General features: G+C 39.3%; 15 protein-coding genes and 1 long non-coding RNA gene across 24 annotated transcripts in view; 8 read left to right on the top strand and 8 right to left on the bottom strand.

Annotated features, from left to right (window-relative positions):
- Positions 1–5,027, top strand: part of LOC117994268 (uncharacterized) — a 14,528-nt gene extending 9,501 nt beyond the window's left edge. The window contains exons 3-6 of the mRNA XM_069507811.1: positions 59–183; positions 1,827–1,971; positions 2,956–3,072; positions 3,668–5,027. Of these exons, the coding sequence (XP_069363912.1) occupies positions 59–183; positions 1,827–1,971; positions 2,956–3,072; positions 3,668–3,796 (516 nt within the window). The 3' untranslated portion in view covers positions 3,797–5,027. The remainder of the gene's footprint in view (positions 1–58; positions 184–1,826; positions 1,972–2,955; positions 3,073–3,667) is intronic.
- The window catches only part of Blos3 (Biogenesis of lysosome-related organelles complex 1, subunit 3), a 114,019-nt gene extending 2,005 nt beyond the window's left edge, over positions 1–112,014 (bottom strand). Inside the window, exons 1-5 of the mRNA XM_034982426.2 lie at positions 111,827–112,014; positions 111,396–111,456; positions 110,358–110,489; positions 109,095–109,204; positions 106,596–106,715 (exon numbers count right to left, since the gene is read on the bottom strand). Coding sequence (XP_034838317.1) covers positions 106,596–106,715; positions 109,095–109,204; positions 110,358–110,489; positions 111,396–111,456; positions 111,827–111,901 — 498 coding nt within the window. The 5' untranslated portion in view covers positions 111,902–112,014. The remainder of the gene's footprint in view (positions 1–106,595; positions 106,716–109,094; positions 109,205–110,357; positions 110,490–111,395; positions 111,457–111,826) is intronic.
- Positions 17,190–57,438, bottom strand: LOC117994482 (unextended protein-like). Of its 2 annotated transcripts, none has more exons than XM_069507659.1 (16): positions 56,904–57,438; positions 51,169–52,260; positions 50,437–50,539; positions 48,831–49,230; positions 47,818–47,990; positions 47,403–47,519; positions 45,061–45,232; positions 27,430–27,621; positions 27,039–27,185; positions 26,186–26,326; positions 25,167–25,306; positions 23,367–23,493; positions 23,134–23,263; positions 22,404–22,500; positions 18,907–18,969; positions 17,190–18,099 (listed from the first exon to the last, which is right to left on the bottom strand). In XM_069507659.1, exons 1-16 carry the CDS (start codon positions 57,356–57,358, stop codon positions 17,962–17,964), a joined length of 3,687 nt encoding a protein of 1,228 aa, XP_069363760.1. In that variant the 5' UTR covers positions 57,359–57,438; the 3' UTR covers positions 17,190–17,961. The 2 variants fall into 2 exon arrangements, with proteins under 2 accessions (XP_069363760.1, XP_069363759.1); XM_069507658.1 differs by having other exon boundaries at positions 45,061–45,247.
- Positions 57,959–74,931, top strand: LOC117994485 (dipeptidyl peptidase 9-like). 3 transcript variants are annotated; one of them, XM_034982411.2, is made up of 19 exons: positions 57,959–58,509; positions 59,948–60,149; positions 61,343–61,521; positions 61,965–62,062; positions 62,751–62,853; positions 64,917–65,038; positions 65,635–65,758; positions 66,572–66,725; positions 67,302–67,476; positions 68,013–68,122; positions 68,574–68,726; positions 69,082–69,211; positions 69,738–69,827; positions 70,445–70,617; positions 70,998–71,141; positions 71,620–71,698; positions 72,574–72,766; positions 72,956–73,067; positions 73,630–74,931. In XM_034982411.2, exons 1-19 carry the CDS (start codon positions 58,226–58,228, stop codon positions 73,720–73,722), a joined length of 2,718 nt encoding a protein of 905 aa, XP_034838302.1. In that variant the 5' UTR covers positions 57,959–58,225; the 3' UTR covers positions 73,723–74,931. The 3 variants fall into 3 exon arrangements, with proteins under 3 accessions (XP_034838302.1, XP_034838301.1, XP_069363768.1); XM_034982410.2 differs by having other exon boundaries at positions 65,629–65,758; positions 73,630–74,930; XM_069507667.1 differs by lacking the exons at positions 72,956–73,067; positions 73,630–74,931 and having other exon boundaries at positions 65,629–65,758; positions 71,624–71,698; positions 72,574–72,704.
- On the top strand, positions 85,010–105,453 carry LOC117994486 (phenoloxidase-activating factor 2-like). Its single transcript, XM_034982413.2, has 9 exons — positions 85,010–85,192; positions 90,547–90,687; positions 91,911–92,059; positions 92,743–92,896; positions 93,631–93,758; positions 96,506–96,615; positions 97,296–97,457; positions 98,543–98,706; positions 105,159–105,453. Exons 2-9 carry the CDS (start codon positions 90,547–90,549, stop codon positions 105,348–105,350), a joined length of 1,200 nt encoding a protein of 399 aa, XP_034838304.1. The 5' UTR covers positions 85,010–85,192; the 3' UTR covers positions 105,351–105,453.
- On the top strand, positions 99,354–101,893 carry LOC117994501 (uncharacterized). The gene is made up of 2 exons (XR_004675374.2): positions 99,354–99,850; positions 100,985–101,893. It is a non-coding gene; the product is annotated as an uncharacterized lncRNA (long non-coding RNA).
- A 7,229-nt stretch (positions 112,015–119,243) lies between the features above and the next one.
- LOC117994495 (A-type potassium channel modulatory protein KCNIP1) lies at positions 119,244–191,919 on the bottom strand. Of its 3 annotated transcripts, none has more exons than XM_034982424.2 (7): positions 191,177–191,919; positions 132,241–132,922; positions 125,517–125,586; positions 123,735–123,805; positions 121,480–121,689; positions 119,933–120,084; positions 119,244–119,418 (listed from the first exon to the last, which is right to left on the bottom strand). In XM_034982424.2, the coding sequence occupies exons 2-6, from the start codon at positions 132,394–132,396 to the stop codon at positions 119,956–119,958; spliced, it is 636 nt and encodes a 211-aa protein (XP_034838315.1). In that variant the 5' UTR covers positions 132,397–132,922; positions 191,177–191,919; the 3' UTR covers positions 119,244–119,418; positions 119,933–119,955. The 3 variants fall into 3 exon arrangements, with proteins under 3 accessions (XP_034838315.1, XP_069363906.1, XP_069363907.1); XM_069507805.1 differs by lacking the exon at positions 191,177–191,919 and adding an exon at positions 178,359–178,430; XM_069507806.1 differs by lacking the exon at positions 191,177–191,919 and adding an exon at positions 136,075–136,092.
- Positions 147,601–166,249, top strand: LOC117994269 (myrosinase 1-like). Its single transcript, XM_034982162.2, has 10 exons — positions 147,601–147,620; positions 148,341–148,468; positions 148,728–148,875; positions 150,125–150,461; positions 151,879–152,067; positions 153,687–153,886; positions 154,882–154,987; positions 157,769–158,007; positions 159,693–159,821; positions 166,060–166,249. Exons 1-10 carry the CDS (start codon positions 147,601–147,603, stop codon positions 166,220–166,222), a joined length of 1,659 nt encoding a protein of 552 aa, XP_034838053.2. The 3' UTR covers positions 166,223–166,249.
- Positions 191,920–193,314: 1,395 nt separating the features above from the next.
- Positions 193,315–197,338, top strand: LOC138404145 (uncharacterized). The gene is made up of 3 exons (XM_069507390.1): positions 193,315–193,606; positions 194,690–197,119; positions 197,247–197,338. Exons 1-3 carry the CDS (start codon positions 193,486–193,488, stop codon positions 197,336–197,338), a joined length of 2,643 nt encoding a protein of 880 aa, XP_069363491.1. The 5' UTR covers positions 193,315–193,485.
- Positions 197,339–203,062: 5,724 nt separating this feature from the next.
- On the bottom strand, positions 203,063–207,916 carry LOC117994498 (vesicle transport protein GOT1B). Its single transcript, XM_034982427.2, has 6 exons — positions 207,745–207,916; positions 206,981–207,072; positions 206,123–206,301; positions 205,344–205,425; positions 204,591–204,629; positions 203,063–203,312 (listed from the first exon to the last, which is right to left on the bottom strand). The coding sequence occupies exons 1-6, from the start codon at positions 207,767–207,769 to the stop codon at positions 203,301–203,303; spliced, it is 429 nt and encodes a 142-aa protein (XP_034838318.1). The 5' UTR covers positions 207,770–207,916; the 3' UTR covers positions 203,063–203,300.
- A 953-nt stretch (positions 207,917–208,869) lies between these two features.
- Positions 208,870–213,038, bottom strand: LOC138404244 (gastrula zinc finger protein XlCGF57.1-like). 2 transcript variants are annotated; one of them, XM_069507773.1, is made up of 2 exons: positions 212,143–213,038; positions 208,870–210,460 (listed from the first exon to the last, which is right to left on the bottom strand). In XM_069507773.1, the coding sequence occupies exons 1-2, from the start codon at positions 212,234–212,236 to the stop codon at positions 209,148–209,150; spliced, it is 1,407 nt and encodes a 468-aa protein (XP_069363874.1). In that variant the 5' UTR covers positions 212,237–213,038; the 3' UTR covers positions 208,870–209,147. The 2 variants fall into 2 exon arrangements, with proteins under 2 accessions (XP_069363874.1, XP_069363875.1); XM_069507774.1 differs by having other exon boundaries at positions 212,099–212,240.
- A 134-nt stretch (positions 213,039–213,172) lies between these two features.
- On the bottom strand, positions 213,173–231,670 carry LOC117994492 (oocyte zinc finger protein XlCOF6-like). 2 transcript variants are annotated; one of them, XM_069507672.1, is made up of 9 exons: positions 231,271–231,665; positions 230,277–230,451; positions 229,362–229,454; positions 228,651–228,785; positions 227,197–227,346; positions 226,339–226,536; positions 219,920–220,026; positions 218,689–218,732; positions 213,173–216,577 (listed from the first exon to the last, which is right to left on the bottom strand). In XM_069507672.1, exons 1-9 carry the CDS (start codon positions 231,351–231,353, stop codon positions 215,019–215,021), a joined length of 2,544 nt encoding a protein of 847 aa, XP_069363773.1. In that variant the 5' UTR covers positions 231,354–231,665; the 3' UTR covers positions 213,173–215,018. The 2 variants fall into 2 exon arrangements, with proteins under 2 accessions (XP_069363773.1, XP_034838310.2); XM_034982419.2 differs by lacking the exon at positions 227,197–227,346 and having other exon boundaries at positions 231,271–231,670.
- A 392-nt stretch (positions 231,671–232,062) lies between these two features.
- Positions 232,063–239,621, top strand: LOC117994487 (interleukin enhancer-binding factor 2 homolog). Its single transcript, XM_034982414.2, has 9 exons — positions 232,063–232,515; positions 233,454–233,582; positions 234,070–234,201; positions 234,290–234,445; positions 234,991–235,083; positions 236,105–236,247; positions 237,009–237,149; positions 238,109–238,278; positions 239,504–239,621. Exons 1-9 carry the CDS (start codon positions 232,342–232,344, stop codon positions 239,536–239,538), a joined length of 1,173 nt encoding a protein of 390 aa, XP_034838305.1. The 5' UTR covers positions 232,063–232,341; the 3' UTR covers positions 239,539–239,621.
- Positions 239,622–241,245: 1,624 nt separating this feature from the next.
- Positions 241,246–243,062, bottom strand: LOC117994500 (uncharacterized). The gene is made up of 3 exons (XM_034982429.2): positions 242,904–243,062; positions 241,851–241,964; positions 241,246–241,400 (listed from the first exon to the last, which is right to left on the bottom strand). The coding sequence occupies exons 1-3, from the start codon at positions 243,025–243,027 to the stop codon at positions 241,246–241,248; spliced, it is 393 nt and encodes a 130-aa protein (XP_034838320.1). The 5' UTR covers positions 243,028–243,062.
- A 1,049-nt stretch (positions 243,063–244,111) lies between these two features.
- Tnks (tankyrase) overlaps positions 244,112–276,418 on the bottom strand; it is a 92,515-nt gene continuing 60,208 nt past the window's right edge. For both annotated transcript variants that reach the window (XM_069507660.1, XM_034982407.2), the window contains 14 exons: positions 265,850–266,003; positions 260,915–260,983; positions 259,208–259,373; positions 258,594–258,739; positions 258,293–258,366; positions 257,149–257,381; positions 255,278–255,496; positions 254,019–254,131; positions 253,300–253,463; positions 252,910–253,073; positions 251,930–252,092; positions 249,231–249,357; positions 246,371–246,527; positions 244,112–246,064 (listed from right to left, as the gene is read on the bottom strand). In XM_069507660.1, the coding sequence (XP_069363761.1) occupies positions 245,999–246,064; positions 246,371–246,527; positions 249,231–249,357; positions 251,930–252,092; positions 252,910–253,073; positions 253,300–253,463; positions 254,019–254,131; positions 255,278–255,496; positions 257,149–257,381; positions 258,293–258,366; positions 258,594–258,739; positions 259,208–259,373; positions 260,915–260,983; positions 265,850–266,003 (2,015 nt within the window). In that variant the 3' untranslated portion in view covers positions 244,112–245,998. The remainder of the gene's footprint in view (positions 246,065–246,370; positions 246,528–249,230; positions 249,358–251,929; positions 252,093–252,909; positions 253,074–253,299; positions 253,464–254,018; positions 254,132–255,277; positions 255,497–257,148; positions 257,382–258,292; positions 258,367–258,593; positions 258,740–259,207; positions 259,374–260,914; positions 260,984–265,849; positions 266,004–276,418) is intronic.
- LOC117994491 (acyl-CoA Delta(11) desaturase-like) overlaps positions 270,662–276,418 on the top strand; it is an 18,224-nt gene continuing 12,467 nt past the window's right edge. Inside the window, exon 1 of the mRNA XM_034982417.2 lies at positions 270,662–270,794. The gene's annotated coding sequence lies outside the window, so the exon portion shown is untranslated. The remainder of the gene's footprint in view (positions 270,795–276,418) is intronic.

The following is a 276,418-nucleotide window of genomic DNA, read 5'->3' on the forward strand; positions in this document are numbered from 1 at the left end:
AATGATGATGATGATGACAATGACTGTAAGTAAATGTGTATATTTACCATTTGGACAGGCGTGCTTAAACGTGCTGACAAAGCAAGAGGCGTCGCCGTGCGTGGAGAAGGAGGAGGTGAAGGTGGAGGTGGAGAGGTTCATTGACCTCGCCAGGCAGATGGAGGCGTTCTTCTTGCAGAAAAGGTAAGTGCTCAGAACAAGGACTATTAGAAGTAGCCCTATTGTGACACTTATCGTGAGCGAGATAGCTAAATGCATTTAAGCTCTTATTAGAACGTGACAAAATGATTATGTTTTGTCCTTGTCACCGTGGCCACTTTTTTTTGTTTGCCAAAATGTATTTGTACGTGAGGTTTTGGCAAACAACAAAACGGTTTTGACGACCTCTCTGGCGCAGTGGTGAGCGCTGTGGTCTTAATAGTGGGAGGTCCCGGGTTCGATACCTGGCAGGGGTTTGGAATTTTATAATTTCTAAATTTCTGGTCTGGTCTGGTGGGAGGCTTCGGCCGTGGCTAGTTACCACCCTACCGGCAAAGCCGTGCCGCCTAGCGATTTAGCGTTCCGGTACGATGCCGTGTAGAAACCAAAGGGGTATGGGTTTCATAAAAAAAAAAAAAAAACCGCCATACCCCTTCCAGGTTAGCCCGCTATCATCTTAAGACTGCATCATCACTTACCACCAGGTGAGATTGCAGTCAAGGGCTAACTTGTATCTGAATAAAAAAAAAAAAAAAAAAACAACGTGAAGTGAGGTTATGTTGACTCAAGTATTGTACCTAAATAAATAATTGATTCGTTTTGTTGTTTTGTTGTTTTTGAAGTTATTCTGCAATGGTGGGTTGCAGTATACTAGGCTACAATAGCCGAAGCGAACGTAAAATAGACGGAATAACATTTGACAAGTAAGTAGGTACCTCTGCTTGAGCGAGAGGGACTGAGGGGGCCACGCTAGTTGCAAATCTGGACATATCTGTGGGTAAGTGCTTAGTAAATTATGGAATCGTCCAATTGCCTTATATATTACTTCGTATGGACAGGGTTATTGAACAAACAAAATGGCACCGATTCAGTGGTGCTATAGCACCAATGCAACCTCAGTGACGTCTGGATTTCAAACGGGTCGTTCATTAGTTAGTATCTAAGAGGTGGCGCTGATTTACTTGGTTCCTAAAGCGTGAAAATTTTTGTTCGTTTGACCATATCTTGTCATTTATATCGATGAACGTCCTCATCTCAAGCCCAACCCATCGCCGGCCTATTACGAAGCACGGGTGTACCATAGGGTCTAGGACTGTAGTAATAAAATGATGTGATTTTTTGTGGCATTGTGGTAACTTATGAGGCTAGAATTCATTTATAAAGACGTTAAAAAATTAGATGTGCTTTAATTTTTGCCTAAAAGTTAAAACCTTAATTTTTTGCCTAAAAGACGAACTGATATTCGATCGATAACTCTTCTTTTTTCGTTTCCTGGGCTTTTTCCATACCTGGTTAGATGTTATAAAATGCAAATTCTCGTTCGGAACACTCCAGTTCAGCCAGAATCCTTGCAGGGTGATTACATATCTCGCGACAGGCTTGCAACAGGCGTAAATCTTGCAAACATTGCTGTCAACTCAAAACATCGGCTAGAGAGAGACAGCAATAGCCACAAAGCAAAATAAGAAGAAAATAAGAAGAGAGACAGCAAATGAACTGTCGCATTGCTACTGCTGTCGCGTTGCTGTCGCTATTGCAACGTTTTACGTAATCACCCCGCCGGTCGGCGAGGGTCCATAGATGACAACAACTGTGATGATTATTTTTCTTGACCCATTGTTTGTTAGGTTCCTGTTATCGGCAATGAAGCCGGAGTTGCTGGTGAAGGAAGACAACAACGAGCTCAAGTGCGAGCTGCAGCGGAAGGAGGAGCTGCTGAGGCGGCACTACGACAAGATCAGCCAGTGGCAGAACCTCCTCGCTGACTTGCAGGTGAGAGTTGAGACTTGGTGTCGGCATTGACAAATTATCCCTTATTTGCTTGACTTGACATTCAATCTACTCGCACGAAACGTGAGGAATGCCCTTCCGGCGTCCGTGTTTCCTGCCACATAACCTTCAAGGCAAGAGTGAATAAGCATCTTCTAGAGGCAAGCGCGCTCCAACCGAGAAAAGAAGAGACTTAGTGTCTCTTTTAGGGTTCCGTACCTCAAAAGGAAAAATGGAACCCTTATAGGATCACTTTGTTGTCTGTCTGTCTGTCCGTCTGTCTGTCAAGAAATCTACAGGGTACTTCCCGTTGACCTAGAATCATGAAATTTGGCAGGTAGGTGGGTCTTATAGCTGGCTTTAGGGGAAAAATCTGAAAACCGTGAATTTAGGGTTAGATCACACAAAAAAAATTAAATTGTGGTCATGAACTAATAATTAGTATTTTCAATATTTGAAGTAAGATAACTATATCAAGTGGGGTATCATATGAAAGGGCTTTACCTGTGCATTCTAAAACAGATTTTTATTTATTTATATGCATAATAGTTTTTGAATTATCGTGAAAAATGTCGAAAAAATACGACTGTAGTACGGAACCCTCAGTGTGCGAGCCTGACTCGCACTTGGCCGGTTTTTTTAAAATTTTTAACGAAGGGATTATTTTTCGAGTGGTTATTGGCACTGATGCCGTTGTCTTTCTCTAAATTAAATTTAGAGTATATGCATCCTTTTCTTTTTAACAATGCTAAAAAGGGACAGAACCTGAACTTTACATTTAAACACTCTAAATTTTAGTGCACGCTACAAATTTAAACAGTAGGCTCACGACTGCGCTATAATCACGGGTTTTACCATCTAAAAATTAAATTTAAAACTGTCAAACTGCGTCTGTCCTTTTCATATAACATTAGTAAGAAGAGTATGCGAATACTCTAAAATTAGGCTGTGCTCAGAATCAGTACCAATGTAATAGTATGTCCACAGACACCGCAGCCCGCGCTGCAGCAAGCCGCGTCGCCGATGCCGACGCCGTGCGGCGTGCCGCAAGCCGTGCAGCAACACCCGCAGGCGCCGAAAGCCGAGTTCAGCTCGCCGCTTACTGTTAGTATCTTGATGAAATATTTATGTGGTATGGTAGGCTGTCCAACATGTCTGAGGCGGATGCTTATTTTATTTTCTATAATATATATTTTCTATAATAATACCATAAATTCGACGACCTCCCTGGCGTAGTGGTGAGCGCTGTGGTCTTATTAGTGGGAGGTCCCGGGTTCGATTCCTGGCAGGGGTTTGGAATTTTATAATTTCCAAATTTCTGGTCTGGTCTGGTGGGAGGCTTCGGCCGTGGCTAGTTACCACCCTACCGGCAAAGCCGTGCCGCCAAGCAATTTAGCGTTCCGGTACGATGCCGTGTAGAAACCAAAGGTGTATGGGTTTAATAAAAACTGCCATACCCCTTCCAAGTTAGCCCGCTATCATCTTAGACTGCATCATCACTTACCATCAGGTGAGATTGCAGTCATGGGCTAACTTGTATCTGAATAAAAATAAAAAAAAAATCAGCCAATCACAACAATTAGAATTGTAATAATGATTGATGCAGGTTTTACTAAATCGCCTTACAGGTTTCTCGAAGTCAACACAGCAAACGACATTTTACTCCATCCATAAATCGAACTGTATATTCTTAAATTAGGTGCAGCAAATGGCAGCCGCGGCGGCAGCGCAGCAAGCGGCGGCTCTGCAGCAGCAAGCGATGCAGCAACAGCAGGTACCGCGGCCCCCGCTCCCGCCCGCCTACCCCGCTAACGTGCAGCGACGGTAACAGGGCGACACCCCTGTGGGGGTTAAAGTGAAATTATTTTAGAATTAGGATAATGCCTAGATGTCAAATATAAATTCATCATCATCATCATCATCAACCGATAGACGCCCACTGCTGGACATAGTTCTCTTGTAGGGACTTCCACACGCCACGGTCTTGCGCCGCCGCCATCCAGCGGCCCCCTGCGACTCGTCCGATGGCCATCTTAAATGTCGCGTACTATAGTCTATAACCTTTATGAAAGAAATATTGTTTTTTTTTTGTATCATGAAAATTATGCAAATATATAATGTCAAAAATTAAATATAAGAAGAGGTGGTTCGATATTGGCCCCGATTCTCTAGTCTCTCTCTAAACTAAATTTAGAGTATAGATGCATCCTGTTCTTTTTACTAATGCTAAAAAAGGAACGGAACATGACTTTCACATTTAAAGACTCTAAATTTTAGTGCACAATACAAATTTAAACAGTAGGTTCGCGAGTGCGTGCTAAAATAACGGGTTTTACCATCTAAAAATTAAATTTAGAACTGTCAAACTGCTTCTGTCCTTTTCATATTACAATAGTAAGAAGAGGGTGCGAATACTCTAAAATTAGGTTGTGCTTAGAATCGGTGCCAGTGTTAGTTACTTTAAGACCTATGTGTAAAATAAATAATATTAAATATAAATTGTGGCTAATTCCGTTGTATCTTGTATACAATCTCTAAACTAAACTAAAATGACACGTCTAAATCTATAGCTATCCCTTTCATTATGTTGCTTGCGGAAAAGGATAGCACTAGATTTAGACCTGTTGATTTGGTTTAGCTTATGGGCAGATTACACCTACCGAGTACAGTGGCGAGTCAGTGTCCTCGGCCGAGTACTCGGTTGGTATAAACACTTTAACGAGTGCAATTTCGCCGCAATTTCTCAGCCACAGCACTGTCTCGGCCGAGTGACATTTTACTGTCTCGCTTCACTACTCGGTAGGTGTAATCCCGGCTTTAGAGATTGTGTACAAGAGTATCGGTCCCAGTATGTAGCTAAAAATAAATACTTAGCTAATTTGATATTCATAGGTATATAAGTAGGTAAGTATATGTTAGTTTCTATTTAACAGTACCTATTTTACAAATAAAACACAACTTATTTTTTTAAATAAATTCAAGCACTTTAATGTAGATCTGCTTTTTATTATTGTTTTGAACTTTCATTTGCAAATATAATTTTTGGATTTGGTGATGTATTCTTTGTTTTATTTGTTTTTCCTGCACTTTTCGTTATGGAAAATATTAATTTTACTGCACAATTTTTAGAGGTGAGTTTTTTAAATTATATTATATTTTGAAAATACCAGTATGGAAAATCCGAAATTAATATAACATAAATTAATATAGCGTGGAATAACCTAATTTGATAGAACATAAATAAAAATAAGTAATAGGCTAGTTGACCCTTTTTTAAAGTAGGTCTTAAATGGTTAATATTCGTCCTATTAGATCAAAAAAATTAACACTTTATTTTTTTGCGCCCTAAAAACCGTTTTACTTTAATTTAAAAATATATTTTTCTTAGACAGGTGAAAACACTGTCGGCCATGTTTGGCCGATAGATTATCTGTGCTCTGACGTCATGCATTTGTAAACAACAGCACAACCTCCCAAAGTTTAATAAACATGACTTCTATACTAGTTTACATGAAAAATATAGTAATTATCGTTATTGTATCATCCGAGAATGTAAAAAAAGTAGATAATTTAAAGTCCTGACAAACTTTTACGGACTTTAAATTTTATGTATATGGATACTACGTTAGTCCACGCGTGACATAGGGATGACATTTCTTTGTTTACATATTTAATGACGTCACATCATGGCTGACAGCGTTTTCTGCGTTTCAAATAAAAATAAAAATTGTATTTTTTTAAATTGGATTTATATATCCATCCTGCGTTTTTAATAATTGTTATTGATATATTTCGTTGTCTTAAGCAAAATACTATAATAAATAATCATTTATTGGACGAAATTAGATATGAGTCAAGTAGCCCATTCTAAAGTATCAAATTAGGTTATTCCAGGTTAGGTTATCTAATTTTCCAGTCTCATCTTTCGTTGGCCAGACTAGTAAAATATGAAAAAAAAATATATATAACATTAATAAAATCTTAAAGTGCAGTGCGACAAGGCTATCCTTTCACTTGAATGACATTGACAGAGGGGCGCTGTTGGGGAACAAAGGCTTAGAATATTCAAACAAGAACAAAGGGAACACTTGATGGCAACGTTAGTTCCGATTTTCGCCACGTGCCAAGATAGCCTTGTGGCACTGTAACCAATTTTATGGTCCACTATACATAAATCTTTTGAATGTTTTGTTGAGATTATTATTTTTAAATATTTATTTTTTTGCAATTTTACCACGAAATTTTGAAAATATCACAGATGCAGAACAGCCTGGCGCAAGGCATGTTTTTGGCGGGAGGTCGCGGCGGGTACGGGGGTGCGGCGCTGCAGGGCCCCCTGGCTTATCTGGAGAAAACTGCCACCAATATAGGTAGGATTTACTAACGGCCGATTTTTCAGTTGCCAAGGTTTTGAAAGTGTGTAGTCGACAGTTAATCAGTTTTCTCCTTTGTATGACGTGTTTGTTTGTGTGTTCGCAGACATGGTGGGTCTGGGCGACGGACGCAGGTGACGCGGCCGCGGGAGGGGCAGGGGCCGGGGCCGCGGCAGAGGCCGAGGTGAGTGACGTCATAGCCACGCTTGTGTGTTCGCAGACATGGTGGGTCTGGGCGACGGACGCAGGTGACGCGGCCGCGGGAGGCCTATGTCCAGCTGTGGGCGCAAATTGGCTTATTGATTGATTGAACTTATAAAGGTGGTAGTACTGTAGGTAGTCTCCTAAACTTGCTAATGCTCTGTGTGTCTGTCTGTCAGGTCGTGGCGCATCCCCTGAGTATGGCGGCAGCATGACGCCGCCGTAGCCACCCTCCCGGCGCGCCGCGCTCTGTCTCTCTCACACACCACCACACTTTACCCACAATCTTAACACACACTCTCTGATTTTGTTCCTAAAGCTCTGTTCAAACTGAGGCGAATAACGCGCGGGACGCGATTAGAGCAATTCGCTCGCTCGCTTAGCCTCTCAAACTGATGCGACTTCCCGCGTGCCATTTTTGGTTCTTCAATGGACAAACATCACGTCTCTTGATTTCGAAGATGAAGTTTTACTGTTGTTAGCAGTAGCAGAAGAAGAATCATAAGATTCGAGGTAAGTAATATACATTTTCTTTTACTTTTTAGGGTCCCGTACCTCAAAAGGAAAAACGGAACCCTTATAGGAATTAGGATCACTTTGTTGTCTGTCTGTCGGTCTGTCAAGAAATCTACAGGGGTACTTCCTGTTGACCTAGAATCATGAAATTAGGCAGGTAGGTAGATCTAATAGCTGACATTTGGGGAAAAATCTGTAAACCGTGAATTTAGGGTTAGATCACACACAAAAAATTAAATTGTGGTCATGAACTAATAATTAGTATTTTCAACTTTCGAAGTGAGCGACTATATCAAGTGGGGTATCATATGAAAGGTCTTCACCTGTTCATTCTAAAACAGATTTTTATTTATTTTTATGCATCATCGTTTTTGAATTATCGTGCAAAATGTCGAAAAAATACGACTGTAGTACGGAACCCTCATTGCGCGAGCCTGACTCGCACTTGGCCGGTTTTTTGTAAAAATAGTTACATATTGAACGGCATTGCGAGATCTAAAAATCCCGCCGGGCGTCCCGCTTTAGTTTCGCTTCAACTTGAGCGACTAGTCGCGTCAATTTGAACACGTCCATACAAGTTAGCTGACACAATCGGCGCGAGCGACTTCCGTCCCGCGTCCCGCGCGTTCTTCGCCTCAGTTTGAACAGAGCTTTATTAAAGCGGTCGCATCCTTACTAATATTATAAATGCGAAAGTGTGTCTGTCTGTCTCTCTGCTAGCTTTTCACGGCCCAACCGTTTGACCGATTTTGATGAAATTTGGTACAGAGTTAGCTTATACCTCGGGGAAGGATATTTTATTACCTTTTTATTACTTTTTTTTTTAGGTTTTTTTTTTTTTTTAACTTTAGTAAATATATAGTTGTAAATTTAAATATGGACTAGAACTGGTCTGAAATAAAAGATTATTTATTTATTTATTTATTTTATTTATTTATCCCAAAAAATCAAAGAGTTCCCACGGGATTTTTAAAAATCTAAATCCACGCGGACGAAGTCGCGGGCATCATCTGGTTATAAATAATTGTTCTTTTACAGTTCTTACAGTTCACGAAGGCGAGTGAACTTTACTTGTGGTAACGTCGTTTACTTGTTCATTGCGTAAGTGTGCGTGCATGTCGGACCAATCAGTCGCGAGCAAGAGCTGTCAAACGCACACATTCAGTGTACCTTACGTATACCGATACGACTTAAACACAAGCATGAGCCACTCGCCTTCGTGAAATGCAAAACTATACCACTCTCACACTTTGTCTCATGTTTTCAAACTTTGATTTAATTATTATATCACCGATATAAATACAATAACTAATGTATCTACAGATTCTGTGAATACGAAAAAATAAGATATTTTTAGTACCTAAATAAATAATTAATTAAAAATGTAAGTTCTCGTAAAAGAATATAAATTGAAAATCAAGCCGATTCTCTTATACACAGTTTCTAAACTAAACTAAATTAACAATGTCTAAATCTAGTGCTATCCTTTTCCGCAAGCAACATTATGAAAGGGATAGCAATAGATTTAGACGTGCCATTTTAGTTTAGTTTAGAGATTGTGTACAACAGAATTAGCCACTATAATATGTATATTTAAAACATAACTATAGTACGCGACAGGTCGAGATGGCAATCGGGGTGGGGACGCCGCATATCAACTGCGCTAACCGGTGCGGGAAAGCGCGGGAACCGTGCGGGTTGCCGCCTCACACCCGATTGCCATCTCGACCTGTCGCGTACTATAGTTACCTATCCTAGTCACTAGTAGAAAGAGTTGCATTTCCTGTAAACCATTCGAGTAAGTATAATATACTAGTTAAAGTAAGGCTGAGATCTATAGAGCCTCCCTGACGCAGTGGTAAGCGCTGTGGTCTTATTAGTGGGAGGTCCCGGGTTCGATTCCTGGCAGGGATTTGGAATTTTATAATTTCTAAATTTCTGGTCTGGTGGGAGGCCTCGGCCGTGGCTAGTTACCACCCTACCGGCAAAGCCGTGCCGCCAAGCGATTTAGCGTTCCGTTACGATGCCGTGTAGAAACCAAAGGTTTAATAAAAACTGCCATACTCCTCCCAGATTAGCCCGCTCCCATCTTAGACTGCATCGTCACTTACCATCAGGTGAGATTGCAGTCAAGGGCTAACTTGTATCTGAATAAAAAAAAAAGAGCGCACTCTGTCTTTGCTCTTAAAACGGGAAAGAGCTAATATATCTCACATAAATCTGTCTCCTTTTAACTCAATCTTAAGTCTGAGCAAAGCCAAAGTGCGCTCTATAGATCTCAGCCTTAGTGTTCAGTTACATGATTGGTCACCGTAAATATTGTCGTTATTGTGAGAATATCGTAGAAAGGAGTTGGTTCCACAATTAGCATTAATCACATTGCCCCGTTTAACCATTTTGCTCGCACTATACCAACATTACATATTATTGTAAAATAGTAAATAAATACGAAATATATTCATTAATCACTAATCATAATAATATAATTAATCATCTTAGAATGTAAACCATAAGTAGTTATTAAATATTTAGTAAATAGGTAGGTATATAGTAGAAAAATTAGCGTTGAATATATTCCAAAATAAAGTTAATGCAATATTAGATACAAATTGAGTTTTATTTCGTACTTATCTAACAATTTTACCCATGACGAACCGGAAAAACCGGCCAATTGCGTGGCGGGCCACGCGTGTAGGGTTCCGTAGTCACAATCTTGACTCTAATAAAAATTAGCACTTTAAAACATCATATTTTACAAACGGATATCTAGAAATCGCAAAATGATGTTCCCACACCCACAGTATTTTTTTGTGATGTAACCACAAATTCACGGTCTTCGGATGTTTCCCCAAATGTCAGCTATAAGATCTATACCTACCTGCCAAATTTCATGATTCTAGGTCAACGGGAAGTACCTACCCTATAGGTTTTTTGACAGACACGACGGTCAGAATTCGATAACATAAGTTTCGTTTGTGATTGGTTGAAGACTCTAGGGTTCCGTAGCCAAATGGCAAAAAACGGAACCCTTATAGATTCGTCATGTCTGTCTGTCTGTCCGTATGTCACAGCCACTTTTCTCCGAAACTGTAAGAGCTATACTGTTGAAACTTGGTAAGTAGATGTATTCTTACACAAAAATAGAAAAAAAAAACAATAAATTTTGGGGTTCCCCAAACTCAAATATTTTTTTTCATCTAACCCATATGTGTAGGGTAGCTTGGCCGGTTTTTTTTTCTTTGTCATTTGTATATGATTACGTAACATACTAATTTCTCTAAGTGGATAGAAAATCATCATGATCAACCCATCGCCGGCTCACTACAGAGGACGGGTCTCCACTCAGAGTGAAAAGGGTTTTCGGCCATAGCTTGGCCATGTGCAGATTGGTAGACTTCACACACCTTTGAGAACATTATGGAGAACTCTCAGGCATGCAGGTTTCCTCACGATATTTTCCTTCACCATTAAAACGTCATATTTAATTTCTTAAAACGCACATACCTCCGAAAAGTTAGAGGTGCGTGCCCGGGATCGAACCCCCGACCTTCCAAATAGGACGTCGTCGTAGGCCACTAGGTTATACAACTATTCTATTATCCCGTTTGAACGTAACGTGCAGACGAACTTAGTTAATTTAATTTTAGGATTAAGCTAGTTAATTTGGAAAAAATCCATTAAAGCAAGTGATATTAAAAACTCCGAAAAGTTAGAGGTGGGTGCCCGGGATCGAACCCCTGACCTCCGATTAGAAGGCGGACGTCCTAACCACTAGTATATAACAGCTTTCAGGATAGAGTATAGTCTAAATATATAAAAGGAAAAGGTGACTGACTGACTGATCTATCAACGCACAAGTCAAACTACTGGACGGATCGGGCTGAAATTTGGCATGCAGATAGCTATTATCACGTAGGCAGCCGCTAAGAAAGGATTTTTGAACATTCAACCCCTAAGGGCGTGAAATAGTAGAGCCTCAATAGCTCAACCGGTATAGGAGTGGACTGAAAACCGAAAGGTCGACGGTTCAAACCCCGCCCGTTGCACTATTGTCGTACCTACTCCTAGCACAAGCCTGACGCTTAGTTGGAGAGGAAAGGGGAATATTAGTCATTTAACATGGCTAATATTCTTTAAAAAAAAAAAGAAAAAAAAAGGGTTTGAAATTTGTGTAGTCCACGCGGACGAAGTCGCGAGCATAAGCTAGTAAAAAAATAAAACCACATAGTATATGCTAACGGGTTTTAATTATTATCATAAAGTAAAACAGCATACACGATTATTCTTACAATTAAAATACACGATTCAGTATCAAACCACATTTAACAACAACATAAATGCTCCGCTAAGTACGTTAGGCTGTGTACACACAGAGCGGGCTGGGATTACACTGTTACAGTACTAAAGTTCTTGCAGTTCACGAAGGCGAGTGGACTTTACTTGTGGTAACGTCGTTTACATACAAAATCACACAAGTACTTAAAAAATCACAATATCTAAAACTAAGTAGGTAATTTCATTTATATTTTTTAATCAATAAATTTTGTAACAATGTTTAAAATAATAGTTAATTAATATATTCATTCGGAGGAAAAATACGGAGAGAGCTGATGGATGAGGATTTCGGAGACGGGTGCTCCAGCAAATGTCATTCGAAACGTCATCCAATTGACAGTGAGCTGAAAAAAAATTCAAAATGGCGAAAAAAAGATGGCCGCCATACAAATTTCGTCGGTGTCCATCTTGGAGAGTATAAAAGATGGAAGAGTGGTCTCTTAGCAAAATATGATCATTATGATGGATAGAAAAAAAAAATCAAAATGGCGGAATTTATTTTTTCATAGAAAATGTATGACTTTTTTTAAATTGTTCAAAATGGCGATTATAAATCTCGAGAGCTGCTTTAGCAGCTCGAGCAGCGAGCAAAATACTAGTTTTATTTATATTTTTTAATCATTGAATTTTGTAACAATGTTTAAAATAATAGTTAATCTTAATATTCTAATTGCCATAAATCATAATAGTAAATAAATAAATAAATAAATAAAACGTTTATTTTTCAATCATCTAGATTACACACATACATTGATTTGATCTTGAACAAATTTGCGTGCTTGTTGACATATACAGTATATAGTAACCCAACTGTAATTCTTGTGACAAATTGTATAAAACCATATGATCGAATTGGAATAAAGGCTTTATTTATTTATTTTTTAACGTCGTCTACACGGGCATTGCGTAAGTGTGCGTGCATGTCGCACCAATCAGTCGCGAGCAAGCGCTGTCACACGCACACATTTAGTGTACCTTACGTATACGACTTAAACACAAGCATGAGCCACTCGCCCTCGTGAAATGCAAAAACTATACCACTTTTATGAGTAACGCTGATGTATAAGTACGCGCCAATTAAATAGTCGTTCTAGAAATTAACCGCAAGACGCGTCGTAATAGCATTTTTTAAGCATCAGTGGGGGCGCGCGACGTGAGGGAGCGGAGCACACCATGTGTTTGCCATCTGCATTAGTGTGAGTGCTACACCCGTACACAGTATGCGAGCGCGTGGAACAATACCTGCGAGAGCTTGCACTCGCATGATTATGAGCGTGATAGCACGGGTATCTGTTGTTTTTGTGTTTAAAATCCAATCTTAAATCTTAAGTATGTTCATAATAATTTAATCACCATGCAAAATCCGTACAGCCCGTTCTAAATGTTCACTAAAATAATTACAAGCGGTGAAACGCGGCGTTTAAAAAAACGCTACATGCACATTGGCGATTTAGTTTTTCTTCCCCTTTGTAATTTTACATGGTTTTACACAAACATTTTATCAGTATGTTAAAAACTAAACCCAAATGTATTCATTTTACTTTATTTTTACAACCCCTATTAAATTATTTAAAAAAAACTTCTAGTCCAAACACTTTGTCAAGTAATAAAAGATATTGACAGTTTTCTATGTTTGTTTGTAAGTTTTTTATGAGATCAGGATTGGTATCATTAGAAAGGTTTTAAAAATGACCGAATTCCAAATGGACTAGATATTTAACTCATAGTCAAATTAAAACTTTTTAAAATTTCTGAATTTATTCTTACAAATAATTTTACTAAATAATTTTAAATACATATCAAAAATTGCGTGACCGGCAGGAATCGAACCTGCATCTTCTGGGTTCGCGCCCGATGCCTTGACCAATTTCGTCACTGGCAGTAAGCGAGACCGTGGCCGAATGGTCAAGGCATCGGGCGCGAACCCAGAAGATGCCTGCATCTTCGATTCCTGCCGGTCACGCAATTTTTGATATGTATTTAAAATTATTTAGTAATTTCCTTAAAGTGTAGGTAAACTCTAAAAAATTATAAAAAAATATTCTTAAAAATTTTTTTGGTTCGATTTAGTTACCAAAATTAAAAAAAAATCTAAATCGTCAAAGTGCCAACTACTCTATAAAGAAACAGATCTATGTATATCACATTCTATTTAAGTTAACATATTAAAATTATTACTATCGTAAAATAATAATAAAAAAATCGTATGGATTTCCATTCACATTTGACTCGCATAATTTCGTTGGATAAAAAAATAAGCGATAAAATAAAATAAATAAGTGAAAAAAATTATTAAAAAAACATTTTTTACGTTTTTTTTACATTAGTATTATTGTCGATGTACTTTTTTAGCGACTATTTTTAAATATTTAAATAGGTACGTAGGCCATTTTGTTTTATTCGAAAATAAATAATTAATAAATAAAAAATATGCCACAAAAAGTAAAAAAAAAAAAAATCGTGGGTGTGAGCACAAAAATAAAAAAATATCTTCCCAAAGGCTGATATTTCCATGCTTTTTCGATCGCCAAATTTCAACCTACCAATTAGACACATTAACATAGAAATTTGACATTTTGACAGTTGTCCATTACGAAAACTGTCAAAATGTCAAGATTATTTCCGATTTAACATTATTCGGCGAAATGAAAATCGGCCCAAATCATAATAAGTATAATACGTTAAAATTTAACTCCTCACGCGGCATTTTAACTTTTTGTGTCAAATTACATGTCAAAAGTACGATTTTAGTCCTTATTTTAAAGATAAACCGTACTTGTGACATGATAGTTGACCCATAGAGTTCAAATGGCGCGTGAGGAGTTATTTTGTACGGACTATACTTATTAAATTGTCATTGTTATTGTGATAGACTTAAAACATTAAGATTTATAAATTAAAATAAAATTAGGTACTTTATAAATTAAAATAAAATTAGGTACACTTTTCATACAGGAATATTCAAACATATTAAACTATTTGATCTCAAACATACATCGAAAATATTTAAGTGGAAATAACTTAAGGTGAACGCACATCACAGCACGCGCCGCAAGTAACGCATATTTAACCGACTGTTTTTATTTATTTTTATTCAAATACAAATTAGCCCTTGACCCTGACATCTCACCTGGACCCTGGTGGTAAGTGATGATGCAATCTAAGATGGATGGGCTAACCTGGAAGGGGTATGGCAGTTTTTATTAAATCCATACCCCTTTGCTTTCTGCATGGCATCGTATCGGAACGCTAAATACGAAATTTTATTGAAATCGGTTATATATCAATCTAATAAAACTTGGTTTTCTCCTAATGGTAGTGTAAAAAATGCGTATTTGTGGAAAACTTCGCGATTTTTTTGTATCGAGCCAATATGTGCCAATCGTTTTTTGGCTCTCGTAATTCACTAAAGAATAAGTATTTTTATAATATATAATAATTTTTATAATATAAAAAAAAAAAAAAAACAAATTTGTAGTTTTTAAGGCCAAAACTTGATTCTTTGAACATCCGAAATGTGTCTCAACACAGTTTTTCGGACGCATTTCGTTTTTAATAAATAACGATGTCCACCTGGCCGAATTTCGGCCAAAACAGCCAATCTCAAAGGTGACTGGACAATTAAGCAGGCGGTCCACTGCTCTTGCGGCGCATGTAATGTGCGTTCAACTTATAGATTAATTTACTATAGTGTTAAGTATAATTTAAGTTAATCATAGTAGAGGTATAAATACGTAGATAATTTTTGGCTTGGGGTTTTTTTTAATACTTATTAAATTGTTTTGGCGTGATAATAGACATCCGAAATGTATTTTAATTAATTCTTTATTTTTATTCAAAAACAACATCAAAAAAGTTTTAGGGTCGGATTATAATATCTTGATTTAAAAAAGTGTTAGGGTTGGACCACATGAGCGACTTTTTTATCGCGCTACATAATATGTATATTCGTTAGAGATAACATAGATGTTAACCTATGACCTTAGTAAAATTCTAATCTTAAATATAAAAAAAGGAAAAGGTGACTGACTGACTGATCTATCAACACAGCTCAAACTACTGGACGGATCGGGCTGAAAATTGGCATGATGATAGAGAGCTATTATGACGTAGGCACCCGCTAAGAAAGGATTTTTGAAAATTCAACCCCTAAGAGGGTGAAATAGGGGTTTGAAATTGTGTAGTCCACGCGGACGAAGTCGCGAGCATAAGCTAGTGTTCTATAAATCATTTTTGGTTGTGAAATGCAACTAAAAAAATATTTATCGATACGTATGATTTTTTTAACTTTTGTTTTTTTAAAGAATTTTTAAGCATTCTGAGCTAAATGTTACTATCACGCCAAAACAAATGTATTTATGTTCTAATATTATGTGCAATCTATATAATGTCTATAAAAACAGTGCGTCTCTGTCTAATTCCTTGTATGTTTCTTAAACTAGATAGAGATATCTATATTATTATGAACTTTTGATTGCATATTTGTTTACTTTTTTTTTATTGCGTTTTGTTTTATTTTTATAGGATTGTAATAAACAGCAATAGTGTGGTCTTGACTGGAGCGCGCTTGCCTAGAAGTTAACTATTCACTCTTGCCTTGAAGGTATTGTATATGAACCACCAACAAAGTGGTACCACCAACAAACCAAAAACCAAGTGGTAGATGCATCCGACTATTCGTAAGTACTTGTAAAAGTTTATTCGAATAAAAAAGATTTATTTTTATTTTAACAGAATCATACAAAAAAACCGACCAAGTGCGAGTCAGGCTCACGCAACGAGGATTCGTACTACAGTCGTATTTTTTCGACATTTTGCACGATAATTCAAAAACTATGATGCATAAAAATAAATAAAAATCTGTTTTAGAATGTACAGGTGAAGACCTTTCATATGATACCCCACTTGATATAGTCACTCACTTCGAAAGTTGAAAATACTAATTATTAGTTCATGACCACAATTTAATTTTTTTTGTGTGATCTAACCCTAAATTCACGGTTTTTGCAGATTTTTCCCCAAATGCCAACGGGAAGTACCTTGTAGGTTTCTTGACAGACAGACAGACAGACAGACAACAAAGTGATCCTATAAGGGTTCCGTTTTTCTTTTGAGGTACGGAACCCTAAAAATTATACGAGTAGTTAGATTGGACGTCGAAATGTCGATTGGATGTTGAACCAAGCAAATATACAATCAAAAATTAAACTTTTTTATTGGCACCGATTCCGTTGTCTTTCTCTAAACTAAATTTAGAGTATCTGCATCCTTTTTATTTTAACAATGCTAAAAAGGGACAGAAAATTTACTTTTAAAGACTCTAAATATTAGTGCACGCTACAAATCTAAACCGTAGGCTCGCGACTGTGCGCTAAAATCACGGGTTTTACCATCTAAAAATTAAATTTAAAACTGTCAAACTGCGTTTGTTCTTTTCATATTACATTAGTAAGAAGAGGATGCGAATACTCTAAAATTTGGTTCTGCTCAGAATCAGTACCATTATAATTCTAAGGTTATGACGGATTACTTTACCCATAGTACATTTTTTTATCAATAACGACTTTACCTTATTATTTAAATGGTTTTAAGGCCAAATTTGTATCAAGTACATGAGGTCAAAATAAGAATAGGACTGACTTTCCGCCATATTGTGACGTCTTAGCTGATAATAATATTTTTTAATCACTGCAATTTTTTTAAAATGCGAAGTGTTTGTTTGTTGGTTTGTCCTTCAATTACGCGAAAAAACATTTTTTTTGCAAACCATAACTTTTCATGTGACGGGCTTTCCTATTCTCATTTTGATCGCATTGTATGTTATAATAAGTACTTTTAAATATAATTTATGGATTAACATGAGATATCTTATGCACGGTACATCCTAATTTTGTCTAGGTGTTCGACTATTTGTACTAGACTTTATTAAAAAAAAAACTACATCGGTACCCTTATTATAATTAATGTGACAGTGTGTTTGTTTGTTGGTTTATTGGTTTGCCCTTCAATCACGTCGCAAACGGATTGACACGCAAACTTCGCTTCTGTCGTTTTTTTTTAAAAAAAAGTTAAAAAAAATATTGACTATTATCTAAAAAAAAATGATTTTCTATTGAAAATGATAATAAATAATAATGATCAATGATTTTCTTTATATAAAACTGGGGCATATTTGGTTACTTGTTTAAGTAATTAGAATTTCATGTATTTGTTTAGCTAAATATTGAAACTGGTCTGTTAATATTTAGCTAAATATTAAAACTCGGCTGTTAATGTTGACTAAATATTGACACTAGGCTGTTAATGTTTAGCTAAATATTGAAACTGGGCTGTTAATATTTAAGTAAATATTAAAACTGGGCTGTTAATGTGGCTGATCCTGTATGTGAATAAAGTCTAAACTAAACTAAAATGACACATCTAAATCTATTGCTATCCCTTTCATTATGTAGCTTGCGGAAAAGGATAGCACTAGATTTAGATCCGTTAATTTAGTTTAGTTTAGAGATTGTGTACAAGAGAATCGGTCCCAATGTTTAGCTAAATATTGAAACTGGGCTGTTGTGGGTTAATGTTTGAGTAGTTTCTCCTGTTCGTCGTGAGTCGCTCGCGCGGCAAAAACGTCGCCGTTGCGTTCGGGCGACATTCGCGACGCAAACGACGCGCGCGTCAGAGGAGACGCAGACGCGGGTGGGTTGGGCGACACCTGCGTACAGACAATATCGATCATGTATAAAAGAAAATAGGAATTTAAAATTTTCTTGTAGGTTTTCTCTATTAAGAAAGGTTTTTGAAAAATCAGTCAAGTGCTAGTCGGACTAGCATACGAAGAGTTCCGTACCATCGTAACTTTTGAATTATGAATGAATTGTTTGTTGTAATTAATAGCGGCAATAGAAATACACACTGTGAAAATTTCAACTCTACAGTGGGGCAGCGGGGATCTCAGCTTTGCTAGTAACGTCCTGCCCCCCCAAGGGGGGATAGTGAGCATAAGGGACAAGGATTAGACCTAAAACAATTTGTAGAGAGTCAAGAAGGCGCCCCGGGAAAACGCCAAGAGTGAGTACCGCACGGGCGCCCTCACGCGATTCGGCCCATATAACCGAGAGTTTGGGGGGGGCCATGGGAGGTGAAGGGTTGTCCCTGGTTCATAAGATACAGCCCGCTGACAGACAGACGGACGGACGGACAGCGGAGGCGTAGTAGTAGGGTCCCGTTGGCACTTGGTACCCTTCAAGTACGGAACCGTAAAAATCTCAACGCTACGAGCGGGCGCGTTTGTGTAAAACCTGTGTGTAAATAAATAAATAAATAAAAATCTTTTTTATTCGAATAAACTTTACGTTACGTTACTTTACTTTACTTTACGGCAGAAAGTAATGTACATCGGGCATTACAATGACATTTCGGCTTTGTAGAGCGTTGTCTCTGTCACTCATACATATATGACGTTTTGTCGATCTCAACGACAGAGACAATGCTCTACAAACTTGCTGTAACGTATACACACCTGTCGGGATGGAGTTTTGTGGTCGCCACTGATGCTTATGTCTTCATCCACTGATTCCAGCAGCTGTTGAAAAAAAAAACATTAGTTAAAATTCCTTGTTTTTTTTTGTATAATCATTAACCATATATAAAAGAGAAATACCACTCACTCACTGACTGACTGACTGATTGACTAATCACGAAATCTCAGAAACTATAAAGCCTACAAACTTGAAATTTGGAAGGTAGGTTCTTTCTAGAACGTAGGTGTCAGCTAAGAAACGGTCTTGAAAAATTCCCCCCCTAAGGGTGCGAAAGGGGGGGGTCGAAGGTTGTATGAAAGTCCTATGTCCTTGTCGTCCCATATTCACACAAATAAATTATTTCATTTCATTTATGTTTTTGGAGTTAGAGACGTGAAAATCTACATTTAGGTTCTTTAAATAATAAAAATCTGTATAAGTCAATTTGGAAAATGTCCCCCTTAAGGGTGTAAAATAGGGGGGAAAAGTTTTTATAGAAAAGTTTTAACTATTGTTATTTTTACTTGAAATTTGAAACGTAGGTTCTTTCTAGGGGGTAGGTAATAAGGATCTAACTAAATTCTCCCCCTAAGGGAGTGAAATTGGGGTTGAAACGTTATACGAAAATCCTATGTTTTTGAAGTAGGGATATGAAAATTGGCATTTAGGTATTCTGGGTTCCGTGCCTTAAAGTAGGTAAGTGAGGCCCTTTGCAGCGGGAAAATTTCAGATCTCATGAGAAACTAGAAATTTTACGCGGACGAAGTCGCGGGCAACTGCTAGTTAACCATAAATTCTAAAGGTCTAAACAAAAGTCGCGGACGGCGGACGCGGCCGTCCGAATCATAATATCTCGCAAGTCGACTGTGCACACCACACTAAGTGGAAACACGCCAGCTTATATTGAATGCACTAAAACAGTGGAGTAAAGTGATAAGGAATAGATATAGGAAGGAGAACAAGGTACTAACATATTCCAATACCAGATAAGATTCATGTTGCATCTTTTTGTTCTAACAATCTTATAATCTTCGATAGCTGTGAGATTACCAATTGTTCTGAATAACTCAACCTTCTTACATCGTTATCATATCTGTCTAGTCGATTAAACTCATCGAAATCACGTTTACTACGATTACCGTCATCGATATTGAGTCTGCTGCTATCGATTTCGTTTATATTTTGTAACCTTCTTACATCGTTATCATATCTGTCTAGTCGATTAAACTCATCGAAATTACGTCCACTACGATTATCTTCATCGATATTGAGTCTGCTGCTATCGATTTCGTTTATATTTTGTAACCTTCTTACGTCGTTATCATATCTGTCTAGTCGATTAAACTCATCGAAATTACGTCCACTACGATTATCTTCATCGATATTGAGTCTGCTGCTATCGATTTCGTTTATATTTTGTAACCTTCTTACGTCGTTATCATATCTGTCTAGTCGATTAAACTCATCGAAATTACGTCCCCTACGATTATCTTCATCGATATTGAGTCTGCTGCTATCGATTTCGTTTATATTTTGTAACCTTCTTACGTCGTTATCATATCTGTCTAGTCGATTAAACTCATCGAAATTACGTCCACTACGATTATCTTCATCGATATTGAGTCTGCTGCTATCGATTTTGTTAATATTTTGTAACCCTCTTACATCGTTATCATATCTGTCTAGTCGATTAAACTCATCGAAATTACGTCCACTACGATTATCTTCATCGATATTGAGTCTGTTGGTATCGATATCGTTTATATGTTGTCGATTATGTTCAGTTTCTTTAGAACTTTGATTATTTATCTGTCTATTATGACCACCTTGGATGTAATTTGGTCGTTTTTGGTCTATTTCAGTGAATTTTTGGCGTTTTGGTTCAATTTTATCAAAATTTTGTTGTTTATCACCCGTTAGATCATAGCTTGATAGAATACGATCAACTTCTTCTTGGTTTATAGGTCGCCAATTCTTTGACGTGCTTGGCAAATGCTTCAAGTCCCACACACAAACATTGGACCAATCTTTGGGCAAATCATCTGCCATCGATTCAGTTTGATTCTCGCTCATAAGTTTTTTATACGTCTTCGCGTAGTAATTTTTTTTATTTTTTGAGGCAAATTTATCGTCAATTGTACTTTCGAGGGATATATTTGACGGGATTTTCGTCGATTTTCTATCATTATTTGTTTTATCGATATCTAATGGATTTTCCTGAGATTCGTCTATATTTGACGGGATTTTCGTCGATTTTCTATCATTGTTTGTTTTATCGATATCTAATGGATTTTCCTGAGATTCGTCTAATTGGGTATCGCTTGTCACTTTGAGTGTTTCATGAGACCAATGTTTGGAAGGTGTTGGACTCCAATAGGGTCCGAGATATTTCGAGGTGCTGGTTAATTCGTTGGCGATGTTGGGCAAACTCATGGAATCAAATTTTAAAGTTGCAATATCTGGTTTTTGACTTATTGAAGTTTTTATTTCAACTGATTTACTTCTTAATAGTTTACAGTTTCGTGAAAGATCCAATTCTGTAGTGTTTCTTGTTTCCTGGTAATTTATGACATCTATTAAAATCTAGAAAACTTATGAGACTACATTAATTATGAAGTTCTTTCGAAATTAATTTTGAAATCGTGAAACCGCGGGGTGATAACGTAAAACGTCGCAGTAGCGACAGCAACGCGACAGTTCATAGATTGTCCGATAGAGGGTGAACTAGAGCACGATTGCTGTCTCTCTTCTTCTTCTTCTTCTTATTTTGCTTTGTGGCTATTGCTGTCTCTCTGTAGCCGCTGTTACAGTGCGACAAGGCTCTTGGCACTTGAATGACATTAACAGGGGGCGCTGTTGGAGGACAAAGGCTTAGAATATTCAAACAAGAACAAAGGGGACACTTGACGGCAACGTAAGTTCCGATTATCGCCTAACGCCAACATAGCAACTACACAACAAGCTCTGCTGCGTTTATGCACTCTCTAATTACAGCTATTTCCGCCACCGCTTCAAATTTTTCGTAAGTCCGTTTAGTCGCACGGTAGCGCGCTCCGGTCAGTGGTCACCCATACCGCGCACTTTGGCTGCGCTCAACGCACTGCTGAAGGAGTCCCCTCGCTGTGACATATTTGCTGACAAATGGGCTGACCTCATGGGTCAGATGTTGCACTTTTGTGAAAATTTATAATTTTGCTTTTTAAAATTTATAATTTTAACAATTTTTGTAAGTATGTTTATGTTAGTTTTTACTCGTAGTTTAATTAGTGTAATTGGCTTTATGGCCGTTCTAATTAAATAATAAAAAAATAAATAAATAATAATAATAATAATAATAGCCTTGTCGCACTGTACGTGTGACGTTTGACAGAAATGATCGCGAGATTCGTAATCAGCCCGCCCGTGCGGGCGAGCGCGGGTGTGCGGGGCGTCCCCCCGCATCATGCCCTGATTGCCACCTCGACCTGTGGCGGACTATACATATTTAGTTAGTTACCTTATCAACTTCAGTGTCGAACTGTTCGTTGGTGGCTCCCTTCGACAAGGCGCCCTTTTCCATGAGAGTCGCTCGCTTGGCCGCTAAGTACAATGACCTGAGGGTAGAAACGAAACAGTGGCGCTGATTCTGTTGTCTTTCTCTAAACTAAATTTAGAGTATTTGCATCCTCTTCTCAAAGAGGACGGAACATGAATTTTACATTTAAATACTCTAAATTTTAGTGCACGCTACAAATTTTAACGACACGCTCGCGACTGGCAGCTAAAATCACGAGGTTTGACAGCTCTAAATTTAAACTTAAAACTGTCAAACTATGTCTGTCCTTTTCATATGATATTAGTAAGAAGAGGATGCAAATGCTCTAAAATTTAATTGTGCTCAGAATCAGTACCATTATTGCCTTTACGCGCGTTTAAATTGAAACTTTTACGTTTTTTTAAATCTATATATACAGGGTGTAATCAGAACGCTAGCAAAAACTTAGCGTTATTGTTATACTATCTAAACACAATCCAATACCAATAACCATTTGCCTCGTTTTGTAGTTTTAGTATTTTTCAAACCGTTCAAGTATAGCGTGCAAAAATGGGGTCAATGCCCCACCTACGACGCAGCATTGACTCCGAATGGCCTACCTAGTCAACGTCAACGACCTCTAGCGTCAGTCAGATATATTATTCTTTTTTTTTGCGTTTTTTTGTGGTATCATGTTTTTTCATAGGCTTACCGTTTAACAGTGAGGTAGTAGACATCGGTGACGGCTCTGACGGAGTAGTCCGGCACGAACGTGTGACGCAGCATCGCTTCCATGTTGATGTTCTGGAGGGAGCCCATCGCTGACGGAGTGGGGGACTCCGCTGGAAAACGAGAAATATGTTGTATAGTACGTGTGGCCCAATAGATGGCGTTGGTAGTATAGTAAAACGCGCTATCGTGTACTTCTTATCATAAATCTCTCACCAACTCCAACGTTTTGTGTGAGCGCCTGTACGCCGAAGTACGTGAAGGGTCCGGCTTCGAACACGAGGTTCTCGCGACCCACCGTCACCTCCACGCGACCCTCCAGGATTAGGACGAAGTAATCCACCTAGATAAAGAAAAAAAGCCTTGAGGTGGCGTGTACAGAGCACCTCCTCTCAGAATGAGCAGGGTTCTGGCCAGTCTACCACGCTGGCCAAGTGCGGATTGGCAGACTTCACACACCTTTGAGAACATTATGGAGAACTCTCAGGCATGCAGGTAGGAAACCTGCATGCACGATGTTTTCCTTCACCGTTAAAGCAAGTGATATTTAATTGCTGAAAACGCACATAACTCCGAAAAGTTAGAGGTGCGTGCCCGGGATCGAACCATTAACCCTAGACCAGACTAGGAGGTTGACGTCTCAATCACTAGACTATCACCACTTTCTTTTCACTCGGGGAAGAATACGCACTGCCCAGCCAATGAGGTTTGTGTGACTCTCGAGCTTGAAAACTACATCAGCGTGATACAATTCCGCACAGCGCCATCTAGTTTTTTTTAAAATTAATTATAACCACAATCACACCTGATGGAAAGTGATGATGGGGCCTAAGATGGGACGCGTTAACCTCGAAGATGCCTATTCACTGTTATTTTAAAGATAAATAAGTAATGAATAAATTTGCAATAAATATTCGCTCAGGTGGAATTTAGTAAATCGAGGGGGAGGTTGAATTTCCAAACATCCTGAAACACGTATTTCTTCATTTGTGACCAAAACACAAATACACATTTTTATGCAAATAAAAATGACGGACTTTCGTACAAACTTTCATCCCCCATTAAACCCACTTAGGGGTTGTAATCGAAAAATCCATTCTTAGTGGATACCTACTCTTTACAAAGAACACACCCTCAAAATTTCTCTCTCTAGGACCACGGTTTAGGCTGTGCGTTGATATATTTAAGTCAGTCAGGATTTTTGAATTTTATATATACAGATAGATAGATAGACGATGTATATATCATAGGTATATGATATATACATTCTTCGCTCCAAATGGAAATGGGCAGGCCACATACAAAGAGTTGCGGACGAAAGGTGGTCACATACAGTCACAAACTGGTACCCACGAGGCTCAAAACGTAGAAGAGGCCGACCTTTCAAAAGATGGAGGGACGACATAGGCAGAGCGGCAGGAAAAACATGGACGAGAGTAGCTAAATATAGAAAGAAATGGCTTCTAATGGAGGAGGCTTTTACCGCCCTGGGCGGTCCTTACAATGAAACCCATTATACTAACATAGTTATTTAAGAATAAGAAACATAGTTTAGTAACCTACTAATAATTCTTTTATTTTTTATTTTTTGTTAATTAGGCAATGGCACCGATTCTAAGCACAACCTAATTTTAGAGTATTCGCACCCTCTTCTTACTATTGTAATATGAAAAGGACAGAAGCAGTTTGACATTTCTAAATTTAATTTTTAGATGGTAAAACCCGTGATTTTAGCACGCACTTGCGAACCTACTGTTTAAATTTGTATTGTGCACTAAAATTTAGAGTCTTTAAATGTGAAAGTCATGTTCCGTTCCTTTTTTAGCATTAGTAAAAAGAAAAGGATGCAGATACTCTAAATTTAGTTTAGAGAGAGACTAGAGAATCGGGGCCATTGTATTAGTAATAAGAAAAATATTGTAAGGAGAAAATAAAGCTATTTTTATTTTATTTTTTATTTTAGATACACGTTTCGTGTGTGTTGAATGGTTAGTTTATTTTGTGGAAGATTCTTACCGGTTTCCCCTGCTGGAAGACGTACGTGCTGGGCTCGCGTTTGGTTTTCCCCTTCATCTTGATGTATTGTATGACGTCCTGTCTCAATAACCGACGCAGTACCGTCTCTGAGACCGTGTCTGGCTTGAACGCGTCTACGCCTGCAACAAAATGGCGGTAAAAACGTTGTTTCTACGTGTGGATGATGTTTCGTTTTGTTATAAGGACTTCTTGTGTGGTTACGAAGACGTTTCGTATTCACCATACGAATTCGTATGGATTTGTTACCATACGAAGTCGTATAGCTAAGAGGACATTGTGGATCGTTTGAATTCGTATTAACCATACGAAACTCAATGTCCTCTTAACCATACGAATTCGTATAATTAAGAGGACATTGTGTGTGGTGCGTCGTTTTGTGTAGTTACAAGGATGTTTTGTGATTACGAGGACGTTTTGTGATTAGGAGGATGTTTTGTGATTATGGGGACGTTTTGTGATTACGAGGACGTTTTGTGATTACGAGGATATTTTGTGATTACGAGGACGTTTTGTGATTACGAGGATATTTTGTGATTACGAGGATGTTTTGTGATTTTGGGACGTTTTGTGATTACGAGGACGTTTTGTGATTACGAGGATATTTTGTGATTACGACGATGTTGTGTGTATACGAGGACGTTTTGTGATATCGAGGACGTTTTGTGATTACGAGGACGTTTTGTGATTACGAGGATATTTTGTGATTACGAGGATGTTGTGTGTATACGAGGACGTTTTGTGATTACGAGGATGTTTTGTGATTACGAGGATGTTTCGTGATTACGAGGACGTTTTGTGATTACGAGGATGTTGTGTGTATACGAGGACGTTTTGTGTATAAGAGGATGTTTTGTGATTATGAGGACGTTGCTTGATCTCATTCCACCCTCCTTTTTCTACAACCGCACCGCACGCCACCGCAAACAATTTCACCCTCACCACCTAGGTGCTTGGTGCACTTCGGCCGCCTGTACAAGGCGGTAAGGCTATAAACTCACTGGTGCTAAGAAACTGGAAAGTGGCAAGCGTGAGTTGCGGCGAGATGTGGATGCGTTGGTTTTCGTGACGCTCGGCGAAAGCGGCGAAATCTTGCAGTTTGTTCAGAGGGCGGTTGCGACGACGTTTCGATCTGTTGTCCGCTGTGGAGAGAAAATCAAATATATAAAATAATACATAGTAAGTTGTCTCCCTATTTTTATTATTATTTAAGGTTATTGTTTATAATATGGGAACGGTATGCCGAGTGACTGATGAGGGACTTGTTAGTAACTCATTGAATACGTCTGTTTCGTCGACGATCTCAGCCTGAATCATCTCTTCGATGACGTCTTCGAGAGTGACTGTGATGATGATGGTTTCGTCGTAGGGGTCGCCCTTCACCTTCGTTGTTGATGCTAGTAGTTAACTAAAGATTGACTGGTTGGTGACTGTTTAGTAACCGAAAAGTGACTTATTAGTAACTTACTGAATACTTCAGTTTCGTCGACGATCTCAGTCTGAATCATCTCTTCGATGACGTCTTCGAGAGTGACTAGACCGATGGTCTCGTAGAAGGGGTCGCCTTCGCCTTCGTTGTTGATGCCAGTAGTTAACTAGATAGTGACTGGTTGGTGACTGATGAGTGACTGTTTAGTAACCGAAAAGTGACTTGTTAGTAACTTACTGAATACGTCAGTTTCGTCGACGATCTCAGCCTGAATCATCTCTTCGATGACGTCTTCGAGAGTGACTAGACCGATGGTTTCGTCGTAGGGGTCGCCCTTCACCTTCGTTGTTGATGCTAGTAGTTAACTAGAGAGTGACTGGTTGGTGACTGTTTAGTAACCGAAAAGTGACTTGTTAGTAACTTACTGAATACGTCAGTTTCGTCGACGATCTCAGCCTGGATCATCTCTTCGATGACGTCTTCAAGAGTGACTAGACCGATGGTCTCGTAGAAGGGGTCGCCTTCGCCTTCGTTGTTGATGCGGTGGACGAATGCCATGTGACCTTTGTTACCTGAAATATTAAAAAAAATGTTAAGAAAGAATTTAGGGTTACAGGTTAGGTCAAATCATTTTTACTTTTTGTGTACAATTTTAAAAATTGTCTGGTAGAAGACGTTTTGTGTGGTAAGGAGGTAGTAATAGTGTGCGAATGCAATAAAAAAGAAAAAGTGGACTTTGGATATTTCTATAATATTCTTATTGAATACTTTACGCGAGCGAAGCGAGCCCAAAAATGCTCTTCGGGAGAAAGTTACCTTCTTTGAACTGCTTGAACATGACATCCAAGGTGACGTCTTCGAAGACGAAGTTGCAGGGGTTCTGGTAGTATTGGCACAGGGTGCGCAGAGGGGTGTTGTCGTCAGGGTCCACGAAGGCCAGGTCCTTGATGAAGAGGACTGTCACGATGTTGGTTCGAGCGCTCTCGTATACTGGGATGCGGGAAAAACCTGCAAAAATGACTTTGTTATAGTCATGCCTGTCAAGAAAGGGTATATAGGATCACTTCGTTGTCTATCCAGACCATCTTTTAGGGTTCCGTACCAGAAAGACTGACTGACTGATCTATCAACGCACAGCTCAAACTTGCAACGATGACGTAACGAGGCGGCCAACGGGACGGGCCGCGCGTCATCGCTGCGAGAAACTTCGAGAAGCTTCACTGCCCCGCTACCCGCGCCGCGCGTACGCCCCGCGCGCGCCTAGCACACCACCGTCACCGCGCCGGCTTGCCTGCCTGCAGCCGGCTATAAATAGCTGAGCCCGTCCACGGACAGGCAGTCCACTCGTGACTGTCTGGGGCGCTCGGCCTGATCTTAATCGTGGGTCGATACCAGACAGTTCTCGTGGGCACTGGGGGTGCTAGTCATACCTCGGCTTCAGAAGCCAGGCTTGCGTAGCATCACCGTCCGCCACTCCCCCCTCGTCCCCTCGTAGGTGCCTTCCGCGCACTCCCCGCGTACCGCGTAAGCAGCCGACGGCGGCTGACAGCTCGCGCATCAAACCTAGCAGTGTTGCCCGCTGCCAGGGGAAAATCTCCCCGGCTCCCTCAGAGCCGGTGCGGTAGCAGATAAGGATAGAATATGTACGTTAATTGTTAAGGGAATAAAACATAGTTATTGTCCGTGTTACCAATGTTTAATTTCTAATCTCCCCACAAAGTAGGGAAAATCTCGAATATAGGTTCGAACCCTATTTTAATGTAGGTAGTGAAGACGCGCTGAGGCCCAGGCGCCTTCCACTACGTTACATTTGGCGCCCAACCAAAAAACCCATCCGTTTGGGGTTTCGCGACGCGGAAAGCTAGATCGCGCCACGTCCGTAACCCGCATAAAATAAATAGGCACGCACTGAACGTACGCAGTGGTGTCACCGGTATAGGGCGAACCATCTAGAAAGCATAGCACGCTTAAATACCGTAGATTTTTCGTGGCACTACTTAGAAACGGATATAAACCCTCCAAGTGGTCCACTCGCGACTATCTGGGGAGCTCGGCCTGATCGTAATCGAGGGTCGACACCAGGTGGTACCTGTGGACGCTGGAAAAAACCCTGTCAACAAAGTCAGCTAGTGACCACTCAGGAAGCTCGGCCTGATCGTAATCGGGGTGCCGATACTGAGTGGGAACTCGCAGACACTGGAGACACTAGCCGCCCCGAAGGGGACGACTAGCTTCACCGGTTGTTCAGGGTTGGTCATAAGGGTAAATATCTGGCCGGGAGTATTAAAAATAAAGTAACCACGCGAATAGAAAATTGAAACCCGCACACAGGATACCTATTCTTAAAGAAAAAGGATAGACATCCCGTCGAGATAAACAAAAGCGCTCAAAAATTCAGAGGGGAAGAATTAGGGACCGGGAGCGCCCCAAAGGCAAACCGTTAGTAGCGCGTAGGCGCTAATAAATAAAAATAAATAATACAGTCCGCGAATTGGAAACATAGAAGAAACGTAGACAGTAGAATAAACTCTAAAATAGTAGAAATAAGTTAAACAGATAGCTAGGAAGAAGATTTTTTTCTAACAAGATATAGTACTTAGTAAGCCGAGTAAGAAAATACAATAAAACCCAAGATAGTATAAATAAAGTAGATAGTAATTACTAACAAACGAACAAGAACAAAAACATGCCCACAGCTTGGATATACAAACTTAACAAACAAGAACTGACCGAAGAATTAGAAACCAGGAATATCGAAGTCCCAACCACAAGTACAGTAGAGGAACTACGCAAACAGTTGTCACAGATAATCAAGACCGAGGACGAAACATCTCAAGAGAGTAACATGTCGAGCGAAAGCGAAATAAAAGAATTCGACAAAGCAATATCTCGATGGAAAATACAATTTGACACGACAGGGGACGCCGTAGAATTCCTAGAAAGAGTGGAAGAACTGGCCGAGACCCTAGGGGTCAATAAAAACAAAATAGTACAAGTAATACCGAGATGTCTTCACGGAAAAGCATCACAGTGGTACCGAAATAATAAACAACATTGGGAAAACTGGGACGACTTCACAAACGCCTTCAAACTTTACTATTACCCAAGTAATTATGAAAGGAATCTATTAGAAACAATCATCAACAGAAGACAACGAATGCAAGAAAAATTCGTAAACTACCTAACCGAGATACAAACACTGATACGGAGGTACGGGAAATTAACTCCAACCGAACAGTTAGAAAGGATTTATGACAACATGAAACCAAACTACCAATACTACATAAAGAGGAAGGACTTCAATACAATGGCGGAACTAATACAACTGACAGGGGATTACGAGAGAATAAATGTAGACCGATACAGGGACACATATAGAAGATCCGGATACACAAGAAGAGAAAATCGAGCAGGAAATACCAACAATTATACGAAATACCAAGGACCGGAGGAACACAAGACAGAAGAAAAAAAAATCCATGCTAACTACGATCCAGAGACATGCTGCTACAAGTGCGGAAGAAGAAACCACACAAGGCGAGAATGCCAAGCGAAGCAAGTGATCTTCTGCACCCGATGTGGACTGCTAGGAAAACTGACCCGAGATTGTTGCAATGCAAAAGAAAAAGGAAAAACAGAAAATTACACAACAAAAACCAAAGACAAGAAGGACAATAGAATATTCATAGACGTGAAAATATACGGAAAACCTTTCAGAGCATTGATAGACACGGGCTCAACCAACTCATACATCAACAAAGAAATAATGGACACCATCAAAGACAGGGTAAAAGGAACAATAAATAAAACAAACACAATCAAATTGGCAGACGGATCAAAAATAGAAACAAAAGCAGCTCTAAACGTGGAAATAGACATAAAAGGACGACCCATAACACACCAAGTAATCTACCTACCATCGACGACGGTAATGATCATAGGCATGGACCTCCTATCCAGACTAGGACTCGCAATAAACTGGACCGAGACAACATGCGAACAAACAAACATAGAAAAAACAGAAACCAAGGTCGACACAGAGACGAACCTAACAACAAAACAATACAAAGAACTACAAAACGTATTACAAGAAGAATTTGAAAAGGCCGATAAAAGCCCAAAAGGAAACAACTGGATAAAACATAAAATAAAATTAAAACACAAAGAACCCATTAAACAAAAATACTATCCGAGAAATCCGAAAATGCAAGAGAAAATAAACGAACACGTGAACAAAATGTTAGCAGAAGGAATCATAGAAAGATCAGACAGTCCATACAGTTCACCGATAGTCATGGCAAAGAAAGACAACGGCGAATATCGATTTTGTATAGACTTCAGAAAACTGAACGAAATCACGGAAAAAGACGCGTACCCACTACCCCAGATAGATAATACACTTGAGAAATTGAACAAGGGAAAATACTTCTCCAAATTCGACCTAAAGAACGGGTATTGGAACGTCAAACTAGACGACGCGAGCAAACCACTCACAGCATTCACAGTCCCGGGAAAAGGACTATTCCAATTCAAAGTAATGCCTTTTGGACTACACTCGAGCGGCGCAACATTTCAAAGACTACTAGACAGGGTAATAGGCCCAGAACTAGAACCAAACGCATATGTGTACTTAGACGACATAATAGTATGTAGTAAGACGTTCGAAGAGCACATATTACATGTAAAGGAAATATTCCGAAGAATTCGAGAAGCAGGCCTAAGAATTAATAAAGAAAAATGCGAGTTCTGCAAACACCAAGTAGAATATCTGGGTCACATAGTTACAAAAGAAGGACTAAAAATGAACGAGGGAAAAATCCAGGCAATTAAGGAACTAAAAGCCCCTAGTAACACCAAAGACGTCAGACGATTCATCGGAATGACTTCATGGTATAGGAAGTTCATACCGAAATATGCAGAGGTGACAGCACCGTTGGTAAAATTATTAAAGAAAGACACAAAGTTCGACTGGGGAGAAGAACAGCAAAAACAATTCGAGAGAATAAAAACCTTATTAATGGAAGACCCAATACTGACACGAGCAGACTTCTCCAAACCATTCATACTACAGACAGACGCGAGCGACACAGGCCTGGGAGCAGTACTTATGCAAGAAAACGAAGGAGAACATAAGATAGTAATGTACGCGAGCCGAACATTACAACCACCGGAAACCAGATATACAACTACAGAAAAGGAATGCCTCGCAGTTATATGGGGAATAAGGAAAATGAGACCGTTCCTAGAAGGATACCACTTCACGGTGATAACAGATCACCAAGCTCTTAGGTGGTTAAACACCCTGAAAAATCCATCAGGCAGGTTAGCAAGATGGGCATTGGAGCTACAACAGTATAACTTTGATATAGTGTACAGACCGGGGAAACAAAACGTAATAGCCGACGAACTGTCAAGGAACCCAGTTTGTGCAACAACGATCGAAGACAGAGACTGGTACACACAAAAATTCAGCAAAATAAAGAACAATCCCGAAACAGACCAAGACTACCGGATCGAAGAAGGAAAACTCTACAGGAGAATAAGCAACCCAAAATATGGGGGAAAATTAGACCCAGCGACAGAATGGAAGCTATGCGTAAAAAACACAGATAAACACAGAGTCCTAGCACAAAATCACGATGAGCCAAATGCAGGACACCTAGGAATATACAAGACATTTAATAAGGTAGCACAACGATACTACTGGCCAGGATCGTTCAGAGACGTAGCCACATACATAAACAAATGCCAGATCTGTCAAAAACATAAAACCTCACAGGAAAAAAAACCAGGACTAATGCACATCAAGAACGCAGGAGAACCCTGGGAAGTAGTAACGACTGACCTCATAGGACCACTGCCCAGATCCACCAAAGGATTCCAGTGGATAATAGTCTTCCATGACAAATTCACAAAATGGTCGGAAATAAAACCATTACGGACCGCAACATCGAAAACAGTTGCAAATGCACTAAAAGAATGCATCCTCATGAGACACGGCGGAATCAAAACACTGTTGAGTGACAACGCGAAAATATTTACAAGCAAACACTTTAAAGAGACACTAGCGAAATACGGCATAGAACAGAGACTAACGGCACCATACACACCTCAATGCAACCCAACAGAACGAGTAAACAAAACACTAGAGACAATGATAGCTGCGTATATAGAGAAAAACCATAAAAAATGGGACGAACACTTGACTGAATTTAATTTCGCATTGAATACATCAGTACAAGAGGCAACAAAATACACACCAGCGTTCTTACTGTTCGGAAGGGAACTGAGAAATATCCATGACGAGAACGAATTACCAACACCAGCACTAAAAGAAAGGGAAAATTTAGCAGAAATCTATAAAATAGTCAAAAATAATCAAAACCGAGCTTCCTTTCAGCAAAAATATTATTACGACAGAAACAGGCAAAACTGGAAACCGAGTGTAGGAGAACTCGTGCTTAAGAGGGAATTTCCGTTATCAAACGCCAGCAAACAATTCTGCGCGAAACTAGCCCCGAAATTCGCAGGCCCATATAAAGTAGTACAGCAAAAATCACCAGTAATATTTCTAATTAAAGCACTAGAAGGAAACAAAATATGTACGGCACACGTCAAAGACTTAAAGAGGTACTACATGTAACAACGAAAAAAAAATTACCAGGGTACAATAAATAACGCAACTTCTGTCGGTAATATATCCATGGCACAACATTAGACGCGAAAACGCAATCTACACTAGCGGCACGCTATGATGGCCGGTTTGACACATTACAATAGTGATGTGGAATGTCAATTTATTCTCGAACAAAAAACAATTAAGTTTTGTTTTTGTACCTGATTAAATAGGTTTAATAAAACAAAAATGTATATGTTTATTTAATTTATTTGAACGAACTGAATATTTGAACGAAAATGAATATACATACTTTATATGCACACAAGAAACATATGAATACAAAAGATACCGAAAAAGGTGCCACAAAAGGCCATAATTAATCAGATTCGTCCATACTACTATTTTCACTGTCGTCACTGCTATCATCACATACATTAATAATTATATGTTCGTTTTCTATAATATTATCTATTTTCACATCTCTTTCATAATCTTCCCTTATTAATTTAACAGTTCTATTCACAACCTTTTCCCAGTCTCCTTTAGTCACATGTTCACAAGCTTCTTCTAATAATTTTAGCATTTTTTTTGTGGTAAATGGGGGTTCTGTATTGTGTCTTGCAGCATATCCCTTAATTTGAGCCCACACCAACTCAATCGCATTATACTCACAATGGTAAGGCGGTAACCGTATAACTCTGTGCCCATGTTCTAATGCTATTTCGTCAATGACGTATCGGATCTTGGTTGGTTTGTTTTCTTTTAAAAGACGTACTAATTCCGCTTTTAACATATTCATGTTTGCATCTACGCCATTTTTACGAAGCCATGCGACGATATCAGCTTTCTTTTGGGATTGGGCAGGTGGCTTGTCAATTTGCATCGAGTGGTATGGGGCGTTGTCCATAATTATAATAGATGGTTCAGGGAGGCTAGTTACGTAAGGGCGGCTACCTGGAGCGGGGGTTGAAGGCAGAAGTCCTTTTTGGTTACGAAAATGATTTAATTAGGACATTCGTGTCGACGTTGGGACACGAAGGCCTTTACTTAACTATATCTTATCTAAATTACAAGTACTACTTATGCTAGATTAATGCTACCTTAAAACTAACTCTGTCGATTTTATATCGATTTCCCCTCTACCGTTCTGTGGTCGGTTAGCACCAGAGATCACGTACAGAGGTGGCTGCAGACCTTGATGACTCTATGTGCCGGAACGTGATGAGTTGGCATATTTCCACACGTAGCTGGGCTGCTAGACGACATGTTAGCTCCCCCGGCGATGCCTGGGTTTTATATAGATAGGTAAGGATAGCTGTATCCGTAACACCTCCACCCTCAGTGCGGCGACCATTGTAGTAATTTTAACGGAAATGTCGCCGGAACGTCCTCGGAGGTTTCCACCCTCAGTCTGGAGGGCTGCTGCTGGACTTCGTTCGTGAAGATGAAGCATCTGTAATGGGCTGGTCGAATCGTACCGTTGAAAGTGAAGCCGAATATTGCGGCATACTGGTAGTATTGAAGTAGTTCTTAATTCATGGATAATGGTTGAGCTGCTTTCTCTGAGCCTCCTTAGACAGACTATTGCAAGAAGTTCTTTTTTATTCGTTGGATATTTAGTTTCACTATCATTCAAAGTTCTGGAAGAGTAGGCAATAGGCATATCGGCGCCAAGAGGGCCTTGCGTAAGCGTTGCACTTAAAGTGGTTTCTGATGCGTATGTGGTTAAATTTAATTCTTTTCCAGAATCTGTATATGCTAGGATAGGCATATTTTTAACAAGAATTTGACACTGTCTGAAACAATTGACGAATTCTGAATCAAAATTTAATTTCGCTCCTTTCTTCAAGCACAATGTTAAAGGCTTGGTTACACTTGCGAAGTCGGGTATGAATCTTTTGTAAAAGCCAAGGATGCCTAAAAATTCCTTAATCTGCTGGCGATTTTTAGGTAATGGGTAATTTAAAATATGTAAAACATAATGTGGGTTTGGTTTTATACCGTCTGGAGAATACATGTGACAGAATGGCGTTTCGCGTTTGAAAAATTCAGATTTATCTAACTGGATTACTAAATTGAAGTTTCTAAGTCGTTCGAACGAATCTCGCAAATTGAGTATGTGTTCCTGCAAGGATGTTGAAAAAATTACAATTTTGTCAAAAAGGGTTGTACAATTTGGTAGGCCTTGAAGGACACTGTCCATAAGATCTTCGGAAATTGTATATGAATTTTGTATGTCTAAAGTCGTAAAGTACAAAGACCTCCCGATTTTATCCAGAAAGTTGGTAAAATCACTCGGATTCTTTTTATCTAATTTATTAAGTTGTCGGAAATCGACAGTTAAATTACCTATATTAGAAAGAAATACATCTGGAAATTCTTTACAAAGGTTAATTAAATTCATTGTCTCCTCTGCATTTAACTGTTCTATGGGCAAACGTGATATTATGAAATCGTAATTCTGCCTATCGTCAGCAACGGTGTCAATTTCATTTTCACACCGGGTCGGCACGTATTGTTGGGAATTATAATATTGGTCCGATATATTATTATACACAGGAATTTTACGTTTCGGAGTTTCCAGTGTACTGTGTAGATTTAAGTCCACCTGTGGGCAAATTTTTGAATCAGGGTGAGGTTGGCATGGGATATAAGTGCTTAAAGGGTATTGAGGTTCTGAAGGAATGTGTTTTTGGGACATTGAGTATTTTCGTGATCTAGAAGGGAAATTCGTACCACTATAATAATTTCGCTGTGAATAAAAATAATAAGGTCTACGAGTATGCTTATGATAATTTTGAAAAAATTTAGTTCTGTTCTGTAGATGTATTATATTTAATTCTTCTTTGGCAAATTCAAGAGCAGTTTGCAGCGTGGGGGGTCTCATACACCTTACTCTTGACCCTAAAGGTTCTCTTAAACCTTTTAAGAACGTTTTAAGGGCTAACTTTTGATAGAGTGTTATTTTTACTTCGACAGTAGTTTTGACAGTTTTGTGTAGCTCTACATACGTAATAAGTGTGCAGAGTAAATTTTGAACTTTTTCGTAAAATATTTGTACTGTATCTGGACCCTGAATTAAATATGATAAGTCTGTTAGTAAGGTTATTTCATCCCGGTAATCGGAAAAACTGTTAACTAATGTATCTTTAATTTTATTCCAATCATCGGAAATTCCGTAGGCTGATATAGTTCTTGCTGCAGATCCGGTAATTTTATTAAGAATTCCGCTAATCAAGGAAAGGTTTGAAAGCTCATACTCTTGACCTGGATTTAAAAATGAGCGCACTAATTGGTCGGCTAAATTAATAAATCTCGTTAAAGTATAAGAATTTCCATCAAAATTCGGTAAAAACTTAAGTGACTTATTTATTCTATCTAACAAATCTACTTGGCTAAGTTCCGTCATTTTTTAAATATTCTAAACTGTCCTACCTAAAGGTATCAAATAATTAAATTACCAAAACTCAATAAAATGAAAGTATCTACTACGCGGGTGAAAATCGTAATAAAAAATCGTATTAGTTATAAAATTATAGTACCCTGCGCAAAAGTTAATATAACAACCAATAAAAAGGATTTCATGTACTTACAAAACCAAAGTCGCTGGCGAGCTTCGATCCATCGATTTCCAGTATGACTCGAAGTCTTCAGCGACAGCTCCTATGACAGCTGCTCCTCGTAGGTTCTGTAGTCCTGACAAGGAAGTTGACGGCGTTGACCCGACTTTTTAGGGGATGCACCACGACGACCTTGAATATCCAGGACTATCCTACCGACTGCGCCAGTTACGTAAGGGCGGCTACCTGGAGCGGGGGTTGAAGGCAGAAGTCCTTTTTGGTTACGAAAATGATTTAATTAGGACATTCGTGTCGACGTTGGGACACGAAGGCCTTTACTTAACTATATCTTATCTAAATTACAAGTACTACTTATGCTAGATTAATGCTACCTTAAAACTAACTCTGTCGATTTTATATCGATTTCCCCTCTACCGTTCTGTGGTCGGTTAGCACCAGAGATCACGTACAGAGGTGGCTGCAGACCTTGATGACTCTATGTGCCGGAACGTGATGAGTTGGCATATTTCCACACGTAGCTGGGCTGCTAGACGACATGTTAGCTCCCCCGGCGATGCCTGGGTTTTATATAGATAGGTAAGGATAGCTGTATCCGTAACAGGCTACACAACATTGAGGTAAACCATTCAGTAAACTTTTCTCCATTCATGTCTTCATGATAGTCTCCAGTGGTTTTTGACGCAAAAGCCATGAGAGAACCTTCGACAAACCCGTTGATGGTTCCGGCGTGACAAATTATAAGTCGCGATCCTTTTCCTACAGGAACTTTGGAAGTAGATGCTGCTGTGTCATCGTTCCAAGAACGGCCTACAGTATGGTTAGCATTAAGCCATGTTTCATCCAAGAACACAACATTTTGCCAATTTTTGATTTCTTTCACTTGCCGTAAAAAAGTATACCTTGCCATCGCTATATCAAATCTTTCCATCAATATTTTGCGTTTGTTACATTTTTTGTATCGAAATCCAATGGTCTTCAAAATCTTCGTTAAAGAACTTTCCCCACCGAAGAATAATCCAGCTTCCTTCAGTGAATGCACCAACTTTTTTCTTGTTGGATACTCCTTCTGTAAATAGTAGCCGTAAACATGTCTTCGGATAGCATCGGCATCAAAGCTATCGATGCCTACGACTGGTTTTGCTCGTTTTCTCTTTTTTGGTGTGTGAAGTTTATTTTCTTCTGTGCCAGTCTCGCCATATTTTTTTTTAGTTATCCGTCTAACAGTTCGTTGTCCAATATTAAGCGCATCAGCTACGCGTTCAACCACTGACGTTATAGGTAAAATTGGCCCTCCATTTTGAGCTTCACGATCGAAATAGTTACGAAGGCGTATTAGGAACTCACGTGTCTGACTATTTAGAACAGTTCTCTGCGTACGTTCGGTCATATCGACGAAATCCACAACAAAGGGCTTGAACAGAGTCCAAATTAACGAGCAAGGGTCAACAGTAATGCAGTATCAATATTTGAAATCCAAAGCCAGGTCAAAACTATATCACAATCGCATTGCACTGACAGTTTATACTTTTCGAAGCAACGTCAATTCGAAACTGCTTTGTTTTGCATTGAGCATTGACGCGAGTTTGCCGGAGGTAGTAGTTGTGCTAGCCAGCGATCCTATGTGACGATCGTATTAGATTCCATTTTTAAAAATTTATTGATATTTTTTTGCGATTTCAGAGGTTTGTCCACATAGTGAAAATTGTTCATATTCACAAGTACATTCACCCCTTAAATGGTGCAAACTGATTTTTCTACACTTGTATACATTTAAGAAATCAATTTAATAAATAAATTTTGAGTCCTAAACCTAAAACTACATTCGATAAAATTTATGAATCTCTGCACATCACTATCGTCAATAAAGTAATACAATTATTTCCTTCAAAGTCGTTATCAATTAATACGGAACTTCATGAGCGGACAAACGTCAAACCGGCCATCATAGCGTGCCGCTAGTTTAGTCGTAACATATCCATGGCACCATAAATAATACCGCTTCTATCGGTAGTATATCCACGGCATCATACAAGCAAAAACACAATCTAGAAGTATTAGATCTATGGCATTATGAAGAATACAACTTCTAGGGGTAATGAGTCGATGGCAAATACACAAAAAAAAAAAAAAGTTAATATCTAGTAGTAGAAAATCTAGGACGGCATACAGAGTAAATAGAAACGTCACATAAAATAAATATTTTTTTCTTAACCTACCCACAAGAGAAAAAAAAAAAAAAAAAAATAAGGAACCACAATCTGGTAAGGAAAATTCTAGAACCACATAGAAGTGTCAAACAGAATTTTATTCTTTTTGGGACCTACCCACGAGGAAAGGAGGTAACAAGAAAAGTGAAACGAATTATCAGTCACGCATACGTGGTCATCCGTGTTCGTGTCGGAGCCGTGAATCATGGCGCAAATACTGAAGAACGAAGTAGTAATCGGGACCTGGAAAGGGAAAAGAGTGGGATATAACCCAGGGGTGAAGGTGGAGGGACCCGGCTCCCAAATCATCCGGTTATACCCACGGGGTACAGAAAGGCGAGGTGGAGACAGCCCCGCGCCGGGACCATCCGACCGCGGCGACTGCCTGGAGATAGACTATCACACAGAAAATGGAGAGTACCAGGCGTTCGTCGCCGAGGTGGAGGACGCCGAGGCAAGCAAAAAAAAAAAAAAAAAAACGTAAAAAGAGGCGCCGAGGACGGAAACGCATGGGGAACACTGGAGGGGCCTGGTCCGCCTCCCGCAGTACAAAGGAAAACTAAATTGGTAAGGTAACAAAAATAACGAAAGAAAGGGGGAACAACGAGAACAGACCAAAAAGAAAACAATAGGATACGGGGATAGGGTAAAAACGGATTACAAACAGAGAGATAACCAAGTGATTTTTACAGGTAAAAATCTCCAGAGGTGGACGGGGGATGCAACGATGACGTAACGAGGCGGCCAACGGGACGGGCCGCGCGTCATCGCTGCGAGAAACTTCGAGAAGCTTCACTGCCCCGCTACCCGCGCCGCGCGTACGCCCCGCGCGCGCCTAGCACACCACCGTCACCGCGCCGGCTTGCCTGCCTGCAGCCGGCTATAAATAGCTGAGCCCGTCCACGGACAGGCAGTCCACTCGTGACTGTCTGGGGCGCTCGGCCTGATCTTAATCGTGGGTCGATACCAGACAGTTCTCGTGGGCACTGGGGGTGCTAGTCATACCTCGGCTTCAGAAGCCAGGCTTGCGTAGCATCACCGTCCGCCACTCCCCCCTCGTCCCCTCGTAGGTGCCTTCCGCGCACTCCCCGCGTACCGCGTAAGCAGCCGACGGCGGCTGACAGCTCGCGCATCAAACCTAGCAGTGTTGCCCGCTGCCAGGGGAAAATCTCCCCGGCTCCCTCAGAGCCGGTGCGGTAGCAGATAAGGATAGAATATGTACGTTAATTGTTAAGGGAATAAAACATAGTTATTGTCCGTGTTACCAATGTTTAATTTCTAATCTCCCCACAAAGTAGGGAAAATCTCGAATATAGGTTCGAACCCTATTTTAATGTAGGTAGTGAAGACGCGCTGAGGCCCAGGCGCCTTCCACTACGTTACAAACTACTGGACGTATCGGGCTCAAATTTGGCATGCAGATAGCTGTTATGACGTAGACATCTCCGACAACTCCTAAGGGGGTGAAATAGGGGTTTGAAATTTGTGTAGTCCACGCGGACGAAGTCGCGAGCATAAGCTAGAAATGTGTGGAACCCTAAAAGAGCGAGACTCAACTCGCACTTGGCCGGTTTGAACGAAGTGTGTTCCGTTTGTTTTTGTTCCGATTACCAACGCATCCGATTGAAGTGTCATTCATGCCCAAAGAAAATAACTAAATGAAACTAAATGATAAAAAGAAGGCTGATAATGTGATCACGAGGTTAAGTTACTTTTTATTACATTAAAAAATATAAGAAATTAATGAGTTTTGTTTTATTTACCAACAACATTTAAAAAAAATTGGACGTCGATGGACGGACGATATAAAGAAGCTGGCGGGAAGTGGCTGGATGAGGAAGGCTGAAGACCAGGGGTGGTGGCGAAGGAAAGGCCTATGTCCAACAGTGGACGTCCACAGGTTGATGATGATAATGATGATTTAAAAAAATTATATTTGCAAAACAGTTATAAATTTCGCGAATGCGAATGCGAATATGCAAAAACATGCGAATATCCGCGAATGCAAATGCGAATATTCGTTTCAATCACTAGTTGGAAAGCTACCAAGGCCGCAGGCGCGTCGTGGAAACTATTTTTAACCGACTTCAAAAAAAGGAGGAGGTTCTCAATTCGTCGGAATCTTTTTTTTTTTTTTTTTTTTTTTTATTTTTTTTTTTATTTTTTATGTATGTTCCCCGATTACTCGAAAACGCCTGGACCGATTTTGAAAATTCTTTTTTTGTTTGAAAGGGTATACTTCAAAGTTGGTCCCATTTCAATTTGGTGAAGATCTGATGAACATCTTCGAAGATAGATACTGGAACTCCTCAACGAATAAGAGTAAATTGCTCGCGATCAGTGTAATAGCTTAGTAAACAGTAGATTTTTAACCAGTCATAGCATAATTCCATGGAGCCACTAAAAATTGTGAAATAAAAAATTTTTACAAAAAAAATAAAAACCGACTTCGTTACACAAACACTAAAAATTGAAAAATAATTTAATTTATTACCGAATATATGTATACAAGAGTTAATATAGTTCCATAATAATATTTTTTGGGGTCGGTGCCAATGAGGTGCCATTGTGGAGTCCCATAAAAATATGAAGTCTAGACGATTCGCGCAGCTAAAGCTAATTGGCACCGGCACCAAAAAGTATTATAATGGAACTATATTAACTCTTGTATACATATATTCGGTAATAAATTAAATTATTTTTCAATTTTTAGTGTTTGTGTAACGAAGTCGGTTTTTATTTTTTTTGTAAAAATTTTTTTGTGATTTATTATTTTTTAGTGTATGCCATTGATATACAAAGACTTAAGAGTAAAGATATACCAAACCAAAAGTTTAACTGCATATTTTGCACGCCATACATAAATCATTTATTTTTTACTAGATGATGCCCGCGACTTCATTCACGTGGATTTACTTGGGTTTTTTAAGTCCTGTGGGAACTCTTTGGTTTTTCGGGATCAAAAGTAGCCTATGTCCTTCATGCAAGCTATCTCTGTATTAAAAGAGATTGCCCATTTTCTTAGGAGCTTTGGGCCCCCCCTAATATCATTGTTGTGTCACCATGGTTTTAATTTTATTTTGTAGACAAATAATTAACTCTTTATATTCTGCAAACGATTTCTATTTATTCACCCTGGTTATAAAGAAATCTTATTTTTTATATTGCTGATATTGAGGTTATATTTAATTAATACTTCTTCAAAATAAATGCATGTTTACGATTCTAACTGTAATTGTGGATATTTTCAATAATAGAGTGAAAAAAAGTCGTTATAAAACATAATCGTAAAAAAATAACACATTTAAAAAAAAAAAATTTAAGTTTTGACACGACGCCACAAAAGAGGGCCCGTTTACGGGCGATCTCCTTTCGTCTCGGTTGAACGGATGGGCCGTGAAACGCTACCAGACAGACAGACAGACAGACAGACAGACAGACAGACAGACAGACAGACAGACAGACATACAGATAGAACCACAAATTCACGCTTTTCTGATTTATTCCTTTATTTGTGCTATCAGACCTATCTACCTGCCAAATTTCATGATTCTAGGTCAACGGGAAGTACCCTATAAGTGTTTTTTTTAAATAGAGATAGCGAGCAAACGAGCAGGCGGGTCACCTGATGTTAAGTGATTACCGCCGCCCATGAACATTTGCAGCACCAGAGGAACCGCCGATGCGTTGCCGGCCTTTCAGGAATTTGTTGGTCCGCCTCTTGAATAACACCATGTTGTAATCTAGTGGTAGGTTTTATTGACAGACACGACGGACAACAAAGTGATCCTATACGGGTTCCTTTTTTCCTTTTGAGGTACGGAACCCTCAAAACTCGACACATTACACCAAAATGTTACTAGTCAAGCTTAATATTTCATCAACGGGTTATATATCGAAATAGTTTACGTTGCAGCGACGTTGGAAGAGCTCCAGATCCCGAAATTAGTTTTCTATAACGGGCTTTGTTTGACTAATGTCATTTTTAGGGTTCCGTAGTAACCAAGAAACCCTTATAGTTTCGCCATGTCCGTCAAGTCCGTCCGTCAACAGCTCAAGGCGCCGTCCTATTGTCGTGATGCGTGCGTCCGACGAAAATGATCGCGCGTCCCGTGCGTTCAAACAAAATGTGTTCTACTGAATGTCCTATTGAAGATCGGGCGATCATGCGATGCGTTCAGGCGGCGTCCTAATTGGGAGCGATCGTACGATGGCGCGATGCGTTTTTCATCTCACGATCAAAGTGGTCGTGCGATGACCTAACAGGTGTCCTAATAGATCGCGCGATGTCCATCGTGTGATGCCGTCGTTTTAATAGTCCTCACTCTGTTTATTCCAAACAACAGGATGTAAACGTACTTGGTTAATTAAATCTTCTTCGAATGTCATCTTGTATGTAACAGAATATCCAAACGCTTTACACAAACAATGAAAACACAAAATGGCCTCCGGCCGCAAGCGAGCGAGGCCCGATTGCTGTGTGTCACTCCAAGTGTTGGCCCTTGTCCCTCTCGTCCCGCGCCCCTCGCGCGTCGACGCATCGCGTAGTAACCGATTAGGCCCAACACAACAGGGTGGTTCTAAGATGGGTGCCAGGGCACGCTGGAACAGTAGGCAACGAAAATGCGGACATTCTGGCAAAATCAGGCGCAAAGGCACGTCAGATAGGCCCAGAGCCTGTCTGCGGTATACCTAAAAGCCTGGTTCAACTCACCCTTCTAACCTATTGCTATTATGACACACTCAACCGCTGGAGAAACTTGCCAGGGTTAAACCACTCGAAAGCGCTGGTTAAATCCTTCAGCAAGAAGGTAGCATCTGAGGTGCTGTCGCTTAACAGAAGTAACATGTGCATCCTGGTGCGAGCTTTAACGGGTCACTGTGGCCTGAAAAGGCACATGTATAACCTTAAGCTCCAGGGCTCGGACACCTGCAGGCTGTGCCACGAGTCTCCCGAGACTCCGATGCACATTATCTGCTTCTGCCCTGCTCTGATGCACAAACGTAGCGTCCACCTAGGGAGACACATCATTTATCCGGAGGATGTTACTTCAATTCCAGTCAAGAAGGTGCTGCTGTATCTGGCGGCCACAGGATTTGATAAGGAAGTGTGAAGTGGAGGCAAACACAATAGATCGGAGACGGTCGCAGTGATTCAGGGATAGCAAGGACCTGTATAGCCCCAAAGAAGAAAGAAGAAGAAGAACCGATTAGGACACTCAAAAGAGATCTGTTGCTTTGATTACATGATCGCACGATCAAACGCATCGTACGATCGTTATTAAAGCATTCATGTGCTCGTACGATTACTTGCGAGGTTCAAATAGGACACTCTGATGAAATCTGTATGTTTGAACTCATCGCACGACGAGACCGCATCGTGTCATCGTGCGATCTTCGCCAACGCCACTGTATTTCATCGCGCGATGATGCGATACGATTTCATCGTGCGAGCGCAAATATTCAATAATCTACCAACGGCCATGAAAGAAATGACACTTCCTAAATTTAAACGGAAGCTACACGAATGGTTATTATTTCATTGTTTTTACTCGGTTAATGACTTCTTAAATTTCAAAGAATGATTATTTGGCGGATAAAGTGTTTGTTGTTAACAATTACTAATCTAAGTACTATAACTAATAATAATTTTAATGATAGCATGTTGACATACTTTTTTCCACTTTTGATGTCTGTTTACACAATATTTTATTAATTTTAATGATTGACATTTTGTAATCGCAATATTTTATTTTGTTTCGTACTCAATATTCTCCTTTATAAAAAAAAAAAAAAAAAAAGATTCCGACGAATTGAGAACCTCCTCCTTTTTTTGAAGTCGGTTAAAAATACTAATTATTGATGACTTATTTAAATTAGGTATATATTATTGACATTTATTGTACCTACTTAATAACATTGCACGCCATACTTGGTAATACACTGTTTCCAAAAAAATATTGTAACACCACTTCACGTGTATTTTTTGCAATAAAAAATTATGAATTATGATGACAATAGGACGGCGCCAAAGCCTCACCGGATTTGACGATCTCCGACATTGTCTCGAAGTCGAGCACGGACGAGATGGGCAGCATGAACACGTCCTCCAGCTTGGTCATGACGTCGGAGACGGTCTTCTTGCGCATCTCCAGGGCTCCGGAGATGATGTTCACCTCGTCTTTGTCCAGGTCGTTCACGCCTGTCGTGACCTGCAACAAACAATACTACAAATAATAGTACATTACTGTCCACGCCCGAAATAAATCAACAGGGTGTTTGACAGCATGTAAAATAAATCAACAGGGTGTTTGACAGCATGTAAAATAAATCAACAGGGTGTTTGACAGCATGTAAAATAAATCAACAGTGTGTTTGACAGCATGTAAAATAAATCAACAGGGTGTTTGACAGCATGTAAAATAAATCAACAGGGTGTTTGACAGCATGTAAAATAAATCAGCAGGGTGTTTGACAGCATGTAAAATAAATCAGCAGGGTGTTTGACAGCATGTAAAATAAATCAACAGGGTGTTTGACAGCATGTAAAATAAATCAACAGGGTGTTTGACAGCATGTAAAATAAATCAATAGGGTGTTTGACAGCATGTAAAATACCTATCTGGATCCTGTGGCCCTACCGCGGTTGTTTGACAGCTACAATGTCACGATCGCAATCATCTCTGATTGGTTAATGCTCGCTCACTATTGGCTACAATGCATTGTTGCAACAAGAATCGCACAAATTCAGCTGATCACAACAATTGAGATTGTAATAATGATTGATGCAGGTTTTAGACAATCGCCCAGCTGGTGGATGATATTGAATATGAATTTTGGAAACGGATATGTGCTCTGTAGTGAGCCGGTCGGCCGGCCGGTGATCATGATGAATATTAATGTACAGTACGCGGCAGTAAGTAATGTACATTGGTCTTTAGAATGACATTTTGGCTTTATAGAGCGTTGTCTTTGTCACTCATACCTATATGACGTTTTGTCGGTCTCAACAACAGAGACAACGCTCTACAAATCTGCTATCTCCTTCTAAAGGTCGATGTACATTACTTTCGGCCGCGTACTGTAGAAGTATGGTTAGTGATGATGATGATGATTAGTGATGATGATGATGATGATAATGATGATGATGATGATGATGATGATGATGATGATGATGATGATGATGATGATGATGATGATGATGATGGTTAGTAGTCAAGTACAAAGTAACGTTTTGGCATGGAACTATTAGCGAAGTTAGACTGTTGGCGTAAATATATTTAGCTAACGACACGACACAGGTGCTGCAACTTGTCTTGTTTGGACTACAAATTATCATGGTGACGATAAAGACATACATCTCTATATATATAAAAATGAATCGCTGAATGTGTTGCTGATCGCAAATCTCGAGAACAGCTGAACCGATTTCACTAATTCCTTTTTCATAATATTCCTCGAAGTACGAGGATGGTTCTTACGGAGAGAATTTTTTTTAAAAATCCTGAAAAAGAATCGACTGTTCGGCGGTACGAAGTTCGCCGGGGCAGCTAGTCTAGTCTAAATATATAAAAGGAAAAGGTGACTGACTGACTGACTGATCTATCAACGCACAGCTCAAACTACTGGACGGATCGGGCTGAAATTTGGCATGCAGATAGCTATTATGTCGTAGACATCCGCTAAGAAGGGATTTTTGAAAATTCAACCCCTACGGGAGTAAAATAGGGGTTTGAAATTTGTGTAGTCCACGCGGACGAAGTCGCAGCATAAGCTAGTCATCTTACAAATCCACAACCGACCACAAAAGTGTTATTAATTATCAACTAGCTGATGCCCGCGACTTCGTCCGCGTGGATTTAAGTTTTTCAAAATCCCGTGGGAACTCTTTGATTTTCCGGGATAAAAAGAAGCCTATGTCCTTCCCCGGGATGCAAGCTATAATTGTACCGAATTTCGTCAAAATCGGTTGAACGGATGGGCCGTGAAAGGCTAGCAGACACACAGACAGACAGGCAGACACGACACGCTTTCGCATTTATAATATTAGCATGGATTTTGAATAAATTATTTGACTTTGACGGACAAAGCTTCTCCCTTCTCACTCCGAGAGGAGACCGGCGGGGTGATTACGTAAAACGTTGCACTAGCGACAGCAACGCGACAGCAGTAGCAATGCGACAGTTCATTTGCTGTCTCTCTTCTTCCTCTTCTTATTTTGGTTTGTGGCTATTGCTGTCTCTCTCTAGCCGCTGTTACGTGTGACGTTTGACAGCAATGATCGCGAGATTTACGTCTGTCGCGAGATACGTAATCACCCCGCCGTGCTTTGTAGTGAGCTGGTGATAGGTTGATGATGATGATGATGATGATGATACATACCTTGACCAGCTCCTTGAGCCGCTCCCTGTTGTAGACGTTACCGATCTCCTCTCCGAGGAAGTAATCCAGCAATTTACTGACTGGGAAAGCCAGCGGGGCTGTCAGAGCCATGACTGCCTGAAAAACACTAGTATTATGTATTTTTTCCAAAAATAACAATCCTAATCCTAATACTAGAAGCTGTGATAGCCTAGTGGTTAGGACGTCCGCCTTCTAATCGAAGGTCGGGGGTTCGATCCCGGGAACGCACCTCTAACTTTTCGGAGTTATGTGCGTTTTAATTAATTAAATATCACTTGCTTTAACGGTGAAGGAAAACATCGTGAGGAAACCTGCATGCCTGAGAGTTCTCCATAATGTTCTCAAAGGTGTGTGAAGTCTACCAATCGTGAATGTGAACGTGGGATTGTCTCACCTTGGTGATCATGATACTCTTGGCGCCCACCATCAGTCCGTGTCGCGAGCAAATCGCCTGAGGCGTTATCTCGCCCAGCAGCACGATCGCTAGAGTCGAGAATATCACCGCGAACAAGCCAGAAGTTAGCTCGTCCAGTAATATTGTGAACGTGGAATTCACCGCCACATTGCCTACAACAAAAATTAGCAATTATAATCCCACAGTTGGGCTTAGACCTTCTCACATACTGAAAAGGGTGAATCACTTTATTTGAGCCCAACAATAAAACCCTTCATAAAAATTTAATCCTAAATTCTCAGTCTTCAATCAAATACTCATATGCATATACTTTGGCATAGCGACGCGCAATTTATAGAATAGATAATTATTACCTAACAAAATACTGCACAGCAAATAGTTCCCATGGTCCCCAAGATCTTCCAGTGTTCAATTCCTTGACGAAGTCGTGAAAATAAGCTAGTTTAGTATATGGAATAGATAATTACCTAACAAAATACTGCACAGCAAATAGTTCCCATGGTCCCCAACATCTTCCAGTGTTGAGTTACTTGACGAAGTTGCGAAAATAAGCTATAGTATACTATGTAAAATAGTTAGTTACCTAACAAAATACTGCACAGCAAATAGTTCCCATGGTCACTTACGGGCATGATAGCTTTCGCATAGTTCCTTTCCTGCTCCGTGCCAGTATTACCTATGATCTTCAACTCTGTTCTATCCAGCGACATTAACCCAAAGTTTAACCCAGAAAACAGTGCCGAAAACATTAAACAAGTAAGGATCAATGATATAGAGAGACCCGTAGAGGTAGTAACTTGTTATGTGTAGCCAACATTTTCCAGTGTTCAGTTCAAGCTGCGAGAATAAGCTAGCATAGTATATAGAAAAGATAATTACTACCAAACAAATTACTGCACAGCGAATAGTTCCCATGGCCCCCAACATCTTCCAGTGTTCAGTACCTTGAAGTCGCGGAATAAGCTAGTATAGTATATAGAATAGATAATTACCTAGCAAAATACTGCACAGCAGGTAGTTCCCATGGTCCCTGACAGGCATGATCGCCTTCGCATAGTTCCTCTCCTGCTCCGTGCCAGTATTAGCTATGATCTTCAACTCTGTTCTATCCAGCGACATTAACCCAAGGTTCAACCCAGAAAACAGTGCCGAAAACATTAAACAAGTAAGGATCAAGGATATAGAGACCCATAAGGGTAGTAACTTGTTATGGGTAGCCAACATTTTCCAGGGTTCGATCCCTTGGTGGAGGTACTTCTCTTCGTCGTGCTCTGGGTTCTGTATGCCCGGCCTCAGGTTTTTGGCGCATATGTATAGCTTGGAATCTATTAAGGGCGACGGTGCTCTTATTTCGAACAGCGCTGATGTTGGCGACACGGAACCTTCTGCAGCCTGGAAGAGACGACGGTATGACAGCAAATGTTTCTATACCCTATCCGCAGAAAGAGCTTAGTATAGCGCTCTCTCTTAGGTAATCTGTATATATAAAATTCAAAGTCCTGACTGACTGACTAACTGGCTGACTTATATAACAACGCACAGCCTAAACCGCTAGTCCTAGAGACATGAAATTTGGAGGGTGTGTTCTTTGTAAGGTGTCCACTAAGAAAGGATTTTTCGAAATTCCACCCCTAAGTGGGTTAAATAGGGGTTGGAAGTTTATATGAAAGTCCTTTGTATTTGAAGTTACAGACGTGAAAATCGGGATAAAGATTACTAGTCCCAAACAAATGATAGAGGCAAACATCTCAGTACGACCATTTTGAGTGACCAACCAATCACAAACGAAACTATGTTTTCTAATTGAATTTCGAATGTTTTTTTAAAACAATTTCGAATAGTTATTGAAAACATGTTTGTGATTGGTTGGTGCCTCAAAATGGTAACGGCCACTGAGATTTTTACCTCTATCATTTGTATAGGAGTACGTAACAGAGCCTTTTATAAAATAGCCTTATTTTTCTTTTTTTACGTAACAGAGAGAGCGCTATACTAAGTTCTTTCCGCGGATAGGGTATAGAAACGTAAACGGAGCTATAGTTCGTGACATGTCGAGATAGCAATCGGGGTATGAGGCGGGGGGGAAGCCCCGCACATCCGCACGTCTCTCGCGCTTGCCCGCACCGGTTTTACGGTGGAGATGTGCGGGGTGTCTCCACCCCGATTCCCATCTCGACTATATCAAACTTAAATTATACATTTAAGTTTGATACATGTGACTTGGTAGCCCACCACATTATTTGATTATTTTTATTTTATTCGTTTTTTGCAATCAACAGCGATATATACAATATAATTTTACATAATAACAGACTGAAAATAAGGCCAAATAGGATTACAATTTTTTACAGATTACTTAAATAGATATTAATTATAAATTTATAACAGTACGTTTGATAATTTAAACAAGCTTTACAATAATATAATGTGAAATAATATGAAAATATAAAAGTCAATTAACTAGTAAAAATACCTAGTAGGTGATTCACAACATATGAATGTGTGTGTGTATGTGTGAGTGGATTAATGAAAAGGTGTTACGACCCTAAGCAATGAAGGGAGAGAGAGAGCAAATAGTAGAGAAAGAGAAATACATACCAAGTACTCTCCTTTGAGTAGGAACTTGCAGGGCTGTCCAAAAGGCATCATGTCGTGGGTGAAAGCGATGACCGTATGCGGTGTCAGCCCTTGACCGAACAACCTGTAGAGAGTCCGTTTTTTGGGTTCCGTACCAAAAAAGGAACCCTTACGGCGGTTACGCACTCATCCGATCCGAGTCCGTGACAATACGTTCCTTTTTATTTTTTATGTTAGCTTATGACATATGTCGTAGATATTTTTTATATCCGTATTTTCACGGAATCGGATCGGATGACATATGTCGTAGATATTTTTTATATCCGTATTTTCACGGAATCGGATCGAATGAGTGCGTGATCGCTGTTATAGGATCACTTTGTCGTCTGTCTGTCGTGTCTGTCAAAAAAACCTAAAACCCGTTGACCTAAAATCATGACCTAGAATCATAGACCGCTAAATTATCCCCTAGTGTTATAAATTCCACTAAGTTGCGGGAAAAAGCTAATCTTCTTAAATATATGAAAAGAAAAGCTGACTGACTGACTGATGACTGATCTATCAACGCACAGCTTAAACTACTGGACGGATCGGGCTGAAATTTGGTATGCAGATAGCTATTATGACATAGGCATCCGCTAAGAAAGGATTTTTGAAAATTCAACCTCTAAGGGCTTGAAATAGGAGTTTGAAATTTGTGTAGTCCACGCGGACGAAGTCGCGAGCATAAGCTAGTTATCAACAAAAACATACCTGAGTACGAATTTAGTATCAGACAAAACGCTGGGTATTCCATTTTCAATAATCGGTTCCTTATTAGAATCCTCTACCCTCAAACCGTCTATCATGACTGGGTAACCATCCCCCCTTACTATTGGGTACTCCCCTAGATCACCTATGTCACCCATTTGTGCATTGGCTACCGCTAGTTTCTTATTATCACTTGATTTCTCACTATCTTTTGTTTGTTTGCCATTTATATCTTTTATTATTTCACGTTTAAATCTATATTGAGTGTTATCTTTAGAGATACCATCATAGTTTTGTGTCACATCACTTGATTTCTTACTATCTTTTATTTCTTGGCCATTTATATCTTTTATTATTTCACGTTTAAATCTATATCGAGTGTTATTTTTAGCGATATCATGATAGTTTTGTATCACATCACTGAAATTCTTGTTATCTATCGTGTTTACATGTTTAATTATTTCACGTTTCTTTCTATCAAACGTTTCAATTTCGATTTGTTGTAAATTATTTTTATTAGTATCGTAATTTATAACTTTTGCATTATTTATATCACTAATAGATCTTTGTATGTTATTTTCATTATCTTTCCCTGGTTCAGCATTAAAATCATTGAATATTTCACTGTGTAATTGGTTAAAATTATCATTTTCAATTATTTCCTTTGTATTTCTATTCGGTATCTGATTTGCAAAATCATTATAATTTAAAACTTCTGCATTGTTTATATCAACTTGATTTTCTCCCTTATGTTTATCATAGTTTCTTGCTCTAGCATTAAAATTCATTATTTCACTTATTTCTTCTTTAAAATTATCAGTGTTTGTTATTTCTTGTGTATTTCTATCCAAAAATTCTATTTCATTAGCAAAATTATTGTAATTTTTTACTTCTGCATTATTTACATCACTAATATGATTAAGTGGTACATATTTCTTATTAATATACACTTCTATATCATTTTCTTCATCTCTAGTTGGTCTAGGTAGATTGGGTAGATAATTGACATCGATGTCGTGGGAAAGATCGGCCCATTGTGTACTGGCCTCTTGGAGATCATTCTGTGTTTGCTGCTGTTGGATTTCATTCTCTAATCTGAGAACAAAGAATTGTAAACATTGGAAATTTGAGTTGTAAACAAAAGACGCAAAAACGCACTGCGCGACACGGCACGTCAAATATAAATATAGTTTACTAGATGATGCCCGCGACTTCGTCCGCGTGGATTTAGGTTTTTGGAAATCCCACGGGAACTCTTTGATTTTCCGGGATCAAAAGTAGCCTATGTCCTTCCCCGGGATGCAAGCTATCTCTTCACCAAAATTCATCAAAATCGGTTAAACGGATGAGCCGTGAAAAGCTAGCAGACAGACAGACAGACAGACACACTTTCGCATTTATAATATATTAGTATGGAGCAAAGCGCACTTGAGCGACGATGCGGGGACGCGGCGCGGCAAAAATAGTTTTTATGAATTTGTAAGGAGCAAGGCGCAGCGTGTGCGTTTGGACCTTATGTTCTCTTGCGCACATTGCTACTGATTTTGAAACTTATATACTAAGTATATTTATTTACTACTTACTATAATATACAGGGTGTAATCAGAACTCATTTTGTAGTTTTAGTGATTTAGTATTTTTTAAACCCGCAATGTATAGCGTGCAAAACTCGGGTCAATGCCCCGCTTACGACGCGGCGAGTGTCCTACCAACGTAACTTTCGTAGACCTCTGGCGTCAGTCAGATGTTTTATTTGCAATATATCGTAAACTTTAACTAAATAATAGGATTTCTTTTTTTGCGTTTTTTATGCTATCATATCAGTAATCACCTTCGTTTCAGTCTTCGTTTTTGCCAGTGTTCTGTTTACACCCGGTATATATTTGAAACATATTCGACGGTTAACGTAACGTTACCTAACGTAGATCAGGAAATAGCAACTCAGTATTTTTCAGAATGATAAAAATACAGCATCTTACGAGTAGCTAGTAAAAAAGTCTATAGTGATTACGGAACAAAAAGCTTTTAAGCCAGCGGTTTTATTGTCTACGCCTATAAAATACATTGCCAGACATCTGGTGAGACGTTAGGAATATTACGCAAGCGCGTGTATAAGCATGATTGAATTATTCCATTCACGAATCGAAAGTGTGTAGGTAGGCAAAGTACACAAATCTTACAAGAGGTACCTACCTACTGTCTCGTATTTTAATTTTTTTTCCTTACTTTTAGGGTTCCGTATCTCAAAAGGAAAAACGGAACGCTTGTAGGATCACTTTGTTGTCTGTCTGTCTGTCAAGAAACCTATAGGGCACTTCCCGTTGACCTAGAATCATGAAATTTGGTAGGAAGGTAGGTCTTATGGCAGACATGAGGGGGAAAAATCTGAAAACCGTGAATTTGTGGTTCCATCACACAAAAAAAAAATTGTGGTCATGAGCTAATAATTAGTATTTTCAATTTTCGAAGTTAGATAACTATATCAAGAGGGGGTATCATATGAAAGGGTTTCACCTGTGCATTCTAAACAGATATTTATTTATTTTTATGCATAATAGTTTTTGATTTACAGTGCAAAATGTCGAAAAAATACGACTGTAGGTCAGAGTTTTTTGCTCTCTGCAACTATGTGCCCTGCCCACTGCCACTTCAGCTACGCAACCTTCTGAGCTATGTCGGTTACTTTGGTTCTCCTACGGATCTCCCCATTTCTGATTTGATCACGAAGAGAAACTACAAGCATCCCATCGCCCGCTGAGTGACTCAGAGCTTTCATATGAGGCCCATAGTTAGCGACCATGTCTTCCTTAGGCATCGTTTTTTATAAATTCAGATATAAGTTAGCCTTTGACTGCAATCTCACCTGATGGTAAGTGATGATGCAGTTTAAGATGATAGCGGGCTAACCTGGAAGGGGTATGGCAGTTTTTATTAAACCCATACCGCTTTGGTTTCTACACGGCATCGTACCGGAACGCTAAATCGCTTGGCGGCACGGCTTTGCCAGTAGGGTGGTAACTAGCCACGGCTGAACCCTCCCACCAGACCAGACCAGAAATTTAGAAATTATAAAATTCCAAACCATTGCCAGGAATCGAACCCGGGACCTCCCACTAATAAGACCACAGTGTTCACCACTGCGCCAAGGTGGTCGTCAATAAAATACTATGATAGTTATTTATCCGTGTTGAAATATTCCCTCCAGTCTACGGTATTCTGGCTAAGGGCCAGTAATATTTTAAGCTGGCATAACAAACCCATACTAATATTATAAATGTGAAAGTGCGTCTGTCTGTCTGCTAGCTTGTCACGGCCTATCCGTTCAACCAATTTTGACGAAATTTGGTACATCAATACCTTGCATCCCGGGGAAGGACATAGGCTACTTTTTATCCCGAAAAATCAAAATCCCACGGGATTTTTAAAAACCTTAAACCACGCGGACGAAGTCGCGGGCATCACCTAGTATTATATATGCGAAAGTGTGTCTGTCTGTCTGCTAGCTTTGATGAAATTTGCCAATTTTGATGAAATCTGATACAGAGTTAGCTTACGTCCCGGGGAAGGACAGGAAGAAGGCTACTTTTAATCGCGGAAAATCAAAGAGTTCCCACGGGATTTTTTAAAACCTAAATCCACGCGGACGTAGTCGCGGGCATCAGCTAATTAGGTACATATAATATTACGATATTATGAGCTTAGATAGAGGCCGTTAATTTATCAGGATAGACTTGGACGAGACAGTTTTGTAGGGGTCCGTACCCGAAGGGTGCAAACGGGTGGGACGCTATTCGTCCGTCCGTGTGTCTGTCAGACCTATAGGTTCTATAGCATATATGCTATAAAACTATTACTACTAATAACATTACTACCCGCCAAATTTCATGATTCTAGGTTGACGCAAAATACTCTATAGGTTTTCGTGACAGACACGACAGACAGACAGACAGATAGACATATAACAAAGTGATACTATAAGGGTTCCTTTTTTCTTTTTGAGGTACGGAATCCTAAAAGTGTTATTTCTTGTACGCTGGTACGAAACAGGAGTCAGGCTTGCTCTTGGCCGATTTTTTGTATGTACATCGAGTTATTGTGTACTGTTGACTTATGGTAAAGAACAGGTATCCTTTTGAGTAAGGAACCATCCTAATCCTAATCTTAATCCATACTAATATTATAAATGCGAAAGTGTGTCTGTCTGTCTGCTAGCCTTTCACGGCCCAACCGTTCAACCGATTTTGACGAAATTTGGTACAGAGATAGCTTGCATCCCGGGGAAGGACATTGGCTACTTTTTATCCTAGAAAATCAAAGAGTTCCCACAGGATTTAAAAAAACCGAAATCCACGCGGACGAAGTCGCGGGCATCCTCTAGTAATATTAAAAATGTGAAAGTGTGGATGTTTGTTACTCAATCACGCAAAAACGGCTGAACGGATTTGGTCGAAATTTAGAATGGAGATAGATTATACAATGGATTAACACATAGGCTACTTTTTATGCCGGAAGATCAAAGAGTTCCCACGGGATATTGATAAAATGTCAATCCACGAGGTTCCATCAGCTAGTAATTAAATAAAAATGTTATTTAAACACCAGAAGGTTTGTTTATTTACTTGGTCAAGGCTATAAACAGCGAGAATGTGATAAGTGATAAGTTGATTGTGCTTCAGTGTTATCTACAGGTCATAGTTAATGCATGAGCTTAGATAACAAACAACAAACAATACTATCTAACTATTATATATATATATATATATATATATCTAAATATATAACAGGAAAATTTGACTGACTGACTGATCTATCAACGCACAGCTCAAACTACTGGACGGATTGGGCTGAAATTTGGCATGCAGATAGCTATTATGACGTAGGCATCCGCTAAGAAAGGATTTTTGAAAACTGAACCCCTAAGGGGTGAATAGGGGGTTGAAATTTGTGTAGCCCACGCGGACGAAGTCGTGAGCATAAGCTAGTAAATATATAAAAGAAAAAGGCGACTGACTGACTGATCTATCAACGCACAGCTCAAACTACTGGACGGATCGGGCTGAAATTTGCAGATAGCTATTATGACGTAGGCATTCGCTAAGAAAGGATTTTTGAAGATTCAACTCCTAAGGGGTGAATAGGGGTTTGAAATTTGTGTAGTCCGTGGGAACGAATTTGTGAGCATAAGATACTAAGTAATCACTAGACATATTATAAATGCGAAAGTGTGTTTGTTTGTTGCTTTGTCCTTCAATCACGTCACAATGGAACAACGGATTGACGTGATTTTTAGCATAGGTATAGTTGAAGACTTGGAAAGTGATATAGGCTAGTTTTTACCCTGGAAAGTCAAAGAGTTCCCACGGGATTTTTAAATCCACGCGGACGAAGTCGTGGGCATCAGCTAGTAGGAAATATTCAAAAGATATCCTGTGTCTTATGTTTTCACTTTTATCTGATATGTTTTTGATATTTTATACCAACACAAAATGACAGGAAACAGCCATTTCTTATTTTATGTTTAGCACAAAGAGATGACTCCATATTTGACCATAGTTAAGTTAGATATTAGAATACTTTATTGATACAGGGCAGATATTAAAAAAATCCTAACAAGGTAAAGACAACTATACAATTACGATTACCTATTCATCGATTCATCATTTAACAATAATTCGATAATTATCGAACCATTTATGTAAGTGAATACAGCGTAAATAAATATGCATAGAATAACTTACTTGTTATTCACATTTTCAGCTGCCTGAGCATCGGCTTTTGGCTCCAAAAATATATCACCGCCTTGGTGAACCCATGCACCACCAAACGGACTGTGTTCTTTCTGATTATGGCGTAAACAGAAGTAGATTCTTCCAACAGCATTCGGAACCATCACACCAACTCGCGTATACAACTGCGTAGTTTCCACCTCATTTATTTCGTAATCAGAATAAATGTTATCACAACTGCTACCCCTAGCACCTTCTATAGACGTTAATTTCCAAGAATAGTGCCCTAAAAACTCACTACCCTTCACTAATAACGAATATTTACACCTAACATTTACACACGATTTCGCTTCCACTTCCAAAGACACTATCCATGGTTCCACAGTAAAATTCTTCGTTGCACGCACTTGAAATATTAAATACAATAATATCCCACAAGTCCGCAACGCACAAGCCACTGAAGCCATTTTTAAAACACAATGCGGTGGAAAGAAAACAAGAAATCCTGTGAATTATAAAGATAGCGACATGTTTTTCTCGCTTGACAGTCCGGCGGCAATAAATAAAATAAAATTATTGTTGCCGGAACTGCAGTAGTTTGGAATTCAAAATGCTGTCACATCCGGTTTGGACTGCATAGACTTACGACTTGTAGTATCGCGCGAATAAAAATATCTTATAGCTAGTATTCTACTTGATTCTACTAATAATTAATAATATAAGATTTTAAAGCTTCGACAGACGTGACTTTACACGTGATTATAATTGATCTAAAACATAACCAACTTGCGTCCTGTTAAAATAGATCGATTATCGAATAGTCCTTACAATAATATTATCTTTAATTAAGTAGTTATAATAAGCCATATCAATAACTCAGTTCCAAAGTGTTCCTCACGCACCAACAGCAAACTGTTGTAAGTCTGCTTTGACCACGTTTTGCCCTGTCTACAGATAATAAATAATTATAATTTTGACAATAACAGCTGGTTTTGACATTTTATTTTTCTTCTATCTGTGATTTGTGACATTGACAGTAATGATGGACCAATGATGGGCTAATTTTGAAATTTTGAAAAACATCTGTGGCCATTTGGCAAAAGTCAAAAATCAGTGTGTTGGCTCGATTTTAGGATTTTTAGGCAAATATATTCATTTTTATCACGTAATTACTCTATTATAATGCGACCTAAATTATCTAAGTAGCCATGAAATTAGTTAAAATATATTAATCAAGTGTACATACGTATATTGGAATCGTTTTTCTTTTCGAGTGTACTATAGTATTGGAGGCACGGGCCGTCATGATATTGCATTGTTAGGCCAAATTTTGTATGGAAATTGTGAAAATGGAGCTCAGGGAAGCTGGTGATGGGGCAGCGGCTGGCGAATATGATCGCGGACCCAAGAAATACAGCTGGGCGGAGGTCCGGCAGGCTGTACATGATTTACGTAAAGAGTTATCGTCTTTGTCGACGATGGTGCCTATGGCTATATCGTTCAGGAGACTCGGCAATGGAAAAACGAGGGTCTACTTCTTGAGGACTCCTCAGAACGGATGGGAAATCACACTTCTTTATACTGACGTTACGCCCTCGCAACAACCTAGCAATGCAAGGTAAAGAGTACAATAATACTTTTTTGGATTTTTTGATTCAAATACTTAAATACTTGTACTTATGCTTTTTGATACTTAGCCAATTGAGCTACGGGCTAAGAAGGGCCATCTTAACAATAAGAAGCATTAAAAAACTCAGTAGTTACTCTCATAAGAAAAAATCTTAAAAATCATTGCAAAAAAATAGTTTGTTAAAAATAGTTTTCTTATTTAAAGTTTATTGAATTCACCAAAAAATAAAAAATAAAACAATTAAGTGTGTATTTATACTAGAAATCTGATAATTTAAATGAATAACATTATTTATTGCTACCTAACCGAAAATTACAAACTAGATGATGTCAGTGACTTCATCCATGTAAATTTAGGTTTTAAAATCCTGTGGGAAGTTGTGTGGTTATTGATCTATACTAATATTATGAAGAGGTAAAGTTTGTAAGTTTGTCAGATAGACAACAAAGTGATCCTATAAGGGTTTTGTTTTTCCTTTTGAGGTACGGAACCCTAAAAAATTTTAATAAGCTACCTGGGGCGAAGCTGGGGCGGATCGCTAGTAAAGGGTAAAAACTACATATCTATGCTAAAGATCATTATAGATCCGTTGCTTTATTGTGGCATCATTTAAGAGCAAATTAATACACTTTCACATTCCATATATTATTGAGTAGTAGAATGTAAAACTGCATCTTTTTTTAAATTTATTCATTCAAATACAAGTCGCCCATTTGGACTTATGGCATACAGCTGTGGGGCTGTACCAAAAAACGTAACATCCAAATCATCCAACGGTTCCAAAACAAAGTACTCAGGAATATTGTAAACGCACCCTGGTACATCAGAAATGATGATATTCATAGGGACCTTCAAATTGAATACGTCCATAAAGTTATCACCAAATCTGCCAAAGCCCACGACTATAGGCTTCACCACCACGTTAACGTTGAAGCAATCCAGCTGCTTGACGTAACGGAGACAGTGAGAAGACTAAAAAGGACCAAACCTTTTGAGTTAGTGTATAGTGATTAGTGATAGTGTACATAGTGTAAGTGCTGAAAGAACACGTGAACAAAGTGTCATATCTCAAATCAAGAAAGACTAAGATGCGTCAGTCGACAATTTCTTAGTATATAAGATAATTTATAAGTTTAGGTTAAAGTAAAAATACTTATTAGTCATACATTAGGCTAGATCGTAATATAATTGAGTAGCTAATTGGCACTCAACAATAAGGAAAAAAAAAAAAAATACAAGTTAGCCCTTGACTGCAATCTCACCTGGTGGTAAGTGATGATGCAGTCTAAGATGGAAGCTGGCTAACCTGGGAGGGGTATGGCAGTTTTTTATTAGGACTGACATAGGGTATTCAGATTTTATTTCGCAAGATCAAAGATTTCTAGGATATCAGTTAGTATATGATATTTTACATATTTTTTTACAGATTAGATTGGAAACCTCTTATCGAATCGAACGTAGCCCTGGGTGTGTCATCAGGCAAGTGGTCCAGAGAGGAGCAGCTGCTATGGGAGCGCCAACGGGTGGCCGCGTGGGGCATAGCCTCCTATGAGCTGCACCCCAAAACGGGGCGCGTGCTGTTCCCATGCGCCTCTTCACTGTTCATTGCTGAGGAGGGGCCTAATCAAGTAAGTATCTCTCTCCCTCTCTCTCTATCTCTCTCTCTCTCTCTCTCTCTCTCTCTCTCTCTCTCTCTCTCTCTCTCTCTCTCTCTCTCTCTCTCTCTCTCTCTCTCTCTCCTCTCTCTCTCTCTCTCTCTCTCTCTCTCTCTCTCTCTTACACATACAACACTCCACATCGTGGTAATCTCATGAGCCAGAGTGTAATGGTAATTTCGATACTTATTCCTACACAGAATTATCTAAAAATATGATTTTTACCTATATAAAATTATGAAATTTTATGGACGTGGTCTTTGAGACAAGGTTTTTTATTGAGTTACGGTATGTAATGTAATTTGTTTGGCTAACCTAACCAAGTATGTCTGCTGTAACCCTGTCGAGGGTAATGATCTTCTAGTGGCTTCTAGTGGTTTATAGCTGAGAAGAGACCATAAAAAATCATGAGAATGATGGCTACTTGAGACAATATCTTTTTCTTATACCTTAAAAGGAAAAACGGAACCCTTATAGGATCACTTTGTTGTCTGTCTGTCTGTGAAGAAACCTACAGGGTACTTCCTGTTGACCTAGAATCATGAAATTTGGCAGGTAGGTAGGTCTTATAGCAGACATTCGGGGAAAAATTTGAAAACAGTGAATTTGTGGTTACTTCACACAAAAAAATTAAATTGTGGTCATGAACTAATAATTAGTGTATTCAATTTTCAAAGTAAGATAACTATATCAAGTGGGGTATCATATGAAAGGACCTCACCTGTGCATTCTAGAACAGATTTTCGTTTATTTTTATGCATCATAGTTTTTGAATTATCGTGCAAAATGTCGAAAAAATACGACTGTAGTACGGAACCCTCATTGCGCGAGCCTGACTCGCACTTGGCCGGTTTTTTATTTATTGAGTTACTAGATGATGCCCGCGACTTCGTCCGCGTGGATTTAGGTTTTTGAAAATCCCGTGGGAACTCTTTAATTTTCCGGGATAAAAAGTAGCCTATGTCCTTCCCCGGGATGCAAGCTATCTCTGTACCAAATTCGACAAAATCGGTTGAACGGTTGAGCCGTGAAAAGCTAGCAGACAGACAGACAGACAGACACACTTTCGCATTTATAATATAATTTATAATATTAGTATGGATTGTACTTAACATACTTTTGTTTGAGTTATTGTAATTATTAAAGTCAATGTATTTTTGTACCAGTCGCCTCCTCTAGTACCCCGCTCGCTCAGCACCGGCTGGGGTGCTCCGCTGACGCCCGCGATGTGTCCCTCCCTGCCATCTTTAGTGGCGCACGCAGCACGAGGAGACATCTGGCTCGCGGGGGATACCTTGCGCAGGCCGGCGAGACTCACCTATGCTTGCAAAGGGCGCGATGAGAAGTGAGTACGGTTCAGCATAGCCTGGAGGCCTCCCTTTTTAGGGTCCCGTAGTAAACAAGGAACCCTTATAGTTTCGCCATGTCCGTCCGTCTGTCCGTCCGTCCTCGGTTAATTACTCGACTATTAGTGCTAGAAATCTGTAATTTGGCATGGGTATAAATATTAATCACGCCAACAAAATGGTGAAATAATATAAATAATAATATCTATCCCGGCTGTACTCACTTGTTTAGTCGACGTTAGCCCGACTAGTTTCGAACCCATCCGGGGTCCTTTTTCAAGGGAGTCAGTTCGCGCACGCGCCGCGGTTTTGACTCAAAAAAGGACCCCGGATGGGTTCGAAACTAGTCGGGCTAACGTCGACTAAATACGTGAGTAAAGCCGGGACAGATATTATTTATAATGGAAATCACTCACGGTAGTTTAAACTGTAATTTTTCCAGGTTAGCAGACGACCCTCGTCAAGCGGGAGTGCCGTGCTACGTCACGCAGGAGGAGTTCTCGCGGTACACCGGCATCTGGTGGCAGCCCAAATGCGATGGTGAAATTATAACTTATTTATGATGCAAGTGCGCAAAGTTAGCAATTATAGTTGAAGGGTATAAATGAAATGCAGGCGGGGTTTTTAAATTCCACAGAGAGCTTAATTTTTCTTGAAAAATTATTTACTCAAAGTATATACTACTAGAGGATGCCCGCGACTTCGTCCGCGTGGATTTAGGTTTTTAAAATCCCGTGGGAACTCTTTGATTTTCCGGGATAAAAAGTAGCCTATGTCCTTCCCCGGGATGCAAGCTATCGCCGTACCAAGTTTCTGCTGTGCTGGGCTGTGAAAGGGTAGCAGACAGACAGATAGACAGACAGACAGACACACTTTCGCATTCATAATATTAGTATGGATTGTACGCTATTTGTTGGATTTGTAAAATGGTGATAATTAATTACGTAAATTTAAAACTAAAGCTACGTGGGTAATGTTACCTTATTATCACACTAAAGTTGAGATCTATAGACCGCACTTTGACTGTGCTCAGACTTAAGATTGAGTTAAAACGAGACAGATTTATGTGAGGGATATACATCTGTCTCGTTTCAACTCTGTCTCAAGTCTAAGCAAATTCAGAGTGCGCTCTATAGATTTCACCCTTAGTGTAATAAGGTAACATTACAGCACTTGTGTGATAATATAATATTACCGCCCTGTAGGTAACTGACTGTAATGATTGCAGATGACGTATTCCGGATAGTGTACGAGGAAGTGGACGAGAGCGACGTGAAGATATTCAGCTTCCCCTCCTCGCAGAGCTCCAGCGGGGAAGTGGAGGAGTTCAGGTAACTCATACATTTTATTGCAGACTAGCTTATGCCTGCGACTTCGTCTGCGTGGAGTAAACAAATTTTAAACCCCTATTTCACACCCTTAAACTTGATCTTTAACAATGAGATTTTAACATATGAGATTAATAAAATATGTCATACTGCTAATTGCAAAAATATTAACTACAAAACTTCAAACTTCTAACTTCAAAACTGACATACTTTCATACAAACTTCAAATCGCTATTTTACCCCTTTAGGGGTTGAATTTTGAAAAATCCTTTCTTAGCGGATGCCTACGTCACAATAGCTATCTGCATGCCGAATTTCAGCGCGATCCGTCCAGTCCACCTTTTCCTTTTATATATATAGAGAATAGCTTATGATCGCGACTTACACTGTACAAATTTTAAAGTCCTATTTCACCCCCTCAGGGGTTGAATTTTCAAAAATCCTTTCTTAGCGGATGCCTATGTCATAATAGCTATCTGCATGCCAAATTTCAGCCCGATCCGTCCAGTAGTTTGAGCTGTGCGTTGATAGATCAGTCAGTCACCTTTTCCTTTTATATATTTAGCTTTGCGCCTGGCTTTGATCTAATTGATAAAAAAGTCCTATCAGAATTACCCAAAAAAGGTATTGTGTTCCTCACCATTTTGTTTAATGGCATCATTCGTGTTGGCTACTTCCCAGCACTATGGAAGGTCTCACAAATTATAATGATAGCAAAGCCTGGTAAACCTGTCCATGAAGTAACCTCATACAGGCCAATCAGTTTATTACCTGTGACATCAAAAATTTGTGAAAAAGTTGTGTTGCAGAGACTTATGAAGGAACTGTGCTCAAGATGTATCATTCCAGACCATCAATTTGGCTTCCGGCAGCATCATGGAACTGTCGAACAGGTACACAGGGTATGCAGAACAATTAGAGATGCACTTGAACATAAAGAATACTGCTCTTCTGCATTCCTTGACGTGCAGCAAGCATTTGATAAAGTGTGGCATACAGGACTATTGTTCAAAATTAAATCGCTACTACCTCATACATTCTTCGGATTATTGAAATCTTACCTGACTGATAGGATATTTCAAGTCAAGGAAGCCGAATACACCTCTTCGTTTCACCCAATTACAGCTGGTGTGCCACAGGGCTCAGTGCTAGGTATAGATACTTTACACCATCTATACGAGTGACCTACCTCGAATTGACGATGTTAATGTGGCTACATTCGCAGATGATACCGCTGTACTTGCTCGCAGTGAAAATCCTGACGAAGCTTCGGCTATTCTACAACGTGGTCTAAACGAGATTGACAAATGGCTGTCGAAATGGAGAATAAAAGCTAGCGGTACAAAGTCAGTCCATATAACATTTACTCTTCGTCGAGGAAACTGTCCTCCAGTCTCACTGCGGAACAATCAGCTTCCGCAATGTGACAGTGTTAGATACTTGGGCATGCACCTAGACAGAAGGCTCACCTGGAAAAAACATGTTCAAGCCAAGAGGGATGAGATCTATCACCGATATAGAGGACTGTACTGGATGCTCTCAAGGAACTCCAGACTTTCCCTAGACAACAAGCTCCTGATATACAAGACAATAATAAAGCCGATATGGTCATACGGCATTGAGCTCTGGGGATCAGCATGTGACTCCAATATTCAAATTGTACAAAGAGCTCAAAATTACATTTTGAAACAACTATCCAACGCGCCATGGTTCTTGCAGATATCGGAACTCCATGAGCACTTAAATATCAACACAGTAAAGGAAGAGATTAGAAGCTATAGTTGCAACTACAAAACAAGACTTACTAACCATCCAAATCGTCTGGCAGTGCAGTTGACAATGCCGCAGGCGATTCGTCGACTAAAGAGAAAGCATATACTGGATAATTAGCTGAGACCCATGGAGTTTTCCCGCTGGGGAAGTTGTCTCCAATCACGCCAACCTGTCCTCCAACCAATCTGCTCATAGTCCATCGACTGATCGCATGATAAGGCACAACAACAAAAAAAAAAATATATATATATATATTTAGCTTAATTTAAAAACTGTTCATTTTTGTTTATCAGGTTTCCTCGAGCAGGGACCCCCAACGCGAAATCAATACTCAAAATGGTGACCTTTCGACTACAGAAGGCGACCCCCACCACCGTCTTAGACTATTACCAGGAAGGGAACTCAGAACGAATAGGTACGTGACACTCGTATTTTAATGTAGTCTAGCTTATGCCCGCGACTTCGTCTGCGTGGACTACCCAAATTTTAAACCCCTATTTTACACCCTTAGGTTTGATCTTTAACTATGAGATTTTAACATGAGCTTAATAAAATATGTCATACTGCTAAATTGCAAAAATACAAAACTTCTTTATAGACACTTCAAAACTGACAGACTTTCATACAAACTTCAAACCCCTATTTTACCCCTTTAGGGGTTGCATTTTGAAGAATCCTTTTTAGCGGACGCCTACGTTATAATAGCTATCTGCATGCCGAATTTCAGCGTGATCCGTCCAGTAGTTTGAGCTGTGCATTGATAGATCAATCAGTCAGTCAGTCAGTCTCTTTTCTTTCCTTTTATATATTATATAGATAACGGGTACATACCACGATTAATTTGGCGTTTTTATTTGTTGATATTTCAACCCAATTTGATTCCTCTTGTCTTGACAGATAGACATACATACAGATAACAAAGTAATCATATAAGGGGCCCTTTTTTCCTTTTGTGGTACGCAACCCTAAAAAAAACTAATCATAGCAACTCAAAATGAATCTCAGTTTCAGACTCGAGTTATGATTCAATGGAGGTAACGGATATCCGGTGGTATGACCTTCGGCAGTCGCTGAAGGAGACCTTCCCCTGGCTGGAGTACTTGGCCAGGGTAGGGTGGACGCCGTGCAATCAATAGTGAGTTTGTTTTGTCCCTCGTAGCTTCTAAATTTTAAAAATACACAAGAAAAAATGTGTTCTAGAAAAATAATAGATACAGTTACAAAAGGTAAAAAGAGGGAAGTGTAGATTGAAGGTAAAAAGGTAGATAACAGTTGAGTGTGAAAGAGTAGAAAGGAAGATAGTAAATAAAATCAGTATCAGCAGTGATTCAGTGGAAGTGACGTATATCCGGTGGTATGACCTTCGGCAGTCGCTGAAGGAGACTGGAAGTACTCCAGCCAAGGCCAGGGTGGGGTGGACGCCGTGCAATCAATAGTGAGTTTGTTTTGTCCCTCGTAGCTTCTAAACTTTTCTTTGAATGGTAACATCGATATGCTAAAAAATACACAAGAAAAAATATACTATAAAAAAGATAGGTACAGCTGTTAGAGAAGTAAGAAAGAGGGTTAAAAGTAGATTGAAGGTAAAAAGGTAGATAAAAGTTTATTGTGAAAGGGTTCTGCAAATCCACACTCAACTTTTGTCTATGCAAGCTAAGATACACTTAGAGAAGGCAGAAGGGTAGAAAGGTAGATAAAAGTGAGAATGCGTGTGAAAGGGTAGAAAAATATCATAATTGTAGATTAAAAATGTGAAGAAACATTAGCAAAACTAAAAATAAATTATTTTAATTTTAAGTTCATTGTATGCTGTAACTGCCTCTAAATGCATTTTTGATAAAATATTAAATCTTGTGACGTGTAATTTATTGCTAATAAAAAAAAAACAAAATTATGTATTAAGAACATCGTTATTTTTAGTATTTGTTTGAAAGTGTTTTTTTTTCAGCGTATGGGTACAGTTACTTGACAGAAAACAGCAACGATTAGAACTTGCGCTAGTGCCAGTGAGCGAGTTCAGTGCTCGCGCGAGCTACGAGAACGCGCCCGCGGATATGAGCCCGGGGGAAATCAATGAGCCTATTCTACATAATAATACTCAGGTATGTTTTTTTGTAGCATACAGTTACTGGACAGAAAATAACAGCGGTTAAAACTCGGCTAGTGCCAGTGAGCGTGTTCATTCTACCTTTTTACTTACTATCTTTTTGCCTTCATTCCTATACTATATACCTTTTCACCTTCATTTTACCTTTTGCTCGCGCGAACGACAAGAACGCACCTACGGATATGAGGCTTGGAGAAATTAATGACCCTATCTTGCCCAATGATACTCAGAGTTGTCATAAAATAGTTTGTCTGTTTTTGCTGTTATACAGCATAAAGATGGATGGTTGTATGAAAGTTTCGGAGTTTTATGCCTGACTTACATACTACTTACATCTTCGGCAAGAATAGCTGACCCGCTCCAACACTCCGGCGGAATATCTGTTTTCTTCGTAAAATCTTTTTTATAACAACTAAAATTTAGCTTTATATACGGTCACATAAGTTTGAAATTGTATGATGTATGCTGTACGTTGGCATGTCGTTCAATTTCTCCTTTTATTTATATAGAAGACATGTACAGATTTAAACTTCACCCGAGCATAGTTAAGCTAACTTTTGTTATTTTACAGCAAATTCAAGTCTTAGTACAAGAATCAGCGCCCGAAGCTTGGGTGAACGTACACGATATCCTGCATTTTCTACCTTCCTCCCCTGGCACCGTCAAATTCATATGGGCATCGGAGGAGACGGGCCACCTTCATCTGTACCTTATTACATGCGCCGTGCCCGGAAAGAGAGCCGAATGTGAGTTCTATCCTTTTACCTTCATTTTATCATATTTTAACCTTTATTATATAGTTTCATCATCATCATCAACCTATCGCCGGCTCACTACTGTGCAGGGGTTCTCCTCACAAAATAAGAACGGTCTAAGTTTTTCATTGCCCCTAATTCTTGCATTTTACCTTATTTCTACTCTCGTCTTTTTTAGACTTGCCTTTACATAAGATTAAAAGTATATTAAAAGCATGCTCCTGAAAAAAGCATATTACACAATTGAAGAATATGTAAATGATAAAAGAGCGTGGGTTTGACCTGCAGCTCGCTCCAGCAATGCGCGGGACTGCAATCACTTTTATATATGGCATAATATCGTATATCAAATCTTTGATAAGAGCAACCGCCGAGTTTCTTGCTGGTTCTTCTCGGTAGGAAAGGCATTCCGAACCAGTGGTAGATGCATTTGACGATTCAAAAGTACTCTTAAAAGTTTTTTTTTTTGCTTGAATATTTCTATTCTAAAAAAAAGTATTTCTATTCTATTCTATTGTTGTCCACAGCGGTAATAGAGATGATAACAGAAGACGAGTCACACGCGATAGGCCCCAATATAATAAGTAAAGAAGCGATCACTACTGGAGAATGGGAGGTCATGGGAAGGAAGATTTGGGTAAGTGAATAAAAATGTCTGAAGTAGTAATACACAAATTCAGGTTGAAATGCATGAGATCTAATATTTATCAATATACCGTATTTTGCGGACAGCAGAACGTCGTGTAATATTATTACTCGGTTACTGTGATAGAGACTAACTAAAACTAAAGACCTAGTGGCAAAGACGTCCGCCTCGTATTCCGGGGTCGGGGGTTCGATCTCGGGCACGCACCTCTAACTTTTCGGAGTGTTTTTATGCAATTAAATATAACTTGGTTTAAAGGTTAGGGAAAACATCGTGAGGAAACCTGCATGCCGTAGAGTTCTCCATAATGTTCTCAAAGGTGTGTTAAATCTGCCAATCCGTACTTGGTCAGCGTGGCAGACTATGGCCACATTCTGAGAGAAGACATGAACTCAGTAGTGGGCCCGTTGATAGATTGATCATGATGATTGTTTCTCCGTAGGTGGATGAATCCCGAGGCTTAGTGTACTTCGTAGGGCTCCGTGAGACGCCACTGGAGCGCCATCTATACGTAGCGCCCTTCAACCCGCCGCGGCCGCACCAAGTGACTCTACTCACTACTGTTGGGCACTCACACACGGTTGATATGGACGAGGTAAGGTGTAAAATAAACTTGTTTTTACGGTTGATTTTCTCTGTCTCTTTAGAGTTTCTTTAAAGAAGATGCTGGAGCAACTACTTATTATTATTGTTTTGAAAAACCACTTCATATTTTTTTGTCGGTTTGTCCTTCAATCACGTTACAACAGAGCCACGTATCGATGTAATTTTTTCCATGGCTAAAGTGAAAGGTCTTGAGAATGACTTTGCGGCTACTTTTTATCCCGAAAAAACAAAAAGTTCCCACGCGATTAAAAAGAACTAAATCCACGTGACCAAAGTCGCTAGTGTCATAACATGATAAGTTTTTTCTGCAACATTTGCTATTTTCAAATGTTTTTTGTTGACAGGATTGCTCGATGGCGGTTATTACGTCATCGAACATCAGCAGCGTGCCAAACACACGGGTGTACCGAGTCACGCACGGCGCGAGTACTATGCTGTTGCCGCACGGGACTCTGGTCGAGAGGGCGTGCTCAGGTATAATCTCTACCTCTACTCACTTCATAACTTTACCTTTTTACCTTCAATCTATATTTTTACCTTCACCCATTTTTACCCTCAATCTACCTTTTAACCACCGATCTACCTTTTCACCTTCAATTTACCCTTTTATATTTATGCTCTTTATCTAAAAATGTACCTTTATTCTATCTTCTAAAATTAATTCTATTCAGCTATCTGTCTTTCTACTATTTTACCCTGACATTTATTTAAAGGTACGAGTATCTAACGAAAGCCGAGAGTGAATTTTTAGTGTTTAGAAACCCTCAACACTACGGAAAATATCAATTATTGTATTTATAAAACCTCACCTGGTTTTGATACTTGATAAATTTACTATATTTTTTTTTAGGATTTACATGTATCCTCATGGTCTATCAATATAAACAGTTTTAAATGTGGAATATTTGTAAATCAGCGAATAGACACGCAAAATCATAGTAATTGAGGGACCAGGGTATTTTTATGAAAATTAATTATAAATAGGTACTATGTTTGACAGAGTCGTCGGACACGCGGTCGTTCAATGGCTCGTGGGACAGCAGGTCGTGTGACGGCGAGGACGACAGCGAAGTATCATTACTTGTGAGGGGTAAATACTAACGAATTTCACACACAAAAGTAGCACATTCATGAAAAATACTTTCAAATTCAACAGTACATAGTGTAATTTGAACTCAAAAACACTAAAAGGAGTCCAAAATCCAAATGTACCTCAAATTAGGAATCGCTTTTGTGATAAGCTCTCCCTTTTACCCTCTAACTCTTATTTTTATTTTTGCTCTCTACCTTTTTACCTTAATTTTTTATGACTACGTTATTTATACCTTCTTTTTACGTTTCGCCTTACTATTCGTATTTCGAATTTATTAATATACAGTGCGACAAGGCTATCTTGGCGCGTGGTGAAAATCGGAACGAACGTTGCCGTCAAGTGTCCCCTTTGCTCTTATTAGAATATTCTAAGACTTTGTTCTCCAACAGCGCCCCCCTGTTAATGTCATTCAATGCCAATTCAATGCCAAGAGAGCCTTGTCGCACTGTATGACACAATGTTATCTTAGGTCAAATCTCTCATGAATAAGTCATTTGACATTTCTTAGATCGCTGACAATTCTGTCTTTGCGACTGTAAAAATGTATTTTTTTCTACATAAACTCTCTTAAATATAAAAATGTATGGCCTGTATTGTAGCTTACTTTGTTCCAGAACGTTCCCTCAGCAGTATAGACGTACCCCCACCACAGATACTGTCGACGCGACTGTCGTGCGGTCTAATGGCGTATTGTACTCTGTGGCGATGCGCAGGCGCTGGTCGGCGTCCCACAGTTCTACACGTGTACGGCGGGCCAGAGGTGCAGACAGTTACCAACAGCTACAAGGTACGATGTGACTGTCGTGCGACAAAATTGTCTTAAGACTAATTTGTCTTTCAATAATTTTCATGTTTTTATAGTTGTTTGGAGACGTAATTGACTTGCGACAGATTTGTCGTGCGACAAATTTGTCTTGTGACAAAATTGTCTTACGACACAATTATCTTTTAAATCCCACGCATTACATTCCCGGGTCAAAATTGTTACGTAATGTTTAAGAGGCTGCTAAACGTACTATAATTATCCTGCGACAAAATTGTCTTGAGACAAATTTGTCTTGACTTTTTCATGTGACCTATTGTTGTGAGATGTAATTTAATTGACTTACGATAAAATTGTCGTGCGACAAAACTGTCTTACATGATTAATCCGCATTTAATGCCCAGGGTATTCGCCAACTGCGGATGCATATGCTGGCCGCACGGGGTTTCAACGTGGTCGCAGTTGACAGTAGGGGGTCGAAGCACCGAGGCAGGGCGTGGGAGGCCGCCATAAAGGGGAAGATGGGACAGGTGGAACTGGATGACCAGGTATTTACGAGGTTTTACCCACATCCTATGCGTCAAGTCATTGCTCGTTTGTTACTACCTTATATTCGCGGATTTTCAAAAGTTCTTTCTTAGTGGATATCTACGTCATAATAGCTATCTGCGTGTCAAATTTCAGCCCGATCCATCCAGTAGCTAGAACTGTGCGTTGATAGATCATTCAGTCACCTTTTCCTTTTATATATGTAGAAGACCAGCGTATGCGCGCGGCTTCGTACGCGTGGACTATCTATATTTCAAACCCCTATTTTACCCCCTTAGGGGTAAGATTTACAAAAATCCTTTCTTAGTGGATATCTACGTCATAATAGCTATCTGCATGCCAAACTTCATCCCGATCCGTCCAGTAGTTTGATCTGTGCGTTGATGAATCAGTCAGTGAGTCAGTAGATAGCCTTTTCGACGTTCATAAAATGACAGCAGGGTTCGCGTTATACTTTGTATAATGTCTTTTTCTCAGGTAGAAGTATTACAGTGGCTGGCCAAAGAGACCGGCTGCATAGACATGGAGCGAGTGGCTATACATGGCTGGAGTTATGGTAAGTCAAAGTCAAAGGCAGAGTCAAAGTCAAAAATTATTTCACATGGGCCTGCCATAATGGGTCAAAGAGACCGGCTGCATAGACATGGAGCGAGTGGCTATACACGGCTGGAGTTATGGTAAGTCAAAGTCAAAGGCAGAGTCAAAGTCAAAAATTATTTCACATGGGCCTGACATAATGGGTCAAAGAGACCGGCTGCATATAGACATGGAGCGAGTGGCTATACACGGCTGGAGTTATGGTAAGTCAAAGTCAAAGGCAGAGTCAAAGTCTAAAGTTATTTCACATGGGCCTGACATAATGAGCCGAAGAGACCATTTAATATTATAAAAATTAAAGATATTTTTTAGTGAATTACGAGAGCCAAAACACGATTGGCACAAGTTTCCCCAAAAAACGCATTTTTTTTATACGACCATTAGGAGAAAAACCAGTTTTATTCTATTGATATAAAACCAATTTTGATAAAATTTCGTAGTTACGTTCAACGTTTAATACACTAAGGGATTACGGTATTATTTTATGGTAACATAGCACATATAATTTTAAATATAAATATAATATATAAAGAGCGTGCAACAACGTGCGTTTCATATCTGTGCAAATCTGGGAAAATTCAAAAAATTGTCTGTCAGGAACAAATATGAAGTAAATGAGTATTTTTGACCAAAGTTTTTATGAAAAAACATGTAGATACATAAATGTTATGCCCGCAAAACTCATTACCATATAAGCCTTCGATGTATGATTAGTCTACTATTTTCGAAAAACTAACTAAAATTTCGATTTTCGCGGCTGGTTGTATCAAATCACTTTAAAGGCGTCGTCTCACTAGTATTTACGCTATGCTATAGTGACGTATTTTTTTACAGGCGGTTACCTCTCACTACTAGGCCTAGCGACTCGACCCAATATCTTCAAGGTATGCGTGGCGGGAGCGCCAGTAACGTGCTGGCGACTCTACGATACCGCGTACACGGAGCGCTACATGGGCCTACCCGCATGGGCGCCGCATGCGTACAGCAGAGCGAGCGTGCTTGCACATGCACCTTTCTTCCCCGACAAGTAAGTTCAGCAAATGCGACAAAAATGTCTTGCGACGAAATTGTCGTGCGACAAAATTGTCTTACTATGGAATTCACTCGTGGCATGATTTATGTAATGGTATTATGTTGCGACAAAATTGTCTTAAGACAGAATTGTCTAGCGATTAAATTTGCGTGGTTATCAATGATTGTGTACGAATTGTTACAGGGAAGGCAGACTACTCATAATCCACGGGCTGGCGGATGAGAACGTACACTTCTGTCATACTGCAGCGTTGCTCGCCGAGCTTGTCCGGTTAGGGAAACCGCATCGTGTTCAGGTTAGCTGCTATATACATAAAAAGAAAAACTGACTGCCTAACTGACTGATCTATCAACGCACAGCTCAAACTACTGGACGCCGCGAACTGAAATTTGGCATCAGACAGCTATTATGACGCAGACATCCGCTAAGAAAGGATTTTTGAAAATTCAACCCCTGAGGGGTTAAAAAAGGGGATTGAAATTTGTGTAGTCCACGCGGAGGAAGTCGCTGGAATAAGCTAGGTTAAAATATAAGGTCATTCGGATAGGAGGTCCTAACCCAGAAGGGTGGGAGGTCATAGTTTTCTACGGGAATCCATACCGAGATGCACGTCTACCACGCTGGCCAAGTGCAGGTTGGTATACTTCACACACCTTTGAAAACATTATGGAGAACTCTCAAGCATGCAGGTTTTCTCACAATGTTTTCCTTTATCGTTCAACCAAGTGATATTTTATTACGTAAAACGCATATAACTAGATGTGCGTGCCCGGGATCGGACCCCCCAGCCTCCCGAATAAGAGGCGGACGTTTTAACCACTAGGCTATCACGTTTTTACAATAGACTTTTTTCTCAGGTATACCCAGGCGAAAGGCATTCTCTGCGGGCGATGCACGCGGCCAAACACTACGAGGCAACGCTACTTCATTTCTTACACGAAAACCTGTGAACTACCCTCCATACAGCATCAAACAACACTCGCCTACCAGTCGCGCAACTAGTCGACCAACTTATCCAATAATGACGTCATGAGAATCTGTGAACTACCCTCCATACAACATCAAACAAAACTCACCTACCAGTCGCGCAACTAGTCGACCAACTTATCCAAGAATGACGTCACTACAATCTGTGAACTACCCTCCATACAGCATCAAACAACACTCGCCAACCAGTCGCGCAACTAGTCGACCAACTTGTCTAAAAATGACGTTATGACAATTTGTGAACTACTCTCCATATACCATCAAACAACACTCGCCTACCAGTCGCGCAACTAGTCGACCAACTTATCCAATAATGACGTCATGAGAATCTGTGAACTACCCTCCATACAACATCAAACAAAACTCACCTACCAGTCGCGCAACTAGTCGACCAACTTATCCAATAATGACGTCATGATAATCTGTGAACATACAGCATCAAACAACGCTCACCTACTAGTCGCAAAACTAGTCGACCAACTTGTCTTAGTGACGTCACGAAAGCCAGTAAACTATCCTCCAAACAGCATCAAACAACACTTACCTACCAGTCGCGCAACTAGTTGACCAACTTGTTTACTACCCTCTATAAACTATCAAACAACACTCGCCTACCAGTCGCGCAACTTGTCCAATAGGGATGTTCGTACAGCGCTACCATTTTAATAAGTTACGCTGATGTACCTGCGCAGAAACCTTATTTTTGATATGAGTGACGGAGACAACGCTCTACAAAGCCGAAATGTCATTCTAAAGGCCGATGTACATTACTTTCTGCCGCGTACTGTATAAGTCCCGCAAATTGCTATTGCGCTGAAACCATGTCTCATTAACATCGAAATGACGTCATTTTGATGTCAGCCGAAACGACGAAACTTTACGACCCAGCATAATAATATAACTGGTGCAATTTTAATCATTATATTTTACTTAAAACTGGTAGGCAAGTGTTTCTGTAAGAGATCGCTCGGTGTAAGGGACCTGTTCATTGAAGCGGAGCGGAGTGGAGGTGTGCTTAGTCGACCAATTAAATATTTGAACGATGATATCATAATTTTATCACTTGATCTAAAATTGGATGCTTCAAATGCAATTAAAAAGTGTCTAAAGGTATGTTTCCGAACCACGCTGCACGCAGCAGTGCTGCCGCAACAGTGCTGTCGCGGCACTACTGGTCCCGATACAATCTCTATAAGCTTATATGAGATTACATTCCGAGTTAGGCAGCAATTTCGCGGCAGCAATGTAGCGGAACATTGCTGCCTAGCTCGGAATGTAATCTCATATAAGCTTATAGAGATTGTATCGGGACCAGTAGTGCCGCGACAGCACTGTTGCGGCAGCACTGCTGCGTGCAGCGTGGTTCGGAATCATACCTTAAGTCCATTATTGGTACTGATTCTGAGTACAATTAAATTTTAGAGTAGGTATTCGCATCCGCTTCTTACTAATGTAATATGAAAAGGACAGACACAGTTTGACAGTTTTAAATTTAATTTAGAGCTGTCAAACGTCGTGGCTTTAGCTGCCAGTTGCGAGTCTATTGTCTTGTCGCGGGCACTTAAATTTAAAGTCTTTGAATGTAAAATTCATGTTGCGTCCTTTTTAGCCATATTAAAAAGAAAAAGATGCAGATACTCTTAATTTAGTTTAGAGAAAGACAACAGAATCGGCGCAGTGTCATTTTAAAAAGCAATACTAGAAAAGATATCTTCTATAAAAGCGTTATTTTTTTGCGATTTCACGTTTCCAATGCAAAAAGTCTTATTTTGATCAATAATGGGGCCGATTCTCTTGTACACAATCTCTAAACTAAACTAAATTAACAAGTCTAAATCAAGCGCTATCCTTTTCTGCAAGCAACATTATGAAATGGATAGCAATAGATTTAGACGTGCCATTTTAGTTTAGTTTAGAGATAGTGTACAACAGAATTAGCCACATTGTAACAATATCCTAGCATTATTAAATTAAGGATTTGTGACTAATCGTCTTTTTACACTGGAGCCTCTAATTGGGCTGCTACATGTCCACTTCGCTCGGCTTAATGGACGGGCACCTTAAGAGTCGCAGGAGGCAAAAGAGCCGCAAAATTTTTCAGTTCTGAAAATGCGAGTGACCGCAGAATCACGTAAAACGCACGTCTTATGACGTCATCAGACTTTCTGTTGCGCCCTATGCGGCTGAATCTTCCTGTGACACGCATTTTCAGTATTGAAAAATGCACGACTTTCTGTTTGTCTTGTGTTATGCGATCGCTTTTATTATATTTTTTAGCGTTATGCAATAATGTGACAAGTATTTATTTTTACTTAAGTACCCTGTACGCTTACAGCCGTGCTCAGAGTCGCTTAATCGTTACTTAAGTTTAGTTAAAACGAGACAGAGCTATATCTCTCACATAAATCTGTCTCGTTTTAACTCAATCTTAAGTAACGATTAGTGACTCTGAGTACGGCGGTTAGTATAAGATTTTACGTCTCACCAAACGTTGCTAGAATTCGAGAGTCTAAACACAATTACGTCAAAGTAAAATGGACCTAAAGGGCCTTGAATTGAAGTCAAAATTTCAATACAACTGATTTTAATTTCGCAACGTTTCCGCTTGGAGCGCCGGTTGTAGATGTGTAGACAAACTTGAGCTTTAAAACAAGGCACATATGATTCAGTTTACTATAACGCGGAAGTGTTTCGACACTCGAATACTATCAACGTTGGTGAGACAGAAAATCTCGTAGGTACTAAGCGTACTGATATAAAGTGTCATCCAAACGCAAACCTGTGGCCCTACCGCGGTTGTTTGACAGCTACAATGTCACGATCGCAATCATCTCTGATTGGTTAATGCTCGCTCACTATTGGCTACAATGCATTGTTGCAACAAGAATTGCACAAATTCAGCCAATCAGAACAATTGAGATTGTAATAATGATTGATGCAGGTTTTAGACAATCGCCCTACTGCTCGTCCTAAGCGACTACGGAGCGGGAACGTCAGACGCGCAGCGTGGCTGTATAAGTCCCCCAAATTGCTAATGCGCGTGGCTGCCATTTTAGTGACGTCAGCACTAGAGTTTCGAGCTGATGGTATATTTTTATTTAGGCTGACGTCAAAATGACGTCATTTCGATGTTAATGTAAAATTTAGAGCCTCAATAGCTCAACCGGTAAAGGAGTGGACTGAAAACCGAAAGGTCGACGGTTCAAACCCCGCCCGTTGCACTATTGTCGTATCTACTCCTAGCACAAGCTTGACGCTTAGTTGGAGAGGAAAGGAGAATATTAGTCATTTACATGGCTAATATTCTTTAAAAAAAATGAGACATGGTTCCATCGCAATAGCAATTTGCGGGACTTATAATAACTTCTTTCCGTGGATAGAGTGTAATAAATGGATGGATTTAGGTTTGTAAAAATCCCGTGGAAACTCTTTGATTTTCCAGGAGAAAAGTAGCCTATGTCACTCCCCAGGTCTTTCAAGTATACCCATGCAAAAAATCATCACTCACTCAATCACGTTGATCCGTTGCCCTGTTGCAGCGTGATTGAAGGACAAACCAATAAACATACGCACTTTCAATATATCAAATGGTTTATTCAAAATAGGTAATAAATTACACTTTTTGATAGTCTGTTGTTGCATTTGTAAGATGATATAGTGGTGATAATTTTTACGCGAACTTAAATAGTAAAGCTACGAGGGTTCCAAACGCGCCCAGGTCTGAGAAGAGCACACAGCAAACTCAGCATTTATGCTATGGTACTGATGGGATATTTTCATGGAAGCCAGCCACAATAACTACGAATGTCCAAAATAATTTTCTTATAGTATTTAAATGAATTATTTCTTATTTATTGAATAAATAATAAAACGAACCTAGCATAATATCCTGGCTTTGCTCGCACAATAGTTGTAAGTATCAAAAATATGTATTTTTTACAAATGATTTTTTGCAGTTTATGGCAAAAATCAAAAACATCAATAACGTGTCAGCGATTTTAGAATATTCGCATCTTTTTCTTACCTATGTAATAAGAAAAGGACACACAAACTTAAATAAATTTAAAACTGTCACACCTCGTAACTTAAGGTGCCAGGTCTTGACCATACTGTTTTTGTAGAGTAGCACTAACAGCCGTACTCAGAGTCGCTAATCGTTACTTCAGATTGAGGTAAAACGAGACAGATTTATGTGAGAGATATAGCTCTGTCTCGTTTTAACTAAACTTAAGTAACGATTAAGCGACTCTGAGTACGGCTGTAAGTCTTCAATTTAAAATTCATTTTCCGTCCTTGTTTAGCAATATTAAAAAGAAAAAGATGCAGATACTCTGAATTTAGTTTAGAGAAAGACATCAGAATACGCTATTTGCTTACAACCTTTATTCCCTCTAAAGGCTGGAACACACTAAGCGCAACGGATAAGGCCCAACGCACCGACAAATATGGGGCGCAACGAATTTCTTAATTTAAAAAAAAAGAATATTAGCCATGTTAAATGACTAATATTCCCCTTTCCTCTCCAACTAAGCTAATCTAAATATAAGTCCCGCAAATTGCTAATGACGTCTTTGAACGCCATTTTAGTGACGTCAGCACTACTGACTGAAGTTTCGAGCTGATCTGCATCTGATAGCAAATTAAGCTTTTGGTTCATTGTATATCATGGACTTCAGCAAAATAATGCCTGATTCTATATACAACATTTCTACACGCACGAAACGTTTTGCGTCATCATTCCTCATACGTATGGCTAAGGTTTGGAATACTCTTCCGCGATATGTGTTAAATAAATAAATAAATAAAATAAAAATCTTTTTTATTCGAATAAACTTTTACAAGTACTTACGAATAGTCGGATGCATCTACCACTGGTTCGGAATGCCTTTTCTACCGAGAAGAACCAGCAAGAAACTCGGCGGTTGCTCTTTTCAGATATTTGATATACTTACCAATTACAACCCGGGTATCTTTAAAACAAGAGTGAATAGGCATCTTCTAGGTAAACGCGTCCCATCTTAGGCCACATCATCACTTTCCATCAGGTGTGATTGTGGTCAAGCGTATACCTATAATGAATAATAAAAAAACCGGCCAAGTGCGAGTCAGGCTCGCGCAATGAGGGTTCCGTACTACAGTCGTATTTTTTCGACATTTTGCACGATAATTCAAAAACTATGATGCATAAAAATAAATAAAAATCTGTTTTAGAATGTACAGGTGAAGACCTTTCATATGAGACCCCACTTGATATAGTCACTCACTTCGAAAGTTACACTACTTATTAGTTCATGACCACAATTTAATTTTTTTTGTGTGATCTAACCCTAAATTCACGGTTTTCAGATTTTTCCCCAAATGTCAGCTACAAGATCTACCTACCTGCAAAATTTCATGATTCTAGGTCAACGGGAAGTACCCTGTAGGTTTCTTGACAGACAGACGGACAGACAGACAGACAACAAAGTGATCCTATAAGGGTTCTGTTTTTCCTTTTGAGGTACGGAACCCTAAAAATTAACAAATTCTAATAAAATGATCTCATACTCATATTAACCACAGTTTCTGTCGCGTGGTGTGTATCAGCCTTAAACGTTTATTAAAAAGTATTTTTTTTTTGTATTATAAAATGTATTGGTGCGTTATTGCATAACACTGTTTTTTTTTTTTTACAAAATAGAAAATAGTCATCAATTATTAATTTAAGTTTTGCCCAATGTTATTATGAAATAAATATTTTAATGAATTTCTTAATTGTGTTTAATTCAAGTCCAAAGTCTTCAGTGCGTGATGCCAGTGATGACATATGGATCCGAGACATGGTCGCTAACTATGGGCCTCATAAGAAAGCTCAGAGTCACTCTGCGGGCGATGGAGAGAGCTATGTGCGGAGTTTCTCTACGTGATCAATGAGGAAATGAGGAGATCCGTAGAACTAGAGTAACCGACATAGCTCAACGGGTTGCGAAGCTGAAGTGGCAATGGGCAGGGCACATAGTTCGTACAACCGATAGACGTTGGGGTCCCAAGGTGCTGGAATGGCGACCTCGCACCGGAAGACGCAGTGTTGGAAGACCCCCCACTAGGTGGACGGACGACATCAGACGAGTCGCAGAGAGGCGCTGGATGGCGGCGGCGCAAGACCGTGGCGTGTGGCAGTCCCTACAAGAGACCTATGTCCAGCAGTGGACGTCTATCGATTGATGATGATGATGAGTTTATTTGTCACTAGCTGATGATGCTATGTGCTTTAATTAATTAAATATCACTTGTTTTAACGGTGAAGGAAAACATCGTGAGGAAACCTGCATGCCTGAGAGTTCTCCATAATGTTCTCAAAGGTGTGTGAAGTGTGCCAATCCGCACTTGGCCAGCGAGATAGACTATGGCCAAAACCCTTCTCACGCTGAGAGGAGACCTGTGCTCTGTAGTGAGCCGGTGATGGGTTGATCATGATGATGATATACTCTTTGGTGTGAATCTTTTTATCATCACCATCGCACAGTTTATGCCCAAGTTTTCTGATAGGTACCTAATTTAAATAATCATTTAGGTATTACAATGTGATTGGATTTTTTCCATAAAAAACCGGCCAAGTGCGAGTCAGGCTCGCGCAATGAGGGTTCCGTACTACAGTCGTATTTTTTCGACATTTTGCACGAAAATTCAAAAACTGATGCATATAAATAAATAAAAATCAGTTTTAGAATGCACAGGTGAAGCTCTTTCATATGATACCCCACTTGATATAGTTATCTTACTTCGAAAATTGAAAATATACTAATTATTGTTCATGACCACGATTTAATTTTTTTGTGTGATATAACCCGAAATTAACGGTTTTCAGATTTTTCCCCATATGTCTGCTATAAGACCTACCTACCTACCTACCTTTCATGATTCTAAGTCAACGGCAAGTACCCTGTAGGTTTCTTGACACAACAAAGTGATCCTATAAGGGTTCCGTTTTTCCTTTTGGGGTACGGAACTATAAATTGCGGAGCAGGCAGGATTCGAACCTGCTTCTGCTCTGGGTATCACACCCGGAGTGCCTTTGACCGCTAGCCCACGGTCTACTTACTGACAAGTTTTGAGGTACGGAACCCTATAAATCTTCGAATCATGTAGGTAGGTACCTACTTAAATATATTTGGGTTTGTTTTAATTATCTTGAATACCTAATTGGAAAGCGCGCTATGAATAATATGCAATGCGGGAAAATATTATGACTTGTTATGTAGATAGATAGACTAAAGGTACCTTACGTTATAAAAAAACCAGCTAAGAGCGTGGCGGGCCACGCGCATTGTAGGGTTCCGTAGTCACAATTAACCTCGAAAAACAGATATAACTCTTTAACCTGTGAACCCTACTTAGCCATGATAGTTTTCTTTTAAAACTGATTATATATACTACTGCTGTGAATTTTTTCACGCTCCTATATACTACCATTTGGCTGATAGTGATAGAGGCGGGGACACACCAATGACTCTAATAAAAATTTTTGCACTTTAAAACATCGTATTTTACAAACGGATCTTTAAGGTATATTTTTTTATTTATCTGTGGAACCCTAATAAGATGTAATATGTCGTATCTGTACTAGGTACCTACCTAAACAAATTGTTTTGCGATCTACGTTGCTCTGATGCACAGATATGTCCAGATATGCAACTAGCGTGGCCCCCTCAGTCCCTCTCGCTCAAGCAGATTTTCTTACTTGTGAAATGTCACTCCTTCTCTTGGACGATCTAACCTATGGACTTGTAACGCGCCTAATATTACGAATAAAAATTTCTGTCACTTTTGGTGCGGGACGAGGAAACACTACATAGACAACTTGACACACTCACTCAACAAAGTTTTGTGTCATTATTAACACACACATATCTAAATCTTCAACACTACTACATTTTACGCACACTAATAAGTTATATACATCAACATACAAAGACATTACGAGTGTAAGACAGTCAAATTGATTTGCGATGCTACCGTATCGATATTTTAAAATATATCGATAGTTTTTCAGAAACAAAAGTAGAAGTAAGAATTTATTACTCGTATTTAATTACTTAAAACCAGTGTTTGGTCAGCGTAGCGTATTCTTGCATACATTCACCTCACTTAATAGGTAATTATCCCAAAAACTAATAATGCAACGTAAAAATAAGAAAAATATTTATTTAAAAAATATGCACATACTTTTTTACTTATTTTATATCATTTTTAATCTTTTGTATTTTTTTATATAACGAAATTTTCATTTAAAATTTCGATAGTGAAAATGTGCTTATTAATGACTTATATTATTATATAATACAAAATAAACCTGACCGCGCAAAAACCTACCAAACATAATTAGTAGGTATATCAATCAATAAAATGTTTTTTTCTTTCCAATCAATCATTTATTTATTGCACATTGGGTTTACATGGTAATTCCAATATGGTGTACTCTTTGTCCAAAAAAATTAAATGTAAGTTATTAAATATTACACGTATTGCCCTTACAAATTAGCAATGCAAAAATTTTCTCAATACCTGCCGCTTTTACCCCACAGCAAAATTCCATAAGACAGATATGATACTATGAAAATAAATTAGTAAACACACACGGTGGCCTCTTCTATTTTTAACACGTCATTATTTACCATTAGGTTAATGTTATGTATATTCTTGGCGATTCTCTCTGTAAAAATATCGAAATCTGTAAAAATAAAACGATTATGATAAATTATTACCTAATCCTCATCCTTGAGAAAGGTACACCTTTTAGCTACAAATTACCCAGTTCAGAGACACCCTACCCCGTTTCTCGCCTATCACTAAAATTGCGTTGCTTTAATATTTTTTTAAATGTATTAAGTACGTGAAATCACAGAAATCGACCAGTTTTATTACAAGTATAGGTAGCGAAAAAAATTGTGGTAATTAATAATAACTATTCTTTACTTGACTTGAAGACGGTAATTTAGTCGTTAATAATAAAGAAAATGTTTTCATCGATATCGATAATCGAACCGCAATCACTATCACATGATTCTTAAAAAATCGAACCTTATGTCCTATGCAATTAAATCTAATACTGAAAATTTTTGTAAAAATAACACTATAGTCTCGTGGGGAGTGCGGTATACTATAGACGGAGAGCCAGGGCCCAAAATACTGTTTGAATTTACTAAGGCTAATTTTTTATAGTTCATTAGAATGGTTGCGTACACAAACATACTGCGGTCAGTCAAGTGAACCTGAGAACAGTGACTCAGGTGCGCTATCAAAGGTGTCGTACCTGCGAGGTAATAAAATGAATTTACTAAGGCTGAAAATTGTTATATAACTTGTATATTGCATATAAATAAAAGTTGTAATGGTTAGTCAGCAGAATATGGGGACAGAGCTGGTCAGTATGCGCAAAAAATTAGCCTTAGTAAATTCAAACAGTTTTTTGGGCGCTGGCTCTCCGTCTTTAGTATACCGCACTTCCCACGAGACTAGTGTTATTTTTACTACTACATAATTTCATGCTGTTCACGCGTATTCAAATTTTAACCTAATTTGTATATAACGAGGGTTGCAATTGTTTAGAAAAAACAAAATATAGTCTCGTGAGAAGTGTGACTCGTTTCTACCGAATTATTACGTACTCAATTACTGAATCGGTAAAGTTCTCGATTGTTATTTTATTATAATAATAGGCTACTTGACTCATATCTAATTTCGTCCAATAAATGATTATTTATTATAGTATTTTGCTTAAGACAACGAAATATATCAATAACAATAATTATTAAAAACGCAGGATGGATATATAAATCCAGTTTAAAAAAATACAGTTTTTATTTTTATTTGAAACTCAGAAAACGCTGTCAGCCATGATGTGACGTCATTAAATATGTAAACAAACAAATGTCATCCCTATTGACTAACGTAGTATCCATATATATAAAATTTCAAGTCCTCCTGACTAACTTATATATCAATGCACAGCCTAAACATCTAAACAGCTGCTTCTAGATACATGAAATTTGGTGGGTGTGTTCTTTGTAGGTAAAGAGAAGGTATCCACTAGGAAAGGATTTTTTGAAATTCCACCCCTGAGTGGGTTAAATGGGGGTTTGAAATTTATGAAGTTCACGCGGGTGAAGTCACGAGCATAAGCTAGTTTTTATATATTTCTAAAAACTCATAGTAAACGTAAAAAATTATCGTTTTCTCTATATAAATTGAATAAGTTATTAAGTAAGACTTACAACAAAGTGATCTTTACAAAAATAAATTTGGGTTGCAGCCGTTAGTGATATAGGATCCCTTTAAGCAAGTCTTCGCGTGTTACGTATATTTATTTCACTGGGCACTCTAATCCACAACTTTCCTGTGGTCTTTATCGATGCGTTTTTACATTCTCGGATGATACAATAACGATAATTACTATATTTTTCATGTAAACTAGTATAGAAGTCATGTTTATTAAACATTGGTAGGTTATGCTGTTGTTTACAAATGCAGACGTCAGAGCACAGATAATCTATCGGCCAAAAATGGCCGACAGTGTTTTCACCTGTCTAAGAAAAATATATTTTTAAATTAAAGTTTTACGGATTTTAGGGCGCAAAAAAATATAGTGTTAATTTTTTTGATCTAATAGGACAAATATTAACCATTTAAGACCTACTTTAAAAAAGTGTCAACTAGCCTATTTATGTAATTTAATTTATAGAAAGCGTTTATTACACCAAAAATACTTACTTATCAAATGAAATTCCATCTTTTTGTAAATTTGATGTGTTTGATTTGTTCTTGCACTCACTAACGGCACAAACAGGCATTTTTCACCCAGCGTGTAAGACGTCGTCACACATCGAAAACGATTCTGACAATGACAAAATCGATTCCGCAAACAGTGTTTATAAACGCAGTGGATTAAAAATCCATTACTATTGACAGAGGGGAATAATCATGCGAGGCGCGTCCTTAGGTTAGATCGTCCAAGCTCCTTCTACACTTCACGTTGTTTGTCAAATACTCACGTACAAATACATTTTGACAAACAAAAAAAAGTGGCCACGGTGATAAGGACAAAACATAATCATTTTATCACGTTCTAACAAGAGCTTAAATGCATTTAGCTATCTCGCTCTAACAGTAAGTGTCACAATAGGGCTACTTCTAACAGTCCTTATTCTGAGCTCTGATGCATTGCTACCTACTTTATAAAACACAAACTACTCTGTGGTAGTCGGAATCGGATTAATTAAATAGTCGAGACAAAAGCGCGCGAACGCGTGCACGCTTCTCGCGTTCGGTCACAGAATAAAAAAAGTTTATAAAACTTTTTAAAAATAAATAAAGTATAGACTCTTCAAAAAATCTTATTCGTGTATTTTGTTTAATTTAGTGCTAAAGTGACCGTTCAAAAAGGATTTTCTCAAGGTCAGTGGGTTTTCGACTTTAATGTTTGATCTTCTTTTAAAACTGGTTCTGCAAATCACTACCACGAGACGAGACACTAATCGGGTTTCTTAATATATTCCGTAATAATATTAAAATTAATGCTATTATCAATTGTAAATCTCGAATCTCGGGATTTAAATGGAGGTTAATTGGTCGAGGAAAAATAAAAATTTATTGTATCTTTTTTATAATTTCGAACTTGACAGACCAATAATTATTAGTTGTTAAATTACTAATGGTCTGACATTCACATAATTTTAAAAAAAACCGGCGAAGTACGAATCGGGGCTCGCTCTTTTAGGGTTTCGTACATTAATTATCAAAGCTATCTACCTACCTACTTTATGAATCGTTGTTTTCAGTATTTGTTTGTCTGTGTATTCACTAATAACTTCCAAAGTTCTTGGTGTCTTTCAATTTTTTTTTTTCAATGAAGTTTTTTCATTTTTCACCATCATTTAGAATATTATCTACCTATATCTACCTACATACCTACCAACTTGCGTTATAACTAGCTGATGCCCGCGACTTCGTCCGCGTGGAATTAGGTTTTTTAAAAATCCCGTGGGAACTCTTTGATTTTCCGGCATAAAAAGTAGGTGGCCTATGTCACTCTCCAGGTCTTTATCTATACCCATGCAAAAAATCACGTCAATCCGTTGCATCGTTGCGACGTGATTGAAGGACGAACCAACACACTTTCGCATTTATAATAAGGGTACTGGTTATTAGAGGGAGGGTGTGTTTTTTGTGAAGAGTACCCCTACCAACCACTAAGAAAGGATTTTTCGAAATTCCACCCCTATATTTGGGTTAAATGGGGGTTTGAATTTTATGTAGCCCACGCGGATGAAATCGCGAGCATAGCTAGTAAACATATAATATTTTATGAACATTTATAAGCATTTATAAGTCAATTTTATCGACCTTAAGGCATAGTAGATAATAATATAATCATTACAGTATACAAACCTATACTTATAAGACAAGACAATAAGCAACATCTTTTTCCTTGTATGACAGTGTTGTAGCGCTGTTGTAGGTAGGTATATGAGCTTTTTATAGTAACTAGTACTGCCTGTCGACCTAGATTCTAGGTCAACAGGTTATAACCCTTATAAGTTACGGAACCCTCGGTGTGCGAGGGTTCCGTACTACAGTCGTATTTTTTCGACATTTTGCACGATAAGTCAAAAACTTTTAGGCATAATAAAAATAAATAAAATCTGTTTTAGAATGTACAAAAAAAAATGTAAAGCCCTTTCATAGGTATAGTTATGTTACTTTGAAAATTTAAAATATCAATTATTTTTTCACACATTTTTTTGTGATGTAACCACAAGTTCAAGGTTTTCGGATTTATTCCTTTACGTTTTGTGCTATAAGAACTACCTAACTACCAGATTTCAAGATTCTAGGTCAACGGGAAGTACCCTGTAGGTTTTCTTGACAGACATGACGGACAGACGGACATACAGACATACAACAAAGTGATCTTATAATGCTTCCTTTTTCCTTTTGAGGTCCCTAAAGTGTTATTTCTTGTACCATGGTACGGAACCATTAGTGTGCGAGTCCGGCTCGCTCTTGGTCGATTTTTTGTTCGTACATCGAGTTATCGACTATTGACTTATGGTAAAGTACAGCACAAAGTCAATAGGTACTTACGATCTATAAACGACTAAGATAATATTATCTAAACTTTACTTGTACTAGAAATAAGCACTGCTGTAATCTTACTGACTGAGGATGGTGACCCCTATCCATTGCTGATCATCATCATCATCATTATCATCGCGTGGCTTCTTCGAAACGAAGCTTGCGACCTGCAATCATGCGAAAAGCTACTCTATTTTAATAATTTACATTCATTTATTTATTTTTCTCACTTTTATCATATTTAAGAAAAAACTACAAACAATAAAATAACAGAAACAACAAACAAAAATTAAAGTAAACAGAAACAACAGAAATTAATATAACAGGAACAACAAAAAAATAAAATAAAATAAACAACAGAAATATAAAATAGCAGAAACAACAGAAACATAAAGTAGGTAACAGAAACAAAAAAAACCGGCCAAGTGCGTGGCGGGCCACGCGCAGCGTAGGGTTCCATAGTCACAATTATTATAGCTGACTTGTCGGCGTGATTAATATTTATACCCATGCCAAATTACAGATTTGTAGCACTAATAGTCACTGAGTTTAACCGAGGACGGACGGACGGACAGACAGACGGATGGACATGGCGAAACTATGAATAAGGGTTGCTCGTTTACTACGGAACCGTAAAAATGTATGTAATATCAGTACCCTTATTATAAATGCGAAAGTGTGTTTGTTTGCAGGTTTGTTGGTTTATTGGTTTGTTGGTTTGTCCTTCAATCACGTCGCAACGGTGCAACGGATTAACGTGATTTTGTGCATGGGTATAGGTAGTTGAAGACCGGAAAGGGACATAGGCTACTTTTTATCCCGGAAAATTAAAGAGTTCCCACGGGATTTTTAAAAACCTAAATCCACGCGTACAAAGTCGCAGGCCACAGCTAGTTTTATATATTTAAACTAGCTTATGCTCGCGACTTCGTCCGCGTGGACTACAAAATTTCAAACCCCTATTTAACCCCCCTTAGGACTTGAATTTTCAAAAATCCTTACTTAGCGGATGCCTACGTCATAATAGCTATCTGCATGCCAAATTTCAGCCCGATCCGTCCAGTAGTTTGAGCTGTGCATTGATAGATCGGTCAGTCAGTCACCTTCTCCTTTTGTATATAATATAGATATCATCATAAACACTTAAATTATACGTACCTAGTAGATAATTTAATTGTTGGAAAATCGGTAAGAATAACCAGCCAGTTAGACCGTACATAACAAATAAGAACAATAACTGTGGAAAACCCAATAGGATGCACGACTTGTTTGACTTGACCACGGTAATGTTATCTATACAGTATTGTAACTCGGCCGTATCTTTGAAATAAATACCTACAGCAGCGCCGTACGTAAACATGCGATAGGGCTGCCCGCCTCCGGGATTTTAATTACATTTGCTTACTTTGTGCTTAAATATGTACTTGTCATTTGCCTACTTTGTGTTTAAATATGTACTTGTCATATTAAATATGTAATAATAATAATAATAATAATAGCCTTTATTTCCCAAAAAGTAAATTTAACAAAACACTTAAGTACACTTTTCTTAAACATAGTTAATACTTAATTCTATTTCATTCGATATGCTTAACTAAGTAGGTAATTCAATCAACTTTTCACATTTTAACATACATAACTACATAATAATAATATGTTGTGATATAGATATACAATAGGTACCTATATTAAATATGTACTTGAACTTATTTATAGTGAAAAAATCGCGCGGTTATTAAAAAAACAAAACGCCGTCCGTTCGTCACTGCGGCACAGTCGCGACTGGAGCTGCACCACGAGCGCACCGCGAGATCGAGGCGCGTAGGTATAGCTCGTTTTTCGCCCGTTTGTATGAAGTTGGAATACTGCATATAACATTACCGTGACTTGTCCGTTCCATGTAAGTAATGTATACCTAAAGATACAAGATCTATCCCTGACCTTTGATTATTGAAATTTTAGTAGCGTCAGTAATCAGTACCCTTATTATAAATGCGAAAGTGTGTTTGTTTGTTGGTTTGTCCTTCAATCACGTCGCAACGGTGCAACGTATTGACGGGATTTTTTGCATGGGTATAGATAAAGACCTGCAGAGTGACATAGGCTACTTTTTATCCCGGAAAATAAAAGAGTTCCCACGGGATTTTTAAAAAACCTAATTCCACTCGGACGAAGTCGCGGGGATCAGCTAGTAATACTATAATGGAAATAGCTAAAAAAATCCCCATTTAACCCACTTAGGGATGGAATTTCGAAAAATCCTGTCTTAGTGGATCCCTACTATTTACAAAAAACACACCCTCCAAATTTCACATCTCTAGGACCAGCTGTTTAGGCTGTGCGTTGATATAATATAAGTCAGTCAGTCAGTACAGTTCATCATCATCATCATCATGATGAACCCATCGCCGGCTCACTACAGAGAACGGGTCTCCTCTCAGTGTGAGAAGGGTTTTGGCCATAGTCTACCACGCTAGCCATTTAATTAATTAAATATCTCTTGCTTTAACGGTGAAGGAAAATATCGTGAGGAAACCGGCATGCCTGAGAGTTGAATTTTATATTATATACTATACAGATTATTATTAGCTAGGTATTTGTATGATAATAAAATTAATTCACTTGGAATGGTCAGAAATATTGCAAGAAAACCTGTTTTATCAAGATGACTTATGTAGGTACATATACAAGGTTAAGATTTTAATTAAATTTCGAAATAACAGAGTTATGAGAGATAACAGAGATGCCCGCGAGATCGCACGCGTGGATTTAGGTTTCTAAAAATCCCGTGGGAACTCCTTGATTTTCCGGGATAAAAAGTAGACTACGTCACTCTCCAGGTCTTAAACTATACCCATGCAAAAAATCACGTCGATTCGGTGCGCCGCGCCGTTGCGACGTGATTGAAGGACAAACCAACACACTAACAAAACAAACACACTTTCGCATTTATAATAAGGGTGCTGATTGACGACCTCCCTGGCGCAGTGGTCAGCTCTGGTCTATTAGGGAGGTCCCGGATTCGATACCTGGCAGGGGTTTGGAATTTTATAATTTCTAAATTCTGGTCTGGTGGGAGCCTTCGGCAGTGGCTAGTTACCACATGCACTACATAGTACATAGTTACCAAATATACTAATTATTTTCTATCGATAATGTACCTAAATGAAATGTCAAAACATATTTTTGTCCACATCGATCCTTTATGGACTGTCTCAATGAACCCGTGAGGCTGCACAATTGCGGTAGAATGACAGCTACAATGTCACGATCGCAATCACCTCTGATTGGTTGACGCTTGCTCACTAGGATTGGCTACAATGCATTGTTGCAACAAGAATAGCACAAATTCAGGCAATCACAACAATTCCGACTGTAATAATGATTGATTTATTTTTTATTTTTTTAAAAAGAATATTAACCAAGATATTATATAAACTAACTAGCTTATGCTCGCGACTTCGTCCGCGTGGACTACACAAATTTCAAACCCCTATTTACTACAGTTTTGGTACATGAATAATAAAAATGAACATAAATAAATAAATAAAATAACTCCGAAAGTTAGAGGTGCGTGCCCAGGATCGAACCCCCGATCTCCGATTAGAAAGCGGACGTCCGAACCACTAGGCTATCACAGATTAGCCAAGTTCTTTGATGCATTTATATTTCAGATGCTGTTACCACTTCTGTTCCTGCTGACGGTGAAGGTCGCGTACCCACAGACCCCAGTGGACCCCTCGCTGCTGGTGGACATCTTCGGGACACCCCCCACGCCGACGAGAGCTCCCAACCAACCCCCTAGGCTTGAGGAAGTTAGTATTTTTAACCGACTTCCAAAAATGAGGCGGTTCTCAATTCACCCCATTTTTTTTAAATTTATGTACACTTGATTGACAGCTGACAAGCTGTGATAGCCTAGTGGTTAGGACGTCCGCCTTCTAATCGGAGGTCGGGGGTTCGATCCCGGGCACGCACCTCTAACTTTTCGGAGTTATGTGCGTTTTAATTAATTAAATATCACTTGCTTTAACGGTGAAGGAAAACATCGTGAGGAAACCTGCATGCCTGAGAGTTCTCCATAATGTTCTCAAAGGTGTGTGAAGTCTACCAATCCGCAAATGGCCAGCGTGGTAGACTATGGCCAAAACCCTTCTCACTCTGAGAGGAGACCCGTGCTCTGTAGTGAGCCGGCGATGGGTTGATCATGATGATGATGACACTTGGTTAATAGCAGATACATATCGTCATCTAACTTAGAAATCTTGTTCATATGTATTACTTACCTATCTAAACATATTTTATTTATTTAATATAAGGTATTTTTTTGTATGTATGTACATCGATTTTTTCCAGTAGGGCAATTGTCTAAAACCTGCATCAATCATTATTACAATCTCAATTGTTCTGATTGGCTGAATTTGTGCGATTCTTGTTGCAACAATGCATTGTAGCCAATAGTGAGCGAGCATTAACCAATCAGAGATGATTGCGATCGTGACATTGTAGCTGTCAAAAAACCGCGGTAGGGCCACAGGTTTTATTACTAGATGATGCACGCGATGATCGATTTAGGTTTTTGAAAATCCCGTGGGAACTCTTTGATAAAAATTGCCTACGTCAATTTCCGGGATGCAAGCTATCTCTGTACTAAATCCATACTAATATAATAAATGTGAAAGTGTGTCTGTTTGTCTGTCTGCTAGGAAGGACACTGGCGCTGATTCTGTTGTCTCTCTCTAAACTAAATTTAAAGTAGCTGCATTTTTTTCTTTTCAATATTGCTAAAAAGGACGGAACATGAATTTTACATTTAAATACTCTAAATTTTAGTTCACGCTACTAATTTAAATAGCAGGCTCGCAACTGTGCGCTAAAATCACGGGTTTTAACATCTAAGAATTACATTTCAAACTGTGTCTGTCCTTTTCATATTACATTAGTAAGAAGAGGATGCGAATACTCTCAAATTTAGGTGTGCTCAGAATCGGTATCATTATTATTGCTTTGTTTTTACATGTGGTTCAATCTCTGCCAGATAACCGTGAGGCCTACAGAGAGCGGCGCAACGTTCACCGACAGCAATGGGGATGCGTGCCAATGTGTGCCCTATTACCTGTGCGATAACAACCTGAATGCCGCGTGGACGAGGAACGAAAGCACCGGCTGGGGGGTGCTGGATGTAAGGTAAAGTTGGCTGAACACCGAAAAGTGAGAGGAGCCCAGGATTGAACCCTCGACCTCCCGCATAGAAGGCGGACGTCTCCTTCTAAGTTCGAACTATAGTCGACGCATTCTAAACTGAGTCGTCGAGTTATCTGTTTGCACTTAAAGGTAAGTGCGAGCGAAACAGACAGATAACTCGACGACTTAGTTTAAAATGCGTCGATAATGGTACTGATTCTGAGCACAACCTAATTTTAGAATATTTGCATACTCTTCATACTAATGTAATATGAAAAGGACAGACGCAGTTTGACAGTTTTAAATTTTAGATTTAGCCCGTGATTTTAGCGCACAGTCGCGAGCCTACTGTTTATATTTGTAGCATGCACTAAAATTTAGAGTCTTTAAATGTAAAGTTCATGTTCTGTCCCTTTTTAGCATTGTTAAAAAGAAAAGGATGCAGATACTCTAAATTTAGTTAGAGAAAGACAACGGAATCGGTGCCATTAACTCCTATGCTATTGATTAATTATTAAGTAGGTACTTAGTTACTCCAAAAGAATCGTTCTCAAAAACTCCGAAAAGTCAGAAATGCGTGCCCGGGATCGAACCACAGTTAAAAAAATATGCATTATTGATTTTTGATTAACTATTAAGTAGTAGGTACCGTCTCAAGAGTCTTCATAAAAAGGATTCTCTTTCAGATTCGGTGCAAACGATGAGTGCCAGGAAAGCGTGGAGAGATGCTGCAAGAACGTCCTTCCAGAGCCTGAGCCTGAGCGACCTGACCCCACCAAGCTGAGGGGCTGCGGGTACAGGAACCCCAACGGCCTGGACTTCCAGATCACGGGAGGCAACGTGAGTCCTGCCATACCTGCATATGCTTGTGTGGCGGTTGCTACAGATGCAACTAGATGGCGCTATTCAAACGATACCATTTCATGACGTAGTCCCGAACAAATGTACTCGCACTAACGGAGTTTTCTGCAATCTGGACTATATATAGAAGTTTCAAGACATAAGTCGGCCCAGCTGGCGCTACCGAGCACGACCAACCACTCGGTGGGAGCTCTCCCTTTCGTACGGTCGAGCCTGCACACCGCTCCCGTACACTTGCGTCCATAGCTTTTACGTGAGCGCACCAACTTTAGTTTTCGGATTTTTTCATCTAACCAGCAACCCTCCAGCATTCAACGGAATCAACGTCATCCCACGCTTCGCTTAACGGCAGTCTGCTCTCTAGAATATGTCTGTCCCATCAATTCTACAAGAGCTATTTGCCCACTGCCATTTCAGTTCCCTAATAATTTAAAAAAAATTACGTTTCTTAGTGGAGGAAGAAAATCCTCATACCTCAGTGTTTCGGGCATGCCCAACTCTATTAAGGATGCTGCCCAACGACCTACAAACTAAAAACCTCTTCCACCCTCCCCCTAATCGTAGGGTGCACCACCCTTACCTACCACCACGCAACTAAGGGCTAGCGCCAAACTTGTCTCTTAAAAAGTAACCGTTTTAGGGTTGAGGCACTAAAACTCAAATGCAAAATAAGAAGAAGAACCTTAGCTTTACTCTTTCCTTCTTGTTTTCAGGGCAACGAAGCGCAATTCGGTGAATTCCCGTGGGTGATAGCTCTGAGGGCCTCCAACGGCACATACGTGGGAGTTGGCGTGCTCATCCATCCTCAGGTCGTGCTGACCGGCGCGCACGTCGTCAACAAGTGAGTTGACTGCCATTTTGTTTAAAGCTCGTGTGCTCGGTCAGTGTACACGGCCATCCCGTGGGTGATAGCTCTGCTGGTCTCCAACGGTACATATACGTGGGCGTCGGCGTTCTCATTCATCCTCATGTCACGTTGACCGGTGCGCACGTCACCAACAGGAGAGTTGACGCCATTTTGTTCAGACCTAGTGTGCTCCGCCAATGTACGCGGCCATTTTTTTTTGAACGCTGGGAAATGCATTTACGCATCCCCCCCTCCTGGAAGTCAGCCAGCCAACTAACTGGAGGGAAGGTATGTGGGACTCGCCGGTCGAGAAGCGACCGGAATACCCACTAAAACCCAGCGGCACTCCTGCGCGTCGCCTGGCGACTCGGTCACGGGAACGCCGAAGCAAACCACCGCGACCCAGCCAGCGACGTCCGCCGAAGCGAACCCTCCACCTCCTTCACGCACGTCCGAGGTGCACCAACTATGTGACCTCACCTCCCCCGGAGACGCAACGGGCGACAACGCAATCCCGCGCACGTCGCCCGCGTCTCATCCTCCGCCTCGTCCACTGTGCCCTCTGCTAGTCAGAGGGACACGCGGAGAAACCTCCCCCCTGCCAGGTCATTAGCCATGGCCAACAATATCCCCGGAGAGAGATTATTAGCCATGTTACCGGGGTGCACCGGCCCGAATACTGCTCTTCCCCTCGGATGCCCGATGCATCCAAAAGGGACCAGCAGCACCTACACTGGGTACCTGGCTGGCACCCCAGTGTACGCGGCCATACCGTAGCTCGAGCTAACTAACTACAAAACCCTAGGAGGAGGAATCAGGAAACTCTACCAAATTTTCAGCCATTCTCACGGCTTTAATTTCTCTTATTATTCTCATTGCCGGAGGGTTCTAATCTCTTCTATTAATAGCGTAACAGTGTGTTTGGTGTTACTTAGTTACTATAGTACGCGACGCGAAATGAAAGCCTGAAATGAAAATGAAAGGCCGGTGCGGCATAGCGCGGGTGACGTGCGAGTGTGCGGGGCGTCCCTCCCCTGATACCCTGCCACCCCAATTGCCATCTCGGCCTGTCGCATACTATAGGTACTGGTTAGTTTTGAAATTTTCTCTCTTCGGCGTGGGTGTCGCCGATTAGCTCGAGTTGAATCATTTCTTGACCTTTGGTTCCTTTGTTGTGTAATGTAAAACAATGTGTATTTTTCGTTACCGTTTCAAGTCCAAAGTCTTTCTGTCTTATGCATACATGTACCAAATAATTATTCTTCTAGTACTTCTTCTCTTCTAAAGGAGTATACCCATTGGATAGTACTATCACAAGAACCATTGTACCTTAAATTTTTTAATTCTTTATTATTAAAGCTAAAATATAAACACAATTTCTTAATAAGTTTCAAGAATCTTAAACAAAAAATCTGAAACTGACTGTTTTATTAAGCCTATAAAGACCCTTTTTTACTTTCTAGCTGAACCTAACCTCACAATATTGTCATTTTTTATGGTTAATAATTCTGAAATGTGGAAACCGTTTTCGTTAATTTTTCTACAAATATTCTGATGATGTCATTGAAGAGATATAATTTGATTTAATGGTGATACAAAAATCTTGAAGACAGTACATAATTTGTTCATACTAAAATGGGCATTGTCTTTTAAAAATTCTTTTGCCTTATGTCGTCACATCAACTGTCACTGTCACTGTCTATAACTCAGATCATAGACCAGTGTCTATGACCTGCTTGTTGCACTATTGTCCATGTTTACCTGCCTAGCAAGTTCTCCAATCGAAATTCAACAGGTTATCTGAAGACGACAGTGAAGAATCTGGAGAATCCTACTATATCGACAGTGGAGAAGAAGAAGGCAATGGTGAATTTAATTTCCCGTACGTTGGATATAACTGAATATTTTTATTAATAAAATTCGACAGGCTTGCGACAGGCGTGAATCTCGCGATCATTGCTGTCAAACGTCACACGTAACAGCGGCTAGAGAGAGACAGCAATCGAGCTTTAGTTCACCCTCTATCGGACAATCTATGAACTGTCGCATGGCTACTGCTGTCACGTTGCTGTCGCTACTGCAACGTTTTACGTAACCAGCCCGCGGATTCTGAAGATTTTTAAACGCCGATATTCTAAGTTCAATACAATTATTTCAGGTGAAAGTTGCATAGCATCTCTACATATTAGGGTTCCGTACCTCAAAAGGAAAAACGGAACCCTTATAGGATCACTTTGTTATCTCTCTGTCTGTCTGTCCGTCTGTCTGTCAAGAAACCTACAGGGTACTTCCCGTTGACCTAGAATCATGAAATTTGGCAAGTAGGTAGATCTTATAGTTAACATTTGGGGAAAAATCTGAAAACCGTGAATTTAGGGTTAGATCACACAAAAAAAATTAAATTATGGTCATGAACTAATAAATAATTAGTATTTTCAATGTTCGAAGTAAGATAACTATATCAAGTGGGGTATCATATGAAAGGTCTTCACCTGTGCATTCTAAAACAGATTTTTATTTGTTTTTATGCATCATAGTTTTTGAATTATCGTGCAAAATGTCGCAAAATACGACTGTACTACGGAACCCTCAGTGCGCGAGTCTGACTCGCACTTGGCCGGTTTTTTTCGGTTCGGCCGGTTCGTTTTGATAAGCACCGAAATAAGATGCAAACCGAAGTCAGGTTTTCTGAAAACTTTTAATATTAAAAAAAAACTTGCTCATAATATTTTGTTCCTCAGAATGCAGGCCGGCTCGCTCATAGCTCGCGCTGGCGAGTGGGACACACAGACAAACAAGGAGAGACTCAAGTCGCAGGAGAGGGTAGTCGACGGTATCGTCATACGGGAAGGTAACTATAAAAATTATCTTTGAATGTGGCGTAAGGTTGTGTGTCTGTCTGTTCTTATGTCCGCTCGTAACTACTCAACAAGTTTGATATATGACATGTCATTAGATTCATCAGCGGGGCGATTGTCTAAAACCTGCATCTCAATTTTTGCATTACAATCTCAATTGTTCTGATTGGCTGAATTTGTGCGATTCTTGTTGCAACAATGCATTGTGGCCAATAGTGAGCGAGCATTAACCAATCAGAGATAATTGCGATCGTGACATTCTAGCTGTCAAACAACCGCGGTAGGGCCACTGGATGGCGCGAGTGTCACTGAGTACATACCTAAAATTCTTTAAAAAAACAAAATGGCGGATTTTGTGCGCTTTAATGTTCGGGAACGTAGCTCGTAAAACCGATAGACGTTGGGGTCCCAAAGTGCTGGAATGGCGACCGCGCATCAGAAGACGCAGCGCTGGAAAACTCCCACTAGGTGGACGGACGACATCAGACGAGTCGCAGGGAGCCGCTGGATGTCGGCGGCGCAAGACCGTGGCGTGTAGAAGTCCCTACAAGAGACCTACGTCCAGCAGTGGACGTCTATCGGTTGATGATGATGATAAATGTTCGGGCGGAAAAAGATGCAGTGCAAACATTTGTCGGCGTTATTTGAAAACTTTTTAAATTACTCGTTTCAGATTTCAACCCCAAAAATCTGAAGAACGACATGGCACTGCTGCACCTGCAGACGCCGTTCGAGCTGGACCAGCACATCAACATGCTGTGTCTGCCCGAACAGGATGAGGACTTCGACAACTACCGCGGCTGCGTCGCCAACGGCTGGGGGAAGACTGTGTTTGGTGAGTTCTAGAAGGATACAGAAAATTCCTCCATTAGGTAGACAGGCATAAAACGACAAGGTCTTGAAGTGTGAAAATTTCTTCAAGAGACAGAGCTGAGAGAGAAAGACAGAGAGGAGAGAGAGAAATTGCAGACTAAATCAAATGAAGCGGGGGAAGAATACCAAAAGGCGTGGAAATCCCTTCAAGAGTACTAAGTAGGTATGCCCAGCGACAAGTGCAGTATAGGGACAAGAAACGATATTTGATAAATAAATAAATAAATAAAATAAAAATCTTTTTTATTCGAATAAACTTTTACAAGTACTTTCGAATAGTCGGATGCATCTATCACTGGTTCGGAATGCCTTTCCTACCGAGAAGAACCAGCAAGAAACTCGGTAAGTTTTGGAACAACCCTCAAGACCAATAGGTGGAAGTATTCATTCATACAAATTGTGATAGCCCCGTGCTTAAGACGTATGCCGCTCATTCGGAAGGTCAGGGATTCGAGCCCAGACACGCACCCCTAACTTTTTTTCTTGAAGTATTTTAGGCTATTGTGATAAAAATTAAAAACAAACAATTCACAATGTAAATGATGCGCGCCGTACGCCGTTCAATGCACACACGCAATTATGAAATAGGTGCGTTTTAAGCAATTGAGTGTCACTTGCTTATTGGTGAATTCCAGCACCTTAGAACCCCAAAATCTATTCTGTATACTGTCTTTTTCTGTATTGCGTGTAAGTACTATCCAACACACCTAGTTTCTCCTTTCACCAAAGGTTGCTGTGAGCAATAAGGCCGCCTTTGCATACCATTTTTTTTTAGTTTTAGTTTCTGTAATTGTTTTTGTGTGCAATAAAGTACTTATATCTATCTATCGGGTTTTCAAAATATGTGCCCTGTCCATTGCAACTTCGGCTTCGCCACCCGCTGAGCTATGTTTGGTACTCTGGTACTTATACGGATCTCCTCAATTTCTGATTTGATCACGTAGACTCAGCTTTACTGAGTTTTCTTGCATGTACAGTACATGCAAGAAAACTCAGTAAAGCTTGAATATCCAGTCAGCTATACTTGAGAGTGCTCATTCTCCCCAGGTCGCCAAGGCCGGTACGCCGTGATCCTCAAGAAGGTGGAAGTGGACATGGTGCCATTCTCCAAGTGCGAGAACCAGCTGAGACGGACCCGCCTCGGGAACCGCTTCCGACTGGACAAGAGCTTCGTCTGTGCTGGCGGTGAAGAGGGGAAGGACACATGCCAGGTATGAGCTCTCTTTGAATACCTCGTTTCTGAGAGCGGGGGCACGCGGCGCCGCAGCGTCGTCTTACATAGAAATATCTGTGGCATATCACACGATGCGTTCCGGCGCTGCACCGGACTTGCAACCACCGAGACGAGGTGGGGAGGGGTGAATGCGTTCCGACGTCGAAGCGGCACCGCTCAGTTGATTTATTAGCAGACTGTTCAATGATGTTACAGCGCCGCTGCGACATAACGACGTTGCGGCGCCGCACCGCTCGTGTGCCCGCTGATACGGTGAAATCTTTGCAGCGCCGCAACGCATCGTGTGCGCCCAGTCTGAGTCCTCACTTCTAACGAGTAATATATGGTTCCCGACCCGACAAGACAAGACTCTTGTCTTGTCGAAGCTCTTGCTTTCGTCTGTGCTAATGGTGAAGAGGGGAAGGACACATGCCAGGTATGAGCTCTCTTTGAAATATTCCTCGTTTCTGAGAGCGGGGGCACACGATGCGCTCCGGCGGCGTTGCGGCGCCGGAGCCGTGTCGCTGCGTCGTCTTTCATAGAAATATCTGTGGCATGTCACACGATGCGCTCCGGCGCCGCACCGGACTTGAAACCACCGAGACGAGGAGGGGTGAATGCGTTGCGACGTCGGAGCCGCACCGCTCGTGTGCCCGCTGAGAGCGTGTCCACACGGCGCGTTGCGTTGCGTTGCGTCGTCGCAACGCAAATATTTTGACGCATAGCCGGCCACACGGGCGCTGCAGCGTTACTATGACGCAGTCAACGTTCCGTCGGCGCAGCGGCGACGCACAGTTGCGGCAAGTATTTTGAAAAAAATTCGCAGTCAGTCTATAGCAAATCATGGATCGGAAAAGACGTCTAGCATTGCTCCTATTACTACGTCACCGCCGAAATCGACGCAAGATCACAAGACGGTACTGGATCAGTCCTTTCATTTCATTAAGAAATCGTGATGGACAGTTTTTTTTTTTAGAATATCGGGAGTTGCTATTAGACGAAAAGAAGTTTTATAATTTTTTTAGAATGAGTGTATCCAGCTTCGAATGTTTATTGAAGTCCTTAGAACCACACATACGAAAAAACTATACTAATATGAGGAATCCAGTGGAACCAGTAGAAATGCTGGGAATCACTTTAAGGTAACTATATAAATATATTTAAGTAATAAAAATATAACAGTTTTTTTGGTTTGTTTAATTAGTAATCAACTCACAAATAATCAGCAATTGTCATAATTTTAAATTTAGACATTATTTAAGAGAGTAATCAACTCACAAATAATCAGCAATTGTCATAATTTTAAATTTAGACATTATTTAAGAGAGATATCATCCAGTAATTACAAATTAGAAAAATCGTATTCAGTTTCTTCACTTGCTTGAGATGTTTCTGGAGATGTAATTGAATTATTAAAATCAGAAATGTATGTACTTTGAAAATTTGCTGTTTGATACCCATATGGTGGTTGGTGAGACGTTGATGGGCCACTCACATATGATGATGTTTGTCCATACCGCATTTCATCTATAATTTGTATAACTTTACTTTGGAAACGGAGAGTTTCTCGGTCGGAAAATTCTTGAATAGATGGCAATATAGCTCTGAAAAAGGACATATGGCGATTTTCCGGCTCCTTGAGAAGTTTTAGTCCTTCTCTTTCAAACTCATCCATTTGCATTGCCCTTTTGCGCGCGACTGGAACATAGCGCGGAGTGTTGTCTGTGGTAATGTCATCATTTGTAGACGTAGATTCATTGTTGATTTCTCTAGGCGAGTCTAAGCTAGATTCGGTGGCATTTTGTTCCACTTTTCTCAAAAAAAGGAGTTGATTGTATAAATGATACTTCTTCAGTTTCGTAGCGCCCGAGCCCGATTTTGATGCTTCTTTTAATTTTTTTGAATATCTGAAGTAATTATCTTTTACACTTCTCCATTTTTTTATTAAATCATTACCTGCAAAACCAATAGTAAACATGATTTAATAATTTATACATAGTGAATTTCTCGATAAAATTTAATGACATATTCAGATATCGTTAACAAACACTATGTGACCGACTCTGGAATCGTGAAAATATAACAGCTGTTACATACAAAAAGCAATACCTACTGAATCAAAATGTATGCAACAGCTGCTATTTTTTTCGCGATTCCAGAATTAATTGGTTACATAGAGAAAGTTATTTGCTATCGATGTCTGAATATGTCAGTATTTTTTTTCGGGTATCTATCTATCTCATAAATGCATATTATAATAATTATTTTCTTTTCAGATACCTAGGAAGTGGAAATTCAATAACTGATTTACATTTCAAATTCAAACGGGGAAAATCTACTATTGCATATATAATACAAAGAGTTTGTCGTGCTATATGGACCAATCTTCTTCGAGACAACATCCCTGAACTGACAACTGAAAGTTTCCAAACAATAGCGAGGGGTTTTGATGTAAAGGCAAATTTTCCTCAATGTGTTGGTGCCATCGACGGCAAACATATCCGCGTGTGTAATCCTGCAAATAGTGGCTCACTTTTTTTTAATTATAAAGCCTTTTTTCGATTGTGTTGCTAGCTATTGTGGATTCAAATTACAAATTCGTATTTGTCGACATCGGTGCATACGGAAAAGAATGCGATTCAACCATATTACAAAATTCTAAACTGTACGAGCTAATGATTAACAACAACTTACCACTACCTCAACCCCAGCCACTCTCTGGTAGCAATATACCAACCCCGTATGTATTTGTGGGTGACGAAGCTTTTGGACTGAGCAAACATATTATGCGTCCATATGGCGGTCAAAATCTCGACTTACAACAAAAGGTTTTCAATTACCGTCTAAGCAGAGCCAGAAGATATGTCGAATGCGCTTTTGGGATTATGGCTAACAAATGGCGCATTTTTCACAGACCGATAGACGTGTCCTATGACTTCGCTACTGACATTATAAAAGCATGTTGTGTATTACACAATTTTGTCGCTGATCGAGATGGTTTTAGACAAAGAGATAAATTTGCTATAAGTGTTGATGAATTTCTCCCAATACAACCCGTACATGAAGAACAGACAGCACCGAATGTCATAAGACAGCAATATGCGACCTATTTTATGACTAGAGGAACTCTGCCTTGGCAGCTAAATAAGGTATAATTGTATTATGAGGGTTTTCAAGATTTTCTTGCACCGCCAATTCCGCGATCAGTAAAAAATAATATTTTATACCTACTCAGCGTAGTCTAGGTTAGTTTTGAGCTAAGTAATAAAATAGTACTCACGCTAATCTAAATTCCCTAAGTTTTAAAATTTTAGAGTGTCGAGATATTAATTTTGTACTGATCGCGGAATTGGCGGTGCAAGAAAATCTTGAAAGCCCTCTTAAATAAAAAAAACATAAATATCTGTACTGTGAACTCACCAACTTTATTTTTTCGTTCAGCTGTGAAATTCTCGTAATCAGGAAATAAAACTTTTGATATGTCTTCCCAGGCTTTTGTTTTTAAATTTTTATTTTTAAAATCTACGTTTGACTTGTCCCATATAATTTCCCTTTCCTGTATCAATGTAATCAAGTAATCTATGTCAATTTCTTCAATGGTATTCATTTTACCCTGCAAATAAAACTAATTACCCTGCAAATAAAACTAAATACAAAAACGTAAACGTAAAACGAAATGAGCTTCCGTGTATCCTCTCTGTCAACGCACAAGCAACTGAGCGCTGACGCTCCGACGTCGCACGAGTACACCCCCTCCCGCTTCGTCTCGGGGGCTGCTGTCCGTCATGTGTGCGTTGCGACGACGCAGCGCGCCGTGTGAACACCTTGGTTATTTGTATGTAAAACAACGCAGTGGTAGCGCTGCGTCGACGCAACGCTGACGCAACGCGCCGTGTGGACTGGCTCTTATACGGTGAAATCTTTGCGGTGCGGCGCCGCAACGCATCGTGTGCGCCCAGTCTGAGTCCTCACTTCTAACGAGTCAAAGTCAAAGTCAAATGATTTATTCAAAATAGATAATTAATAACGCTTTTTGATGGTCAGATGTTGGATTTCTAATGCAGTGGTGATAATTACGCAAACTTAAAACGAAAGCTACGAGGGTTCCAAACGCGCCCAGGTCTGAGAAGAGCCCACAACAAACTCAGCCGGGTATTCTTTTTATTATCACCACTTTACAAAATTATTGAAACTTATTAGAACTATCACAATCCGTTAAGCAACTCATTCTCAAGCTTGCTTATCACTTAAATAATCCTTTACATTGTAATAGGATTTTTCAATTAGTTTACGTTTTATGAAAACCTTGAACTTGTTGAGAGACATCTCCAATATGTCTTCTGGAAGCTTATTATAAAAACTTATAGATTTTCCAATAAATGAATTGCTAACTTTACTTAGCCTGGAGGTGGGAATTACAAGTTTATTTTTATTTCTAGTATTTACATTATGACAGTCACTTTTTTTATTGAACTTATTTATGTTTTTATGGACGTACAATAAATTTCCAAAAATATATTGATTATGCACTGTCATAATTTTAACTTCTCTAAATTTAGTTCTCAGTGACTCTCGTGGTCCCATCAATCATCAATACTTATAATAAAACTGTAACAGGTCAAATTCTGTACATTGAAGATATTTTGAAAATTTTTTTTCGAGGGCACTCTATAATCGATACTGAACCCAAAACTGTAATTTTTTTCATTTTTGTCTGTCTGTCTGTCTGTCTGTCTGTCTGTCTGTCTGTCTGTCTGTCTGTCTGTCTGTATCACGGCCGCGCATCACGCTGAAACTACTGAATGGATTCCAATGAAACTTGGTACGATTTGAGGTCATACTATGAGGAAGAATATAGGATACTTTTTATCCCGAAATTCAGCATGGTTCCCGTAGGAGAGGGGACGAAAGTTAAAATGTATACTGAGTTGTAATTCATTAACGCGTAGTCCGATTTCATTCATTCTTTTTTTGTTAGAAAGGGGATATTTTAAAGATTGTTCCGTAAATATTTCAAGGTCATCGGTTTTTAACCGACTGTCAAAAAGGAGGTGGTTCTTTTTTCTACATCGATTTTTTCGAGGTTTCTGGACCGATTTGCAAAATTTTTTTTTTAAATCAACAAAAAAAGTTTACGTCGTGGTCACATAAAAAATTCTGGATTCAACTCCTTAATCCTGATGCTGCAGGGTTACTGCCCGCCTGGGTTATCAAGATTCAGGAATGGTTCATAGTGAATTCATATTGTAGGTACTAAGCAACGAGAACAATCCCGAAAAATCAAAGAGTTCCCGCGGGATTTAAAAAAACGTAAATCCACGCGGACGAAGTCGCAGGAATCAGCTAGTACTATATATGGCTCGAACAGCCCTTTTCTGCAGCACAAAAATAGAATTAATATCAGCAGCACTACCCCATAAGTGAGTGAGTGATATATGGTTCCCGACCCGACAAGACAAGACTCTTGTCTTGTCGAAGCTCTTGCTTTCGTCTGTGCTGATGGTGAAGAGGGGAAGGACTCTTGCCAGGTAACAGACAAAGGACAATGACAGAATTTCTATAGAACCAGAACCCATTTTATTATATAAAAGTCATGTACACGTATGCTTTATGGAGAATTTTGTTGCTGTTTAATCACTGATAACTAAACATAGTATTTAACACGTCTAGAACTTGCGGTTTTTCATTAAATCTAAGTTTAAGTCACAATGATTCTAGGTTATATGCAATTTACATATAATATTGTGAAACTAATAAAAACAGCCGCAAGTTTAAAATCATAACATTAATTTTTTAATTGGTTATTTATCACTAGGATAATTATCATTAATTTATATTGTGTGTAAATTGGTGGGACAGGATCTGTCATTCTCCTTTCAATTCCCTATTTTACTCCCTTAGGGGTAGATCTCCGAAATTGAACGGATAAATTACGAGTGTAGTACGGAACCCTCAGTGCGCGAGTCTGACTCACACTTTTTTTTAAAAAATAGATATAGCGAGCAAACGAGCAGGCGGGTCACCTGATGTTAAGTGATTACCGCCGCCCATGAACATTCGCAGCACCAGAGGAACCGCCGATGCGTTGCCGGCATTTTAGGAATCTGTTGGTCCGCCCCTTGAATAACCCCATGTTGTAATCTAGTGGGAACACCGCCGATGGGAGTTGGTTCCACAGTTTGCACGTGCGTGGAAAGAAGGATCTGGCACAGCGGACGGTCGAAGTGCACCAGACACCCAGTGAGGGTGAAATTCCTTACGGTGGCGCGCGGTGCGGTTGTAGAAAAAAGAGGGTGGAATGAGGTCAAAAAGCTCTTCAGAGCACTCCCCATCATAAAGGCGATAGAACACGCATAGAGAGCTAACGTCTCTGCGGAACACTTGGCCGGTTTTTAAATTATTTAGTCAACAGATAAAGTTTGATGATGATCATGTACCGTTTGTCCGCAGGGCGACGGCGGAGCTCCCCTGGCGTGCCCCGTGGGCGGCGACCGCTACCGGCTGGCGGGGCTGGTGGCGTGGGGCATCGGCTGCGGCCAGAAGGACGTGCCCGCAGTGTACGCGCGCGTAGCCGTGTTCCGGCGCTGGCTGGACGGCGTCATGGCCAACTGGGGCTTCGGCGCGGAGGCCTACACCGCCTAGTGCACCCCTAACGTATAGGGCACTTCAACAAAAATTTCAAATCGTAAAAATTTTGCGCTCACTGCGCTTGCATAATTAGTCTCAGTCTTGACTATAATAAATTGATTATTTGCTCAGATGTATTATTATTATATACTTATTGCTTGTTTGTGATATAAGTCCCGCAAATTGATATTGCGTTGGAACCATGTCCCATTAACATCAAAATGACATCATTTTGACGTATATTTAAGTAAAAATATACCATCCGCTCGAAACTTCAGTCTCGTGCTGACGTCACTAACATGGCATCCACGCGCATTAGCAATTTGCGAGACTTATATCTATATACCCACCATAGACAAAAAATGTGAAAAAGTCGATGTTTAATAATTTTGATGTACCATACCTATGCCGGCCTAATTAATTACTTTTACTTCTGATTTTGAGATTAAACCATAATGAAATTAGTGTGATAAATAACTTTAAGATTACTATTGTGATTTTCTATGACGTATTTTTGATAATAAATAAGTAGTTTACTTTCTAGAAGTTTAGTTTTATTTAAAAAAACCATTTAGACCTGTCATTTTAATTTATAGTCTACTAGCTGATGCCCGGATCGAATTTCGATTCTTAGGTGCAGTTATTTTTAGATCTTTTTATTTTAATTTTTTTGTATTCATTATAGGTATACGCTTGACCACAATCACACCTGATGGAAAGTGATGATGAGGTCTAAGATGGGACGCGTTTACCTAGAAGATGCCTATTCACTCTTGTTTTAAAGATACCCGGGTTAAAGTTGGTAGGAAACACATATCGCGGAAGATTATTCCAAACCTTAGCCATACGTATGAGGAATGGCGCAAAACGTTTCGTGCGTGTAGATCTTATTTTTCAATAAGATCTACACGCACACTAGTTGATACCCGTGACTTCGTCCGCGTGGATTTTCAAAATCCCGCGGGAACTTTTTGATTTTCCGGGATAAAAAGTAGCGTTAAGGAAGTAAGTAAAAGATGTGTTAATCCAGGGTAGGTATAATCTGTCTCCATTCCAAATTTCATCCAAATCCGTTCAGCCGTTTTTGCGTGATTGAGTAACAAACATCCAAAGTCAAACATCCACAGTTTCACATTTATAATATTAAGTAGGATAACAGGATTAGTAGGATAACCGGGACCGACGGCACAAGTGGAAATATCAAAATGAAAATTGTTACGTATCTGACATAATAATTTATTTGTTAACATAATATAGTAACTATTTAATTTTGACAGTGGGCAGCGCGTTCCCACAGTTGGCCTTCTCGAGCTCCGCGTGGATCTGCTTGAGGCGTGCACGCGCGAGCGACAAGCTCGCGTTGGTCGCTCGCATGCTCTCCTGCAAACAAATCTAAATTTAAAAAAAATACTAAATTTTTTTTGTTCCAAAACAACTAAAAATTAAAAAAATAACTTTTGTTTCTACACGTGTATGTATGTATGCGTAGAATGAATAAAAAAGCTAGACTAAAGTACTGTGTAACCGCGACTGAGATAGCGATAGCCCGACGTAACGATGAATAACACGACAATGGGGCCAATTCTCTTGCACACAATCGCTAAACTAAACTAAATTAACAGTTCCAAACCTAGTGCTATTCTTTTCCGCAAGCAACATTATGAAAGGGATAGCAATAGATTTAGAGGTGCCATTTTAGTTTAGTTTAGAGATTGTGTACAACGGAATCAGCCACAATTATTACCATTGTTTAGTAGTCAATATTTTTTTTTTTTTTTCCGAAGAATATTAGCCATGTTAAATGACTAATATTCCCCTTTCCTCTCCAACTAAGCGTGAAGCTTGTGCTAGGAGTAGGTACGACAATAGTGCAACGGGCGGGGTTTGAACCGTCGACCTTTCGGTTTTCAGTCCACTCCTTTACCCGTTGAGCTATTGAGGCTCAAATTTGTATTAACCGATCAACAATATTTGTATTAAACGTTTTTTATGTGAAAACAAGTAAATAACTAATGATAAATACAATGATGCCTCTACTACTACTAATGATGCATAATATCAAAAAGGCGGGTCTGCAACTCAGGTAGAAGGGTACAGACCGGTGGCTGTGCTGTCAACTCCAGCAAAGGTGTTGGAATCAGCGTTGCATGAAAGTATTTACACCCAAGTAAGGTCGCAACTCTCTGACAATCAACACGGATTCAGACCAGCGAGAAGCACAACCAGCAACCTTCTCTGCTATATGTCTCAGATCGTTCCAGCAGTTGACAGTGGAAGGCAGGCAGATGCCGCATACTTTGATTTCCGGAAAGCCTTCGATTTGGTGGAAAATGACGTTCTGCTAAGAAAGTTGGCGGCGATTGGTTTCACTCCGCATTTACTTAAATTTTTTGCGAGTTACATGGGTGACAGGACGCAATATGTGGAATATGGGGGTTATAGATCAGAATCGTACTACACAAGGTCTGGGGTGAGTCAGGGCAGTAACCTAGGACCCCTGCAATTTATTTTGATGATTAACGACCTGCCACAAGTCGTCAAGGACGCTAAGTGTTTGTTGTTCGCGGACGATCTCAAGCTATCTCTGGATATACGCGACACGAGTGACTGTGTGAGGCTGCAACAGGATATAGACAGAGTAGTCAAATGGAGCAAGGACAACATTTTGGAGTTTAATCACTCAAAATGTGCAGTGATCACCTTTTCTAAGGCGCACTCCCCTGTCCATTACGAGTATAAGGTTGACGGGGTGCCAATGCTTCGAGTATCCGAAGTTAGGGACTTAGGGGTTAATTTGAATAAGGAGCTTACGTTTCGTACGCATATTGTGAAATGCTGCAAGAAAGCTTATAGAAATTTAGGTTTCTTACTTCGTACCGTCGGTGGCTTTACCAACATGAACGCTGTGGTCGCACTGTATAATGCGTTAGTTAGGAGTCAGTTGGAAGGGAACGCAGTCATTTGGTCTCCGCATGAGACTAAATATAGACTCATGTTGGAGCGGGTGCAAAACAAATTTGCTAGGTTCCTCTACCTGAAGCTGTATGGGGTATACCCGTTCTACCCCTTAATGTATCCTACGTTATTTGTTTTAGGTATGGTCGGGTACAATGAGCTGAGAGTTAGGCGGGAACTAGCACTTGTTACATATATTTTTAAAGTAATGAGAGGGGCGCTGCATAGCCCGGATGTTTTAGGGCAAGTCAGGTTTCTAGTCCCGGATGGATACGTGGGTCGGAGACGCAGGCCGCCGCTGCTGTGGGTACCGGTGGGGCGCACCAGCCTGCTCAGCAAGGCGCCGCTGACGCGCGCGCTTCGCACCCTTAACGTCATAGCGGGGAAAACTGACCTGTTTTGTTGTGCTCTGAGTGAATTCACAAGAGTTGCATTGGGGACTATCTGCTACGATAGTGGGGGTTTAATATAAGTTTTTTTTAATTTTTAGTTTAATATATTAATTAGATTTAGATAATATTTAAGGCTTAATCTAGTGCATTAGGACCATTTCCTGTAATGCTAGATTTAAAGAGTTGAATAAATAAATAAATAAATAAATAAATAAATAAATATAGATACAGGTATTATTTTTCATCTTTAGTGGTGGGATTATTTAGCGCCATCTATGAAAATTTTATCGAACGTTGTCCTGAAACTTCCTCATTATAAGCTAAATAACAATTACTTATAAACTAACAACACTGAACCAAATGTAGTATATTGTAAAACTAATTATATTTAGTAGAGTAGTTTGTAAAATACCTGCACACTGAGCAGGGTCTTGTCTGCGCGACTCAGCTTTTCCACACATATGTCTGTCGTGTGCTTCGCCAGACCTTCTACCGTGGCTCGCAGAGACACGTTGCATTCCCCTGCCACACACATTCAATGGTTACTGATTCTGATTGCTACTTAAGGAGAATGACAGATCCTGACCCACCAATTTACACACGTCTCAGTATGCGAAGGGTTTGGCCATAACCCACCACGCCGGCCCAGTGCGGATTGGCAGACTTCACACACCTTTGAGAACATTATGGAGAACTCTCAGGCATGCAGGTTTCCTCGCGATGTTTTCCTTCACCGTTAAAGCAAGTGATATTTAATTACTTAGAACCCACATAACACATATCACAGCTCAAAAAACCTAAATCCACGCAGATGAACTCGCTGACATCAGCTAGTTTTGTTATAAAAGGTTATACCCATTCCCACAAACGACTTTTGGACTTTCCTGAGGAGTTGCGAGCTTATTACGGTTTCTAGTTAGCCTATTATTATCCATAATAATAGATAATAATAGGCTAACTATAACTAATTTATCTCTAGGCATGATACGCAGTGCATCTGCGATCATCCGAAACAGACCATTGCGCACATGACTGGGTGCCCTGCGTGCCCGACAGCCTGCACGAACGAGGAGCTGCAAAACGCTACCGACCGAGCAATCGCGGTTGCGGCTTTTTGGGCTGCCCGTGTTTGAGGTGACCGTCGACTCGAAAAGAAGAAGAAGATCCATACTAATATTATAAATGCGAAAGTGTGTCTGTCTATCCATCTGTCTGTCTGTCTGTCTGTCTGTTTGCCTTTCACGGCCCATCCGTTCAACCGATTTATGACGAAATTTGGTACAGCGATAGCTTGCATCCCGGGGAAGGACATAGGCTACTTTTTATCCTGGAAAATAAGAGTTCCCATGGGATTTTTAAAAACTTGAATCCACGCGGACGAAGTCGCGGGCATCAACTAGTGTAGATATAAATAACAATATTTTGTCTAACTACAATAATTATGTTGTTGTTAAATAAGAATAAACGGTGAAGGAAAACATCGTGAGGAAACCTGCATGCCTGAGAGTTCTCCATAATGTTCTCAAAGGTGTGTGAAGTCTACCAATCCGCACATGGCGTGCGTGGTAGACTATGGCCAAAATCCTTCTCACTCTGCGAGGAGACCCGTGCTCTGTAGTGAGCCAGTGATGGGTTGATCCTGATGATGAAATAAGAATTAAGACTAAATACACACATAGTTTCTGATGCAGCAGTGAATTATGCATCAGCTTGGTTGGTGATGAGGGTGATGATGATGGTGATGAAGTGAACATTGTATGCAGCGGTGCGTCCTGCTCATCACTCATCGGTGATGGGAGCTTGCTCTCTGGAACATGAAACACTTTGTTAACTTGATATTTAGTGATTTAATATTTTTCATACCTGCAATGTATAGCGTGCAAAACTCGGGTCAATGCCCTGCCTACGGCGCAGCATCGACTCCGAGTGGCCTACTTACGCAACGTACGTTGACCTCTAGCGTCAGTCAGCTTTGCAATATATCAAAAGCTTTTACAAGATTATAGGATTTTTTAAAAATTCTTTCTGGTTTTTTTTGGTATCATATGATATAGTAATCATCAGTACTAACACCTGTCTTCGTTTTTGCCAGCGTTCTGGTATTTTCCGAGATACAAGCTATCTCTGAACTTCTCAGTAAAATTGGTTAAACAAATCATATCATAAAAATGTAACAGACAGACAGACACACTTTCATATTCAATTTTATTAATATTTAGATGATGCCCACGACTACGTCCGCATGGTTTGGTTCTTAAAAATCCTGTGGGAACTCTTTGATTTTCCAGGATAGAAAGTAGCCTGTGTCCTTTCCCGGGATGCAAGGTATCTCTGTACCCTTTAAAACCTGTTTAACGGATGGGTCGTGAAAAGCTAGCAGACAGACAGACATACACACTTTCCCATTTATAATACATATTAAGTATGGAAGTATGGATATTGATAGACACAGTGCGACAAGGCTATCTTGGCGCGTGGCTAAAATCAGAACTAACGTTGCTGTCAAGTGTCTCCTTTCTTCTTCTCTCTGGGCTGGTTTCCGCACTTAAATGTTTCCATCTGTTGTGTGTCCTTTTTGTTCTTGTTTGAATATTCTAAACCTTTGATCTCCAACAGCGCCCCCCTGTCAATGTCATTCAAGTACCAAGAGGGCCTTGTCGCACTGTAGTATGGATTTAATAATAATTTCATTTATAATATTAGTATGGATTACCATCATCTGATTCAGGTGCTTCTCCGGAGATCACGAAAGCTTTAGAGGGCGGAAATGTGTCCTGAAAATATATACGTACTGTGGCTAATTCCCTTGTACACAATCTCTAAACTAAACTGAAGAAAATTTCCCACCCGTGAACAAAAAAAAGGTATCATACCCCTATTATAACCGCGAATGTGTGTTTGTTGGTTTATTGGTTTGTTCTTCAATCACGTCGCAACGGAGCAACGGATCGTCGTGATTTTTGCAGGGGTATAGTCAAAGATCTGAAGAGTGACATAGGCTACATTTTATTCCGGAAATTTAAAGAGTTCCCACGGGATTTTCAAAAATGTAAATCCACGCGAACGAAGTCGGGAGCATCAGCTTTGATAAAACCATAGGATGGAACAACACTCGCGGCTTTTATCCATGTTTTGTTAACTTACCGGCGATTTGCCGAGTTCAATCTCTGAATCTGATTCGGACGCTTCGCCGTCCACAACGTGGGCTGATTTAGACATTCTTTTAACTAAATAACCACCCCTAAATCTTTAATTTTTATATGAATTTAATATGATAAACACCAAAACATGCAAAATAAATACAAAATACCTTGTTTTGACGTTTGACACGACTAGTAAAACATTTGATAGTTGGCTTTGACATTGACAGTTAAATAATATTTGCCATATTATTATGATAAGCAATAAAAGCTGCCTATTCATGAACCGACTAAATAAACTTGATATGACATGACACCATGGGTACGTGACAGGTCGAGATGGTAATCGGGGTGGAGAGGCCCCGCACACCCACAAAGCCCACATGCTAACCCGGTACGTGATAGAGTGGGTGATGTGTGGGTGTGGGGCGGCCTCCCCGCTTCATACCCCGATTACCATCTCGACCTGTCGCAACTCGCGTACAAAATTCTTTGTAAGCACAGTGGTGAGCGTTAAAGATTATTTAATCACTATGTTGAGTATGAGTGTCATAAGTGGGAGGTCCCGGGTTCGATTCCCAATTTTGTATGTTGTCCTCAATTATGTACGGAATCCTAAAAGAGCGACTCCCGACTCACACTTGGCCAGTTTTTTTTGCTATTCACAGTGAAAAGGAAAGTAAGAAAACACAAAGAAACATGAAGAACTGGTTTACTATCAGTTGTAACGTGGACGTATTGACACAGCGACAAATATTTACAATAATTTATTTATTACAAATTACACAATAACGTCTTAAGGATCCGACACATGCTTTTACCCAGTCACATGATGAAGAAAAAAATACTGTACCTACTTATATTGTGACGGGAATTTTGACACCTCTTTATTATAAAAGACCACTCGAGTTTGCCCGATAAGTGACTTGATTTCTATAACATAGATATAGAGAATCAGGGCCCAGATTATTTTGAGTTGTTTATTAATGCGGGCGCCACAAATATTAAAAGGGTCTGGCGCCGGTATAAGATGTCAAAATTGAGGTCATAAAGACCTCAATATTGAAATCTTTTTACCCAAGAACAGTTGAGTTTACCGTCCCAGATTGCAGTTACGACAGTTAAAGTTATGGAGAATCTTGGGCCCAAATAATAATTATTTTGAGTTGTGGTACCTAACTGTTAATTAGTTTTTCTTCTTCATGTAACAAAGGTTGACAAAGACGTGAACTCCAATAAGTTTTAGATAAAACAATATAGACTTTGTGATAAATTGATAAAATTATACTATTGTAACAATAGACATAATTGATAAAACTTTTATTTTATAAACTCTTGAAGTAATAAACGAAAGTAAGAAGGTACAGAGCAGGTATCTATTGTAGTTAGAATGAAGCCTATTAGTTATTTTCGGATGTCAATTTTATACGAGAATATAAATAATTAATCTAAATAATTATGTTGATTTGGTACAATGGTATCCGAAAATTCTTAGCGCACAATTAATTAAATTAAAATTATAATTTACAGGTTTTACTTTCTAATTAAGTAATTTACGTAAATATTAAACAGTCAATCGAATTTCCAATAATTATTATCTAAGTACAATAATTCATAAGATAGGGCCTTTAAATATTGTGTCACACCAAGACAAGAAATATGTTCTACTTCGCACAGTATTATTTTTAAAGGGTCATGATCTCTTCCATTTCTCATATTATAGATTATAATGGTGGCCGTGGTTTTTTCCACTTCAATGGACAGGTATCTTTAATTGAGTTGTACGAGTGAATAGAAAGAGGAGGAGTGATTAATAGGAGGTGTTAATTTAAATCTGTTCTAGTGTTTGTTTCAATTTTCACTTTAGACGATGCGTTTTACTTACAGTAGCCGGCAAGAAATATTATACATCGACGTTTAGAATGAGATTTCGGCTTTATAGAGCGTTGTCTCTGTCATTCATAAGTCATACCTATGTGAAATTTTGTCGGGCTCAACGACAGAGACAACGCTCTACAAAACCGCAATCTCTTCCTAAAGGTCGATAATATGTATAATATTTTGTGCCGCGTACTGTAGGTCATTGTAGGAAATTATTGTAAGATAGCTAAGAGTGACAAAATATTTAAATTAGAATACTTATTCCCTAGAAAAGCTTAAAAATGTTAATAATTTAAAAATACTTAAACGTAACAGTTGTCGGGTAGTTGCAAGAAACAAATTGATACTAGTATTCTAGCTCCTTCGTTTGGCATCGGCTCCAGAGATTTGACGCAGGAGACTCATACTGAGGAGGTGAGGAGGAGGAGGTGTTAAACCTTTTCATAGTACTTAGTAGGTATTGTCGCATAGCCATGGTGTGTCAGAGTATCCGTTGGGCGCATCAGTTATCATAACCACGACATGGAACAAAGCTTATGGGCCATAAAGACTGTAGGTGCCGTTCTACAAGGTTGTAGCCAGAAATTTGTTTTTGGGCAGGAGGACGGCGACTTTATCAGGGCCAAATTGGAGGGAGGTGTGGGAAAGGTGAGCCATGCCATTCACATTTTCAGTAATGAAAAACGCAGATCACTTGCGGCTTTTGCGGGTACTTTTGAAATGTGTGGTCAGTAAGGCCCTAGAATTATAATTTTGACAAAGTATGATAACAAAATAAATTTGATCTTTAACTGGTTTTATTTTAAGACATAAAATAAGTTACATATTAATTCCATAAATTAGCTACCTAATTAACATCAATATTATTCATTAATAATAATATGATATGAACATTAGAATTGCTTTTAATTAAATCAACCATATTGAAACAGTTTAACAGAATCCTTAATTATTTTTAATCTTCATTAACAAATAGAATAAGTAATTTTTAACGGGCTTTCTTAATATTTTTGTAGAACATCATTAATTTAATTTGAATATCAAATAATAAATAAATTAATTAATTAATTGATAATTAATTAAAACTGGGCACGCACCGTACTAGCCTTAATTTAATTTCGTTATGTAGTAAGTATTACACGTCCAAACTAACAATTAGGTACAAATCGTTTCCGCTATGTTGTGGCGTCTTAGCTAGATATATATTTAGATACAACATATATACGCCCGCGACTTCATCCCCATCCCGCGGGAACTATCGTTTCCCGTGGATTTTCCAAAAAAATCTTTATTTTGTATAAAGATACATATAAAATAACGAACATAAAAAAAGAATTATCCAATTTGGTGCTGTCGTTTGGAAGTTATGCGCGTAACTACATACATTTCAGCGATTCATTTTTATAAGACTTTATAAGACAATCTTTCAAATTTTTATAGAACAAAATCCATTGAAAATTTTATATTGAATCAAAATACATTAGTTGTATTTTTATTAGTTAGGATGTCTTAATAATGGCGGACCGATCTCCCTTGAACTAGGAAGTTTAGACGCGTTATACTCATAGCGTGTACAGTGCGACAAGGCTATCTTGGCGCGAAAATCGATACTAACGTTGCAAGTGTCCCCTTTGTTCTTGTTTGAATATTCTAAGCCTTTGTTCTCCAGCAGCGCCCCCTTGTCAATGTCATTCAAGTGCCAAGAGAGCCTAGTCGCGCTGTATGGTGTCATTGGTACCAAACGTAGCAAATCAAGTACGGCGCGTGTAAGCAATAATTTTAATAAAATCTGCAAAGTAAGGTTTTATTATTTAGTATAATAATTTATGCAATACAAAAAATTGAAATAATTTAAACCACTTTTTTGTCGAATCGTGTATGGTTAACCTTATTGGTTAATTTTACCATAGACTATATTGATTACAGATACAGATGAAGAGTTATTCGGTTGCCAGTTATTTTATTTTTCTAATATTATGTATTATATTTAATTAACATTAAACGTATGTATCTAATTATTATAAAATAAGAAATATTAAAAAATAAGCTCCTGTTAGGTTTTTAGAATTTTAGAAATATGAATGTTTAAAAAGTAATAACTAGTAGGTAAAAAGCTTTGCTGCATGGCATTAAAAAAATATCAAGCTCACTTTTTAAAATAAATGGATTTTTATAGAAAAAAGTTACATATCAATAGTGTAAGAACATGGTAAGAACCGAAGGAGTAAACTGAAGGTCGGTTATTCCCTGCGATTTATTTCCGAGTTCTTGTACCTACTATTTGTGGGTAGAAAATAAATACCTACACCTATAAGTCCCGCAAATTGCTAAAGCGCGTGGCTGACATTTTAGTGACGTCAGCACTAGTTATGAGCTATCTTAATGAGACATGGTTCCAGCGCAGTAGCAATTTGTGGGACTTATAGTATGAAAGCAAAAATAATTTGTATTTCAAAAACTATGGTAGGTAGTCATAAGCGTATTCAAAATTATTAATTCACAACAGTAATTCTAAAAAGTAGGTATATGTTTTCTTTTTGTAAAATAGGTTATAAGCATTTATGCAGTTACATATTAGAAAGAGGACTTGTACCCTGTTATTTTGGTCTTATAAATGAATATAAATATTTAAAATAATATACTTATTATTTAAACCAGTTTTTAATTTAATATCTATCGAAAAATAATGCATATTTTTTAGTAAAATAATTAAAATAACTTTAAAATTAAATAAAAATAAAACTATTTGATGTAACTTGTATTTTTTTTTAAATTTTACCTTGTCCTTTCAATTTTTTAAGCATTTTCTCTAGGTAAATTAAAAATCTAAATACCTATTACGCATTTTTAATTTTTAACTTAAAAAAAAATTTGTTTTCCCAAAAACCAACAAGTTTCATCGAAATTTAATCAACACTATAATATGCCTAAACATCTCTACAGGTAAAACAACTTTCATTTCTTGGGTCTAGAATTATTAATAATAGTCACTATCTACATCAATTATTATTACAAGTACATAAATTCTAAGAAACGATAGCTGCGCTTTCAATAACCGTAGTTCGTACAAAATGACTCCTCACGCGCCATTTTAACTCTATGGGTGTTTGTGCACTCATCCGTATTCGGTTCGTATTCGTGTTTTTATGTACAGTGCGACAAGGCTATCATGGCGCGTGGCGAAAATCAGAACTAACGTTGCCGTCAAGTGTCCTCTTTGTTCTCGTTTGAATAGTCTAAGCCTCAGAATAAATACCGGTCTAAGCCTTTGTTCGCGAACAGCGCCCCCCTGTCAATGTCATTCAAGAGCCTTGTCGCACTGTAAGCAAAAAACACGAATACGAACTGAATACGTATGAGTGCACAAACACCCTATGGCCCTATGGGTCAACTGTCGTGTCAAACATACGGTTCACCTTTAAAATAATGACTAAAATCAAATCGTACTTTTGACATGAAATTTGACACAAATTGAATGAAATGAAATTTAAAATGGCGCATGACGAGTTAAATTTTACGCGTTATCAATAAAAAAAATTCTACAAATAGTACCTAGTATGAGTTATCAAACGAAATTCGATTTCGAGTTGGCCCTATTCTACACCTACAGCCAGCGCCCCTAGCGTAATAAAAATAGCGTACCTAATAAAAACTCGAATATAACAAAAATCCCAAAAAAATAGTAATCTGTTACGCAATCTCTTCTCAAAATATTATCAAAACTTGCTCTAGTGGAGTACACATTTTTATTAAGTATATCTACTACTTATTACGCAAATTTTAGTTGCAACTAAAATTTTACGTAAAGTTTGTTTTAGCTAAAGTTAACGTAATTACTATATATGGCCATTGATAGCGCAGCCTATTAACCCTATTCATATACTAGTTTTGCACCACCTGCAAACTTCAATCAGTGTCGCTACTAGATGGCACTAACAGTCGCTTCAGTTCTGAGTGAACATACATATCACAAATTTCGTCGCTGGCAGCAAGCGAACCGTGGCCTAGCGGTCAGAGCGCCGGGCGCGATCCCAGGAGATGCAGGTTCGAATCCTGCCGGTTCCGCAATTTTTGATATGTAATTAAAATTATTTAGAAACTTCATAGATATTTTATTTCACCAAGACCTTTATAATAAAGTAGTTATACAGGGTGTAACCAGAACGCTAGCAAAAACTTAGTGTATTGTTATACTACCTAAACACAATCCAATACCAATAACCATTTGCCACATTTTGTAGTTTTAGTAATTTAATATTTTTCAAACCCGCAATGTATAGCGTGTAAAACTCGGATCAATTCCCCGCCTACGAATGTTAGTTGCCTCTACCGTCAGTCAGATGTTTAATTTGCAATACATCGTGAAATTTTACAAAATATAGGATTTTTTCCCCACGTTTTTTTTGTGGTATAAGATCAGTCAATCACCTGTCTTCGTTTTTGTTATGGTTACACCTTGTTGACTTATGAGTGAAGTTAGAAGGAGGTGTCAAGCCGTGCATTAGCATTTGAATAGGGCTTTTATTGTACCATATTATTGAACATTCCGCACTATATGACGATCTACCTGAACATTACTATATTTCACCGATTTAGCTATAGCGTTTCAACGCTTCGCAATAATAATAATATTTATTAAACTTTAGAAATGTCTAAAAATGATCCGTCGAATAGAAACGAGCGCAGAAGTTAAAAAAATAGGGGGAAAGTAGGCAATCTTTATGTTTCAACTGATTGCGTTATATTCTCTTAGCTAATGCTCGATTTTTATAAATAACTAAATCAGGGAAGTTGATCGATTACATTTAATTTTTTTACTGTTTAACACCATTGGCTATTGATTTTGCTAGGCAACCTATGTGCGATGTATTAATCTGTGTTATCAACCATATTATATTCTCTATCACAATCCAATAACATAGATATTGCTAATATCGGCTCTCTACCTATAAGAGGACTAGGTAAGTAAGACTTAAATAAATATAATATATAAAAATATAAGTGAGTAAGCTTATTTAAGTTATTCAAAATTAGTTTATAAATTGTGTTTTTAAAACATTATTTTCAAAACCTTAGCTGTTATATAAATAAATAAAGAAATTTGTAATGATTCGACTTCTGCACTCGGATTTATCTAAAATTCCCTAAAATACTTCAAATGGAAACATCCCTCAAAAAATTCATAGCCTTATTGGAAATATATAGAAAATCAAATATCGGAAATGCAGCCAGTATTCTTGGCACCATTCCACGCGGGCATGATTTATATAGTAATTATATAAGGCTAGCTTTAAGTTTTATTGTAATATTTTCAATAAAAAAAGAAATATTTTTTATATTTTTTAAAATTTTAAAATTATTTATTTATTATTAATTAATATTGTACCTAGTAATCAAGTTTAAAAAAAAATGTAATTCAATAAATAATAAAAGAGTAGAGCAAAAAAACAGGTAAAAAAAAGTCAAAAATATATATATTTTTTAAACGTTTTTACATTTCCAATCGGGCTGTGAGACACGCTAACAATTTATTAAAAAAAGGTCTAGAAATGGAAAAACAGTACGCTCCTGATCCTCGGCTTGAGCACGCGGCGGTAGAGGTTGTCTACGGCCGCGGCGCAGCGTGCGAGGTTGGCGCGCGAGAGCCACGCCGCCGCCATATTGTAAAGGCCGTGGCAGTGGCATGTGTGGTGGTATGTGCGCTTTATTACGACCCTGGAATTAAAAAAAACTGGTCAAGTGCGAGTCGGACTCGTTCACGAAGGGTTTCACAGCATCGTACAAGAATAATTTTAAATACATATCAAAAATTGCGGACCGGCAGTAATCGAACCTGTGCGTCTGGGACCTAGTAGCGACACACTAGTAGTAAAAAGCAAAATAATATGTCATTTCTCGTTCAAAGAGCTGCATTGTAATATGGGCCTTTGAAAGTAGTTTCGATAGCTGCAAAGTGTCGCTACTAGATGGCATTAATAACAGTCGCTTCAGTACTAAGTGAACATACATATCACAAATTTCGTCACTGGTAGCAAGCGAACTGTGACTTAGTGGTCAGAGCGTCGAGCGCACTCCCAGGAGACACCTCGGGGTGGGGGGACACCTAACCCGGCTTAGCCACGGCACTAGCCCAGTGCGTCCCACCGCCTCATACCCTGATTGCCATCTTGGCATGTCGCGTACTATAACTATATATGGAACTCTAATGAAATAACTTGACCTATCTAACCTGGAGTCCACGTCAGTCTGCCGTCATAGCACTGTGTCGAACATCTGCAGCGAGCGCGTGATCACGTCGTCCTTGAGGCACGACTCCAGGAACTCTTCAATCGTGATCACGCCGTCCTGGTTCAGGTCCAGCTTCCTGAACACGCGGTCCACCTGCAAAAATTCCAAAGAACCTTTTAATTAACTTTGACAGGAATGACAAGAATGTCAACTTGGCAAAACTTGCTTTCTTCAATCTCATGGCAATAAAATGGCTAAGCGAAATATCTAAATATATAAAAGGAAAAGGTGACTGACTGACTGACTGACTGACTGATCTATCAACGCATAGCGCAAACTACTGGATGGATCGGGCTGAAATTTGGTACGCAGATAGCTATTATGACGTAGGCATCCGCTAAGAAAGGATTTTTGAAAATTCAACCCCTAAGGGGGTGAAATAGAGGTTTGAAATTTGTGTAGTCCACGCGGACGAAGTCGCGGGCATAAGCTAGTATTCAATAATTTTAGAGAAGGAACCCTTTCAAAAAATGAACACTATTTAATTCATTTTACAGAATCTATCAGCTGATGCATGAGATTCGGCATTTCAGAGCTGTCCCAGGTCTCGTACTTTTATGGTGAAGATGGTCTATATGGTCCATTACGTCCTGGATTAAGGCAACTAGTAAGACATGCGTGTCTTCCCAGCAAGTCATGAACTGCCATCATCATCTACAACTCCTGTCTGGTGGTTGCACTATTTCCAACCACATCATTCTTCTTCTTCGTCGCAGCACTGTTGGCAGACGCTGCGGAGACGTGGCCTTTGCGACTGGTTGAGAAGAAGAAGATTGATGCTCTGGAGAGTGGTGCTGGAAGCAAATGCTAGGAGTCTCATGGACTGAGTTTCGCAACAACGTCTTTAAATACTCCAAGAACTCGGCATTAAACAACGACTTTCGGCATTAGTACAAAGTCGCATATTAAAATTCTTCGGACACGTCTCCCGGCGTGAGAGTGACTCCATCGAGCGTCATGTCGTACAGGGTAAGATAGAGGGCACCAGAGGGCGAGGAAGGTCGCCAATGCGATGGACTGACCAAATTAGGTCTGCTGTGGGCGGTCCTTTGCACGAGTGTACCAGGCTGTCGGCCAGCAGGGAGAAGTGGCATATGTTCGTGAGGCGTATAACTCTGCCCTCAAAGACGTTGCTTCGTGATAACTCAACATCATTACATTACGTTAAAAGTTCTCACCTGTTCGTTAGCCTTAGCATCGTCAACCCTGGAGGCAGGTGATCCAGGACGTGCACGTCGTCTTAGGAGCTGGTGAACTGCCACCACCGCCTCAGCCAGCTCCTGCCTGGTGATGGCTCCGTCACCATCACATCACTAGGTTAGAATGCTCTCACCTGTTCGTTAGCCTTAGCATCGTCAACCCTGGAGGCAGGTGATCCAGGAGGTGCACGTCGTCACAGCAGCTTTTGAACTGCCACCACCACCTCAGCCAGCTCCTGTCTGGTGATGGCTCCGTCATCCTCACATCACTAGGTTAGAATGCTCTCACCTGTTCGTTAGCCTTAGCATCGTCAACCCTGGAGGCAGGGGAGCCAGGAGGTGCACGTCGTCCCAGCAGCTCGTGAACTGCCACCACCACCTCAGCCAGCTCCTGCCTGGTGATGGCACCGTCACCATCCACATCATAGAGGCGGAACGCCCAGCGGAGTCGCTCGTACACTGACCCACGCAGTAAGGTCGACAGGGTAACTAGCAACTCCTGGAAACAATTATTTATTTGTATTCAATAAAAATGTATGAAAACCTCAAAAGAATTTGTTTTGCCACCCCGATGCCCGTAGATGTTATCATCGTAGAGTCATGATAACTGGCCGCCCTAGGCCTACGTGCCTAAGGACAAATCCGCCACTGACTGTAACGGCCTGGAACTTTCCCTAGTACTTAAAAATAAATAATCCAATTTGGTCCCCTCACTTACAGCAAGTCTCAACGACTTGGCACATAATTTGACGTAAGTAGTACCAATACTAAACAACCTGAATGACGGCACCAATCTGGGAATTTGTGAAATGCTTGGCCCCTTTCTAACAGGCTAATAGTGTCTGTTGGTTGTCTAAGGGTAATTGGTATTTAGCTGACATGTCTTGTATAAATAAATGCAAAAGAAAAGTATATTCAAGCATTCGGAGACCCCCCAATAGGTGTTCAGACGATCTCATACGAGTTGTAGAGCCCTGTCAATAAGCTAATAACATTTTTATGTAACCGCGAGCATTAAATTGTATTGAACTAGATTTGTGTCATAAAAGCCTTGCAGCTTCTGTATTTTGTGGCGTGCGTAAAATATTTATTTTACGCCTTTCTGAGGTTTAGCCATAAAATCGTTGTCGAACGTATAGTGCGACAAGGCCATTTCTGGCGCGTGGCGAAAATCGGAACTATTTCGTACCGTAACGTTGCCGTCAAGTGTCCCCTTTGTTCTTGTTTGACTTGTTTGAATATTGTTGACTCTACACGCTCGCCGGGCCCGCTCGCACTCGCCGCCGCTCGCCTTCACTCGGCGAGCGTGTAGAGCTCAGACTAAGAATCAAGGTGTAGAGCCAGTTAGCCTTTGTTCTCCAACAGCGCCCCCCTGTCAATGTCATTCAAGTCCCAAGAGAGCCTTGTCGCACTATACCAAAGTTAAGTCAAAGTCAAATCATTCATTCAAATTGGGTAACTGTTGAATGGTTGTACACTTTTTGATTGTCAATCGTTGCATTTTTAATATAACAAGCTTATGCTCGCAATTTCGTCCACGTCGCGTGTGTCAACACAAACCCCTATTTCACCCCCTTAGGGGTTGAATTTTTAAAAATCCTTTCTTAGCGGATGCCTACGTCACATATCTACTCGTGTGCCTAGGTTATAATAGCTATCTGCCAATTACCTTTATCTGTATGTCAAATTTCAGCCCGATCCGTCCAGTAGTTTGAGCTGTGCGTTGATAGATTAAAGTCAGTCAGTGAGATAGTCAGCTTTATCTTTTGAAATGGTTGAAAAACACTAAAATACTAAACTATAAGGGCTTCTTGTGCGACATTTGCCTTTGCTTAAGAGTTGAATAATTAAAAAAACGTTAAGACAACTCGCGGCAAATGGAAAATGGAGTTTTATTGATTCGAGAAAGAAAAGATTTGAATTCTGTTTCAATAAGTTAAGTCAAAATTTATTAAATATACAATGGGGCCGATTCTCTTGTCTTCAATCTCTAAACTAAACTAAATTCACAAGTGTAAATCTAGTGGTATCCTTTTCCGCAAGCAACATTATGACAGGGATAGCAATAGATTTAGACGTGTCATTTTAGTTTAGTTTAGAGATTGTGTACAAGAGAATCGGCCCCATTATCTATAAATAATAGATGGAATAAAGTGAGTTCTTAATGAGTTGAGTTTATTTTTATTACTTGTTTTACTACGAAACTCTAGGAATGCACAGATCGCAACTTTTATCACACATCGGCGCCATGGGACGGCAAACTTCGAAGACACTAAAAGTCAGCCAGACTGAATTATCTGCCATTTGCTGCCGACCTGTTTGTTATTGTCGTGACCTGGTAACCCCCCTTCCGTTTCAGAAGCTCCAGACTTATTTAACGTGATAACAGTATTTGTTCAGTTGCCCAAGTAATGTTGCACAACTGATTTTAAACTCACTTACCTATAAAAATTAGCATAATAGAGATTGTAATAATGATTGATGCACGTTTTACGAAACCGCCCTATAGGTATAATCGTGGCCTAAGCTTTCAACTTTACTCACCCTAAAACTGATGGCGCCACTGCAGTTGACGTCGAAGGCTTTAAACACATAGTGTGCGTACAACGCTGAGTCTGAAACGTGAGAAATATGCTTTATAATAATCCATACTGCCATACTAATATTATAAATGCGAAAGTGTGTCTGTCTGTCTGCTAGTTTTTCACGGCTCAACCGTTCAACCGATTTTGACGAATTTGGGTACAGAAATAGCTTGCATCCCGGGGAAGGACATAGGCTACTTTTTATCCCGGAAAATTAATGAGTTCCCACGGGATTTTCAAAACCTAAATCCACGCGGATGAAGTCGCGGGCATCATCTAGTAATCCATACTTCCATACTAATCCATACTTAATATTATAAATGCGAAAGTGTGTCTGTCTGTCTGTCTGTCTGCTAGCTTTTCACGGCTCAACCGTTCAACCGATTTTGACGAAATTTGGTACAGAGGTAGCTTGCAACCCGGGGAAGGGAAAAATTTAAGAATTCCTACAGGATTTTTAAAAACCTAAATCTACGCGTACGAAGTCGCGGGCATCAGCTAGTCTCTAAATAAGGGCCCTTGCTATATCAAGTCCTTAAAAAAGCGGCCAAGTGCTAGTCGGGCTCGCACATGAACGATTCCGTATGATCTTCTAGATTCAAATTCTTCAAATTCAAACAAGATTCCTACTAGTTTTTTTTTAATTATCATTAGGCAGCCATTTTGAAATTTAATAACATAAAATTTTGAATTTGGGGTCTAGTCGAGTGACGTCAGCACTAGACTGAAGTTTCGAGCTGATGGTATATTTTTATTTCGGCTGATGTCAAAATGACGTCATTTCGATGTTAATGAGACATGGTTTCAGCGGAATAGCAATTTGCGGGACTATTTAATAGGCTTCCGTTGGGACTCTTCGGTTATGGATACCGAAAAAATTCCTGTCAAAGTCAATCTAAAAATTTTGGTAATAAATAAATACTCATTTTAAATAATATCTGTCCCGGCTGTACTCACGTGTCTAGTCGACGTTAGCCCGACTAGTTTCGAACCCATCCGGGGTCCTTTTTCAAGGGAGTCCGCGCACGTGCCGCGGTTTTGACTACTAAACACGTGAGTGCAGCCGGGACAGATATTATTTAGAATGGAAATTATGTTATATTAAAATTATAAAAAAAAATGCTTCTCCCGCCATAGTACCCTTAACGACATCATCCGGAGGTCCCTTGCAACCGCCCATGTGCCAGCTGTACTAGAACCTATTGGTTTGGCACGTAGCGATGGCAAGAGACCTGATGGTATGACGCTCGTACCGTGGAAGATGGGCAGGTCGCTTGTTTGGGATGCAACTTGTGTAGACACTTTAGCTGCATCCCACATTCAGGCGACCTCCTCTATGGCGGGTGCAGCGGCCATCAGCGCCGAACAGGCCAAGAGGCGCAAATATGAAAACCTCGATGGGAGCTTCGTATTCGTGCCTTTTGGTGTGGAGCTTGGGGCCGTGGGGCCCGGGGACCCGAGAGCTGGCAGCTACCTTGGTCAAAGAATTAGTTTGGCCATCCAAAGGGGTAATGCTGCCAGCATCTTGGGTACAATGCCTCGCTGCGGTGGTCTCGATGAGGTTTTAGATTTAATTTAATTTATTTTAGTTTTAATTTAATGTTGTTTTTTTTTTTTAGATTTAAGTTTATTAATAGTTTATTTGTTAACCATTGATAATAAAATATAACATTGAATGGAAATCACTCAGGGTAGTTTAAACGCTAAAATACTCATTTATTCATTCAATGTCAATACTTACTTCCATGTGGGAAGAATTTGGCATAGATATCCTTGAAGGAGTCTTCGTGGACCACCCCTTCTGGACATTCCTGGAAACAACAAAATACTGTTTAAGCAAACTCTTGCGTTTACGATTTACTAACTTATACGCGTCTTTGTCCGCGTGGACCACATAAATTTCAAACCCCTATTTTACCCCCTTAGGGGTTGAATTTTCAAAAATCCTTTCTTAGCGGATGTCTACGTCATAATAGCTATCTGCATGCCAAATTTCAAACCAATCCGTCTATTTGTTTGAACTCTGCGTTGATAGTCAGTCAGTCAATCACGTTTTCCTTTATATATTACTAGCTTATGCTCCAGACTTCGTCTGCGTGGACTACACAAATTTCAAACCCCTTTTTTACCCCATTAGGGGTTGAATTTTTAAAAATTCCTTTCTTAGCGGATGTCTACGTCATATTAACTATCTGCATGCCAAATTTCAGTCCGATCCGTCCAGTAGTATGTAGGTATGTAAATTACACTTGATTAACATACTACAGCACAAGGCTTGTACCTACGTAGTATTTCACAAGAAATATGCAAAATAAACACGCAATAAACCGAAAGTGTGCGTTGCCAAAAAAGCTTGGACGCCTCACGCCCATAACAAAGCTACGTACATTTGTAGCTGTCGTCGAGTTATTAGACTATAGAGATGCACATCTCATACAATAAACGGCCGCGGTAGCGCGGCGTCAAAAAAGCGCTACAGTTTTTGCATTACACAAAGGCGAGTGGCTCATGCTTCTGTTTTATTTTAAATATTTTTTTATTGAACCATCGACGGAAAATACAAAAAAAAAATAGATTATTCAATTTCTAGGTGCTAAGTTGTTTAAGGGGGGTAAGGGGGTGCGCTAACATCTTAGCACCCCAAATGTCAACCTCACCTGCACGTGGTGCCCCCTGCGAATCAGCGGACGAGGATATGACGACCGAAGAATGGCGGGATAACCATTCCATATGGCTTGGCTTTAAATAACACAGACCAGAGACGGGCAGCAGCGTCACTGGTGCGAAATAGCCTACAGCCCTGCGCTGACCAACCCGCCTGCCCAGCGTGGTCAGTATGGGCACTACTTCTAATGAGCAGCGCCAATTTGGCGCGCTCTTGGAAAGGCCTATGTCCAGCAGTGGACGCAAACAGGCTGATGGATTGGATTGGATTGGAAGTTGTTTAAATATAATTCAAATTATAGGCGGCTACAGCATGACTTAAAAAGATCAGTCGTGCCTAAGAACTTAGAACTGACAGCTTAAGCTTATATAGCTAAGCTATAGCTTATAAGCTATAGCTTAGCTATAAAAGAAATTTTAAAAAAGAAGATTAAATGTAAGAAAATATAAATTCAACCGTAAATAATAATTAATGCTTGACATCTCCCATTTGAGAGTCAAGTGATTTGACAGTTTTTTTTTAATTTTCCAATTAAAGTAAATGTGCGTGTTGGTGAGCGCTTGCTCGCGACTGATTGGTCTGACGTGCACGCACACTTATGAAATGCTCGTGTATACGACGTAACCACAAGTAAAGTTCACTCGCCTTCGTGAATTACGAGAACTAAGTACTTTACTAGAGTCTGTAGGGCGATTTCGTAAAACTTTTATCAATCATTATTACAATCTCAATTGTTGTGATTGGCTGAATTTGTGCTATTTTTGTTGCAACAATGCATTGTAACCAATAGTGAGCGAGCGTCAACTAATCAGGGCTGATTGCGATCGTGACATTGTAGCTGTCATTCTACCACAATCGCGCAGATGTCGACTGAAAGCTGAGACTGAGAAAATTGAAATAAACACCAGAGACACAAGAAATAACACTTTTTTTATTTGCATGGTGGCCATTTTCAAATTCGTATTATTTGTTATTATAGCGACAGTAGAAATACGATATTATTAAAACTCTTACATCATCCCTAGTGACAATAGCTGATTTTTTTTCCAAAAAAAAATTCAATATGATTGAATTTTTTTGTTATATTTTGGCAGGACAGTTTTGAATAATTTTAAATTAAGACTTGTTGTACAATGCGCAGTTATACGATGCCTCGTGTTTAGATTGACCTACCTACTTGTTTTGTGACTTTTGTGCGCTCTATAATAATTGAATGGCACCTCTCTGGTAAGTATGATATAGGAATCGTGTTTTTGTATATTTGGGCTGCGAAGTCACGCGATGGCGCAGTGGTACCTTACTACCTTGGCGATAACAATCATTTCGTGTTATAATGGGCTTTGAAACACAGAATTTCTATTTAAGTATACCTACCTACTTAGTTGTAAATAGCTGAGGTGAATTTTTGGAATAATTCCAGAATTTATGTACTTGTGACTACGTGTAAATCCGTATTAAGCCTACCTAATAAGAATGTAAATCAAATCAAAATCAAATTGTTTATTTTTAAAACCAATTGTAATACCATGGTTGATTAGATCTAACAATTTTCGTAACTTAAAATGGCATTTAGTAACATTTGAGAGACATATGCGACTTTTTCAGGGACCATCAGCTTATCCGATTTTGACGAAAGGGACAGAGATAGCTTGCATCACGGAGACATATACCTAGACTGACTTTTCTCAGAAAATTAAAGTCTTGCAACCCGCTGAGCTATGTCGGTTACCTACTCTAGTTCTCCTACGGATCTCCTCATTTCTGATTTGATCACGTAGAGAAACTCCAAGCATAGCTCTCTCCATCGCCCGCTGAGTGACTCTGAGCTTTCTTATGAGGCCCATAGTTAGCGACCACCTAAGTAGGTACCTACTTACAACAATAGATAATAAAAAATTCTATGAGAAGAGACCCGTGCTTATTAGTTACACTGGCGATGAGTTAGGTGATGGTGATGAAATCCACGCGAGCGAAGTCGCGGTACAAAGCTAGTTATTATTAATTAGAGACATCCTCTTATCATTTCCTCGACGAGTAAAAAAATATTTAATCAAAAAGTGAATCGGAAAAGCGAATGATGAACTCTAAAGTGTTTTTAAAATGAAATTACAGATGGTACGCGACAGGTCGAGATGTCAATCGGGGAGGGAACGCCCTGCCCACCCGCACAGCCCCCGTGCTGACCCGGTGCGGGCGAGCGCGGGTGACATGCGGGTGTGTGGGGCGTCCCCCTGCCTCATACCCCGATTGCCATCTTGACCTGTCGCGGACTATTATACTTATATCGATAGTTCGATATACACACGTTCCAACTTTCAGCCTCGATCCGACGCGACAAATCAATTAACGATAATTGGATACTAATTGAACTGACACTCGAAATTCGAAATTCACTTTTTTTTCGTCGATATCTGATTTCGTGCTCTGGATTCGAGTTCATTGAATTAACGCGACGTCTCATTGAAACCATTCGGATTGGGTTACAACTTACAACCTACCTACTACCTAGAAATGTTTAGGTACCTACATTCTAAAAACTAATATCTAGGTCTGTGATTTTCCAAATTTCTATTCTTGTCACTCATTTGCATTGTGCAAGCTGTGTTTACCTACCTATAATAATATCTAGGTATTTTGTAAAATTAAAATTGGAATTGATGTAACTATTGGTAAACGCAGGTAGCCATAAAGTAACCGTATTTTTCTTTGATTTTACGTCACCATAGCCTAATATTTTGACTTATCCCCGGATCAAACCGAGAGTTCCCTCATTCTAGTTCACTCTGGCCGTATGTAGAAGCTAGATAAACAAGGCGTTGATAGACCTAAAAGAAGCCTAAAAGTGTCTGAAATGGTATGAAAGCACGTCAATTGAAAGGTCAGTAGGTAATGTCAAATGTCGACGACCGCTCGCGCCAAAAATACCCCGCCATTCGGTTTGACAGGTGTTTGGAAGCCAACATGGACGTCGGCGATATACGTTCGGAAATAGTGACAAGGGTTATGTAAGAGTGTTTATTTTAGTAACTGATACGGGTTTGTAAACTCCGAAACTACGCCAATATACGTCGTACCTAGTCAGTACAGTACGACAAGGCTATCTTGGCACGTGGCGAAAATCGGAACTACAGTGCGATAAGACTCTCTTGGCACTTGAATGACATTGACAGGGGGGCGCTGTTGGAGAACAAAGGTTAAAATATTCAAACAAGAACAAAGGGGACACTTGACGGCAACGTTAGTTCCGATTTTCGCCACGCGCCGAGATAGCCTTGCCGCACTGTACGTCGTCGTACCTAGTCAGTACAGTACGACAAGGCTATCTTGACGCGTAGCGAAAATCGCAATGTCATTCAAGAATCTGACTCGCACTTGGCCGGTTTTTCTCTGGAGATACGGAATTTTGAAAAGTAAAAATCTAGCTTCTAAGCTTACTAGCTAGGCTTCAGAATATTAACAGCATTTTTTATTCAAGCTGGTTTTAGTTCATGAGTAGGTATTTCTCGCGGGAGCTGCATGAATACTTAATTCCGTTAAGTTTCACTTTGAGTCAGGTAGACTGGAGGAAGATTAAATTAAAAAATGCATGTTATGAAGGACATACCTCGTCTACAGAGTGTAGAATACTATAGCGAGATCGAAGTAAGAAGTAGAAATGAAATTCAGGTACAAATGTACAGAGGTCCTTATCTTGTTACCTACCTTCCTAAATAAGTCCTCCTTAAATAAGTTCCTAAACTGCTGAGTTCGTTGTGGGCTCTTCTCAGACCTGGGCGCGTTTGGAACCCTCGTAGCTTTAGTTTTAAGTACATGTTAATTATCACCACTATATCATATCATCTTACAAATAAAAATTTATGACAATCAGGAAGCGTAAAATATTACCAATTCTGAATTAATGATTTGCGTTTGAGTTTGAGTTTGAATATAAGTAAACAACAACAACAAACATAACAACAAATTTTGCCGGCTTTGGCCGCCGCGATAAGGTGGCAGGTAGCGACTGGCGCACTGGTGGCACATTCATACTGTTATTGACAATCTAAATATATAAAAGGAAAAGGTGACTGACTGACTGACTGACTGACTGATCTATCAAAGCACAGCTTAAACTACTGGACGGATCGGGCTGAAATTTGGTATGCAGATAGCTATTATGACGTAGGCATCCGCTAAGAAAAGATTTTTGAAAATTCAACCCCTAAGGGGGTGAAATAGGGGTTTGAAATTTGTGTAGTCCACGCGGACGAAGTCGCGAGCATAAGCTAGTTAGACTATAAATGTCTAAATTTTTGACTGACGCGAGGCTTCGGCCGTGGCTAGCTACCACCCTAACCGCAAGGCAAAGCCGTGCCGGCAAGCAATTTAGCGTACGATGCCGTGTAAAAACCAAAGGGGTATGGGTTTAATAAAAACTGCCATACCCCTTCCAGGTTAGCACGCTTCCATCTTAGACTGCATCATCACTTACCACCAGGTGAGATTGCAGTCATAGGCTTTGTATCTGAATATTAAAAAAAATGTCTGCGAATTCGTTTGCGTGGATGAAAATGGATGAAATACCTAAAATCAATAAGAATGTATCAAAATTTATTTCTTTCAAGTAGGACAACCAGATAGACGTGTCTTTTGCTACGTCTATAACGTCTATAACTCTACTAGGGGTGTTACGGATATTCGCATCCGCATCCGCAAATGCGGAACATTCGCATTAATTCAGACATCCGCATCCGTATCAATTACTGCCGAGCTTTTACGGATGCGGGTTCATATTTGCAACAACTAACGACCTAAAAACGTTTAACGACGACCTGAAAGTGTTTACTTGTATAAGCCCCGCAAATTGCTAATGTGCGTGGCCGCCATTTTAGTGACGCCCTAGACTGAAGTGTCGAGATGTTAGTTTATTTTTAATTAAATATACGTCACATGACGTTGAAATGACACCATTTCGATGTTAATGTGCCATGGTTCCAGCGCAATAGCAATATGTGGGACTTATACGAAAAGAATAATATGGGTCTCCCTACTAAGGTCTATAGACCAAATTGCGACACCCAAACTGGGTATCCATAATCCTACTTTGAACATAATATGTAGTTTATGGAAATGCAATAAATTGAAATTGAAATTGAATTATGTATGTGCGATAACCTTTACCTAACGAAGAATTTAAAAAAAAACAAGGAAGAAATAAAAATGTAGTGAAAGGAATTACATGCCAAGGCTACCACAAAGTGGTTCTCGAATTTGGCACCGCTCAAGGTCTGGGGTTCGACTCCCGGGTGCAGACAAAATGTGTTTCTTTAACGGCCGATAAATTTGGAGTTACAGCGGTGTTAATCCAATGTTAGATGGTTTTTATTGACTTTTATAATTTCTTTGGCGTCGTTTTCTTATTTTGAAAAAAGATTGGGGACGAAAATTTTTTAAACTTTAGACTGGTGTAGTTTGTACAAAGCACGAAGTTATAGGACCCGAAAATTGCTATTGCGCTGGAACCATGTCTCATTAATATCGAAATGACGTCATGTCGACGTCACCTGAAATAAAAATATATCATCAGCTCGAAACTTCAGTCTAGTGCTGACGTCACTAATATGGCGGCCACGCGCATAAGGAGTTTGCGGGACTTATAGCTTCAAAACTTTTTTAAATCAAGTATTCTTCTTTCGCTTTCCCAATCCCTACTTCCGTTGGCCAGTTGGCCAGACTCATGCCAGACTCTATTTCTAGCTTTAGGGCTCTGGGTTCCAGTCTCTTGGAGCAAAAAATAAGCAAAAAAAAAATGATAACTCACCGTTTTGAATCCCCGATACATGACCCTGATCTCCTGTTTTGAGAACTTCGTCTGTCTGCACAGCTCTTCTAAAGCAACCGGAATCGGTTTTGGTGTTCTAGAAGGTTCTAATTCATATGCGTGCTCTTCCACGGGTGAATCCGGCGGCGTGGCCATTATAAAACCTTTTTGCACTCACTTACACATCTGTCACTTTTTATTTTAATCTGTAGTTCTCGCTAACACATCGTTTCGCTATTGACCGAAGATTGGCGGTATTTTTTAAATCTGATAGGTATTCATTAGGTTCTTTTTGAGTTAGGTTCTCTATTAATTTATTAGTTGTCTATGATTAAGTAGGTTCTTTTCGAGTCTAATTTTCTATTATTTCATTAAATGTCTATGATTCACAAGGTACTTTTTGGGGTAAAGATTTCTATGTTTCCTTTAATTGTCTATGATTTAGTAGGTTCTTTTTTAGTCAAGTCATCTATTAATTTACAATTGTCTGTGATTTACTAGGTTCTTTTTGGGATAAGCTTTTCTTTATTTTTATTAATTGTCTATTGTTCACTAGGTTCTTTTCGGGGCATGTTTTATTTATTTATTGTAATAAGTTCTTTTTACGTACAAATCACAGTGTTTTTAAGAAACATTATTGATTTAGAAGATTTTGATCATGGATGGTACAAGGGCAGGATTTCTGAAACAAACAAAAGTTCATACTAGAATGTGTTATTTATAGTCGACGTAGATGTAATAAAAATATATTTGAACAAACATGTACCCGGCGCCCAATAAATAAGCCATACAGAAAAATTCAATTGGTTACGTCGATTCCGAAGCGCTTTTGGCAAAACGCCATAACGCTTCGGCAATGTTGTAAAAATATTGTAATGGCTTCTTTTATGCTGATTTCAGATTAATTCTAAGTGTAACTTTGCAAAAAGTATTGTGAATAAATTCGATCGCTCGGACGCGTGTGCTGTCCACGTATGATACTTTAATTTTAGTGTTCCATACCTGATAAGTGCCAACGGAACCCTACTACTAAGCCTCCTCTGTCCGTCTGTCTGTCAGCGGGCTGTATCTCGTGAACCGTAATAAGTAGGTAGAGAGTTGAAATTTTCACAGAATATGTATTTATTCCAAAGCTTTGATATCCTAGTGGTCAGGACGTCCGCCTTCTAATCGGAGGTCGGGGGTTGGATTCCGAGCACGCACCTCTAACTTTTCGGAGTTATGTGCGTTTTAAGGCTGGATTTTTTGAAATTCCCACGGAAGCGTACCCGCGGACGGTCGCTATGATTACTACCGCCAAAATGCACTTGCAATTTGTTACTATGTTCGTTAAGAGAATGGTATATTTATAAAGGGACTAGCTTAGGCCCGCGACTTCATCCGCTTGGACTACACAAATTTCACTTATTTTACGCCCGTTGAATTTTTAAAAATCCTACGTATACGTAGTACGTAAAGCCGTACGTATTACTTAAGTATTTGTGATCTTTTTTGTCTTCATGCTTTGTTTTTTTGTTTTGTTTTGTTTATGTACGTTTGTCTGGTGTGTTGTTGTGTTTTGTACTGTACGCTATGGTCCCAAATAAAAGGTTATTTATTTATTTTTATTTATTTTATTTAATCATGACGTAGACAACCGCTAAGGATTTTCGAAAATTCAACCCCTAAGAGGGTCTAAAATAGGGATTTGATATTTGTGTAGTCCACGTGAATGAAGTCACGTCATTGTATTAGGAATAGTAAAGCGGATTATGTCACGCAAGTCGTTCTGTTGCGGTTATGTCGCGATGTGCGATAACTAACTGATAACATCGGCTTAGCACAGCGATACATGCGAAGTTTTGAGTTTATTTTATGGGGCAGAAAATTTACGAGCATATTTTTAAATATGTAGTTACATATCAAAACAAGTCATTGATGTGAGTATTTGAGTTAAAAAAATTAAAAAAAACACGATTTCCCTGCCTAAAAACGAACTAAAAAAGTAGTTTATTTTATTTTTATTAATGAAAATATTACAATAAAACTCAAAGCTAGCCTTATCTAATTACTATACAAATGATGCCCGCGTGGAATGGTGCCAAGAATACTGGCTGCATTTCTGCGTTGGACAGCCAGGCTGATCCGGTGCGCAAAAAATGAGCCAGCCCTTCTGTCACCAGATGAGGCTATTTATTAATCGTGGTGACATATCTCGTAATTTTTTTTTTTTGCACTAAGACTCCACGAGCGTCTCCGCGGCAAACAGAACAAAAATGTAACTTTAGATTTTTTTACATTTTTGCACTTTTTCACATATGAAAATGGCGTCATACAACCGCCATATTCCCACATTCTCAAGCCCAATGGGACAGCAATCCGATACATTTAGAGAGATATTAATACAATAATAAAGTACCTATCATTTAGATTGTAGATATTATAATAAATTATATGCCAATCCCCTTTCTTATTCTCGACATGATATATTGGAGTCTTGGAGTAATTTTGCCTCGAATAAAACATCCCGACCCGTACATGATAAAGAACCTAGGATAAACAATATGGCTGCCACACAGCTGTCACTTTGACGGATGTCGATGCTCGCATTGCGTAGCTTGGCGCGTAAACGACACGTAAACTCGATAAGCTGATTGGTGTTGGCGTTTTTCCATTAGCACGGCAACGGCACGGCAGCCGAGGAAGCAATGTATGAAGCCGGTGCCGTTGCCGTCACCGGTAAGTGGAAAAACATGCCATACATTATGCTTCCCGTCATGTTCCCGTCTATGTTGCCGTCGCGCGCCGGCGCCGTGCCGTTGCCGTGCCGGCTAAAGGGCTTATTCCACCTTCCAATTTTTTTTAATATCTTTATTTTTAAAGGGCTTTTATACACACCTTTCTAAATAAGATGTCCTAAATGGTATAGTAAGGTAATTATACCATTTAGGACTCTTTAGGTCTTTTTAGAAAGAAAAATAATAGAGAACAATTTTCTTTAGCCGTTTTTAGGTTCCGTATAATGTAACTTCACGCGCATTTCGCGCGTGTTGGATTGATTTTTTCTGTGGCACAAGTAGGTAATATATTTATTCGGAATTAAATCTAATGATTCTATAAAAATTTAATTATAATTTAAAATATAAATTGTGAAAAGGTAACAGACAGGCAGACATACTTTCGCGTTTATAGTATAAGTAGGTAAGTATGGAAGTATGGATTAGATGGAGATAAATATAACACATTTCTGAAATACATCACCTGTCAATTTTCAATTAGTGTTTTTCTATCACTAACCACTTGAAACTTATCATACCATGCTTTTACGTAAATTTTAGGTAAACGCTAGCTGATGTCGGTGAGTTCGTCCAAGTGGATTTAGGTTTTTGAAAATCCCGTGGAAACTCTTTGATTTTTCGGGATCTCTGTACCAAACCTCAAAATCAAATTGAATGATGAAAAAAAGCTAGCAGACAGACATACGTATGGATTAGTATGAATTGTGTAATTGTATAGATGGATATGTATTAAAAATATTTTGAAATTAAGCCGTTTTTGATTTCGAGTTTGACCCTGGGGCACCTCCCTAAAGATTCTAGAATACTCTAGAATATTCTAGAAATAGAGTCTGATAGTTGTCCCAAATCGTTAATTTTGAGGATTTTTGGATCCGTCCAATAGTTTAAGCTGTGCGTTGACAGATCAGTCAGTCAGTCAGCTTTTCATTTTATATGTACCTATACACTTAGATTAATGTTGTTGGTAGATAATAAAGCTATTAGCTGATATACTTAGATATCTACATAAAGTTTTAACACATGTTTCCATTTACATTTAAACTACCAAAGTACTTACCCATAAGTCAAAACGACTAAATTATAGAAGTTAAAAACTGAAACTACGTCCATGTCGAATAATAAAAACTGTGCGATCTAATTTAGTGAGTGTTAACTCTATGAATTTATAATAGCGAAGTCAATTTCGCATCAAAGAGACCTGTCCATCATAAAAAACCTAAAAACAAACCTTGTCTGTGATGCGTCTGTGTTTATGGCACTGTGTTTACTGTGACAACGATTTTGTAACATTTAGGATAACTAGTAATATTGATAAAATTTTAAGTACAGTGCGACAAGGCTCTCTTGGCACTTGAATGACATTGACAGGGGGGCGCTGTTGGAGAACAAAGGCTTAGAATATTCAAACAAGAACAAAGGGGACACTTGATGGCAACATTAGTTCCGATTTCGCCACGCGCCTTGATAGCCTTGTCGCGCTGTAAGTAGGCCTTTTTACGAACGACGAAGTCTGCAAGATAACCAAGGTCACTGACATAGCCCAAACCATCAGCAAGCTGGAGTGGGAGTGAGCACACCATGCTTTATGCAATTCAATTTGTTATATAGAGTAGGTTAAAAGGTTTTGGTATTGATTTGTAAAGAATTGATTGTAGAGGCACTGAAAACTGTTTGTTTCTTCATTTCAATTTATTTTATTTCATTGCAATCTTTATATATAATACTAGCTTATTCCCGCGACTTCGTCCGCGTGGACTACCGTGGACTACGCACATTTCAAAAACCTATTTAGAGATTAAATTTTCAAAAATTCTTTCTTAGCGGATGTCTACGTCGGATAGTTATCTGCATGCTAAATTTCAGCCCGAACCGTCCTTTTTGAAAATTCAACCCCTTGTTTTTGTGTAGTCCTCGCGGACGAAGTCGCGATCATAAGCTGTAGTTATAGCTATAAAGTTGGTAAACTTTCCCAGAAATCTATTAAAGGAATTAAAACCACATTTTATAGAAATGGAAAATCGTTGAAATCTAAGCTTTGTGGTTACTCTACATCTACGCGTAGATTACGAAACGATCGAATTGAAATTCGAATTTCGAATGGTTAAATTCTGGTAACGATACTTTTGGAGAGAGAGCCAGCGCGTGCCAGACCTTCGTTATTTTATAAAAGCTCAAAGTTTCTCTGCGTATTGTCCCCACACTGGGAGGGACGTTTGTTTGGATCATGGTCGCTTTGGGAGATAACAGGTAATGAAGGTGTAAAAAATCTTACCTACGTCAAAGTATAAAGTCTAATCTTAAATATATAAAAGGAAAAGGTGACTGACGGACTGACTGACTGACTGATCGATCTATCAACGCACAGCTCAAACTACTTGTAGGCAACACAGAAAACCTGCCATCTGTCACCCGTGAGTGGAGGTGTGACAGTGGTAGCGGCGTCGGACGGACGGAGCGAGAAAAAAAAGATGGACGATAAAAGTAATTAAGCGAGATATAAGTACTAGGTGATTAATTAAGCTAGATATAAACTAAGTGGATGTTACAAGTGTACCTGAATATAAGACTGTGGACATCGGAACTGCGTTTGATTCATATTAGGGTCATCCCAAGACTAATAAACCCGGATTGGAGGTTAAGTTGTTTATATCAGAAGATTGGATGTGATTCATGCCCAAAAATGCGGGTCTATCCTGGAAGATGTTAAAAGTGCCTGTACAAGACGCATAGCAACATATTTATTAGGTACTTATATCGGAAATTATATGAAGAAACCTACCTGAACGAATAACAAAGTGAATATGAAATATATACAAACTGCAATGGTGCTACACTATTACTTTGGGAGTACTTGAGTAGACCTGTATCGAGTTGGAGGGCTTGTCTCCAACGCAACTACTCAAGAGATTGGTTTGAGGAAGGCACCTTGCACTGTCTGGAACAAGCAGAAGTACGTAGGTCGATGGGTCCAATGCATCCATAGGTTGTATTGAAACGGTGAATCTGTGTACTTACCTTCTTACAGTGGATGTTCATTAAAGCATGGGTGAATATTAAGAGTGCCTAATGTTAGATTACTGCATCAAAATACCTAAGTAGGTATTTGATAAGTTACAATATTACCAATTGATACTTTTAGAACAGAGTAAGTGAAGGCTATAATTATTAATAGTAAGTAGATATCAGCATTATGACTTATTTGAGAGTTCAAAGTAAGGGATTATAGTTTTGTTCTGACCGCTTTAATGGATTATTATGTAGGGACATACCTAGCCCAAGATTTGATCTATGAAGTTATAAGTAGTTTAATTTCAAGACTGGATGCAACGCACCGTAGTACTAACACCTTGTATTTTAAAATCGAAATAAGGTAATAAGTGATATGAAATACTTTAAACCAAATAGGCACCTACCTATATTAAAGTAGAATCAAGAAAACAATTAGATTATTATGTAGGTAAGTACTTGATACATGAGCTAGTGTAGAAATATAAAAAATAGAGTTTATTTGCTAGAATGTGGTACAATTTGGTCTTAAATCTGTTTTGATCTAACACATTCAACCAATAACTGAGTGTGCAAATTATTACCTATAGTACATTATCATAGCATAATAAAATGTGAAAATTTAGAATGAATATCTACTTAACTTTATCTATCTAGGAAGTAATGTTAACAGTATAATTTTATTCAAGTCTTAATTTAAATCATTCAACAATCATTTTAAAAAAAGAAATATGTACATGTGCTTTAGTTAAAAATAGAAATAATAATCTTACAATAACAACGGTCATATCTACATCAATGGGTCAATCAATGGTTTTAGTGCAAAATTTGGGTTATATACAGGGGTCTGATATAATCAAGTAGGTATGTACTTGATACTGGTGTCACTTAAATGAAATATTTCCGAGATTATTCAACTGTTACCATTTTTTTCATGTTTTGACAACTTTTCTGATGATGTCCACGACCCTGTGACCCCGACTTGACGATGAGGTCGACGAATGTGAGATGAACAAGTGGTTTTGGCCTGCATCTGTGGTGGAGAAGTGCACATAACCTTCAAGTTGTGATTGGAAGCAGTCATGTACCTGCATGGATCGGATAAGAACACAGTAACTCTTGGTGTGAGGCCTGTTGTAATGATACAAAAGAAAAAAAAGCCATCCCGGCCTGCCTCATTATGATGGAGGCTGTAACCTCAAGGTATTGTTATGTAATACAGTAATAAGAAGGTAAGAAACATCTGAATACTACTATGGTTAATTGAGGCAAATCTAGTTTACCTAGTAACTAAAATAAAGTCTTAAAACTTTGAATTGAATAGTCTCAATATGAGTAGTTATTCTTCTTTAATTAAATAATTACATACTTAACTATACACATAGTAATATTTTAGTACAATTTAAGGATAGAATGCCTGAAATATGTGTCAGGTGCATGTGTTTTCATTACCTACCATTTAATGTAAGATTTTTGGATTTGGGTCTATGGTAGGCATGGTATGGTTGTGAGAATGATAGACAGTGATAGGGAGACTAATAGAGTCGATTGCCAGATGCACCCATTGAATACCTATCTACCGACTGAATAGTCTGTATTATGTACTGACAGACATAGATCAACCCGCAGGCCCTGCATAATCAAATATGATTTGAGTTCTCTACTAAGCTACTACTGGACATAAAGAAAAGATTTTGGAAAATTAGACCTGGGGTGGATCAGCTAATAAATAATTAATTGGTCCACTAGATAAAGTAGGTAACATTGAACCTATTTTGAATCTGTAGGTTTACTTATTCGACCAAATTAGAGTTATTAGATTACTTTGAATACCTAGTAAGTATAGGGTATGAAATATCAGGTTTGAATTAATCTAACTATGTACATACCAGAAACAGAAAGACATACAACACTCATGCTCACGAAAGTAGCCATGTGGATGTTGGAATTTTATTTGATTCTTATACCAATAAAATTTATATTAAGTGCTAGTATGTACTTTTGTTCCGTTTGCTCACCCTTGTGGAAATTATAAATTACATTTGCTGCAACCACCATTTAAGGAGAGGTGAGGTTATGAAAGGAAAATGAATTGAATCATTATTATATTAACCTAAAGTGAATTTAACTGATCAGATCAGATGAAAATAAATAAATGGACTTGAATTAAAATATTTATTTATCAGCATAACAGTGGTTCTTTCAAATGTTCTTAGAGTTTTATAATTAAAAAAGGTAAAATTATGTGAGCTATCACATTCATATAAAGTCACTAGTAGCTGACATCCTCTTATACTAATAGATGACATGCATTCGTGATTTTTAGAATTTGGAAAATAAAAATAATAATAAAATAAAAACACGTTTCCACTTCTCATGCTCGTAAGGTTCTATTTTACGCAGGCTATAAGAGGACTAAAGTGCGTTTCATGCTGTTATACACAAGGTATTTAGAGGTAAACAACAGTCTCTCTGAATGACATATGGATGAGAAAGAATTTATGTAATTTCTATGGTGCCAGTGAACTTTTGCACTTGTATTGAGGTTGCGACCTATACCTACCTACAAACTCATTACAGCACCCTCATTTAATCCCTACTCTTTTCGGTCAATCTATAGATATGTACTTATAGTAATATTATATTGTTACATTTCCTCGCAATCGAAGTGAAAATCAGTGTTTATAACTCGGCTCAAGTGGCTTGTTTGGTGCCCTTGTTGTACAATCTGCTTTCATAAATCAAAGCCTTTAGGTACTTACTACCTCGGAAAAACACACACTGAACAACAGGTTAACTACCAAGTACATCATATTTACTGTTGTTATTATTGGATTGGCTTACCAACTTAATAGATGATACTATCTGCTGTAATAATAGAAATTAGAAAGAAATACTAAGTTACGAAGTTCAATTTTTATGTACGAGTAAAGGAAACTTTAAAAGATGTGTCTCTAATAACAAAAGAGAGTTACGAAGGTGTTATTAAATGAAGCGGCAATGACTGTGGCAATGTTATGTATAACAGGGTCTGGATTGTTGTATTTCTTTATATAGCCTACTAACACATAATTTTATCATATCGTTGTTTCTCGGGTATAAATAATGCACGAATAATTCGATCTCTGACTTAGGTTTAGATCTGAAATAAGAAATGAAATTGTCAGTATACAGAGAAGTGTAAATCTTAACCTTGCAAGCCCCATCGGATAAATAGTGGAGAAACGGATTCCCTACCTTACTGCCCAAATTTTGACTAGCTATTTGACTTTGGAAAAAGGAGCTTATGAGATGCATATTTTTACTAAATAAATAAATTATTAATATAATTATTATAAACAAAAGACGGATTTGTCTCTTGTGTGTGTGCCCTTAAATTATATTAAAATTTCAAACGAGTTGCACAATTATTATCACCTGCAGACATTACACGTAGGGCGATTGTCTAAAACCTGCATCAATCATTATTGTTCTGATTGGCTGAATTTGTGCGATTCTTGTTGCAACAATGCATTGTGGCCAATAGTGAGCGAGCATTAACCAATCAGAGATGATTGCGATCGTGACATTGTAGCTGTCAAACAACCGCGGTAGAGCCCACGGTGAACTAAAGATGTTTACTACTGTAGATACTCCACAAATAGTTGAGAATATCGATTTGAGTGTTGAGTTCAATAGTCTCGATAACTAGTCTTTCAAATCATTAATCAAATTACTGAAAGCCATAAAGCAAATTAAGAAGAAGATTAATCAAATGAGATATTAAGGGAGCAAACACTTAGCGGGTTTGCCATAAACGTTGACACTATAATATTCATTCTATTGACTGTACACAAATAATCGCTTCTGGTGGCTGTCTTGGGGAAGCTAATATAAAAAAAATGGTGTTTAATATTGTTATGATATAACGTGTCATTGTTATGAATGTGATTATTATTTTTAGACTCTAAACGAACTGACAACCAGTGAATAAGAGAAAAGGATACCGACTTATGTATGGACTTAGTCCTGGTGCGATAAGCGGTGATCCCTGAGAATATTAGAAACGAATACCGACTTATGTATGGACTTACTCCTGGTGCGATAAGCGGTGATTCCTGAGAATATCTGAAAAGAATACCGACTTATGTATGGACTTATTCCTAGTGTGATAAGCGGTGATTCTTGAGAGTATTTTATGATAACCTAACGAGCAAATAAGAGAGAAGAATACCGACTTATGTATGGACTTATTCCTGGTGTGATAAGCGGTGATTCTTGAGAGTATTTTATGATAACCTAACAAGCAAATAAGGGAAACGAATACCGACTTATGTATGGACTTATTCCTGGTGCGATAAGCGGTGATTCCTGAGAATAGTTGAAAAGAATACCGACTTATGTATGGATTTATTCCTGGTGTGATAAGCGGTGATTCTTGAGAGTATTTTATGATAACCTAACGAGCAAATAAGAGAGAAGAATACCGACTTATGTATGGACTTATTCCTGGTGTGATAAGCGGCGATTCTTGAGAGTATTTTATGATAACCTAACAAGCAAATAAGGGAAACGAATACCGACTTATGTATGGACTTATTCCTGGTGCGATAAGCGGTGATTCCTGAGAATAGTTGAAAAGAATACCGACTTATGTATGGATTTATTCCTGGTGTGATAAGCGGTGATTCCTGAGAATATTTTATGATGAACCAACCGGCAAATGAGAGAAAAGAATACCGACTTATGTATGGACTTATTCCTGGTGAGATAAGCGGTGATTCTTGAGAATAGTTTATGATAAGCCAACAAGCAAATAGGGGAAACGAATACCGACTTATGTATGGACTTATTCCTCGTGTGATAAGCGGTGATTCCTGAGAATATTTTATGATGAACCAAGTGGCAAATGGGAGAAAAGAATACCGACTTATGTATGGACTTATTCCTGGTGTGATAAGCGGTAATTACTGAGAATAGTTTATGTAATATAACTTGTCCCAATTGTGTCAAAGCAATCGTGCCAAAGGAGGGCAGCATTGACTATAATATAGACCTAAGAATAAGGAATCAAGAATGACAAATGGAAGGTGGCAATACTGACGTAAACAATGGATCGTATTCCGGTGACAAAAGCTGGTCCTAGTAAGAACCAACAAACGAATTGGAAAACGGCTGACGAAGCGTCTGAAAAATGACGAACAATAATAGTCTGGTAAAACCTGATTCGATAATCCCGATGCGAGTGGACGGTGATCTTCAGTATGAACTTCAGCAACTGATCGGGTCGCGATGGTGACAAGAGGGAGTCTAGTTAATTTGATGGAAAACAAGCAGACTAATTCGGGGTCGGCAAGTGGAAAGGGTGTATCCTTTTTATTAATAATAATAGATTTATCTACAGAATAGAGGTACAGAAGTAGATATCATGGTTGGAAATCACTTTACCTGTTCTAGCAGATACTCACTAATGTTCAAGGGTTACTTAAATTCAAATTAAAGTTCTTATAATTGACGTATTCCGTAATGATATATTAATTATGTCTTGCTGAATTCGGTACGTAGTAGCTAGAAGTTGTATAGACCCTTTAAAGTAGATCTAAAATGACATGCTGATTGTAAATGCTAAATATCGGTTCATGTTAATGTACATCTTCGCAGTCACTCATTGTATTACGTTGATGTTTGGTGGAAACAGCACAGTAAAGAGCAAATTCTTAAATACTATTTCAAGTAACATCTATTCCAATAGACTATATAAGCAGTTCGCGCACGAAGGCTTGCTTACTTCACTCGCTAGGTATTAATGTATGGATCGCTGATATGTTATTAAAGCGTATAAGTACACCAATGTATCACGAAATAATTTCCTACATCTTTGTCATTCATTTGTTACACACTGACACGAGACAAGCAACGGTGACCGATGCGGCAATTCACGGCTCAGCATGACGCTGGGTTGGTGCAGCGTTTGGTGCTGTTTGTCCTCAATCACCGTGTTCAAGTTAACCATATTATCATAAGAGGACGAGGGTCTCTGGCATCGTTCGTCCTTACGCGCTCAAGAATGTACAAGAATGGAAGTTTCCAGAAATCAGATTTTATTGTATGTTACATCAATTAAGTCTATAGTGCCATGAAGGACTCGTTGCTTGCGAGACAATAAAATGGGGCAACAAAACGCCGTCTGTTGCGCTCTCTATCGCACTTACGGGGCTTATGGTAGACACAGTTATGCATGCATCTGCCCCTAGTGCAAGGATGATATGGGGCATCACAGGTAACGAGTTTATAATAATACAATAATACCTTGGCTAACATCATTGTGACTTATTTTGTTATATTAATAATAGTATTTGTTGTGCTACAATCGAGATACAGTCAGAGGCAGTCGTCTCAGTTATTTGAAAATATAGGATTACATTTTACACATTGTAGATCTCATAGTGATCTGTACTGTGTGTATCATTATCAATTAGTGGATTCATGTTTCTTTAAATTTCTGGAATAATATGATTATTGGGGTCTCCTTAGAATACATTGTGGTTTGTTTCGATCTTAGTACTTATTAATAATAACAACTACATTTAACCATATTATTTATCTTGACTTCGTAGACATAGGTTCAATATTCAATAACTCAATTTGATAGGTAATTATCTTTTATTGTTATTCAAGTAGAGTACAAAATATGGTCACATAATATCTGTGCCGACATCTCTGCCTTTCTGGTCTGCAAAATTATTTTACAATCATTATTCATATACTTACCGATATTGCTTAGTATAATACTACATATATGCAATTAAAGATTGGCATATTGTTTTCTTATTATTTGTTTTACGTTACATACTTATATTGTAATATATATATATATTTTTTTTATTTTATTTTTTTCAACGGTGTCAATCAGTAGGTACCACTTGAGAATAATTAAATGTCAATTCACGATAATCAAATTGGTAATGCATGAAACACTACAAAGACATTATAATCAAGGTCAACTCATATCAAATATTCATCAATTGTATGAGAACATTGGATTATAAGATATTCTTTTAATTTATTTTTAAGTTTAAAGAAATTATGAAGTCTACAGAAGTAGTTAGGTTCATTAGTATATTGTAAAACTTTGTGATTAATTTTGTATAAAGTGTTAGTAATGGTCAATGGGATCCAACAACTCTTACCATATCTCTTAAAATGTATATACTAGTGAAAATATTGTAATTTGTGTTGCATTAGAGCATTATGTAGGATTAGAATTCATGTCATTACAGTGGTAAGAAGGAAAGGGCAAACAAACTTACTTTAATTGAAAACTGATAGTGACATTGTTTAAAATCATAGAGTACTTAGCACTCAGAATTCAAGTTGGTGATAATTCACTATCCTTCTTTTCTTTCCTCGTTGTTGTTTTGTTTAAGGTTGATTATATTTTATTCGCTTTAAATGCAAATTACCAAAGATGTTTTATAATTCTCATAATTAGTATTGCCACATTTGCCATGCAAATATTTATTCACGTATTACTAAATACAAATACAAACTTGAAGAATATGTAGTTCATAATAATATTTAAAAATAAAATTATTGATTTCACTATAATTTCCTTGTATTAAGTATTAACATAAATTGTGTTGATTTCAATATTTGATTATACTATTGTGAATTGGTTGTATACGTATATCACTAACAATAACTAGATCATACAATTTTCTTAATATCAAGCTTAAATCAGAATGACTTATAGTATTTACTATTTACTTATCTCAGTGTGATTTGTTGTGTATTTATAAGAATTAGACTTAAAGATGTTGATTGCAATGTACATAATGATTATTGATACCAGTATTTTGTAGGTCTCATTGGCACTTGTTTTGTGCACTTGTTAAATCTAACAATGTTAGCTTTGATCTGTTAGAGGAATTATTATACTAATCATATTAATTATAATATAGGACTGTTAAGGTATTCTATGTTGCTCCTATTGAGTTATGGGTATGAGGGCATTACCCTCGGTTGGAAGGCCGAGTGGTCAGATATGAGGACATATCTGGAGCAGGATGGACGACTGTAGGCAACACAGAAAACCTGCCATCTGTCACCCGTGAGTGGAGGTGTGACAGTGGTAGCGGCGTCGGACGGACGGAGCGAGAAAAAAAAGATGGACGATAAAAGTAATTAAGCGAGATATAAGTACTAGGTGATTAATTAAGCTAGATATAAACTAAGTGGATGTTACAAGTGTACCTGAATATAAGACTGTGGACATCGGAACTGCGTTTGATTCATATTAGGGTCATCCCAAGACTAATAAACCCGGATTGGAGGTTAAGTTGTTTATATACTGGACGGATCTGGCTGAAATTTGGCATGTAGGCATCCGCTAAGAAAGGATTTTTGAAAATTCAACCCTTAGGGGGGTGAAAAAGGGGTTTGTTATTTTACGATTTTTCGAAATCCTATCATGAAAGTTTGTACGAAAGTCCATCATTTTTCAAGTTATTTGCATGGAAATTGGTATTTCGATTTTCGGTCACAAGTGAAGAAATAGGTACGTTTCAGTATTTTTGGAAATTTAATTCCCACCTCGATTTTCTAAATTCAACCCAAGCGAAGCCGGGGCGGGTCAGCTAGTCTAGTAATAAGATAATTTGCCATCTGGCAGTATGATATCGCAAAATGATTAAACGCCTTAGATACTTAATAATATCTGATATAGGAACATCGTGAACTTGAAAATATCTGATAACTTAAGATAACTTTGTATTCACAGGACACTTGAGATTTTATCTTAAGTAACATTTAGATACAAAGGGCACTTATACCTTTTTAGGTTCCGTACTTGAAGGGATTAAAGACTATTATTAAGCCTCCGTTTCCCCTCGGCAACCTGGGCGGTCTACTCGGCTTCTGGAGCTAGCTTGGATGACTGGAGTGAAGACTTCAGCGGGGAGGGGCGATGCACGCACAACAGACGGAAACGTTTAAGTGCGGAAACCAGCCCAGAGCGAAGAAAAAGAAGAAGCCTCCGTTTCGTCCGTCCGTCTGTCCATCCATTTGTCTGTCAGCGTGCTATATCTCATGAACCGTATTAGGAGAGTGTGTACTATTGCCGCTATAACAAGTAACAACAAATACTTAGGTAATAAGAAACCAAGATAGCGGATTTCAAATCCCGCTATGCAAATTAAAAAAAGTACATCTAAATATTATAAAAGGAAAAGGTGACTGACAGAAGCTCAAACTACTGGACGGATCGGGCTGAAATTTGGCATGCAGATAGCTATTATGACGTAGGCATCCGCTAAGAAAGGATTTTTGAAAATTGAACCCCTAAGGGGGTAAAATAGGGGTTTGAAATTTGTGTAACCCACGCGGATGAAGTCGCGAGCATACCTACTAAGCTAGTTTCGAATAAGTAGGGTACATTACTAAATTCAGTTTAAAACTTTTAGGGGGGTAACCTCTTAAATATGAGATAAAGATAAAAATAAAGATATCATATCGAAAGATATTTTAAATTATCTAAAAAGAAGAGAACAAAAATCTATAAATATTGTTTTTTGAAGTGTGTTTCTATCAAAGTGTAGTTATGGCGATAGCGTGTATTGTGTAAGTATTCAAAATTTATTTAAGCGTACGAAGATTTTGATTTTATTGTCTTGCAAGGTGTGAAAAGCAGAGTGTTAAACTTGGGGTAATAATACTGTCAGTCTTGGGCGCCCCTAAACCCCGCGCTTCACTCAGGATTTTTAAAGAAATTAGCCATGTTAAATGACTAATATTCCCCTTTCCTTTCCAACTAAGTATCAGGCTTGTGCTAGGAGTAGGTACGACAATAGTGCAACGGTCGGGGTTTGAACCGTCGACCTTTCGGTTTTCAGTCCACTCCTTTACCCGTTGAGCTATTGAGGCTATATTTGGCTATATTCTACATACGATACCCTCGCTACGCTCGGGAGTTACTGTAGCATTCCTCGTTACGCTTGGGATTTATCCCGGCGCCCGTGACGTAAGACATTACATTACCCCCGTGTTGAATAATCTACTATAAGATTTTTTCTCGCTTGGTGTACAATACCGTATTAAATATCACTTACTTTAACAGTGAAGGTACACATCGTAAGGAAACCTGCATGCCTGAGAGTTCTCCATAATGTTCTCAAAGGTGTTTGAGGTCTGTCTGTTAAACCTGTTCATTCCGAGAAGAGACCTGGAGGGCGATTGTCTAAATAAATAATAAATAAATAAGTCGCAATCGAGGGTGCTCAGTAGTGAGCCGGCGATGGATGGATGGATGATGATGATTATATTGTTACTTGTTTGTTATAGTTTGTTGGTGAGTGTCTGCGTGCTGGTACGCTGTGACCCCAGGCACGAGGTACGCAAGTTCCCCGATGGCTTCCTGTTCGGCACGGCCACCGCGGCGTACCAGGTCGAAGGGGCGTGGAATGCCGATGGTACGTTAGATACAGTTTGTTGGTGGGTGTCGGCGTGCTGGTACGCTGTGCCCCGAGGCACGAGGTACGCAAGTTCCCTAATGGCTGTCTGTTCGGCACTCCAGAACACGTCTGCCCCAGCGGCCATCGGTTCTGCGGCAGACGTGGCCTGCCCACTGCCACTTCAGCTGGCTAATTCGTTGGGCTATGTCGGTCACTCTGGTTCTCCTACGGATTTCCTCTTTACGGACCATGTCTCATAGTATCGCGTTAATTTCAGGTAAATCGGAGAGCATCTGGGACCACCTTATACACAACCACCCAGGCTCCATCAAGGACAGTTCCAGCGGAGACATAGCCGACAACTCCTACTATCTGTACAAGAGAGACGTGCAGATGATGAGGGAGCTGGGAGTCGACTTTTACAGGTACCTACAGTACTCATCTTACTAATTCTTTATAATAATTAATCATTAGAGAGAGCTATGCACCTTGGACATTGCTGCTCGGAAAAGAGATCGGGTACCTACTCTTCCCGTACCATTGGCGTAATTTCTGTAGCCACGACGTTCTTCTACGGCCTGGTGGTCTTCTGCCGGCTATTTTCCCCTGAATAATGAGCTGAAGGAGGTCGTATTTGCTATTTCTCATGATGTGGCCGAAGTACCCTAACTTCCGCACTTTTATGGTCTTCAGGATTTCAAGATTGTTACAGTTGCATTTTTGACACGCTGTAATTAGTAAATCTTTTACTGTTACGGCTATACTGATATGGTATTCTCTCCCCTTCAAAACGTAATTGAAACTATTTTATTTATCCTCAATTAAGGATGTATTAATTTTTATTGATAGAATATACAAGCCTATAACAATTAAACATAAAAATTACAGATCAAAAATATCATCTAAACCACCGCAACGACTCATCATAGACATCAAACTAACTTTGTATACACAAAATGCATTTTGTATGGCGATTCAAATATTCAATAATCTACCAACGGCCATGAAAGAAATGACACTTCCTAAATTTAAACGGAAGCTACACGAGTGGTTATTATTTCATTGTTTTTACTCGGTTAATGACTTCTTAAATTTTAAAGAATGATTATTTGGCGGATAAAGTGTTTGTTGTTAACAATTACTAATCTAAGTACTATAACTAATAATAATTTTAATGATAGCATGTTGACATACTTTTTTCCACTTTTGATGTCTGTTTACACAATATTTTATTAATTTTAATGATTGACATTTTGTAATCGCAATATTTTATTTTGTTTCGTACTCAATATTCTCCTTTAAAATACTAATTATTGATGACTTATTTAAATTAGGTATATATTATTGACATTTATTGTACCTACTTAATAACATTGCACGCCATACTTGGTAATACACTGTTTCCAAAAAAATATTGTAACACCACTACACGTGTATTTTTTGCAATAAAAAATTATGAATTATGAATTATGAAAAAACGAGGCAGGGTGCCCAGAACGCTGGCAGCGGTGATCCTCAATTTGATCTCGGGCAGCTCTCGGGCAACACCTTGGTCTTTTTATTCCACTTATCTGTCGTCTATTACAACTCAGCATGATGCTGTACACCTCGCCTCGTACATACACAAAAGCATACAGCGTTGGTTTTCAGCCTACCTATTATTTATTTTCTCAGATTCTCAGTATCCTGGACAAGGCTGCTCCCCACCAGTTTCCCAGACCAAATCAACCAAGCTGGCGTCGACTACTACAACAATCTGATAGACGAACTCCTCAAGCACAACATTCAGCCCATGATGACGCTGTACCATTGGGACTTGCCCCAAAAACTCCAGAACTTAGGGGGCTGGGCCAACCCGGAGATTGTGACGTGGTTTGGGGACTACGCCAGGACAATTTTCACGTTATTCGGCGACCGAGTCAAGAGTTTTGTCACCATAAATGAGCCATACCAGATCTGTGTTGGTGGTTATGGAACTGCTGATTGGCTTGCTCCACAGATCAACGGGAAGGTAATTTCTTTATTTACAACTAGCTTATGCGTATGACTTTGTCTGCGTGCCAGAGATTGTGACGTGGCTTGGGGACTACGCTAGGGCTATTTTCACGTTGTTCGGCGATCGAGTCAAAAGTTTTGTTACCATAAATGAGCCATACCAGATTTGTGTTGGTAACCACTAACTGGAACTGCTGATTGGCTTGCTCCACAGGTTGACGGGAAGGCAATTCCTTTATTTATAACTAGCTGATGCCCGTGGCTTCGTCCGCGTGGACTACACAAATTTCAAACCCCTTTAGGGATTGAATTTTCAAAAATCCTTAGCGGATGCCTACGTCATAATAGCTATCTGCATGCCAAATTTCAGCCCGATCCGTCCAGTAGTTTAAGCTGTGCGTTGATAGATCAGTCAGTCAGTCAGTCACCTTTTCCTTTTATATATTTAGAAGACTAGATGATGCCCGCGACTTCGTACGCGTGGATTCAGGTTTTTAAAAATCCCGTGGGGACTCATTGATTTTCGGGGATAAAGAGTAGCCTATGTCACTCTCCAGATCTTTGACTATACCCAGGCAAAAATCACGTCGATCTGTTGCTCCGTCGTAACGAGATTACAGGACAAACCAACAAACAAAGTTTCGCATTTATTTAAACGCATATTAACTACGAAAAGTTAGAGGCGCGTGCCCGGGATCGAACCCTCGACCTCCGTTAGGTGGCGGACGTCCTAACCACTAGGCTATCAACATTGGTAAAGTTTATGATTTTATTTTAAAGGGATTCTTTTTGAGGAAATTTCGAAAAGGGTTATCGAGTCAACTGGGCACCCGAGAGCTGGCAGCTACCTTGGTCAAAGAATTAGTTTGGCCATCCAAAGGGGTAATGCTGCCAGCATCTTGGGTACAATGCCTCGCTGCGGTGGTCTCGATGAGGTTTTAGATTTAATTTAATTTATTTTAGTTTTAATTTAATGTTGTTTTATTTTAGATGCTTATAAAGTGTACTGTAATAAAACGAATCTAAATATTTGAACATAAAAATTACAGATCGAAAATATCATCTAAACCACCACACCAAATATCAAAATATCAAGAAAGACTAAGATGCGTCAGTGGACAATTTCTTAGTATATAAGATAATTTTTAAGTTTAGGTTAAAATAAAATTACTTATTAGTTATACATTAGGCTAGATCGTAATATAATTGAGTAGCTAATTGGCACTCAACAATAAGGAAAAAATCCACCGCAACGAGGCAGGGTGCCCAGAACGCTGGCAGCGTTACCTCGTTGAATGGCCAGACTAATATGCTGACCGAGGTAGCTGCCAGCCCTTTATTTTAGATTTAAGCTTATGTAATACATGTCTATCCCTTTTTAAATCTACCTATAATAATAATTATCAAAATAAAGTTTATGATTTTAACTTAAGGGGATGGCCGAATACATCTGCGCAAAGAATGTACTACTCGCGCATGCGAAGGCCTACCACATCTATGATGAGGAGTTCAGAGCTACCCAGAAGGGGAATATCTTCATATCGCTGAGCGCCCAGTGGTATGAGCCAGCGACTGACAGTGCCGCGGATGTGGAAGCGGCTCACGAAGCGAACCAGTTCAATGTAAGTCAGTCAGTCAGTTACTATAACTTCGATTGGACTTAACTAATTAGTTATTAGTAGAGATTAGGTCTCATCGGATTTCGAGAGTGCGGGAATCGAGTGGCCATCTCCATCTCTCAAGACTCTTGTATCAAGCTTATACTGGTTGGTCCTGTACCTGGTCTACCACACATATGGTGAGGAGTTCAGAGCAACCCAGAAGGGGAATATCTTCATATCGCTGAGCACCCAGTGGCATAAGCCAGCGACTGACTGTGCCGCGGATGTGGAAGCGGCTCATGAAGCGAACCAGTTCAATGTAAGTCAGTCAGTCAGTTACTATAACTTCGATTGGACTTAACTAATTAGTTATTAGTAGAGATTAGGTCTCATCGGATTTCGAGAGTGCGGGAATCGAGTGGCCATCTCCATCTCTCAAGACTCTTGTATCTAGCTTATACTGGTTGGTCCTGTACCTGGTCTACCACACATATGGTGAGGAGTTCAGAGCAACCCAGAAGGGGAATATCTTCATATCGCTGAGCGCCCAGTGTCATAAGCCAGCGACTGACTGTGCCGCGGATGTGGAAGCGGCTCATGAAGCGAACCAGTTCAATGTAAGTCAGTCAGTCAGTTATTTATACAATTAGTTCAATCGGACTTAGCTGACTAGTATTTTTTTTAAAGAATATTGGCCAAGCATGATGACTAATATTCCCCTTTCCCCTCCAACTAAGCGTTTAGCTTGTGCTAGGAGTAGGTACGACAATAGTGCAACCGGTGGGATTTAAATCGGCGACCTTTCGGATTTCAGTCCGCACTTTTAACTGTTGAGCTATTTGAGCACAAAAGTATTAGTAAGATTAGGTTAGATTGCGGTGCTTGCATTTATGTGAATGTTCTTATACCTTACTAGCTTATGCCCGCGACTTCGTCCGCGTGGACTCTACAAATTTCAAACCCCTGTTTATTTGATAGAATTGTTTTTTTTTAATTTATAGACTAGCGCTTGGCTGCAATCATACCTGGTGGCAAGTGATGATGCTGCCTAAGATGGAGCGCGCTTGCCTAGAAGATGCCTATTCACTCTTGACTTGAAGGTACCCCATAATATAATTGGAGGAAGAAAACTGATGCTGGAAGGGTGTTCCAAATCTTAGCGGTTCGAATAAGAAATGAGGAGGCAAATCGCTTCGTACATATCCGTGGAAGTGGATAGTAGAAAGGTGAAGGAGGAACCAGCTCGAAAAGTTCTTCAGCACACTCTCCGAAATCATCATCATCATCATCATGATCAACCCATCGCCGACTCACTACAGAGCACGGGTCTCCTCTCAAAGTGAGAAGGGTTTTGGCCATAGTCTACCACGCTGGCCATGTGCGGATTGGCAGACTTCACACACCTTTGAGAACATTATGGAGAACTCTCAGGCATACAGGTTTCCTCACGATGTTTTCCTTCACCGTTAAAGCAAGTGATATTTTAATTACTTAAAAACGCACATAACTCCGAAAAATTAGAGGTCTCGAACCCCTGACTTCCGATTAGGAGGCGGACGTCCTAACCACTAGGCTATCACAGCACTCCGAAATAGATCCTAAAAAAATACCGATAGACAGGCAACTTTGATTTCTTCTAGTGGGCCGCATATTCCTGGCCAATTTTCTCGGAAACGGGGGACTTCCCGCCAGAGATGCGCACGAGGATCGCAGCGAAAAGCGAGGAGCAGGGCTTCCCCCGGTCCAGGCTCCCGGAGTTCTCCCCCGAGGAGATACAGCTGGTCAAGGGGAGCTCCGACTACTTCGGCTTGAACCATTACTCCACGCACTTGGTACATAGGTATGTCCCATCGTAGAATAGAATTTTATAATATGGATTGGGTAGTCATCTGGTCGTACCAACTAAGTAGAATAAAAACCGGCCAAGTGCGAGTCAGGCTCACCCACCGAGGGTTCCGTACTACAGTCGTATTTTTTCGACATTTTGCGCGCGATAACTCAAAAACTAGAATGCATAAAAATAAAATTATTTAAATAAACTATTAATAAACTTAAATCTAAAAAAAACAACATTAAATTAAAACTAAAATAAATTAAATTAAATCTAAAACCTCATCGAGACCACCGCAGCGAGGCATTGTACCCAAGATGCTGGCAGCATTACCCCTTTGGATGGCCAAACTAATTCTTTGACCAAGGTAGCTGCCAATAGAATAGAATTGAATAGAATAGAATATGGATTCAGAATGATATTTCGGCTTTATAGAGGGTTGTCTCAGTCACTCATACCTATATGACGTTTTGTCGGTCTCAACGACAGAGATAGTGCTCTACAAATATGCTATCTCCTTCTAAAGGTTGATGTACATTACTTTCTGCCGCGTACTGTATTTCCGGTCCAATGTCCGCTTGAACTGAACGGCTCAACCGATTTTGATAAATGATATGTCGCGACACAGTTTATTTCGGCGCTTCTTCTTCTTGAGATTCTATATCATGTGATTACAAAATAAACGTTTTTTTCTTTCCTTCTTTTTTAATACTAGCTTATGCTCGCGACTTCGTCCGCGTGGACTTCAAAAATTTCAACCCCCTATTTTACTCTCTTAGGAGTTGAATTTTCAAAAATCCCTTCTAAGCGGATGCCTTGGTCATAATAGCTATCTGCATGGCAAATTTCAGCCCGATCCGTCTAGTAGTTTGAGCTGTGCATTGATAGATCAGTCAGTCATTCAGTCAGTCAGTCAATTTTTCCTTTTATATATTTAGATGACCAATACAGAGCGACCAAGTCTCGGACTATTTCATTGACCCAAAGTATTCTTATTTTCATAGGAATGCAAGTATGCCAGTGTACAACGTACCCTCATATTCGGACGATCTTGGCGTTGGTAGCTATCAGTTGCCAGAGTGGCAGCTCGGAGAATCCAAACAGACTATGGTAAGGTATGCTTTTTAACGTTCCGTACCCTATTAAGTATTTCTAAGATTCCGCTGTCCATCCTTCGGTCAGCGGACTGTATCTCGTGAACCGTAATAGGTAGAGAGTTGAAAATTTCATAGTTCTAAAGTATTCAGAATATGGTATTTTACCCTTTTTTGAAAAGTGTTTTAAGTTGATCCTAAAGTGATAATAAATCACCAAAAAAATTACAAAAATTTTATTCGATCGACAAGTGCAATAAAAATGCATTTAAATTTTGCACTTCAAATTTCCCGCGAATACTCTGCCCGCCATCTTGTAAAGTTCATGAGCCGTGATGGCGTCACTTTGATTGATAGACAAAAGGAATTTTCTTAGTGAAAGAGTACATGAGAAGTACATTTTTGCAATTTAAAATGAGTAACTTACCTTTTCATTGGTGTGCAATGTGCCTGCATGTGGGAATATTTGTGTAAAAACACCGAATAAGTTGTGGATTCAAGTGCCAACAGATAAAAGTAGGTGAAAAACTTGGTTTAAAATTGCGAGAATAGTAGATAATCTATGGAGCTATCTAAACGAACCGGTTTTCCACTGCAATAAATGAAATATAGGGCACGGGAATTATGAATCTAAATGGTATTATACCTACTATTTGAAACGAAAACAAAGTAAAAAACTTTTTTTTTTTTTACTTTTAAAATAATATGATCAATGATAAATTTTATTATCAATGGTTAACAAATAAACTATTAATAAACTTAAATAATAAAAAAAACCATTAAATTAAAACTAAAATAAATTAAATTAAATCTAGAACCTCATCGAGACCACGGCAGCGAGGCATTGTACCCAAGATGCTGGCAGCATTACCCCTTTGGATGGCCAAACTAATTCTTTGACCAAGGTAGCTGCCAGCTCTCGGGTCCCCGGTTGACTCGATAACTCTTTTCGCAATTTCTTTAAAAAGAGCTCGAGCCCCCGGGCCCCACGGCCCCAAGGTCTCCACACCAAAAGGCACGAATACGAAGCTCCCATCGAGGTTTTCATATTTGCGCCTCTTGGCCTGTTCGGCGCTGATGGCCGCTGCACCCGCCATAGAGGAGGTCGCCTGAATGTGGGATGCAGCTAAAGTGTCTACACAAGTTGCATCCCAAACAAGCGACCTGCCCATCTTCCACGGTACGAGCGTCATACCATCAGGTCTCATCAAAACTTAAATTAAGTCGAGTAAACAATTGGTATTTTGTTAGATATGTGCTAAGGCATTGCTAAGGTCATAACTCATAAGGTGACATTACACCCACAAGTACCGTGACGTCACAGTAGGTAGGGGTTCATCACGGCGGAAGCAGCTCGTAGCAGGTATAGTGTATTATCTATGGCTTAGTGCCTTTCGGATACTTGTAGAACAGATAGAGAAAATGAAATCTTTAAAATGAATAATTATAAAATTCATTATATAATTTTATAAACTGAAAGTAACATTTTTCCCTACCCTACCCTCACAATTATTAGGGATACCCTATTATTAGGGATTCTGGGACACCTTACTGAGCTGTCCAACTCTGACCACCACTATCCAACGCTGAGTAACGCGTTGGACAACATTAAAAAACTTCTCCCTTCCAGTACGTGCCATGGGGCATCAGGAAGCTCCTGAATCGCATCAAGAACGACTACGGAAACCCACCAGTGGTCATCAAAGATAACGGCAAAGGCACGCATGGCGGTATCGTTGACGATGACAGAGTTCAGTACTACAGGGGGTACTTGGATGCTGTTCTGAGCTGTCCAACTCTGTCGAACACTGTCCAACGATGTCCAACGTTTTGTTTTAAAGTACTAGGTATTAATGGGGTACTGGGACACTGTTCTAAGCTGTCCAACGCGTTGGACATTATTAAAAATTCTTCTCCCTTCCAGTACGTGCCATGGGGCTTCACGAAGCTCCTGAACCGCATCAGGAACGACTACGGGAACCCACCAGTGGTTATCTCAGGGAATGGTAAAACCACGCATGGCGGTATCGTTGATGATTACAGGGTCCAGTGCTATATAGGGTACTAATTGTCCAATGCTGTCCAACACTGTCCAACGTTGCCGTACGCTTTGAACAACAGTATTGAGAATTATAGGGGATACTGAAACGATGTTCCAAGCCGTCCAACGCTGACCAACACGTTGGACACCATTAAATAATCTTCTCCCTTCCAGTACGTGCCATGCGGCTTCAGGAATCTCCTGAACCGCATCAGGAACGACTACGGGAACCCACCAGTGGTTATCTCAGGGAATGGTAAAACCACGCATGGCGGTATCGTTGATGATTACAGGGTCCAGTGCTATATAGGGTACTAGTTGTCTAACGCTGTCCAACACTGTCCAACGCTGCCGTACGCTTTGAACAACAGTATTGAGAATTATAGGGGATACTGAAACGATGTTCCAAGCCGTCCAACGCTGACCAACACGTTGGACACCATTAAATAATCTTCTCCCTTCCAGTACGTGCCATGGGGCTTCACGAAGCTCCTGAACCGCATCAGGAACGACTACGGGAACCCACCAGTGGTTATCTCAGGGAATGGTAAAACCACGCATGGCGGTATCGTTGATGATTACAGGGTCCAGTGCTATATAGGGTACTAATTGTCCAATGCTGTCCAACACTGTCCAACGTTGCCGTACGCTTTGAACAACAGTATTGAGAATTATAGGGGATACTGAAACGATGTTCCAAGCCGTCCAACGCTGACCAACACGTTGGACACCATTAAATAATCTTCTCCCTTCCAGTACGTGCCATGGGGCTTCAGGAAGCTCCTGAACCGCATCAGGAACGACTACGGGAACCCACCAGTGGTCATCACAGAGAACGGTAAAGGCACGCATGGCGGTATCGTTGATGATGACAGGGTGCAGTACTATAGGGGGTACTTGGACGCTGTGCTGGACGCGTTGGACGATGGCTGTGACGTCATAGCTTATACTGCTTGGAGCCTGATGGATAACTTTGAGTGGACCTTTGGATATATGTAAGTACTAGCTGTTGCCCGCGACTTCGTCCGCGTAAAATTTCTGGTTTCTCATGAGATCTGAAATTTTCCCGCAGCAAAAGGCCTCACTTACCTACTCGCTCAGTCTCACCTTAAGGCACGGAACCCAGAATACCAAAATGCCAATTTTCATATCTCTAACTTCAAAAATAGGATTTTCCTTTCAAATTTCAAGTTTGTAGGTTTCTGAGATTTCGTGATTGGTCAGTGAGTGAGTGTGAGTGGTATTTCTCTTTTTTATAATTATATATAGATTTATATTAATACAACGTTAGGTTCGATCTCGGGCACGCACCTCTAACTTTTCGGAGTTATGTGCGTTTTAAGTAATTAAATACCACTTGCTTTAACGGTGAAGGAAAACATCGTGAGGAAACCTGCCTGAGTTCTCCATGCACCACTTGGCTAGTGTGGTGGACTATGGCCAAACCTTTCTCATTTGAGAGGAGACTCGTGCTCTGTAGTGAGCCGGCGCTGGGTTGGTCATGGTGATTATTTCAACGTGAACAAGATCGATAACGGCTTGAAAGTGAAAAATGCTTTGCGCTGCACTTCGACAGATTTGCGCAGGCCGTTAGAAGATAAACTTGTATAGAATAGAATAGAATGTTTTTTTATTCATGTAAACTTTTACAAGTACTTATGAATAGTCAGGTAGTTTTAATTTACCACTGGTTCGGAATGCCGTTCCTACCGAGAAGAACCACCAAGAAACTCGGCGGTTGCTCTTTTTAATTTTTCAATTTACAATGTTATTATAGGATATTGTAGGATTCTGTACCTCAAAAGGAAAAAGGAACCCTTTGTTGTCTGTTTGTCTGCCCGTCTGTCCGTCGTGTCTGTCAAGGAAACCTATATGGTACTGCCCGTTGAGCTAGAATCATGAAATTTGGTAGGATAGGTCTTATAGCTCAAGTAAAGAAAAAAAACCGGCCAAGTGCGAGTTAGGCTCGCACACTGAGGGTCACGTACTACAGTCGTATTTTTTCGACATTTTGCACGATAATTCAAAAACTATGATGCATAAAATAAATAAAAATCTGTTTTAGAATGCACAGGTGAAGCCCTTTCATATGATACTCCACTTGATATAGTTATCTTACTTCGAATATTGAAAATACTAATTATTAATTCATGACCACAATTTAATTTTTATTGTGTGATCTAACCCTAAATTCACGGTTTTCAGATTTTTCCCCTAAAGCCCCACCTACCTGCCAAATTTCATGATTCCTAGGCTTGTCAACGGGAAGTACCCTGTAGGTTTCTTGACAGACCGACAGACAGACAACAAAGCGATCCTATAACGGTACCGTTTTTCCTTTTAAGGTACGGAACCCTAAAAATCCGAAAACCATGAGTTTGTGTATCACCAAAAAAAATTGAAATGTGTTCACGAAAAAAGTAGTTTACTAAATCACACTAAAAATGACAAAATACGATGGTTTAAGTCCCGCAGATTGCTATTGCGCTGGAACAATTCCTCATTAACATCGAAATTACGTCATTTTAACGTCAGCCGAAATAAAAATAGACCATCAGCTCGAAACTTCAGTCTAGTGCTGACGTCACTAAAATGGCGGCCACGCGTATTAGCAATTTGCGGAATCTATACGGCACCCTACCTGTGCGAGTCCGACTGGCACTTGACCGGTTTTTTCCAGGGAACGCTTTGGTCTATACGAGGTGGACTATGACAGCATTTACCGGACACGCTCGCCGCGCAAGAGCGCGTATGTGTACAAGGAGCTCCTGCGCACGCGCGAGCTCGACCATCACTACGAGCCCGACCTGTCCGCCCCCATCACCATCGACGCGGGACACTGATGATGATGATGATGACTGATTTATAAATAAAGACGATTTTAAAAATAAAGAGATTTCATTTTCAAAACTGTGCGATAAAGCTCTCTTGGCACTTGAATGACATTGACAGGGGGGCGCTGTTGGAGAACAAAGGCTGAGACTATTCAAACAAGAACAAACGGGACACTTGACGGCAACGTTAGTTCCGATTTTCGTCACGCGCCAAGATAGCCTTGTCGCACTATAGTTTCTTCTGAAACAGACAGATAACTCGACGACGCAGTTTAAAATGCGTCGACTTATGTGTTTGTTTTAGGTGCCCTATTAAATTAACCCGCTAAGCAAAAAAATATCACAGACCAAATAAAGATTTCAGGAAATAAAAAAATCTTGGAGAAAAACGTAGACTGGAGAAAAATACTTTTTAACCGTAGATAGAATAATAGGTAGATGCAGGAACGTTTGCTTTCTCATTCGCACTAAAAAGAGAGCACACATAAAGTTACTAATGTGATAAACAGAGACGAAGCTAACTTATTTTTTGTCCCTTATCGTGTAACTGGTTTTTTTCAAGAATACACACAAGAAGTTGCAAAAAAAACTTTGAGAATTCGTGGCGTAATTGTATTTCTCATGAGTTATTTACTTGTTTTCTCATATTGTTGATCGGTTAATACAAATATTGACTAGGTACTAAACAATGGTAATAATTATCGTGTTATTCATCGTTACGTCGTGCTATCGCTATCTCATACGCGGTTACACAGTACTTAAATCTACCTATTACTCTATCTACGTTTTTAACCTGCATACCATATACAGACTAATTTTTTTTTTAAATACGTTTCATACCACAGACTACTTAAATGAAGCACTGAAGATTTAAATTTAAAAAAGAATGTTTTTCAACCTGCTGTAAAGAAAGAGTTCACGTGGTGGAAACAAATTGTAAGCGGTCCCATTCATCGCCCAGCTCACCCGAGCTCCGACATTATGCGGAGACCTTTCCGTGCAAACATTAAAAAGTCAACTGTATTTTTACCATGACGAGATATTTTTTCAACCGACTCCAAAAATAGGAGGACCTGTTATGTAGGTATAAGTATAGTATGTAGGAATGTCCATTATGAGCTACGGTCGACAAAGATCGAACTTTCAGCTCGTAGAATTCAATAATTCGTTAGGTATTATTTTACTGTATATAAGTCCCGCAAATAGCTATTGCGCTGGAACCATGTCTCATTAACATCGAAATCACGTCATTTTTAGGATATTGTAGGATTCTGTACCTCAAAAGGAAAAAGGAACCCTTTGTTGTCTGTTTGTCTGCCCGTCTGTCCGTCGTGTCTGTCAAGGAAACCTATATGGTACTGCCCGTTGAGCTAGAATCATGAAATTTGGTAGGATAGGTCTTATAGCTCAAGTAAAGAAAAAAAACCGGCCGAGTGCGAGCTAGGCTCGCACACTGAGGGTCACGTACTACAGTCGTATTTTTTCGACATTTTGCACGATAATTCAAAAACTATGATGCATAAAATAAATAAAAATCTGTTTTAGAATGCACAGGTGAAGCCCTTTCATATGATACTCCACTTGATATAGTTATCTTACTTCGAATATTGAAAATACTAATTATTAATTCATGACCACAATTTAATTTTTATTGTGTGATCTAACCCTAAATTCACGGTTTTCAGATTTTTCCCCTAAAGCCAGCTATAAGCCCCACCTACCTGCCAAATTTCATGATTCTAGGTCAACGGGAAGTACCCTGTAGGTTTCTTGACAGACCGACAGACAGACAACAAAGCGATCCTATAACGGTACCGTTTTTCCTTTTAAGGTACGGAACCCTAAAAATCCGAAAACCATGAGTTTGTGTATCACCAAAAAAAATTGAAATGTGTTCACGAAAAAAGTAGTTTACTAAATCACACTAAAAATGACAAAATACGATGGTTTAAGTCCCGCAAATTGCTATTGCGCTGGAACAATTCCTCATTACCATCGAAATTACGTCATTTTAACGTCAGCCGAAATAAAAATATACCATCAGCTCGAAACTTCAGTCTAGTGCTGACGTAACTAAAATGACGGCCATGCGCATTATCAATTTGCGGGCCTTAAACCTACTTAATTATTTCGTACTGGGGTTATGAATTTTCTATTTTATAGCCATAATAGCCTTATTTTAATAAAATAAGTAACATTTAGCCGATTCATACAAAATGGTTTCGTAGCTTACGTAGACTTTATTGCCTAGGTAAGCTCTCTACAATCTTACGGTTCAAAAATAACGTCCGACTTTCTAGAGATGCAATTTTTTCTCATTCAAAAGGAAAACCTCTTTCAGTACAGCATAAAAGCATTTTTAATATAGCCATTTTAAAAAGAAACTTGCTGAGAAAGAAATAAAACAAAGCCTAATAAAGAAAAGTGGTCATTTTGAAAGAATACCTTGCTGTTTGTGAAAATTTTCTAACTATAACTACATATAAAACACCTCCCGCCTCCGTGACTGACTGACTGACCAGCCTAAATCGCTGTACATGTACATTTAAAATTGGAAGACATTCAATATTCCTTATCTAATCTTGGCGGGTTAAAAAAACATTAATCCATGCAGAGTAGGCGAATAAACTAGTCTGTTTAAAAGAATATTAAATGGGTTTTTAACATGTTTTTAAGATGTAGCTTTAACTTTTTGTTAGAATAAAGATTAACGCACATTTTTTTGAACAAAATAATTTTATGTACGATCTGTAGCGCGATCCATAAACAATTTTATTTATTTTTATCATATTAATATAAAACCTAACGCACATTTTTATTCTTATATTCCAATTTCGTGCGGCACAGATGTTGTGTGATATAGTCCGTAAAAAAATGACTCCTCACGCGCCATTTTAACACTATGAGTCAACTATATGTCAAAAGTACGCTTCAACTTTTAAAAAACATTAAAAAACGACTAAAATCACACTAAAATCGTACTTTTGACATAAAATTTGACACACACAAAAAGTTGAAATGGCGCGTGAGGAGTTAAAATTTTACGCGTTATATTTCACCATATTTTACACGAACAAATTATTTACTTATGTTTGTTCGTAGTTTTACAAAATCCAAACAGTTGCTTGTTATTTGTTTACGTGATGTTATTGAAAAGTTGTGTAAAACGGCTGTGTATCGGTTTGTCGTGTCACCGGTGCAGTTAGTTGGCTTACTGCCATGATGGGTAGCGTGGGCTAATTGAATCAGCCATTTTTGTGGCGCGAATTGCGACTCAAGTATTTTAAAGAAATAATTGATTTGTTTTGTTGTTTTTGTTTTTGTAGTTATTGTGCAATGGTGGGTTGCAGTATACTAGGCTACAATAGCCGAAGCGAACGTAAAATAGACGGAATAACATTTCACAAGTAAGTACTTCTGCTTGAGTGAGATGGACTGAGCGGCAACGTTAGTTGAATATCTGTAGTTATATAATATTATCTTTGGTAAACACCTTCGGTACAGTGCGACAAGGCTCTCTTGGGACTTGAATGACATTGACAGGGGGGCGCTGTTGGAGGACAAACCTTGACAAACGCTCCAAAGGCTTAGAATATTCAAACAAGAACAAAGGGGACACTTGACGGGAACGTTAGTTCCGATTTTCGTCACGCGCCAAGATAGCCTTGTCGCACTGACTAAACCGTACCGTTGACATGACAGTTGACACATAGAGCAAATATGGTGAGTCTTTTCTCAGATAGTACGCGTTATATTGTGTTGAATACATAAATTTTATTGAAGTATATATTAAAGCACATACTCTTCATGTCGTATATATGTTGTAAAGTGCATTGTTAGATAAATAACAATGCATTTAGACCGCGCTCCGTTTATCGTGTATATGCGAACGCACTCAAACGGCAGGTAGGTACAGTGCGCTTTGAAAAATACTTTTTCTAAAAAATGATACGAAATGTGCGCAATTTCATACTCTGTCGATTGGTTCGAAAGTTAAACATCCCAGTATAAGTCCCGCAAATTGCTATTGAGCTGGAACCATGTCTCATTAACTGTAATATGTACGAATTGTCAGTTTAAACGTAGCATGTTCATATTAGCTGTAACATAAAAATGCAACTCCTCAATATATCGAAGCAGGTTGCCTGCACATCGGATTGAAAGAGAGGTGATGCAAAATTATGTAGGTTAGGTAGTTAAGCAATAAGATTAAAGTAATAGTATGTAAGATTTCTTTATTAGTATTGTTAGACCATAAGCGAGAGTAGATCATAAGCCGGCTCTCAATAAACATCTTCCACCGTTGCCGCATTTAATTATTACCATACGGCGACAATATATCTCATAACATCGAAATGACGTCATTTTGACGTCAGCCGAAATAAAAATATACCATCAGCTTGAAACTTCAGTCTAGTAGTCACTAAAATAGCGGCCACGCGAATTAGCAATTTGCGGGGCTTAGAGTTACTTATTACAATTATCCAAAAAAGTACCTAAGTACCATGCAATTTCATTTCTGGACAGTACCTAGGTATTACAATAGCTGTCCAGAAAACTAAATTTCATATCATATCATAAGTTTGAATTTGGAAGCTTTTTTTAAATCAGCCCCCCAATTCGGTAAGAAAAACGTATTCATCGTTATCGTAATCGTCAACAAATTCTGCCCTTTGATTGGCTGTGAAAAATGTAAACAGCGAATCAACCAATCGAAGGGCAGAATTTTTTGACGATTACGATAACGATGAATAAGTTTTGCTTACACAATCGGGGGGGCATAGTAGGAGAGTAAATATTTGAGCAAATTCGTAGTCGAGTGTACGGATAGGTACATCATTTACGATATACGTGGGAGTCGTGTTGTGAATTTAATTTCAGCATTCCAGAATTCTTTAACGGTGAAGGAAAACATCGTGAGGAAACCTGCCTGAGTTCTCCATGCACCACTTGGCTAGTGTGGTGGACTATGGCCAAACCTTTCTCATTTGAGAGGAGACTCGTGCTCTGTAGTGAGCCGGCGCTGGGTTGGTCATGGTGATTATTTCAACGTGAACAAGATCGATAACGGCTTGAAAGTGAAAAATGCTTTGCGCTGCACTTCGACAGATTTGCGCAGGCCGTTAGAAGATAAACTTGTATAGAATAGAATAGAATGTTTTTTTATTCATGTAAACTTTTACAAGTACTTATGAATAGTCAGGTAGTTTTAATTTACCACTGGTTCGGAATGCCGTTCCTACCGAGAAGAACCACCAAGAAACTCGGCGGTTGCTCTTTTTAATTTTTCAATTTACAATGTTATTATAGGATATTGTAGGATTCTGTACCTCAAAAGGAAAAAGGAACCCTTTGTTGTCTGTTTGTCTGCCCGTCTGTCCGTCGTGTCTGTCAAGGAAACCTATATGGTACTGCCCGTTGAGCTAGAATCATGAAATTTGGTAGGATAGGTCTTATAGCTCAAGTAAAGAAAAAAAACCGGCCAAGTGCGAGTTAGGCTCGCACACTGAGGGTCACGTACTACAGTCGTATTTTTTCGACATTTTGCACGATAATTCAAAAACTATGATGCATAAAATAAATAAAAATCTGTTTTAGAATGCACAGGTGAAGCCCTTTCATATGATACTCCATTTGATATAGTTATCTTACTTCGAATATTGAAAATACTAATTATTAATTCATGACCACAATTTAATTTTTATTGTGTGATCTAACCCTAAATTCACGGTTTTCAGATTTTTCCCCTAAAGCCCCACCTACCTGCCAAATTTCATGATTCCTAGGCTTGTCAACGGGAAGTACCCTGTAGGTTTCTTGACAGACCGACAGACAGACAACAAAGCGATCCTATAACGGTACCGTTTTTCCTTTTAAGGTACGGAACCCTAAAAATCCGAAAACCATGAGTTTGTGTATCACCAAAAAAAATTGAAATGTGTTCACGAAAAAAGTAGTTTACTAAATCACACTAAAAATGACAAAATACGATGGTTTAAGTCCCGCAAATTGCTATTGCGCTGGAACAATTCCTCATTAACATCGAAATTACGTCATTTTAACGTCAGCCGAAATAAAAATAGACCATCAGCTCGAAACTTCAGTCTAGTGCTGACGTCACTAAAATGGCGGCCACGCGTATTAGCAATTTGCGGAATCTATACGGCACCCTACCTGTGCGAGTCCGACTGGCACTTGACCGGTTTTTTCCAGGGAACGCTTTGGTCTATACGAGGTGGACTATGACAGCATTTACCGGACACGCTCGCCGCGCAAGAGCGCGTATGTGTACAAGGAGCTCCTGCGCACGCGCGAGCTCGACCATCACTACGAGCCCGACCTGTCCGCCCCCATCACCATCGACGCGGGACACTGATGATGATGATGATGACTGATTTATAAAATAAAGACGATTTTAAAAATAAAGAGATTTCATTTTCAAAACTGTGCGATAAAGCTCTCTTGGCACTTGAATGACATTGACAGGGGGGCGCTGTTGGAGAACAAAGGCTGAGACTATTCAAACAAGAACAAACGGGACACTTGACGGCAACGTTAGTTCCGATTTTCGTCACGCGCCAAGATAGCCTTGTCGCACTATAGTTTCTTCTGAAACAGACAGATAACTCGACGACGCAGTTTAAAATGCGTCGACTTATGTGTTTGTTTTAGGTGCCCTATTAAATTAACCCGCTAAGCAAAAAAATATCACAGACCAAATAAAGATTTCAGGAAATAAAAAAATCTTGGAGAAAAACGTAGACTGGAGAAAAATACTTTTTAACCGTAGATAGAATAATAGGTAGATGCAGGAACGTTTGCTTTCTCATTCGCACTAAAAAGAGAGCACACATAAAGTTACTAATGTGATAAACAGAGACGAAGCTAACTTATTTTTTGTCCCTTATCGTGTAACTGGTTTTTTTCAAGAATACACACAAGAAGTTGCAAAAAAACCTTTGAGAATTCGTGGCGTAATTGTATTTCTCATGAGTTATTTACTTGTTTTCTCATATTGTTGATCGGTTAATACAAATATTGACTAGGTACTAAACAATGGTAATAATTATCGTGTTATTCATCGTTACGTCGTGCTATCGCTATCTCATACGCGGTTACACAGTACTTAAATCTACCTATTACTCTATCTACGTTTTTAACCTGCATACCATATACAGACTAATTTTTTTTTTTAAATACGTTTCATACCACAGACTACTTAAATGAAGCACTGAAGATTTAAATTTAAAAAAGAATGTTTTTCAACCTGCTGTAAAGAAAGAGTTCACGTGGTGGAAACAAATTGTAAGCGGTCCCATTCATCGCCCAGCTCACCCGAGCTCCGACATTATGCGGAGACCTTTCCGTGCAAACATTAAAAAGTCAACTGTATTTTTACCATGACGAGATATTTTTTCAACCGACTCCAAAAATAGGAGGACCTGTTATGTAGGTATAAGTATAGTATGTAGGAATGTCCATTATGAGCTACGGTCGACAAAGATCGAACTTTCAGCTCGTAGAATTCAATAATTCGTTAGGTATTATTTTACTGTATATAAGTCCCGCAAATAGCTATTGCGCTGGAACCATGTCTCATTAACATCGAAATCACGTCATTTTTAGGATATTGTAGGATTCTGTACCTCAAAAGGAAAAAGGAACCCTTTGTTGTCTGTTTGTCTGCCCGTCTGTCCGTCGTGTCTGTCAAGGAAACCTATATGGTACTGCCCGTTGAGCTAGAATCATGAAATTTGGTAGGATAGGTCTTATAGCTCAAGTAAAGAAAAAAAACCGGCCGAGTGCGAGCTAGGCTCGCACACTGAGGGTCACGTACTACAGTCGTATTTTTTCGACATTTTGCACGATAATTCAAAAACTATGATGCATAAAATAAATAAAAATCTGTTTTAGAATGCACAGGTGAAGCCCTTTCATATGATACTCCACTTGATATAGTTATCTTACTTCGAATATTGAAAATACTAATTATTAATTCATGACCACAATTTAATTTTTATTGTGTGATCTAACCCTAAATTCACGGTTTTCAGATTTTTCCCCTAAAGCCAGCTATAAGCCCCACCTACCTGCCAAATTTCATGATTCTAGGTCAACGGGAAGTACCCTGTAGGTTTCTTGACAGACCGACAGACAGACAACAAAGCGATCCTATAACGGTACCGTTTTTCCTTTTAAGGTACGGAACCCTAAAAATCCGAAAACCATGAGTTTGTGTATCACCAAAAAAAATTGAAATGTGTTCACGAAAAAAGTAGTTTACTAAATCACACTAAAAATGACAAAATACGATGGTTTAAGTCCCGCAAATTGCTATTGCGCTGGAACAATTCCTCATTACCATCGAAATTACGTCATTTTAACGTCAGCCGAAATAAAAATATACCATCAGCTCGAAACTTCAGTCTAGTGCTGACGTAACTAAAATGACGGCCATGCGCATTATCAATTTGCGGGCCTTAAACCTACTTAATTATTTCGTACTGGGGTTATGAATTTTCTATTTTATAGCCATAATAGCCTTATTTTAATAAAATAAGTAACATTTAGCCGATTCATACAAAATGGTTTCGTAGCTTACGTAGACTTTATTGCCTAGGTAAGCTCTCTACAATCTTACGGTTCAAAAATAACGTCCGACTTTCTAGAGATGCAATTTTTTCTCATTCAAAAGGAAAACCTCTTTCAGTACAGCATAAAAGCATTTTTAATATAGCCATTTTAAAAAGAAACTTGCTGAGAAAGAAATAAAACAAAGCCTAATAAAGAAAAGTGGTCATTTTGAAAGAATACCTTGCTGTTTGTGAAAATTTTCTAACTATAACTACATATAAAACACCTCCCGCCTCCGTGACTGACTGACTGACCAGCCTAAATCGCTGTACATGTACATTTAAAATTGGAAGACATTCAATATTCCTTATCTAATCTTGGCGGGTTAAAAAAACATTAATCCATGCAGAGTAGGCGAATAAACTAGTCTGTTTAAAAGAATATTAAATGGGTTTTTAACATGTTTTTAAGATGTAGCTTTAACTTTTTGTTAGAATAAAGATTAACGCACATTTTTTTGAACAAAATAATTTTATGTACGATCTGTAGCGCGATCCATAAACAATTTTATTTATTTTTATCATATTAATATAAAACCTAACGCACATTTTTATTCTTATATTCCAATTTCGTGCGGCACAGATGTTGTGTGATATAGTCCGTAAAAAAATGACTCCTCACGCGCCATTTTAACACTATGAGTCAACTATATGTCAAAAGTACGCTTCAACTTTTAAAAAACATTAAAAAACGACTAAAATCACACTAAAATCGTACTTTTGACATAAAATTTGACACACACAAAAAGTTGAAATGGCGCGTGAGGAGTTAAAATTTTACGCGTTATATTTCACCATATTTTACACGAACAAATTATTTACTTATGTTTGTTCGTAGTTTTACAAAATCCAAACAGTTGCTTGTTATTTGTTTACGTGATGTTATTGAAAAGTTGTGTAAAACGGCTGTGTATCGGTTTGTCGTGTCACCGGTGCAGTTAGTTGGCTTACTGCCATGATGGGTAGCGTGGGCTAATTGAATCAGCCATTTTTGTGGCGCGAATTGCGACCAGGGGCCGGAAAGTCGCTTAGTATCACCTATTGTAGTTTTTACTAGCGCTGTCTATTTGTTGGTCACCTGAACTAAATTATTGCTTGATTTACTTTACTCTATGGTCAGAGATTGCAAATGGCTGCCATTTGTGTTGTGAATTGGCATGGTGTTTTGTTTTTTCTGTTTTGGCGAAAGGTAAATTCCGTTACTAGTACGTCGAGTCGAGTGGTTTCTACTTCGTCTTCTCGTGAAATTAACATTTAGTGATCTGTGAGACATAATAAAAATAAAAAGTAAATCACAATCAGTGTTGTTATTCCAATGAACCTATAATTAAGGTGCCAAAAAGGTGGTCCTGTTACACTGCGTGCATTGAATAGATAAACCAAAATCACATGGATCTTTGACTTTTCAGTGTTTTATTGTTTTCAATTCACTAATAAATTAAGTATTATTGTTAAATTAATACTTGTTTTGAAACTCAATAAAACACTGTAAAGTCAAAGGTCTATTGTGGTTTTGGTTTACCTATATAATGCACGTAGTAGGTACCACCTATTTATTTATAGGTATAGTAGGTATATATGTATGTAGGTACCTATAGGTATGTATACAGTTACAGTTGTAGGTGACCAACTAATAGATGGTGCTAGGTTTGCATTAGGAATTTGGGTGACATTAAAAACTTATGAGAAGGCTCTCTATTTCCAGTGTATTACTTTACTCTATGATTGCGACTCAAGTATTTTAAAGAAATAATTGATTTGTTTTGTTGTTTTTGTTTTTGTAGTTATTGTGCAATGGTGGGTTGCAGTATACTAGGCTACAATAGCCGAAGCGAACGTAAAATAGACGGAATAACATTTCACAAGTAAGTACTTCTGCTTGAGTGAGATGGACTGAGCGGCAACGTTAGTTGAATATCTGTAGTTATATAATATTATCTTTGGTAAACACCTTCGGTACAGTGCGACAAGGCTCTCTTGGGACTTGAATGACATTGACAGGGGGGCGCTGTTGGAGGACAAACCTTGACAAACGCTCCAAAGGCTTAGAATATTCAAACAAGAACAAAGGGGACACTTGACGGGAACGTTAGTTCCGATTTTCGTCACGCGCCAAGATAGCCTTGTCGCACTGACTAAACCGTACCGTTGACATGACAGTTGACACATAGAGCAAATATGGTGAGTCTTTTCTCAGATAGTACGCGTTATATTGTGTTGAATACATAAATTTTATTGAAGTATATATTAAAGCACATACTCTTCATGTCGTATATATGTTGTAAAGTGCATTGTTAGATAAATAACAATGCATTTAGACCGCGCTCCGTTTATCGTGTATATGCGAACGCACTCAAACGGCAGGTAGGTACAGTGCGCTTTGAAAAATACTTTTTCTAAAAAATGATACGAAATGTGCGCAATTTCATACTCTGTCGATTGGTTCGAAAGTTAAACATCCCAGTATAAGTCCCGCAAATTGCTATTGAGCTGGAACCATGTCTCATTAACTGTAATATGTACGAATTGTCAGTTTAAACGTAGCATGTTCATATTAGCTGTAACATAAAAATGCAACTCCTCAATATATCGAAGCAGGTTGCCTGCACATCGGATTGAAAGAGAGGTGATGCAAAATTATGTAGGTTAGGTAGTTAAGCAATAAGATTAAAGTAATAGTATGTAAGATTTCTTTATTAGTATTGTTAGACCATAAGCGAGAGTAGATCATAAGCCGGCTCTCAATAAACATCTTCCACCGTTGCCGCATTTAATTATTACCATACGGCGACAATATATCTCATAACATCGAAATGACGTCATTTTGACGTCAGCCGAAATAAAAATATACCATCAGCTTGAAACTTCAGTCTAGTAGTCACTAAAATAGCGGCCACGCGAATTAGCAATTTGCGGGGCTTAGAGTTACTTATTACAATTATCCAAAAAAGTACCTAAGTACCATGCAATTTCATTTCTGGACAGTACCTAGGTATTACAATAGCTGTCCAGAAAACTAAATTTCATATCATATCATAAGTTTGAATTTGGAAGCTTTTTTTAAATCAGCCCCCCAATTCGGTAAGAAAAACGTATTCATCGTTATCGTAATCGTCAACAAATTCTGCCCTTTGATTGGCTGTGAAAAATGTAAACAGCGAATCAACCAATCGAAGGGCAGAATTTTTTGACGATTACGATAACGATGAATAAGTTTTGCTTACACAATCGGGGGGGCATAGTAGGAGAGTAAATATTTGAGCAAATTCGTAGTCGAGTGTACGGATAGGTACATCATTTACGATATACGTGGGAGTCGTGTTGTGAATTTAATTTCAGCATTCCAGAATTCAGATACAGTTTAAATGTAAAATTATAAACGTATTTTTTCTGACATTTACCTACTCTTCACATTTAATAAAATATCTATTAATAACGCTGCCAAAACGTTAAAAAACTAATAGAGAGATATAGATAGTTCAATCCACGAAACTACGGGTTGCGGAGAGTAAACGTAACTTTTAAAGTATGCAGGCTGTAACCAGTACCCGTAGTACAAGATTTTACGTCTCACCAAACGAAACCTAATTCGAGAGTCGAAATACTTCCGCGTTACAGTAAAATGGACATAAACAGCCTTGAATTGAAGTCAAATATTCAACGCCACTGATTTTAATTTCGCAATGTTTCCGCTTGGAGCGCTGGCTGTAGAAGTGTAGACAAACTTGAGCTTTAAAACAAGGCGATTAAGATCCAGTTTACTGTAACGCGGAAGTATTTCGGCTCTCGAATTTGGTTTGGTTTGGTGAGACGTAAAATCTTGTACTACGGGTACAGAACGCTACTTACCGTTATTGTTATACTACCTAAACACAATCCAATACCAATAACCATTTGTCTAATTTTGTAGTTTTAGTGATTTAGTATTTTTCAAACCCACAATGTATAGCGTGCAAAACTCGGGTCAATACTTCGCCTACGACACGGCATTGACTCCGAGTGGCCTACTTCCGGAACGTCAGTCAGTAGGGCGATTGTCTAAAACCTGCATCAATCATTATTACAATCTCAATTGTTCTGATTGGCTGAATTTGTGCGATTCTTGTTGCAACAATGCATTGTGGCCAATAGTGAGCGAGCATTAACCAATCAGAGATGATTGCGATCGTGACATTGTAGCTGTCAAACAACCGCGGTAGGGTCACTGATGTTTTCTTTGCAACATATCGTGAAATTTTACAAAATATTATGTATATTAAGATAATGGAAATAATTCGATAGTAGGCAACCCTATGAATAGTTAGCATAATGAAGAACCACACAAGCAATTCTAAACCGTATCATTTAGAGCAAAGTATGCACCATAAAGATCAAATTCCTTTGAGATTGTGGTAAGAAAATTTACATGCTTTCCCGGCCAAAATATCGCTGCATACTTAAATTTCTATCCCTTTCTTGCATGTGGTGTGACAATATGCGTCCCTGTCGTGTAATAAAGTCGAGCAATTTTGGCCGCAAGTAGGCAAAGTTTTTTTTTAATAATGAGGACTAAAAGCCCGGACTTTTTGGTTTTCTTTTGAGTTTTTTGTACATTTTTTTCTTTTTTTAGATGAAACATAAAATATATGCTCCAAAACAAAAGCCATAAGTATATGTATGTACCTATATCTTCTATACTATTATATAAAGAGGTAATGTCGTTAAGTTTGTTTGTAGGGGGTAATCTTTGGAACTACTGAACCGATTAAAAAAATTCTTTCACCAGTAGAAAGCTACATTATTCCTGAGTGACATAGGCTATACGGGATCTTTGAAAACCTAAATCTACGCGGGTGAAGCCGCGGGGATCAGCTAGTTAGTTATATAGAAATGGAGTGCGTTCACGAAATGATCTACAAACTGGCCGACAAGGTTATCCGTAAGATAAATGTAAAGTTACTTACATTTTCTTTTATTTATATTACTGATTCATTATCATTGTCATGATCAACCCATCACCGGCGCACGGATCTCCTCTCAGAGTGAGAAGGGTTTTGGCCGTAGTCTACCACGCTGGCCATGTGCGGATTGGTATACTTTACACACCTTTGAGAACATTATGGAGAGCTCTCGGGCATGCAGGTTTCCTCAAGATGTTTTCCTTCACCGTTAAAACAAGTGATATTTAATTAATTAAAACGCACATAACTCCGAAAAGCGTGCCCGGGATCGAACTGTTTTAAATGTTTTAAATCAGATCGAATCTGTCGAATTTAAATGATTTTCGTTATTTTATGAGCATTTCAAACGCGGTAAATGCGTGTTGGGCTTGGGACGCGTTTCCAAAATTACATTTTGACTAGTTTTATAAGAAAAGAAAAAGTGTTAACGTCATTTTGCAAAAAACAATGAAGGGCTTGGATAAAATTAACTAAGTTAATCTTATTTATAAATAACTAGCTGATACCCGCGACTTCGTACGCGTGGATTTAGGTTTTTTAAATCCTGTGGGAACTCTTAAATTTTCCGGGATAAAAAGTAGCCTATGTCCTTCCCCGGGTTGCAAGCTACCTCTATACCATTTCGTCAAAATCGATTGAACGGTTGAGCCCTGAAAAGCTAGCAGACAGACAAACAGACAGACACACTTTCGCATTTATAATATTAGTATGGATTTGGTAGGTAAGGTACCTACCCAACTATTTCAAGGCTTTTTTAAGAAAAATGATGGCGAAACCAGTTTGCTACCTTGAAAGAAAGGAAGAAAGAAAACTACATAGTTTATTCATCTTGTGCCTGAGGTACAAACAAACTTAAAATTAAAGGTTAGTAGATAGTAGTTAGTAATAAAACAATACTTAATAATTAATTTAATTTAAAATGAGTCCTCGCATCCACTTGGCACAGGATAAAATGGTCCCAGCTCAGCATTAATGCTGCCGGTTTTAAAAATAAAACCTGAGCGAAAAATAAAGCACTTGCTTAACAGTCAGTCAGTTCCTTGGTGGTATTGACCCATATAGTCGTGTAGTGGAGGGGGCTTCCAACATCAATGATTCTACCAATACTTATATCGATCGTCAAATAATTTATTGACAGAAAAATAATAGTGCCTGTGAACGTTCTCACGATTAGTTCTTTGATAAGATAGGATCCTTGCTAAGTCAATCTTAGTCAACTTTAAAGTCTTTATCAGCTTCATAATAGGTCATTTAAAACTGTTCTCCTCAGAGGCTCCTAACTAGGTCATAACAAAGTCATAACACGGAGTCGCTGTACACAAGGCGACAGTGTCCGGGGACCATTTTGTGCTTATTGCAGACGCTTCCAAACTTCACACTGTGGTATTCGCTAGAGGGTGGTTTTTGGCAGCGGTCTATGAGATAAAAACATAAACTAAAAGAGATGTGAGTGGTGTAAGGAATCATGGCGTCATTTTTAGGGCTCCGTACCTCAAAAGGAAAAACGGAACCCTTATAGGATCACTTTGTTGTTTGTCTGTCTGTCAAGAAACCTACAGGGTACTTCCCGTTGACCTAGAATCATGAAATTTGGCAGGTAGGTAGGTCTTATAGCTGACATTCGGCGAAAAATCTGAAAACCGTGAATTTGTGGTTACGTCACACAAAAATAATTAAATTGTGGTCATGAACTAATAATTAGTATTTTCAACTTTCGAAGAGAGATAACTATATCAAGTGGGGTATCATATGAAAGGTCTTCACCTGTACATTCTAAAGCAGATTTTTATTTATTTTTATGCATCATAGTTTTTGAATTATCGTGCAAAATGTCGAAAAATACGACTGTAGTACGGAACCCTCGTTGCGCGAGCCTGACTCGCAGTTGGCCGGTTTTTTGTGAATCACTACAGTTCTTGCAATTCACGAACGCGAGTGAAATTTTTTTTTAGTTACATCGTTTACATGGTCATTGCGTAAGTGTGCGTGCATGTCGGACCAATCAGTCGCGAGCAAGCGCTCGCAAACGCACACATTTAGTCTACCTTACTTATACCGACTTAAACACAAGCATGAGCCACGCGGCCTCGTGAAATGCAAGAACTAGGTACTTATACCCAATATTTGAATGAGACAATGTGATTGTTTGTTGGTTTCAATCAAGTTACAACTTACAACGGAGCAAGTAAAGTTGAAAATAGCAATATTTGCTTATGAACACATTTAAATTTTTTTCTTGTGCTGTAACTACAAATTCACGGTTTTTAGATTTTTTCCCTCATATCTGATAATATAAGACCTACCTTCCTGCCAAATATAGGCGGTTGCTAGGTCAACCGGAAGTACCCCGTAGGTTTCTTGACAGACAGACAGACAGACAACAAAGTGATCTGTGTTTTTTCTTTTTGAGGTACGGAACCCTAAAAATAACAAAAAAAGTTTTGTTAATAAATTTTAAATTACAATGTGCGGTAGTCTTTATTGATCCACAGACAATCAACAGATTTTTAAAGGTGCTAAACGCAATGTTGAACAAACATTATTTTCAAAAACCAAAAAAAAAGCGTCTGACTTCTGTCGGCAGCTCAGAATAAGGACTGTTAGAAGTAGCCCTATTGTGACACTTACTGTTAGAGCAGGATAGCTAAATGCATTTAAGCTCTTGTTAGAACGTGACAAAATGATTATGTTTTGTCCTTATCACCGTGGCCACTTTTTTTGTTTGTCAAAATGTATTTGTACGTGAGTATTTGGCAAACAACGTGAAGTGTAGTGGAATGACATTTCACAAGTAAGAAAATCTGCTTGAGCGAGAGGGACTGAGGGGGCCACGCAAGTTGCAAATCTGGACATATTATCTGTGGTCGGCACTCCCCACTACCTAGTTGCCAATTTTATTTTATTTTTGGTTATTTTGAGATAAACTTTGAAGATCTCTATTGATGTCTGCGAAACATTTTCTACGATTAGAACGCCCATAGATATAGAAAGTAATAATTCTTAAGAAGTAGTACTTATAATTTCTTTGAGCGCACCACAGATTTATTCTGACTTCTGAGCATCGATGTTTCTAAGGCGCGCAAATTAAAGTCGCTATGATGTGTAAAAGAATCAAACCTTTTTTTTAACGCCAAGGTCTTTTTTGATGTCGAGATTGGCATTTCAAACAAAGTTTTATTCTGAAAAAGCTTGTGCTCTGTTATCTTTTAAAAATTGGCAAACAGCAAGAGGCGTCATAAAAATCAACTGGCTCGTAAAGTAGTGCTAATTGGTGATATCTCCGATGAGTTAAGGTCAGGGCCGGCGCTAGCCATGTATTGCGCCCGGGGGCAATCAATACCCTAGCGTCCTTTAATATCACGACCAAAATGGGATACTTAGGCTGAGATCTATAGAGCGAACTTTGATTTTGCTCAGACTTACAACACTGATAAAACTAGACAGCTCTATATCGCTGACATAAATCGACCCTGTTTTAACGGAATTAACTCCGTTCTATAGATCTCACCCGTACAGTTACCTGTATCTCCATATATTTTTTAGACCGGAGATAATCTAGTGATTACGACATCGACTTACTATTCGGGAAGTCATAAGATCGATCCCGGACACGCTCTTATAACTTTTATGTGTATTTTAAGCAATGAAATATCACTTAATTTAACCGTGAAAGAAAACATTTTGCTTTTTAGCAGGGTACTCACCTAGCCGTGTAGCATGCGTATCTGATACTGTATCAAGTGAGGCACGAGCCCACTGCAAGCCGCTCGCGCATGGAGCGCAGTAAGTTGGCAGTGACCCGCCGAGTGGCGGTATCACTGCGAACACACCGGCGCGGCGGCTCGCAGTGTGCGCGTGGACGGCAACACGTAGCTCGTAGCTGGATACGCGGTGACCGTAGACGAACCGTACCCACTTGCTTGTTGATACAGTATCAGATACGTTACATGCTACATGGCTTTTGGCTAGTGAGTACCCTACTTTTGGAGGCTGCGCTCGGAGTACTTGACGCCCCCTAAGACTGTGCCCTTTTTTATAGTCTAGCGCTTGGCTGCAATCTGACTTGCTGGCAAGATATGATGCAGCCTAAGATGGAGCGCACTTGCCTTGATGCCTATTCACTCTGAACTTGAAGGTGCCCATATTAAAATTGGAGGGAAAAACTGATACCGGAAGGGCGTTCCATATCCTAACGGTACCCTACACCATAGACAAATCCGGCCCTGAGGCCATCGATTCGCGGCGAGGGTCCGTCGTTGTTCTACAGCCGTCTATTTGGCATGATGCCAAGCTAAACGCTCAAATGACTGGTCTATTGACTGTTTTTCTTTTATATCTGCTAGCACTGCTAGCTACTGTTTATTTTATTAATTTTTAGTTGTTGTTGCTTACAATGAATTCCCTTCGAGACGATCATACAGATTCGAATATAGAATACAGCCTATAAGTCCCGCAAATTGCTAATGAGCGTGGCCGCCATTTTAGTGACGTCAGCACTAGAGTGAAGTTTCGAGCTGATGGTATATTTTTATTTCGGCTGACGTCAAAATGACGTCTTTTCGATGTTAATGAAACATGGTTCAAGCGCAATAGCAATTTGCGGGACTAATATTATGGTCTATTCCCCGGGATGCAAGCTATCTCTGTACCAAATTTCGTCAAAATCGGTTGAACGGATGGGCCGTGAAAAGCTAGCAGACAGACAGACAAAATGACTGACACACTTTTGCAAATATTAGTATGGCTGGATCAAGATAAGGATTTAACGGCAGCATTAATAAGGTGAATGAATCAAAACTCAATGAAACAAGCGCCATATTCCGTGCACGCACTTGATTATTCAAAAGCTGCGAGCTTTCAGCGCACTCCACTAAATGGATTTTGCTCTCTCAATGTTTAGTGACTGTTCTTACCAGTTAGGTATTTTTAGTTTACTTACCAGTTCATTTTTAAGATTTTCTCTTTAAGAGCGTTTACGCACAGCACTTCCGTCATCCGAGTTCTAGCCCTCATCCGAGAGAATACCAGCGATTATCTACGACATACAGTACATTTCAGCCCGATCCGTCCAGTAGTTTGAGCTGTGCGTTGATAGATCAGTCAGTCAGTCAACTTTTTTTATGTAACTAGATTATAGAACCCAAGATATGACAGCGTAACCCCAATTTCACATTAAATATATGCTTTAAAAGTAAAGCAAGTAGGTACCTAATAAATATTCAGCTTTAACATACCCAGACAACTTTTAAATATTAACTTTTCGTTCTGGTCTATTTTAAACTCATGATCATTGGAGTTTTAATTTTGCCACCCAGTTTAATGTCAAAGGTGTAGCGAACGCCAGAGGCGGGAAAAGCGATTTGTTCGAAGAGGCCTTTTGAATAGTCGAGAGGCTAAAAGTGGGCTAGGCCGTACAAGGGCCGGCTCGTCAATCCACGTTGGTTTTTTACAGTTCTGTGTTGAAATTGCTAAAAAAATCCTAACGATTGAATAAACTATGCCTTTATATTTTATACACAACACAAGAAAAATCACCTATTACTTACCACGCTGTATGGTCTACGACCTTTGCCTTTTCTGAGGGGGTCAATTGAACCTAGTCTATGACCTAGTCTAAGTAAATTGAACAATAATTACTAAAAAAACACCCTGAATATATAAAAGAAAAAGGTGACTGACTGACTAATCGCACAGCTCAAAACTACAGGGCGGATCGACTTCATCCGCGTGGATTTAGGTTTTTAAAAATCCCGTGGGAACTCTTTGATTTCCCGGGATAAAAAGTAGCCTATGTCCTTCCCCGCGATGCAAGCTACCTCTGTACCAAATTTCGTCAAAATCGGTTGAACGGTTGAGCCGTGAAAAGCTAGCAGACAGACAGACAGACAGACACACTTTCGCATTTATAATATTACCCATGCAAAAAATCACGTCAATCCGTTGCACCGTTGCGACGTGATTGACGAACAAACCAACAAACAAACACCCTTTCGCACTTATAATAAGGGTACTGATTAATGTATTGCAGATATTCTTATGTGAGTTTTATAGTCTTTTGTTTAAAATAAGTACTTATAAATGTGTGAGAAACATTTGGTGAGCACCAAAAGTGCAACAAAGCAGATGTCAGCGACACAAAGGCGACTTTTGCCTCGTTTCAGCACTTGTTACTTGCTTTCAAAGCTTTGTATGACATCTTAACACCTGTCCGCTTAGTATAAGATTTGACGTTTCGCCAAACGTCGCTAGAATTCGAGAGTCGAAACACAATACCGTCAAAGTAAAATGGACCCGATGAATGAAGTCCGCAAGATGTCCGCAAGATGCAGTAGGCATCCGCTAAGAAAAGGTATTTGAAAATTCAACCCCTAAGGGGGTGAAATAGGGGTTTGAAATTTGTGTAGTCCACGCGGACAAAGTCCCGAGCATAAGCTAGTATATATCGCCAAGCACGAGAGGAGGGAGAAGGATGGCCGATAATAATTATTAGCATTTAAGGGGACTCAGTTCGGTGCTTTCTTCATACAAACGTAGGAGGGAAATTACAACAATATTCGATATTGTACGCACAAAACTATGATTTATATCGATTTATCTCATCATTATCTAGGTTTATTGATAAATAAAACATTGAAAAAAATATAGATTTAAAAGTTACGAGGCTCAAAAGATTCCTATTTTAACACTAAATTAATGACAACTTTGGGCGTAAATAAATAAGATTAGGGATATGAAAATTCTAAAACAATTTATCATTAGACGTAGTTTATTTATTCATTAGTTGAAATAATTTTACTTTGCAAACATAAATTCAGCAGTTTTTTCTCAAAAATACTTTTCCTGAACCCTTTTCGCGCGCTTGATTTTGGTGAAAATCATCGTGCCTCTCAACTTTCTCGTACAATGTCAAGTGAAAAGCAAACATGTTACCCACGTGCGCTGCCAATTTCGGTCGAGCGTCCTGCGTCACCTTAAGTTACGACATCGTACCGGAACGCTAAATCGCTTATCTTATCCGAAACTCCGGGCATCCAATTTAAAGTTGGAAACATCCATTAGAGGCAAATGCAATTACATGTCTGGAAAAAGTTGGAAAAACATTGTTTTATGGCCAACTGAATGCTGGGATGAGGTCGAGTTTATTGGACTTAGGGGTTTTGTTTTTTATTATTTATGGAATTCTTTATTTCTTTGGGCGAGTCAGTACCCTTATTTTTTTTCTATTAAAAGAATATTAGCCATGCTAATTATGACTAATACTCCCCTTTCCCCTCCAACTAAGCGTAAAGCTTGTACTAGGAGTAGGTACGACAATAGTGCAACGGGTGGGGTTTGAACCACCGACCTTTCAGAATTCAGTCCACTCCTCAACCGTTGAGCTATTGAGGCTCGTATTTTACATGCGAAAGTGTGTTTGTTTGTTGGTTTATTGGTTTATTGGTTTATTGGTTTGTTGGTTTGTCCTTCAATCACGTCGCAACGGTGCACGGATTGACGTGCATGGGTATAGATAAAGACTTGAAGAGTGACATAGGCTACTTTTTATCCCGGAAAATCAAAGAGTTCCCACGAGATTTTTAAAAACTTAATTCCACACGGACGAAGACGCGGGCATCAGCTAGTCTAAATATAAAAAAGAAAAAGGTGACTGACTGACTGACTGATCTATCAAAGCACAGCTCAAACTACTGGACGGATTGAGTTGAAATTTGGTATGCAGATAGCTATTATGACATAGACATCCGCTAAGAAAGGGAAAATTCATCCTCTAAGGGGGTAAAATAGGGGTTTGAAACTTTTGTAGTCTACGCAGACGAAGTCGCGGGCATAAGCCAGTGGATGTATAAAGTTTGGCCGGTGAAGTAGTTGTTTTTAGCACAACAAGAAGTCGCCAGTGTTTACCCGCCAAGTGAGCGCTCTTGGCTCTTATTGTTACGTCAAAGCGACTTCGCACTTCACTTCATTGTTTTCACTTTTATTACTTTGTTTTTTTTTTGTTTCACTAATTCTTCGAAAGTGTATTCTCTATCCATGGTGAGAAGTTAATATAGCGCTCTCTCTGTTACGTAACCCCATACAAATGATAAAGACAAAAAACACAGTGCCCGTTAACCATTTTGAGTCACCAAACCAATCACAAACGAACGTAGGTTCGTTTTTTATATTCGAAATAATTTTTGGAATAATTCCAGAGTCATCATCATCATCATGATCAACCCATCACCGGCTCACTACTGAGCGCGGGTCTCCTCTCAGAGTGAGAAGAGTTTTGGCCATAGTTTACCACGCTGGCCATGTGCGGATTGGTAGACTTCACACACCTTTGAGAACATTATGGAGAACTCTCAGACATGCAGGTTTCCTCACGATGTTTTCCTTCACCGTTAAAGCAAGTGATATTTAATTAATTAAAACGCACATAATTCCGAAAAGTTAGAGGTGCGTGCCCGGGATCGAACCGCCGACTCCGATTAGAAGGCGGACATCCTAACCACTAGGCTATTACTGCTTATTCCAGAGTATAGTATAGTATTATATTATAGAATATCTACGCGACAGGTCGAGATAGCAATCTGAGTGGGGACGCCCAGCACACCCGCACTGCCCCCGCTCTAACCCAGTGCGGGATAGCGCGGGTGACGTGCGGGTGTGCAGAGAGTCCCCCGCCTCATACCCCGATTGCCATCTCGACCTGTCGCGTAATAGGTATTCCTAGTCGTTTCATAGCCTACCTAGGGTCAAATGTAGGTAAAATTTTGACGCTTCGACGTTTTGAAACAAGTTTCATAACTGTCGGGAACAAAGGGCCCGAACTACGTAGGTCGTGTCGTAGGCTGGTCGCTCTAAATAGCAACGGCGTAGCGGCGTAGCTCTACGCCTACGCTGAAGCCTGAAATCAATCAATCAATCAATTTATATTTTAAAAAAACTATTCAAAGGGTAACTTTTGGGCTTCGGTACCATGACGCAGTGTCATTGACATTCTTTTGTTAGCTATTGAATCTTTTTAGGGTTCCGTACCTCAAAATGAAAAAGGAACCTTTGTAGGATCACTTCGTTGTTTGTCTGTCTGTCAAGAAACCTTTGACCTAGAAAGGTCTTATAGCATAGGTGTACCTGTATAAAGGGAAAACCCCGAAAATTGTGAATTTGTGGTTAAATCACAAATAAAAACTTAAATGTGTTCATAAACAAATAAAAATTATTTTCAACTTTCAAAGTAAGTGGGATATCATATGAAAGGGCTACACCTGTACATACTAAAACAGGTTTTTATTTATTTTATGCATACTTAACACTTAGTTTTTGATTTATCGTCCAAAATGTCTAAAAAAACACGGAACCCTCGGTGCGCAAGTCTGACTCGCACTCGATTGGTTTTTTTCAATCCATCGGTTTTGATCAAATAATTGTTCAAATTAATGAAAAAGTTGCCTTTCAAACAATTCCACAACCTCATTGTTTGTTATTGCCTATCAACTTTGGGCAGTGGTCCGACCGCCGGCGAGAAAACGACTAACTCTCAGCGATTTTCTCTCTCAAAAAACGCACAATAAATGTACATTCCATGTAAACGAAAGAGATGCATATGTATCAAAAGTTGCTCTCTGACTGTTCACACTGCCGCTTTACTAGTTTTGGCGCTGAGCGACGAGCTGTCAAAAATAAACTCGCTCAGCGATATTCATTTAGCGATGCTCGCTCGTTTGAACACGTGTAACGCGCGCGCAGGCTTGCACAGGACTGAGCGACCGCGGGCGAATGGCGCGATCGCTCGTCGCACTTGCACAGTCGCCCGGCGACAAAACTATCGAAACTACACACTCGCCAACTCGTTTATAGTTTCTAGTTCTATTCGTTTCTTGTTCATCGTCGGCGGTCGGACCCCTGTCTTGAACTAAAACCTGACTATACTAACTACTTCATCATGATCAACCGTCACCGGCTGTGTCAACAGAGTGAGAAGGCTTTGGCTATAGTCTACCACGCTAGCTATGTGTGGATTGGTAGACTACACACACCTTTGAGAACATTATGGAGAACTCTCAGGCATGCAGGTTTCCTCACGATGTTTTCCTTCACCGTTAAAGCAAATTAATATTTAATTACAAACGCACATAACTCCGAAAAGTTAGAGATGAATGCCCGGGAACCCCCAACCTTCGATTAAAAGGCGGACGTCCTAAACACTAGGCTAAAAGTCCCGCAAATTACTAATGCGCGTGTCTGCCATTTTAGTGACAACAGCACTAGACTGAAGTTTCGAACTGGTCAAATTACGTTAAAATGACGTCATTTCGATGTTAATGAGACATGGTTCCAGGCTCCATCACTTATATCACAGCTTACGCACTCCTTACTCTACTTGTAAAAGTTTTATTGAATTAAAAAAAAAATGCAATGAGGTAGAGGAACGTGGTGCCGATACCTAAGTTGGCAACACGACATCGAAGACGTTACCTAAATTGTTGGCCAAGTCATAACTTTGTATAGGTATTGCCATGGCTATTTTCCAAGACTTGGTACTTAGCGACCACATAAAAGAAAAATATCGTTGTTGAGAAGTAATAAACGTAAATTATTAGAGGTTAGAGTTGTGGTTGTTATGTTATTCCACATGTTATTCGCATACTTAATTCCTGGCCCGTGCGTCAGTGGAGACATACAGACAGACAGACTTTCGTATAATTTTTTGATGATGACCTGGCGCAGTGGTTAAACACTATGGTCTTATGAGTGCAGGGCAGTGGCTTGCAGGTCACAGAGGCATTGAACGTTTCGCGTAGCACTATATTACTTTCATATTACGATACTGTTATTAAAATACACAATTGAGATGTTTCTATTCGTTTTATTTCATTAATTAACAAAGTTCACAAAGTTCCCTAACCCACACATGACATTTTTACATAAGCAAAAACTTTTACATTAGATATTTTTTCACTCGCCTTACGGCTCTGGGTTCTAGCTATGAGTTTATTAACACAGTCCGACAGGCATAAATGCACTGCTTACCCCAGTTGTAATAGCTCAATGCATATTTTTTCATTATGACCTGCCAGTAAACAGGTTCTTACCTAACTAATGCCTATGCGATTTGGTCTGGTCTGGTGTGAGGCTTCGGTCGTGCCTAGTTACCACCCCACTGGCAAAAGCCGTGCCTTGTAGAAACCAAAGGGGCATGGGTTTAACAAAAACTGCCATACCCCTTCCAGGTTAGCCCGCTTCCACCTTAGGCTTGCATCATCACTTACCACAAGGTGAGATTGTAGTCAAGGGATATAAAAGGAAAAGGTGACTGACTGACTGATCTATCGACGTACAGCTCAAACTACTGGACGGATCAGGCTGAAATTTAGCATACAGATAGCTATTATGATTATGACGTAGACATCCGCTAACAAAGAATTTTTGGAAATTCAACCCGTAAGAGTGTAAAATGGGGGTTTGAAATTTGTGTAGTCGACGCGGACAAAGTCGCGAGGATAAATAAGCAAGTAAGGTATAATGATTACCTATTAATATTTACTAGTATTTTCCTCTTCTAAGAAATATACCAAGTAACATTTTAGCTACATTGTTTGTTTAGTTTATATACTATGAACTATTTTCAACTACGCCCCGGTTCTAAACATGTTTGTTTATGTCGCAGACCATTGTTTCTAAACTATGTTAGAAATTCGAATCAGTGCTCTCTCTATGTAACTTAGAAAGCACTGCTTACCCTAAAAATTACTACCTGAACCGCCCCGACTTTTCTCGGGTGATCTATTGAAACAACCTATATTATTTTTCCTTTCATATTATAATCCATCCATACTAATATTATAAATGCTGTGTGTCTATCTGTCTGCTAGCTTTTCACGGCCTAACGGTATAACCGATTTTGATAAAATTTGGTATAGAGGTAACTTATATCCCGGGGAAGGACGGGAAGGACACGGAAGCTACTTTTTATCCCGGAAAATCAAAGAGTTCCCACGGGATTTTTAATGAACCAAATTCCACGCGGACGCGTGGTCCATCATCTAGTACTAATATAAATGCGAAAGTGTGTTTATCTATCTGCTAGCTTTTCACAGCTCAACAATTTAACCGATTCCGATGAAATTTAGTACCGACAGAGTTAGCTTACAGCCCAGGGAAGGACATAAGCTACTTTTTATGGCGAAAAATCAAAGGGTTCCCACGGGGTCTCTCGCCGATTTATATGAAATTTTGTACAGAGGCAGTCCCGGAAATTTACATGGGCAACTTTTCATTCCGGAAAATCAAAGTTCCCACGGCACGGCAGAATTTTCCGGCATGAAAAGTTGCCTATGTGAATTTATTTACTGTCCTTTACTATAGTAGTCTGTTTGTCTATTTTTCATGTCTATTAAGAAAAGGGAATTGACCTTAATCGATTGTTTTTCGATTGTTCAATTATTGTTATCGGATAATAACAATAATTCGATTGTTATTCGAATGAATTGCCTATATCGCTAAATATAGGTACTACCTATAGAGGTCGTTGAATATTGAGGACAACCACAAAATATGACCTTTCGTAGTTTGTATGGTTTCGTGCGAACAGCTTAGCCGGCGCGGCGCGGCGTTTAGTAATTATACGTTGGGTCAATAAACCGCTGACTAATTAATTGCTGAGTCAGCGGTTAATTGGGATGATGCCGTTATGTCAATAATAAATTATTTCTTACGAATTATTAAATAGAGGGTCTTTCAAAATTCGTAAGATCAAAGTCAAATGATTTATTCAAAATCAATATACTTACTTATAATAAAACTGTAACAGGTCAAATTCTGTACATTGAAGATATTTAGAAATTTTTTTTTCGAGGGCACTCTATAATCGATACTGAACCCAAAACTGTAATTTTTTTCATTTTTGTCTGTCTGTCTGTCTGTCTATCTGTCTGTCTGTCTGTCTGTCTGTCTGTCTGTATCACGGCCGCGCATCACGCTGAAACTACTGAATGGATTCCAATGAAACTTGGTACGATTTGAGGTCATAATATGAGGAAGAATATAGGATACTTTTCTCCCGAAATTCAGCATGGTTCCCGTAGGAGAGGGGATGAAAGTTAAAATGTATACTGAGTTGTAATTCATTAACGCGTAGTCCGATTTCATTCATTCTTTTTTTGTTAGAAAGAGGATATTTTAAAGATTGTTCCGTAAATATTTCAAGGTCATCGGTTTTTAACCGACTGTCAAAAAGGAGGTGGTTCTTTTTTCTACATCGATTTTTTCGAGGTTTCTGGACCGATTTGCAAATTTTTTTTTAAAATCAACAATAAAAGTTTACGTCGTGGTCACATAAAAAAATCTGGATTCAACTCCTTAATCCTGATGCTGCAGGGTTACTGCCCGCCTGAGTTATCAAGATTCAGGAAGTGTTCATAGTGAATTCATATTGTAGGTACCAAGCAACGACAACAATCCCGAAAAATCAAAGAGTTCCCGCGGGATTTTAAAAAACGTAAATCCACGCGGACGAAGTCGCAGGAATAGGTAAATAAATTACTCTTTTTGATAGTCAGATGTTAGTTTTAAGTATAATAGCCACTGAGAAATAATTTATTTTTGATGTTGTAAAATACTGAAAACGGCAAGCGGCGCAAGTATGCCCCTCTTATAGAGAGTTACATTTTTGTGCCGTTTACCGTGGAGACCCTGGGGCCATGGAGTCTTAGTGCTAAAAAAAATTACGAGACATTTCACCGCGATTAATAGCCTCATCTGGTGACAGAAGGGCTGGCTCATTTTTTGCGCAACGGATCAGCCTGGCTGTCTAGCGCGGAAATGCAGCCAGTATTCTTGGCACCATTCCACGCGGTCATGATTTATATAGTAATTAGATAAGGCTAGCTGTAAGTTTTATTGTAATATTTTCATTAGTAAAATACTTTATATAGAATAATATAAAATGATATAGATCAATGGTCCCAATAAGTACAACTAGCTGCTAGCGGGGAGTACGGAACCCGGAAGAGCATTTCGGATGTATTAGAAACGAGGAAGCGAATCGCTTAGTACGAGTTCTCTAACACATTCGCACTTTTGGAAGATTCAGTGTTGCACATTGCTATTAAAACTAGACCTTGTTTAGAGTTGGTGGTCCAAGGTACTAACCTACATTTTAATGACGTCATCAAAGTTTGTTCAGTACTTTTTTAATAACAACCTCGCGAGATGAGATGTGGAGAGCGTAGATGCAGTTTTTATCATATGAAAGGTCTTTGCCTGTGCATTCTAAAACAGATTTTTATTTATTTTTATGCACCATAGTTTTTGAATTATCGTGCAGAATGTCGAAAAAATACGACTGTAATACGGAAACCTCGTTGCGCGAGCCTGACTCGCACTTGGCCGGTTTTTTTATTGCCACTATGATAAAAATTCCAAACAGGCCAAGTGTTATCTAAATTTATAAAAGGAAATGGTGACTGACTGACTGACTGATGTATCAACGCACAACTCAAACTACTGGACGTATTGAGCTGAAATTTGGCATACAATAAGCTGTTATGATGTCCGCTAAAAAAGGAATTTTGAAAATTCAACTCCTAAAGGGATGAAGGGCGGAAGAAGTCGCGAGCATAAGCTAGTTCTTTTACAATCGGTGTTTTACAGGATATGTTTTGGAGAGTGTGCTCAGGAGCTGTTCGATCTTGTCCCTCCCTCACCTTTCTACCACCGTACCGCAAGACACCGGGCGAGTTTTCACCCCTATGTCGTCAACATTCCATCTTCGCGTACGAAACGCTTTGCGTCATCATTCCTTATACGCATGGCTAGGGTCTGGAATACTCTTACTAGATCAGTGTTTCCTGTCAATTATAATCCGGGTATCTTTAAAACAAGAGTGAATAGGAACCATCTAGGCAAACGCGTCCCATCTTAGGCCACATCATCACTTTCCATCCGGTGTGATCGTGGTCAAGCGTGCGCCTATAACGAATAAAAAAATAAAAATAAAAAAACAATAGTACAGAACCCTTCGTATGTGAGTCCAACTCGCTTGGTCAATTTTTTTGTAGATACTTAATAATATAGGAGGAAAACTATTTTTCAATTTGATTTGGGTTAAGTTAATCATAACTTATTAAGTATTTGCTTTTTTTTAAAATTCGGATTGGTTTTTATTGACTGGACATTTAGGATATCCGCCTCCAGGTCTTTATCTATACCCATGCCAAAAATCACGTCAATCCGTTGCACCGTCGCGACGTGATTGAAGGACAAACCAACAAACAAACACACATTCGCATTTATAATATGGGTACTGATGGCTGTGATACAGACAGACCGACATAACTGTAGACGGACGAAACTATAAGGGTTCCTTATTATATTACGGAACCCTAAGAATCATCAGTTCTAGTTCACTCCCTCATAAAATTGTCCGCACACTAATAGGATTAGGGGTGATCAGGGGAGGGAGCTCTGTCACTGTTGTTTTGTTAGACTTTTATGTAATAGTAGCCAATTTGTCGATGGCCAATTTACTCCATACAACTAAACTACACGTACGCTTAGTATTCCTCATCATCATCAACCGATAGACGTCCACTGCTGGACATAGGTCTCTTGTAGGGACTTCCACACGCTATCGTCTTTCGCCGCCTGAATCTAGCGGCTCCCTGCGACTCGTCTGATGTCGTCCGTCTACCTAGTGCGGGGGTCTTCCTACACGGCGTCTTCCGGTGCGAGATCGCCATTCCAGCACCGTCTATCGGCTGTACGAACTATGTGCCCTGCCCATTGCCACTTCAGCTTCGCAACCCGTTGAGCTATGTCGGTTACTCTAGTTCTCCTACGGATCTCCTCATTTCTGATTTGGTCACGTAGAGAAACTCCGCACATAGCTCTCTCCATCGCCCGCTGAGTGACTCTGAGCTTTCTTATGAGGCCCATAGTTAGCGACCATGTCTCGGATCCACATGTCATCACTGGCAACACGCAGTGTTCGAAGGCTTTGGTCTTCAAGCACTGAGGAATTTTGGACAAAAAGACATCTCGAAGCTTCCTGAACGCTGCGCAACCCAGTTGGATTCGGTGGTTTAATACTAAAGTGACCTAATAATGCGTAGGTAATGAGAAATAGCAAATACGACCTCCTTCAGCTCATTATTCAGGGGAAAATAGCGGGCAGAAGACCACCCGGCCGAAGATGAACTTTGTGGCTAAACAATTTACACCAATAGGGGAAAAGAACCTGATCTCTTTTCCGCGCAGCAGTGTCCAAGGTGCAGATAGCCCTATGGTTGCCAACCTCCAGTAGGAAACGGCAGTTCAAGAAGAATAATGCGTAAAAAAAGACTTACGCCATTTTAACTTCATGTCAAAAGTACGATTTTAAAGGTGAACCGTACTTTCAATATGACATTGTCTATTGACCTATAGGGTTAAAATTACGTGACTTGATAAAATGACTTATCACGCTCATTTGAATTAGGTAGGATAGTTACCTAATTCAAATCGAGTCTAGATAAGATTTGTTTTCAGGGGTCCGTACCCGAAGGGCGCCAACGGGACCCTATTACTAAGATTCCGCTGTCCGTCCGTCTGTCAGTGGGCTGTATCTCGTGAACCATAATAGGTAGAGACCTGAAATTTTCACATAATGAATATTTCTATTGCCGCTATAACAACAAATACCTACGAATAAATTCAAAACTGCCGCGAGGAACCCTTCGTGTGCGAGTGTGACTCGCACTTGATCAGTTTGTGTACAATACGCAGTCATACGTTTCGTGTTGCACTTCTTGTTGTGCGCAATCTGTACAACTAACATCTTGTGACATTTTAAATGTAAAAGTAAATAGCGAAGTCCTAATTGCAAAAGCTTTTGCGATTTGTCAAAAAATATTTTTTTCACCGCGATTAATAGGTAGCCTTGTCTAGTGACAGAAGGGCTGTCTCTTTTTTTGCGCAACGGATCAGCCTGGCTGTCCAGCGCGGAAATGCAGCCAGTATTCTTGGCACCATTCCAAGCGGGCATGATTCATATAGTAATTAGATAAGGCTAGCTTAAGGTTTTATTGTAATATTTTCTATCAAAAAAATTTTTCGACTTAAGTCACTATGTTATAAGCGTGCATAATATTATAATAGGAATAAAGTTAGTAAAACAACAAAATAAACAAACACAAGGATTAAAAACAAATATTTATTCACACAAAATTATAAAAAGGTTACAAAAATAAATTCAAAAACATGATTAAATGGTTAAAGTTTAAAAGAAGCCACAGACTATCTAGAGATCTATAGCTATAAAAGGCCTGTAGGTAGGTACTAGGTAGTCTAAAAAGACACATAGCAAAAGCAAACAGTTCTAGCAAATAAAATAAGGAGTTAAAAAAATTAGGAAAAATTATAAAACTGAAAATAATTTTTCAATTTTAAAATTTATTTCATTTTTTTATTTTATTTTATTAGTTTTATATCAGTTTTATTATTTTTCCTAATTTTTAAAATAGTTGATTGTCAAAATAAAAGGTAAGCAAACAAAAGAAAGGCTTTCAAAGGTCAACAGCTGAAGGTACTTACCTACTTAAATAAAAAATTAAGTTAACAAAAAAACAAGTGTAGCAAATTAAAAACACTAATAAATTACTTAATAGTAAAATGCAGCGAATTAAAAAACAAACAATATGTAAATAGCTAACAAGTAACATTTTTACGAGTTAATTGCTAGGTAATCAATAAATAATAATTAAGGATTTAAATTAATTCTGCATTAATACTCACAGTATTATAAAAACATCAATAAATGCACAATCTTTTAAAACACAACAAGTTTTTCATTCATTTCGAAGTTTAATTTCACAAATCACTGTAGTCTATGGAACGATTTTGAAAATCGAACGCGAATTCGAGACACACTGACACACAGACTTTCAATTACAAATTTTAATTATTACACAAACGATAAGGCTATCCTTTTTGCTAAGCGCCGTCTCACTCTTATCCTGGTAAACGATAGTCCGGGATTTGTGGAACGATTTGAACACTTTGGTTACCATTTATGATGTTATTTTGGCTATTTTTCTACATTTTTTATTCATGGTGTACCATCTTGGAGTGTATTTCGGTGTTCGCGTGGGATTATTAGTACGATTTCGTGGTTTTTTTGGGAGGATCGACTAGACCCCTGAGACACGTCCGGTCTAGCCCGGGCACGGGCGTACACTGAGTACTGACATAATAAGGTTCTTGCTTGGTGCTGCCCTCTGAAATATATCGATGCGCGAGTGACAGATTGGTAAATGCACTTGAAATGAAATCATATGAATGAATCAATTTATTTCTTTCACTAGCTGATTTCCGCGACTTAGTCCGCGTGGATTTCGGTATTTAAAATCCCGTGGGAACGTGAGAAAAAGCCTGTCACTCTTGACCTATACCCAAGTAAAAAATCATGCCGATTCGTTGCTCCGTTGCGACGTGATTGAAGGACAAACCAATTAACCACCAAACAAACAAAGTTTTGCATTTAAAATATGGGTTCGGTATGTAGGACAGCATGTGCCACTTATGATAGTTATATGTCAAGACTCTAACACCTGTTCGGGAAGTAGATTCTACTGAGAAGAGCCGGCAAAAAACTCAGCAGTTGCTCTTTAAAAAAAAAAACAAAGTATTGCAATATGTAAATAACTATGCGATACATACGCAATGTAAGTATTACACTACTTTGTGGAAACTCCTCCTATAGAGATAGGAATTCTTTACTATCCAAAAAGTTATATTTTCTGACAGCACAACTCCATGGAATTTAAAATTGGGCCCCGTAACAGAAACCATTAAGCAGAGGCCCGTAACACGGTGCCATAGCACGGAGCTGTAGCAGCGGAACCGTAGCACAGGCTAGAACCGTAGCATCAGAGGCGTAGCACAGACCCATAGCACCCAGGGCCGTAGCACAGACACGTTCCACCAGTACCCGTAGTACAAGATTTTACGTCTCACCAAACCAAACCAAATTCGAGAGTCGAAATACTTCGCGTTACAGTAAACTGGATCTTAAATGCCTTGTTTTAAAGCTCAAGTTTGTCTACACTTCTACAGCCAGCGCTCCAAGCGGAAACATTGCGAAATTAAAATCAGTGGCATTGAATATTTGACTTCAATTCAAGGCTGTTTAGGTCCATTTTACTGTAACGCGGAAGTATTTCGACTCTCGAATTTGGTTTGGTTTGGTGAGACGTAAAATCTTGTACTACGGGTACAGGCCGTAGCACAGACCCATAGCACCAGGGCCGTAGCACAGACCCGTAGCACCAGGCCGTAGCACCGGGGCTGTAGCACAGACCCATAGTCTAGATAATCTAAGTCTCGTGTTATTTTAAAACGATTTATATGGAAAGCTGGAAAACACAGACACATATAAGTCCCGCAAATTGCTAATGCGCGTGGCCGCCATTTTAGTGACGTCAGCACTATAGACTGAAGTTTGAGCTGATGGTATATTGTTCAAGACATTCGCCTGCAATAATAGTGCGAGCAATAGCGCAAGAACTTTATTGGCTATTTTTCTACAACAGGACACTCTCTTCATATTATTGTTGGTTTGGTGTGACGTGTCCCGGAATTGTCTCCAGTTTTTAATTAATTAAATAAGTGTTTAAGTTCAGTTCCTGTAATTTACTGACCTCTAACATCCATTAAATACATTGGTCCTTCGAACCGGATTGTACCAGAAATTCCAGGTCATGTGTGGTGGTCAATTGGTCATAGGTTATGGATTTGACAATGTGTAAATTTTAGTCAAAGTTAATCTTAAAAAACTGTTAAATTGTGATAGTATGTGCCTAGATTAAATATATTTTAACATTTAAGGTTTAGTAGCATGTTAATAATCAAATAGATATAGATTTCACATTGTAACATTGTCTAATTTTACAAACCTAACTTTGAGATTTTTACAAACTTTGACATTAAACTATTGTATCAATAATTGTTGTTTTAGGTATCTAACTGTGTAAAAATATAAATTGTTTATATAGTTATTACATTATTATTGTATAAAATTCCAGGTTTGCACCCGTCTCCCAAGAATGGCCGAAATTAATGAGTTAACGAAAAAACGGAGCAGTTATAAAGGTCGGATTACAATTTTTTCTGGTTATTTGAAGTCATTGGAGAATAGCACCGTGTCACCATCTGCAAAGGATATCAGTGAGTTGGAATTACGCATAAACAAGTTAGATTTATTGTACTCTCAATACGATGAAACTCAAACTCGGTTAGAGTGTATCTCGGATAATGTTGACCTGCAGTTGGCAGAACGTGAAGAGTTTGAATGTAGATATTACAAGGCCTTAAGCCACGGACAGGAGATGCTAGCAAATTATAAAAAGTCACAAGTGCCACTTCCTAGCGATGATGGTTCACGCTGTAGTAGACTGAACCCTGTCAAGTTGCCTACCATCCAACTTCCTAAGTTTAGTGGTGCATATAACAATTGGCTGGAGTTTAGAGATACTTTTACCAGTCTAATTCATAATAATGACGACATAGATGACGTCAATAAATTCCATTATTTAAGAACATCATTGGAGGGGTCTGCCGCTGTGGTAATATCATCCATCGAGTTTTCGTCTAGCAACTATAATGTAGCATGGAAACTCATGTGTGATCGGTTTGATAATAAACGTTTGTTAATACAAAACCATGTTGCTGCTTTATTTAATATCGAACCGGTCACACGGGAATCTGCTTCTAATTTGAAGCACATTCTCGACCAATTTAATAAAAATCTCCGTGCTTTAGAGATCTTAGGTGAACCGATTAAGGAATGGAGCACCCTTCTCATTTACATTATCACTCATAAGTTGGACAGTACAACTTATCGTGAATGGGAGGAGTATAAAGGCCGCTTAGACAGCAAAAAACGCATAGAGCTACAGGACTTCCTCGATTTCGTTAGGATGCGTACTAATATACTTGATACAATAGAATGTTCGCGTCAGACACCCCACAACAACTCAAATAATAAACAGTCAAAACTAAAGGCTATGGTGACCACACAAACTAATAATAATTTAAGTTCAAAGGACTTTTGTCCCAAATGCAGCGCCGTGCATAAATTAAGTACTTGCCCTCAATTTTTAGCGTTGAGTAATGAAGAGCGCCTGCAGTTATTACCTACCTTTAAGGTATGTTTTAATTGTTTTTCTAAATCCCATTTTTCAAATAATTGTAAAAAAAATGGGTGTAAAATTTGTAAAAGAAAACACTCAGTTTTAGTCCATGTTACAGATAAGCAGAAGCCGGTTGTGCATAGCGAGAGCCCTGAAAGTGTCAGCGCGACTCCCTCCACCACAAATCCAAATAACTTAGCGTTATCAGCGAGCGTGTCGTCCGCGAGTCTTGAAGTAAACAGTCGCCGCGGGGACGTTATATTATCGACTGCGCTAGTTAAGTTATATGATTCAAACAATCGCGAACATATCGGACGCGCTGTTTTGGATTCTGGTAGCACTTCCAGCCTACTGTCAGAAAAAATGTTTCGTCAGTTAAATCTGCCTTATAATCATATCGATCAATCTGTACTGGGTATTAATAATGCGTCTACGCATATTGATAAAATATGTCGCTTGCGTTTGAAGTCATTAAATGATACATTTATGACTAATTTAAATTGTTTTGTTTTGCCGTCGTTAACAGATAACGTGCCGTGTCGTTCACTCGACATTTCAAACCTTAATATACCTACTGACGTTTGTTTAGCGGATCCTCATTTTCACACACCGGCGTCAGTGGATTTAATATTAGGTGCTGATATTTTTTGGGACATTGTAGGATCGCAAAGAATTAATTTAGGTAATAATAAGCCTACCCTTTGCGAGACTAGGTTAGGGTGGATAATTTCTGGCCCGATGAATAACAGATTTTCCACATCACATCTGCCTAACCATATACAATGTAATTACGTTAACACTTACCCTACCACTGATATACTAAATCAAGATATTCAGAGTCAACTCGCACGTTTTTGGAATTTAGAAGAAGTAAATATTTCCAGTTCATCTAGTTATTCACCGGAACAGAAATTATGTGAGGAGCATTTTATGGAAAATACTACTCGCTTAGAGGACGGTCGTTTTTGCGTGAGAATCCCATTAAAGGAAAATCCTAGTGTTTTAGGCGATTCTTTACATCAAGCCAAACAGTGTTTCTTGTCTTTAGAACGCAGGCTTCTTAAACAACCAAAACTCTATGAAATGTACCGCGAGTTTATGTCCGAATATCAGTCTTTAGGTCACATGTCAGAATGTGAACTTAATTCGGATAGTAATGCACATTTTATCCCACATCATGGCGTGTTGCGTGAGAACAGTGTGACTACTAAATTAAGGGCCGTGTTCAATGCAAGTTCCTCTACCACTAGCACTAATATTAGTCTAAACAGTATTCAGATGGTAGGTCCGACAGTGCAAGACGATTTGTTGTCCATTCTTCTGAGGTTTAGGCAACACAAGTACGTTATTTTAGCCGACGTGGAGAAAATGTATCGGCAGATACTTGTGCATCCTGATGATAGGTATTTACAGCGTATAATATGGCGTGACAACCCTAATCAACCACTTAAGGCATTTGAATTAAATACCGTAACGTATGGTACAGCAAGTGCACCTTTCCTTGCTACCAGATGCCTTAAGCAGCTAGGACTTGAATGTAAGGACAATCAGATCGCTGAAATCATCCTTCACGATTTTTACGTTGACGATCTGTTGAGTGGCGGGGATGATTTAAACGTAGTGCGTAACATTCGTAGTGAAGTAACGGCTACCCTCGCCTCTGCTCGCTTGCCACTGAGAAAGTGGAAGTCTAATGAGCCTCAGTTAGTTTCAGAGTCCACTGAGTCCACGCATGATTTAAATGTAGGGGGTAACGAGCCAAGCAAAACTTTAGGTTTAGGATGGCAACCTGAATCTGATGAGTTGCATTTTCCGATCGGTACTTCGATCACAGTAAAGGGAAGCTCAAAACGTGATGTGCTTTCTGTAATTTCACAGATATTCGATCCATTAGGTCTGGTCTCTCCGGTCGTTATTAAATTAAAAATTATATTGCAAAGCTTATGGTTACAAAACTTATCGTGGGATGACCCATTGACGCCGGAGATTCAAGAGGCTTGGTGGGAAGTAATTAAAAATCTGCATGTTTTGGCAAATCTACAAGTACCACGTCGCGTATTAATAGATTTGTTCGTGCGAGTAGAGATTCATGCATTTTCCGATGCGTCGGAAAGGGCTTACGGGGCGTGTCTCTACGTCCGTAGCATTGATAGTAGTGGCAGAATCTTAGTGCGGTTATTACTTGCTAAGAGTAGGGTGGCACCCATTAAAGCCACAACTATCCCTAGGCTTGAGCTTTGTGGTGCTCAGGTTGCAGCGAAGCTGTATGAAAAAGTTACTAGCTCACTTAGAGTTAATGCAGCGTGTACTGTTTTTTGGACCGACTCCACTATTGTATTAGGTTGGCTTAAGATGTTGCCGAGTAAGCTACATACATTTGTTCGCAATCGCGTTGGCGATATTTTAGAAAAGACCGGTGATTGCGCATGGCGACACGTTCCTACTAAGCAAAACCCAGCGGATTATGTGTCACGTGGAGTCAGTGTTGACACTATTCGGTCTCTCGATATGTGGTGGTCAGGACCAAGTTTTTTGAAGGAACCTAGCAGTAATTGGCCTTCTACGTCAGTACATTCCGATTCGCTACCTGAAACGCGTACTGAGTTGTCGTGTTTAGTTAAAACGGAAAATTCAACTGAATTTATTAATTTTGACCGTTTTTCAAATTTTAACAGGCTTAGACGTGCAATTGCGTATGTGCTACGTTTTGTTGAAGCATGTAAAGGACGACGTGCTACAACCAATTTTCTCACTGAAACTGAATTAAATAATTCATTAAACGTCATTATTCGCACGTCTCAGAAAGAATCCTTTGCCGAGTATGATATTTTATTGCATAAGAAAAACTTGCCTGCGAAGAGTGCTTTATTAAAATTTAACGTGTTTCTAGATGAGAATAATTTAATGCGGGTTGGCGGTCGTATCAGCAACTCAGAATTTTCGTATGATAAAAAACATCCTTTAATTTTACAGTCCACTCATCGATTCACTCAACTATTATTTAAATACGAACATACGAAACTCATGCACGCTGGGCCGCAATTATTGTTGGCTTCAATCAGAGAAGTTTACTGGCCAATCGGTGGCCGTAATTTGGCAAAGGCTACTTATCGTCGTTGCATTCGATGCACACGAATGAAAGGAAGTGTTGTCGCTCCTATTATGGGTGATTTGCCGCGGCGGCGACTTACTCCAGGTGGTTCCCCTTTTGAAACCGTTGGCGTTGACTATGCGGGTCCTATATCTTCCGCAAGTCGTCAAGGACGTGGTTGTCGTATTGTGAAAGTGTACATCGCCATTTTTATATGTTTCACTACCAAGGCTATTCATTTGGAATTGGTAGGTGACTTGACAAGTAATAGCTACATCCTAGCTCTACGTAGACTTGTGGCTCGTCGCGGAAAACCACGCCATCTATATTCTGACAACGGAACTTCATTTGTTGGAGCGTACAATGATCTAACCAAGTTTTTGCAACAAAATTCTGACTCACTGTCCAGTGAGCTTTCAAATGAAGGAATTAATTTTCACTTTATTCCGGCGTATTCTCCTCATTTCGGCGGTGTTTGGGAGGCGGGGGTAAAATCCACCAAATTTCATTTATTGCGAGTGCTAGGCAACAGTCATTTAACTTACGAAGAATTGTATACGACTTTAACACAAATTGAGGCAATTTTAAATTCGCGACCACTCACTCCTTTATCTTCGCATCCAGACGACTTGACCCCACTGACCCCTGGCCATTTTTTAATTGGGCGTCCGCTCACAGCTATTCCGACTGAAGATTACCAAGGACGCAAAGCGGACACACATGTGACCAGATACAAAAGAGTTGAGCAACTCCGGCAGCATTTCTGGGCGCGATGGAGCAAGGAGTACGTTTCTGAACTCCAGAAACGTACTAAATGGCAGACACCATACCATACATTGGAACTCAACTCGTTGGTCCTTCTAAAGGAGGATAATCTACCTCCCTTAAAGTGGAAACTGGGAAGAACTGTGGCTCTTTTTCCTGGCCCCGATCAAGTTGCACGAGTGGCTGACGTAAAAACTGCAAGCGGAACTGTGAGAAGATCGTTTTCCCGCATTTGCCCGTTACCAATTTGTGAAGTCAATCAAGGTGGTTGAAGGTGCAGCCTTCAACGCCCGGGGGCATGTTCAAGACATTCGCCTGCAATAATAGTGCGAGCAATAGCGCAAGAACTTTATTGGCTATTTTTCTACAACAGGACACTCTCTTCATATTATTGTTGGTTTGGTGTGACGTGTCCCGGAATTGTCTCCAGTTTTTAATTAATTAAATAAGTGTTTAAGTTCAGTTCCTGTAATTTACTGACCTCTAACATCCATTAAATACATATATTTTTACTTAAATATACGTCAAATGACGTCAAAATTACGTCATTTCGATGTTAATGAGATATAGTTCCAGCGCAATAGCAATTTGCGGGACTTATACCTAGATCTATACAAAATTCTTGACAAAATTTCAATCGTGACTTTTACTATTTATTTACTAATAGAAAACATTGTACATCGACCTTTAGAAAGCGATAGCGGTTTCGTAGAGCGTTGTCTTTGTCGTTGAGACCGACAAAACGTCGCATAGGTATGAGTGGCAGAGAAATCTCATTCTAAAGGTCGATGTACAATATTTCTTGCCGGCTACTGTATAATTTTTGTAGTAATATTATATCAGACTAGCTGACCCGCCCCGGCTTCGCTCGGGTGGACTTTAGAAAATCGAGGAGGGGGGGGTGGTGAATTTCCAAAAATCCTGGAACACGTATTTCTTCAGTTGTGACCTAAAACCCAAATACCAATTTTCATGCAAATAACTTGAAAAATGACGGACTTTCATACAAACTTTCATCCCCTATTTAACCCACTTAGGGGTGTAATTTCGAAAAATCCTTTCTTATTGGATACCTACTCTTTACAAATAATACACCCTCAAAATTTCATGTCTCTAGGACCAGCGGTTTAGGCTGTGTGTTGATATATAAGTCAGTCAGGACTTTGAATTTTCTATATAAAGACTAGCTTATGCTCGCGACTTCGTCCGCGTGGACTACAAAATTTCAAACCCCTATTTAACCCCCTTAAGAGTTGAATTTTCAAAAATCCTTTCTTAGCGGATGCCTACGTCATAATAGCTATCTGCATGCCAAATTTCAGCCCGATCCGTCCAGTAGTTTGAACTGTGCGTTGATAGATCAGTCAGTCAGTCATTCAGTCAGTCAGTCACCTTCTCCTTTTATATATATAGATTGATCAAATTGGCATCTAATTTGCTTATCGCCGATCGCGTCTAGGAAGTTTATTATCACTAATTTTGTTTGCTGTAATTTTCGCTTCACCTTGAAATATACGCTCACTTAGGTACTTAATTCAGAGACCCACATTGTTTTCGAATATATCAGGGCTGCTGAAAACAATTTAATTTAATTTAATTTATTTATCATCTTTATTGCTTAATACTATGACAGAATAAAAAACCGACCAAGTGCGAGTCAGGCTCGCGCAACGAGGGTTCCGTACTACAGTCGAATTTTTTCGACATTTTGCACGATAATTCAACAACTATGATGCATAAAAATAAATAAAAATCTGTTTTAGAATGCACAGGTGAAGCCCTTTCATATGAAACCCCACTTGATATGGTATATCTTACTTCGAAAATTGAAAATACTAATTATTAGTTTTAGACCACAATTTTTTTGTGTGACATCACATAAAAAATACTAAATGGATACATAACCACAAATTCACGGTTTTCAGATTTTTTCCTCTAATATCTGCTGTAAGATCTACCTACCTGTCAAATTTCATAATTCTAGGTCAACGGAAAGTACCCTGTAGGTTTCTGGACAGACAGACAACAAAGTGATCCTATAAGGGTTCCGTTTTCCTTTTGAGGCACGGAACCCTAAAAATACAGCATATACGTAAAAACAAAGGGCGACCTTATCACTAACAGATATCTCTTCCAAGCAACCCATACTCAAATCACTCAATTGGTCTAAAAGGCGGTAACGACGACCTCCCTGGCGCAGTGGTCTATAAGTGGGAGGTCTTGGATTCGATTCCCGACAGGGGCGATTTAGGAATTTATTTGGGAAGCTTCGGCCATGTCTTGTTACCACCCTACCAGAAAAGCACTGCCGCCGAGCGATTTAGCGTTACGGTACGATGACGTGTAGAAACCGATAAGGTCTTTAAAAAACTGCTATACACCTTCAGAGTTAGCCCGCGTTAATCTTAGACTGTATTATCAATTACCTTTCCCACTGATTCGCTAACTCAGTGTCTAACACTGAATGATAGCCACCGAGATCATTTGACACTCAATTATCCATAGAAGGATGTCTACGTCATAATAGCTATCTGCATGCCAAACAGCCCGACCTGTTTAGTAGTTTGAGCTGTGCGTTGATAGATCAGTCAGTAGTCAGTCAGTCACCTTTCCTCTTTTAAATTTTGATTTTTAGACGTGTTTAATCGGTATTGCCAAACGTGCCAAGTGTAACTTGTATAGCTTCACGGCAAGAGTGAATAGGCATTTTTTAGGCAAAGCGCGCTCCTACCTAGACTTCGTCATTGTTTTGTTTCTCAGGCATGATTGTCGCCAAGCTAAAGCCTATTTTACAATAAAAACCCATACTAATATTATAAATGCGAAAGTTTGTCTGTCTGTCTGTCGAAAAGCTAGCAGACAGCTTTTCACGGCCTATTCGTTTAACCGATTTTTATAAAATTTGGTATAGAGATAGCTTGCAATCCCAGGGAAGGACATAGGCTACTTTTTATCCCGGAAAACCAAAAAGTTCCCAGGGGATTTTAGAAACTTAAATTCACGTGAACGACATCGCGGGGATCGTCTAGTAAAAAATAAACCTGATATGGTCATTATTTTGATCAATAATTGACTTTGACTATTTTACATTGATCTGAAAATAAAAGAAGTTAAAAATAATAAAACAAAAAAATAAATTCGTTTAATTTCACATAACCATATTCATAAAGGCAAAACAAAATGCGAAAACTCGCCACGAGATTGTTGGAAATGTAATGTAGTGTACCCATAGTCCGCGACAGATCGAGATGGCAATCAGGGAGGGAACACCCGTGCGGGTGTACGGGGAATCCCCCCCCGCTTCATACCCCGATTGCCATCTCTACCTGTCGCGTACTATACCTACTTAGTGGCGCCAAACTTCTTGAATGCTCTGAAGTTCTTGTTTTTATGTTAAATGACTAATATTCCCCTTTCCTCTCCAACTAAGCGTCAAGCTTGTGCTAGGAGTAGGTACGACAATAGTGCAACGGGCGGGGTTTGAACCGTCGACCTTTCGGTTTTCAGTCCACTCCTTTACCGGTTGAGCTATTGAGGCTCTGATCTGTTTCATCATCAACAACCGATAGATGTCCACAGCTGAACATAGGTCTCTTATAGCGACTGCCACACGCCACGGTCTTGCGCCGCCGCCATCCAGCAGCCCCCTGCGACTCGTCTGATGTCGTTCGTCCACCTAGTGGGGGGGTCTTCCAACGCTGCGCCTTCCTTTCTTGTTTGCGCCGATATAATTAGCCCCACCCCGCAAGGAATACGTTCAGAGCATTCAAGAAGTTTGGCACCCTATATTACTCTAAATCAAATTAACAGGTCTTACGGCCAAATTTAATTTCATCATCATCATGATCAACCCATCGCCCGCTCATTACAGTGTATTGTGTGATTACGTAAAACGTTGCAGTAGTGACAGCAACGCGACAGCAGTAGCAATGCGACAGTTCATTTGCTGTCTCTCTTCTTCCTCTTATTTTGCTTTGTGGCTATTGCTGTCTCTCTTTAGCCGCCGTTACGTGTGACGTTTGACAGCAATGATTGCGAGATTTACGCTTGTCGCGAGATACGTAATCACCCCGCGGGTCTCCTCTCAGATGAGAAGGGTTTTAGCCGTGGTCTACCACGCTGACCATGTGCGGATTGGTAGACTTCACACACCTTGAACTCTCAGGCATGCAGGTTTCCTCACGATGTTTTCCTTCACCGTTAAAGCAAGTGATATTTAAATACTTGAAACGCACATAGCTCCGAAAAGTTAGAGGTGCGTGCCCGGGATCGAACCCCCGACTTCCGATTAGAAGGCAGACGTCCTAACCATTAGGCTATCACAGTTTTTCATTTAATAATAGGATAGCAATTTAATTTAGCAATAGTAAAATCAATCCTACCTGTAATTACTATCCCTATTACAAATGTGAAAGTATGTGTTTGTTTGTTGGTTTGTCCTTCAATCACGTTGCAACGGAGCAACGCAACGGATCGACGCAATTTTTTGCATGGATATAGTTAAAGACCTGGAGAGGGACATAGGCTACTTTTTATCCCGGAAAATCAGAGATCCCCCGGGATTTTAAAAAACCTAATTCCTCGCGGGCATCAGCTCGTGTGTTGATAGGTTACTCACCAACAAGAAAAAAAAATCGTAATAAAAAGTAGCCTATGTCACTCTCCAGGTCTTCAACTATAGCCATGCAAAAATCCCATCGATTCGTTGCTCCGCTGCGGCCTGATTGAAGGACAAACCAACAACAGACACGGTTCCGCATTTATAACATTGATTAGTAGTGACTTGCACACTGAATTTGAGTTTAGTACAGTTATTTTCATGGAATGTAGGGTAGTCAGTCGATTTTTTGCTGCTTCCATATTGACATAATCGTCATGCAAGGTCCTGTAGAAAAACGTGCTGTTTAAAAAAAATACAGTTCTTGCAATTCACGAAGGCGAGTGAACTTTACTTGTGGTTACGTCATATACACGGGCATTGCGTAAATGTGCGTGCATGTCGGACCAATCAATCGCGAGCGAACGCTCGCTAACGCACACATTTACTGTACCTTACTTATACCGATGCGACATAAACACAAGCATGAGCCACTCGCCTTCGTGAAATGCAAGAACTGTGCCACTAAAAAAAACCTAGTATAGTTATCTTTGAAATTGAAAATACTATTATTTGTTCATGAACACATTTTAATTTTTTTTTGTGATGCAACCACAAATTCACGGTTTTCGGATTTATTCCTTTACTTGTGCTATAAGACCTACCTACCTACCAAATTTCATGATTCTAGGTCAACGGGAAGTACCCTATAGGTTATCTTGACAGACGGACAGACGGATAGACAGACAGACAGACAATAAAGTGATCCTATAAGGGTTCCTTTTTTTATTTTGAGGTACGGAACCCTAAAAAAGAAAACGGATTACTTCCCACTTTGATGACCCCCTAGCACAGTGGTGAGTGCTGTGGTCTTAAATATGGGAGGTCCCGTGTTCGGTTCCCGGCGTGGGCAATTTGTGAATTTATTATTTCTAAATTGTCTCTGGTCTGGTCTGGTGGGAGGCTTCAGCTGTGGCTAGTTATCTCCCTACTGGCAAAGCAGATCAGAGATATCGGTTAACAACAGAAACAGCCATACCCCTTTCAAGTTAGCCCATCTATCTTAGATCTTCCATCTTAGACTGCTACTAAGTAGGAATAACTGAAGTAATTAACTTCGTTTCGTTTTGAAGTAGGTAGATTAGTGATTTTTTCGATCTAAGTTAGTAAATTTTCACCCATCTTTATCAAACTAGTTTTACAGGAATTAACTTGATTAAATTCATTTTTGCGTACGTACAATAATGTTTTTTTTTTTTATTTATATTACGGCCCTGGATGTTTACAAATAATGTAAACCCACAGAGAAATAAAAAAATTCTCGTTTAAAAATTAAGTCGCAAGTAAAAATTTACATTTATTATTATTTATCAGTTATTAATATCGAGTAATAACACAATAATACTTATCAACTATTTGAGGAGTCCTTTATTTTTTTTAATAACTTAATAAAACCATGCACACAACACGTCCACACTACCACAGATTTATATTACACTTCATAATGTTTATAGGTTTATAGTCTATGCTCTTTTGTTTGTTTTTTCGTATGGCAACTTATCATACCATATTTCGGCCGTTGTCGCCTGCTATCCTGTCCACGATCTGAAAAAAAAAACCAAAGATTATATTTATTTCATGATTGTTCACTATAAAAGGCGTTCCGAACCAATGGTACAGTGCGACAAGGCTTTCTTGGCACTTTAATGTGTTAGAAATTACTTAAACGTTTCTTGAAGTACTTCATTTGACTAGAATTAAAAATGTATGAAACTGTATTAATGATTCAATTTGATTAAATTGTTATAATTGATTTAAATGACAGGAAACCGGAAATGTAGTAAAAAGTTAAAGTTAGATTTAATTTGACTTATAATTCTAAAGTGTAGGATACGGATATGTAATGAAATAGTTTGGGTTGAAGCGGAAGGGAATGTAATAAAATCAATTTATTAAGAATCAAAAAGAGTATTAATAGGGAGAACAATTTGCCTTCGGGCCCATTGTGTATTTCTACTGTCTCGAAGACACAGCTCTGTTGAAGATGTAAAATTAATAAATGTGTTGATCCACTATGTGCTAAAGTGTGAATTAAATAATGCTTGTTTCCTCTACGGGAGTATTATTTAACAAATGACATTGACAGGGGGGCTGGGACAACCCACCACCATGGCCACACCAACCTCTCGGTTATATGGGCCGAATCGCGGGAGGGTGCCCGTTCGGTAATCGCTCTTGGCGTTTTCCCGGGGCGCCTTCTTGACTCCCTACAAAAAAATTAACGAAGTAACTCCGTAAACACCAAAAAAGGTATCTTACCCCTCTGATGATCGGCAGGTGGAGAAGCGTCCCCAGAACTGGCACCATTCTCAGGAAGTTGATGGCGGCCGGCAGGAACCCTCTGAAACAAATCCAAAATATATTTAAAAAGATTACAATCAGGCCTTCCAACGTTGCGAGATCGCCATTCCAGCACCTTGGACCCCCAACGTTTATCGGTTGTAAGAACTAACCGATCGGTTGTACCGGAAGATGCAGCGTTGGAAGACCCCCACTAAGTGGATGGGACATCTGACGAGTCGCAGGGAGCCGTTGGATGGCGGCGGCGCAAGACCGTGGCGTGTGGAAGTCCCTACAAGAGACCTATGTCCAGCAGTGGACGTCTATTGGTTGATGATGATGATGATGATGATGACAATCAGGCTTCGGACAAGTGAAGTTTCTACGCTTCTTTCGGTGACTAGAGTGTTTTTTTATATTGTGAGATAGGCTTGCTCTTGATGACAATCATACCTGAGAAACAGAGCAATCTAGTCAAGGTTGGAGTTGCCTAGCTAGAAGATGTTTTATTAACTCTTGCCTTGAAGGTATTCAAGTCATATGTGGCAGGAAATACGGACGCCGGAAGGGCATTCCACACCTAGCTGTTCGTATCAGAAATGTTGAGCAGAAACTGCAAACTGTTGTGCAAAAAACTCTGTTAGTGCGAGTACTATCGGCGGTACATTTGTTCGGGACTACGTCATGAAATGTTATCGATTGAATAGCGCCATCTAGTTGCATCACAAAAACCAAGATAGAAGAAAGCAATAGCTCACCTGAACAGCAGTAGGAACCCATATATCTCCGCAATCATGCCAATCATAGGCCAGCCGAGCAGCACCACAGTGATGCCGCCGAAGAACGCTGCAGAAGCTTTGACCTTATGTCGCTGGAAGAAGAAGAAGAACGTCCTCTGGAGCCCTATCACGCACGCGAGACCACTGATGAAGAGGATCTGGAATGGAGATAATTATAATGATTTCAATCTAAACATATAAAAGGAAACAGTGACTGACTGACTGATCTATCAACGCACAGCTCAAACTACTGGACGGATCGGGCTGAAATTTGGCATGCAGATAGCTATTATGACGTAGACATCCGCTAAGAAAGAAATTTTGAAAATTCAACCCCTAATACATATGTAGTATTACACCCCTAATACGTGTAGAAACCAAAGGGACATGGGTTTGTGAAAACTGTCATACCCCTTCCAGGTTCACACGCTCCCATCTTAGACTGCATCATCACTTACCACCAGGTGAGATTGCAGTCAAGGGCTAATTTGTACCTGAATAATAAAAACTAAAAAAACTAGTTGACTCCAAGGGACATCTATATCTATGACTTGGCTTAGACTTAAGACAAGAGCTAAAACGAGACTATACTCAATTTTAAGACTTTAACTCTGAAGTCAAAAGTAGTGTGCTCTATAGATTTCAGCCTACAGTACCTACATCAAGGCTCTCTTGGCACTTGAGTGACATTGGCAGGGGGGCGCTGTTGGAGAACAAAGGCTTAGACAGGTTAATACTATTCAAACAAGAACAAATGGGACACTTGACAGCAACATTAGTTCCAACTTTCGCCACGCGCCAAGAAAGCCTTGTTGCACTTTAAGTCATTGCACTTACATTCCCAATGGCCAATAGTCCTTTATCAAACAACAGCAGCACACCAAGGAATAGGAATGTCATACCAAAGCCGGCCAGCCCTACGCCGATTTCTAAAACCCAAAAAAATTACAATTAAAATATCTGATTTGGGGATGACTGAAAAACATATTTTGTCCTAGTTATTAAAAGCTTTGAACATTTTGGCCTACCTACTATCAGAGATAGAGAAGCTGTGATAGCCTAGTGGTTAGGATGTCCACCTTCTAATCGGAGGTCGGGGGTTCGATCCCTGGCACTCAACTCTAACTTTTCGGAGTTATGTGCGTTTTAATTAATTAAATATCACTTGCTTTACCGGTGAAGGAAAAGGTGCTTTAGTGGTTACTATACACATACCTATTGTTATTGGTATTTCATATATGTATTACTTTGTAGGTACTTTGTGTGTTTCATAGAATTTAATATTTGTTCAAAACGCTCTAAATACGAGAAGTATGCTAGGATGACACTTTCTTTCTACTCTTTAGTAAAGAAAATACTAAAGATGTATACCTACATCCTAAATTAGCACCTATTCTTTAGGCCTAAATTAATAGGCTGTGTTTACCAGAAAATAATCTAATCAAAGCTTCTAATAGCACTGATAGCTCGATATGAGAGCACTAAACGTAACTGCTTTAAAATTAAGTCCTTCTTCATGGATAAAATAAAGATTTTAATCAATTAATGTAACCAAAAGATATACGACAAATAAATTGCATTGTAATTTATAAAATACTTACTCTGGGTATCTGATATTTCTATCATCTTGAAGCCTGTACACTTATATACGTCTTTTATTAAAGTATTTACAGTTTATATGGTTAAATACATTAGTAAATACGATTTAAAACACATTCATAACCTTAACTCCACGTCATTTTCACTAGCGAAATTCACAACTGTCAATGTCAATATTGATTTAATGAACGTCATTTTTTATTGACAGTAAGCTGACATACAACCATAGAGATGCATCTTTGCCGTAGATAGAGTAATAAAGATAGATACAGGAACGTTTGCTTTCTCATTCGAACTAAAAAGAGAGCACAAAGTTACTAATGTGATAAACAGAGACGCAGCTAACCTATTTTTTGTCCCTTATCGTGTAACTGGTTTTTTAACTGTATCTATCTATTTAACGATAGGTATGTAAAGAAATAAAAATGAATCTAGAGTTTATACCAAGAAAATAGTAGGTAGGGTAGGTACTCTGTCAAGATCATATAAGGGCCCCATTATCCTAATGTGCCCAGGGCCTCCAATCTCCAATCAATCCCTGAATCGGGGAGGAAACTTCCAGCTTTTATAAAATAACGAGGGTCTGGCACGCGCTGACTCTCTCTCTATAAGTGCAACTTACATCATCATCAGCCTGTGGACATCCATTGTTGGACATAGGCCTTCCCTAAAGAGCGCCACCACACCCGGTCCTCACCCTTCCACTTCCCGCCAGCATCTTTATATCGTCGGTCGATCGTGCTGGAGGGCGTCCCACACTACGCTTACTTAAACGCGGTCTCCACTCAAGGACTTTCCGGCTCCAACGGCCATCGCCTCTACGACAGGCATGACCTGCCCACTGCCACTTCAGCTTGCTAATAGTTTGGGCTATGTCAGTGAACTTGGTTCTCCTGCAAATTCAAAGTCGCTCAGTGCAACTTACAATACTAAGTAGGTAATTATTTGTTGTATTTAGAAACTAGTAATTTTAAGTATAATTGTTAATAGGTATAAGATAGATTAGAGTGCACTGTCGCATTAGGACTACCCTGTAAGGACAGTGGACATTATGGTATAATAATAAATAGTTAATTTTAGGTTTGTAGGTAGGTAGGTAGGTACGTAGGATAAAAATAATTCAAAAATACTTAAAAACAATTTTAATGTTAATTTATTACTTAACATATTATTTCATTAATTTACTTATATTTTATTGTATTTTTACAGAATAAGGTAGGTACCTACATACCAAACTATTTCTTGATAAATAATAGGTATTATAAAATTAACGTCAATGATTCTCAAAGCGAGCGCGGCGTGACATGACATACACAGATCCTACTTGATACGCTCTACACAAAACACACTGTCTGTTGTAGCGTGTATCTCCTGCATTCTCCGGTGACGGAGTGAGGCGAGCGGTTCACGAGCATGGCGGTTCTTCACCACTGTGAGTTCTCATATGCTTAACTAAATAATAATTTCTTGTGCACTTATAATTGCATAAATTGCACGAATATGGTTTTTCGCCAGTGTGTGTTGTCATGTGTATCACTAGAAGGTTCTTTCTTGTACATTTGTAGTCGCATAACGTACACGAAAATGGTTTTACACCTTTGTGAGTTCTCATATGCATCACTAGATTACTATTTGTTACACTTTTGTGCTCGCATAACGTACACGAGAATGGTTTTATACCAGTGTGAGTTCGCATGTGCTCCACTAGACGGATACGTTGTATACATTTATAATCGCATAAGTTACACGAGAATGGCTTTATACCAGTGTGAGTTCGCATGTGCTCCACTAGACGGCTATTTTGTACACATTTATAATCGCATAAGTTACACGAAAAAGGTTTAATACCAGAGTGAGTTCTCATGTGCATCACTAAATGGCTCTTTCTTGCACATTTGTACTCGCATAACGTACACGAGAATGGCTTTATACCAGTGTGAGTTCCCATGTGCTCCACTAGACAGCTATTTGATACACATTTGTAATCACATAAATTACACGAGAATGGCTTTATACCAGCGTGAGTTCTAAAGTGCCTCACTAGACCACTATTTCTTACACATTTGTAATCGCATAACGTACACGAGAATTGTTTTATACCAGTGTGAGTTTTCAAGTGCTTCACTAGTTGGATCTTTCTTGCACATTTGTACTCGCATAACGCACACGAGAATGGCTTTGTACCAGTGTGAGTCATCATGTGCCTTGTCAATTCACTTTTATAATTATATTTGTATTGGCAAGTCTTGCAAGTGAATCTTTTTACTTCAGTGTGAGTCTTTATGTGTTTAAGTAAGACCCTTCTTCTATTATACATTTTTCGACAAATGTCACAAGTGAACGCTTTTTCCTCAGTAACACATTGTTCTATATTAATGACATTATTCAAACTAGTAGTCGTAAGGGCTTCGTTCTGACTTGTTGCCTGATAACTGGAACGTTTAGACGCAATATTCTGACTGTCACAAGCCGTATCAGCTTTTCGTGTTTTCTGTGAAGCAACTTTCTGATGTGTGAAAATATCATATAACTTGACTACACAATTCTTGAATCTATTAATGTTTACGTTAATTTTACTAGTACTTTGAGACGATTGGTTTTCTAATTCACCATTGTTAACTTCAAACACTTTTTCAGTTTCCTGGATTGTATCGGCTTCTTCAGTTGCGTGAACTTTGTTCTCGTCATTTGTCGCAACACTCATCGACAAGGCAGCGACTGAAACAAAACACTATTCTTACTGTTTTATATTTAGCGTAGTAACTGCTAAATTCTAGTGTGATTCGCCAGTTGAGCTGTAAAGTGGCTCTTCCGGAAAACGTTTGGCCTAACGTGTATGACCACCTATCAAATATACGACATACGGCATGTGCAGAACGAACATGCAAGCAATAAACGTTTCCGAATCTAATTTAAATCTAAAATTGTTACATGGAAAGTAGTGAAATAAAAGCTTTTTAAGTGGACCTTCAAACTGATATTTCGGGACATTGTAGGACAGCAGAGGTTGGTCAGGTATTTAGTTCCGTTCTAAAGAATTAAACTTAGAACTGAATTTTTTGTATCTATTTATTTTACATACCCACCTAGGGTATGTACATTGATTTCAATGGGTATGTAAAATAAATAATAAAAAACTCACAGGTACCTACTTGAAAACATTTTAACGCAAATTTAAAACTCGTTATATAATTATTTTTTATCACCAACTAGCTGGTCCGAACAGCTAAAGGAGTCCAGCAGGTGTAGATTTTATAACATTGTTAAAATGGCCACCGACAGAAGCCGGTGGAAATAGATAATCCATTCGAGGACAGTTTGCCAGGACCACAATCTTCAGCAATGAAGGAACGACCGGAGAGAGATATAATTATTTAATATTTATTGTATTTTATACAAAATGTTTTTTGTTAATTGTAATATTTAGTACTAACGTCAAGGTTTCTCAAAGCGGGTATGACAGACACAGATCCTACTTGACACGCTCTACACAAAACACACTGTCTGTTGTAGTGTATCTCCTGCATTCTCCGGTGATGGAGTGAGGCGAGCGGTTCACGAACATGGTGGTTCTTCACCACTGTGACTTCTCATATGCTTAGCTAAATAGTCATTTCTTGTACATTTATAATTGCGTAACTTAAACGAAAAAGGGTATATACCAGTGTGAGTTCTCATGTGCCTCACTAGATGGTTCTTTCTTGCGCATTTGTACTCGCATAACGTACACGAGAATGGTTTTCTAGCAGTGTGAGATCTCATGTGCCTCACTAAATTACTATTTCGTATACATTTATAATCGCATAACGTACACGAGAATGGTTTTATACCAGTGTGAGTTCTCAAGTGCATCACTAGATCACTATTTCTTATACATTTATAATCGCATAACGTACACGAGAATGGCTTTGTACCAGTGTGAGTCATCATATGCCTTGTCAAGTCACTTGGATAATTACATTTGTATTGGCAAGTCTCGCAAGCGAACCTTTTTACTTCAGTATGAGTCTTTATATGTTTAACGAAGAGACTTTTTCTATTATACATTTTTAGACAAATGTCACAAGTAAACGATTTTTCCTCAGTACACAAACTATTTTGTGATGAATTTACACATTGTTCTATATTAATGACATTATTCAGACTAGTACTACTACTACTACTAGCGACGGGTACAATGTATTCTATAGTAAGGGTTTCGTTCTGACTTGTTATCTGATAACTGGAATCTTTAGACGCAATATTCTGACTGTCACAAGCCATATCAGCTTTTCGTGATTTCTGTGGAACAATTTTCTGATTTGTTAAAATATAATTTAACTTGTCTACACAATTATTGAATCTATTAATATTTACGTTAATTTTACTAGTGCTTTGAGATGATTGGTTTTCTAATTCACCATTGTTAACTTCAAACACTTTTTCAGTTTCCTGGATTGTATCGGCTTCTTCAGTTCCGTGAACTTTGTTCTCGTCATTTGTCGCAACACTCATCGACAAGGCAGCGACTGAAACAAAACACTATTCTTACTGTTTTATATTTAGCGTAGTAACTGCTAAATTCTGGTGTGATTCGCCAGTTGAGCTGTAAAGTGGCTCTTCCGGAAAACGTTGGCCTAACGTGTATGACCACCTATCAAATATACGACATACGGCATGTGCAGAACGAACATGCAAGCAATAAACGTTTCCGAATCTAATTTAAATCTAAAATTGTTACGTGGAAAATAGTTAAATAAAAGCTTTTTAAGTGGACCTTCAAACCAGGGGGAATTTCGGGACCACACATTGTAGGAGAGCAAAGGTTGGTCAGGTATTCAGTTCCATTCTAACGAATTAATCTCAGAACTGAATTTTTTTCGTGGAAAGTAAGGAAATAAATGTGTTCGCAGCCAAATTACTTTCAAACTTTAATACCGTTATTGATCAATACGATAAAAAAATTCAATTCTAGTAATTCTAGTAATCATAGAAGGCTCCCGCTAAGTGTATGGACACGCAATTAACAGTTTATTTATTACACACGCACGCACGCACACGCAATTAACAGGTTATTTATTGAACTCGCACGCCAGCCTCGTGTATCAAAGCCTTTGGTTTGCGGACGCCTGTTTGCCCGAGATCACGCCAAACAATCAGTAATTAGTGCAGCGTCACACTAGGATAAGCGTGCAGTAAACAATGCGGCTTGCAAACTGATTAGCAGTCAGTTGCTCACTCGACGACGCGAAACGCCGAATATAGAGTAGCCTAAAGCTGGCTACGTACGTAACTGCAAGCATGACAAGTCTGCACAAATATAATCATTTTGTACAAGCGTGCACAAATTCCATAAGAATTGCAGCTCAGAGTCAACCGCAACTTGCTAATATATATTTTAGCAACTATTAGTAAGTGGATATGTAAAATAAATAATAAAAAACTCACAGGTACTTGAAAACATTTTAATGCTTATTTAAAACTTGTTATATAATTATTTAATATTTATTGTATTTTACACACAATAAGGTTTATTGTTAATTATAATATTTAATACTCGGGTATGACATACACGGATCCTACTTGACACGCTCTACACAAAACACACTGTCTGTTGTAGAGTGTGTCTCCTGAGCATTCTCCAGTGAGGAAGTTAGGCTCAGGCAAAGGACCAAGATGGACTTGTCTGACGCGTATGGAAGGAACAAATCAATAAAAGAAATCACACTTACGAATGAAAGGTGATTGTTATGTCCACCAATGACTCGCTGATTTGACCACCAATGACAACTGTGACAACAAAAAAAAAGCTAAACTATGACAAAGACAAAAAATGCGTTTTTAATGATTTTAAGCTCATTTCATAGGTACTTGGATTACACCACTCGAAGGACACCATTGAAGGATCTTTTCTGAGCCGGAGTTTCTCTCCCCCAGTCTTTCTCTTAAGGCCTAGCCGGCGGGCAGATTCCAGGTCCGTAGCTAGGGAAGATGAGACCGAAGAATTTAAAACTGATTGATTCGGTCGAGATGTAGCGTTTTTATAGGCCCACATACTGCTGCTTAACAATTTATTGTTGATGTCAATTTGGAAATAGCAATTCAGCAATATGCGGCCTAGCCTAGGGTTGTAACACATCCCCCCTTAAACGGAACATCCGGGAATAAAAGGGATATGAGTATGATCCAAGTTTACATAGAAATAGAAAACGTTGAGAATTTACAGAGTTAGAATAACAAAAGATAATATTTTGTGAAAAATAAGTTTTTGTCTTTATCACTTGTCAGAGCTTTTCCATACACTTAGCTTGCTCTAACAAGGTATTAAGATTTTGATGCAAGTCCACCTTGATCCGTCAAGGTTTCTCAAAGCGGGTATGACATACACAGATCCTACAGCGAGCGAGCGGTTCACGAACACGGTGGTTCTTCACCACTATGAGTTCTCATATGCCTAACTAAATAATCATTTCTAGTACATTTATAATTGCATAACTTAAACGAAAAAGGGGTTTATACCAGTGTGAGTTCCCATCTGCTTTACTAGATGGCATTTACTCGCACTTTTACACTCGCATAACATAGGTACACTAGAATAGTTTTTTACCAGTATGATTTCTCATGTGATTCACCAGATGACTATTTTGTTTAAATTTATAATCGCATAACTTACACGAGAAAGGTTTTATATCTGTGTGAGTTCTTATGTGCACCATTAATTGGCTGCTTTGCGCACATTTGTAATCGCATAAGTTACACGAAAAAGACGACAGGGTCTTCTCCGGTTGTACGGGGGTACGGGCCTCTAAGCGTAGCCTCCTTACCCGGGTAGGGCGCGGGGTATTCATGTTACCCCGGTGTTGGTCTTCTAGCCGGCATTTCACCGGCTAGGGCCCGCCATCTTGGCTTGGGGCCTCGTGGCTGGTTGCGTTCCCCGCGCTGCGGGCGATAGATTCGCCGTCGCGCACGGGGTTGGTGTCTGGTCCGGTGGAGATCTCCGCGCTTCGGACGATAGGCTGGCCATTGCGCGCGGAGATAGTGTCATATCCGGTGGGTCTCGCGTCGTCATCATCATCGCTAGGATCGCCTGCGTGCCACGCTAGTGGTGGCGATCGTAGGAGTTCCCGAGCTTCTTGAGTAGGCTGACGTGCAGTAGTGTCGTTTTGCCTTGTTTGCCTCGGTTGAGGCGTTGAAGCTGCCGCTGGAGAGGCGCGACGTGGGCGAGGCGCACGATTCCTTCGCCTCTTTTTACCACGCAAGGGTTGACCCCGTTCAGTTGGTGGGTTTGCGGTTGCCGCTAAAAAGGTTTAATACCAGTGTGAGTTCTCATGTGCAACACTAGATTGTGCTTTCTTGCACATTTGTACTCGCATAACGTACACGAGAATGGTTTTATACCAGTGTGAGTTCTCATGTGCAACACTAGATGGTGCTTTCTTGCACATTTGTACTCGCATAACGTACACAAGAATGGCTTTATACCAGTGTGAGTTCTCATGTGCAACACTAGATGGTGCTTTCTTGCACATTTGTACTCGCATAACGTACACAAGAATGGCTTTATACCAGTGTGAGTTGTCATGTGCCTCACTAGATTACTATTTGATGCACTCTTGTACTTGCATAACGTACACGAGAATGGCTTCATACCAGTGTGAGTTTTCATGTGCTCCACTAGTTGGATCTTTCTTGCACTTTTGTACTCGCATAACGCACACGAGAATGGCTTTATACCAGTGTGAGTTGTCATGTGCTCCACTAGTTGGATCTTTCTTGCACTTGTGTACTCGCATAACGCACACGAGAATGGCTTTATACCAGTGTGAGTTGTCATGTGCCTCACTAGATTACTATTTGTTGCACTCTTGTACTCGCATAACGTACACGAGAATGGCTTCATACCAGTGTGAGTTTTCATGTGCTCTACTAGTTGGATCTTTCTTGCACTTTTGTACTCGCATAACGCACACGAGAATGGCTTTATACCAGTGTGAGTTCTCATGTGCCTCACTAGATGATGGTTTCTTGCACATTTGTACTCGCATAACGTACACGAGAATGTCTTTATACCAGTGTGAGTTCTCATGTGCCTCACTAGATGATGCTTTCTTGCACATTTGTACTCGCATAACGTACACGAGAATGGCTTTATACCAGTGTGAGTTGTCATGTGCTTCACTAGATTACTATTTGATGCACTTTTGTACTCGCATAACGTACACGAGAATGGCTTCATACCAGTGTGAGTTTTCAAGTGCTCCACTAGTTGGATCTTTCTTGCACATTTGTACTCGCATAACGCACACGAGAATGGCTTTGTACCAGTGTGAGTCATCATGTGCCTTGTCAATTCACTTTTATAATTATATTTGTATTGGCAAGTCTTGCAAGTGAATCTTTTTACTTCAGTGTGAGTCTTTATGTGTTTGAGTAAGACCCTTCTTCTATTAAACATTTTTCGACAAATGTCACAAGTGAACGCTTTTTCCTCAGTAACACATTGTTCTATATTAATGACATTATTCAAACTAGTAGTCGTAAGGGCTTCGTTCTGACTTGTTGCCTGATAACTGGAATGTTTAGACGCAATATTCTGACTGTCACAAGCCGTATCAGCTTTTCGTGTTTTCTGTGAAGCAACTTTCTGATGTGTGAAAATATCATATAACTTGACTACACAATTCTTGAGTCTATTAATGTTTACGTTAATTTTACTAGTGCTTTGAGATGATTGGTTTTCTAATTCACCATTGTTAACTTCAAACACTTTTTCAGTTTCCTGGATTGTATCGGCTTCTTCAGTTCCGTGAACTTTGTTCTCGTCATTTGTCGCAACACTCATCGACAAGGCAGCGACTGAAACAAAACACTTTTCTTACTGTTTTATATTTAGCGTAGTAATCTCTATATTCAGATCAGATTCGCCAGCATTCAGTCGAGTTATAAAGTGGCTCTTCCGGGAAACGTTGGCATAACGTGTATATTCTAAACATATTGTATACCATAGGCGGCATGTGCAGAACGAATATAAAAGCACCAACTTTCATTTGAATAATTAAAAAAAACTACAATAATATAATTTTTGTACGACAAAACATTCTCTGTTACAAAAATTCGGTGATTTTCACGACAGGCAAACTGGGAACCGGTATAAGCTCGCAACTCCTATGCTCCGCCTCGGGAAAGTGGGAAAGTCATTTGTGGGAATGAGTGTAATATTTTATAATAAAATACCACAAACAATTTTAGACTTCCTTTACACAAGATTAAAAAAACTATTAAAAGTATGCTCCTAAAAAAAACATATTATACAGTCGAAGATTATGTAAACGATAAAAAAAGCTTGGATTTGACTCGCTCTAGCAATGCACGGGGCTGGAATTGCTTGTACAGTATGGTATAATAACATTGTAATTTTTTTATTAATATAAGTCAGAATATTAATAAAATTGTGTACCTAAAAAAACTCAATTTATTTTAGTCTACACCATAAAGAACGTCGTCATCAGTATGACGTCAACTGTCCGGCAATTTCCATTACAGTCCTCTTGGAAATTGTTGGCGTGCCGCCAGTAAAGACCCGATAGCAGGCCTCTGTAGTGAAAACCTTTCTTCAGTAAAGCAGTCAATTACGAGCAAGTGGAAGAAAATGCATTTCCCAGCGATAAAAATCACAACAATTGAGATTGTATAATGATTGATGCAGGTTTTACGAAATCGCCCTAATCATTTCAATAAATATTAGAAAATACAGGGTTTAAAATTTTTTTTCGCGTTTTTTTGTAGTATCTTATCAGTAATCATCAGTACTATAACCTATCTTCGTTTTAGCTATCGTTTTCCTTACAAACTGTATTTGTTATATTGTAGGGGCTAACTAGGCATTATTATAAGCGCTGACTAAGCATTAGGGTGCTTTTCCACCAGAGATGTGCTATGCTACGTTGCTATGGATGCGTTTAATATCCACCAATCATATTCATTGGTGCACATAGCTTAGCACTGGTGGAAACAGATTCAACTAAGATGTGTTTTTTATATGGAAGGATGCGTGCTATGGATGCCTGCTATGGGCCGTCGCGAGTGGTGTAGCTATGTGCAGAGCAGAGTGCCTATAGTATGCCGCGAGGAGGCGCATCTTCATAGCGCATCTTCCTCGCACAGCTAAATAGCTTAGGTGGAAACGGTCACATATTTTCGTGGCGTATGGTGGAAAGGCACCCTAACTCGGTAGTTAAAGCAGAACGCGTACTGGGTAGTCAGTCCCTACCAGCCGGCCGTTGAGTTAACACGCGCTCACAAATAAACTCTAGTCAAAAGGTTCCAAGTGTATAATTAACTGTCCCAATACTACACTCCCCAAGACCAGTGAAGACCCAACCTCACAATATTTGAATCAGTACCCTTATTATAAATGCGAAAGTTTGTTGGTTTGTTGGTTTGTCCTTCAATCACGTCGCAACGGTGTAACTAGGGTTGCCAGGTCGCCAAACCTAATAGCCGGACAGACCAGCCAGTTTGGCCGGACATTTGGGTAGAAAGGCCGGACACCCTACATTATTGAGAATTTTGTGTCTTAGTATTAATAGGAACGACAAAAAAATTGTATGTAAAACCTAACAAAACCTAATAAAAGCCGGACAAGCCGGACACCGTTTATTTTGGCCGAACACGCAATTAAAAAGAAAACCTAACAAAACCTAATAAAAGCCGGACAAGCCGGACACCGTTTATTTTGGCCGGACACGCAATTAAAAAGCCTACCTATGTCCGGCTTTATCCGGACGCCTGGCAACCCTAGGTGTAACGGATTGACGTGTTTTTTGTATGGGTATAGATAAAGACCTGGAGAGTGACATAGGCTACTTTTTATCCCGGAAAATCAGAGTTCCCACGGGATTTTTAAAAAGCTAATTCCACGCGAACCAAGTCGCGGGCGTCAGCTAGTGATAAATAATGTAGCTTACCTTCGGCCTGAGCAGCGCGTGTGGAAAGGCTGGGATCTGCCGCCCTGTGAAATATACCAGAATCACTACCCCTATTATAAATGTGAAAGTGTGTTTGTCTGTTGGTTTGTCCTTCAATCACGTCAAAGACAAACAAGTAACGGATTGATGTGATTTTTTGCATGGGTATAGTCAAAGACCTGGAGAGTGACATAGGCTACTTTTTATCCCGGAAAAGAGTTCCCAGGGGATTTTAAAAAACATCGGTCAAGTGCGAGTCGAACTCGAAGACGAAGGGTTCCATGATCCATAGAAATAACACTTTTTAATTTTCATGGCAGTCATTTTAATTTCTTTATTCACAACAAGCATTGTTAGCGTCAATAGAAATACATATTTTGTGAAAATTTCAACTATCTACCTATTACGGTTCACGAGATACAGCCCGCTGACAGACAGACGGACGGACAGACAGCGGAGGCTTAGTAATAGGGTTCCGTTTGGCACCCTTCGGGTAAACTTTATAATCCCAAATTCACCCGGACGAAGTCGCGGGCATCAGCTAGTACTAACCATATGTAAGTTATTGGTTTTTAGGGTTCCGTACCTCCAAAGGAAAAACGGAACCCTTATAGGATCACTTTGTTGTCTGTCTGTCTGTCTGTCAAGAAACCTACAGGGTACTTCCCGTTGACCTAGAATCATGAAATTTGGCAGGTAGGTAGATCTTATAGCAGACATTCGGAGAAAAATCTGAAAACCGTGAATTTAGGGTTAGATCACACACAAAAAAATTAAATTGTGGTCATGAACTAATAATTAGTATTTTCAATTTTCGAAGTAAGATAACTATATCAAGTGGGGTATCATATGAAAGGTCTTCACTTGTGCATTTTAAAACAGATTTTTATGTATCATAGTTTTTGAATTATCGTGCATTGCGCGAGCCTGACTCCCACTTGGCCGGTTTTTTTTTTAATTTATAGACTAGCGCTTGGATGCAAACACACCTGGTGGCAAGTGATGATGCAGCATAAGATGGAGCGCGCTTGCCTAGAAGATGCCTATTCACTCCGGTCTTGAAGGTACCCATATTATAATTTGAGAGGAAACCAGAGAGCCTAACATGCGCCGCACGAGAAAATTTTGTCTACGCATTTTCTAGTGTTCATTCATAGAGATAAGACAAGTAAATGCGTAGACAAAATTATCTCGTGGGGCGCATGTTAGTCGTGCTGGTAGATATACTGACTTGTTCTCCATGATGCTGATGAGTGAAGAGTGTGAGGAACTAGCGCCCACCGATGTATGAGGCTTGCGTTCTTGAGACGTGTCATGTTCCCCTTCCCAGTCACCATTCTGGCAAAATAAATAAATAAATAAATAAATAAATAAATAAATGTTTTATTTGCAAAATTGTGGGCAAGTTACGTAAGGGCGGCTACCTGGAGCGGGGGTTGAAGGCTGAAGTCCTTTTTGGTTGTGAAAATGATTTTATTAGGACATTCGTGTCGACGTTGGGACACGAAGGCCTTTACTTAACTATATCTTATCTAAATTACAAATACTACTTATGCTAGATTAATGCTACCTTAAAACTAACTCTATCGATTTTATATCGTTTTCCCCTCTACCGTTCTGTGGTCGGTTAGCACCAGAGATCACGTACAGAGGTGGCTGCAGACCTTGATGACTCTATGTGCCGGAACGTGATGAGATGGCATATTTCCACACGTAGCTGGGCTGCTAGACGACATGTTAGCTCCCCCGGCGATGCCTGGGTTTTATATAGATAGGTAAGGATAGCTGTATCCGTAACACCTCCACCCTCAGTGCGGCGACCATTGTAGTAATTTTAACGGAAATGTCGCCGGAACGTCCTCGGAGGTTTCCACCCTCAGTCTGGAGGGCTGCTGCTGGACTTCGTTCGTGAAGATGAAGCATCTGTAATGGGCTAGTCGAATCGTACCGTTGAAAGTGAAGCCGAATATTGCGGCATACTGGTAGTATTGAAGTAGTTCTTAATTCATGGATAATGGTTGAGCTGCTTTCTCTGAGCCTCCTTAGACAGAGAGATAGGCGTGGATTATCACGTTCCATCTATCTCCTGTGACAGTAGTTGATGTGTTCTCCGGATAAATTGGTTCCTCAGTGAGTGATATTTTCTGCTCACGTAGTTTTGAAGAACTGACCTTCGGGCATTCAGCCTCAATGTAAATGAAAACCTTAGAATTGGTTGAGATAAAAATGTGCATATGGTACTATAACTACTACGATAGGTATATTAAAAGCAAAGTGGTATAATTGACAGAATGTACTAATTAATTCGAGCTAAATTGATAAAAAAATCTGAACTAAATGTAATGTAAAAAGAAACCTAAGGACTACAACTGCATGAATTCTGTAAAATGATAAGCTAAATGTCTACTCGTTATAACTAGATAGGTAACTATGACTTATTATATACCTACTTACTTTTAGAAAGAACTCTTTTTTTTTTTAAATTATATTATAATTTTGAATAAGGTGTAGGTAAGTACATTGAGTTTCTACTTACTTTTGATCTGGGAATGATGTAGGTTCTTGCATATTTTCGGTTCAAGGCACGAAAATTTACAGGAAGTGAGCATTAGGTATACCTACTTTATGCTAAATTTGCTCATTATTCTATAGTCACAATGTGACACAAGTAAGAGCTTTCTTAACTTTTTCCGATTAGTGGTACACCTAGTTTTGCTATAATTTAGAAGAAATAATAAATGCTAAAATGTAAAAGGTCTATAGTAAATAATGTATATATGTGTTGAAATAATTATCTAATTGCAAAAACTAATTATTTTAAAGATATAGTGTTTTCTTGGTAAAACATAAGGAATATAGTAGTCCTATCGGTTGGCTGAAACTTGATCGTGTGAAAAGACAAATTCTATATCTTTGTAATTTAATGTCTGGAAAGAATTGCACATACCTATCTAATTAATTTACTTTATTACCTGTCTTTTAAAACGTGATTTTGTAAAGGGACCGCGAATTTTCCTTCGTGTATATAAATGTATAGTATGGTTTTGGGAATTCGAGGTTTGGTTAGGAATTTTGGGAATAGGATTCTGTACCTTCGTATGCTTAGTGTTAATTCGACTTAAACTCGGCTTTTCCTGTGACTTTGCCTGTAATTTTGATTTTTCCAAATGATTAACAGACCTAGATTTATTTAACGGGGTATCCGCGTTCGTTTCTGAAACCTTTTTATTAATAATTGTATAATCGTATTCACTTAACTTTAAATTCCATCGCGTAATACGTGGACCTAATTCTTTGAACTTGAGTAAATTTTGAAAATTAGAAATCAAATTAAACTTTTTACCAAAAAGATACGGCCTAAAGTATTTTGTGGCCCAGACTATTGCAAGAAGTTCTTTTTTATTCGTAGGATATTTAGTTTCACTATCATTCAAAGTTCTGGAAGAGTAGGCAATAGGCATATCGGCGCCAAGAGGGCCTTGCGTAAGCGTTGCACTTAAAGTGGTTTCTGATGCGTATGTGGTTAAATTTAATTCTTTTCCAGAATCTGTATATGCTAGGATAGGCATATTTTTAACAAGAATTTGACACTGTCTGAAACAATTGACGAATTCTGAATCAAAATTTAATTTCGCTCCTTTCTTCAAGCACGATGTTAAAGGCTTGGTTACACTTGCGAAGTCGGGTATGAATCTTCTGTAAAAGCCAAGGATGCCTAAAAATTCCTTAATCTGCTGGCGATTTTTAGGTAATGGGTAATTTAAAATATGTAAAACATAATGTGGGTTTGGTTTTATACCATCTGGAGAATACATGTGACAGAATGGCGTTTCGCGTTTGAAAAATTCAGATTTATCTAACTGGATTATTAAATTGAAGTTTCTAAGTCGTTCGAACGAATCTCGCAAATTGAGTATGTGTTCCTGCAAGGATGTTGAAAAAATTACAATTTTGTCAAAAAGGGTTGTACAATTTGGTAGGCCTTGAAGGACACTGTCCATAAGATCTTCGGAAATTGTATATGAATTTTGTATGTCTAAAGTCGTAAAGTACAAAGACCTCCCGATTTTATCCAGAAAGTTGGTAAATCACTCGGATTCTTTTATCTAATTTATTAAGTTGTCGGAAATCGACAGTTAAATTACCTATATTAGAAAGAAATACATCTGGAAATTCTTTACAAAGGTTAATTAAATTCATTGTCTCCTCTGCATTTAACTGTTCTATGGGCAAACGTGATATTATGAAATCGTAATTCTGCCTATCGTCAGCAACGGTGTCAATTTCATTTTCACACCGGGTCGGCACGTATTGTTGGGAATTATAATATTGGTCCGATATATTATTATACACAGGAATTTTACGTTCCGGAGTTTCCAGTGTACTGTGTAGATTTAAGTCCACCGGTGGGCAAATTTTTGCATCAGGGTGAGGTTGGCATGGGATATAAGTGCTTGAAGGGTATTGAGGTTCTGAAGGAATGTGTTTTTGGGACATTGAGTATTTTCGTGATCTAGAAGGGAAATTCGTACCACTATAATAATTTCGCTGTGAATAAAAATAATAAGGTCTACGAGTATGCTTATGATAATTTTGAAAAAATTTAGTTCTGTTCTGTAGATGTATTATATTTAATTCTTCTTTGGAAAATTCAAGGGCAGTTTGCAGTGTGGGGGGTCTCATACACCTTACTCTTGACCCTAAAGGTTCTCTTAAACCTTTTAAGAAGGTTTTAAGGGCTAACTTTTGATAGAGTGTTATTTTTACTTCGACAGTAGTTTTGACAGTTTCGTGTAGCTCTACATACGTAATAAGTGTGCAGAGTAAATTTTGAACTTTTTCGTAAAATATTTGTACTGTATCTGGACCTTGAATTAAATATGATAAGTCTGTAAGTAGGGTTATTTCATCTCGGTAATCGGAAAAACTGTTAACTAATGTATCTTTAATTTTATTCCAATCATCGGAAATTCCGTAGGCTGATATAGTTCTTGCTGCAGATCCGGTAATTTTATTAAGAATTCCGCTAATCAAGGAAAGGTTTGAAAGCTCATACTCTTGACCTGGATTTAAAAATGAGCGCACTAATTGGTCGGCTAAATTAATAAATCTCGTTAAAGTATAAGAATTTCCATCAAAATTCGGTAAAAACTTAAGTGACTTATTTATTCTATCTAACAAATCTACTTGGTTAAGTTCCGTCATTTTTTTATATTCTTAACTATCTACCTAAAGGTATCAATAATTAAATTAACAAAACTCAATAAAATCAAAGTAGTACCTATACTTAACTACGCGGGTGAGTAAAATCGTAATAGTTATAAAATTATAGTACCCTGCGCAAAAGTTAATATAACAACCAATAAAAAGGATTTCATGTACTTACAAAACCAAAGTCACTGGCGAGCTTCGATCCATCGATTTCCAGTATGACTCGAAGTCTTCAGCGACAGCTCCTATGACAGCTGCTCCTCGTAGGTTCTGTAGTCCTGACAAGGAAGTTGACAGCGTTGACCCGACTTTTTAGGGGATGCACCACGACGACCTTGAATATCCAGGACTATCCTTTAAGACTGCGCCAGTTACGTAAGGGCGGCTACCTGGAGCGGGGGTTGAAGGCTGAAGTCCTTTTTGGTTGTGAAAATGATTTTATTAGGACATTCGTGTCGACGTTGGGACACGAAGGCCTTTACTTAACTATATCTTATCTAAATTACAAATACTACTTATGCTAGATTAATGCTACCTTAAAACTAACTCTATCGATTTTATATCGTTTTCCCCTCTACCGTTCTGTGGTCGGTTAGCACCAGAGATCACGTACAGAGGTGGCTGCAGACCTTGATGACTCTATGTGCCGGAACGTGATGAGATGGCATATTTCCACACGTAGCTGGGCTGCTAGACGACATGTTAGCTCCCCCGGCGATGCCTGGGTTTTATATAGATAGGTAAGGATAGCTGTATCCGTAACAGGCATAACAAGTTAACAATAACACAATAGTCCCTTACACAATCGACTGTCACCGGCAGTGTGCAAATATTTTGCTTGAATTTAATATTAACATAATTATACATTTATAATAGAAATCGAAAACTTTAGTCACTTAATTATACTCGTATATAATGTCAAACAGTACAATTTCAAATTACTCAGTCAAATTATACAATATTATAGATTACGCAGTCAAATTATACAATATTACAGATTACTAGATTATAGATGTAACAAACCAAAACAAATTCATGCTTTTTCACATTGCAACCAAACAATTTTTTTTTTAGATAAGAATCACCATTTCTGAGGTATAGCAATTCAAAAAGTTGAAAAAATTGTGTTTTCTTTTATTTAAATGTTTTATTTCTTATTTCTTTTTTATGGTTCCGTACCTCAAAAGGAAAAACGGTACCCTAATAGGATCACTTTGTTGTCTGTCTGTCTGTCAAGAAACCTACAGGGTACTTCCCGTTGACCTAGAATCATGAAATTTGGCAGGTAGGTGGGTCTTATAGCTGGCCTTAGGGGAAAAATCTGAAAACCGTGAATTTATGGTTACATCACAAGAAAAAAATGAAAATGTGTTCATGAACAAATATCGCTATTTTTAACTTTCAAAGTAAGACTACCCAAGTGGGGTACCATATGAAAGGGCTTTACTTGTACATTCTAAAACAGATTTTTATTTATTTTTAGGTATAACAGTTTTTGATTTATCTTGCAAAATGTCGATATACTACAATTGTAGTATATCGACAGTTTTTTGTAAATTTTTGATCTTGAATATTTTTTTGCAAATGTGGGATCGATGGGGACTTATATGTTCCCAACATTCGTTTGCTATATTACACGCAATTTTTAGCTCTATGGGATTTATTATAAACTTACCCTTATTTTTTGAGCTAACTATTAGTAATATAATTGAGCCTCAATAGCTCAACCGGTATAGGAGTGGACTGAAAACCGAAAGGTCGACGGTTCAAACCCCGCCCGTTGCACTATTGTCGTACCTACTCCTAGCACAAGCCTGACGCTTAATTGGAGAGGAAAGGAGAATATTAGTCATTTAATATGGCTAAATTAATATGGATATAATTAATAATTTAATAAATATGGCTAATTCTTTAAAAAAAAAAAAATAATAATAATAAAAAAATAAAAAAAAAATAGGGCTATAAAAAGTTGATGGAATTGTGTATAGTCGATGCATTTTAAACTGAGTCGTCGAGTTATCTGTCTGTTTCGCTCGCACTTACCTACCACCTGTAAGTGCGAGCGAAGCAGACAGATAACGCGACGACTCAGTTAAAAATGCGTCGACTATCATCATCATGATCAACCCATCACTGGCTCACTACAGAGCACGAGTCTCCTCTCACAGTGAGAATGGTTTTGGCCATAATCTACCACGCAGGCCATGTGCGGATTGGTAGACTTCACACACCTTGGAGAACTCTCAGGCATGCAGGTTTCCTCACAATATTTTCCTTCACCGTTAAAGCAAGTGATATTTAATTACTTAAAACGCACATAACTCTGAAAGTTAGAGATGCGTGCCCGGGATCAAATCCCGACCTCCGATTAGAAGGCGGACGTCTTAACCACTAGGCTATCACAGCTTCAACTCGACTATAGTAGTAGAAAACTCTCACCTGGATATGCACGTTCATATGTCGCATGTACGCCTGTTCCAGGACAAACTCGTCCAAACAAAGTACACATTGGAAGGGAGTACTTTCACACTTTAGTGGATCCAGAAAATCATTGCCTTCATCTTCATATATCACTCCAGTGTCTTCATCAACCGACATGGAGTCATCATTGTCTTCCGTTTTGACAACTTGGAGATCCTGAATAGAATAGAATAGAATAGAATTAGGTATTTGACTCCAATTTTTTTTTTTTTTTTTTTAAACTTTTTTTTTATTACTTTATTATAAACTAGGATAAAAATAATGACGTAAACTGAAAACACTAATTAAATCGATCAAATAACAAAAAAGTTATAAGCATTTAAATATTTCTGATTAGACAGAGATAGCGATACAGCAGTTTGACGTCACACCTCACTAATGCTATGGCTTCGTGCGGTTTCATACAAATTTTCGTTTTGCGAGAAAGGGATACAAGACCCTCCCACTCCAAAATTAAAATGCCTGTAACTTTGTAAATCTTTGTTGGATTTTAATATTTTTTTCAGCGTACGTCATTACTTTTATTCTAGTTTATAATAAAGTAATAATATTTATCAAATTCAAAAGTAGGAAAATACCCATAATACATAGGATGTTTACAATAAATTATGACTTCACATTCTACTATATATCTAGCATGCAAATATTCAATACTCATCAGGAAATCTACACAGATAATCCTATAAATATAAATACTTCAATTATTATTATTTTTTTAGGAAAAGAAGTGCTGAAAAATAAAATTTAAAAAAAAAAACATTAAAAAATATGTCTCTTAATCAGATGTCAAATTATGTTGAAATTTTTTATAACTACCTGTTTGGTTTCCTCTAATTCTGTCTGTATGTCTTCTGAGGGTTCTGGTATATGTAAGTCACAGTCGTCAGGTCCTAGTGTTGTCAACACCATATTGCTATTTAGTTGGTGTTTTGTGCGGTTTATCATTTTTATATGTTGTATTGTGATCTGTAGACAATTTAGATATTCAATCTCACTATATAAAAGGAAAAGGTGATGACTGACTGACTGATCTATCAACACACAGCTCAAACTACTGGACGGATCGGGCTGAAAGATCAAATCTTTAAAAGAGCAACCGCCGAGTTTCTTGCTGCAGCAAGTAACAATACGGCGCCATTGCCGTCCCCCACCAGCCCGCCCCGTCACCGTACGAATAGGTACGCACCGCACGGTATGCTAGCACCCAAATATAGGCCAAACTAAAAGTAATATAATATTCTTTGTTTAAAAAAAACCGTAATAAATGTAAAAACGTATAACACTGTTTTAGCGGGACTGCAATTACTTTTTTAAATAGATAATTATGGCATAATACTGTATATCAAATCTTTAAAAGAGCAACCACCGAGTTTCTTGCTGAGAAAGGCAGCAAGAAACTCGGTGGGAAAGGCATTCCGAGCCAGTGGTAGACGCATATGACGATTCAAAACTATTTGTAAGAGTTTAATTTAATAAAAGATTATTTTCATTTTATTCAGACTTTCACTGGATTAATGAAATTAAATGCTTCCTAATTCTTTCCCTGCACGCAACTCATTGTTGGTGTCATACAATAAAATGAAGCTATTATCATGACCTTTGAAATGACATATATCACAACTTGATACACTCTGGGGACGCAACTCATACAAAAGTGCCCATTCTCCTTTGGCATGCAGATAACTATCATAACGTAGGCATCCGCTAAGAAAGGATTTATGAAAATTCAACTCCTAAGAGGGTGAAATAGGGGTCTGAAATTTGTAAGTCGCGGGCATAAGCTAGTTAAATATAAAAGGAAAAACTGACTGAATGATCTGTCAACGCACAGCTCAAACTACTGCACAGGATGAAATTTGGCATGCAGATAGCTAATATAACATAGGCATCCGCTAAGAAAGGATTTTTTGAAAATTCAACCCCTAATGGGGTAAAATATGTGTTTGAAATTCGTGTAGTCCACACGGACGAAGTCGTGGGAATAAGCTAGTCCATACATATGAAAGGAAAAGCTGACTGACTGATCTATCAACGCACAGCTCAAACTACTGGACAGATCGGGATGAAATTTGGCATGCAGATAGCTATTATGACATGCTATGCATGACAGCTAGTAGACATCTGCCAAGAAAGGATTTTTTGAAAATTAAGGGGGTAAAATATGTGTTTGAAATGGCTTGAAATTTGTGTAGTCCACGCGGACGAAGTCTTGGGGATAAGCTAGTACAGTACAAGTATAAAGAATGCATGTTTATGTATTGAGTACTCACTAATTCATGTTTTTCTACTAAGTCCATCATCAGTGCACGGGCTCTCAAGCTCTTGTCTTTAAATCTGCTAAAGTTTATTAATCTTGGAGCACATTGTACACAAAGTGTTTGAGTTAGGTTTCCTAGATCACACGGCTGAAACAACATGTAATAATAATAATTAAAGTATATACAAGGTGTAAGCAGAACGCTAGCAAAAACTTAGCATTAATGGCACAGATTCCGTTGTCTTTCTCTAAACTAAATTTAGAGTATCTGCATCCTTTTCTTTTTAACAATGCTAAAAAGGGACAGAACATGAACTTTACATTTAAAGACTCTAAATTTTAGTGCACGCTACACATTTAAACAGTAGGCTTGCGACTGTGCGCTAAAATCACAGAGTTTAACATCTAAAAATTAAATTTAAAACTGTCAAACTGTTTTTGTCCTTTTCATATTACGTTAGCAAGAAGAGGATGCGAACATTATTAATGCGAAATTAATTTGTGCTCAGAATCAGTACCATTGTTATACTATAAGTCCCGCAAATTTCCACTGCGCTGGAACCATGTCTCATTAACATCGAAATGACGTCATTTTGACGTCAGGCGAAATGAACTTCAGTCTAGGGTGACGTCCACGCGCATTAGCAATTTGCGGGAGTTATACTAAACTATACTAATAAAAAATACTAAAATTATATACATAAATAAATTTTTAACAACTTACAGGATGTCCGGTTAACTTTTCGTATGGTTCTAACAATTTGTGTTTACTCATTAGAAACTGCTTGCTGTCAGTGTCTAGGCATATCATGCAAACCTGTGAACATATTCACTATGTAGTTACCTGTATTCATACAGTACAACAGGTATGTGACGAAAACAGGAATTCATATCCAATAATATATGAAGTGGAAAGCGGTAATAGAACTAGTGGTTAAGACTTTGGTCTTCCGGCCCAGGGGTCCAGGGTTCGAGAATAGGCATGCAACTATAACTATATATATATATATAACGCACAACAGACGGAAACGTTTAAGTGCGGAAACCAGCCCAGAGCGAAGAAGAAGAAGAAGAAGAACTATAACTTTACAGTTATATATGCGTTTATGACCAATTAAATATTATTATTACTATTTTTAATAGACTAAGCAGCTTTCGCTGATCTAATCTATTGTTGAACTGTAGGGCGATTGTCTAAAACCGGCATCAATCATTATTACAATCTCAATTGTTCTGATTGGCTGAATTTGTGCGATTCTTGTTGCAACAATGCATTGTGGCCAATAGTGAGCGAGCATTAACCAATCAGAGATGATTGGGATCGTGACATTGTAGCTGTCAAACAACCGCGGTAGGGCCACTGGTTAACAGAAGTTGACATAACCACATCCTTAGGCAATTTATTCCATATGTGAACAACTCTGTTGGTCAGAAAGTGTTTTAATTGATTTGACGATGGCAATTGATATTGTAGCTTCATATCATGTCCCCTAAATTTAGGATTGCTCCTTCTCGGAAACATGCTCTCAAAATTTGGGACATTATAATAATTATTTAGTATTTTGTAAGTTTCAATTAGATCGCCTCTTTCTCGCCTGCTTTATAATAATAGAATTTAAAAAAAGAAACACTAAGTTACCTGCACTGTTGAAGGAATAGCACCAATAGCTATTACCCTTAAGCCACCTTCTGCTTCATAAATGTCGTCATCTACAAAATGCTGTGAGCAGACCACAGCATCCTCCAGCAGGAGAGTGTCTTGTTTGCCGAGGGCTCTGAGCCACGCAGCACGAAGATGAACTTCAGTAGGGAAACTGGAAATTACCATTTATGTACTAGCTGACCCGGCGAACTTCGTACAGCCTAACAGTTTATTCTTTATTTTTTTAAATCCTTATTCTGCTATTCGGGACACCAGGTCAGCTTTCCCGGAACCCCTCCACTAACACTTAAACTTTATGGTATGGTATTAAAGTTCAAATTGACTTTTAAGTATTATTACAAATCTTTTGTATGGGAATATAGAAAAGTGTTATTTTTAGAATTTTTCAGGCAATTTTTTCAAATTTTTCTCTCCGTCAGGACCATCCTCGTACTTCAAGGAATATTATAAAAAAAGAATTAGCGAAATCGGTTCAGCTGTTCTCAAGATTTGCGCTTAGCAACACATTCAGTTTCAGTGATTCATCCTAATATCCTAATCCTAATAATATTATAAATGTGAAAGTGTGGATGTTTGGATGTTTGTTACTCAATCACGCAAAAACTACTGGACGGATTTGACTGAAATTTGGAATGGAGATAGATTATACCCTGGAGAGTGCCATAGGCTACTTTTTATCTCGGAAAATCAAAGAGTTCCTGCGGGATTTCGAAAAACGTAAATCCACGCGGACGGAGTCGCGGGCATCAGCTAGTTTTATATATGGGGAAGAAAAGACACATTACAACAACAATTTATTCAAGCCTTGACAGCTTAGGATTGAGTTGCAGTTGGTGCAGCTGCTGTAGCTGCTGCCTCTTCCCGAATACGATCTTTCTTGAGCGTTCCCATGAATGCAGCCTTTGCGGGAACTGTGTTTTGTAAGATCCGATCCGATGTATATGCATGTCTTACAATATAATATACTCACGTATGAAAACTAATCCTCTGCCCATCCCGGCCTTCCGATACATTGTCCGAAGTATTATTGCAAAAAGGCACACAACAGCGCATTTTCAATGCTTGAATAGTATTTTTTTTAACCGTTTACACGGTTTTCACATCACAGTACAGTCTATATGAGTCTACACTTCATTTAGGAGGGATATTAAAATATTCTTTATATTCTGAATAAATTACTAATAGGTATTTGGAAAATAAGATTCGATTTCCAAATTCTAGAAAACAGAAAACCAAAGAATACCAAACCCTGCTGCCCTGCACCTGCAACAAGCTGCAGCAGTGCAGTGCATCGTTACAATCGCAACTGTTGTGATTGGCTGAATTTGTGATATTCTTGGTGCAACAATGCGTTGTAGCCAATAGTGAGCCAGATTCAACCAATCAGAGGTGATTGCAATCGTCACACCGCACACGGTAACTGCCTGCTGCAGGCAGGATGCCCACAGATTAATAGGGATACTACAGGATGCCCGATGCAGGAACAAGCGCAAATCAATGATGTGCCATCTGTGTGCTTTGTATTGGTATTGAGACTGAATCGATATTGATGAGCTGAAACAATAGGTAACGATCTTTGGTATTCAGAAAAAATAAAGTTTGCTATTAAAATGTTATAAATTATAGTTTTTAGCTTAAAAACATCGTCCGTAAGTAGAAATATTGTACACGATTTAAATTAAACAGTCATAATATAAAACTGTTAATAATATCGTTGTACATAACTAAAATCGCTTAACATCGAAACCGGACCTGTCATTACATGATACATCTCTAATTCTAACCTCACATTTTTTTGATCGATGAATGTCGGCGTCTCAGCCATTTTGTTATAATTTTAATGATTTTAACGTGATTTTAACAATTTCAGTATTTTTTTATTAAAACCAATTTTTTTAGCTGAAACTGATAATTAAGAAGTGTAAAACTTTAATACTTGACTTGACATTCCAGTAACCTTTTTCTTTACTGATACAAAAGAAACAGTTGCGAAAAAATTAAGTTTTAGTGGTAGTGTTTGTGAAAGAAAAGTTTTGCAATAATGGTTCGCGGATCCGGCCGTGGCGGGCGTGGAATGCCAGGCAGAGGCGGCATGGGGCGCCCGCCCTTCAACAGGCCCCGCGTATTGATGCTACGGCCGCCTTTTGACTTAATTTTGGCTGAGCCCGCGTTCCCTCGATGCAAACCGGCGCCCGACGATTCAGCTCTGACGCAGGTAAAATAACCTAAGTAATAACTTGTGTAGCAAGCATAAGGGTCGGTTTCCACTAAAGTGAAGAGGAGTTGAAATAGAGACGAGCGGCGTAGCGAGCAGGTTTCCACCAATTTGGAATGGAGATGTGAGCTGATTAGACTAGATATTATGCTATGTGTTACCGGTAGATGGTACCTGGTGGTAAGTGATGATGCAGTCTAAGATGATAGCGGGCTAACCTGGAAGGGGTATGGCAGTTTTTATTAAACCCATACCTCTTTGGTTTCTACACGGCATCGTACCAGAACGCTAAATCGCTTGGCGGCACGGCTTTGCCGGTAGGGTGGTAACTAGCCACGGCCGAAGCCTCCCACCAGACCAGACCAGAAATTTAGAAATCATAAAATTCCAAACCCCTGCCAGGAATCGAACCCGGGACCTCCCACTATTAAGACCACAGCGCTCACCACTGCGCCAGGGAGGTCGCCATGTTATACCTACGTACCTGCGCTTCCTTGGCTTTAGCATTAAAGCCAATTTTTTTTTAATTTTTTTTTAAATGCTTCAAACAAGAATCACTATGATTAATTCTATTTAAATATGGTTGTAATGGCTAGGCATAAATAAAAAAATTATATTTCCTGTCATCATGATCAACCTATCGCCGGTTCACTACAGAGCATGGGTTTCTTCTCAGAGCGAGAAGGGTTTGGCCATAGTCTACCACGCTGGCCATGTGCAGATTGGTAGACTTCACACACCTTTGAGAACATTATGGAGAACTCTCAGGTATGCAGGTTTCCTTCACTGTTACAGCAAGTGACATTTAATTACTTAGAACGCACATAACTCCGGAAGGTTAGAGGTACGTGCCTGGGAGCGAACCACCAACTTCAATTACCCGAATTAAAAGGCAGACGTCCTAACCACTAGGCTATCACAACTTTTTCTCCTTTCAGGCTCTTCTCAAAAGACACACAGAGCTGTGTCCGACGCCTGCCGAGCAGTCGGCTGTCTTAAGTATTGTCACAAAACTCCAGACTGTTCTTGATAATCTCGTGGTTGCGCCCGGAGATTTTGCAGCTTGTGTGAGTATAAATACCATACTAATATCAGGCCAGACCTGTCATTTTTAGGGTTCCGTACCTCAAAAGAAAAAACGGAACCCTTATAAGATCACTTTGTTGTCTGTGTGTCGGTCTGTCAAGAAACCTACAGGGTACTTCCCGTTGACCTAGAATCATGAAATTTTGTAGGTAGCTCTTATAGCAGACATTAGGGGAAAAATCTGAAAAATGTTCGGTGGTTACACAAAAATAATAAAATTGTGGTCGTGAACTAATTATTAGTATTTTCAATATTTGAAGTAAGATAACTATATCAAGTGGGGTATCATATGAAGGGGGCTTTACTTGTACATTCTAAAACAGATTTTCATTTATTTTTATGCATCATAGTTTTTGAATTATCGTGCAAAATTTCTAAAAAATACGACTTTAGTAAGGAACCCTTGGTGCGCGAGCCTGACTCGCACTTGGCCGGTTTTTAATGAATAAATGTTGTATTTTATTACAGCAACTAGAAGAGGTGAGACAAGTGGGGTCGTACAAGAAGGGTACAATGATGGCGGGCAAGAATGTGGCCGACATTGTGGTCATTATGAAGACCCTGCCCACCAAGGAGGCTGTGGAGGGGCTCTCCAATAAGGTATGATAAATATTTGTGTAGAACCTTCATAAGTGTTGTGGGGAATATGGATGTTTAAATTATATCTATTGTCTTCTCAATCCATCAGGTGAATGAAGAGCTGAACAAGTTGATGCGAGCAGAAGGCCTGGGCAATGTGACAAGCACATGCCACGAGCGCGGTTTCACTGTGAGCGCCGCCGCGGCTGCTGTCAGAGTATTGGTCACTACCCTGCACCAGAACCTGAGAAAGCTGGAGCCAGAGGTGAGATATACAGAGAGCTGAACAAGTTGATGCGAGAAGAAGGCCTCATACTGACTAGGGAAGGTTTCATACTGACTAGGAACTTACATTGCCCACTATAATTTATTTTTTTAATAGACTAACCAGCTTTCGCTGATGCGTCTATATCAGAACTGCTTCAAGTTTTCCAAATGTTTGTCCAATCTATTCTTGAACTGGCTAACAGAACTTGACATAACCACATCCTTATGCAATTTATTCCATATGTGAACAACTCTGTTGGTCAGAAAGTGTTTTAATGGATTTGACGATGGCAATTTTATTGATTGGTATGTTTGTATACAAACTGGTCATTATTCATAATGACTGTTGTTTTAAAAAGAAAATAAGCCATAAACACAACTTATATTTGCCTTTCCCCTTCAACTAAGCGTAAAGCTTGTGCTAGAAGTAGGTACGATAGTAGTGCAACCGGTGGAGTTTGAACCGCCGACCTTTCGGAATTCAGTCTGTTACTGAACTGTTGAGCTGTTGAGGCGCTATGTACCATATGTATGTTGTTGCAGGTACACCTGGACTACAAGGTGATCAGCAGCCACCTGGCTGCCATCAGACACAGCCGATGGTTTGAGGAGAACGCCCACCACTCCTCCATCAAGGTACATCTTCACACTCACTGATGGTGACATTGCATAGCTCATGCTGATAAACACATCTCCCTCTCACTCACACACTATAGAATAGAATAGAATAGAATATATTGTTTTAGAAAGTTTGTTTTTAGAATTCTGAGAGGGGAGACCCATGCTATGTAGTGAGCCGGTCATGGGTTGATCATTTTACAAGTGCTTTTGAATCTTCAAAATAATTGATATTGATCAATCGATTAGTCAAAGTCAAAAAAGTTTATTCAAAATAGTTAATAAATTACACTTTGATAGTCGTTTGTTGCATTTGTAAGATGATGATAATGGTGATAATTATTACGCAAACTTGAAACTAAAGCTGCGAGGGTTTGAAACGCGCCCAGGTCTGAGAAGAGCCCACAACAAACTCAGATCAATATACTATGTATATTGTATAGTGCCCGCCTTAGGCATTGCCCCCGCGGGACCTATCTACGCAACATTCGTTGTACTCTAGCGTCAATCTGGTGTTTTGTTAGCAATACAATGGGGTCGATTCTCTTGTACACAATCTCTAAACTAAACTAAAACAGGTCTAAATCTAGTGCTATCCTGTGTTTGTTGCTTGCGGAAAACCGCAAGCAACATTATGAAAGGGATAGCAATAGATTTAGACGTGTCATTTTAGTTTAGTTTACAGATTGTGTACAACGGAATTAGCCACAATGTGAACTTTTGAAAAATAAGATTTTTTCGCGTTATTTTTGTGGTATCATATCAGTAATCATCAGTCCTATCACCTGTCTTAATTTTTGCTTGCATTTTAATAACATCCTGTACAGTATCTGATAGGAAATGTTGCACATCGAACTTTAGAAAGAGATAATAGTTTGGTAGAGACAGTCTCTGTGGTTGAGACCGACAAATCGTGACACAGATATGAGTGACAGAGACGACGCGACGCTCTACAAAGTAGAATTTTTTTTCTGAAGTTCGATATGCAATATTTATGGACACAAACATTAATCCTTAAATCCAGGTATTTTGACTGCAGGTGTTAATACGTCTTCTACGGGACATGTGCGCGCGTCACTCGGGGCTCGAACCCCTAACCCCCTGGATGATCGACCTTCTGGCGCACCACTGCATCATGACCAACCCCGCGCGCCAGGCGCTGCCCATCAACGTGGCCTTCCGGTGAGTGACGTCACTGCAGATCCAACATGGCGTCCAGAAACCTACAGGACACTTCCCGTTGACCTAGAATCATGAAATTTGACAGGTTGGGTAGATCTTATAGCACATGTAAGGGGAAAAATCCGAAAACCATGAATTTGTGGATTTGAAAACCTCGTATTTTCAATTATCAAAGTAAGATAACTATATCAAGTGGGGTATCATATGAAATGTACTTTACCTGTACATTCTAAAACAGATTTTTATTAATTTTTATTTTTTATGCATAACTAGCTGCCCCGGCGTACTTCGTACCGCTCGATTCTTTTTCAGATTTTTTTTTAATTTTTCTCCGTAAGAACCATCCCCATACATACAAAAATTAACGAAATTGGTGCAGCTGTTCTCGAGATTTGCGATCAGCAATTCTTTTTATATATAGACTAGCTTATGCTCGCGACTTCGTCCGCGTGGACTACAAAATTTCAAACCCCTATTTCACCCCCTTAGGAGTTGAATTTTCAAAAATCCTTTCTTAGCGGATGCCTACGTCATAATAGCTATCTGCATGCCGAATTTCAGCCCGATCCGTCCAGTAGTTTGCGCTGTGCGTTGATAGATCGGTCAGTCAGTCACCTTTTCCTTTTATATATATAGAAAAGATAGTTTTTGATTCATCGTGCAAAATGACGAAAAAATACAACTGTAGTGCGGAACCCTCGGTGCGCGAGTCTGATTCGCACTTGGCCGGGTTTTTTTGAAGGTAAGAATGTATGTTCCAGTCGCGCCCTGTCCCTGCTCGCGGGCGGCCTGTTCCTGCCGGGCTGCGCGGGGCTGCCCGACCCGTGCGAGGCGGCGCACTCGCGCGCGCACACCGCGCTCGACCTCGCCGCGCAGGACCACGCCGCCGCCACCGCGCAGACGTGAGTGTGCACACTGCTTTACCGTCATCGTCAACATCATCATCATCATCATCATCATCATCATCATCATCATCATCATCATCATCATCATCATCATCATCATCAACCCACTACCGGCCCACTACTGAGCCTACGGGGTGATACGTAAAACGTTGCCGTAGCGACAGCAGTAGCAATGCTACGGTTCATATGCTGTCTCTCTTCTTCTTATGTTGCTTTGTGGCTATTGCTGTCTCTCTCTAGCCGCCGTTACGTGTGACGTTTGACAGCAATGATTGCGAGATAAACGCCTGTCGCGAGATACGTAATCACCTCGCCGTGCCGGTCTCCTCTCATAGTGAGAAGGGTTTATGCCATAGTCTACCACACAGGCCCCATGCTGATTGGCAGACTTCACACACCTTTGAGAACATGCAGAACTGTCAGACATGCAGGTTTCCTCACGATGTTTTCCTTCACCGCTAAAGCAAGTGATATTTAATTGTTTTAAAAACGCACGTAACTCCGTAAAGTTGTGTGTGCCCGGGATCGAACCCCTGGCCTTCCGAAAAGAAGGCAGCGGTCCTAACCACTGGGCTATCACAGCTGTATTGTTACAATAATAAATTTTCTCAAAAATCCATACTAATATTATAAATGCAAAAGTGTGTCTGTCTGCTAGCTTTTCACGGCCCAACCGCTTAACCGATTTTGATGAAATTTGGTACAGAGTTAGCTTATATCTCGGGGAAGGACATAGGCTACGTTTTATCCCGGAAAATTAAAGAGTTCCCATGGGATTTTCAAAAAACTTAATCCACGCGGACGAAGTCGCGGGCATCATCTATTATAAAATAAAACTAAATAAATGTTAAGTAAACAATTGAATCTTGAATCTTCCCAAGTAGAAATTTATTATAACTATAGAAAGACTCCTCGTTAAAATGTTAATATTAAAAAGAACTTAATTTTGTTCCCAGCTTGCTGCGGGTGGTGGCTCGAGGTGGTCACAGATATGTGTTAGGGCTCCAGGCCTTCGAAGGCGGCAAGGACATATCCACGGAGATCACAGTGTGGGACGGCGTGGTCGTGTCTCCCCTCGCGCCCGCCTACCACGACACGCCGGAACCCATGGACACCGACGACAAAGGTAAACCTACCCTACCTTGAACGCCTCCACCATCCCCTTATCCCAAACCCCAAAATCTTACCTAGCACTACAACCAGCAGCACAAGTTTAACCTACAGGAACAACATTAGGTAACAACAATAACCTACGCCACGACACACCGAGAATGCTCTTGGCAAGAGCTAGGCGAATAATGAATCGCTACGGTATATAGTTTCGGATTGAGTATGCTGCGTAGGGTCTACTGGCCGCTACAGCGTCACCGGATGGGTTGGTGAGCGCGGAGCTCCGCCTGGGGGTACCCCTCAGTGTCACGATGTCGGTAGGGAGCATGACGTAATGTGCAAAGTGACAACTAAACGGCGCTTCTAACTTGCCAACGTTCTCGTATTCCAAATATTGTACCTTTAGAAAGAGATAGCGGTTTCGTAAAGCGTTGTCTCTGTCGTTGAGACCGATAAAACGTCACATAGGGTATGAGTGACAGAGCCTAAAGAAATGTACATTAATGCTTTTAGAATGACATTTCGGCTTTGTAGAGCGTTGTTTCTGTCACTCATACCTATACGACGTTTTGTCGGTCTCAACGACAGAGACAGTGCTCTACAAAGGACAATGACAGAATTTATATAGAACTGTGACCCATTTTATTATATAAAAGTCGTTAACATGTATGCTTTATGCAGCATTTTGTTGCTGTTTGATCACTAATAACTAAACATAGGATTTAACACCTCTAGAACTTGCGGTTTTTCATTAAATCTAAGTTTAAGTCACAATGATTCGAGGTTATATGCAATTTACCTATAATGTTGTGAAACTAATAAAAACATCCGCAAGTTTAAAATCACAATTTTTAATTTTTAAGTGGTTATTTAATACTAGCAAAATTATCATTAACTAGCTTATGCTCGCGACTTCGTCCGCGTCGACTACAAAATTTCAAACCCTTATTTAACCCCCTTAGGAGTTGAATTTTCAAAAACCCTTTCTTAGCGGATGCCTACGTCATATTAGCTATCTGCATGCCAAATTTCAGCCCGATCCGTCAAGTAGTTTGACCTGTGCGTTGATAGATCAATCAGTCAGTCAGTCAGTCACCTTCTCCTTTTATATATATAGATTTATATTGTGTGTAAATTGGTGGGTCAGGATCTGTCATTCTCCTTTGCTATCTCCTTCTAAAGGTCGATGTACATTACTTTCGGCCGGCTGTACACTGAAAAAAAACATCTTTTTTTTCCAGATGACGATGGCGTTCAAGATGGAGTGGCGGCTTAGTGATAAGATATCAAGTGTGGCTGTAACCTATTGTGTTATGATATTAACTTTTAATGAATTTCTAATAAATAATATAGGAATTACCTGTTTTTTCATTGATATTACAAACATTACTAAATTCTACAATGGTACTGGTAACTTGCTTGCTGTGATAGCCTAGTGGTTAGGACGTCCGCCTTCTAATCAGAGGTCGGGGGTTCGATCCCGGGCACGCACCTCTAACTTTTCGGAGTTATGTGCGTTTTAATTAATTAAATATCACTTGCTTTAACGGTGAAGGAAAATATTGTGAGGAAACCTGCATGCCTGAGAGTTCTCCATAAGGTTCTCAAAGGTGTGTGAAGTCAACCAATCCGCACTTGGCCAGCGCGGTAGACTATGGCCAAAACCCTTCTCACTCTGAGAGGAGACTCGTTCTCTGCAGTGAGCCGGCGATGGGTTGATCATGATGATGACTGGTAACTCACAACTATATTTTATTCACATCCTTTTCTTATTACATTGGTAAGAAAAAGATGCCAATACTATAAAATTTAATTGCCATAAAGTATAAGTACCAAGGAAAACATCGTGAGGAAACCTGCATGCCTGAGAGTTCTCCATAATGTTCTCAAAGGTGTGTGAAGTCCACCAATCCGCACATGGCCAGCGCGGTAGACTGTGGCCAAAACCCTTCTCACTCTGAGAGGAGACCCGTGCTCTGTAGCGAGCCGGCGATGGGTTGATCATGATGATGATGATAACGCACACCTACGGAAAGAGTCGAGGCGCAGTTTTTAGGGTGCGGTGCTAACGGACCCTATTGCTAAGCCTCCGTTGTCCGTCCGTCCGTCTGTCAGCGGGCTGTATCTCGTGAACCGTTATAGGTAGAGGGTTGAAATATTCCCAGGGATGTGTATTTCTATTGCCGCTATAACATGTAAAAAAAATTGCAAAATGGTCGCCATTAAAAAAAAATTAAAAATTGTCTAACAGCCGTACTCAGAGTCGTTTAATCTTAAATATATAAAAGGAAAAGGTGACCGACTGACTGACTGACTGATCTATCAACGCACAGCTCAAACTACTGGATGGATCGGGATGAAATTTGGCATGCAGATAGCTATTATGACGTAGGCATCCGCTAAGAAAGGATTTTTGAAAATTCCACCCCTAAGGGGATGAAATAAGGGTTTGAAATTTGTGTAGTCCACGCGGACGAAGTCGCGAGCATAAGCTAGTAGTTACATAAGTTTAGGTAAAACGAGACAGAGCTAGATCTCTCACATAAATCTGTCTCGTTTTTTCAACTCAATCATAAGTAACGATTAGCGACTCTGAGTGCGGCTGTAAATCTAATTAGAAATCAGATGAAATTAATTTTTGAGAATCAGATGAAACAAAAACAAAAAAATCAGTGACATCAAATTTTTAATAAACTACGAAACAAAATCTTCACAACATTAATCTAGAAACAATACAACATTTTTTGACTTTTGACATCTTTTCAATAACAAGTATCGCAAATTGCTAATGCGCGTGGCCGCCATTTTAGTGACGTCAGCACCAGACTGAAGTTTCGAGCTGATGGTATATATTTTTTACTTAAATATACCTACGTCAAATGAGGTCATTGATGAGTAATTTCGATGTTAATGAGACATGATTCCAGCGCAATAGCGGGACTTAACAAAAATTAGGCGAAAAAAAAATTAATTGTCTTTGCATTCACCTCGAAACAACAGTACCAAATGCAATGCTGGTCTTAGTGGTCAATTTCCTGGGTCTTCGGTTCTGGACCTTCCTGGACAGGATGTCGTTGCCGGGGTACAGGCCGGACACTTTCGTGCTCATCGACAATTTACTTAGCTTCTCGTCCAATCCTTCAATAGATTAAAGACAGTGTTACAGTGCGACAAGGCTATCTCGGCGCGTGGTGAAAATCGGAACTAACGTTGCCATCAAGTGTCCCCTTTGTTCTTGTTTGAATATTCCAAGCCTTTGTTCTCCAACAGCGCCCCCCTGTCAATGTCATTCAAGTGCCAAGAGAGCCTTGTCGCACTGTAAAAACAAATATACTCCGCGACAGGTTGAGATGCCAATCTCGCATGGTGAGATTGGCATCAATCTAAGAAGGTGGTGGGGGTGGGGGACGCCGTCGCGCTCGCCCGCACGGTTCGTCGTCATATATTTTATGTGGAACAATAGATTCCGCCATCTTGATTTTATCTGCTCATCAAGTAGACTTTCAGGTCCTGCTCATTTTCTACCAAAGCACCTCTCTTCCATCTTAAATTTCAGGTCATTCATGCAGTACATTAAGTAGAACCTACCTTGTTTGCTCGTGTGTTTAGCAAACTGCGGGGCGAAGCATGAGACCGACGAGACGGTGATAGCGTCATTGACGCCTACTTTCCTGTTCTCAGCGTAGTTTGATCTTATTTTACCTTGAAATAAGTAGGTACTACTTAACTTAAGTAAGTAGGTACAGCTAAGTAAGCCAGCTTCCTAAGTTAAAAGTCAAAGTCAAAAAATTTATTCAAAACTAGCTGCCCTGGCGAACTTCGTTCCTAAGTCGATTAAATTTTTTTAATTTTTCTCTCCGTAAGAACCATCCTCGTACTTCAGGGAATATTATAAAAAAAGAATCAGCGAAATCGGTTCAGCTGTTGTCGAAATTTGCGATGAGCAACACATTTAGTGATTCATTTTTATATTATAGAAGATAGTCAACCTCCACTTCAACTTTAGATTGAACTATTTATATTGTGCGCTCTGTAAAGTATCTTTTATCTGTATGTATACAATTCAAAGTCCTGACTGACTGACTTACCTAATCAACGCACAGCCTAAACCGCTGATCCTAGAGACATGAAATTTGGAGGGTGTGTTCTTTGTAAAGAGTAAATCCACTAAGGATTTTTTGAAGTTCCACCCAGTGGGTTAAATGGGGAATGGAAGCAGTGGCGTAGCTAGGTAACCAAGGGCCCTGGTTCACTGCTATCTAAACTGGTTAGGTTTTATCAAGTAAAAATATTAAATATACAAATACGTTCACAGAAAGAATTTACGGGAATTCCCTAGTAACTTTCGAATTATCATATATATAAAACTTTCGTTCGATCGAGATTTTCTGGTAAGGATTCGAGGGCCTCCTGAGCTTTAGGGCCCCGGGGCACTGCCCCGCCTAACTCCTAGGTAGCTACGCCACTGAATGGAAGTTTGTATGAAAGTTCGTTATTTCCATGAAAATTGATATTTTTGTTTTCGGTCACAAATAAAAAAATATGTGTTTCAAGATTTTTGAAAATTCAACCCCCACGTCGATTTTCTAAACTCCACCCCGCGAAGCCGGGTCAGCTAGAACATAATAAATGTATACCTACCGTATATGTCTATATGTTGTATGACGTTGAGGAGCTCGCATTTCTTGTACGTGTCTCGGATCCGTTGCAGCTCATTGTTGAGGGTCAGCGTGCCGACCTCGAAGGTTTGCTTCGCCATCGCCATTTCAATTATGTTTTCTTAATCATAATATTTTGGAATTTTTCCCAAGTTTTACCTCACTTGAATTTTAACAGTAATTTTCCTAGATGTGCCAAAAATGACTTAGTGTCATTTAATGTTGAATTCTAATAATGACACTTTGGCATGACAAAAAAACCTCTATGATTGGTTTCATAGGTTTCAATAAGGTATAGTCCGTACAAAATGACTCCAAACGCGCCATTTTAACTCTGTGTGGCAATTGTCTTGCCAAAAGTACGGTTCACATTATTCTGTGCCTTTAAATGAACTAAAATTGTACTTTCGACATGAAATTTGACACAAATGGCGCGTGAAAAGTCATTTTTTACGCATTATAAGCACTTGTTAAAATATAGTCCGTAAAAAATTACTCCTCATGCGCTATTTTAGTCAAAAGTACGGTTCACCCATAGTCCATAGAGTAGGATGTATATGGGTTCACCTTTATAATGACTAAAATATCTGTGACTAATATGGTACTTTTGACGAGAAATTTGACACAAAGTTAAAATGAAATCCGTGGCCCTACCCGCGGTTGTTTGACAGCTACAATGTCACGATTGCAATCATCGCTGATTGGTTAATGCTCGCTCACTATTGGCTACAATGCATTGTTGCAACAAGAATGGCACAAATTCAGCCAATCAGAACAATTGAGATTGTAATAATGATTGATGCAGGTTTTAGACAATCGCCCTACAGGTGCGCGCGCGATTGCCGTAGCTACAATGTCACGATCGCAATCACCTCCGATTGGTTGACGCTCGCTCACTATTGGCATTGTTGCAACAAGAATCGCACAAATTCAGCCAATCAGAACAATTGAGATTGTAATAATGATTGATACAATCGCCCTACGGAAATCCGAGTCAAATCCAAAAGGTTGGTGGTTCAAACACCATCCGTTGTCTACTATTGTCGTACTTACTCCTAGCACAAGCTTTACGCTTAGTTGGAGGGGAAAGGAGAATGTTAATCATGATTAACATGGCTAAAATTAATTTTAAAAAATAGTAGTTTTTTGTGGTGAAAATAAATTAAAAAATCAAAAAATAAAACTCAGCAGTCGGTTTTAATTTTTTTATATTCAATTATAAATTAACCTAGTTTCAATACAACTAGCTTACAACAAAAACACTTGGCTTCCAAATTCATGAGCTTATGCTGTGGACACATCTAACGTGATCATAAAGCTGTGTCCACACCAATAAAAAAATTCCGTCATGTTGACCGTTGCATGAGCCTTTAGTATTTCGATACCTCCCACGTAAAGCCTGACCAGAAAAATAAAACACCTCGCCATTGTTCCGTTTTTCCTTTTGAGGTACGGAACCCTAAAAAATATAATTTTAGCATTTTTTTAAATTTAAGAGCATAAAATAAATATAAATAGATGTTGTTAATTTAAAAAGTCCGAAACTAATTTAGTGACTGCAACAACTTACGTGGGAGGTATCGATTTTTGCCGCAAAATCGAGTCTTTTTCATATAAAAACGAATTTCAATAACGAAAATGTATGCATCGATACTCAAACAAATTATGCATAAATAGATACAGTGAATAATTCGCCGAAAACTCTAAATTTTATTAACTATGGACACAGCTTAACATTTTTTTTAATTTGGTATAATCAAAAATTGTAACCAATTGATTCCATAATAATTAACATGATTCATTCATAATTTTAATTTCTTATTTAATAATAACTTGTTGATGCCTACGACTTCGTTCGCGTGGATTTACGTTTTTGAAAATCCCGCGGGAACTCTTTAATTTTCCGGGATAAAAAGTATCCTATGTCACTCTCCAGGTCTTTCAATATACCCATGAAAAAAATCACGCCGATCCGTCACTCGGTTGCGACGTGATTGAAGGACAAACCAACAGATCAATAAACCAACAACTTCGCATTTATAATAGGGGTACTGATTAAAAAAATTTAATCAATGAAATCAATTCAATTTTTGGCAAACATAATTCAATTACAAATTGTGGCAGAAATCGGAGTTCAGATGAAACCAAAAATTCCAAATCAAAATTCAAAAAATATTTTTATAATTTAAAAAATATTTATACACAATAAATAATCCGATTAAAAATACGACAGAGATTAAGCAACAGTTAAATCACATTAATAGTTAAATTTTTCATTTTTTTACATTCATTTAAATGTGTCCCCACAGAGTTTCATTTAATTGTAATTTCTAGAGTTCCGTACCCGAAGGGTGCCAACGGGACCCTATTATAAGTCTCCGCTGTCGGTCCGTCTGTCAGTCAGCGGGCTGTATCTCATGAACCGTAATAGGTAAAGACTTGATCACAATCTTCTAAATATATAAAAGGAAAAGGTGACTGACTGACTGATCTATCAACGCACAGCTCAAACTACTGGACGGATCGGGCTGAAATTTGGCATGCAGATAGCCATTGTGACGTAGGCATCCGCTAAGAAAGGATTTTTGTAAATTCAACCCCTAAGGTGGTGAAATAGGGATTTGAAATTTGTGTAGTCCACGCGGACGAAGTCGCGAGCATAAGCTAGTTATTTATATTGCCGCTAAATAATATTTGAAACTAGCTGATGCCCGCGACTTCGTACGCGTGGATTTAGGTTTTTTAAAAAATCCCGTGGGAACTCTGATTTTTCGGGATATAAAGTAGTTTATGTCACTCTCCAGGTGTTTGACTATACACATGCAGAAAATCACGTCGATCCGTTGATCCGTTGCGACGTGATTGAAGGACAAACCAATAAACCAAAAAACAAACACACTTCCGCATTTATAATAGGGGTAGTGATTGCAAAATGGCCGCCATGCAAATTAAAACAAATTAAAGTATTTCTTCTTGTACAATGGTACGGAACCCTTCGTGTGCGAGTCCGACTCGCACTTGACCGGTTATTTTATTTTATTAACATAATACTGCACGTTACACAAAGTCTCTATACACTCACACGGCACCCGTTGCGTTCTCTTCGCACACTATCTGGTAAGTGATCAGGTATTCAGGATACGCCTAGAAAATAAAAATAAAAATATTTTATAAACAAGATTTTTTTAAATAAAAATAGCGAGCAAACGAGCAGGCGGATCACCTGATGTTAAGTGATTACCGCCACCCATGAACATTTGCAGCACAAGAGGAACCGCCGATGCGTTGCCGGCCTTTCAGGAATTTGTTGGCCCTCCCCTTGAACAACCCCATGTTGTAATCTAATGGGTTCACCGCCGAAGGGAGTTGAATCCACAGTGCGTTTAAAAAAAAGGAAAAAACGTCAAATGCGTCATACCTGAGAGTGAGGGAATAGAGAGTATAGCTCACCTGTTCTCCTCTATACACCACGTACTCGGGAAAGCACAGTCCGCCGTGCGAACGCGTGCCCGCTACACTGTGGTGGCCGGGAGGCGCATGCGCCATTTTCATAGCACTGAGCAGTTGGAAGCCCCGCCCTAACGTCACTCGACACAACAGCATTTGCCTGAAAACACACAAAAACACATCGCCTATAGTGGTACAGCCCCCCGATTGTCTAAGAAAAACGTATTCATCTTTATCGCAATCGTCACCAAACTGCCCTTTGATTGGTTGATTCGCTGTTTACATTTTTTTCACAGCCAATTAAAGGGCAGAATTTGTTGACGATTACGATAACGATGAATACGTTTTTTTTACACAATTGGGGGCCTGATTCTGACGGCAACTTAATTTTTGAGTATTCACATCATTTTCTTCAAAAAATTCCTCAGTGCTTGAAGACCAAAGTTTTCGAACAGTGCGTGTTGCCAGTGATGACATATGGATCCGAGACATGTTCGCTAACTATGGGCCTCATAAGAAAGCTCAGAGTCACTCAGCGGGCGATAGAGAGAGCTATGTGCGGAGTTTCTCTACGTGATCAATGAGGAAATGAGGAGATCCGTAGGAGAACTAGAGTAACCGACATAGCTCAACGGGTTGCGAAGCTGAAGTGGCAATGGGCAGGGCACATAGTTCGTACAGCCGATAGACGGTGCTGGAATGGCGATCTCGCACCGGAAGACGCCGTGTAGGAAGACCCCCGCACTAGGTAGACGGACGACATCAGACGAGTCGCAGGGAGCCGCTAGATTCAGGCGGCGAAAGACGGCAGCGTGTGGAAGTCCCTACAAGAGACCTATGTCCAGCTGTGGACGTCTATCGGTTGATGATGATGAGGAATACTAAGCGTACGTGTAGTTTAGTTGTATGGAGTAAATTGGTCACCGACAAATTGGCTACTATTACATAAAAGTCTAACAAAACGACAGTGACGCAGCGTTGGAAGATCCCCACTAGGTGGACGGACGACATCAGACGAGTCGCAGGAAGTCTATTGCAATCGTTAACAACATGGCCTTAATACCCACAATGAAAGCAACTTTTTCCCACTTATAAATAAATAAATAAATAGAATAGAATAGAATAGAATAGAATAGAATAGAATAGAAGTTTATTAGTTGATCCGACACATGATAAACACAAACACAAATATTTACAAAAAAAACATTCCTTAAAATCTAATAGGTACCTATTATCTAAAATGTGTCGTGCCAACGAAAAGGCCCGAACTCAGCTGAATGTTGTGGTTACACGAATAAATAAATAATCTTTTATTTCAGACCAGTTCTAGTCCATATTTAAATTTACAACTATATATTTACTAAAGTTAGTGTGTTAGTAACAATATTTCCTTATAGTTATGTTAGTAATGTTAGTGCTTACTGATTAAACAAAGTGGCCTAACGTGGCAGCTCTAGGCGCCTGTGGCCACCGGCCACAGCCACCCAATGCTTAATTATTGGGCAGCCTATCCTATCTTTAATTGCACCCAGAATGCTGTTGGAACTGCTACGAAGACGCTGTAGGAGGGAGGCCATCTTTTTACGGATGATGGCATGAAAGCCATCAGTCCTGGCCTCCGTGAACATTCCACTAGCGCTACAGCCCCTCGGCAGCCCCAGCAGCATTCTGAATGCATTATTGTATTGTACTCTCAGTGAGTTCAGCGCTTTTTTGGAGTATCTGACCCACAGACCGCTCGAGTAGAAGGATTGACAATACGCTTTGAATAGGATAATTTTTACTTCTTTAGTACATCGAGCGAATCTGCGTGCCAGCATATTACTCCTCACAGTGAGCGCTCTGCGCTCCCTTTCTATGTCCTCTTTATCGCTATTAAATAATCAAAACAGTAATTATACTTCAATCAATCAATCAGCCTGTTTGCGTCCACTGCTGGACATAGGCCTTCCCAAGAGCGCGCCACCACACACGATCCTCCGCCTTCCTCATCCACCCACTTCCCGTTACCTTCTTGAGGTCGTCAGTCCAGCGGGTTGGAGGTCATCCCACACTGCGCTTGCTGATACGCGGTCTCCACTCCAGAACACGTCTGCCCCAGCGACCATCGGTTCTGCAGCAGATGAAGCCTGCCTACTGCCACTTCAGCTGGCTAATTCGTTGAGCTATGTCACTTTGGTTATATAGTCAACTAGCTTATGCTTGCGACTTTGTCCGCGTGGACTACATTTCAAACCCCTATTTCACCCCTAATATTCCCCTAACTAACTAATATTCCCCTTTCCTCTCCAACTAAGCGTCAGGCTTGTGCTAGGAGTAGGTACGATAATAGTGCAACGGGCGGGGTTTGAACCGTCGACCTTTCGGTTTTCAGTCCACTACTATACCGGTTGAGCTATTGAGGCTCTATAGTCGCTTTGGTTATATAGTCAACTAGCGACCTGCCCCGGCTTCGCATGGGGGCAATGTAGATACTAATGTGGTGCCATTGAGGTGTCATTGCCTCGGAAACTTTCAAATGAGAGGATTTTTTCCGACCTAATTCACATTACTTCAATTTCTCTGGGGATCTCTAATTTTTTGAGAATTACACAATAGCTATAAACCTTCCTCTTGAAGCACTCTATCTATTGGTGTAAACCGCATTAAAATCCGTTGCGTGGTTTAAAAGATCTACGCGTTCATACATACAGACGCGGGAAGCGACTTTATTTTATACTATGTAGAGATGGAGTCGTTGGCAATAGTTAACAACATGGCCTTGATACCCACAATGAAAGCAACTTTTTCCCACTTATAAAATAATCAATACAGTAATTATACCTATTATACTTACCTATTATACCTATTATATTATACTTACCTATGACATAAATAGCAGGATCGGTCCTTGTGCGTCGGACAGCCGGAGCCTCCCCCGAAGCCATACACGTACTGGTTGCTTTTCGACGAGTGTTCTGCAAAGTAAATACCCGCACCGAACATGCCACCTAGACAAAACAAAATATAATTTTTTTATCAAATATAATTTTTTATAACTTGTTTAAGCTAATCAAATATATCTATTTTTAGGGTTCCGTACCTCAAAAGGAAAAACGGAACCCTTATAGGATCACTTTGTTGTCTGTCTGTCAAGAAACGTACAGGGTACTTCCCGTTGACCTAGAATCATGAAATTTGGCAGGTAGGTAGATCTTATAGCTGACATTTGGGGAAAAATCTGAAAACTGTGTCTCTAGGGTTAGATCACACAAAAAAAATTAAATTGTGGTCATGAACTAATAATTAGTATTTTCAACTTTCGAAGTGTGTGACTATATCAAGTGGGGTATCATATGAACGGTCTTCACCTGTACATTCTAAAACAGATTTTTTTTATGCATCATAGTTTTTGAATTATCGTGCAAAATGTCGAAAAAATACGACTGTAGTACGGAACCCTCATTGCGCGAAAGTTGTAAAAATAAAGAGAAAAAAATATCGACTGAGAACTTGTTTTAAATAAAAATAGCAAGCCAACGAGCAGAATTGAACACTACGAGCTATGTGACTGTACGAAACAGCATATAAAGTGAAAACGTCAAAAATTTTAGATAGGCTGCGCGATTGCGGGAGAATGACAGCTACAAAGTCACGATCGCAATCACCTCTGATTGGTTGACGCTCGCTCACTATTGGCTACAATGCATTGTTGGACTACATTGCAATTAGAGGTGTCAAATACAGGTTCATGTGTGTATCACAATATTATCACGTGTTACAGACAAATATTTAATAATTATTAACGTTACATTATTTTGTTACAAAAAAAAATTGCTTGAACCGTGAGGCGCAAGCAGAAAAATGGGTGCAATCGATTTTCGACCTTATTGACATACGTCAGAAAACAGCATTTTAGCAATCTATGAATTATACTGAGCAAGAATATGACAAAAAACAACTTTCTCATAACCGTCAATAAGGTCGAGATTTGCTTGCACCGATTTCACCATGAGGCGCAAGCAGATAAATGGGTGCAAGCGATTTCCGACCTTATTGACATAGGGAACAACATTTTAACAATCTATGAATGATACCTACTGAACAAGAATATGACAAAAAACAACTTTCTCATAACCGTCAATAAGGTCGAGAACTAGGGTATAGCTTGTATTTAACTCGATTGATTTAAATTTTAAATTTTACTCTTAATAGGTACCCAATGCATACCTTCGCGACAGGTCGAAATGGCAATCGGGGAGGGAATGCCCCGCACACCCGCACGGCCCCTGTGCTAACCCAGTGCGGGCGAGCGAGGGTGACGTGCGGGTGTGCGGGGTGTCACCCCCGCCTCATACCCCGATTGCCATCTCAACCTGTCGCGGAATACAGTACCTAGTACCTACCTATGTATGTAAAAATAAAAACAAGTAGAACGATAAAGCAATGTCAAGTAGATACCTACAATACAATAGGTAGGTAAGTTTACCTAGTTACCTATAAAAAAATCTTTTTAGTAGGTAACTACTATATTTATTATCATACATTTCTACATATTTATTATCATATGAATTATAAAATGATGATGATGATTTCTAAAAAGAACAATACCACTTCACGTACCTAACCTATTACCTATAATACTTAAATGTTTGATAATACCTACACTTTGAAAAACATTTTCTCATACGATTTATAAAATGACGCAAGTATTTCCAAAAAGAACAAATCTACTATAATAGGTATTATTAACGCGCGACACAAATCTATCACAACACAAAAATGTACCTAATCTACATTATTTTGCCTAATCTACATTACAATTATTCGCATTAAATATTTATCGACACTCAAGTTCACAAATAAATAAAACTGCATTCAAAATTTATTACGAAACAAACAAAATGATAAAAATACTAGCCGCATACTCGTATCATCACAGTCAACATGTAACAGGCCAATACGAAAATTCGATGTAATAATTATTCACCGTCGAATCGCGACGATATTTGTATTCAGCTGTACTACCTAATATATTTTATTCTAATATCGTCGCTCGGTCGCGCCGCGGCGTATCAAAGATCGAACGCCTGAGTTATTTTTTAGGAAGGATTTTCTCAAATTTTCACTACTTATTATATATTGTATTCAATTTTGTTTTAATCTAAAAACGAATATCTTGAATACATTTATATATTTAATAAATTTATTAGGTACATTATTTTTTGACACCTCTAATTGCAATTGAGATTGTAATAATGATTGATGCAGGTATAAGACAATCGCCCGAAGGGTAAAATTTAAGGTTTTTTGTGTGATCTAACCCTAAATTTACGGTTTTCAGATTTTTCCCCAGCTATAAGATCGCTATAAGATCTACCTACCTGCCAAATTTCATGATTCTAGGTCAACGGGAAGTACCCTGTAGGTTTCTTGACAGACAGACAGACAACAAAGTGATCCTATAAGGGTTCCGTTTTTCCTTTTGAGGTACTTTTGAACCCTAAAAACCTGGTATGGGTGTGTGTGTGTGTGCATGTGTGCGTGCGTGCGCGCGTGTTCGTGTTTTTGTAGTATAGTTACCAATGTAGGCGTGTCTCTCGTCGAAGCCCTTCTGCACGATGGCGTTGATGAAAGGCGAGCCGTGGAACAGCATCCTCTCGTTGGTGACGCCGGCCTCCTCCGTCACCTCGCGTCTGCGATGTTGGTACCGCTCCCACAGCCGACCGTTCACGAGCTTTTGTATCTGTATTGACAAACAGCCGTACTCAGAGTCGCTTAATCGTTACTTAAGTTTAGTTAAAACGAGACAGCTATACCTCTCACATAAATCTGTCTCGTTGTAACTCAATGTTAAGTAACGATTGGCGACTCTAAATACGGCTGATAGTATTCATGGAATAAAATAAAATAAATTTTTATTCAAATAAACTTTTACAAGTGCTTTTTAATCGTCAGATTCGGAATGCCATTCCTACCGAGAAGAACCAGCAAAAAAACTCGGCAGTTGCTCTTTATAGTGTGACTAGCTGAACTACGTATGCTCCACTCTGCTCTTCCATGCTATCCTGTGCTCTTCTTTGCTATTCTACGCTATGCTACATGTATGCCTGGATGAAATTCCCTTAAATGGGAGTACCCATTGAGAGAAATATACAATTATAGAGAAAACCTATATAAGAAATATAAATTTCTAGACCCAGCGATTTGAGCCGTACATTGTTGTCAATCAATTTGTACATATAAATATCTATGTTTAAACATATAAAAGTTACTAAATTTACAAATATAAAAGGAAGTTTTTTAATGCATTTAGTAAATCAGCAAGTCCTAATATAACAAAATAAAACATCTCACTTTTTCCTTGTATTTAGCGTATTAAATAAATTCAACAATCTTTAGCATAATGTCCCTTGTTCCTACAGTTATAGCAATACATGCTTTAAATGAAAAGAGCCAGTAATAATATGGCTACTTTTTGCTTAAAAACTTCCACTAATAACTCAACTTGCGGTGGTTCTATAATACATAAAGAAAACTCTCCATTCTCTCCGCACTCTTACCCTAACAATGTTGTATCTAGTGAAGTGTCCGCCCGCATGGTCCCTGTGCAAGCGCACTCCAGCCTGCATCTCTCTCTCCAGAACAGCGAACTCGCTCTCTCCGTTCTCTCCGCATTCCCCTGTACTAGGCGTCACGTCGACTAGTGTTGTGCCGCCATACCATTCTGTAGACATTATGATGAGTTACAGAAACAAATCCAAATATTGTTCGATCTATCTATCTATATATCTATCATGTATACAAAAAGTTCTTGCCGATATTTTTATACGATATTTTAAAGTTTACGATATAATATAAAATTCGAATATGACTTGAATTTCTCCAACATAAATCAAAGTGAAAACTCAGTGAAGTCATTTTGTACGGAATATAAAGGGTACTTATCTCACCGGAGTGCGTCTGCAAGCTGTGTCGAGCAGCCTTAATCAGTCGATGGCGATGCCCGTACGCGGCCACGCCCACCGCTCGCAGGTCTTCGTGGCACATCTCCGATAAGATGTCCACCGTGATCTGTTCCCGTTCCAGAACAGGTGCTAGCTGTTCCAGACCAATGCTGGAACAAAATAATTCAGAGGATCAGAGACAGAACAGAACTTATTCCAATATTTCCATCTGTACCGATATTATAAATGCGAAAGTGTCTTAGTTTGTTGGTTGGTTGGTTTATTGGTTTGTTGGTTTGTCTTTCAATCACGTCCTTACAAAGCAACCGATTGAGGTGATTTTTTGCATGGGTATAGTTAAAGGCCAGGAGAGTGACATAGGCTACTTTTTATCCCGGAAAATCAGATTTCCCACGGGATTTTTAAAAACCTTAATCCACGCGGACGAAGTCGTGGGCATCAGCTAGTTGGTATATAAATCGCCAAAATAAAGTAATGGAATTGGAAAAAAGAGAACGATTAAAAGTTGTCTTGATGTTTCAGAAGGCGTTCGAAAAAATCTAAAAAAAGGATTTGAGAAGAGAAACACGACACTTAATAAACACAAAAGATATATAATACATAGAACACAACTCAAAAAGGAATGACTGAAAAAAAATTAAAGATATGCAAAGGTTATTTTATTGGCCTATGTCTCGTATAAATGTCAAATAATACTAATATACCTGGTCAAGAACGTCTGTAGAGATTCAGAAGTGGAGAGAGCAGAGGCAGGCCTGCCCGCTGCATCCTCCAGGCTTCCACGGGAACCCTCCGACCAATAATTTGTAGGCATAACCTGTATGAAAATTTGTTAATATAAGAATCAAAAGTTTTTATAGGGTATACCTATCAATATTGTTACAGATAAGGGTGCCTAATTCGCCAAAATAACTTGAGGTGAAGATTGCTATGATATTTTATAATAAAATTCCACAAGCAATTTTAGACTTGCCTTTACACAAGTTTAAAAAATGTGTTAAAAGGATGCTCCTAAAAAAAGCACATTATACAGTCGCAGACTATGTAAACGATAAAAAAGCTTGGATTTGACTCGCTCCAGCAATGCACGGGGCTGCAATGGCTTGTATAGTACGGTATAATAACATTGTAAATTGAAAAATTAAAAAGAGCAACCGCCGAGTTTCTTGCTGGTTCTTCTCGGTAGGAACGGCATTCCGGACCAGTGGTAAATTAAACCTGACTATTCATAAGCACTTTTAAAAAGTTTACATGAATAAAAAAACATTCTATTCTATTCTATTCTATTCTACAATTAGCTGAGCTAAGTCAATTGTATATTCACAGGTGATGGGAGAGCTGTGTGTTACATCTCCACGCACTTAAAAATCACTAAATCTGGTGATCTAGTAGCGACGTGACCTGGTAATGGATCTACAACTGAGTTTTTCGTTGTATCGAGAAGAATAAGTACTATTCTAATTTCGGCATACCAATCAGTGTTATTACAGATACGGATACCCAATTCACCACCATAACTCAGAAGACGTAAATCGCGAGTATTCAGTAACATTTTTAATTACCGACCTACATTTTACCTACTAATATTATTATGATCGCATCGATTTCATCAATTTTGATTTGTACCTAGATATTATCTAGTTTAGTTCAGTATTATAAGAGGAATGTGCAACATCCATATAAACTCAAGAGAGTTTCTGGCATGTCAAGCGGAAAATTGTATAATTATTATTTGGCTGAAATAATAATTAATTAAATTTATCACAGTTAGCCAAGCTGAGGAAAGGGGGCTATATTCACGGGTAGTGGTAGGGGCACCGTGTTTCACGGGGCAGAAGCACAGGGCGGTGTGGTGACGGTAGCGGAACAAGCGCGAGCGAAGCTACAGACTCAGATTCTGCCACGACCCAATCCGTCATGGCGTCCTGGAGCAGGAATCTGACGTCACCAGCACTATACTCACAGGCAGGGGTAGAGGCACGGTGTCGCCGCTGGGTAGCAGCACGGGGCAGTGCGGTGGGGGTAGCGGCGCGGGCGCGGGCGGCGCCACAGGCTCAGATCCCGCCACGGCGCTACCCGTCATAGCATCCTGGAGCAACGATCTGACGTCGTCAGCTCCCGCTAGCTCCACGGCCGTCTGACCCTCCTGGTTCTTGAGGAATGGGTCCGCCCCATGTGCTAGCTGTGAGTATAACAATAGAGTACAGTACGCGCCCAAAAGTGATGTACATCGACCTTTAGGAGGAGATAGCAGATTTGTAAAGCACTGTCTCCGTCGTTGAGACCGACAAAACGTCATATAGGTATGAGTGACAGGGACAACGATCTACAAAGCAGAAATGTCACTCTAAAGAACCTATGGGACCAAACCAAACCACACTAAGGGGGAAAAAATCTAAATCGACGCGTACCAAGTCGCGTGCATTATCTAGTACTTCAAAAGAAACTTAGAACAGTTATTTCCTATAACAATCAATATATGAAATGTTTAGAATTTAGATGGAACAGTAAAAACCCGCCAAGTGCGAGTCAGGCTCGCGCAACGAGGGTTCCGTACTACAGTCGTATTTTTTCGACATTTTGCACGATAATTCAAAAACTATGATGCATAAAAATAAATAAAAATCTGTTTTAGAATGTACAGGTGAAGACCTTTCATATGATACCCCCACTTGATATAGTTATTTCGAAAATTGAAAATACTAATATTCAGTTCATGACCACAATTTTTTTTGTGTAATGTTATCACAAATTCACGGTTTTCAGATTTTTTCCCCTAATGTCCGCTATAAGAATTACCTACCTGCCAAATTTCATGATTCTAGATCAACGGGAAGTACCCTAGAGGTTTTTTGACAGACCCACAGACAGACAGACAGACAAGAAAGTGACAATGAAGTGAAGTGAAGGAACTCTAAAAAACGTTCAGTAAACGCTTCGCGATGTTTTTCACCGGCAACAAATAAATAAAATACCTACACCAATTACACATACAAATAACTAATTTATTACTTCATTACACTAATTTATACAACAATTATTTTTTGTATGATGAATATATTACCGTATGTACAGGAAAATGATTTCATTGAAACAAAACTAGCGGCCAGCCCCGGCTTTGCACGGGTGCAACCTATAATTTTTTTTTTTTTTTTTTTTTTTTTTTTTATTTATTAGGATCACCAACAGCTAATCATCTACATCAAACACAAAATTAAAAATAAAAAAGTTCTTAGATAAAATGAAGAGCTAATTAATGGTAATCACCGCATGCGAATAAAGTGTCAGGTAATTATACTAATATTCAATGCGGTGTCAGCGGAGGATAGGATAGAATAATAATAGGGTATCTATATATTTAAAAGGAAAAGCTCTCAACAGTAACTCAGCAAGCTAGAGATGGCTACAAGACACAACGTTGCGAAGAGGAAGCAAATCTTTCTTCTAGCTAGAGGGGTACTAGCCCCTCTAAAATGTAAGGCCATCGAGCCTATCTTTTGTTGAGGAGCACTAATTCCCCTTATACAGGGGTATATTAAAAAAACAGTCAAGTGCGAGTCAAATTCGCACAAGAAGGATTCCGTACCATAGTACTAGAAATGACAATTTTAATTTTTTTAATTTTATGGTACGATTATTTCGAAATTTTATAACTTTTTGTTATAACGGCAATAGAAACACATTCTGTGAAAATTTCAACTCTCTACCTATTACGGTTTACGAAATACATCCCTCTAACTGACTGACAGGCGGACGGACGGACAGCGCAGTCTTAGTAATAAAGTCTCGTTGGCACCCTTCGGGTACGTAACCCTGAAAACGATAATAACTTACCAATAAAGCACACAGCTGCGTCCGCGCTTTGTGCGCGGCTTCGTGAAGGGGGGTGAAGCCCCACCTGTCCGCCGCGTTAGGGGGGGTTCCAGCCCGCAGCAGCAACGCGGCCAGCTCGACATGGCCGTACGACGCCGCGTTATGGAGGGGCACCAACCCCCCTTTGTCCCGTGCGGACACCGCCGCACCGGCTTCTAACAGTGCTTCGGCGACTTCGAGGTTGTTGTAGCCCGCTTTAACAAAACATCGTATTTTTTTTTTTCAAAAATATATAAAATACAGATTTTAAAGTTGTACGAAACCCATACTAATATCATAAATGCTAAAGTGTGTTTGTCTGTTATTTTTTTACAGCCCATCTATTTTGACGAAGTATGATAATTCTTAATCCCGGAAAATCAAAAACTTCTCACGGGATTTTTATAAACCCCAATTCTACACGGACGTCATCTAGTAAAATTAAAGATTCAGTTCCGGAAATAACTACTTATTACAACGTAATTATAATTACATGTAATTAAGTACTAAATAACAAGCAAGACCAGTTCAATACAAGTTGAAGATATACTTTGGATCATAATATTTTTTTAATTCGGATGTTTTAGCCCACTGAATAAAATTTAAGTCCAAATGCAAGCAAAACCGCCTAGAAATGTGCTAACTTTGAGTGAAAAGTTCATGATTTCGTTTAATGATGAACTCAATTTTTTTTAAAATAAAAATGGCGAGCAAACGAGCAGACAGGTCACCTGATGTTAAATGATAACCGCCGCCCATGAACATTTGCAGTACCAGAGGCACCACCAATGCGTTGCCGGCAAAACAATTTCAAGTCAAACGGCCTAAAAATGTGCTAAAATGGAATCGTAATCGTTGATGATTAGTGATATATATGATATAGATGAAGTGGCGATGGGCAGGGCACATAGTTCGTACAACCGATAGACGTTGGGGTCCCAAGGTGCTGGAATGGCGACCTCGCACCGGAAGACGCAGCGTTGGAAGACCCCCCACTAGGTGGACGGCCGACATCAGACGAGTCGCAGGGAGGGCGAGTGGAAGTCCCTACAAGAGACCTATGTCCAGCCGTGGACTTCTATTGGTTGATGATGATGATGATATAGATAAATGTATGAATTCTCACCAGCAAGATGCAGGGGTGTGGAGTTTCTACCGTGCGAGTCTCTGCAGTTCACATTTTGGGGTGTTATCAATTTTCTGAAACAAATACATTTAATTAAATTCTACACAAGGTGTAATTTAGAACGTTAGCAAAAACCTTCTTAATCTAAACACAATCCAATACCAATAACCATTGTTGTAGATTTAGTACTTTTCAAACCCGCAATGTACAGCGCGCAAAACTTGGGTCAATGCCCCGCCGCGTCGTAGGCGGGGCGGTATTTAGACAAACAAATAGGATCAAATCAGTAGCAGCAACTCACTTGGCTCTAGCGAGATCTCCCCGTTTCGCAGCATCCAATAAGGCAGCGTCTCCTCGCAGAGCATCTGCAGTATCGCTATCTCCCGCTCTCACCAACTGGAGGGGCGTGAGGCCGTCGCGATTCCGTCGCGTCGGATCCGCTCCATGCTGTGCAAAATATTTATATCACTACCCTTATTTAAATGCGAAAGTGTGTTTGTTTGTTGGTTTATCGGTTTGTCCTTCAATCGCAACGTATCGACGTGATATTTTGTATGGGTATAGTTTTAAAGACCTGGACAAAAATTTAAAAAGTTCTTAGTGAAGCGGTGTGACGCGCCACAGGTCCTTGCTAGGCAAGTAATTTAGTCACGTCAAATTGACCATATGAACACGCGTTGTGTAGACACTAGACCACGGTTTACACTAGTAATACTTTTGGATGTAAATCTCTCAAATAGGAAAGGGATACAAAGTACTGGGCCTCGAAAATGTAACGACGGAGGTAGGTGTGTTATAGTTGTCATCGATGTGGTCATTACTTGTAGTAGTGTTGCTCTACTTTTTTGTGCTGTGCATGTTGTAATAGATTGTTGGAATATGTTTAGAACGCGTGTCTTTTCCACTTCCACTAACCTTGAGCAATAGCCTGACTATGTCCGCCTTGCCCTTAGCAGCGGCCTCGTGCAGCGGTGTGAAGCGCCACAGGTCCGCTGCGTTGACACCAGCGCCCGCGGACACCAATAACTCAGTCACCTCGAAGTGACCATAGGAACACGCATTATGTAGAGGGACCAGACCACTGAGAAAATAATGAAAAATGAAACAAGTGCAATTGAACAAAAACCAATCAAGTGCAAGTCAGACTTTCACACGAAGGGTTCCGTACCATTGTACAAAATATAAAACTGCCATGCAAATTTTATGGCACTTATAATAAACTAGATGATGCCCGCGACTTCGTCCGCGTGGATGAAGGTTTTTAAAAATCCCATGGGAACTCTTTAATTTTACGGAATAAGAAGTAGCCTACGTCCTTCCCCGGGATATAAGCTAACTCTGTACCAAATTTCATCAAAATCGGTTGAACGGTTAGACCGTGAAAAGCTAGCAGACAGACAGACAGATACATTTTCGCATTTATAATATTAGTATATGGAAGTATGGATTATCTCTGACGGAAGTCACTTGATCTGTTGCGTCAACATCTTGAGTGTATTGTATAAATACGGGTGGTTGATGGTTTTTAAAGTCAGTCTCGTTCAGACGTAGACTCAACCGACTATTAAATGCTTTTTGTGTTTAAGTCGCCATATTTTGATTGAGTGGTTGTAATAGTACTTATTGTGCCCTTATCAAGTTAATATTACAGTTTCAATCAATCAATCAGCCTGTTTGCGTCCACTGCTGGACATAGGCCTTCCCAAGAGCACGCCACCACACACGATCCTCCGCCTTCCTCATCCACCCACTTCCCGTTATCTTCTTAAGGTCGTCAGTCCAGCGGCTTAGGAGGTGGTCCCACACTGCGCTTGCTGATACGCGGTCTCCAGTCCAGAACACGTCTGCCTCATCGGCCATCGGTTCTGCGGCAGACGTGGCCTTCTTGTCACTTCAGCTGGCTAATTCGTTGGGCTATGTCGGTCACTCTGATTCTCCTACGAATTTCTTCGTTACGGATTTTGTCCCTCAGAGAGATACCCAACATAGCCCGCTCCATAGCCCGCTGAGCGACTTTGAACTTGTGGACAAGGCCAACTGTCAGTGTCCACGTTTCAGCGCCATACGTCATCACAGGAAGGACACACTCATTAAAGACTTTTGTCTTTAGGCTTTGGGGTATCGGCGAATTGAAGACTTGACGTAATTTACCAAATTACAGTTAGGTTAGTATAAATCTCTCAGTTAGGTTAGTATAAACCTCTCGATAAGCCTCTACGCGTCTGATCAATATCTGTACGCAAGTTTAACAAGAGAGGACATTCAAATAACTAATCCAAAAAAAGCTTATAATGCCCTACTTTTCTGTCTGACTTTAAATCCACTTCTGGTACCCTTTTACAGCCATTTTCAGAGCCTCCGGTATAGGAGTGGACTGAAAACCGAAAGGTCGACGGTTCAAACCCCGCACGTTGCACTATTGTCGTACCTACTCCTAGCACAAGCCTGACGCCTAATTGGAGAGGAAAGGGGAACATTAGTCATTTAACATGGCTAATATTCTATATAAAAAAAAATTGAAATTTTTATTATTTGTTGTTATAGCGGCAATAGAATGCTGACCTTCAGTAATAGAGAGGCACATGAGGAAGCAGAACCTTTCATATTAAAGGCTACACTTACCCCTTATCTTTAGCATGGACGTCGGCCCCTCTCTGAAGTAAAAGCTGAGCAAGCGGTAGCCGGTTGTACCTGTAAAAGAACGACTCTATTAAATAACTAGCTGACCCGTCCCGGCTTCGCTTGGGTGGAATTTAGAAAATCGAGATGGGGGATGAATTTCCAAAAATCCTGGAAGACGTATTTCTTCATTTGTGACTGAAAACCCAAATACCAATTTTCATGCAAATAACTTGAAAAATGACGGACTTTCATACAAACTTTCATCCCCTATTTAACCCACTTAGGGATGGAATTTCGAAAAATCCTTTCTTAGTGGATTCCTACTCTTTACAGAGAACACACACTCAAAATTTCATGTCTCTAGGACCAGTGGTTTAGGCTGTGCGTTGATATATTATATGTCAGTCACCTTTTCCTTTTATATATTTTGATGACATATATGTTCTAGTACGGAAAAGAAATATTTCATACACCCGAAACAAGATGTTCATAATTATATACGGAACCCTAACAGAGCGAGGCCCGACTCGCACTTGACTGGTTTTTTCAGTCAGTTTGAGTCAGGACTTTGAATTTTATATATATAGACTAGCTTACGCTCGCGACTTCGCCCGCGTGGGCTACAAAAATTTCAAACCCTTTTTTTACCCCCTTAGGGGTTGAATTTTCAAAAATCCTTTCTTAGCGGACGTCTACATCGTAATAGCTATATGAATGCCAAGTTTCAGCCCGATCCGTCCAGTAGTTTGAGCTGTGCGTTGATAGATCAGTCAATCACCTTTTCCTTTTATATATTTTGATGACATATATGTTCTAGTACGGAAAAGAAATATTTCATACACCCGAAACAAGATGTTCATAATTATATACGGAACCCTAACAGAGCGAGGCCCGACTCGCACTTGACTGGTTTTTTTAGGGTCCTCAAAAGGAAAAATCCTTTTGAGAACCCTTATAGGACCCTTATAGGATCACTTTGTTGTCTGTCTGTCGGTCTGTCAAGAAACCTACAGGGTACTTCCCGTTGACCTAGAACCATGAACTTTGGTAGGTAGGTAGGTCTTAGGGGAAAAATCTGAAAACCGTGAATTTGTGGTTACATCACACAAAAAAATGTAATTGTGGTCAAGAACTAATAATTAGTATTTTTAATTTTCGAAGTAAGATAACTATATCAAGTGGGGTAAGTATCAAATTAAAGGTCCCCTTCACCTGTGCATTCTAAAACAAAATTTTTATTTATTTTTATGCATCATAATTTTTGAATTATCATGCAAAATGTGGAAAAAATACGACTGTAGTACGGAACCCTAGTTGCGCGAGCCCGACTAGCACTTGACCGGTTTTTATTTGTGTAGGACTGCAGTCCGCATACCGTTACCTTGTACTTGATTGATTGACTGATCACTAGAAATGAACGTAAGTTAGTTGAGGTTAGAATAGTGTTGCCATCAGCAAAATATATAAACTAGGACAAGGTGCTTGAAAACCCCGGATTTTCGAGTGTAAAGCCCGGACATATCGGTCTATTCTTTTTCATCTCATAGATAAAATAAAACATTGTTATTTATTAATCCTACTAATATTATGAAGAAGTAAAGTTTGTAAGATTGTTTGTATCTCTGGAACTACTGAACTTGATTTTGAAAATTCTTTCACCAGTAGAAAGCTACATTATTATTGAGAGACATAGGCTATATTTTATTTATAAAAATATAAGATATTCCATGAACATTATAATAAGCTACCCGTGCGAAGCCGGGGTGGGTGGCCAGTTATTTATAAATGCAAAATACCTTAAAATTTGATAACGGAAACATCTAAAAGTTACGAATTTTTGTTTTTATTATATTGAAGATATAATAAAAACAAACTCAGTTTTAATATTATTAATCAAAACGGATTCCTTACTTGAAATAAATTTCTAAACCCCGGAAAGTATGCAAAACTCCGCCCGGACGCCCTCCAAACTAGGACAAATCTGGGGAAACCCGGACGGATGGCAACCCTAGGTTAGAAGCTTGTTCGTATATTCATGGAAATTACAAGGAACACCAAGGTTTAGAAAAAACCCGACCGCACGTGGAAGATAGCATGGTAAACAAAAATTGAGATAATAACGTGGTTACATTATGTAGATAATGTACGTGTATGGTTTTTTCATTGAGTTCATAATATACTTTCAGGGTTCCGTACCCAAAGAGTAAGTAATAATATTTATTTATTTAAACAACTCAGTACAGTAATCAACTCTCTGGAATCCTGACCCCTAAACTAGGAAATCCCGTGTCTTAGGGGCCAGTGCCTTCCCAAACATAAGATATGGATAGTTAATAATTTACAGCTAGGTATTACAACTATTTAAAATAAATAAATAAACAAATCACAAGGTTAAAGCGTCCACAGTCGTCTTGCGAGATATTACGACTCGGACGCATCCGCGACTTTTGTTTCACTCTTTACAATTTTATGCTAATTATGTTTTATGATTATACAAAAAGAAAAGAACATAGGATTAGAATTTAAAGTTTAAAAATATTGCATGCTCAATTTTGTGACTAAATAATTATATTGTGTGTGTATGTGTGTGTGTGTGTATGTAAATCAGCAGGGCGATTGTCTAAAACCTGCATCAATCATTATTACAATCTCAATTGTTCTGATTGGCTGAATTTGTGCGATTCTTGTTGCAACAATGCATTGTGCTCAATAGTGAGCGAGCATTAACCAATCAGAGATGATTGCGATCGTGACATTGTAGCTGTCAAACAACCGCGGTAGGGCCACGGAACTCAATAGATCATGTTACTGAATTCAATTTCAATTTATTGCAATTCCATAAACTATATTGTACAAGGTAGGATTGGCTACTCAGTTTGGGTGTCGCAATTTGGTCTGAACAGTAGACCTTAGTAGGGAGACCCATTTTTTATTTATTTTTATTTGCGTCGTTTAGATAATCATTTTTAATATTTTGTCAAATTCATTGTCATTGTCTACGTTACGAACTTTGCCTGGCAAATCAGTGCCCTTATATAAATGTGAAAGTGTGTTTGTTTCTTGGTTTGTTGGTTTATAATTTTTTTTTTGTGAAAAATAAAGAAATGGGGGGCCGTAAAAGTTTTAGACCATTTTTGTGGTGGAGTTTATCTCAAAAACTAAACCAGTTAAGAATATGAAATTTCGGTACACTATACATATACTTACTGTATTTAAATAACAAATACTGAAAACATCCCTACCCCTATTATAATTGCGAAAGTGTGTTTGTTTGTTGGTTTGTCCTTCAATCACGTCGCAACGGAGTAACGGATCATCGTGATTTTTCGCATGGGTATTGGGTATAGTTTAAGACCTGGTGAGTGACATAGGCTACTTTTTATCCCGGAAAATCAAAGAGTTCCCACTTTTTAAAACCTAAACCCATACGGGATTTTTTAAAACCTAAATCCACGCGTACGAAGTCGCGGGCATCAGCTAGTCAATTCATAAAGTAGTTTATAAGCTGTGACCAAAACATAATCTAAATATATAAAAGGAAAAGGTGACTGACTGACTGACTGACTGACTGACTGACTGACTGACTGATCTATCAACGCACAGCCCAAACTACGGGTCGGATCGGGCTGAAATTTGGCATGCCGATAGCTACTATGACGTAGGCATCCGCTAAGGTTTGAAATTTGTGTAGTCCACGCGGACGAAGTCGCGAGCATAAGCTAGTTGTATATGGAATCCTAAAATAGCAAAGCCGGACTCGCACTTGGCTGGTTTTTCATTCTTTAAGCATGTTTTGTTTGTTTATTTTTATCGAATTACTGTGTATTAGACTAGAGGTCAAGGTTGCGGCCTTCTGTAACGCCGGCTCCACACGTTGGCCCCAACGCTGGCCCCAACACTGTTCGCCCAACGTGTGGATCGGGAAATTTGCTTGGCCAACGTTAGGGCCAATGCTAATTGCCCGATCCACACGTTGGGCGAACAGTGTTGGAACGTGTGGAGCCGGCGTTACACAAATGATAGCCTGGTGGTTAACACTTAGGATTTCCTATTCGGGGGTTCGGGGTTCGCATAAAAAATTAAGCATATTATTATTATCTAGTTATAGTAAAACTTCGTCCGTGTGGATTTAGGTTTTCAAAAATCCCGTAGGAACTCTTTGATTTTCCGGGATCAAAAGTTGCCTATGTCCTTTCCCGGGATGCAAGCTATCTCTGTACCAAATTTCGTCAAAATCGGTTGAACGGTTGAGCCGTGAAAAGCTAGCAGACAGACAGACAGACACACTTTCGCATTTATAATACTAGTATAGTATGGAAGTATGGATTAGATGTAAGTCGTAAGCTGGCAACACAGACTTCTCTTCCTGCTGGGAGGTTCCGTACCCGAAGGGTGCCAACAGGATATTAATATGAAATTCCATCTAAAATACAAAACGCCGGCCGGTCCCCGCAGCCGCAGCGCAGCCGCGTTGGTTCTTACCCGGCAGCGAAATGTAAGGGCGTGGAATGTCGTCCGTCCACGTCTCGACAGTTGACGAGCCTCGGCCGCGCGTCCAGCATCGTCCGCGCGGTGTCCACGTCGCCGGTCCGCGCGACTCTAGCAGCCGCAGCGCAGCCGCGTTGGTTCTTACCCAGCAGCGAAATGTAAGGGCGTGGAATGTCGTCCGTCCACGTCTCGACAGTTGACGAGCCTCGGCCGCGCGTCCAGCATCGTCCGCGCGGTGTCCACGTCGCCGGTCCGCGCGACTCTAGCAGCCGCAGCGCAGCCGCGTTGGTTCTTACCCAGCAGCGAAATGTAAGGGCGTGGAATGTCGTCCGTCCACGTCTCGACAGTTGACGAGCCTCGGCCGCGCGTCCAGCATCGTCCGCGCGGTGTCCACGTCGCCGGTCCGCGCGACTCTAGCAGCCGCAGCGCAGCCGCGTTGGTTCTTACCCGGCAGCGAAATGTAAGGGCGTGGAATGTCGTCCGTCCACGTCTCGACAGTTGACGAGCCTCGGCCGCGCGTCCAGGATCGTCCGTGCGGTTTCCACGTCGCCGGTCCGCGCGGCTTCTAGCAACCGCAGCGCAGCCGCGTTTGAACACGCATCTACGGACAAACAAATGGGTATCTTGAATCAAAACTGTTTTGAGTGGTACTTACAGTTATCTAAACACATCAAAGGAAAAGGTGACTGACTGACTGACTACCTGATCTATCAACGCATAGCTCAAACTATTGGACGGATCAAGCTATTATTTGGCATGCAGATAGCTATTATGACGTAGGCATCCGCTAAGAAAGGGTTTCTGAAAATTCAAACCTAAGGGCGTGAAATAGGGGTTTGAAATTTGTGTAGTCCACAAGCTATTTGTAAACTAGATGATGCTCCCGACTCCATCCGCGTGAAGACCATCGGGTACGGAACCATTCATATGGATCCGAGACATGGTCGCTAACTATGGGCCTCATATGAAAGCTCAGAGTCACTCAGCGGGCGATGGAGAGAGCTATGTCAAATATTAGGCTATGGTGAAGTAAAATAACTTTAAAGCTACCTGCGTCAAATGTACTAACATTTGACGCCTGCCAGTGACGTCGAAGCCTCGCTGTTTTGTTAGAAGTTCCCTAACTGTCGTGAACTGTGCCACTGGTATAGTTCTTTCATTTTTGCATTTCACGAACGCCACTGACTCATGCCAACGCACAGCTCAAACTACTGGACGGATCGAGCTGAAATTTGGCATGCAGATAGAAATTATGACGTAGGCATCCGCTAAGAAAGATTTTTTGAAAATTCAACCCCTAAGGGGGTGAAATAGGGGTTTGAAATTTGTGTAGTACGCGGACGAAGTCGCGAGCATAAGCTAGTTAATATATAAAACACAAAAATTGTTTCTAGCTAAGTCCGTTATAGACTTTGAAACCATCCAACAGATGTGCACAAATCGGTTTAATTAGAAAGGTAATAATGCGAAAACGTTTTTTTTTACGTAGTAGCACATGTCGGGTATCCGCTAGTAAGCTATAAAGACAAGACAAAGTCGCGGGAAAATACTAGTTGTATGTAAAGCACTACTAAACATAATAAGTAACATAACCTTTTCATGTCTCGTAGAAAATTTAACTACACAGTTTTATAAAAAAAAATACATTTATGTATGATAATGATCACAATTTTAGTAATACGTCCTACCTATAAATGATGACAGAATTATCATATTTTATATTATTTTCTAAAAATATTCCATGCCTCGAACCGTTTACGCTCAGGTTTTTATGTAGGTTTTTTCCCATATCTACCTATCGCGTGACGTCTGTAGGCATAGGTATTATTAGTAGGTATACAGGTTTTATATGTTTGCTATGTTAGACATATAAAACCTAAAGACAAACTTAAAACTACTTTAAATAATTAAATATCACTTGATTTAACGGTGAAGGAAAACATCGTGAGGAAACCTGCATGCCTGAGAGTTCTCCATAATGTTCTCAAAGGTGTGTGAAGTCTATCAATCCGCACATGGCCAGCGTGGTAGACTATGGCCAAAACCCTTCTCACTCTGAGAGGAGACCCGCGCTCTGTAGTGAGCCGGTGATGGGTTGGTCATGATGATAAGTGATATGATTGTTTGATAGCAACGAACAACAATATAATTTAACATACTCGAGCGGAGTTGCACGCGCGCGATGCCTGTCACAGAATTTGGCCAAAACATTCGCAGGGTTAGTATGACCTATATGACATTTTACATCTCACCAACATTCATACAATTCCACCATCGAAACACTTCAGCGCTCAGCTGCTCGATTGCGGTAAAATGACAGCTACAATGTCACGATCGCAATCAGCGCTAATTGGTTGACGCCCGCTCACTATTGGCTACAATCAGAGCCGTCTTTAACCTATTTAGGAGGCCCTGGGCACATTGAAATAACGGGGCCCCTATAATCTTGACAGAGTAGGTAAAAACAAGAAGGCTCGGATATAAGTCAGTCTTGACTGGTTAATTAACAATCTCTATGTTCCTATGTTTGAGAGGGCCTTTTTGACCTTTGATTTTATAGAAATAAATATTAAATAGGTTTTTCGGGAATAAAGTAGCGGTCGGTCGTTTATAGTTTGTTGATTTGGATTTTGGTGGCAGCGACTAGTGACTAGTGGGCCCCTATCGGTCGTGGGCCCTGGGCACGTGCCCAGAGTGCACAGTGGGAAAGAGGGCCCTGGCTACAATGCATTGTTGCAACAAGAATCGCACAAGATTGTAATAGTGATTGATCGACCTACAGGTTTAAAGAGTTTATTTTCTCAAAAAGAACAAAAGTTCACTTACAGTACGACTGTCTAAATGTACAGTGACAATTGTACTGTCAAAATGGCCGCCACGAAAATTAAAAAAGTTAAAGTGTTATTTCTTATAATATGATGGTACGGAACCGTCCGTGTGCGAGTCCAACTCGCCCGTGGCCGAAACCGATTTTTATGGTGGCGTTGCAAAAGTGTTAGCCCCTAGTTGTTATCTTATCGCTGCTTCAACTAATTCGAAAAATTGCAATGCCCATTCTTGTTATGCAAAATAAATATTTATTATGAAATAACCCTTTCATTTTCGGGTTAAATAAAGTTATTTATTTTTCCTTTTATCAATTTGTGAAACACAACTATATTATGAACAAATCAATCAATTTTATGGAGCCATAATGTAGTTCTGATAAAAAAAAACAATAGTTTCGATTTATTTATATTTCATTCGTTCTGTAGTTTAATTGACTAAACTTTGTTTAGTATAGAATCTACACGCCTACTTCATAGATATTGTCTACTGTATTGTTTGATCCTCTGTGACTCAGCAACCGATAGACGTCCACTGCTGGACATAGGTCTCTTAGTAGGGACTTCCACACGCCACGGTCTTGCGCCGCCTGAATACAGCGGCTCCCTGCGACTCGTCTGATGTCGTCCGTCCATCTAGTGGGGGGGTCTTCCAACACTGCGTCTTCCAGTCACATGCATGACTGTCTTTTGATAAGTTTTAGCCGAGTAACAATTTGACAAGTTAAAAATTGCATTTTTTCATGTTTTTTTTTATTTATTTAGATACAGGTTAGCCCACGGAACAGAAAGAATTCTGTTCCGTGGGTTAGCCCTTGACTGCAATCTCACCTGGTGGTAAGTGACGATGCAGTCTAAGATGGTAGCGGGCTAACCTGGAACGGGTATGACAGTTTTTAATAAGCCCATGCCCCTTTGGTTTCTACACGGCATCGTACCGGAACGCTAAATCGCTTGGCGGTACGGCTTTGCCGGTAGGGTGGTAACTAGCCACGGCCGAAGCCTCCCACCAGACCAGACCAGAAATTTAGAAATTATAAAATTCCAAACCCCTGCCAGGAATCGAACCCGGGACCTCCCACTAATAAGACCACAGCGCTCACCACTGCGCCAGGGAGGTCGTCAAAATATATCGTCGTTTATAAATAATCATGGACATTAACAAATTCTGCGCAATCAACAGCTGCATGTTATCCTGCTGCATGAATGATAATGATCCATTGGTCATCAAACTGTGTTTGTTTGTAGGTTTATTGGGTTGTTAATTTGTCCTTCAATTACGCCGCAACGGAGAAACGGATTGATCAGATTTTTTACATGGATATAGTTAAATAGATAAATGCGAAAACCACAAAAAATTAGACGGGAATGTCATAGTTTAGACACAGAGTAAGACTCATGTGGTTTAAACGCACGGAAAGTTTTCATAGTAACTATGGACTAAGAGCCAGCACGTGCCAGACCTTCGTTATTTTATAAAAACGGAAAGTTTCTCTGTTTTTCTCTGCTCTGTTAGTCCCCAACACTGGGAGGAACGTTTGTTTGGATCATGGTAGCTTTGGGAGATAACAGGTAATAAAGATGTAAAAAATCTTACGTCTGAGTATATAGTCTAATTTTTTATATTTTCTTCAGAATAGTATTAAAAATTATATTAAAACACGTCATGCATTGCCTAAAACTAAGTATAACGGCAACCCCCTGCCAGACACCCTAAGTATTTATTCTCTATAGTAGATAGGTACGCGACAGGTCGAATTTATTTGGTTAATCTTGTAAAAAATACTTTTGTTAATGCTGACGATTACAAATAAATAATTTAAAATGATCCCTTCTCATTCTTAGAGGAAACCCGTGCTCAGTAGTGAGCCGGCGATGGGTTGATCATCTATTTATATAAAATTCAAAGTCCTGACTGACTTACATAACAATGCACAACCTAAACCCCTGGTCATAGAAACATGAAATTCGGAGGGTCTGTTCTTTGTAAACAGTAGGTATCCACTAAGAAAGGATTTTTCGAAATTCCACTCCTAAGGGGGGGTAAATAGGGTATGGAAGTTTGTATGAAAGTCTGTCATTTTTAAAGTTACATCGATGAAAATTCGTATTTAGGCTTTCGATTAAGAATGAAAAATGCATGTTTTACGGTTTTTGAAAATTCTACTCTCAATGGCATTAAATAGGGGATGAAAGTTTGTATGAAAGTCCGTCACTTTCCAAGTTATTTTTATAAAAATTGATATTTGGGTTTTCGGTTACAAAACTCCTACCCCCACGCCGATTTTCTAAATTCCACCCGAGCGAAGCCGGGGGCGGGTCAGCTAGTGATGAACAATAAAAAAACTCGCCATCGAATTTCTTCGAAAACTATCAACTCGCGCTAAGTATGCAAGGATGCGGTCACATAGACGTAATTCGCAAGGTAGGTATTATAAGCTTCCGTCGACCCGCGTTCACGGCCAGTGCGAGTCACCTGTCGACTTGATCGTACGTTATAATATATAGTGAGTGTTTTGGCTGTGTTTTGGTAAATAAGTCTTGGATCGAAGTGATAAGTTCTAAATGTAAGTAAATAATTCCACAGATTGAAAAAAACCGGCCAAATGCGAGTCAGGCTTTCGACATTTTGCACGATAATTCAAAAACTATGATGCATAAAAATAAATAAAGATCTGTTTTAGAATGTACAGGACAAGACCTTTCATATGATACCCCACTTGATATAGTTATCTCACTTCGAAAATTGAAAATCTAATTATTAGTTCATGACCACAATTTAATTTTTTTGTGTAATCAAACCACAAATTCACGGTTTTTAGATTTTTCCCTGAATGTCTGCTATAAGACCTACCTGCCAAATTTCATGATTCTAGGCCAACGGGAAATACCCTGTAGGTTTCTTGTCACCGACAGACAGACAGACAACAAAGTGATCCTATCTGGGTTCCGTTTTTCCTTTTGAGGTACGGTTACGGTACCCTAAGAGGTTGATAAAGGAATCCACTGACTCTCTTGCCAAAGGAGCTCTGCTAGGTGATTCGCTAACTCAGTGTGTAACACTGAATGATACCCACCGAGCTCATTTGACATTGGTTGGTTCTACATTGCTGCTTCATCAAGTGATATCACAATATTTTTTCGTAGAAAACCTTCAATGGATTAGAGATAAATGTCAAATGAGCTCGGTGGCTATCATTTAGTGTTAGACACTGAGTTAGCGAATCAGTAGGCTGGTAGGCTATTTAGGCATGGCTCTCTTAACGATACGATCAAAAGGTCTCTTGCCACCATAAACGTTTCTGCGTTCATTGAGCCGGCAGGGATTAGTCGGGATGATGGCAAGAGACCTGATGGATTGACGCTGGTTCCCTGGGAACGGGGACGGGCGCTAATGTGGGACGCAACGTGCGTTGACACTTTGGCCCCGTGTCATATCAGGGAGACAGCATCAAGACCGGGAGCCGCAGCAGAAACAGCTGAAAACGGCAAGCAGCACAAGTATGCCTCTCTTATCGATAGTTACAATTTTGTGTCGTTTGCCGTGGAGACCCTGGGGCCATGGAGTCTTAGTGCGAAAAATAAATTACGAGACATTTCAACGCGTTAATAGCGTCAATCAAAAAACCTAAATCTGCGCGGACGAAGTCGCAGGCATCATCTAGTAATTAATATGTATATCTAGTAATTAATAAAAATATACAAAAGGAAAAGGTGACTGACTGACTGACTGGATAATATTCCCCTTTCCCCTCTAGTTAAGTGTTAAGCTTGTGCTAGGAGTAGGTACGACAATAGTGCAACGGGTGGGGTTTGAACCGGCGACCTTTCGGTTTTCAGTCCGCTCTTTTAACCGTTGAGCTATCAAGGCTCAATATTGGGATTTGCGCTTAGCAACACATTCAGCGATTCATTTTTATATATATAGAAATTTTTACGCAATTATGAGAAAAATCCTACTTTTATAATCTAAATATATAAAAGGAAAAGGTGACTGACTGACTGACTGACTGATCTACCAACGCACAACTCAACCTACTGGATGGATCGGGCTGAATTTGGCATGCAGATAGCCATTATGACGTAGGCATCCGCTTAGAAAGGATTTTTGAAAATTTAACCCCTAAGGGGGTGAAATAGGGGTTTGAAATATGTGTAGTCCACGCGGACGAAGTTGCAAGCATAAGCTAGTTAATATAATAATAACTATGCCTAATAATAAAGATGAGTTCGGCTTCAATTAAAAGAAAGGTTTATTGACCTTTACACAAGTTCAAATTATCAACTCGACAAAAAATCTCAACTTAAAAATGACTTTTCATTTTACAGTTCACAAAAAGCTAGGTACTTTATATTTCTTGTACTATTTCCAATATAAAAGTTTAGCATGTCACTATTTTTAATGTACAACCTGACGGAAATATCTGCGCACCTCGCTGGAATGCGCTTTCCCGCAGCTTGCTTATTTTCGACTATCCAGTACCCAAACAGTATATAAACACTACGTTACGTTCTACCTGTACCCTGCCAGTACCTTTACAACCGCAAGCACGTTGCATAACGTCATTTAACGTTAAGCGCCAGCATCTCAGATGCTACCTTCTTGTTGAAGGATGTAACTAGCGCTTTCGAGTGGTTTAACCCTGGCAAGTTTCTCCAGCGGTTGAGTGTGTCATAGTAGCAATAGGTTAGAAGGGTAAGTTGAACCAGGCTTTTAGGTATACCCAGTGGCGTGCACAGGAGTTCAAGCCAGGGTATGCATTTAGGTATGAACTTATTTTACGGCAGGTTAAAATGAGAAATAAGCATAGACTTATTATAATGAGGGTAAGCAGTGCGTTTATGCCTCTATGAGCTGCACGCCACTGGGTTTACCGCAGACAGGCTCTGGGCCTATTTCATATGATACTCCACTTGGTAAAGTGATCTTACTTTGAAAGTTGAAAATACAAATTATTTGTGCATGGACACATTTTAATTAATATAATAATTACTTAACATAATTTTTTTTTTGTGATCTAACAAAAAATTCACGGTTTTCGGTTTTCCCCTTTATGTGTGCTACCTACCTACATTTCCAAGGAAGTACTCTATAGGTTTCTTGACAGACGCGACAGACAGACAACGAAGTGATCCCATGAGGATTTCCTTATTCCTTCTGTGGTTCGGAACTCTAAAAATAATTAGATAGGTATCAGTCATCAGTCATCACCCCACTGTCCTCATCTATCTAGATCCTAGAGCATTTGATCAGACTAAAATAAAATCGTGGGGCGTAGCGTAGGCTGAGTGAATTGAAATTAGACTCAATTACTAGATTAGACCGACACACGAACAAACAAGTCGAACCAAATAGACCCGTTTAATATTGTGCCTTGTATGATGCCGCCACGATGACCGTTCAAGTCCAAGACCATCAGACACGGCCGGGCAGACTTTGTTGTGGGCTCTTCTCAGACCAGCTAAGTGATTCGCTAACTCAATGTCTAACACAGAATGATAGATAGCCACCGAGGTTGGTTGGTTCTACATTGCTGCTTCACTGGGTGGAAGTAAAATATTTTTTCGTAGAAAACTTTCAACGGATTAAAAAATGAGCTCTGTGGCTATCGTTCAGTGAGACACTGAGTTAGAGAATCATCCCACTGGGCGCGCTTGGTTATCGATCGAATAATATTTTTTTTAATTTTGGTAGTTTTAATCACTTTAGGGTAAATAGTACCCTATTGACGTAACGACGTAGGAAGAAGAATAATACGTGGGTGTTTCCATGCAGTCTAAGGGTGAGATCTATAGAGCGCACTCTGACTTTGCTCAGACTTAAGACACGGTTAAAACAAGACAGTGTTATGTAGCTGACATACATCTGTCTCGTTTTAACAGTGACTTAAGTCTAAGCAAAGTCAAAGCACGCTCTATAGATTACAGTCTAAGACTGGGGGTACACGATGCGTTGCGGCGACGCACCGCAAACATTTCACCGTATCAGCGGGCACACGAGCGGTGCGGCGCCGCAATGTTGTTATGTCGCAGCGGCGCCGTAGCAGCGTTGGACAGTCTGCTCATAGTCTGCTTTTTTTTTTTTTTTTTAATTATTTCTTGGTTAATATATTACAGGTAGATAATTATTATGTGATATGTGATATTATATTATATTATGTGATATGTGACTGTTGACCATTATAATTCTAAAAAAAAGTTAAAAAATAGCTTATTAATAATAGATAATAAGAAAATAAATTTTGCATGCCCACTGTATGGCGGATTGTAGCTGTAAATAAACCACTGTAACACCATCATTGTACCTGCAATCGTGCAAATAAATGATTTGATTTGATTTGATTTGATTTGATTTGAATAAACAAGTGAGCGGTGCGGCTCCGACGTCGCAACGCATTCACCCCTCCCCGCCTCGTGTCGGTGGTTGCAAGTCCGGTGCGGCGCCGGAGCGCATCGTGCGACATGCCACAGATATTTCTAGATGTAAGACAACGCAGCGACACCGTGAGATATGTTGAGACCGTAGGTAATAATAAAATGCGGCAACGGTGAAAGATGTTTATTGATAGCCGGCTTATGATCTACTCTTGCTTATGGACTAACAATACCAATAAAGAAATCTTACATACTATTGTCTTAATCGTATTGCCTAACTACTTAACCCAAATAATTTTGCATCACCTCTCTTTCAATCCGATGTGCAGGGAACCTACTTCGATATATTGAGGAGTTGCATTTTTATGTTACAGCTAATATGAACATGCTACGTTTAAACTGACAATTCGTACATATTACAACCGTTCCGGCGCCGCACCGCCGCGCCGCCGCAACGCATCGTGTGCCCCCGCTCTAATATCTACAAGCTTAGTTCACTATAATCCGCCATAACAATATAATATATCTACTTAACTATATAATATGTTATGGCGGATTATAGCTGAATATTAAGCTATAAACAAATGTTTCCTTGTTTAAGTAATAAGTATCACCTTGAGGGAGTAGTATCATAGACTTCCGTATTTATTCAGATACAAGATAGCCCTTGACTGCAATCTCACCTGGTGGTAAGTGATGATGCAGTCTAAGATGATAGCGGGCTAACCTGGAAGGGGTATGGCAGTTTTTTTTACTAAACCCATACCCCTTTGGTTTCTACACGGCATCGTACCTTAACGCTAAATCGCTTGGCGGCACGGCTTTGCCGGTAGGGTGGTAACTAGCCACGGCCGAAGCCTCCCACCAGACCAGACCAGAAATTTAGAAATTATAAAATTCCAAACCCCTGCCAGGAATCGAACCCGGGACCTCCCACTATTAAGACCACAGCGCTCACCACTGCGCCAGGGAGGTCGTCAAAATCGTCCATTATAATAGGTCCGTATAGTAACACCGGCTTCTATCCAAAATCTAATATCGCCCAACTTTTTCATTTCGATACAAGTTAGTCCTTGACTCACTTGATGGTAAGTGATGATGCAGTCTAAGATGGAAGCGGGCTAACTTGCAAGGGGTAAGGCAGTTTTATTTATTAAATAGATAAATAAAAATCTTTTTTATTCGAATAAACTTTTACAAGTACTTACGAATAGTCGGACGCATCTACCACTGGTTCGGAATGCCTTTCCTACCGAGAAGAACCAGCAAGAAACTCGGCGGTTGCTCTTTTCAAATATTTGATATAGGTACAAGATTATGCCATGTTGAACCCATTCTACCCCTGATCGGTTTCTACACGGCATCGTATCAGAACGTTAAATCGCTTGGCGTGCCGGCTTTGTCGGTAGAGTGGTAACTAGCCACGGCCGTAACCTCTCACCAGACCAGAGACAATTTAGAAAAGCTGGCTGACTGAATGATCTATCAACGCGCAGCTCAAACTACTTGACGGATCGGGCTGAAATGTGGCATGCAGATAGTTAGCTATTATGACGTAGACATCCACTAAGATTGGATTTTTGAAAATTCAACCCCTCATGGGGTAAAATAGGGGTTTGCAATTTGCGTAGTCCACGCGGACGAAGCCGCGGGAATTAGCTAGTGGAATTTATAATAAGACTGGCTGATGCCCGCGACTTCGTCCGCGTGGAATTAGGTTTTTTAAAAATCCCGTGGGAACTCTTTGATTTTCCGGGATGAAAAGTAGCCTATGTCACTCTCCAGGTCCTTATCTATACCCATGCTAAAAATCACG

The sequence above is a fragment of the Maniola hyperantus genome, chromosome 26 (assembly GCF_902806685.2).
Source record: "Maniola hyperantus chromosome 26, iAphHyp1.2, whole genome shotgun sequence".
Classification (NCBI taxonomy): Eukaryota; Metazoa; Arthropoda; class Insecta; order Lepidoptera; family Nymphalidae; genus Maniola; species Maniola hyperantus.

Bases quoted from the DNA above. Each gene is read 5' to 3' on its own strand.
- LOC117994482 (XM_069507658.1), bottom strand. From the start codon at position 57,358: ATGGCTTCAGTGGCTTGTGCGTTGCGGACTTGTGGGATATTATTGTAT. The intron at 47,991-48,830 runs GTAATTATCTAT...TTTTTGTTGTAG, and splicing joins GCTGTGCAGTATTTTGCTAG to GCAATGTGGCGGTGAATTCC. The intron at 45,248-47,402 runs GTATGTATCATC...TATTATTTGTAG, and splicing joins GGCTCAAGGAGCTGGTCAAG to TATTGTTTGTTGCAGGTCAC.
- LOC117994485 (XM_034982410.2), top strand. From the start codon at position 58,226: ATGGAAATTGTGAAAATGGAGCTCAGGGAAGCTGGTGATGGGGCAGCG. The intron at 66,726-67,301 runs GTATGTTTTTTT...GTTATTTTACAG, and splicing joins TTCTACATAATAATACTCAG to CAAATTCAAGTCTTAGTACA. The intron at 69,828-70,444 runs GTAAATACTAAC...ACTTTGTTCCAG, and splicing joins AGTATCATTACTTGTGAGGG to AACGTTCCCTCAGCAGTATA.
- LOC117994486 (XM_034982413.2), top strand. From the start codon at position 90,547: ATGCTGTTACCACTTCTGTTCCTGCTGACGGTGAAGGTCGCGTACCCA. The intron at 90,688-91,910 runs GTTAGTATTTTT...AATCTCTGCCAG, and splicing joins AACCCCCTAGGCTTGAGGAA to ATAACCGTGAGGCCTACAGA. The intron at 92,060-92,742 runs GTAAAGTTGGCT...ATTCTCTTTCAG, and splicing joins TGGGGGGTGCTGGATGTAAG to ATTCGGTGCAAACGATGAGT.
- LOC117994495 (XM_034982424.2), bottom strand. From the start codon at position 132,396: ATGGCCACGCCGCCGGATTCACCCGTGGAAGAGCACGCATATGAATTA. The intron at 125,587-132,240 runs GTGAGTTATCAT...TGTTGTTTCCAG, and splicing joins TGTATCGGGGATTCAAAACG to GAATGTCCAGAAGGGGTGGT. The intron at 121,690-123,734 runs GTGAGTAAAGTT...AATTGTTTCCAG, and splicing joins GTGGCGCCATCAGTTTTAGG to GAGTTGCTAGTTACCCTGTC.
- LOC117994269 (XM_034982162.2), top strand. From the start codon at position 147,601: ATGGCGATAGCGTGTATTGT. The intron at 148,876-150,124 runs GTACCTACAGTA...TTATTTTCTCAG, and splicing joins CTGGGAGTCGACTTTTACAG to ATTCTCAGTATCCTGGACAA. The intron at 158,008-159,692 runs GTAAGTACTAGC...GGTTTTTTCCAG, and splicing joins GAGTGGACCTTTGGATATAT to GGAACGCTTTGGTCTATACG.
- LOC138404145 (XM_069507390.1), top strand. From the start codon at position 193,486: ATGGCCGAAATTAATGAGTTAACGAAAAAACGGAGCAGTTATAAAGGT. The intron at 193,607-194,689 runs GTGAGTTGGAAT...TCCATGTTACAG, and splicing joins ACCATCTGCAAAGGATATCA to ATAAGCAGAAGCCGGTTGTG. The intron at 197,120-197,246 runs GTAATTGGCCTT...AAATTTTAACAG, and splicing joins TTTTTTGAAGGAACCTAGCA to GCTTAGACGTGCAATTGCGT.
- LOC117994498 (XM_034982427.2), bottom strand. From the start codon at position 207,769: ATGATAGAAATATCAGATACCCAGA. The intron at 205,426-206,122 runs GTGAGCTATTGC...GATTTGTTTCAG, and splicing joins GGGTTCCTACTGCTGTTCAG to AGGGTTCCTGCCGGCCGCCA. The intron at 204,630-205,343 runs GTAAGATACCTT...TTTTTTTTTCAG, and splicing joins ACCTGCCGATCATCAGAGGG to ATCGTGGACAGGATAGCAGG.
- LOC138404244 (XM_069507773.1), bottom strand. From the start codon at position 212,236: ATGAGTGTTGCGACAAATGACGAGAACAAAGTTCACGGAACTGAAGAA. The intron at 210,461-212,142 runs GTGAATTAGAAA...GTTTTGTTTCAG, and splicing joins AGTGTTTGAAGTTAACAATG to TCGCTGCCTTGTCGATGAGT.
- LOC117994492 (XM_069507672.1), bottom strand. From the start codon at position 231,353: ATGCGCTGTTGTGTGCCTTTTTGCAATAATACTTCGGACAATGTATCG. The intron at 220,027-226,338 runs GTGAGAGTTTTC...TTATTTTGCCAG, and splicing joins ATATGAACGTGCATATCCAG to AATGGTGACTGGGAAGGGGA. The intron at 216,578-218,688 runs GTAAGCTACATT...GTTTTGTTTCAG, and splicing joins ACGCGCTGCTCAGGCCGAAG to TCGCTGCCTTGTCGATGAGT.
- LOC117994487 (XM_034982414.2), top strand. From the start codon at position 232,342: ATGGTTCGCGGATCCGGCCGTGGCGGGCGTGGAATGCCAGGCAGAGGC. The intron at 232,516-233,453 runs GTAAAATAACCT...TTCTCCTTTCAG, and splicing joins ACGATTCAGCTCTGACGCAG to GCTCTTCTCAAAAGACACAC. The intron at 238,279-239,503 runs GTAAACCTACCC...TTTTTTTTCCAG, and splicing joins CATGGACACCGACGACAAAG to ATGACGATGGCGTTCAAGAT.
- LOC117994500 (XM_034982429.2), bottom strand. From the start codon at position 243,027: ATGGCGATGGCGAAGCAAACCTTCGAGGTCGGCACGCTGACCCTCAAC. The intron at 241,965-242,903 runs GTAGGTATACAT...ACTTATTTCAAG, and splicing joins ACAACATATAGACATATACG to GTAAAATAAGATCAAACTAC. The intron at 241,401-241,850 runs GTAGGTTCTACT...AATCTATTGAAG, and splicing joins TAAACACACGAGCAAACAAG to GATTGGACGAGAAGCTAAGT.